Source organism: Stegodyphus dumicola, chromosome 7 (assembly GCF_044657685.1).
Source record: "Stegodyphus dumicola isolate Sdum_Otavi_A_Nest chromosome 7, ASM4465768v1".
NCBI classification, from domain to species: domain Eukaryota; kingdom Metazoa; phylum Arthropoda; class Arachnida; order Araneae; family Eresidae; genus Stegodyphus; species Stegodyphus dumicola.
In genome coordinates this window covers 40,406,085-40,694,442 of record NC_140774.1, presented here as the reverse complement: position 1 = coordinate 40,694,442, position 288,358 = coordinate 40,406,085, and the positions used below count along the sequence as shown (strand labels likewise).

Sequence of the window (288,358 nt, the reverse complement as noted above, 5' to 3'; positions counted from 1 at the left end):
TATATAATCCAATTATTATATAACAGTTAACTTATATATTTCGTTCATATTATAACTCATAATGCACAAAATGTATATCATTTAAAGAATAGAATTATCTAATCGTTGCCACATGTTCTATTCAAATACTATAATAAAGCTAGAATGATGTATAAAAGAAATTAAGCAAACAAAACAAAAAAGAAACAGTTTTTCACAGACGATTGAGTATTTCTCATTTAATTAATTTAGTTCTCACTTCGCGAGAAGGCAAAAGTATATAAAAACTCAAAATATCTATATTAAAAATTACGAAGTAAATCTTAAACACTTATTTCCTCGAAAAAATTCCAGAAAGAATTAAGCATAATTTAATTGGCAATAATAAATGAATGCGTTATCTTTGTTGTCGCGAAGCTAAGTTTCTCTAGATTGGCAACAAATCCACTAGTCTCCTGTTTCAAATGTAAACATCAATGGCCGCCATTAAAAAAAGGCTTAGCGGCACTTAGACAACTTTAAAATTGTTAATAATTCTAAAAATATTGCACACAGATTTACTAAAGGCATAAAAACCTTAACCGGAAGATAAAAACAACATAATACAATCATTTTTAAAGCAAAAAATGTACAATTTACCAACATATAAGAGTAAAGAAACTGAAATCACTGAGCCGGGTAACAGAGTGGATATATATATAAATATATTTATATACGTTTGGTGCGGCCGATTGCAACCAAAATACGAGGTGCACATCTACATGTTATAGCAGTCCTATATACAAAATTTCAACGTTCTGAGGCTACTCGTTTTTGAGTTATGCGAGATACGTTCGTACAGACGCCACGAAAAATTCTCTTCAGAATTCATTTTAAAGCAGTTTTATAATTTTTTTGAAGGAAAAGAGTATTTTATTCTTTCCTTACGTACAGATATCATGCAAAAACATCGTTAAATTGCATTCGATAGCGGTCAAAATGGATATTTTCGTTGAAATATGCTGCCTGAAACTTTTCGCGATTACAATACTTCTTTTTACTTCGTACAAGGAAGTAAAAAGAAAAAGATAACTTGTTTCTATCACTATTTCTATCTCATAAATTTTTATTTGCATGCAGAACTAAATTTATACTAACTAGCGAGCTGCAGATAAAGCACAATTTGTAAGTTGTATGTACTCCTAAAAAACAAATGTTTTAAAACATTTCATTCATACTGAAATGTTTGAAAATATTTCAGTATGAAAGAAATTAGGTCATTCTATCCAAGCAACAGCCAATTCGTAAATAATTTTTTAATTGCCGAACCAGGAAACAAAAACTTTTAACACTTCAGGTTAATACGTATGTGATTTCAATTTAATGCAATGTAACAACATAGTAATAAAATTCAATATTAATAAAAGAATAAACGTGGAAATCTATCGTGTCAGTTATACTAACCTGAAACAAAGAAGTTGCCAACAGCAGATATTGATTTAAAATGCTGACATTAACAAAAAAATGTTCGGCATTCAATGACGTCACATGCAATCGCATGCTTTCTTCAACGTCGTCACAAATTTAAAAAATCACATTTACAAACATTCATGCCTTCTCGGGGATGCGAATCCGGGCCCTTCGGCACGGCAGTCAGCGACGCTAACCACTATACTGGGTTGGGCAGCTAGCATAACAATAATGACTAAAGTAAACAATAACTAAAGCAGGCAACTCATGCCTTAAAGCTCATTCATCTCATAATATTTTAGAAGTAACATCAAAACAGTTCACAAAATGTAAATCATAAAATTAGAACATAATAACAAGGCTTCTCTGGACAGAACTCGTCGGTCTCTATCTCCCAGTTTCGTTCGTCTGCCGACTCGGGGCACATTCCGACAATCACCGCTCACCTTCCACTTCTTAATCACATAGGCTACTGTCGATTTTGTGTACTTCAGATCGCTAGATATGTCCCTTAAGGATCGGCCACATTTGTGATACCCTATAATTATACCTTTCTCGAAATCAGAGAGCTCCGAACTGCGAGGCATCTTGCATGCCACTAAAGCCGATGCTGTTTCCTAACGATATATACCGGCGGAGTCCGTGACGTACCTTGGGACTTCAGATATCGTCATTTGCATAGGTTTCCAAATACTTATTGGTAGTCCGTGTATTATCTCCTAAGATTAATTTTAGTAGAATTATCTAAAAAGAATGAATCCATAGTTAGTAAGTTTAATTCCGAAAATTCTTTTAAAGTTGTAGAGTCATTAGGTTTTTTTTTTTTTTTTTTTTTTTTTTTTTTTTTTTTTTGAAGCAGGCAAGATGAAAAATATGCAACTGCCTTCACCGGGAATCGAACCGCGGACCTCTGAAATACCGGCCCAGCGTCTTACCGTTACACCACGAAGGATGCTTGGAAAGTGGGAGAAATACCTTATATACTCCCCTTTTAAAGGGCGACTAGGGTTTTAGGGGACCTAGTCGCCAAATCCTGGGTGCGGAGAATCATCATCCACAACCCTTTTAGTTCGGGCGCCACTTGTAGAGTCATTAAGTTAATTGTAAGCAGAAAAGATGAAAAATATGCAACCGCCTTCGCCGGGAATCGAACCACGGACCTCTGGATACCGGCCAGCGTGCTACTGTTACACCACGAAGGCACGCTAGAGAAGTGGGAGAAATACCTTATAAAGTAACTTGAATGTAAATTGTTAAAAATGTTTAATGGGGACTTGAATTAAATCATGAATAACAAAATTTCAATTGTAAAGCGAAATTAAATTAAAAGCAAATAATCATTGCCATTGATCGGAAATTAGTTGACTTTTCAAGGGGAACAAACCAACTCCCGTTCAATGAACAATAATTAAGCAATAAATACGAAGGTGTTTCGTCCTTTACTCAAGTAATAAGGCGATGCCAAACTGGCAATTTACGTTAGGCCAAATATTTCCGTGAACTGAAGAGATAAAGAACCAATGCAAAGCACCAAAGGACTCATTCTGATTAAGTATTTTCGCTAATTCAATTTTGAGTAAAAAGCAATTTATGCAGTAAAATTGGTTCAAATCTATTTGTAAAAAAATTAATTTTAATTCAAATTCAAAACTATTTGTAAAAAATTAAACATTGGAAATTCGCATTATGATATAGAACTAAAAGTAATTGAAATAAACGTTAGAAAATTACGAAATATAAGAAATATAATGTAATCTTTGCAAAAACGAATCAAACAAATAAAAATTGCATTATAGATTGCATTATAGATTTTATAGTAATTTGTAAAATTTTAATTCTGAGATACCACCTATCTCTACACCAAATTTAGCATCATTTTTATGGAAAAGGTGATGCTCTTTATAATCGGAGAAATACGTTAAGTGAAAATATCCTAGATGTTTTAGATCTATGTCATTGTAATTATTATGTTCTATCATTAATTTCGTACACGCGTGGCATTCTATCTTTTCAATACGTTTGTGATTTATTTGGCTCAGAAAAACTAAGCCATTTTGACCTCTGGTAATCTTTGTCTCTATCATTAAAAAATGAATAAAATGTACGTTTGTACATCGCACTGTGGAAAAACGGTGTCGCCCACAGCCGCCGCATTTTGCAGATATGTATCAATGTATCTGAATGTGTGTATCTCGAATTCCGAACTTTGAATTTCGAATATGTTTATATTTATTATTTTTTGAATATTTTTGTATATTTTCTGCCAATTTAATGAATTTTACATTTGAGGAGAATCATGAAATCAGTGTGCGTGTTAGTAATGTGTATCTCCAAAAACACATTGTTATGACATCAAGAACATACATTGAACTTCTGAAATATCTTAGAATAAAAATCTCGGTAGCAAAAAAATTGATTTTAAGCAAAGATTTTATGTAATTTCTAGTGAGTACTTATTATATGCATTTTATTTTAATTACGTATATTTTATTTTAATTTTATTTTTCAAATTTAAAGCACCTGGATGTCTGTTCTTCGCACAGCGGAAAGACGGCGTCACTAACTTTTGAACACAAGTAGTACTGCGTGGTAATATGTGCAACTCCCGAAGACAGACTTGTGCATTTCGATTTTGGTTTTCATTATTTATGTTTTGCTCGAAATTAAAGAGTTTTTGATTTACAAACTCAGCGATGTTTTGCCACTGCTCAAATAAAGTACGTTTATTTTCTACGAGCTTTCGGAACTTACCTTTAACGAAAACAATTTGAATTAAAGAGATCATTTTGTATATAAACAAAACAGCATGCGATATATGACTGATAAAATTTGATATGCTTGCAGCGGTGTGAACTTTCACTCATTTCCTAGTCCTCGTGTTAATTAACAAAAGCTGTTTCAAAAAATTATTTCTTCAAAGTTTTGAATTAGAATGCAATTAATTCATTTTCATGTGTTTTGAAAAACTTAGATGACGGACTTTCTGCGATCCTTATATAATCCTTCATCAGCGAATCAACTTTCGAAAACACATGAGTGTTCCATTCTTCGTGAAAGACGTGGCCTTTTTGAGTGAAAATTAATTGCACAACGAATCCGAGAATTAATGATTTGCCAGTATTTTTCAGCACAGCTTTTCACAAAGCAGAAGCTAAATTTAGATTTTTCTTTCGGACCAAAGTAATTATATTACCTTCAGAAATAATAGACTTCCTTAATTGTAATTTAATGGCTTTTCAATCCGTTAAGAAAAGCTTAGCATTGAAGTCAGTTATTGAAAGTCCTTAAAGATTACACAAGTCAACTAAGAAATTTTATTTTAAAACAACTGAATCTAAACTACACTTTATTAAAAAGACTGCACAACTCATCATATACGAATTTTTATTTATCTATACTCTCTATTTATAAATTCCTTAGCTAATTAGTTTGAAGTCGTCACGACAATTTTTTCCCTGTCGTACAAAGAAAGATACACATAAACCTCTGATACAAGAATTTGATTAATTATTGCCATCAGGTGACATCCTAAATAATATACCTTTCAATCTCTGATAGTTCATTCTATAATAAACAGCATAAATTATTAATATTTTCATAATTTTGAACAGCCAGACAGGATTAAAAATACTTCCCACAGCACAATACATGCATAGATTACATTGTTAATTTAAATGTCACTATTGTAATAAGTATTTTATATTCCTCAAACATATTCGCAAAGTGTGTTCTCAGGAATGTTTCATTTTGAAAATTATTGTCACTTCTCGCTTTCATATCCTGAGTTTATTAATCAAAAATTCGCTAAAATCGTACAAATATGAAATAAATCAAAACCAATTTCGAAATTCAAAATTCTGACTTCGAGGTGCACATGTTCGGCTGGAAGATTATGCGTTTTAAAAATGTGGTTACTCTAGAGGTGCTGCCACGTTTCTGCAATACGGAAAGCAAGTACAAACATACATGCAGACAAATGTTTATGATTCATTATTAGAGACGAATAAATAAATGTGTTTCAAATATTTTTTAAGTCCTCTTATAAGCTCAAAAGGCATTAGCCCAGAAAGGCTATTAATTTCGTTTTGGCAATTTTTGGCAATTTAAATGTCTGTTTCAGTTTTCAAATTGCTGCCACCAAGTATTAACACCCTGTATTATATTTAAAGAAATTAAATAGTGAAGAATCTGCATAATTGTGTGTATCTTTCTCGCGTTGGGTTAAAACAACGGTACCTATAGCCATCAAAATTTGAATAATGTAATCATCTACCGAATACGGGCATCTGGAAGCCCTGATTTGGAATTTGTTTTATTATAGATTTCATGTTTGTGATTTCATGTTTCATGTTTTAAGGAATTTTTGATTAACAAACTCAACGATATCAAAGCGAGCAATGGCAACACTGTAAGGGGAAAAAAAAATTATCTCCAGCGCGCGAGACTGTGTGTCGGAAATTCTAAAGATATGCTTATTTTAAAATTATTTTGCGATATTGTTGTTGAATTGAATTTAATGGTTTAAGGGCGAAGAACATGATATTTAATAAAGGTAACACAGAAAACGTTAAAAAAACGTTCCTTTGGATGTATGTACGCGGAGTAGTAGAGTATCTTGAGAGTATGGTTGAGTTCAGTAATAGTGCCTTGAGTTCAGTAATAGTGCCTTGAGTTCGAGAGCGATCGACCGAGTCGTTAGTCGTACTTTAGGCTTTGCAGTGAAGCTGTTTTCACTGTTGTAGTAGTTTTTCGACGATTGTTAACGTGTCTTTGGAATACTGGCAAATATTTTTATTTATTTATTTATTTATTTATTTATTTATTTTTGTTATTATTATTATTCATCAAGTGTTATCGCTCATCACTCCAAATCTACGCACCCGTAGAACGTAACAATATCTACAGCAGTACCTCTCACGGTCCGGCTTCGATCAGTCCAGATTCATTGTAGTCACTTTTGAAAATTTCAAGGCATACTTAATTTTAGTTCAGCAAAAGAAAAAAAAATTCTAAAGCAATATTTCACAATATTATTTTTAAATACTGAAATGATTTTTTATGTAGTCAACTGCTCTTTTTTTTTAATGCGGTTTATTTTTTGACGGTTTTAAAGTTATGTGATATGATACATATTTAATTTTTTTGGAGTTATTCGTTGAATATATTGCAGAGTTTCTCACTTTTATTCTGCTAAATTAAATGTCGAGGAACGTAGTGAACTGTTGGCGAATTATCGATTAGTTCAAAAAACAGAAATCGTATACTCAAGAAGAGTTAATTACCCTTTATTCACTCAATAAAATGAGCAGTCGGCCCTTTCTTCAGGCTTACAACAAAGCCTCCACTTGGTTTGAAACTCAAAAATATGAAATAAGAACTAACTATGACTAACTAGAAATTTAACCGAAGCTAACACAATTCTAACATAATTGTCACTTAGCTTTAAATTAGCCGGCGAACTATCAAAAGGCACGTAATATAAGGCCGAACTTAAGAGCAGTTAGAGAGACTTAGCCCAGAGACAAACGCGCGCTACTCAGGATATACTTTATATTTTCCCCCACCAGAATTTAAGTATTCGAAGAAAAAGGTCTCACAACGACCTTGTTGAGAGTTTTAAATCCTAGAAAAACTTTCTCTATGTTTCTTTTTAACAATTTCTTTTTACCAAAATCAAAGTTTAGAATCTAAAACTTTTGCTCTCTCTATTCAGTTACACTACTGAAATCGAAGGTTTAACTTCCTTTTAGGGCCAACTTTATAAAGTAATCTAAACCTAAGTTAACACTAAGACGAAGAAACGTGTTTTTACAAATTTTCTTGCTTGACTGGAAGTACATACATCGTTTTGATCTTGAAAACATCATGATAAATAGCTCGATCTTCCAATATATCTGGAAGGAAAAAGTATTATTTCTTTGTGCCAAGAAAACATTTTATTACATTTACTTGACCCTTAATCAAATTTCATTCACTCATATTTTAACTCATTTCCACCAACGCTCTCCAGAAGTTTGTTCTGAAACGATGCGAGCGTATAAGTATTGTGTTAAAACGAGTAACACTACCGTTTAACTATTTTCCTTAAAAGTAAAATTAAAATCTAGACACTCTAGACCTCAAATGACACCTTAATATCAATACTATAACTAGTGTACTACACGCCTGAAAGTGTTTCAAGCTTTTGTATTACTAGAAAACCTAGCTTAAACACATTCATTCTATTATTTCTCATGGCCCACCAGCGGCCGAGCGGTAAAGTCGCTGAACACTGGTAGTTCGGTCCGAGGTTCGAATCCCGCGAACGGGCTGGCTGCATGAGTGTTTTCGTGGTTTTCCTCATGTGTAACGTGTATACGAGCCAGTTTCCCTTAGAAAGTCCTCCACGAAGGCACCCCTCCTCTTAGGCGAGATAGCCCTCGAGGCTTTGCCGTAATTAAATAACCTAAACCTATTATTTCTCTTTTGAAATCTTCCCTTTAAACAAAGTTTCCAAATATTTCATTTAAACAAAGTTTAAACTTTAACACACTTTTGTAATCATCGTATAAAATTTTCAGATTCATTTTGCATCAAAACGGACACAGTTGCTATACATAATTTACGATCCTTTTCTATAAATTTAATTTTAACTTCTAGTTTACAACAATTTTCATCGTAAATTCAAGTCTTTCAGACTGAATGATATTTAAAATGCTCTTTCTCGCAAGCTTGTGAAGTAAAAAAAGTCTTGCTTTTAGCAGCATCTAACAATTGTTCTAGCTTGATAAAACAACTTTGAACAAAATGATATAAAGTCAACCTCAATTCAAAATGAGATAACAAAGAAAATTTTCACTTATCTTTTTGCTTTCTGTAATTCTCCATTCTTTTGTGCACAAAATCTTCCCAGCCGGGGCAGTTCAGGCTTTGTAATCCAATTTTCCTCCTAGGGCGGTTCATTTTCCTTTGAGAATTCCTTTTTCTTCAGTCCCTTGGCAGTGAATCGAACTGCCCTTCTTCTTGCCGGTTGAAAATTTCTGGTAGTCTGCTCTGCGCTTGATTTCTTGTGGGGGCCTCCTTTCCTCGCGGACTTTTACCCTTCTTTTTGGACTTCCTTGTCTGCGGGAGCGACGTGGATATAGACAACGTATAGAGCGACGTGGCTGCCCTTTTACCCCTCAGACTTTTTCTTGCTAAATTTTTTGCGGCCTTCCCTGAGGTGGTTGTCCATGGGTAACCGTGAACGTCTGATGAGATTTCCTACGTTGCGTCAGAACCCCACTGTGGTGGAACAGTTCTCTTCGGCATCATGCTTGGCAACATCTTTGCTTCTGGCCCTGGGACCGGTTGTGGTGGAACTCGCTTAGCTGGCCTTCCCATTCGATGATATTTTCCTCTTTTCTACTGACCCTGGACCTCGTTTAGCTGGCCTTCCATTCGTTGAAATTTTAATGTATACTGCTGGTCCTGGACCTCGTTGCACTGGAACTCGCTTTGATGGTCTTCGAGTTTTCCGCAGGCTTCCTTTTCTCTGCTGGGGAAATCAACTGCAATGTCTGCCCATCCGAACTTCTTGGCGCGCTTCCAGGTTCCTGAAAGAGATTTTCAAAACTTCAGAATCAGATCGACGGTAATACGGTGCAACTTGATCAACGTTAGTTATTACAGTTTTCTGGCTATTTGTAGACTTTAAATATAACGTCGTGAATTTAAATTTTTTCAATCACAAAAGGCCAATCGAATCTGGACTCGAACTTTGTTACTCTGTTTTCTCACGTAGATAATAAGGAATGTTTCAAGTTCAGTACTACTTGACCCGCAGAATATTCCACCAGCCGTCTATCCTTATCATAATAAAGTTTCTGCCTCTGCCTATCTGAATCCGAGTTTCTTACCGCCTCATCAATGATTTTCTGAATATTCTTTAACTTAAATTCTTCTTGCCTTTGTTACACAAAAAAGAGTTTATCTATTCCCCCGTAAACAAAGTTCTGCGAGGGTCTTTTGCGTAGTATCATGTTTCGCAGTTCTTAAAGCGAACCTATTTCATTGACACAGCTATCCCAACGGTCATGATAATTCTTAACGTATCCCCCGAATATTTTTAATAATATTTTTCTTAACGCATTCCGCTATATTCGATTGCGGCGTGTATGGTACTCTTTTCAGATGGCGTATGCCAAGTTTTGTACAAAGATTTTCAAATAACTGACAAATTGTTTTCCGTTATTAGATATTTCCGTTTTTAATGGGGCCTCGTATTTTAAGATATATTTACAAAAGCGAACCTGACACTATTTTTGCAGATGCTCATTTAAGGAGAAATTAAATGGGGGAATTATTTTCACTCAGTTTGAAAAATGATCAACGATAGTTAAGATATCTATTCTTATTTAATCTTGTTCTGGAGCACGTTCGGAGCATATCAATGCCCACTAACTCATTGGGGAAAGTAGCCTTTATGTTATTTAAGTACCCGCCGGGTTATAATTAACATCGTTAATTAATTGCAGCTATGTCATGACCTAGCATATGCCGTCACAACTTTCTGTAATTGCGGGAAATAAACCTCTTTGCGCACCCTTTGCAATGTGTTTCTGAAACCTAAGTGACCCAAAATGGACGAATCATGCAGTATGCAACTGGCCGCCTGTTTTGGGAAAGGAAGGCGCCAACTGCGAAATCAGAAGAGTCTGCAGCGATTTCTAAATTTTGGTCTCCTTCTGGGAATTTGAGTACTGGACCATTGATTAATGGGTGTTTTAGTTCCTCGAACGCAATGTTCGCCTCTGCCGTCCCCGTGAACCTAGTTTTCTTCCTTTTGAGAACCAGCAAGGTTCAACTATCTTCGCGAAGTCTTTAATAAAGGATCGATAGTATGAGCGCATGCCCGAAAAGGATACTAATTTTTTTGCTGTGTTAGGAGGCAGATAATTCTTGATTGCTAAGGTTTCAGAATTATCAATTTCGATGCCTTTTTTCGAGATCTTATATCTGAGGTATCTAAGTTCCTTCGCCGCAAATTTACATTTCTTGGAATTCACCTTGAGCCCGGCTCCATTTAATAATGAAAGAACGTTTTTAAATGCTCTATATGTTCATCGATACTTGTCATTATGATATCATCTAAATAGATGATCGTACTTTTTGCCTAGGATGAGTCTTAATACGATATCCATTACCTTCTGGAATGTGGCTGGAGCTCTGCTTAAGCCAAACGGCATTCTCAAAAAGGCATACACGCCTGACTTCGTTATAAAGGAGGGTTTTTCCATATCTTCGGAATTTACTGCAATCTGAAAATATCCTGACATCAGGTCAAGCGTTGTCATATAATTAGTGGATCGTATTTTTCAGGTTATTTCATCAACTATCGGCAGGGGATTTGTAGGATACTTCGTTATACTAATTCAATTAACCCTTAGCCTGTCGAGTGATTTTCTACAAATACCTTTAAAACTGTCACTAATTTTGGACCGAGCTTCCCTTAAAATGTCGGGAAAATAACCCTAAACCTCTGAAAAATGCCAGCTACTGCTATTGTTATTTCTTTCCCTTCCCTGAATACTAGATCAAGGGTTTCGACTGTAAGTAAGATGGATTACTACCATAAATGTTAGTACCTGTAGATGTGAGTTGTCAAGAAAGTTGCAAATGACTATAATAGCTTCTCCGTGATGACCGTCCGAATGCCGCAGGGTACAGGTACGAATACTATCTTAAAAGTTTTCTTTTCTAAAAGACTCTTATTTTGAAATAACTTGATTTTAAAATTTACCCGCTCTTCTTTTATTATTATTATTAATGTTTAATCTAAGTTACCTAAATCTCTCGGTCACTGATTATCATCTGAATTTCAATGCAGATTGGTTTAACTGCTATTAATAAAATCCATATTAAAAAAATATCTGGTGCAATATTCATTCCTTCTGTGAGATTGATGAAACATTTGAAAAGCGATGTTTATAGTTCGATTGCATTTGATATTATTCCTGATTTTCCATGTTTTTGTCATAAATTAGTAATGCATTTACATGCAGATAATAATTATTTTAAATAATTTCTTTTTGCTTAAATATTACCTATAATTTAAGATATTTATCATAATATTTGAATAATTACTATGAAAAATATATGTTTTAATATTTCTGCCAAATTTAATCAACTTAATGTGACTTTTAAACTTGCTTTTAGAGAAACTCTAGTTAAATATTAAGGAGTTTTCAAAATTTAAACTTTTAAGGCATATTTAATGCTGAAATTTACTTAGTTTTTAAATCGGATGTTATTTTCTGAAAAGATTTCGTTTTTTGAATGAACAATATGTTCTTTTAAGTAAAGTTAATTATTCAGCGAGCTAAGATTTGGTAACTGAATATCTTAATTTCAAGTGCGGAACAATATTTTCATGATTATACCTGGATAGCTAGCTGATTTGAAAAAGGGGGTGGCTTTCAAATGTGACTTTTTCATCTGATTTATGAAAACAAAAAATTATGAAAACAAAAAATTAGGTGATTTTATAAGGTATTTCTCCCACTTCCCTAGCGTGCCTTCGTGGTGTAACGGTAGCACGCTGGGCCGGTATTCCAGAGGTCCGTGGTTCGATTCCTGGCGAAGGCGATTGCTTATTTTTCCTCTTGTCTGCTTCCAATTAACCTACTGTCTCTACAAGTGGCGCCCGAACTAAAAGGGTTGTGGAGAATGGCGACTAGGTCCCCTAAAACCCTAGTTGCCCTTTAAAAGGGGAGTATATAAGGTATTTCTCCCACTTTCCAAGCGTCCTTCGTGGTGTAACGGTAACACGCTGGGCCGGTATTTCAGAGGTCCGCGGTTCGATTCTCGGTGAAGACGTTGTTAATTTTTCATCTTGCCTCTTTCTAAAAAATACCCAATGTCTCTACAATTTCAGGATATAGCATAAACATTTGCTTTAAATATCTTCTCGATCTCAAAGAAATTAAATTTGCCCTAGGTATAAATAAATAATAATGCCTTTGTTTCTGCTTTTTCTTTAGCAATAATTTCGAGATTTTTTTAATACAAAAATTATGGTATTAACTTTTAAACACCTGATCTGCTTTTAAGAGCAATAAACAAAACATTTAGGAGTTATTTAAGGGCTGAAACAGTGATAATATTAGTGTCAAATTTGCATTTCACTTTTTTATATACATTCAAGATATTCTGAAATTGAATTTTAACCTGAAATAGCTTTTCTTTATGAATTTTCAGTTGATCATAAATTTATTGACTAAATTTAAAAATTCTTGCCTTCCCGTCCTTGAAACAGCAGTACACTTTGTCTGAAATAGGATTAAAAACATTATCCTATTACAGAAAGCTGAAAAGGAAAGATGACACATAGTTAATAAGAAACAATACAATGGTGTTATTTTATTAGCTTATAATATAGTTGTTCAGTATGGTATTTTTGTAAAGAAAAGGTATTATTGTACATTTTGTAAAAAATAAGTAAGCATTATATTTAATAATTATAACAATGATTAATTATTTAATAAGTCATTATAAGAATATAATTCAATATTTTTTGTGGAATATACTTTTTGAGGATATTTTTTTCCCTAGGAATCCCAGCATTCAATTGTTTGAAGCATTAAGTTCTAAGAAATTGTCTTGCTTCAACGCAGAATTTATTATTCACATGAAGTCCCTTAACCAAAGAAAATGCCTTACAAGGGTGTATTTTTGAACAACAGCTTTTATTAGAATAAATATTTTTATTTTAATACTATTACTAATATACAAACAAATATTTACGTTCACTAGCGTGAATAAGAGTACTGGATGTTGATGTTTGTTCTGGATTTGTCGCTAGCAACCAAACAAGTTAGCGGCTTGGTGTCTTTATAATTTTCCCCATGCGTTATGCGAGTTCAAGCCAATTTCATTTTGAAAATTTTCCAAGAAGGTATTCTCTTAAAACAGATAGTCCAGGACTATTTTAACAACTGTAAAAAATAATCTATGGATATTTCTTGTTATACGACAGCACGAGCAAAATGATTTTCTCTGCAAAAACATATGCACCAGCACTGTTTATCGACCGCCGTTAAGTTAACTATATCGTTCTTATTCTTTGCAGTTCAGAGTGCAGTAACTCAGAGTTCTTTTTTTCAAAGAAAGTTTTTTCAGTAAAATGCACTATTTATAATCTGTCATTTTACTATTTTGTTCTTCTGTTATGTAAATAACCAACTTAAAATACATATTTCGTAAGCTGAGAAAGCGCAACAGCGCGCGAGCGGTTTCTTTCTATTCAAAACTGTTTAGCGCATGTTACCTTATTATAAAAATCTTATGTGTACACCACATGACCTTCCTTGTACGGAACATTAAATTATACGCATTTTTTCTTGCATTTCGTTTAAAGTTATTGGATTGAATTAAATCTACTTCGCCGACAGTGCATAAACCACAATAGAATAAATGCATTCTTTAAAATTCACTCTATTTGTTTACCATAGCGACACTCTGGCGCTAGGTTCACTTAACAGTATTATATTTCGTATATTATAACTCAGAGTGCGCAAAATTTATATTAATACAAATTACCAGTCTTTAACGAGCTTACCGATCTTAGCGCTCAGGGGTCACGCATATTTAAAAAATTGCTTATGTGTTATAGGAAAAGGAGAACAGAAAAATTTAGGAAAATGTAATAAGAGCACAATAAGAATTTAATTCACTTAAAAGAGCATCCTTTTTTTAGGGGGGATTTACGGAAGATAGTAACGTGTTTTCAGCTGAGTTCATTCATCAGAGAAAAACTTTGCATATAAAGCTGTTTTTGAAATGTTTCACTATAAAAGTAATACAAAATGAAGCATAGAAATTTTTTTTCTCACATGCACCCAAATGCACGCATTACCCTTTCCTGGATTTGAAGAACTCACAGAGAGAGAGTAGAAATACGGACAACAGATTTTTTATTGGTGTCTGACTGATAGCTTTGGGAACAAGTAGTAGTCTTTCAGTCACTCAAGCTCCAACGCATTCAAATGCGAACGGTTCTCAGAAGATATTCGAACAAACAGGTACAACGGGTTTAGTTATACTACATTACAATGAAGATAAAAGCGGCGTCCGCTATGTTAGAGGAAAGGCCTTTTGGTGGTGAAATCTGTCAATGCCTACATCAAGGGTTGGCCTCTTATCTGTTGATTTATGTCTGTAAAGAAATACCACAGAAACATGTGTTCAAAAAGACCACTTTTATACTTCTAACTACTTTCGGTTTGACAGCAAGATTTTTTAAAAAAATCAAGGTGTTTTCAATATAGAAAATAAAAAAAGTAATAAGCTAATTTAAATTGTTTTTCACAAAATCAAGTAGGAAAATAAAATATTATTATATTTTCTTAGAGATTATTTTGCGAGTAATGTTTTTCAAGTTACGAAAATCTCACCTAAGTGCATGTATTTTCAAATCAGATTTATTTAATGCCTAATTTACTAAGTTGTCTTAATTTACTAAACAATCGCACTTTCGAACATATAAAATATACATTAACCCTCTGAGCGTTATGACCGGGTTTAGGCGGTCAAGACGGCCTACCTCGAAAGCGTTACGGACGCTTCTAGGCGGTCACTCGAAAAGTGTTCGAAAGCGTTACTGACGGTTCTAGGCGGTCAGTGGTGAAGACCTCGAAAGCGTTATGACCGCCTTAAAGCGGCCGTGCAGATGTCTCCTGCCCCCCTTATTTCTGGAACCCTGGAGATCTCTAAATGACAGTTCTCAGTAGGAGGGAAAGAGGGTTGCTCTTTTTCGTTTTAGACCGATGTGTTTAATCGCCAAGAAAACGCTTGAGCATGTAGTGGTTTATAAACAACAAACAAACGTGGACATTCTTCGCGAAATAAAAAAGTAGCATGTAAGCATGTTTTTTCAATACTCTCTTTAAATAGATAACATTTTCATAAAATATCCTTTAGTTTTTAAATTGAATGTTCAGAAATATGCGAAATGCTCGTGAATTCAATTAAAAAATAGCATTAGGAAATATTTAAACAAATTTACTTATGGATATATAGATACATAATTAAAACCGGCAAGTTATAAGTTTTAATTATTCGAGCGAAACGAATAGCGCATTTAATTACTGCATTTAATTTAATACTGCATTTAATATGAATTATATATAATTACATGTAAAGAATAACATAATTAAGCAATAATTCAAATAAAAATTAGCCATCAACAGTAATTTATAATAAGCGTATTTTGAACGGGTTTATGAAGCATAATCTAATTTGATAGTAAAAATAATAATGGCGAATTATTTATTCATTTTGGAACAATATTCGTGGCTTATACTGGTTTGATGAAGTTCTGTTCAAATTCATTTCAAATATTCCAAATCTTTTTATGTACACTGATTTCAATGCGATTTTTATTAGAAAAATATTCAATGAGTTTGATTTTCTTACATAATTGTAATTACATTGTTCAACGCAAAATAACTACAAGCAGAAAGGCGAAGGCGTGTTAAAATTTCTGTATTTTGCTATATAAATTATTAAAATAACCAACCTACAGCCTAACAACTGAATGTCCGAAATATAACCCGCAACTTTTCTAAAAGTAACAAATTTCAGTTAAAAAAAGCCGCAGTAAATAAATAAAACGAAATACTGTTAAGAAAAGAAGCACGGAAATTAATTTTTTTTATATTTACTTACTTTATTTTTAGTTCAAAGGGGCAATTTGCCCTGAAGGACTTTTAATTTCGCTTTGGCATTTTTCATTGAAAACTATAAACGGCGAATCACTTTTCAAATTGTTGCCGCTAAATATTATCGCTCTGTATTATACTTAAAAAAATTAAATATTGAAGAATCTGCAAGAATGTACGCATGTTTCTCGCATTGTGATAAAACAACGGTACTTAGAGCTATCAAAATTTAAATAACGTAATCTTCCATACAATATGGGCATGTGGAAGCCCTAATTTGAATTTGAAATTTGTTTTATTATCGATTTCATATTTTGTAACACTTCAACAAATTTTTGATTAAAAGACTAAACGATTTCAAAGCGAGTAATGTCAACACCGTACGAAAAAAATCCCATTTTTATCTCCAGCGCGAGAGACTCTAAGATACGCTCATTTTAAAATAATTTTGAGATATTGCTGTTGAACTGAACTTTATGGTTTGAGTACGTAGAACATGATATTTAATCAGGTAACACACAAAACGTTAAAAACGCTCCTTTGGATGTAGTTTAAAATCTGAAACCTTTCATATTTTTATTTATTAGTCCAAAGGGGCGTATTAGTATTTAAAACAATAGTCCTTGAGAGACTATTGTTTTAAATACTAATACTGTTCTTGATTTTGCGATTTTGCGTTGAATCACTATAAACGGCGAAACACTTTTCAGACTGTTGCCAACAAATGTTAGAGTGCCGCATTACATTTGAAGTAATTAAATAATGAAAATCTGCGTAAATGTGTGTATATTTCTCGCATTGTGATAAAAAAAAGGTTTGAAAAAAGGCCATCCAAGCTTGAATGACGTAATCCTCCTACGAATATGGGCATGTGGAAGATCAAATTTAAAATTTGGAATTTGTTTTATTACCTATTTCATATTTTGTGAAACTTTAACGAATTTTTGAGTAACAAACTCAACGATTTCAAAGCAAGCAATAGCAACACTCTACGGGGGTGGAAACCTTTTTATCTCCAGCGCGCGGAATTGTGTACCAGAAATTCTAAATATATGCTCATTTTAAAATTAATTATCGACATTCCTATTGAACTGAATTTTATGGTGTAAGTGCAAAGAACATGATATTTAATAAATAAAGGTACCATACAAAACGTTAAAGAAATGTCCTTTTGGACGTAATTTAAAATCTGAAGCCTGTCAGACTTTTTTAAATTTTTTTTATTGTTTTTTGAATGTGTGTTGTTGGCGAATGACGCAGTAGTCGTGTATAATCTGAATACATAATAATTATTTGTGCTATTTTTTATTTGAAATGCATAGAATTCTCTAAAATAGTAGCATTCTTAGATTGAATATTGTCTAAGCAGGTGCAATGATATTTTAACTTCATTACCATATCAAATACAGTTTCTTTTTAATTTAAAAACTTCGTCAGCGGTCCGAAGCACCTTTTTGAATTATAGGATGAGTTTTAATAAAATTTGTAGTAGTCCGAATTTTTATAAGTATTCAGAATTACTGAAATAAAAAAAGCTAAACTTTTTAGAATTTCTTTATCAAAGTATTACATCTTAGGACAGCAAGACCTGATTAGTAAAATCTGGGAAAGGATCTACGATTGTCTAGTAAGAAGTAAAAAAAAAGTACTTTAGGTCTAAGCAGTAAAAAAAAGCTTGTCCCTCTATCGAAAATTGTCACGTATGTTAGAAAAGATTTTGCAAAACATTAATATTTTAGCTCAAACATGATTTTTTTTAATTTAGTCTCTTATTTTGGAGATGGTGTTCAAGCATTTTACCATAATTTTATTTTCACATGTGCAGAATTTTTATATTTTTTATTGATCGCTGTATTTTTAACTTCCATAGCATAAATTAGAGAACTACACATAGCAACTTCAGCTATAAACAGATGACTTACGAGAAATTTGTTTTGACATATTATGCGAAAGACTAAATAAATATTAAATGCTTTTGCATTTATGTTACATGACAGTAATTAAAAAACAATAACTGTAGATGTGCAAAAAACCTGTACTTATAACCTTCTGTATTTTTAAAGAAAGTACAAAATAGTTCAGAATAGCAGATGGCTTTGAGATCATTCAGTAATGTCATGGTAAATATATTCTTTACGTTTCGGAGGAACTGCAGCAGTTCAGATTTGTCGTAAAAGAGTAATTACACCCCTGGGGATTGGCGTACTTGCAGAACGGAAAAACAAGCTTTGAAACATACTCATACAAAAGTCCTACCTTTTCTTCGACAGATAAATGACAGATGTGATAATTTGAACACATGCTTTCAATCAGTTGTTTCCTTCTAACAAAGCGTCTTGTGCGGCTAGCAGGATCCTAGCAAAGTCTTGTAATAATCTCTTGTTTTAAATATGCTGTGTTCGAACTCAAATTCAAAGACAGGCATTTAAAGATTTTATTAATGCTTTTTTTTTTTTTACATTCGACGATTCAATATTTGTTAAAAAAATAAACACATAAATAAACTTGCAGATCAAAATTATGTTGCTGTGGAAATATTTTATCAACAGTTATTAGTAGTTATAACAGCATAACTAAATAAGCCCATTTCGAAATATGGATGATATTGCATTCATTATTTTTAATCTGAAACAATATCAAGTTGTTATTACTAGATAAAATGGCTTAAAGTAAGCTGACACATAATAAGAAATTTTTTTTTAATGAAAATTGGATTCACTTTCTTTCACATAATTTCTGACCAGTTCTTCCAAAATATTTTAAAACTTACTTTACTACATAATAGAAATGTCTCCACGTTCGTTGTTTTTAGTTAGTAATTTTAATTGGGGCTGTTATATAAGAAGGCTATTTATCGTTGTTGTTGTGTTATAGTACTTATTTTATTGTATAATGCAAATTTTGATCAATTGGTTAATTTTATAATGTATAGAGGAACTTCAAAAAGAACAAAAGTAATTTCCACTGTTATAATATGTCCTTAAATGGTTCCCAATAAAAACATAGTTAACTAAGTAGTAATAGTAACATAATAACTAAACATAGTAACTACATTATATTAATTAATTTACTAACCAAATAGCAAAAACATTTCAAATTCGAAATCCATCTTTTTACTAAGTACTTTTTGCAAAGTAACAAAAATTCTAATCCCTTTGTTGTTTAAATTAAAGATAAATAAAAAAATGTTTTTTTTTTTTCATGAAATGCTAATTTTATGTTATTTGATAAAAAATGGGAAGTGCAAAATAAAAATCCTGGCGAAATACATATACTTATGAATGAACACAGCACACAAACATTTCTTCACCCTAAGCACGAACACTAATAATATTTTAAACAGCTTAAAATGAATCCACTTTCAAAGTATTTAATTTGTGATAGATAATGACAGCTGAAAACATTTTCCAATATTACAAGATAAAATGAAGTTATTTCTCAGATAGTTTCACAAATAAACTCACAAAATAAAGAACGCTTTTTAAAATTTTTAATTTGCAATATGTTAGATGCTTTATTGAAGAATTTTCAATAATATCGTTCCGATTTTCATTTTATCCAAGATTGCCATTATTTTTCACTGATGAGCAACTTGCTAATTATTAGTCCAATGTAGAGTCCTCCTTCTGTTTTCTCATAAAATCTCCTTTGTAAATTTAGAGTTTAATTTAGCAAAACGTTTTCCACCTAAGTGGTAAAATGTCTTCGTAAAGGATTCCCTAAAGAAATCTGCCTTGTATTTATGTTGCATTTAGGGATATTTCAAAAACACACGCTGCTGATTGTTATTTTTAATAGGTGAACAAAAGAATTTTTTTTTTTTTTTTTAAGAAAGAATATAATTTAACTGAAAGCCATATCTTATTCCTAGATAGCGAAGCTTGATTACAAACTCAATTCTTAAAATACATTTAATTATCTTTATGCTTTAAAAAATACCTTATCTGGTAATTGTAAATGCATAAATCACTTGTTTTTTTAAAACTAAGTGATCCACTCTAAGTTGAATAATTACAAATAGCATAATGTGAACGATCAATGAAGCTAGAACCGCCAGTTTATTCTTATGTAATTAATAAAAATTTCATTGTTTCAGCATCCTAGTATCTTTCTTCTTCCATACTAAAGCTCACATTTAAGCTTTAGAAAATAATCATATTTCTTTCGATTACCATCCCTCAGTCGAAACTGATGAATAAGAGTTTTTATGCATAACAAAGGTGTTTTACTGGGTATTCGGATAGAAAAAAAAATTCTCGAAAAATCTGAGTTGTTAATATATTTTTGGATAACATCCTGAGAGGAATTCATTAATAATAGTAATATGTAAAGCCATGAAACAGGTAAACTCAAAACGTCCTTGGAAGGATCAAAATCATGATCGATTCAGTTATTTAAATAACGCAAAGAAGCTGCGAGGGCTACCTGCCTATGAGGAAGGATGCCTTCGTGGAGAACATTCTGAGGGAAACTAGCATATTATACAGGGGGGAAAACACAAGAACGAACCATGCAGCCGGTCAGTTCGTTTCTGATCGAACCCAAACCAGTTCGAAGTGCCACTATTCAGAGGTGTATCTTAACCACTGATGAGGCTTGGATCACAATCATGAATCTTCAGACTTATTCATCTAGACGTGCTGTCAATTTACCTTACAAGGGCACACACACACACAAAAAAAAAAAAAAGATCATTCCTTATATTCTCTACTACTTGCACCACCACAGGACGCAAGGTAAACCAGTAAGTCTTTATAAATGTACTAGCACGTCAGCATTATATGAATTGTTGGGCATTTTAACTTCGAAAATTAGATTAGTATTTGAAAATGAATATTATGTTCAGTTATTTTTAAGTTTGTTTGCAAACTGATCGTTGCCTTTCCAATTCAAAAAAATTTCGAATCATATCTAGATGCTAGATATATCAATAAAACATTTACTTGATTTGGCCACCCACTTAACTTACACGTTGACCATTTAACCGCTTTGCCTGATTATCCCGAGTTATTAATATATATATTGCAGTTATTTATTATCTTGTGAAGCAGTTTCTTTAAAAAGTCCTGGGGCCCACCAGTGGCCGAGCGATAAAGTCGCTGAACACCGGTAGTTCGGTCCGAGGTTCGAATCCCGCGAACGGGCTGGCTGCATGGGCGTTTTCGTGGTTTTCCCCATGTGTAACGTGTATACGAGCCAGTTTCCCTTAGAAAGTCCTCCACGAAAGGCATCCCTCCCCTTAGGCAGATAGCCCTAGTGTGCTTTGCCATAATTAAATACACCCACCACACCACACCATCTGTATTTCGTGGTTTTCACCATTGTTACTAAAGAAAGAATTTATTTTTGTGTAAAATTCAGATTGCTTGAATTTTAATAATTCTCAGAAACGAAACACAAATAACAAGAAACTAAAAAAATATTCATAATTAATTAGGATATATAAACGATGTAATCATTAAGCATATTTTTAGTAAGAAAGAATATTTTGTAATAAATAAATGAAAAATATATTTAATATTAAAGAATCCTCTATATATCTCTACAAAGTATAAAAATTACAAATATTTTTCAAGGTGCATGTGTATATGTACCCGATAAAAATATTTACATTGTTTATTATTCTAGCGATATTTTTAACCAGGTGCATATTTTCCGTGAGGCATTTTCCGGAGATTTTTTTTCCCGATATACATTTTCAGGATATTTTCTTGGCATTCGTTTTACTCAAGTGGTTAGATTAAAGTATTATTTTGTATGCTGTGAAACCTAACTAGAATTTTTCATTCCATAGTTGCTTCACATAAACTTTCGATTTCATGTAATTTTCAGTTTCATAATGGCACTATCATTTTGAGATTTACTATACTTTTCAGTTTTCTTTTATTAAATGTCGTCTACAACTTCTTTCAATAAAATACTGATATATAATAGGGAAATATAACATACACGCGCACACATGCATACAAACATACATCACCATATGTATACACAGTGTTTTGTATGTGTGTTTACATATATATAGTTTACATACAAAAACAGTTTTAATAATTCCTACGAAAAATGTGATAAATTTTCACGAAATAAACTGCTTTATATATATATTGCGCTTTCCATAGTTTTAACAATTCTGCTACAAAGAATTTTTTTTTTTTTTTTTTTTTTTTTTTGTTTCTATTAACATCTCGATAATGCACGTAGTATATAAATACTTGCATTGTAACTCATATATAGCTAATTACAAGGAAATTGCGTTGTAACTCGAAAATACATTTATTTTCTCAAGAAGCTCCTTTGACCAAGCTATTTACTTGTTGCTACCCCCAAAGTGATTTTACTCTATAAAAGCCGAACTGCCTGATCTCATTCATCAGCCACTACATCTATTCTGCTGTTGAGTTATGCGATATACATGCATACATACGTACGGACATACGTCGCGCTAAAACTAGTCATGTCCCAAATATAAAATTTCAACATTTTATGTCAAGTTATGCGACATACGTGCGTGTAAACGTCATGATGGAACTATTCAAAATGGAAATTTCCTTTGAAATATGAAAATCGAAATGTTTCGCGATTACAATACTTTATTTATTTATCACAAGTCAAAACGGTGTCATAAATAACTAACTACTAATAAATTTATGATGCAATCTAAAGAATTATTTAAATCTAACACTTTAAACTGGAATAAACTTATAATATTTGAAAATTAAATATAAACATAATACTAAAATAAGTTGCGAATAATTTGTATTCGAAAAATTGGAACACGAGAGAAAAAAAATTCTCACAAATTCCCTTTGTATATTAAAAAGTATTTCCTCAGAAAATAAGGATAAAAAAATGCAAGATTAATTTTTCACCATTATCGAAGCAATTTCTTAAAGAAACTGGAAATTTAAAGCATTTTACGTAGTTTCTCTTACTGATGTGTATTGACTAACTTTCTGTATTCGGCACATATCTTGATTTAAGGTACGAGTAATATATAGTATATGTGTTAGTGTGCAAATAATAAAGTAGCCAAATAGGAGATAAAATACTATTTTAGCAACCAGTCTTGTGACGAAGATACCATAGGGAGAAAAACTAATTTCACTCGCTAAATTCAACGGAGGGGAGAATTAGCTTAATTATATCCACATGGTAAGGGGGGCCCGCTTTTGAAGCAGTTTGAGTAAAAATGCTTGCCGCTTTTGCGACAGACCTGGTAAGAAAACACGATTATTTTTACGTCGTTTCCTGAAAAAACCCGTAACGCTCGGGGGGTTAATACATACATAAATATGAAATAAAATTTGAAAATAATGCAATTTAGGAATTAGTGCATTAAAAATAATTAAAAATTTGTTGTGATATCACTTTTTACGTTATATGCATTTATTTTATTTTTGTAATATGCGTTTAAATTGATTTTATTTCAGTAATTTTCTCCGATTATTTGAATATGGCAAAGCAAACGTGATCTGTCTGCCTAAGGATAGACAAGTCGCCGTGGTAGGCTTTCTAAGTAAAACTCACTCATAGCCATGCGACTCATATTCATGGGAAAAACTATGAAACCCAACCATGCAGCCAATTTGTTCGTTTTGGTTTCAGTGCGAGTGGAATTAGTAATAATCAGCGGTCTTAGCTAGGTGGGCCATTGGTAGGCTGTGATAGAATTTGACAACCTGATAAATCGTATTTAATAAACATAATATTAGTAAACGAACCAGATTTATAAAACAAAAATAAAATGCTTGTATCGGACATAACTAAATCTCGATATAACACATAATTACACTGATAAAGTGAGGTGTTTTGTCACTGAATTCAAATACTAATACATTAACCCTACAGGCGGCAAGGCCGTATATATGCGTTCGAAAATAATGGCTCTCATAGCGGCAAGACAGCATATATGCGTCCAAATATTTTGGTCCCCATGGCGGCAAGGCAGCATATATACGTAAACTTAAATTTTGGCCCGAAACGGCAAAGCAGCATATATACGGCCTGTCTCCGAGTGCCCTCCCCTCTCTGCTCTTAATGTAAACTGACAGGTGATAATTTTTCTCTGCGGGAGGTAATTGAGGAGAGGAAACTATCTATTCGCTAAGGGCAAATGGGTTTTATCGTTAGGTTTTCAATAACAGCTCGGAATAAATAGCTCGTTCAAAACTTCCAGCTGTTCCAGCTGTTCTGTGCTTATACCAGCTATAGTAAACTTAAATGTTTATGTTTGTAAAGAGAATTTTCATTTTCCAGCCTAATTATTCTCCAAATTTTAGATGCAGTTTGGCAAAATGTAATTGGAATTAAAATTAAAATTGCAAGAAACTGCAACAATATTTTGAAATATGTGATTTCAATTATATTGCAATTGTAATTAGCTTCGCAATTACAATTAGAAAGTAAGTACTTTTTAAATGCAACAATAATGCATGTACTTGCATTTTAATTCTTAAGTCTTACAATTACAATGCAATGATAATCACAAACATTATAATTATATAATCTAATTACAATTACAAATTTTATTGCATCTAATCACAACTATGGTAATATTAGCTAATTACAACGTAATTTTAACTGCAATTACAGTAGGTAATTATAACTACGTAATTAGGAAAGTAATTGTCTCTGATAATTAGAATTACTTAACATAGTGAAATTATGATCATAATTGTAATTCTAAGTGTAGTATGCAATTGTAATAAAATTATGCAATTACTAAGTAGTTATAGTTAAAAAGTAGCTGTTTTTTAATTACAATTACAATTTAAGTAATTCCATTTAAATTACAATTACTCTACATTTGTGAAATCCAATTTCATATTCAATGCAACTGCAAACATATAATCTAATTACAATTACACTGTCATTGTAACTCCAGTAAGTAATTATAATAATGTAATTAAGATAGCAATTGTTTCTGATAAAAGCAGTTACGTAGCCCAGGAAAATAATGATCTTAATTGCAAATGTAATTGCAGAATGCAATTGAAAACCCTTAGTAATTGGAATAATATAATGCAATTATCTTGTAATTACAATGTAACAATTTTTAATTATATATACAATTTACAAAAACGCATTTTAATTATAATTGCATTTTAATTGTGAAATCTAATTGAATAAACGGTATAACTGTAATTATATAATCTAATAAAAATTACAATGCAATTATAATGACCTCTTAATTAAAATTGCGCAGCAGATGATTGTAACTATTTAATCAGAAAACAACTGCCCCTTATAATTTCAGTGACATAGGCTAAGGAAATCGTGATAATATTTAAAAATTACAGTCAATAATATTATATTCGAAATGTTTCTGCATTTTGGATAATAAGTTTTTAAATAATACAACGGGATAATCACCTATAAGAAAAATATTAATATTTTCTGTCTTGTCTTCTGAATCATCTTACATATATTGTAGTTTGTGGTACCAGCATAAATAGGAGTTTATTTAAAGGAAATATTTTATATAGACCGAAATGCACATAACGTTAGTAAGCAAATATGTATGTTTATGATCTTCGATATATATGTGAACTTAAATTACAAGATTAAGGGAAAGCAAGCAAAGAGTTTATGCCAGTGCAAAGGGATGTTTTCGCAAAGGATTTGTTACTCGACGCTTGTCCAACCTGTTGCTTTAGCTGGTAAAAAAGGATTCTGATCAGCAATCAGTATGCTTAATTGCTGTGTGTATTAGACATTTTACTAAATCCATTTATTATGAATTACCGCCCAGAGAGTAAAGCGGTTCGTGACTCTGGTTGCCGTACCAAAGAGCCTGGGTTCGAATCCCGGATAGGGCATGAATGTAATTGGTTCGTCCTCTTCATAGGTGGCAACGGTGGCCCACGTATTAGTTCCCTTCTTAATAACATGACCGGCCTTAGTAGTAATCAATGTCTATAAACGGCTACTCCCTGCCATTGGAAAAAAAAAATTACGAATTGGTCTTTTATTCAACATAACACACATTTTCCATAAATAGTCAAAATGCATTATTCAGTTACAAGTGAAAGTACTTGCATGAACTATTTTCCATCATTGTTTCACGTAAGAACAAATAAAAGTACAATTTTCTTATGCACCTGTGATTGTCATATTATTTGGATTACGGTAAAGACTGCAAAGATGCTTCTGTGGAGGACTTTCTAAGGGAAACTGGCTCATGTTCACATCACCCGTTAATAAAAGCAGGAAAAGATCTTTATTTAATTGAATGCAACGAAACGTTTAAGAAGAATGATGTACTCATAGAGAACTTTCTAAAATAAAATGATTTGTATTCATGTTAAACATAAGGAAATCCACGGAGCTATCTAAACATTTAGATTGTTTGCCAAAATGGGCATCCGGTTTGAACTTGTAGTATTCAAAACACGACTTATTACTCTGCTGAGCGAAAAATATAATTGCTTTTGGAGTTATATTGTAATTCGAACAATCATTTTATTATTATTATTATTTTTTCCCCAATGGCAGATTGGGAACAGTTACAGTGCAACACAATCCATTAGTCTATACAAGGCCAGAAGTTGCAGTCACTTTATTATGGAGGCATCTAATATGTGGGCCACCATCGCCTCCTATGAAAGAACGAACAGTTAAAGCCATGCCTTCTCCGGGATTCGAACCCAGGCCCTTCGGTATCGCAGTGAGGCTTCCCTAAACCATCTATACCATCTGGGCGGCGCAATTACAATTATAACTGCATTAGTTGTAGTTTTAACTACAAAGTAACTACAATGAATTACCAGCTTTTCTCAGTCAATAACAGATAGCTTAAATTTTAATGATAAATGGAAGGTCTTATAATTTGTCGAATGGCAATATTCTAAGAAAGTGTAGTCTCCAGGATGGTCAAAGTTTAATTACAGTCTTACATTTCGCATACTCGCAGCACTTGCCCAAAGGCTGTTCCAAGATTATTTCTGTTCACCTCATCCATTAATTTTGGAGACAGAATCATGTCTAGAGACATTTTTTTCTGAGAACAGTATTTTATAAAATAGAAAAAAATAATAATAATGCGTCTCCCTCAATGTGCAGGAAACAACGACTACTGATAAATTTAATTGAAATTACAATTACAATTGTAGTTAATACAAATACAATGTTACTTTAACGGTTAGAATTACATTATAGTTCCTAATGGCAAAAATATCAAATGAGTGTTATAGATTAGTATACTTATCACAATATTAAACTTTTAATACCGTTTTATTTTATTTAGCTTATCACAATATTCAGCTTTTTAACACCGTCGGTACTGAAAAAATGTTTTACTACTGTCATGAAATGTATATTCGATAATAGTTTCTCATTGATGTTTTTTTCTTATATATTTTTCTGCATAATTCATAAATATTTGCGCCCACCAGCGGCCGAGCGGTAAAGTCGCTGAACACTGGTAGTTCGGTCCGAGGTTCGAATCCCGCGAACGGGCTGGCTACATGGGCGTTTTCGTGGTTTTCCCCATGTGTAACGTGTATACGAGCCAGTTTCCCTTAGAAAGTCCTCCACGAAGGCATCCCTCCTCTTAGGCAGATAGCCCTCGAGGCTTTGCCATATTTACACACACTCACACACACACATAAATATTTGCAATGGAAATAATTCTGAGGCTTTTATAATACTTCTAAATTTTCATGAAATAAAGTTCCATTAAGGTTTACTTGAAGGAGACTCTCAATGCAAGCACTCGAAAAGAAGTTATGCTACATTTACATATTATGAAATGGTTGAATGTACAGTATTTACTTGTAACAGCGGTGCTCAATATATCGCGTTTTCTGAAAGAATGCATATGTTGCCTAAAATCGAATTTAAATCACTATAATCAGAATAATTGGCTAAAGTATTAAATTGTAATTTTTACAGCATCAATCGAATTAGTGGATTTTATTGAAGATAAAAATGTGTTGATATTGACAAGCTATATTAGTTTTTAATGCTAGCTAGTAGCTATATGAATATAATGAATGTGCTATAATGAATGCTACTAGTAGCTACTCTAGCTAATAGATAGAGTAAAACTCAGGATATGGTAACATTAAATAAATAAATAAATAAAAAAATTTTTAAAAAAAAGAAGAAGCAGAAAACGAAAGCGAAAAGGAACTGAATACATTCTGAAAGAGAAGGCTTACTATGGTGAAACATTAGAAACGTGTAGACAAAGTGTTAATACTTATATGTGAGAAAATACTAAGGACAAATTAAAATACATCATAGCTACGTTTGGTGCTTTCTATATTATTTGTATCAATATTGATATAAGTACCGAAAAATACTTAAAATATAGGTATTTTCGAAAATTTAAAGGAACAAAATTGCAGTCTGAAAATTTATAGCAGCGGAACTTTTGAAGTAATTTGATGCTTTCTGAAGGTCGCCATGAACATAACAATTTATAACTGTCAGCTTTTACAACTTGGAATCAGATAAACTCTATTGTTTGGTAAACCGGACTGTCTAGTAATGTTTTCGGTACTGTCTAGTTTCCGGGAATGGCGATGTATGCAAGCTTTTTCCTCTTTCTGCCCTAAGAATAAACAGCTCATAGGGGAATTCTGAAAAATATATAACACTTTAATATATGTACTCATACCCTGATATTCACAATAGCGTTTCTTTATTTAGACATCTTTGAGCATGCAAATTCAGTAAAAATCAGAAAACAAGTACCATACTTATAACAAAGCAGGTTATCTCAGTAAATGAAGGGAATTAAGTACCAGCGATGGCAAGATTTTTCCCATGGTTTGAAGACTAAGTAATTTATTCCTTTCAGAAAATTTTCTCGGAAAGCAAATCATCACTTACGGATAGAAGAATGTTCTAAGGACTACGGGACAAATTTATAATGGGAATAAAAGAATGAAAGAAATCGGAAACTCTTTTCTAGTAATCATTTTACTCCTCGAAAGTTGGTTTCAGTATCACCTTTTTAAGGAAATGACACATGAAATGGATTTCAGAAACTGAATCTCGAAATCATCAATAGCTATCCAATATTCTGCATTTGTAAATATTTATTTAATTCGCATTTCAACCAAATGTTGAAAACAAAGCGGAAAAAAATCTCCTTGCAAAAGAAGAAAAAAAAAAAAAGATTCCCATTCTTTTACAGTGATATTCCATTAAATTATATCAGAAAATCATATCATTGTTGGATGCAATAAATACTAATTTCAGACATGTTACCTGTTTATGTTGTTAACTCTCTTTTGCAGCTGAACACTGGTAGTTTTGCCTAAGTTTGAATTCCGGCGAATGCGTTCGTTGCTTGGTATTTTGGTGAATTTTAGGTTGAATATATCAAACCAGTTTCCCTGAAAAAGTCATCTACAAACGCATCCTTTTCCTCAAGCAGGTGCCCACCGTATGCTGCCTGACGAATGTGCAAGAATTTTTCTTCTTTTACACAGCTTTCATAATCACATATTACCCACCAGCGGCCGAGCTGTAAAGACGCTGAACACTGGTAGTTCGGTCCAAGGTTCGAATCCCGCGAACGGGGCTGGCTGCATGGTCGTTTTCGTGGTTTTCCCCATGTGTAACGTGTATACGAGCCAGTTTCCCTTAAAAAGTCCTCCACGAAGGCATCCCTCCATTTAGGCAGATAACCCTCGTGTGCTTTGCCTTGAATAATATCATAACAATAATACCATAATCACATATTATATTATTGAACATTTTTAATTTGCAAAACTATAAGTTATGGAAAACTCTATGACATATTTATTTAGATTAATAAAAAGATAAAAATTAAATGCGTCATCGGCATCATTTTGTTAGTAATATCATTATATAATCTATTGTACTTTTTTTTTTTTTTTTTTTTTTTTTTTTTTTTTTAGTGTACTGGGGAATTAAAGAAAATTTTTCAAAAGTATCATCATGTTTTCGTAAACTGATATATAGTGTTAAATTATTATATTAAATTTCAGTTTATTATAGCAGAAATCGTAAATAGCTGCATTATGTATAGCTCTTGCTTCACTGAGCTTTCGGAAGTTAATCTGCGTCCATCCGCATAATCGAGAAGCAGGTCGATTTGTTTCTCAGTGCAATCGCTGTGGGATCTTAATTCTACTGACCGATGTTCTATAAATTTAAAATATTTTGCCTTGCCTAAATTCTGTAGCTCTCTACATTCTAAAACTTTTGCCGTTGTCAAGTGCCAAATTCTTAGAATTTCGCCATCCCTAAATTTTCTTGTTCGATGCCTCTTTAAATTCTAAGAATTTTTCAGCCATTAATCTGCCTCCTGGCCAGACGTGTTTTTCGATGCCACATATGTCACTGAAAAAGTTTGAAAAATCGGAATTTTAAAAGCAAACTTCCTACTTTTCATTAAATAAATTTTATCGATTAGCAGTGCTATGGAAGCATTAAAACATTTATGTAATAAATACACAAATACTTCAGAAACATTTTTTTCTCTCTACTGAAGAAAGGCCTGTCTCTGACTACCTGCGAATTTGATTAAGTTTTATCCAAAATCTACGTCAAAGCGTTTCTTTTTGGCCTAATATTAAATTTTACATTGGCATGTTCCTGTCCCTGCTTGATGTTGACAAGATTTATTCAAAACTGACTGTTCTTATTTTTTATTTTAAAACAAACAATTTAAATGGAAATCCTGAACTCGCTTTTATTTATTTAACTAATAACATTTGATAATGTGAATTGAGATCTCTAAGTAATTTGCGTATTTGAACCCAAAAAAATGTTAAACACCAATTTTGAAGCTTTTGTTTTGGTTTGCTTTATTTTTCCTTCAAAGCAAGGGAGAGCTATCTGCCTAAAGGGAGGAATGCCTCCGTGGAGGACATTCTAAGAAAAACTTACTCGCGCCCACATTATGCACAGAGAAAACCACAAAAATTCCACTTTGAAAGGTAAAAGTGTCTAATTTTTTAGAGCGAGATTTTCCTAACAATGAATTTTAGCAATTTAATACAAGTGCTATATTTAATTAAGAATTAAAACAATGTTCTTTTGTGATTTACGTAAGGTAACTCTCTCTGTCAAAAATAATCATATGAAAATGCACCGAATTTCAGTACCATGTAATTTAGTTCGGAAACTGAGAGGTACCTGTGACTTCTTGTCTATATGTAGAAAATTTTTAATAAGGTTATTATAACTGAAATTTGTTTCAAAATATTCAATATTTCATAACTTCTATCAACCAATAGATGCGATAAAGGTAAACTCCCCTTTTATAAATATGAAACAAGATAAACGAAATAAATTTGTGGTAAAATGAATTACAAACATTATGTCGAAATGACTGACACTGAGCATGTGTTTGTTATTTTAATAGTAATTTAATTATCAATTACATGTAGCTTTCAATAGGAATTAGGTATTTTAAGCCTCTTATAAATTTTTTCTTAGCGTTAAAGCTCGATAACATGAATCAAAAACAGAAAATTAGTTAAACTACACTGTCTCACTAGTCGTAAGATTATATTACTGAAATATGCATATAAAAACAAATTAACATTCTATAAACGTACATTAAAATACCGAAACGCAATAAAAATTAATAACATTTATACTTAAAAAGCAACAAAGTCGGGCTCATGTGAATCACTAGAAGAGGCGCCAAATTGGCTACGCGAATTCGAAAATTACTTTAATTATTAGGGGAAATAAGCTTCGTCAAACTTAAATCAATAAAACAAACCAAAAAAATTGCAAGAAAACCTGGAAATTAATGCAATATGCATTTCAGTGTTATTTCTTATTTATCAAAAACGAATTTTTTAACGTTTCCATTTGAAAATTATAAATAATTGGCTACATTATTTCTCTGAATTTATAAAACTACGATTAAAAAATACTTTAAGAATTATGGTATAATTATGCTATAAGAGTTATGACATTTTGATTTAATACAATTACTTTTGTTTAATACAAGTGTAGCTATTTTTATATTTATATGGACGCTCATTGACCTTTCTGCCTCATGTGAAAAAATATCTTGGCACGGCTCTGATAAGCAATTAAGATTAGAAATATGCACAAAATTAGTAACAAGGCAATACAAAACTTCCTTTTCGGTTTTGGATTTCCAGGAAAAAAAAAAATATCTTTTCTCGTCTAACCAAAGCATGGGCACAAAACGTGCTCCTTCCTCCGTAAGGGCAAAAGCAGCCCATCTGCTTAAACGCCTCTAGGCGGTAATCAAAGGACAGTAGGAAGCCATCACTTAAGCGAAACGACTTGTTGATCGCCCTACAAGGAGGGGGGAAGAAAGTCTAACAAAGGCCGTTTTCAGGACAATTTTGGTTCACTCTAAGTGAAAAAAAAATTGTAAACATGGTTAATTTTTACTGCAGTTTTCGAGAGGTAAATAGATTTGAATGCGAGCCGCCCGGTGGGTTAATTCTACATATAGAAAATTTTAACAAATTTCTCGGGGAATGTCTGTCGGCAAAATCCTTATTATATACATCGTTATTTTAAATTCATTGCATATCTCGTATTTTTACTTTTACCTCAAAACATATTTAATTTACAAATAACTTTATTTTTTATTTAAAATTAATAACTTTATTTCCCTATAGAAATTTCTCTTGATCTTTTCAGTTATAGGATAACACGCGAGAAACAATTTTCTTTTTACAAATATATGCGCTAGTAAGGAAATGCACTTCGACAGCAACTCATTTCGATGATGGTAAAATTTTTCTAAGCATGACAATTTGTTGCTTAAATTCATTTTTTCATTAAATAAAAAAAGAAACAGAATGAGACATTTTAAAAATGTTTCATTGACATTTCATATTCTGAAAACAAGAACATTGCTATAAAAGCAAAGAAAAAAACGAAACAGCATATTTCATTTAACGGGGACCAACTTTGACGCATAAACTTTTATATACAAAATATTTTAAGCATGTTATGCTGTAATCGTTTGGTTTATTTAATTATGGCAAAGCACTCGAGAGTTATTTACATAAGGGGAAGGATGCCTTCGTGGAGGGAAGCCGGCTTGTGTACACGTTACACATGAGAAAGACACGAAAGCATCCATGTAGCTAGCCCTTTCGCCGGGATTCGGACCGGATAGAACTACCAGTATTTCATTGTGGGCTAGCTTGGATAACGGAAAAGATCAAAATCTCATAACAAAGGCAAAATGATAGTCTGTATAATACGAAGTTATTGCCATTTCAATAGCATAAAGTGACTTTCGCGATACTGTATTTTATTTTATTTAGCTCATGACAAAATACACGAGGACTATTTGGTAGTTTGACCTGGATTGAAACCCCTGTGAACTGGCTCACCACATCTGCGTTTTCGTGAATTTACCTATATGTAACACCGGTACGAGATAGTTTCTCTTAAAAGGTCTTTCAAGAAAGCATACCCTCTTTAAACAGATCGCCCTTTGCGAGCTTTGTCATTAATCTAACAGTCCAAAACGTAATCCCAAGCGAGGACTCGTAGCCAGAGCACGTCTTCGTGAAGGACTTTTTAAATGAGATTGGCTTATATTTGCGTTAAATATAGGCAGCAAAAATCCACGAAAACTGCCATGTAGCTAGCCCATTCGCCGGGATTTAAACTCAATTCAAACTGCCAGTTTCTACTAGGTTGCTGTGGGCTTTTGTTGTATCTTTATAAAAAATCTTTGCAAAGTAATCGCGAACACTAGTTATTGGTTTTTAATTTGGTTTGGTTTTATGTGATTACGGCAAAGCCTCGAGGGCTATATGCCTAAGAGGAAGGATGCCTTCGTGGAGGACTTTCTAAGGGATACTGGCTCGTAAACACGTTACACGGGGGGGGAATCACGAAAACGCCCTTGCAGCGAGCCCGTTCGCGGATTCGAACCTTAGACCGAATTACCAGTGTTCAGCGACGTTTACTGATTGGCCAATGGTAGGCCACAATTATTGAGTACCAACGGATTAGGAATTTAATAACTTTTATTCGTAGTGCTGTTATCAGCACTGACATTTGGAGAGGTTATTTTCTAACGAATTCTTTTAATATAATTAATTTAATTCGTTAGCTAATTGTTCCTCTGACTAATTTTTGTGCGCAGTATATGTAACTCTTTCATACATTAACTGTTTTACTTAACTTACACTCCATTAATTTTAAGCGATTTTATACCGGTAGATTTCTTTCCAAAAAAGTTCCAAGAAATGCATATTTTCCCCTAGATTTTAAAACTAACTTGTATTTCAAATCTTAATAATAAGATTTTTAAAAACAAATATTTCTAGAAATTCTTTCAGCATATGAATTTATTCGATTTAATTGAAGTTTTCGAGTAGAATATCTTCCTTTCGACATCCAAGAAATTTTATATGTCAGTTCGCGTTTATAAGGAACACACAGCCACATATACGAATACAAAAATCAGGCGTACTGAAAGCACAGTTTTAACATTTCAAAATGTAAAAAAGAAAAATATACCATTAAAAGCACTCACACTTGAAATACGAGAGCAAACAAGATAGGTGTTTGCAACATTTTATATTTTATCCTGTTCTTGACGAATCAGGAATTGTAGTCAACTTTTAATGCATTGTATAATATATGATTTATTAAAAAGTACGTCTTACGTTACAATTGTTATTTTTTCCTGTTTCTTCTAAATTTCCGTAATCTACTATAACAACGAGCGATTCTGTTTGACTTTCATTTGTATAAATAACCACAAGCCAAACTGTTGTAAAACGATTTATAATCATTCACAAGCTTGCAGTCGTTGGAAAGATAATGCACACCTGCTATCTGACAGTGATTCTTTACTCTCAGGACCCTTCCGTAAAGTGTTCTTTTCAATCAGACTTCACACCCTATTAAAACTTTTGTGTCAACTGACAGCCGCCTGCAGAAAGGTAGGGAAAGGAAGACTAGATCGCATCGTCTAAACACGTCTTAAGCAATCTTCGCGAAATTCGGGCTTCGTGTATACACGTCTTAAGCATTTTTCGTGCGATTTGAAATTCGTGTAAAGATGTCTTAAGCATTTTTAAAGGAAACTCCAAAAACGTTTAAACACATCTTAAGCATTTAAAGGGTTAACCCTTAGCCTGTCGAGTGATTTTCTGCGAATCCCTTAAAACTGTCGCTAGTTTTGGACCGAACTTCCCGTAAAATGTTGTGAAAATAACCCTAAACCTCTGAAAATTGTCAAGCAGTTCTTTTATTATTTCCCATCCCTCCCAGAATGTTACTTCAATGATTCCGCTAAGTGAGATTGATTACAAAATATTGTTCGGTGAGCTCTCAAGAGAATTGCAAAAGGCTAGACTCTCCGTGATGACCGTCTTAATGCCGCAGGGGGTACAGCTGCGAAACTTAAAAGTTTCCTTCCCTTAAACAATCTTATCTCTACATATCTTCTCTACATATAATAAAAAAAAGAGTCTGTCTGTGTGTGTGCCTTTCGTTCGCGCTGCGCGTAAGCTAATAGACCCACGGCTACGAAATTTGGTACATAGGTACATCTACACAGGAGCCAGTGCACTTCGAAGCGATTTTTTCGAAATTCGAATTCGAATTTTTTTTATTTCATGTTTTGTGACGAAATCGTGTCATTTTGAAACATAATGGGCTATAGGAAAGCGAGATTTTACTCTACACACTCCATTTTCACATCGTCATGAAACGTAGGCACTTAGCTATTTTACGAACTAAAAATAAATTTCGTGTTTTAATAAATCGATTAAATACAAATTTATTGAACAAAGGGAGCTTAACACTTTTTCAATGGGATTTTTTCTAGAAAAGTTTATCTTTAAAATATGTACAGTTTATTTTTCTTTGATTTTTGGACACGTTAAACTTTCATCCTTGCGAATGCTTTTACAAAAAGAATTTTGGAAAAATGATAATATTTTGTATTTTTAAAAGACTTTTTAAATGAAACTTCCGAGTACACTTCTCACATCTCACATCTTTAAAAATGTGATTTTGGCAACATTTTTCCTGTTTTATTGTTGTCGATAGATTTTTGATGAAATCGCATCATTTTGAATAGTTTCATTATTTTAGAAATATGGGTTTGGCAACAATTTTTCATCGTATTTCTTATGTCAATGTTTTTAAGAGATTGGCATATTTCATTGTCATTTTTATATAAATATAATATATTTTTATTGATTTTTTTTCTTTTTTGATAAAGTTTTTCTGTGGAGAAAAATTCTGCGCGGAATTTTATGTTTTTTGAGTTGCTTTCATGTTATTTTATGCTTATTTCACTGTTTATAAGATATTGAAAAGTTTTGCATGATTTTTGTTCTTCTACGGAAAGTTGGTTAATTTTTTAATTAGGATAATTCATATTTGTATTCAGATATATAGCTTATTTCATTGTAATGTTTTCCCTTGAAAACATAAGATAAAATATCATTAATTATATTTTGCTTTTCAGACTTTTTTGTTTTTTGCATTCCTTTATTTTATTTATTGCTCATTTCACTGTTTTTAAGATATTGAAAAGTTTTGACTGATTTGTTTAGGAAACAAAGTTCTTAACCTCCTTTATACTATTTGAGTTCTTAAGATTTTGCAAAGGGAATTTGGTTAATTTATTTATTAGGATAATTAATATTTGTATTAAGGGATATTGCTTATTTCATTGTAATTTTTTTATACGTAATAACTTTTTTTATGAAGTTGTTCTGCAGAGTAAAATCCTACGCAGTTTTTAAATTTAACGTTTGGAGTTCCCTTCAGCCATTTTCCCGGTACATTTAAAAGTCAGACGAAGGCTCGCAGCGAAGCTGCTAGTTTTCAAATAAATTTGTTTTAAAATTTACCCGGTTAAATTATAAATTATTACGCATTTTTAACCTAAGTAACCTAAATATGTATGTCACTCATTATCACCGGAATTTCAATGCAGACTGATTAAACTGCTATCACTAAAATTATATTCTGACAAACTTTCATTCCTTCTGAGATATTGCTAAAACATTTCGTATTATTTCCGATTTTCTGCATTTTTGTCATTAATTAAAAATCTTTAAAACCTTCAGCATTTTCCTATATTCTTCAACTGCAGGCAACTAATAATTATTTTAAATAATTTCTTTTTTCCTTAATTATTACGTAGTTTTAAGAGAGTAATAAACGAAATATTTGGGTGTTTTTTAAGGGTCATAATATTAATATTAAATTTGCATTTTACTTTTTTAATGTACATTCAAGATATTCAGAAAGGGAATTATAACTTGAAACCGTTTTCAGTGTATAAATTTATTGATTCAAATTAAAAATTTTTGCTTTCCTGTCCAAGAAACACTAGTAAATTTTATCTGAAATAGGAAAGATGAGACATATTAATAACAAACAAAGCAATTAATTTGGAAGTCAAAGAACAAAAATCAGGGTTATATTTTCAAATTTTCACAGGACTAGTTTCGATGGTTTTACCGAACCATCATCTTCAGCTGCAAAAGCGCTAATGAACGAGATAAGATATAATGAAAATTAGATTGTGAAAATTTGAAAATATAACGCTGATTTTTGTTGTTTGACTTCCAATTTAATGTTTGTTCGGTTTGTTATTGTATCTTAATTAAACAAAGCAATGTTGTTACTTATTAGCTTACAATATAATTTATTCAATATGGTATTTTTGTAAAGAAAGAGTGTTGCTGTACATTTGGTAAAGTATAAATAAGCATTTCATTTAATAATTATAAAAGTTATTAATTATTTAATAATTAATCATAAGAATATGAATAATTAAATATTTTTCGGAGATATATTTTCCGGCGATATTTTTTTCCTAGGGACCAGCATACATTTTTGAAGCATTATGCTCTAAATAAATGTCTTGTTTGAACATAGCATTAATTGTTGACAAATCTCCAACCAAAGGAAATACCTTACTAGGGAGGATATTCAAACAAAAATTTTTATTAGAATAAATATTTTCGTTATTTTACTACTACTAATAATATACAAACATTAGTTTAAGTTCACTATAGTTGAGTGAATAAGATTGCTGGATGTTGGTAGTTTGTTGTTGGCAACCGAACAGCTTAGCTGCTTTTGGTCTTTATGATTTTCCCGATGCGTAACGTGAATTCAAGCCAATTTTATTTAGAAAATTGCCCACGAAGGTGTTCTCTTAAAGCAGATAACCCATGACTTCTTAAAAACTGTAAAATATAATCTGTGGATATTTTCCGTTATACGATAACACGAAGAAAATGATTTCCTATACGAAACATATGATCAGCATTGTTATTGCCCGCCGTTTAATTAAATGCATCCATCTTATTCCTTACAATTAATTTTCCTTTTTCAAAGAAAGTTTGATTTCAGTAAAATGTACTATTTACAATGTGTCATTTTATTTTGCTCGTTTTTTATGCAAATATTCAAATTCAGATACATATTGCGTAAGTTCAGAAAGCCAACTAGTCTCCAAGCGGTAAGATAGTTGAGCACCGGTAAATTCTAGCGGCTGCATGGGAGGTTTAGGGGTTTTTCATAAGTACAATTGATTGTGAATTAACAGTTTGTTTGCCCCCAAAAAAATCTACCCTGAAGACTTCCTTTCCCTTAGACAAATAGGTCCTGTGTTCTTTATAATAATCCAAAATCTTAAGCGTAAAAATCTTTTATCATAGCCGATGACGACGATAAAATATTTTCTATCTGATGTGTCAAGTTTGCATAATTGTATACTTCTAACGCAAATTGTTTGGCTCATGCTACCCTATAATGAAAAAAAGATTCAAATCGGTTTTTAGCTTAAACAGTATTTTCATTATTAATTATATCACGAATTTTATCAATAGTATTCTTTATTAATTGCAGGCATGTATTCAAGAATATAATATACACAAAGCTGTGTCTAATGATTACGGCTAATTTTTATATAAAATTTTATAGTATAAAAATTTAGGTCCATAGGTCAGCCATATTTGAAAGAGTACTTGCGTATTATAAGAAAAGAGAGAGAGAAAATTAAGAATCAAAAAAATTTACCACGAAGTAATATAAAAATGCAATAGAATACAAAAGAGTACAATACTATTTCATGTTTGTGGATATACTTGAAGACAGAAACATGTTTCAGCTGCATTCGTTCATCGGAGAAAATCTTTTCATATGAAGCTATTTCTTTCAAATCTTTCACTATACAAGTAATACAAAAGCAGTATAGGAATTTCTTTTCTTAATACCCAACCGAAGAGCTGAGGGGACGTACAATGATTAACATACAATGGGTGCCTTTAATTATTTTGCTTTACATGCAGTTTCCTTATATATGTAAAACAAAATAAACTTTCACCCATTACAAGATTTCAAGAACTCACAGAGAGAGAGAGAAATATTTATAAATATTATTTAAATTTATTTAAATTTTTTACACAGCACCGAGTAAGGAGACGAAATTTAATTTTCTTTATAAATATTTTTCTCAGACAATACTTTAGTGTTTTTCAAATTACGAGAATAGCGCGTTAGTGCATGCATTTTCAAATCAGATTTATTTAATTAATATATATGGATATGCCGAACAAGCACACTTTCGCACACATACACTGTATATTAGTACATACATAAAAATGAAATAAAATTTGAAAACAAGCAATTTAAAAATTACTGTATTGCAAAATTATTGAAAATTTGTTTTTACTCATTTTTTTTTTTCCCGTTATATACATTTACTTCGGTTTTTTTTTTATATGCATTTACTTAATTTTATTTTGTTATATGCATCTGTTAGTCTTTTTGAAAATTTTTTAGATTTTTTGAGTATGGCAAAGGAAACGAGATCTATCAGCCGAAAGCAATGAATGTCTCCATGGACGACTTTCTAAGTAAAACGTACTCATGTTCATGTTACACATAGAGAAAATCACAAAATTCCACCAGTTCGTTTGTTTGGGTTCGAATATGAGTCGAAATAGCGATAATCAGATATCTTAGCCAGGAGGCCATTGATTGGGTTTGACAAATTTGGAAACCTAATAAATAGTATTTAATAAATATAATATTATTAAACGAATCGGATTTATATAAAGCAAATAAAATTCTTATATCGAACACAACTAAAACTCGATATAACTTACACTGATAAACTGATGTGTAATAACACTGATAAATTCAAATACTAAACGGAATATACATTAATTCTACATAGATAATTTTTGTAATGTATTTCGCTTCGAATGTCTGGCCGCAAAATCCTGATTATATATGCCCTTATTTTAAGGTTATCACATATCTGATGGTTTGACTTTTACAATCTTTTCAAATATAAAAGCACACGCGCCAAGCAGTTTGCTTTAAATAAATATATGCAGAAACGAGAAGATGCGCTTTTGACAGCAACTCGTTTCGAAAATTAAAAATTTTTCTAATTGTAAGAGATTTGTCGCTTAAATTAATTTTTCATTAAACAAAAAAACAAAAAAGAATCGCATATTATTAAAAGAATTTTATTGATAATTCAGATTCTAAAAACAAGAACATTGTTGTTATAAAAAACAAAGAAAAAATAAACAACATATTTCATTCAACGGGGGCCAACTTTGGCGCATGAACTTATCAACATAAAAATATTTGAAGCATGTTATGGATAAAGATTTATTTGTTAATGACAAAGTACTCGATGGTTATTTGCCTAAGGTGAAGGATGCCTTCGCTCGAGGACTGCCTAACGGAAATTAGCTTGCATACATGTTACACATATGGAAAACTAAGAATATCATCCTGGCAACCAGCCCGTTTGCCGGGATTCGAACCCCGGACAGAACCACCAGTTGTTCCGTTAGACTCCGCTCAGTCGCTGGTGGGCTGTCCGATAACGGAAAAGTTCAAAATTTCATATTAGAGCAAAAGTGGTAGCATAGTATAATTCGAAGTTATTGCCATTTCAGTAATGTGAAGAGATTTCAAGAATGTTTAATTATTTTATTTGGCTTATTACAAACTAAATAAAATAATTAAACATTTTTGAAATCGCTTCTCTTAACATACTGGTAGTTTGACTTGCATTCAAACCCCCGTGAACAAGCTGATTGCATGAGCGTTTTTATGGTTTTAACTTTTTGTAGTGCGAGATTGTTTCCCTTAGAAAATCTGTCACGAAAGCATACCTCCCCTTAGACAGATCGCCTTCACGTGCTTAATAATCTAACAAGCCAAACCAAACACAACCCGAGCGAGGACTCGTAATCAAGGCACGTCATCATGAAAAGCTAACTAAAATTGGCTCATATTCACATTAAACATGGGCAGGAAAAATTCGCTAAAACTGCTATGCAGGCAATCCATTCGTCAGGATTTGAACCCGCTTCAAACTATTTAGTATTCAACGATTTTACCGCTACTTCGTTAGCGGCCTTTTGTAGTATCTATAAGAAAAGTAATCGCAAAGACACAATCATTGCGTACCGACGGATGAATTAAGTTCGGAATTTAATAATTGCACATAATAGTAAAGTTTCAGCTATAAAAAAAAATCATCTGACTCGGACAACTTGCCGCAAACATACAGAAGAACAGCGAAGTAATAAGATACAGCTCTGTTGACGCTATATTACAGCGTCACGTGATTTTTGCGCAAAATAATTCTATTGGTTAAACGCACTCTTCGCAAGCGTACTCGTTTGGACGCTTTTACGCTGGTAACGTAAAAGCGCGTTCGTCAGCTACGTTTCGAGCGTACTCGTGTGGACGGGCCTTAAGACGTAACATGCGCACGGCATATATGGCTATAACAACACACATAGCACTCCTGAACTCAGACTCGAAACTGGACCTAAGAAGGAAGAGACATTTATACATTGCAGTAATCCGACTTATCTTCGCCGGTCTGGGCCGCCTTTCAGAGATAAGGACTTGGAAAAATTGCAGATTACTTAAAATAAACTTCTTCGGATCATGACCAACGCGCATTTCTTCGTCTCGAACAGGACTCTGCATGAAGACTTGAAAATTGAATCGATCCTCACTTTCTTGCATAAATTGAATCGTAACTTCTTTACGAAAGCTCTGAACTGCTCTTATATGAAAAACCTTAAGGTGTTAGATTATATGATACTGGAGGAAGATTAAAGAGTTCAGACCACTAGCCGCTAACCTCATCCGACTTAAACTTCCCGACATAGCATCCGTATCCATTTGTACATAGCGTATATACTGTAAATATGTTTTTCTTTTCTCACTTGCTATGCATTTACAACTACATAATTTTATATATATAACGTATTTTAATGTATGTGGATTTGTATCTGCATTTTGTATGTCATATGTTAACAATTACTTCATTTCAATCACGTCTTCAGACTTTACTTATCAGGAATAACTACTTAAGAATGTAGTCTTTGCACTCTTAGCCCTTTCGACCTCTCCAAAGCAAACTGCTCCTAGGCTCGGCCCCGTTCGCTATTTGTTTGGCTTTAGCTCCTCCCCGGACCTTTTGACTTATGGTAGCTCCCTCTTCTCTCACCCTACCTGCCCAGACATTTTGAAACTCAGGTGCCCACTGGGCTGATTTTAGTGAGCTGGTAAAAGCGCGCTTCGCGCGCTTACCCAGCGATAATTGTTCTGATTGGATTGAACACACATAGCATTTTCCTTGAGTGCTTCATCGTAACTCTGATGAAGAAGTATCATGCTCTTCTCGTGAAGTTTTTCCATCGGAATAGTGAGAGCTATCAGGAAGTTCTGAACGTTAAAAGGCATAAAATCTGCACATATCTGCACGCCCACCAGCGGCCAAGCGGTACAGGCGCTAAACACTGGTAGTTCGGTCTGAGGTTCGAATCCCACGAACGGGCTGCCTGCATGGGCGTTTTCGTGGTTTTCCCCATGTGTAACGTGTATACGAGCCAGCTTCTCTTAGAAAGTCCTCCACGGAGGCATCCCTCCCTTTAGGCGGATAGTCCTCGTGTGCTTTGCCACAATTAAATAATCCAATCCAATCCATATCTGCACAATGACCACATATGGCCTGCGGAAAATAGATAAATTCGAAGAGACCTGTTCATTTGACGTGAAACGAGGTATAGGACGAAAACCAGTTTCGGCGGCGGCAGTGGAAAATGTGGCCACAGCATTACAAGAACAGACAAACAGTAATACAGGAACCAGCAGTGCACGAGGAATTGGCCGAATGTTGGATATCCCTATCTGCACGGAGTCCTACGGAACACCTTGCGTTGTTTATCCGTATAAGATAACTCATGTGCAGCAGTTGCTACCTGCTGACCTGGAAACACGTGAATCGATTGCACTACAATTTCTTGCCTGAATGGAAGTGAATAATGAATTGGCTTGGAACATTCTGTGGTCTGACAAAACTCATTTAAATTTGCAAAGTTCTGTAAATGCGGAAAATTGCAAGATAAGTGCGACCGAGATAGTTCCCGCTACAGCCATTACCTCTTCACTCTGAAAAGGTTACTGTGTGGTGCGGAACGGTAGCATTTGCCGTCGGTGCGTTCTCCTTCAAGGCGACCCCACCTGCGGGTCCCGTTACTGGCACTTTTGGCCGTTACTGAAGCACTTTTGCGTAACCATGTCCTTCGGGCACTTCAGCAACGTCAATGTGTGGATCCCACAATATTCATGCAAGATGGTGCTCCTCCGCACATTGCTACTCGTGTGAAGCAGCTGCTGATCGCTCATTTCGGAGATGATAGAATCATAAGCAGCCATTTTCCAACAGCGTGGCCATCACGTTCTCCCGACTTAAACCCGTGTGACTTTTGGCCTTTGGGGATATCTGAAGAATGTAGTTTACAGTGGGCGGATTGCGAATCTAACCGACTTGAATGCAAGCATCAAGTACTACATTCATAGCATTAGCACAGACATCCTCCGATCTGTTGCGGAACATGCAGTTTAGCGCTTCCAATTAGTAGTGGAACAAGGGGGAGAGCATATCGAACAATTTATGCGCTAACTATCCGTAAGGTGTTTGTTTCGTGAAACTTCTCTTGTCGCTGTTTTCTGTGTAAATACTTATTCTTGTCTTTTCGCTAATAAAATTGTCGTAAACCCGTAATTGCCGTAAGTCTATTGCTTCCTTTCGGCTATACATCTACAATAGCAATGAGAACACTGACAGTGCCATCTATCGACAAATTTTGAAACTATTTTTTCCCGTCGCCGAACAAAATTCCATTACCTCAGGATTGTTCTGGTAAAATATCAAGTCATTCTGATCAGTAGTTTTGAAGTTAGAGCGTTTTGAAATGACAACTTAAATTATAATCACCCTGTATATTAAATTTTTACATAGTATCATTCTAACATAGGGGTTCTGGCACAAAGTCGGACTTTTTCTGAAATGATATGCCAATTTTTTCCATATTTCGATTCTACGACTCAAATTATGCCAAATTGACAAGTTTTGTAAAAATCGCACGAGAAGTTTTGTCCCGGGTCCCGGTTATCAATATGCATGTCCGGATTATCTATGTTCTGGAGATATCAAATTTCCATATTCGGAGAAAAAGTATTTTAGTGATTAAACCAATATGGATAATAATCCTGATATGGTAAAATAAATCAGCAAAAAAACTAAATTAAGTAATGCAAGAGTTTTATTGACACAAACTCCACATGCACAGTCCAACACATGGTTCACAACCCAAAGACAGACAGACTCTCTCTCTTCAGTTCAAAGTTGCAGTTAAAAACACAGAGTGCAAAATTAGGAATTTAAAACAATTAAACAAACAATTACAAATTAATTGGTAATATTTACAATCAAACAGTATTTTTACTTTACAATTAATCATTACTTTGAAATATTTACAATCAAACAGTATTTTTTACTTTACAATTAATCATTACTTTATAATTTATTATTATTTTCTACAACTTCACACTAGCAGGCAAGCCATCTTTGAAAATGCTTCCTTGCATAGTGCAGCCAACTGGTGATGAGATAATGAAGTTAAAGTTGTTCTAATAGTTTTTAAAACATTAGTTCTCCAAATTTTAGCTCCTGAATGTTAATTGAATTTGATATATATTTATTAATCTCTCTTTTTTTAATTAAACTTACTTCAATCCTTCTTCCAGAATTCGAAATTTAGGCTTAATCCAAATATAATTCGCACGTTTTTTATGATTTATTTTTAAAATTTGTATTTTAAAGTATATTTTAAAAATTTTCCGAAAAAGATTTTTTTACTATAACCTATAAAATTTTTAGCATCGTCTTAAAATAGATGTATCTGTAGCCACGCCTGCAAAAAATAACAGTTTTTTATTCAAAATTTTCTAAGATATACATGAATTGACATATTGGAGAGTTTTGAAATATGACATCTTTTCTTTTTTTTTTTAGCGATAATAACGCGAAATGTGGTTTACACACTTTGTTAAAGTTATTTGAAAGCATGACCGATGACTCCCCCCCTCCTCCTCTCGTCTGCAACGAAAAAAAAGAAAGGAAAATAGATTGCTATGAATTAAGAAGTTCGCCAAGCAAATTATTCTTGGCGAAAACTGAAAAGAGTCCGCCAAGATAAAATTTTGAATTTCTCCGTGAATTTCCCACCAAATTTAAAAAAGTTTAATATTTAGACATATTTTGAATCGTAGAATTGAAATATGTAAAAACATTTTGTATGTTCTTTCATAAAAAGTCCGATTTTGTGTCAAAATACCTATTTTAAAACAGTGCTATATATAAATCTAATATATATTCTAAGTCGCACTTTCGAGGCATGGAAAAAGCAGTTTGAATTTTGTCAATTGGCCCAGTAGAACGGAGCTATAGAACTGTCCCCCCTTGTTTACTAGCATAGGAAAGTTACATATCTTCAGTATATTAGAATAGGTGGAAAACTATGTAATGTTATTCTATAAATATGTTTAATACTTTTAACTACATATATCATGAATTAAATGAATTTTGTTAAAAGAATGAGATTGAAAAGTAAATATATATATGTTTTAAGAATTGCATCGATTGCTTTTAAAAATTTAATTCCTTTATTTATAACACACAGATTAAATATGAAAAAATAATATCATACACTTTTCAAAATGGGAAAACACTCGAAAGTAAAACAAGGCAAAGGTGAAAAAATATGTCAGAAGAGTGACAAAAATATGTAACATAGTTCTACGAAAATATTTAAACTTTTTAATTAGATATATCATAAATTAAATGCAATTTTATTTAACTGATTAGAATCGAAAGTAAAAAAATACTGTTCTTAAGAACCGCATCTATTACTTTTAAATATCTTAGCTTGTTCGTTAATTACAGTCAGATTAAATTTCAAAGATCTTACATTTATTCGAATGGCAGCAGACTGAAATGAAAAGCGGAACATGCAGAATCGCAATTCGAGATTAACAGCTCTTTTAGGCTAAAAAGGATGTCTCTGATGTCGAATAAATTTCATTTTTAAGGTAAAGAATTTTATCTCTGTTCTTTATAATTGAAAGTTATCCTTTGTACGTGATATAATGCATTATTTTTTTAGCATAAGGAACCGATGATAATTATACGTTTATAAAAATATTCCACAGTTTACTTTGTGTTGACATTCTAATATACTGAGATATATAAAATTAAGAATTCTGCCTTTCAAGTGTGCTCCATTACTCATTTGTGGGGAAAAAAGTACTTCCATCATCTTTTTGCTATAATTTCAAGCCAAAGATTTTGTTTTTGCTAATAATATTCCTTAGTAATATTCATCCTTTATAATATATGCCAATAAAATCATGAATCTGTCCTTTCTAATATAATATTTATGTAGAATTCCCATTCAGAGATTCCAGTTATTGATATATATTGTACTTTAAAAAGAAAGCGTTCAAAATCTTTTTAATAAATCATACATGAATTCATACTTACAGACTGTCTAGAAGTTTAAACTTTAGACAATTTTTATTTTCAGAAAACTTCAGAGATGATGTCTATTGGAGCCAAAATTATGATGACGCATTAGGCAATATTCTGCTTTATCTGGCAGCCTATATTTCAGATTACGAGTTAATCAGATTACTTCTAGAACAGGGAGCCGAAGTTACCAGCATAGACAAAATTGGTAAAACAGTTCTGCATATTGCTTGCATGAAAGCATCGTTAGGTAACGGTAAAAAAAAATTTGAATATGCTTACATTTCTTGTCATAAAATAGTTTTTATGCTGGAAGATATATTAATGTATCGAATATTTAATTAAAAGAGTAGCAAATGAATTATTGATAAAATTGGTGAACTGTTATGCAATTATTACTTACATCAATAGAAAATTACAGTTTACTTAATCTTATTCGCAGTCTGTATTTTACATATTTAACTATGTTAGTAATAAGAAAATGTCTCCTTCAGGAAATACTTCTCGAGAGATCAAAGATATAAGGCAAATTATAATAAGGATCCCTCATATGTAAAGGAAGCATCTCCTTAATCACTGATTTAACAACTTTAAAAGATGCATTTATTTTTCAAACGAAAAGACAGAACACATCAGAAAACTCGCTTCCAAAGTTTACATATTGCTTAACTTTGGAAGTTCAACCAGGTTTTACATCCTCGCGAATGGTTTGTCTTCGTGGTTTTCTTCAAGCGTAACTCGAGTACTACCACTTTTATTTAAAATGTTTTGGACAGCGATATCCTTCCTCTTAGGTACATAGGCTCATTGTTTGGTAAAGTACTGATATTTTAAACTGTAAGCACACAAGCATGCATTTTTTCTTAATTTGCACTAAAGGATACTTAGAACATGAGGTAAACAGGATTTTGAACAATTATTGCAAAGGACGACATTCAACATTAGACACATATAGGTTGAAGCGATATGTTGATTCACTTTTCTACCGTTGCTTAAAAGTCCACAAGTTTTTCGGAAATGATTTTTGCCCTTTAAAGTCCGGAATTTTGCCCAAAATTTGCAAGACCTCCTTAATTTTGATCATCTGTTGTCTCTTCCATTTTCCGGTGACTGCTGCAAATTATGCGAATTAATAACTTACGTGGCTCGCTACGAAGCTTAGCAGTTTGGCCTTGTAAACAATAAGGGACAATCGATCATTCCGATTGAAATTTTAATCATGACTGGTTTACAGTCTTTCAAAATAATTGCTATCAAAAAGAATGCAATCTGTTTGCTTTGAGAAAACGAAGTTTTTTTATTTTGATTTTGACCTTAAGCATGTGCTTTGATGCGCTGAGGTGAAAGCGCATTTTTCAAGAAGGTCATTTTTTCACCCATTCTTATAAGAGAATTAGAAAATTCTTGAAGGACACGGACAAAGTCATGTTAGAACACTTTAAAAAAGGGAAGATATTCTAGAGTTGTTAGCTGGCAAGGCAGAATAAAATAGAACAAGACTTTTGAGAACGGGAAGGAAGTTCTAAAACTATTTGCGGATATTAGAACAATCGAAATTGGGAGATCGTGTGCGGTCCGTTTCACCTACTGGGTACTATCTATCACTACTATCTGGGGCCATTAAGAGAGACGCATACTATCAACTGGTAATTTTTACGGAAATTGTTCAAATTTTATTATCTTTCAGGTGGAATTAATTTGTTATGAATTTTGAGTTTGGTGGTCGTGTGTGCTTAATGCATGATATGATTAAAGAAAATAAGAGTAGACAATCTCCTATAACAAAAGAATATATTAAATACTAAATTACAATTTAAATTACATTGAAGAGATCAACACAGAGCTCGGAACACAGTTCGTGCAAGCGTCGCGTACACTTGTCCGACGAGAAGTCTGAGTGAGTAAAGATGTCGCTTTGCTGCTCCGATTAAGAACTGGATTTTACACGTGGCGCCATCTCATGAATAGAAGTTGAAGTATCTGTCGGAACGCCACATGAGCTACTTATACAGTCGCTAAAATGTACCTATTTGACGATTCATCATCAAACATTTTGCGCACTCTTTGCAAACATTTAGCTCACTTTTAAAATTCTTCTTTCTCTATTACATGAAAAATGAAAACATTTTATAAGCATTTTATTAAAACATTTTATAAACATAACATTTATTTTTTATTAAAACATTTAATTTAATTTTTTTATATATTTTTTAATTTAGTTCTCTCTTGCTGCAATATTCAAAGGTTCATCGATTTTTAAACTACTTCCTGATAAGCTATGGAGCTCAAATTTCGTACTCACAGTGTTCCTGAATGGCACTACAATGTAGTGACACTAACTTTTGAAATATAGATTTCGATTTTTTTTAAAGATTCGTTGTGTAAAATGATTTTTTGAACTTATCTTCGTTTAACGAACAGATAAAATTCTCATAAATTAAATGTTTGCACCAGAGCGGAAAATATCTTTTAAACGAAATTTTTCTGAACTTTTTAGCGTAATTTTTGATTTTGGGGCGAATTTTCGATAATTGCTGCTTTTTTTTTTTTTTTTTTTTTTTTTTTTTTTTTTGTGAGGGGGCTGTTTTTTCTTTTTAGTCTTTTCTTTTCAAGGGATTCGTGAGGGAACCGGTTGTCTTGGTCTAATCTTTTACATAACGGCTATAGTAGCCAATGAGGCTTAGGAACGGACACATTTGGGTCTACTTCCATCCTCAATTTAGTGTCCGAGATACTATATGCTATTTTAAACGAATGTACATTTAATGAACTTGATTTTTAATTGAACCTGGAAAGATATTTTCAAAATCTCTGCCACGTGCTTCAAGTGTTTCTCTCATTGCGATGAAACAATGGAGACATCATCGAAAGGAGTATATATTTCGCATTCCTAGAATTAGGCCTGTTCGAGATTTGCAAGAACTACCCGTTCTCCTTTCTCCTAATAAACTTAAAATAACTTTACATATAAAGTTCGAAAGCGTCATATTTATTTTCAAAATTCGTAGAACTGCAACAAACTACAACAAAAATCAGATGGTTGCCACTCTTACAGTGACAAACTATGAAAAGAAAAATAATAACTGAGGCTGGGTTCTAACAATACTCCCACCTTTTGATTGATGACATATACTTAATAAATTAAAACAAAATATAAAAAATACTGTCCATACAAATATTAAGGCTAAATAGTACACAAAAGAAAAAATTAAGTTCTTAAATTTCTACTCTAAAATAACTCAAGTAGTGTTCAAGTTAGAAATCTAGATGGAATTTTAATTTGTCGTCCACTTCTAGTCACGACAGTCTTAATGTCCTTTGATAAATCTGCAGCTGAATTATTCTTTGGTAATTTTGAGACTAAACTGTCTTCACCCTGCGTCTCAGTTTCATTTGCCTCATCTGACTCCAAAGATGAAGGTATTTCGAGAGAGAATATTCTCTGGATTGGTCGAACTAATTCTCCAGACATGGTTTTGACACGAACTACTCGAATGTTACCGTCTTTTCTGGGATATAGTTCAATTACTTTTGCTAGAGGCCACAACACCTTGCCCTTTGTCATTACATTCGATAAGAACTATATCACCGATTTTTATCTGTTGAGAAATCGGCACTGTAGATGGACGTTGCACTAGCAGGCCGAGATATTCATTTCTAAATCTCTTTCTCAAGAGCTCTGGTAAATTCTGTAAATGTCTCAGTCTCTTGTTGAAATCAACTTTATCAAGATGATCCAAGTCAGGAACTCCAAAGACTGGAATTTCACCTAAAAACAAGGACGGTGTCAAAGGGATGAGATCATCTGAGTCCTCTGACACATAAGTGAGTGGTCTGGCATTCACAGTTGCTTCGCAGTTCCACAGCACACTCATCAATTCTTCATAATTCAGACATGACTGGCCTCGGACTCGACGCAAAAGCTTCTTAATCATTTGAACAAGTCGTTCCCAAAAGCCACCCCACCATGGGGCTGCGCGTGGACTGAACTTCCAATCGATCTTGTTTGTGGCGGCTTCTATCTCAATGGTATTCCAATTAATCGATCTCAAGAGATTATTGGATCCGACAAAATTGCTTCCCTTATCGCTATAAATTATCGATGGCCTCCCTCTACGAGCAATAAATCTTCTAAGACCAAGTAAAAATTCTTAAGTTGAAAGGGACAAAATCAGTTCCAAATGGACCACCCTAAAAATAGCACATGTGAAAAGTAAAATCCAAGCTTTTTTTATCCTTCAAAATTAATGGGCCAGCTAAATCAACGTCGACAATCTCGAAAACACGAGCCTCTCTAACTCTGTTTTCTGGTAGAGTAGCAGGCACGGTCTGTAGTCGTTTACCTCCATGTCTCCTGCACCTGACACATGCATATAAAAGCCTTTCGAATCGTAGCTCTACTTTTCAGGATCCAAAACGTCTCTCTAAGTGTTGATATCAGTACGTGAATTCCTGCATGAGACATAGAGAGATGTTTATCAATTATCAATTTCTACACAATCTTATAATTCTTCGGAAGTAACATCGGATAAATAAAATTTTCATGGTCTTTCCTTTCAGTCAACCTAGACCTGATACGTAAAATGCCTTCGTCATCTTTGAACACAGCACACTATTGACTTCATCTTCTTAATATCATCAGATGAAAAAGAATCATGTTGAATAATCTTCACGATAGATTTCTCAGCCCTTATCAATTTATAAACTTTTAACTCTCCTGATTCTCTTTCTTCTTCCCTCTTTCGGGTATTTCGTATGAATCTGTGTATCCACCCAATCATTCTAAGTATTTTCTTTGAAAAATAGCCGAAGAATTGTGAAGACATATCGCTAACATTACTTAACGGAACTATAACTGCTTTACGTTTTTCAGTATTAACCTCTTCTTTATTATCGATTGGGATAGAACGAGGCCATTCTTCTTCCGGCAGTGCCAACCAGGTTGGCCCTCCCACCATCTTGATTCAATGAGTTTCTTCACAGAGCATCCTCTTGATGGTATATCGGCTGGGTTTTCCGCGTATTTCCAAACCCTACCCCACTTTTCGAATTTTTGACGTCATGGACAAATCGACTAGTTTCGCCTGGATGGTAATTCTTGAGCATGCGCTGAAGGGCGAGAAGTAACATAAACAGAACTTGTGGCTTGCACTTGTGAACTATATGAAGTATATTGTCTGAAAGTGCATTCGTTTATGTAATGGCATAATTTTACTGTTTCTGTAATAAGAAAACTTCATTCAGATAAAATTTATTTTAATATTATTATTATCTGGTTATAGGATTATACGATATGCTGAATACTCTAGGTACTATCGTAATTTTCGCATAATCTTTCACATTGGAGTTTGCCTTATCATTGTAAAATATATTGTATTATAAAGATTAAATCAATCCAAATTACTGTTAGAGATGTGAATGTTCTAACTGAATTTTCTTTTTACAACTCATTATTTATTTCCGCTTGAAAACACATTCGTATTTGACAAGTAATTATCTCCGCAGAAAATTTTTGATTGTTTAAAAACTATATTTGTCAATAATGCAATAAAAACTCACTAATCTAGTGCTTCATGGATCAATATGACAACAAATTCAAAATGTTTTAAAAACAGTTCTTTAATCTTTAGTTTGTAGTAGATGCAACTAATGTCACAGAGAAAAAAATATTTGGTTGATCTTTACATTATGGTAACTTGGCGTTTTTTTGGCGAAAATTTGGCGACCAACTCTCCTACAGCAACCCTCTATTTTTTTTTCCCGCCGCCATTTTGTCTTCACGAAGTGAAGACATGTTTCTTTTCATCTCCTGAACACTTCTTCCAACAATCTACTAGCCGAATTACACTTATGCTAGAAATTTCATCTAACAAAACTGCTTAATCATGACAAATATTCACTGCAAAATTGGGAAAAAGTGCACAATACCATACTCCTTACGCGTTTTTCAAAATAACACATACACATAAACCATGTACACACAGACTTATTTTTACTTAAAAAAACATCCCAGAATTACACAAAAATGGCATTGCGCACACTCTTCACTATATCCATGTACACTGCTTTTTTCTCATAAATTAGAAAAATTTCACGAAAATACATGCCAATTTTTTGAATCTTTAAACCCGGTAAAAAGAACATACAGTCAAAAGTCGTTAATTCGGACTCGTCGGGACTTCGGCGATTCCGGATTATCGATTTTTCCGGATTATAGATCATCAGTTTAAATCTCGTAAGATGGCATGCAAAAATTATAAAATTAAAAACAAGAAACCGTAATTTATGAAATAAAGAACAATTATGATCTAAAGCGTATCAAAATTTGCAAAAAGAAAAAGCTTAATATTTATTTGTTTACTTTATTAAACATTTCTTTCAATGTAAGTTGTTTAAGTTTTGCTTCGTTTCATGTGATAATACTTTCTCTTTAATTCTATTAAACAGACATAATTTCTTGTTCAATTACAAAGTTCCGCCGTTCAAGTCCTATAATTGCTGTGTCAAGAACACCGACTAATTTGTGAATCGAAATTTTTTTGTTTTCAATAACCTCTGTCACTTTTCTTCGCTATCGGAAGCGAAATATAATGACGAGGAACTTGTTTTAAATCATATCAAAGACGGAGCATATCGAGATGAAATACTACATTTGGTAAGGAATTATAAGCCAAATAAAATAAAAACATCTGCGCTGAAGATAAGGATAGTGCTGACAAATCAACTTCCAATTCATTAGGCGCCCGCCGCCGAGCAGCGTGAAATTGATAAACAGATTTCGGATTTCAAAACATACTTTCGCTTTAGATCCTTTACATATTAACAAATATATATCGGAAATTCTATTTGATATAATCGAAAGTTTAAGCTTACTTTTATAAAATTGCTCTTACAGTCTGCAAAAAATAATAAGCCGGATGCAATTCGAAAATTAAAGAACAACGCAATCATCAACATTAACTGAAATAGATAATTTTAGCTTATACGTCCATTATACATAAAATGCGCACGCGAAAACGTATTCTGCACTTCCGCACACTCATATGCGCAGTCGTAAAAGGTCTTACGCGCACGCGTGAACGCCTCTGCGCATGTGTCAACGTGGCGCATGCGCAGAAAGTTTTTAGTTTTGATGTCCGGATTATAGATCATTCCGAATTATGGGTGTCCGAATTAACGACTTTTGACTGTATATGAAATTACCTGTTCGCGAAAAAGTTTATACCCTTTCCAAATATGAACATTTCCACATATAAAATAAATAAAATATCCAAAAACTTTTACCTTTAAATCATCTATTATATTATACACGTCACCAATGAATTCATACCGCAAGCATTACAAATACTTAGTGTGAAATATTTAAATTATTTCCATGCACGTTTACTTCAACTTAAAAGTATACCAAATTCCTACAAACATAAAATTCACAAAATAACTATCATTTAATTAAAATATCACTAAACCATGTACACGTCGACTTATTTTTACTTAAAAAAACATCCCAGAATTGCACAAAAATGGCATTGCGCACACTCTTCACTATATCCATGTACACTGTTTTTTTCTCATAAATTAGAAAAATTTCACGAAAATGCATAACAATTTTCTGAATCTTTAAACCCGGTAAAAAGAACATATATGAAATTACCTGATCGCGAAAAAGTACATACCCTTTCCAAATATGAACATTTCCCCGTATAAAATAAATAAAATATCCAAAAACTTTTACCTCTACATTATCTATTATATTACAAACGTCACTAACTAATTCATACCTTTATACTTCATTACAAATTGTTACAAATACTTAGTGTCAAATATTTAAATTATTTCCATGCACGTTTACACAAATTACTTTACTTCCACCTTACATTTAGAACAATGCATAAAAATAATATCCTCAAATAATTAAAAATACTAACTTACCTATTCTTCTTCAGAATCTTGATTACGTGTCCGATAAACTTTTCTTATTTCTGTTTCAGGATCTTTAAAATCATACTTATAGTTCACACCAAGGTACCAGGTAAAATAAATAACTTAATAAAACATCTTTACTTCTATCTCGCACAACCTTAAAGAAACACTTATTACCCCTTTCAATCCCACTAAATACCCATTTCGAATTCAGTTTAGTTAGGGCCATGGGATCCAAAAATTAACGAACACTGTTTCACACAACACAGAATAAAGGCAAATACAAAATTTCCAGATTTTTTCCCGATTTCCCCCCTTTTCCGATTAAAGAACCGTAATTCGTCCATTAATATCACATGATCTCTCATTTCCCTCACACAAAATAATGAGTAATCGAAACTGAGTACTGCTCACATTATTACCAAAGTCCCAGGTAGTAACCTTTATCGCCTCCAAAATGTCGCCAAACTACCAGTTACCATATTGTAAAGATCAGCCAAATAATTTCAATAAAAAAGTTCTCCATGTTGATTCAGTAGAAAAATTATTTCTATTTCAGTGAGAAAACCACTTTCAATGCTTATATAACAGGAAGATGTAACATAAGCATTTTAGAAGTTCTGTGTAAAAAACGTAATAATTTACTTTCATTCCTTTTAAATCGGCATATTCGTTTCCAGGAGATATCTAAAATTTTTGGCAAGTTAGAGACTTAACTTGAACACACAGTATTCTGTCACTTAAAATATCAATTAATTGTTCTTTTTCATTTAGAGATACATTGGAATTGAAAATACCAAAGGCAAAATGGGTTACAGATCCAACCTAATTCCTTATTTGGAAATTTTTCAAAAAATTTTCTGTCACTTTTATCATATGTTGTTTTAAACAAGAAATCTGTATTATTTTCTTTAGTAAATTCTGAAGAACATGTTTCTGTCATTTTTGTTCAATTCTCCTTGCCAAAGTATTAGCTTAACCCTTGATTTTGCCTTTTCTATATTTTCGCCTTTTAAGTGAGTGGTGTGATTGCATTCTAATTGACTTAATTACCATGAATGGTCTTAGGGCATAAAATTTAACTATCTTGTAAAAATTCTATGTAATTGTATGCCAGTATTGAAAGAAACAATCAATCTGATAAGAAATGGCTGCGACATGTTTTGAAAATGAGGCGGAAAAGGTTGCCAGCGAAGATATTCCATTTGGCATCAGTTGTACCATTGTTGGCGACTTTATCGTTTGCGCTTGCAAAACGGAAAAGCACCGTTTCTAAATGTGTTTTTAATTTTGCAGGTTTCATGCTTTCCATATGCCAAGTTTTTACTGCATTTAACACACAATGGCTATTCATTTTCCATTAATAATGCAACATGTAAAACAGTATAAAATAAACTCTTCTTGATATTTACTCAATTTTTTTTAGAAGCAGAAAGAGAACCAGTGGATTCATTTTCGTTTGCATTTTCATTAATAGTTTTTCTCTAAGTTTATTTGATGTTGGTACATCCATCCCATTTCTCTTGTGAACATTGGGTATCTATTTTGGGCCATTTAACCATCAGGAACAAAATTGCAACTAAAACAAAATTGCTTTTATTATCCTTAGACACAACTGAATTTTCCAATACTTAGGAAATGTTAAGTGCTTACTTGACAACAAATTTGATTAGAAATAAGAAACATAGTTTATAAATGATGTGTATTACAATTACAAATTGCAAGACACTACTAAGATAGTCGAAAAAAACTACATCTTAGCTGCGCGTATGCAATTGCTTTGAAATTTGATTCAAGCTATTTGGAAATCATCAAGCATAACACACAAATCAAGTGGAAAGCAATAAAATCAAAATTAAAATATGGAAATGTTAAAAAACATCAAAAATTCTCTTCAAATTCTGTATATCTTTTATTGTCAAATAAATTTCTTTGAATTTGGTGACCCCCCACAAATTTGTTCATGACTCCCAGGTTTAAATTTTGTAAAAAAAAACAATACAAGTTATCAATTGCATTTTGAAAAAAAAAAAAAAAAAAAAACATTGGCTGTCCAATGTGAAAAGTGAATTATGGTTTAATATGTTATGTTCATAGCTTGTGTATTTTGATTATCTAATTAAATACAGAATGATCAGTTCCTTCAAACTTCTGCTGGAATAACTGCTAGAAAATCTATTCGATTTCAGATGAACAGAAAGCAAGTGTTGTATTCTTATTCAACAATTAAAGTACTCTCGCATAATACTTACAAGGAACAAGTTAGGTTATTTAACTAAAGTGCAATCAATTTTATTCCTTATTTGCATGAATGACATATCACACACTGCTGTGTAGGCTGGTGACCTAGCGATGATGACTCAAAATGCATCTCTGCATTCAGGCATACACTCCTTACAAGAATATTACCATGCACTGGAGTCCTAGCTTCAGCAGGTACATTTTGTTGTGCTATGCAATCTCTGTGGGTCCTAAATTCTAAAAACTTTTTCACTTTTTTTTTAATTTCAAAAATTTTGCTGCTTGATATTTCTGTGAATTCCAAAATTTTGCATACCTGCCATAACCACACTGGCTGTTGCCTCAGTTATCCAATGTTCTAGCAAGATCAAATATTGTAACGTTATTTTAGACCAGACTTTCTTAAACTGTAGATCGCAACCCCCATCTACAGCAGGGGGTCGCAAAAATTTTTAGTAGTTTTGTTATTTCTTAAACTCAATATAATAATTTTCAATTACCCAATATGTTTACACAATGTATCTGAAAATAGATAAAGATAAGACAATACAGACAAAGAGAAAGACAAAAATGTTTCAATGCATTCTTTTTATAATATAAATGTTCATTTTACTTGCTTTGCACATGACGCTGTCATTTCATCTGTTACTTAATTAAAATTTTAACATTGTCTTAAAATGAGAAATTAAAGATAATGACCTAAAACTGCAATACTATCTTACAGTACAAATGAAAAAAATTGACAGTTTCACTCGCGCGTTTCGGATTTTTGCAATGCTTATGGGGTCCCACAAAATTTTCGTAACTATTTTGGGGTCATGAAAAAATCTGTGATAAAAAAGGGTCATGACTAAAAAAAAAGTTTTAAGAAGCCCTGTTTTAGACCAGTTTCCTGACGGCAACCCATTTTTGGCCTGTTTTGTTTCTCAGCTGAATTATGTTTCTGTGGGAATTTTTCTATATTTTTACTGTTTCAGCTGAATGGAAAAACACGCTAAAATGTTTGAAATGACTATAAGGGGAAGAGGATCAAATACCTCACATTATTATCATCTCTATTTATCTCCTGTTTCGGTTGAGTTGAATTATGTTTTTTGATAGAATTTTTCCATATTACATATTTCAGTTAACAAAAAATCAACTTTTAAAATATTGAGGAAAAGCATGTACTAAAATGTTTCAAAATGAAAATGTGGGATAAATAAATATATGAATTAGTTTTTTCTAGGAGTTCTTAGATATATATATATGTATAAAGAAATTTAGAACCAACTTTTCACAAAGACTAAAAAACTGAAGTTCAAATGATCTTCATAAAATCCTATCTAAATGTAGAATAAGAATACTTTAAAATGTAAAAATTAATACGTTGACTGCCGCTTGCATTTTACGTGATTTGCCCATGATGCCAACTTGAAATTTTTATTATGCGATATATATTATGTTGAAATATTAGCTACAGAGCATAATGTTATATATAATCGTGCTTAATGCATTTTTCATGCTGGGGGTCACCGGCGACCCCAAAACATATGTAGACCATTTTTGTGATTTATAATTTAAATTTTTACGATTTATTATTCTTCAAACCATTATAGTAACAATGGTACTATTTAAAAATTTATCAGTATCAATATTTATTCTAAGTTTGTATTTTACTATTGGTCGCATTGCCGGTGGCACCTGGGGCGCTGTAGCCAAATCGAGTGCTGGTCACCGGTGATCCCCACAGCAGTCAACATGTTAAAATAAACCATCAAACAAGAAAAACAAAAAAGAAGTATAAAAGAACAAGTAAGGTGAGGAATCCAACCAACTTTAACATAATATCGTCAAGAGGAGGTATGTCGAATTTAATTACATTTCCCCTTTTAAAACAAAATCCTTGCTTCTCTGTATCCAGAATCAGCTGATGAACCATTTCAATATATTTTTTATCTTAATAGTTCACCAAAAAGTTCTAGTCCTCCTCAAAGCGAAGGAAAATCATTGAAAATATCTTCCGATTTAAAAATATTTTTCTAATCTAAAAGAAAAAAAAAAAAAAAAAGAAAACATGCCCTTAAAAATGTAGAAAAAAATTAAAATCCTGCAGTGGAAAATCTTTGAAAGTTCAAAATAATCTTAACACAAAACTTTACTAGAACCTCTTATCAAACAGCAGTAGCAAAGGAAAATAAGGGGGGGGGAGAAAGTAAAATCATTAAAATATCTTTTAAAAAGATTTTACTAGTCTAAAAAGAATATTTGATATTCTACATTTACAGGATTTTATCAAGTTAATTTGAATTTCAATTTTTATTCTTTCTGAAAAATTGGCTCTAAATTTCTTTATTTGTATATTTACTGATCAATTTTTAGCAGCATAATGCAAGAAAATTTTTGGAAGGATTATAAATTTTCCTTTAAAAAAACTATTTGTATATACATAGTCCAAACACATCTGTATACAGTGGAATACGTTTAACGTGAAAAAGCTTAAGGCAAAATATTGGTTAACAAGAAATAATGCAATAGTTCCCGACAAACCACTATGTATTTTCATGCATTTTGTTTCTCTTACAACAAAAATTGTTTAACATGAAAAGGTATCCTTTCTGGAAATGAACAAAATACAGAAAACACTGGCATCACAGGGGAGATTTAAGCGGGGTGTGAAATGAAAGAGAGGTGGTTTCACGTTTCCTTAGAAAAGAGGCTAATTTGGCTTTGAAATACCCTCGAAATAGCCTGTGATACAAGCCAGTTTTGTTTATCTATGCTACTTTTGCCTTCCACCTCTACAAACATCTCATCTCTCATCAGTTAGCTTTAGAATTTGGTGACGATTACATGGTAGTGTGAATAAAAATTAGTGAGTTTTGTGCATATGATGCATTGCATGGAATTCCACGATTCTAAGGATGAATGAAAATTATTTTCATTACACACGATTCTCAAAAGTATCGTTCTTTGGCGCCAATGGAGAAGTAGGATATATTAAACTGAGCTGACACTTAATGAAATATTTGAGAAAGTTTCTGTATTAATGAACTGTCCTACTGTCTATCGGAAGAATTTATTGCAGTAGTTTACAATAATGTGTGTACAGCCCCAATTATGGTGGACAAAGTTATTTTAGAGTTTGTTCAAAGGTAAAAAAATATCATTGATGCAGATTCTGATGATGAAAATAAATGAATAATGCACTTCCTGTTCCACATCATCTTAAATGAGGAACATCATAAAAAGTATGGACTATTATATAGACGCACATTCCAATGGTGAAATGAATAGCAAAATGTTCGACATTGAACAATTTGATGCTAAAAAAGACAATGCAAAGAAAAATATCAGATTATTTTCCCAAAACTCAATAAATGTTTTGTTTTTCAAAAACTTGAAAATTTTGTATTAAATTCCATTAAGTTCTTGTGGATGTTTTTGTTTCATTGATTTTTATTAAAAATATGCATATATACATATCTATGTAAATAATATGTACTCTAATAAGCTTAATTTTGTTGAATATATGTTTTTTTTTTTTCAATATTCGTTAACACGAAAAAATATTTCAGTCCCCTCTCTTTTGTGTTAAATGATTTTTACTGTATATCTATTGCACATAAATCCCTTTCTTACATAAAATATAAATGTGCGTATAAAATAACTAAATAAATTGTAAAGGAAGTTTAATTAGCAACAATGAAATCTTAAAAATGTAGTATGAAATTTATAATGGCAAACATTAAAATAGATGAAATTAAATAAAATTTATATTATAGAATTTACTTTATAAAATTAATAACAAGTGGTTAAAAATATGTATTTTAATTGCTTAAAACATGGAAGTTATTTGGCAGAGATTGTTGGATATAAAATTACAACTTCAAATTTTCAGATTACTATTGTTCATATTTAAAGTCTCAATTTGCAGTCTTAACAACCATTGTAAAAATAACCCGTTATCATATTCCAAAGATCAGCAGCATACATTTTTTTTCAAAATCGTGCATAATATTAAATATTGGCTTTTGATAGTCAAGTTGATACAAATAAGATGAACTGTTTTTATGATTTTAGACTAGTAGTTTATTCTTCCATTCACTTATTACAGTATTTCATTTTTTATATGCTCGACTATCGAAAATTTCAAGAGCTTTCCAGATATTTTTTAGTTGAATTTTTACTGTACACACATTTCAGTATTTATATCATCAAAATTGCACAGACACACACTTGAACTTTCTTTTTCGTTCATGAAAATCAAAGTTCATTACACAAACATGCAATCACACTGCACAAGCATGTATGGAAATTCTTAACACATTTAGTAATCCTGATAATTGATTACACATTTAGTAAATAAAACAAAACATTTTAATGTATAACAAATGAATAAAGTTATAAAACAGAGCATAATACTACAGTTACGAAGATACTTAATGTTATAAAAGTTAGGTAATTTTAGTTTTTCACCAAAGTAATGAAATATTTTGATAATTATGAAGTTCCTTGTATATCTTTATAAATGAACTTTATTGCTGTTTTAAGCAATTAAACAACTGTCCAAGTTATTTTAATACTTTTGAAATATATACACTAAAAGAAACATTAAAATTTATTAATCTATTTGTCAACCTTGATTTTGGTATAAAAGTCTGCAGAATGCTTCGTAGTTTTTAAGCACACAGAGGCACTGCAATTCTTTCTTATTCCTTGATCTAAAGTTTTCTGCAAGTTTTTTTAAATTTATTTATTTATTAAAATATCTGGGTTGGCACACATACAATTTTTGTATAGTGACTTCAGATGCGGATAAGTTTTGCGAACACTCGTTTGTTTTACTGGCTTCGCTGAATTTTGCGATGAATGCATCACATTTATTGCCGAGTCTTCCAAATTTTTCATACTGTTAATGCATCAGCAGTGAATTATTCTCCTCTTTCCTCAAGTACACTACGGCGATAAACAACTATTCACTAAAGATTTTGCTTAAATTTCCCCTCATAATAATTTAAATTGCGAAAATCTCACAATTAGCACCCAAACGCACTAATCAACACCAGAATTCTTTCGAAAACGCGCCGTAGTAGTCAAAAGTGGGGTACGCCGTCTTGCCAGGTGAAACTAGTCGATATTTCCGTGACGTCAAAAATTCGAAAAGTGGGGTAGGGTTTGGATAAGGCTCCTCTAAACCTTAGCCTTAGGTTTGGAAATACGCGGGTTTTCCGCACCTGGTACATGATGCCAATTTTCACGATCCGATAGGATTCTAATTTCTGAAACTCTGTTATTCACAAAAGTGCTCCAAACTTCTATGTTCTTTATCCAGAACAGTGCTGTTGACGATTCGGTCCAGTAATATTCCTTTGAAATTTCGACCTTAAGGTTCTTCTTGACAAATGATGCTAATCGCACCCCAATAAGACAAGCAAGCAATTCAAGTCGTGGTATACTTATTTTTTGCAAGGGAGCCACTCGTGCTTTGGCTTGCACTAGGGTCACTTCTTTATTTTTACTTCTCAAATATACTGCACTTGCATAAGATCCCTGTGAAGCATCGGCAAACGTATGCAAACTAAAAGATTGTCCTTTTGTCAATGAAAGTAGTCTGGGAATCTTCACAGAGGATAACAAGGGCAATTTTTTGACCCACTTAAAGAATTTTCTTTTAATATCTTCAGGTAGCTCTGCATCCCAGCTCAATCTAGTTTCCCAGCTCTTTTGCAAGTATAACTTTGGAAGGAGAGTAAAAGGGCACGTGAAACCTATTGGGTCAAAAACTCTCTGTACAACTGATAGTACGTTTCGTCTTGTCACTGGGAGATCAGTCAAGTTGATATTAGGGATGTCACAAAACAAAGAATCTTCATATTTATCCCATGGAAGACCAAGTACTTTCAATGGTTCGCTCATTGTAGATTTTACACTGTTCAGTTCTGTTTGCTCCCACCCTCTTAAGTCAAAGTTAGAACTTGCCATTAACTGAGTTGATTTTGCAGTAAAGTATTCTGCTTCTTCATTCGAATTCACTGAAGTGACACAGTTGTCAACATAGAAGGAATTTTTCAATTTTGTAGCCATTTCCTTCAAAGAAGGTTCACATTGGTCTAAATGAGAGTTGATCACTACTCCTAAAAGAAACGGACTGCATTTTAGTCCAAAGACTACTCTGCAATGGCGAAATTTTCTTATTTTCTTTTCTTCGGAGTTTTACCACCATAAGAATCTTAGGAAATCACGATCAGATCTTTGAACAAATATTTGAAGAAAAGCTCTTTTAATATCGGAGATAATCCCTATTTTTCCTTGCCTAAATTCAAGAAGCAATCTAGGTATTAATTCAATTAAATTTTGTCCTTTTGCTAAACAGTCATTAAGTGACAGGAAATCCTTTTGCTTGCACGAAGCGTCAAATACAGGCCTTACTGCTGTTGTACAGTTATCTTTGAAGATCGGTCTGTGGGGAAGATAATGATTGTTAACTCGTTCCTCTTCTTCTGTTACTTCTTCTATTACTCCAAATTCGAGCCATTCTTCGAACATGGCATTGTATGTTTCAAATTTATCTTCCAACATGAGCTTCTTTGTTGTGGAAATCAATCGCTTTTCAGCAACTTCTCTGTTACTTGGTAAAGCTTCTTTATCGTTGATCCAAGGTAAACTGACTTCATAGCGATCATCCACCCTATTCAGGGTCTTGTGAAAGTGATCCCACACTGCTTCTTCTAACTCTGAGTCAGTTTTACTTTCTTTGGCATCTGTAATTCCCAGTGCTTCTAGCTTCCACAAGTTTTCTATGTCAGTGCTGTGAGTCAACATCGACATTATGGTTGAAGACATGGACAAGGAGTTTCTTTCTGAAACGTTATGTTTTATCTTTCCCATGATTATCCATCCAAGTAGTGATTACACAGCAGTCAGCCCATTTTCTAATTTCTGAATTCTTCCGGTTAACCGAACACCTGCGACGTCAGCTCCAATAAGAACTTCTATTTTCAAATCCTTTTTTCCTACATCAGATGCATGGATATTCTTCTGTCTTAGTTCTTCTATCCATGGTCCAGGCTGTAAACTGACTACTGGTCCACAAATCTTCAACTGTTCCAACAAGATTAGTCGTCTAGAAAAATGAACTCTTAGGCTTCTAACGTTCACTTCATATCGTTTGTGAATTTCTCTCTTTGTTGTTACTCCTCCAAAAAGTGCATGTATTAAAGATTCAGATCCAATTGCGTGGAACCCTATGTCTACAACAGTCTCCTTTAATATGTATGAACGTTGCGATCCTGTATCGATAAGTGCCCTTACTGTCTTCTGCTTTTTGTTTGCGTCTATATTAATTAATAGTGTTTGAAGAAACACTTCATCTAGAAAATTAGTGCTCGCAAGTGATACGTTTTGTGTTTCCTCTTCTTTATTCTTTTCAACATCATTGCTCTTTTGATTGGTGGGCAAATCCGGACACATGACACCCCACTGTCTTTTCCAGCATATCAAACATCGTACATTTGTCTTGCATTGCTTGGCCCTGTGTCCAATTTTGAGGCAGAAGAAGCAACCCTTCTTTTTCTTAATTTTATCATTCTTTTGACTCAGAGGCATCTTCTGAGCAACAGAGCAATCTCGACTTTCATGAAATTTTTCACAAAATATGCAAGAATTCCTCTCACTATAATTGGTTGCTTTATTTTGGCCTGAGAATAAATCATTTGCTGTAAGCACGAAATGTTCACTCTGGTACTTTTTATCTTTTCTACTTTCTTTCTTGGCCCTCGAATCAATTTAAATCCAGCTTTTGCCAAAGAAATTCTCTGCTCTACTTCCACTTCATTCTTTAAAAACAATAATAATTGTTTCAATTTCTCAGAGTGAGAATTTTCTGCTGTAATTATTGATGCATAATTTCTAAGCCAAACTCGTAAAATTTCCTCGGGAATGCAAGATTCCACGAGCGGAAACAGCATTGCAGCATATTTATCGCTTGTCATTCCTATTGACTCCAACGAACGTAAATACGACTCTAACTTGTCATACAATTCTGATATACTGCATTTTCTCTTTTGATCAGTGACATTTTTAATAATCAAACCTAATAATTCCTGAATATAGAATTCTACCAACAATTCTTCCCTGCCGAACCTATTTTTTAAGCTTTCTATAACTTTTTCATAATTTTCGGCAGTTGCAGGGAAGCTGTTTACAATATCCCGTGGTCTCGTACCGGGTACGGTCGCTTGAACGAGATAATGCATCTTATCCTCGTTTTGAATTTCTTTATCTTCATGTATTCGCCGAAATTGTCCCCAAAACGGTAACCAATCTTTAATTTCGCCACCGAATTGTTTTAACTCTATTTTAGGTAATTTCAGTTTCCGTTTGTTCGAATTCGGCGGAATACTGTTAGTAGATTGTATCATTTGGCGATTGAAGAATAATTCCGTTTTTACTCGTATTAAATCTAATTTTTCTTTGTATTCTTCAATTTTCGCCCATTCCTTTTCAAACTGATCATTTGAAGAAAATTCTGAATTTAATATTTGAGTATCAAATGCATTAAGTTCAGATAAATGTTCTAAAGTAACAAGTTTCGTTTTTATAAATTCTTCATCAGGAATTTCCTTTTCTAATTTCTGCAAAATTGCATTAATTGTTCTCGTAAAAGTCGCTTTGACAGGTTTTCGTTTCTCAATTAACGATTCCATCTCAATAAAAATAAATTCAGTAAAGTCAAATAGAATTAAATTCGATAAAACTAATAAAATTACCTTGACTTGTTTTACCGATCACTTCCGTCGTCACCAAAATTGTTCGATATTTGCAAGAACTACCCGTTCTCCTTTCTCCTAATAAACTTAAATTAAAATAACTTTACATATAAAGTTCGAAAGCGTCATATTTATTTTCAAAATTCGTAGAACTACAACAAACTACAACAAAAATCAGATGGTTGCCACTCTTACAGTGACAAACTGTGAAAAGAAAACTAACAACCGAGGCTGGGTTCTAACAAGGCCATCAATTTACTAAAGACATACGGTACGTTTTTCAACACAAAAGGCATTTGAAGCGGTCGCTAGCTCTCAAAATAATAAACGCAGCTTATTCTTGAAGCTCTTTTGCTCAATGGAATTTGTCAGTATCCTTCAGCTATATCTAGCAGGGTTATACATTTGGCAGGGACACCTCTGCTAAAAATGCCCCATAGAAACCAGTAAAACGTTTTATGGGTACCCATAAGATCTTATGGGTTTCTATTGACTTTTACTGGTTTCTATTGACTTTTACTGGTTTCTGTTGGTCTCTGTGGGTTTTTCTTACTGGTTTCAAAATGACCCACAGAAACCAGTAAAACTTTCTACTGGTACCTATAGAATTTTTTATGGTCTCTACTAGCTTTTACTGGTTTCTATTGATCTCTGTGGGTTTTTCTTACTGGTATCACTTGACACCCATACAACCAACATTTCAATGGCAGAACTTTGTACTGGTTTGTATAGGTTTATATTGACTTTTACTGGGTTTCTTCCTGGTATCAATATAATAATAAATCTTCTGTTGGTTTATATGTGTTTATGCTATTTTCTTATCTGATGTTAATAGACTTCTTGTAAACAATAAAATTAACAGAATGAAAATATGATCTCTTTAAGACCATCAGAGTAACCTGGAAACGCAGGTGGTCGTTTTAGAGAGGGTTTTTACTAAATATGCTTATTTATTTGATTTTAAATTTTTTTCGGAAACAATAACAGTAATCATATACACCACACACAACGAGGTCTCTCTAAGGCGACGAGCCGCAAATAAAAATTCATCTTTGCAAGTTGTCGCCTTAGAGAGGTGATGCTTAATACCAATATATACTCACGTTCTCAGAGATACTGATCTTTTAGAGGTGGTCGTCTTAGGGAGATTGCATCTACGGAATGATTCTCTCTAAGGCGACCAGCCACACTCGCAGAATCTTCTTTGTGAATGGTCGCCTTACAGAGGGCATACTCAATACCAAAGTATACTTATGTTTTCAGAAATACTGGTCTCTTTCAGAGGCGGTCGTCTTAGGGAGGTGGTTTTTGCTACGAGTTTGTTCTCTGAATACACACACGTAAGCACTTACATTTCTGATATTACAAATAAACACCGGTATCAACCAACATCTCTTTAACGCGAACAAGTTCATTCACAATCGCAAAACTTTTCTCCCTGTTAACGCTGACGTGAGGAAAAAAATTTCCCCTCCCTCCCATGCTACCTCCCCCACTCTCAGAAGTTTCCCAAACAAGCAATATGGCGCCGTTGTAGTTGTTGTTGCGATGGTGGTGTTATTTTCTTCGTGGATGTAGTAATGCAATATATAATTTATCCTGAAAAACAATGTGCTTAAAGACTGAAAAAGTGATAATTTCAGACTTGATAATTTGGTTCAGTGTGCAGAAGCAGAAATATAGTTTTTGCATTCTACTGAAACTGTATTTTGGAAAATTTATTTTTTTGATTACAGCTTAGAAATACTTTTTTTAAAGCTTGTTCATTTCAATTTTTCGACTAATGTGATGTGGCCGAGCAAAAAGAATGTTTTTTTACATTTTAAAAAATGTACTAATTATATTTCGCGAGCAAAAAAGGTAAGTTTTATTAACCATTTAACTGCTTAAGACGTGTTTAAACATTTTTGGAATTTCTTTAAAAATGCTTAAGAGGTCTTTACACGAATTTCAAATCGCACGAAAACTGCTTAAGACGTGTTTAAACGTTTTTGGAATTTCTTTAAAAATGCTTAAGACGTCTTTACACGAATTTCAACTCGCACGAAAACTGCTTAAGACTTGTATACACGAAGCCCGAATTTCGCGAAGATTGCTTAAGACGTGTTTAGACGACGCGATCTGGTCTTCCTTCCCCTACCTTTCTGCAGGCGGCTGTCAGTTGACACAAAGGTCTTAATAGGGTGTGAAGTCTCTTTGAAAAGAGCACTTTAGGAAAAAGTCCTTAGAGTGAAGTATCATTGTCAGACAGCAGGTATGTATTATCTGTGTGTCGACTAAAAGTTTGCGAAAGAAGATAAATCGTTTTACAACTGTTTGCCTTGTGGTACTTTATACAAATGAAAGTCAAACAGGATCCTACGTTGTTATAGTACATTGCCGAATTTTAGTAGAAACAAGGAAAAATAAGAATTGTAACGGAGGACGCCTTTATGCCTATATGTTATAGAATCAAATATTTTATTTTGTATTGAAAAATGATTACAATTTCTGATTCGTCAGGAAAAAATATAAAATTTTGCACCCAGCTTTCTTGTTTGCCCTCGTATTTCAAATTCGCCTTATTATAATAGTATATTCTTCTTTTTACATTCTTAAATGTTAAAACTGTGCTTTCAGCATGTCTGAGTTTTGTATTCGTATGTGTGGCTCTGTGCTCCGTAGAAATGGCGAACTGACATATAAAAATTATATGAATGTTGAAAGGAAGATATTCTACTCTAAACTTCAACTAAATGGAATAAATGAATACGCCGAAGGAATTTCTAGAAATATCTGTTTTAAACATTTTATTATTAATATTTTAAATCCAAAATGTTTTAAAATCTAAAGGAAAAAATATGTATTTCTTGAAACATTTTTGGAAAGAAATCTATCGATATAAAATCTCTTAAAATTAATGGAGTGTAAATTAATTAAAACAGTTAGTGTACGGAAGGGTTAGATATACTCCGCACAAAAAATTACAGTCAGAAGATCAGTTATTTAAAGAATTAAATTAATTACATTAAAAGAATTTAAAATAAATTAACATCTGTCCAAATGTCAATGCTAACAGCAATAGCACGAATGAAAGTTATTCTTTAAATTCCGAACTTAATTCATCCGTCGGTACGCAATGATTGTGTCTTTGCGATTACTTTTCTTATAGATACTACAAAAGGCCGCCAACGAAGTAGCGGTAAAAATCGTTGAATACTAAATAGTTTGAAGCGGGTTCAAATCCTGACGAATGGATTGCCTGCATAAAAGTTTTCGCGAATTTTTGCTGCCCATGTTTAATGTGAATATGAGCCAATTTCAGTTAGCTTTTCATGATGACTTGCTTGAGTACGAGTCCTCGCTCGGGTTGTGTTTGGTTTGGCTTGTTAGATTATTAAGCACGTGAAGGCGATCTGTCTAAGGGGAGGTATGCTTTCGTGACAGATTTTCTAAGGGAAACAATCTCGCACTACAAAAAGTTAAAACCATAAAAACGCCCATACAATCAGCTTGTTCACGGGGGTTTGAATGCAGGTCAAACTACCAGTATGTTAAGAGAAGCGATTTCAAGAATATTTAAGGTACTTTTCCGTTTCGCCGGCGCAAATCTCGCCAAACAGACTTTATTGGCGACAACATATAGTATACATGTTAACAAAATTTTAACAAATAGCTAAAAGTTTATTATTTTGAAGGCATAAAATTTTCAATATCGTTTAAATTTTTGAAAAAAGACAATAAATTTGTAGAAAGACATTAATTTGAGAATTTACTATGGTTTCCCGGTACAATATCCTGATTCTCCGGTTCATATCACGTGACCCCAAGTGATCTCATCTACGTAAACTACGCTACAAAAATCTAATTATCTACATTAATTTCAACAAATTTAAATGCAGGAATTATTTAAATTCGTACGAACAGCTTACGCAGAAATTATGTAAAACCGCAGTGCTTTACTTCGCTAATGCATTGTCATTAGAATTGATGAATTTAACCCTTGACTTTGCCTTTTCTATATTTTCGCCTTCGGGTGAGCGATGTGATTACATCCTAATTGACTTAATTACCGCGAATGGCCTTAGGCATAAAATTAAACTATCTGGTAAAAATTCTATTTCATTTTACTCCAGTATTGAAAGAAACAGTCAATCTAATAAGAAATGGCTGCGACTTGTTTTGAAAATGAGGCGTAAAAGGTTACCAGCGAGGATATACCGCTTCGTATTGGTTACACCAGTTCTGGCGACTTTATCGCCTGCGCCGGCAAAATGGAAAAGTACCATATTTAATTATTTTATTTAGTTTGTCATAAGCTAAATAAAATAATTAAACATTTTTGAAATCTCTTCACATTACTGAAATGGCAATAACTTAGAATTATACTATGCTACCACTTTTCCTCTAATATGAAATTTTGAACTTTTTCGTTATCGGACAGCCCACCAGCGACTGAGCGGAGTCTAACGGAACAACTGGTGGTTCTGTCCGGGGTTCGAATCCCGGCAAACGGGCTGGTTGCCGAGATGATATTCTTAGTTTTCCATATGTGTAACCTGTATTCAAGCCAATTTCCGTTAGGCAGTCCTCGAACGAAGGCATCCTTCACCTTAGGCAAATAACCATCGAGTACTTTGCCATAATCAAATAAACCTTTATCCATAACATGCTTCAAATATTTTTTATGTTGAAAAGTGCATGCGCCAAAGTTGGCCCACTTTGAATAAAATATGTTGTTTATTTTTTGTTTCTTTTTTTTTTAACAACAATGTTCTTGTTTTCAGAATCTGAATTATCAATAAAATTCTTTTAATAATATGCGATTCTATTTTGTTTTTGTCTAATGAAAAATTAATTTAAGCGACAAATTTCTTACATCTAGAAAAATTTTCGATTTTCGAAACGAGTTGCTGTCAAAAGCGCATCTTCTCTTGCTGCATATATTTTTTTAAAGCAAACTGCTTGGCGCGTGTGCTTTTATATTTGAAAAGATCCAGAGAATTTTCAACATTGAAATAAAGTTATTAATTTTACTGAATTTTGTGGATTCTTTGTGTTTTGAGGTAAAAGTCAAACCATCAGATATGTGATAAGCTTAAAATAAGGGTATATATAATCAGAATTTTGCGGCCAGACATTCCCAGCGAAATATATTACAAAAAATTATCTATGTAGAATTAATGTATATTCCGTTTAGTATTTCAATTTATCAGTGTTATTACACATCAGTTTATCAGTGTAAGTTATGTAGAGATTTAATTGTGTTCGATAAAAGAATTTTATTTGGTTTACATAAATCCGATTCTTTTAATAATATTATATTTATTAAATACTATTTATTAGGTTTCCAAATCTGTCAAACCCAATCAATGGCCTCCTGGCTAAGATTTCTGATTATCGCTATTTCGACTCATATTCAAACCCAAACAAACGAACTGGTTGCATGGTTGAATTTTGTGATTTCCCCTGTGTGTAACTTGAGCATGAGTACGTCCATGGAGACATTCATTGCCTTCGGCTGATAGATCTCGTTTCCTTTCCCATACTAAAAAAATCTAAAAATTTTTCAAAAAGACTAATAGATGCATATAACAAAATAAAATTAAGTAAATGCATATAAGAAAATAAATAAAATTAAGTAAATGCATATAAAAAAAGTGAAGTAAATGCATATAACGAAAAAAAAAATGAGGTAAAAAACTAACTTTTAATAATTTTTCAATACAGTAGTTTTTAAATTGCTTGTTTTCAAATTTTATTTCATTTTTATGTGTGTACTAATATACAGTTTATGTGTGCGAAAGTGTGCTTGTTCGGCATATCCATATATATTAATTAAATAAATCTGATTTGAAAATGCATGCACTAACGCGCTATTCTCGTAATTTGAAAAACACTAAAGTATTGTCTGAGAAAAATATTTATAAAGAAAATTAAATTTCGTCTCCTTACTCGGTGCTCTGTAAAAAATTTAAATAAGCTTATTAATTTTTTCTTCTTTATTAAAAACAAATTAGTTTCTTTTCATCTATATATGAAAAATGACAAAATCTTCCTATCAGACTGGATATTCTTAAAAACATAAAACTCGTTTTTTTCGAACAAAAGTTTCTGAGAAAGTTCTCTAGGTCAGCAGGTAGTAACAGGACCACTGACTGCTTTGTTTGAAAAACCCGATGAAGTGGATGATTTTACATCCAAAAGGTTTTCTTTAACAAAGCAGATGCGGTCCAAACGGCTTTCCTGAGAAGCGTTTGTATTTGAATAGCAAGAAACTTGAGTTGGAAGACTTATTGTCCCCGAAGCAATCAGTCAGACAGCAATAACATTTGTTACAGATATTTCTCTCTTTCACTCTCTCTCTCTGTGAGTTCTTGAAATCTTGGAATGGGTGAAAGTTTATTTTGTTTTACATATATAAGGAAACTGCATGTAAAACAAAATAATTCAAGCCACCCATCGTATGTTAATCATTGTACGTCCCCTCAGCTCTTCGGTTGGGTATTAAGAAAAGAAATTCCTATACTGCTTTTGTATTACTTGTATAGTGAAAGATTTGAAAAACGTTGTTCATATGAAAAGTTTTTCTCTGATGAACGAATACAGCTGAAACATGTTTCTGTCTTCAAGTATATCCACAAAACATGAAATAGTATTGTATTCTTTTGTGTTGTATTGCATTTTTATATTACTTCGTGGTAAATGTTTTGATTCTTAAATTTCTCTCTCTCTTTTCTTATAATACAGAAGTACTCTTTCAAATATGGCTGACCTATGAACCTAAATTTTTATACTATAAAATTTTATATAAAAATTAACCGTAATCATTAGACACAGCTTTGTGTATATTATATTCTTGAATACATGCCTGCAATTAATACTAAGAATACTATTGATAAAATTCGTGATATAATTAATAATGAAAATACTGTTTAAGCTAAAAACCGATTTGAATCTTTTTTTTGTTGTAGGGTAACATGAGCCAAACAATTTTCGTTAGAAATATACAATTATGCTAACTTGACACAGCAGATAGAAAATACTTTATTGTCATCATCGGCTATGATAAAAGATTTTTACGCTTAAGATTTTGGATTATGATAAAGCACACAGGACTTATTTGTCTAAGGGAAAGGAAGTCTTCATGGTAGATTTTTTTTTTTTTTTGTGGGAAACAAACTGTTAATTCACAATCAATTGTACTTGTAAAAAACCCCTAAACCTCCCATGCAGCCGCTAGAATTTACCGGTGCTCAGCTATCTTACCGCTTGGAGACTAGTTGGCTTTCTGAACTTACGCAATATTTATCTGAATTTGAATATTTGCATAAAAAACGAGCAAAATGAAATGACATTGTAAATAGTACATTTTACGGAAATCAAACTTTCTTTGAAAAAGGAAAATTAATTGTAAGGAATATGATGGATGCATTTAATTAAACGGCGGCCAATAACAATGCTGATCATATGTTTCGTATAGGAAATCATTTTCTTCGTGTTATCGTATAACGGAAAATATCCACAGATTGTATTTTACAGTTTTTAAGAAGTCATGGGTTATCTGCTTTAAGAGAACACGTTCGTGGGTAATTTTCTAAATAAAATTGGCTTGAATTCACGTTACGCATCGGGAAAATCATAAAGACCACAAGCAGCTAAACTGTTCGGTTGCCAACAACAAACTACCAACATCCAGCAATAATATTCACTCAACTATAGTGAACTTAAATTAATGTTTGTATATTATTAGTAGTATTAAAATAACGAAAATATTTATTCTAATAAAAATTTTTGTTTGAATATCCTCCCTAGTAAGGTATTTCCTTTGGTTGGAGATTTGTCAATAATAAATGCTATGTTCAAACAAGACATTTATTTAGAGCATAATACTTCAAAAATGTATGCTGGGATCCCTAGAAAAAAAAAATATCGCCGGAAAATATATCTCCGAAAAAATATTTAATTATTCATATTCTTATGATTAATTATTAAATAATTAATAGCTTTTATAATTATTAAATGCAATGCTTATTTATACTTTACCAAATGTACAGAAACACACTTTCTTTACAAAAATACCACATTGAATAAATTATATTGTAAGCTAATAAGTAACAACATTGCTTTGTTTAATTAAGATACAATAACAAGCCGAACAAACATTAAATTGGAAGTCAAACAACAAAAATCAGAGTTATATTGTCAAATTTTCACAATCTAATTTTCAGTATATCTTATCTCGTTCATTTGCGCTTTTGCAGCTGAGATTGATGGTTCGGAAAAAGCATCGAAACTAATCCTGTGAAAATTTGAAAATATAACCCTGATTTTTGTTCTTTGACTTCCAAATTAATTGCTTTGTTTGTTACTAATATGTCTCATCTTTCCTATTTCAGATAAAGTTTACTAGTGTTTCTTGGACAGGAAAGCAAGAATTTTTAATTTGAATCAATAAATTTATGATACACTGAAAACGGTTTCAAGTTATAATTCTCTTTCTGAATATCTTCAATGTATATAAAAAGTAAAATGCAAATTTAATATTAATATTATCACCCTTAAAAAACACCCAAATGTTTCGTTTATTACAACGTAATAATTAAGGAAAAAAGAAATTATTTAAAATAATTATTATTTGCATGCAGTTGAAGAATATAGGAAAATGCTGAAAGTTTTAAAGATTTTTAATTAATTTCAAAAATACAGAAAATCGGAAATAATACGAAATGTTTCAGCAATATCTCAGAAGGAATGAAAGTTGCATCACATATTTGTCAGAATAGAATTTTAGTGATAGCAGTTTAATCAGTCTGCATTGAAATTCCGGTGATAATCAGTGACATACAGATTTAGGTTACTTAGGTTAAAAATGCCTAATAATTAAAAATTTAACCGGGTAAATTTTAAAACCCATTTATTTGAAAACTAGCAGCTTCGCTGTCAGCCTTCGTCTGGCTTTTAAATGTACCAGAAAAATGGCTGAAGGGAACTCCAAACGTTAAATTTAAAAACTGCGTAGGATTTTACTCTGCAGAATAACTTCATAAAAAAAGTTATTACGTATAACAAAATTACAATGAAATAAGCAATGTCCCTTAATACAAATATTAATTATCCTAATAAATAAATTAACCAAATTCCCTTTGCAAAATCTTAACAACTCAAATGGTATAAAGGAGGTTAAGCACTTTGTTTCCTAAAAAAATCAGTCAAAACTTTTCAATATCTTAAAAACAGTAAAATGAGTAATAAATAAAATAAAGGAATGCAAAAAACAAAAAAGTCTGAAAAGCAAAGTATAATTAATGATATGGCTAAATCGCAGAATAGGCTGCATTCCTCGATGCTGTGTTTACTTCTCTTACGCGTGGACACGCCTTTTTATGAAGTAATATTGGTTACGCCTCTTCTTAAAAACAAGTTATAACTATGCTATAGCTTCGTATTTGAAGAAAAATTATATTTTAACTGAGTTGAAATGGTAGATTTATAATGTTCTGCGCGAGATTTTTTTTAAAATTATAAATCTACTTTTGCGTGTTGTGTGGTAGTGTTAGCATTTAATGCAACGAATTATCTCTCATAAATGTATTATTAAGATACCAAACGATTGAAAACGATCATTACCAAACGATTGAAAATATTGAATGCATGCGTTAAAAATTATTACGGTAACTTCTGAAAATACAGAAGAGAATTCTTTTGCTTAAAGAATGTTTTTTTTTAATTGATGAGTGTGTCAAAATCGGTGCTTACTGCAGAATGGATGAGTATCTGAATCTGGATTTTTTTTATCAGTTGGAGCGAAGAGGTAAAAAGAGCGTTATTGAGTGGTGTATGGAGAAAAGTTTGATTGAAATATCGTATAATTCCGCAATTTGTGGAACAAATATGAAACTAGCAGAGCGAAAAAACCGTATAGACGGTTTTGAGTGGTGCGAAATGCCGAGTTTGTTCAATTCTGGGATTTTTTTAAGTGAAAATAGATCGATGTGCACATGGGCAAAGCCAATGTGGTGCGCAATGCCGAGTTTCTGCAATTCTGGGTTGTTTTTTTAAGTGAAAATAGATCGATGTGCACATGGGCAGAGCCAATGTGGTGCGCAATGCCTAGTTTGCGCAATTCTAGGAATTTTTAAGTGAAAATAGATCGATGTGCACATGGGCAAAGCCAATGTGGTACGCAATGCCGAGGTTGTGCGCGATGCCGAGTTTGTGCAATTCTGGGATGTTTTTTAAGTGAGAGTTGATCCATGTGCACATGGGCAAAGCCGATGTGGTACGCAATGCCAAGGCTGTGCGCGATGCCGAGTTTGTGCAATTCTGGGATGTTTTTAAGTGAAAATAGATCAATGTGCACATGGGCAAAGCCAATGTGGTGCGCAATGCCGAGTTTGTGCAATTCTGGAATGTTTCTTTAAGTGAAAATAGATCGATGTGCACATGGGCAAAGCGAATGTGGTGCGCAATGCCAACTTTGTGCAATTATGGGATTTTTTTAAGTGAAAATAGATCGATGTGCACATGGGCAAAGCCAATGTGGTGCGCAATGCCGAGGTTGTGCAATTCTGGGATGTTTTTTAAGTGAAAATAGATCGATGTGCACATGGGCAAAGCCAATGGGGTGCACAATGCGGAGGTTGTGCGCGATGCCGAGTTTGTGCAATTCTGGGATTTTTTTAAGTGAAAACAGATCAATGTGCACATGGGCAAAGCCTATGTGGTGCGCAATGCCGAGGTTGTGCGCGATGCCGAGTTTGTGCAATTCTGGAAGATTTTTTAAGTGAAAATAGATTGATGTGCACATGGGCAAAGCCAATGTGGTGCGCAATGCCGAGTTTGTGCAATTCTGGGATTTTTTTAAAGTGAAAACAGATCGATTGCACATGGGCAAAGCCAATGTGGTGCGCAATGCCGAGTTTGAGCAATTATCTGATTTTTCTTTAAGTGAAAATAGATGGATGAGCACATGAACACCGAATTTGTGGAATTCTTTGATGTTTTTCGAGCGACTACTGATCGTTGTGTAAAAGGGAAAACGAGGTTGTGTGTGATGCCGAGCAGTAATGTAACTTTATTTATGTGCAATGTTTAACATATCGTTTGTGTATTTTAAATTTGTATTGTTGTTTTTATTGTGAATTATATTTTCATTTAAACATTTTTCACACATCATTTTTCATTTAAATTGTATTTTTAATTTTTTGTTTTTGATATATTTATAACGCTTTCCGACTTACGATATATATCAATAGCCCGACGATCTACTCAACAGTATTAAAACTGTCTTGAAGTCATATTTTAATACGTAGTGTTTGGTATCGTAATTGCACTTGATAATATCAGTTCATTGATAATATGTGTGTGTGTGTATGAAAAGCATTGCTTAGTGTTCCAAGTTTGTAGTATATATTTTATTATATTATTTTCTTTCATTCTGAGAAATTAGATTTTTTTATTTATTAATGCGTAGAATTCTAGTATGCCTACAGAGAATATGGCGTGATTTAGGAATTTTGGGAACTGATATGAAAGTTGTGTAATGATGTTCACATGCAATAAAAAATATTCTTCATTTTTATTAATGTAATGTTTAAAATTTTTAGAAAATAATGAAAATTGTCTAATTATTGGTATGTAAGGAATTATGTCGTTACGTAGCAAGAAGGTAATTTGTAAAAATGATAAAATTGAAATTTTCCACAATATGAATTTAAATTAAACTTTTTTATTTGCATAAATGCTTTAATAAAAATCTTTGAAAATATTGAAGCTCTACAAGTATTAGAGACCGCGATGTTGTTTATCGTTTTAATAATTGGTAGAATTCAAAAAACCTCCTTGGTAGAATTCGCTCACTGTATCACGGTAATTTTAAATATAAACAATTTATTATACTTATTATCAGTAACGTCTAAGCTTAAATGTTATAAATGTAAATTAAAAATAAAGAATTTGATATTAATTTACAATAATAAACAATTTATTATTGTTAGTTTTAAGAGAAAATATAAAGTACGCTTAGTGTAAATGCGAGACTGGAGACTACATTGTGGCGTCACAAGCTTAGTCCCACCCATTTATGTACGTCACACAGCTCCTCCTACTGAACTTTGTTGATGCAGCCTATTCTGCGCTTTTACCAATGATATTTTATCTTATATTTTCAAGGGGAAAAAATTACAATTAAATAAGCTATATCTCTTAATACAAATATTAATTATTCTAATTTAAAAATTAACCAACTTTCCGTTGAAGAAAAAAAATCATGCAAAATTTTCAATATCTTATAAACAGTGAAATAAGCAAAAAATAACATGAAAGCAACTCAAAAAACATAAAATTCCGCTAAGAATTTTAATCTGCAGAACAACTTTATAAAAAAATCAATAAAAATGTATTATATTTATATAAAAATGACAATGAAATATGCCAATCTCTTAAAAACAGTGACATAAGAAATACGATGAAAAATTGTTGCCAAACCCATATTTCTAAAAGAATGAAACTATTCAAAATGATGCGATTTCATCAAAAATCTATCAACAAAAATAAGACAGGAAAATTGTTGCCAAAATCACATTTTTAAAGATGTGAGATGGGAGAAGTGTACTCGGAAGCTTCATTTAAAAAATCTTTTAAAAATACAAAATATTATCATTTTTCCTAAATTCTTTTTGTGAAAGCATTCGCAAGGATGAAAGTTTAACATGTCCAAAAATCAAAGAAAAATAAACTGTACATTTTAAAAAATAAACTTCTTTAGAAAAATCCCATTGAAAAAATGTTAAGCTTCCTTTGTTAAATAAATTCGTATTTAATCGATTTATTGAAACACGAAATTTATTTTAAGTTCGTAAAGTAGCTAAGTGCCTACGTTTTATGACGATGTGAAAATGGAGTGTGTAGAGTAAAATCTCACTTTCCTATAGCCCATTAAGTTTCAAAATGACGCGATTTCGTCACAAAACATAAAATAAAAAAAATTCGAATTTGAATTTCGAAAAAATCGCTTCGAAGTGCACTGGTTCTTGTGTAGCTGTACCTATGTACCAAATTTCGTAGCCGTGGGTCTACTAGCTTACGCGCAGCGCAAACGAAAGACACACACACACAGACAGACTCTTTCTTTTATTATATGTAGAGAAGATATGTAGAGATAAGATTGTTTAAGGGAAGGAAGTTTCGCAGCTGTACCCTGTGGCCTTAAGACGGTTATCACGGAGAGTCTAGCCTTTTGCAATTCTCTTGAGAGCTCACATCTACCGAACAATATATAGTAATCAATGTCACTTAGCGGAATCATTTAAGTAAAATTCTGGGAGGGATGGGAAATAATAAAAGAACTGCTTGACAATTTTCAGAGGTTTAGGGTTATTTTCGCGACATTTTACGGGATGCTCGGTCCAAAACTAGCGACAGATTTAAAGGGATTCGGAGAAAATCACTCGACAGGCTAAGGGTTAATGAAATAAACATTGAAATATTTAATGTGTTTATTACTTATTGAATGGGGTAGACAAGACATACAAGCTTAAGGAATCTTTTTTCCACTACTAAAATTACGTGAAAATTTACATGATCATAGTAGCTTACATTGTTTTTTCCTTTTGGTCTGTTTTTCTTTATAAGTATGAGACTACAACCACATTTTTACATTAAATATTTTGTGCTATTTTGTTAAAACACATATAATCATTTTTATGCATACTTTAATTTTCATTATTATTAGTTTGATGAAGAAAATTTCAAATGTGTTTTTCATAAATTGCTTTTGAAATACAAATAGATTTGTGAATAAGATTTATGGGTACTTACGTATTATAGCAACCAGGTTGGCGCGATTTGTAAGTTTGAGTAAAAAAGTATGAATAGAAAGAAAATGTACATTTATTAATTACAGATAATTTTTAATACAGTTTTTTATATTATTTTGTTTAAAATATAAAATAGCAATTAAACCCTTCCGGTTTCGAATTTGAATAAGTTGCAGAATTATTTTTTCGGCGGAAATCTTTTGGCTATTGCTTTTAGCACTGATTGAAAACAGGTCTTCGCCATTAACAGCTTGAGCTTGGCGCCATATAAATTCGATAAGGTATGAGTCAAGATAATGACAGGCTGTTCCTCTCTGTTTTTTGTTGCGCCATTTGGCTGAGCTTCACATGCGCTCTACATGTTGTGTGTGAACGACCGTGTTGGGATCCACAAAGTTATATTTGTGATTAACCCTTTAACTGCTTAAGACGTGTTTAAACGTTTTTGGAATTCCTTTAAAAATGCTTAACCCACCGGGCGGCTCGCATTCAAATCTATTTACGTCTCGAAAACTGCAGTAAAAATTAACCATGTTTACATTTTTTTTTCATTTAGTGTGAACCAAAATTGTCCTGAAAACGGCCTTTGTTAGATTTTCTTCCCCCCTTCTTGTAGGGCGATCAACAAGTCGTTTCACTTAAGAGATGGTTTCCTACTGTCCTTTGATTACCGCCTAGAGGCGAGTAAGCAGATGGGTTGCTTTTGCCCTTACGGAGAAGGAACACGTTTTGTGTCCATGCTTTGGTTAGACGAAAAAAGATATTTTTTTCTGGAAATCCAAAACAGAAAAGGAAGTTTTGTATTGCCTTGTTACTAATTTTGTGCATATTTCTAATCTTAATTGCTTATCAGAGCCGTGCCAAGATAATTTTTCACCTGAGGCAGAAAGGTCAATGCGCGTCCATATAAATATAAAAATAGCTACACTTGTATTAAGCAAAAGTAATTGTATTAAATCAAAATGTCATAACTCTTATAGCATAATTATACCATAATTCTTAAAGTATTTTTAATCGTAGTTTTATAAATTCAGAGAAATAATGTAGCCAATTATTTATAATTTTCAAATGAAAACGTTAAAAAATTCGTTTTTGATAAATAAGAAATAACACTGAAATGCATATTGCATTAATTTCCAGGTTTTCTTGCAATTTTTTTGGTTTGTTTTATTGATTTAAGTTTGACGAAGCCTATTTCCTCTAATAATTAAAGTAATTTTCGAATTCGTATAGCCAATTTGGCGCCTCTTCTAGTGATTCACATGAGCCCGGTTTTGTTGCTTTTCAAGTATAAATGTTATTGATTTTTATTGCGTTTCGGTATTTTAATGTACGTTTATAAAATGTTAATTTGTTTTTATATGCATATTTCAGTAATATAATCTTACCACTAGTGAGACAGTGTAGTTTAACTAATTTTCTGCTTTTGATTCATGTTATCGAGCTTTAACGCTAAGAAAAAATTTATAAGAGGCTTAAAATACCTAATTCCTATTGAAAGCTACATGTAATTGATAATTAAATTACTATTAAAATAACAAACGCATGCTCAGTGTCAGTCATATCGACAAAATGTTTGTAATTCATTTTACCACAAATTTATTTCGTTTATCTTGTTTCATATTTATAAAAGGGGAGTTTACCTTTATCGCATCTATTGGTTGATAGAAGTTATGAAATATTGAATATTTTGAAACAAATTTCAGTTATAATAACCTTATTAAAAATTTTCTACATATAGACAAGAAGTCACAGGTACCTCTCAGTTTCCGAACTAAATTACATGGTACTGAAATTCGGTGCATTTTCATATGATTATTTTTGACAGAAAGAGTTACCTTTAGTAAATCACAAAAGAACATTGTTTTAATTCTTCATTAAATATAGCACTTGTATTAAATTGCTAAAATTCATTGTTCGGAAAATCTCGCTCTAAAAAATTAGACACTTTTACCTTTCAAAGTGGATTTTTGTGGTTTTCTCTGTGCATAATGTGGGCGCGAGTAAGTTTTTCTTAGAATGTCCTCCACGGAGGCATTCCTCCCTTTAGGAATATAGCTCTCGCGTGCTTTGAAGGAAAAGTAAAGCAAACCAAAACAAAAGCTTCAAAACTGGTGTTTAACATTTTTTTGGGTTCAAATACACAAATTACTTAGAGATCTCAATTCACATTATCAAATGTTATTATTTAAATAAATAAAAGCAAGCTGAGAATTTCCATTTAAATTGTTTGTTTTAAAATAAAAAATAAGAACAGTAAGTTTTGAATAAATCTTGTCAACATCAAGCAGGGACAGGAACATGCCAATGTAAAATTTAATATTAGGCCAAAAAGAAACGCTTTGACGTAGATTTTGGATAAAACTTAATCAAATTCGCAGGTAGTCAGAGACAGGCCTTTCTTCAGTAGAGAGAAAAAAATGTTTCTGAAGTATTTGTGTCTTTATTACATAAATGTTTTAATGCTTCCAAAGCACTGCTAATCGATAAAATTTATTTGATGAAAAGTAGGAAGTTTGCTTTTAAAATTCCGATTTTTCAACTTTTTCAGTGACATATGTGGCGTCGAAAAACACGTCTGGCCAGGAGGCAGATTAATGGCTGAAAAATTCTTAGAATTTAAAGAGGCATCGAACAAGAAAATTTAGGGATGGCGAAATTCTAAGAATTTGGCACTTGACAACGGGAAAAGTTTTAGAATGTAGAGAGCTACAGAATTTAGGCAGGGCAAAATATTTTAAATTTATAGAACATCGGTCAGTAGAATTAAGATCCCACAGCGATTGCACTGAGAAACAAATCGACCTGCTCCTCGATTATGCGGATGGACGCAGATTAACTTCTGAAAGCTCAGGGAAGCAAGAGCTGTACATAATGCAGCTATTTACGATTTCTGCTATAATAAACTGAAATTTAATATAATAACTTAACACTATATATCAGTTTACGAAAACATCATGATACTTTTGAGAAATTTTCTTTAATTCCCCAGTACACTAAAAAAAAAAAAAAAAAAAAAAAAAAAAAAAAAAAAAAAAAGTACACTAGATTATATAATGATATTACTAACAAAATGATGCCGATGACGCATTTAATTTTTATCTTTTTATTTATCTAAATAAATGTCATTGAATTTTCCATAACTTATAGTTTTGCAAATCAAAAATGTTCAATAATATAATATGTGATTATGGTATTATTGGTATGGTGCTGTTCAAGTCAAAGCACACAAGGGTTATCTGCCTAAATGGAGAGATGCTTTCGTGGAGGACTTTCTAAGGGACACTGGCTCGAATACACGTTACACATGGGAAAAACCACGAAAACGACCATGCAGCCAGCCCCGTTCGCGGGATTCGAACCTTGGACCGAACTACCAGTGTTCAGCGTCTTTACCGCTCGGCCGCTGGTGAGTAATATATGATTGTGAAAGCTGTGTAAAAGAAGAAAAATTCTTGCACGTTCGTCAGGCAGCATACGATTGGCACCTGCTTGAGGAAAAGGATGCGTTTGTAGATGACTTTTTCAGGGAAACTGGTTTGATATATTCAACCTAAAATTCACCAAAATACCAAGCAACGAACGCATTCGCCGGAATTCAAACTTAGGCAAAACTACCAGTGTTCAGTTGCAAAAGAGAGTTAACAACATAAACAGGCAACATGTCTGACATTAGTATTTATTGCATCCATCAGTGATATGATTTTCTGATATAATTTAATGGAATATTACTGTAAAAAAATGGGAATCTTTTTTTTTTTTTTCCTTTTGTAAGGAGATTTTTTTCCGCTTTGTTTTCAACATTTGGTTGAAATGCAAATTAAATAAATATTTACAAATGCAGAATATTGGATAGTTATTGATGATTTCGAGATTCAGTTTCTGAAATCCATTTCATGTGTCATTTCCTTAAAAAGGTGATACTGAAACCAACTTTCGAGGAGTAAAATGAGTGCTAGAAAAGAGTTTCCGATTTCTTTCATTCTTTTATTCCCATTATAAATTTGTCCCGTAGTTCTTAGAACATTCTTCTATCCGTAAGTGATGATTTGCTTTCCGAGAAAATTTCTGAAAGGAATAAATTACTTAGTCTTCAAACCATGGGAAAATCTTGCCATCGCCGGTACTTAATTCCCTTCATTTACTGAGATAACCTGCTTTGTTATAAGTATGGTACTTGTTTTCTGATTTTTACTGAATTTGCATGCTCAAAGATGTCTAAATAAAGAAACGCTATTGTGAATATCAGGGTATGAGTACATATATGAAAGGGTTATATATTTTTCAGAATTCCCCTATGAGCTGTTTATTCTTAGGGCAGAAAGAAGAAAAAGCTTGCATACATCGCCATTCCCGGAAACTAGACAGTACCGAAAACATTACTAGACAGTCCGGTTTAAGAGACAATAGAGTTTATCTGATTCCTAGTTGTAAAAGCTGACAGTTATAAATTGTTATGTTCATGGCGACCTTCAGAAGGCATGAAATTACTTCAAAAGTTCCGCTGCTATAAATTTTCAGACTGCAATTTTGTTCCTTTAAAGTTTCGAAAATACCTATTTTTTAAGTATTTTTCGGTACTTATATTAATATTGATACAAATAATATAGAAAGCACCAAACGTAGCTATGATGTATTTCAATTTGTCCTTAGTATTTTCTCACATATAGTATTAACACTTTGTCTACACGTTTCTAATGTTTCACCATAGTAAGCCTTCTCTTTCCGAATGTATTCAGTTCCTTTTCGCTTTCGTTTTCTGCTTCTTCTTCTTCTTTTTTTTTTTTTTTTTAATTTTATTTATTTATTTATATATTATTATAGTACAAAAATATACATTATAGTACAAAAACTAATATAGCTTGTCAATATCAACACATTTTTATCTTCAATAAAATCCACTAATTCGATTGATGCTGTAAAAATTACAATTTAATACTTTAGCCAATTATTCTGATTATAGTGATTTAAATTCGATTTTAGGCAACATATGCATTCTTTCAGAAAACGCGATATATTGAGCACTGCTGTTACAAGTAAATACTGTACATTCAACCGCTTCATAATATGTAAATGTAGCATAACTTCTTTTCGAGTGCTTGCACTGAGAGTCTCCTTCAAGTAAACTTTAATGGAACTTTATTTCATGAAAATTTAGAAGTATTATAAAAGCCTCAGAATTATTTCCATTGCAAACATTTATGAATTATGCAGAAAAATATATAAGAAAAACATCAATGAGAAACTATTATCGAATATACATTTCATGACAATAGTAAAACATTTTTTTAGTACCGACGGTATTAAAAAGCTCAATATTGTGATAAGCTAAATAAAATAAAACGGCATTAAAAGTTTAATATTGTGATAAGTAAAAGTTTACTAATCTATAACACTCATTTGATATTTTTGCAATTAGAACTACTATAATGTAATTCTAACCGTTAAAGTAACATTGTATTTGTATTAACTACAATTGTAATTGTAATTTCAATTAAATTTATCAGTAGTCGTTGTTTCCTGCACCTTGAGGGAGACGCATTATTATTTTTTTTCTATTTTATAAAATACTGTCCTCAGAAAAAAATGTCTCTAGACATGATTCTGTCTCCAAAATTAATGGATGAGGTGAACAGAAATAATCTTGGAACAGCCTTTGGGCAAGTGCTGCGAGTATGCGAAATGTAAGACTGTAATTAAACTTCGACCATCCTGGAGACTACACTTTCTTAGAATATTGCCATTCGACAAATTATAAGACCTTCCATTTATCTTTAAAGTTTAAGTTATCTGTTATTGAGTGAGAAAAGCTGGTAATTCATAGTAGTTAAAACTACAACTAATGCATTTATAATTGTAATTGTGCCGCCCAGATGGTATAGTGGTTAGGGAAGCCTGACTGCAATACCGAAGGGCCTGGGTTCGAATCCCGGAGAAGGCATGGCTTTAACTGTTTGTCCTTTCATAGGAGGCGATGGTGGCCCACATATTAGATGCCTCCATAATAAAGTGACTGCAACTTCTGGCCTTGTATGGACTAATGGACTGTGTTGCACTGTAACTGTTCACAATCTGCCATTGGGGAAAAAATAAATAATAATAATAATAATAATACAATGATTGTTCGAATTACAATATAACTTCAAAAGCAATTAGATTTTTCGCTCAGCAGAGTAATAAGTCGTGTTTTGTATACTACTAGTTCAAATCGGATGCCCATTTTGGCAAACAATCTAAATGTTTAGATAGCTCCGTGGATTTCCTTATGTGTAACATGAATACAAATCATTTTATTTTAGAAAGTTCTCTATGAGTACATCATTCTTCTTAAACGTTTCGTTGCATTCAATTAAGTAAAGATCTTTTTCTGCTTTTATTAACGGGTGATGTGAACATGAGCCAGTTTCCCTTAGAAAGTCCTCCACAGAAGCATCTTTGCAGTCTTTACCGTAATCTAAATAATATGACAATCACAGGTGCATAAGAAAATTGTACTTTTATTTGTTCTTACGTGAAACAATGATGGAAAATAGTTCATGCAAGTACTTTCACTTGTAACTGAATAATGCATTTTAACTATTTATGGAAAATGTGTGTTATGTTGAATAAAAGACCAATTCGTAATTTTTTTTCCAATGGCAGGTAGTAGCCGTTTATAGACATTGATCACTACTAAGGCCGGTCATGTTATTAAGGAGGGAACTAATACGTGGACCACCGTTGCCACCTATGAAGAGGACGAAGAAATTATATTCATGCCCTATCCGGGATTCGAACCCAGGCTCTTCGGTACGGCAACCAGAATCACCAACCGCTTTAGTTTCTGGGCGGTAATTCATAATAAATGGATTTAGTAAAATGTCTAATACACACAGCAATTAGTATGCTTAATTGCTGATCAGAATCCTTTTTTACCAGCTAAAGCAATAGGTTGGATAAAATTATGAGGCTTAGTTTAGTCCTTGGTGATCTCCTTTCTGAAAAGAGGCCATCCAGCGGCCAAGCGGTAAAGTCGCGGAACACTGGTAGTTCGGTCCGAGGTTCGAATCTCGCGAACGGGCTGGCTGCATGGGTGTTTTCGTGGTTTTCCCCATGTGTAACGTGTATACGAGCCAGTTTCCCTTAGAAAGTCCTCCACGAAGGCATTCTTCCCTTAAGGCAGATAGCCCTTGTGTGCTTTGCCATAATTAAATAAACCAAACCAAACCTTTCTGAAAAGATAAGAATAAATGTAATTTTTATGATTTATTTCTTGTGTAATGTAAACAAGACAAGCGTCCCGTAACAAATCCTTTGCGAAAACATCCCTTTGCACTGGCATAAACTCTTTGCTTGCTTTCCCTTAATCTTGTAATTTAAGTTCACATGTATATCGAAGATCATAAACATACATATTTGCTTACTAACGTTATGTGCATTTCGGTCTATATAAAATATTTCCCTTAAATAAAGTCCTATTTATGCTGGTACCACAAACTACAATATATATAAGATGATTCAGAAGACAAGACAGAAAATATTAATATTTTTCTTATAGGTGATTATCCCGTTGTATTATTTAAAAACTTATTATCCAAAATGCAGAAACATTTCGAATATAATATTATTGACTGTAATTTTCAAATATTATCACGATTTCCTTAGCCTATGACACTGAAATTATAAGGGGCAGTTGTTTTCTGATTAAATAGTTACAATCATCTGCTGCGCAATTTTAATTAAGAGGTCATTACATTTGCATTGTAATTTTTATTAGATTATATAATTACAGTTATACCGTTTATTCAATTAGATTTCACAATTAAAATGCAATTATAATTAAAATGCGTTTTTGTAAATTGTATATATAATTAAAAATTGTTACATTGTAATTACAAGATAATTGCATAATATTATTCCAATTACTATGTGTTTTCAATTGCATTCTGCAATTACATTTGCAATTAAGATCATTATTTTCCTGGGCTACGTAACTGCTTTTATCAGAAACAATTGCTATCTTAATTACATTATTATAATTACTTACTGGAGTTACAATGACAGTGTAATTGTAATTAGATTATATGTTTGCAGTTGCATTGAATATGAAATTGGATTTCACAAATGTAGAGTAATTGTAATTTAAATGAAATTACGTAAATTGTAATTGTAATTAAAAAAACAGCTACTTTTTAACTATAACTACTTAGTAATTGCATAATTTTATTACAATTGCATACTACACTTAGAATTACAATTATGATCATAATTTCACTATGTTAAGTAATTCTAATTATCAGAGACAATTACTTTCCTAATTACGTAGTTATAATTACCTACTCTAATTGCAGTTAAAATTACGTTGTAATTAGCTAATATTACCATAGTTGTGATTAGATGCAATAAAATTTGTAATTGTAATTAGATTATATAATTATAATGATTGTGATTATCATTGCATTGTAATTGTAAGACTTAAGAATTAAAATGCAAGTACATACATTATTGTTGCATTTAAAAAGTACTTACTTTCTAATTATAATTGCGAAGCTAATTACAATTGCAATATAATTGAAATCACATATTTCAAAATATTGTTGCAGTTTCTTGCAATTTTAATTTTAATTCCAATTACATTTTGCCAAACTGCATCTAAAATTTGGAGAATAATTAGGCTGGAAAATGAAAATTCTCTTTACAAACATAAACATTTAAGTTTACTATAGCTGGTATAAGCACAGAACAGCTGGAACAGCTGGAAGTTTTGAACGAGCTATTTATTCCGAGCTGTTATTCAAAACCTAACGATAAAACCCATTTGCCCCTAGCGAATAGATAGTTTCCTCTCCTCAATTACCTCCCGCAGAGAAAAGTTATCACCTGTCAGTTTACATTAAGAGCAGTGAGGGGAGGGCATTTTGAGACAGGCCGTATATATGCTGCTTTGCCGTTTCGTGCCTAAATTTAGGTTTACGTATATATGCTGCCTTCCCGCCATGAGGACCAAAATATTTGGACGCATATATGCTGCCTTGCCGCTATGAGAGCCATTATTTTCGAACGCATATATACGGCCTTGCCGCCTGGAGGGTTAAGACGTCTTTACACGAATTTCAAATCGCACGAAAAATGCTTAAGACGTGTATACACGAAGCCCGAATTTCGCGAAGATTGCTTAAGACGTGTTTAGACGACGCTATCTGGTCTTCCTTCCTTTGAAGTGGGTTCAAATCCTGATGAATGGATTGCCTGCATACCAGTTTTAGCGAATGTTTGTTGCGCATGTTTAATGTGAATATGAGACAATTTATTTAGCTTTTCATGATGACTTGCCTTGACCACGAGTCCTCGCTCGGGTTGTGTTTGGTTTGGCTTGTTAGATTATTAAGCACGTGAAGGCGATCTGTCTAAGGGGAGGTATGCTTTCGTGACAGATTTTCTAAGGGAAACAATCTCGCACTGCAAAAAGTTAAAACCATAAAAACGCCCATACAATCAGCTTGTTCACGGGGGTTTGAATGCAGGTCAAACTACCAGTATGTTAAGAGAAGCGATTCCAAGAATGTTTAATTATTTTATTTAATTTGTCATAAGCTAAATAAAATAATTAAACATTCTTGAAATCTCTTCACATTACTGAAATGGCAATAACTTCGAATTATACTGTGCTACTACTTTTCGTCTAATATGAAATTTTGAACTTTTCCGTTATCGCACAGCCCACCAGTGACTGAGCGGAGTCTAACGGAACAACTGGTGGATCTGTCCGGGGTTCGAATCCCGGGAAACGAGCTGGTTGCCAGGATGATATTCTTAGTTTTCCATATGTGTCACATGTATGCGAGCTAATTTCCGTTAGGCAGTCCTCGAACGAAGGCATCCTTCACCTTAGGCAAATAACCATCGAGTACTTTGCCATAATCAAATAAACCTTTATCCATAACATGCTTCAAATATTTTTATGTTGAAAAGTTCATGCGCCAAAGTTGACCCCCGTTGAATGAAATATGTTGTTTATTTTTTCTTTGTTTTTTTTTAACAACAATGTTCTTGTTTTCAGAATCTGAATTATCAATAAAATTCTTTTAATAATATGCGATTCTATTTTGTTTTTTTGTTTAATGAAAAATTAATTTAAGCGACAAATCTCTTACATTTAGAAAAATTTTCGAAACGAGTTGCTGTCAAAAGCGCATCTTCTCGTTGCTGCATATATTTATTTAAAGCAAACTGCTTGGCGCGTGTGCTTCTTTATTTGAAAAGATTCAGGGAATTTTCAACATGGAAATAAAGTTATTAATTTTACTGAATTTTGTGGATTCTTTGTGTTTTGAGGTAAAAGTCAAACCATCAGATATGTGATAACCTTAAAATAAGGGTATATATAATCAGGATTTTGCGGCCAGACATTCCCAGCGAAATAAATTACAAAAAATTATCTATGTAGAATTAATGTATATTCCGTTTAGTATTTTAATTTATCAGTGTTATTACACATCAGTTTATCAGTGTAAGTTATATCGAGTTTTAGTTGTGTTCGATATAAGAATTTTATTTGGTTTATATAAATCCGATTCGTTTAATAATATTATATTTATTAAATACTATTTATTAGGTTTTCAAATCTGTCAAACCCAATCAATGGCCTCCTGGCTAAGATATCTGATTATTGCTATTTCGACTCGTATTCGAACCCAAACAAACGAACTAGTTGAATTTTGTGATTTCCCCTATGTGTAACATGAACATGAGTACGTTTTACTTAGAAAGTCGTCCATGGAGACATTCATTGTCTTCGGCTGATAGATCTCGTTTCCTTTGCCATACTCAAAAAATCTAAAAATTTTTCAAAAACACTAACAGATGCATATAACAAAATAAAATTAAGTAAATGCATATAAGAAAATAAATTAAGTAAATGCATATAAAAAAACTGAAGTAAATTTATATAACGAAAAAAAAAAAAAATGAGGTAAAAACAAATTTTCAATAATTTTTCAATACAGTAGTTTTTAAATTGCTTGTTTTCAAATTTTATTTCATTTTTTAGTATGTACTAATATACAGTGTATGTGTGCGAAAGTGTGCTTGTTCGGCATATCCATATATATTAATTAAATAAATCTGATTTGAAAATGCATGCACTAACGCGCTATTCTCGTAATTTGAAAAACACTAAAGTATTGTCTGAGAAAAATATTTATAAAGAAAATTAAATTTCGTCTCCTTACTCGGTGCTGTGTAAAAAATTTAAATAAGCTTATTAATTTTTCTTCTTTATTAAAAACAAATTAGTTTCTTTTCATCTATATATGAAAAATAACAAAATCTTGCTGTCAGAATGGAAATTCATAAAAATATGAAATTCGTTTTTTTCGAACAAAAGTTTCTGAGAAATTTTTCTAGGTCAGCAGGTAGTAATAGGACCACTGACTGCTTTGTTTAAAAAACCCGGTGAAGTGGATGATTTTACCCCCAAAACGTTTTCTTTAACAAAGCAGATGCGGTCCAAATGGCTTTTCTGAGAAGCGTTCGTATTTGAATAGCTTGATGCTTGAAAGCTTGAGTTGGAAGATGTTCCCCAAGTTAGACAGCAATAAAATTTGTTATAGATATTTCTCTCTCTCTCTCTCTGTGTTCTTGAAATCTTGGAATGGGTGAAAGTTTATTTTGTTTTACATATATAAGGAAACTGCATGTAAAGCAAAATAATTCAAGGCACCCATTGTATGTTAATCATTGTACGTCCCCTCAGCTCTTCGGTTGGGTATTAAGAAAAGAAATTCCTATACTGCTTTTGTATTACTTGTATAGTGAAAGATTTGAAAAAAATAGCTTCATATGAAAAGTTTTTCTCCGATGAACGAATACAGCTGAAACATGTTTCTGTCTTCAAGTATATCCACAAAACATGAAATAGTATTGTATTCTTTTGTGTTGTATTGCATTTTTATATTACTTCGTGGTAAATGTTTTGATTCTTAAATTTCTCTCTCTCTTTTCTTATAATATAGAATTACTCTTTCAAATATGGCTGACCTATGGACCTAAATTTTTATATTATAAAATTTTATATAAAAATTATCCGTAATCATTAGACACAGCTTTGTGTATATTATATTCTTGAATACATGCCTGCAATTAATACTAAGAATACTATTGATAAAATTCGTGATATAATTAATAATGAAAATACTGTTTAAGCTAAAAACCGATTTGAATCTTTTTTTCATTATAGGGTAACATGAGCCAAACAATTTTCGTTAGAAATATACAATTATGCTAACTTGATACATCAGATAGAAAATATTTTATCGTCATCATCGGCTATGATAAAAGATTTATAGGCTTAAGATTTTGGATTATGATAAAGCACACAGAACCTATTTGTCTAGGGGAAAAGAAGTCTTCATGGTAGATTTTTGTTTTTTTTTTTTTGTGGGGAAACAAACTGTTAATTCACAATCAATTGTACTTACGAAAAACCCCTAAGCCTCCCATGCAGCCGCTAGAATTTACCGGTGCTCAGCTATCTTACCGCTTGGAGACTAGTTGGCTTTCTGAACTTGCGCAATATCTATCTGAATTTGAATATTTGCATAAAAAACGAGCAAAATAAAATGACACATTGTAAATAGTACATTTTACTGAAATCAAACTTTCTTTGAAAAAGGAAAACTAATTGTAAGGAATAAGATGGATGCATTTAATTAAACGGCGGGCAATAACAGCGCTATGTATACATATATATACATATATATACATATGTTTCGTATAGGAAATCATTTTCTTCGTGTTATCGTATAACGGAAAATATCCACAGATTATATTTTACAGTTTTTAAGAAGTCATGGGTTATCTGCTTTAAGAGAACACCTTCGTGGGCAATTTTCTAAATAAAATTGGCTTGAATTCATGTTACGCATCGAGAAAATCATAAATACCACAAGCAGCTAAACTGTTCGGTTGCCAACAACAAAATACCAACATCCAGCAATCTTATTCACTCAACTATAGTGAACTTAAACTAATGTTTGTATATTATTAGTAGTATTAAAATAACGAAAATATTTATTCTAATAAAAATTTTTGTTTGAATATCCTCCCTAGTAAGGTATTTCCTTTGGTTGGAGATTTGTCAACAATAAATGCTATGATTAAACAAGACATTTATTTAGAGCATAATGCTTCAAAAATGTATGCTGGGACCCCTAGAAAAAAAAATATCGCCGGAAAATATATCTCCGAAAAAATATTTAATTATTCATATTCTTATGATTAATTATTAAATAATTAATAACTTTTATAATTATTAAATGAAATGCTTATTTATACTTTAGCAAATGTACAGCAACACTCTTTCTTTACAAAAGTACCATATTGAATAAATTATATTGTAAGCTAATAAGTAACAACATTGCTTTGTTTAATTAAGATACAATAACAAGCCGAACAAACATTAAATTGGAAGTCAAACAACAAAAGTCAGCGTTATATTTTCAAATTTTCACAATCTAATTTTCATTATATCTTATCTCGTTCATTTGCGCTTTTGCAGCTGAAGATGATGGTTCGGTAAAACCATCGAAACTAGTCCTGTGAAAATTTGAAAATAATACGCTGATTTTTGTTCTTTGACTTCCAAATTAATTGCTTTGTTTGTTATTAATATGTCTCATCCTTCCTATTTCAGATAAAATTTACTAGTGTTTCTTGGACAGGAAAGCAAGAATTTTTAATTTGAATCAATAAATTTATACACTGAAAACGGTTTCAAGTTATAATTCCCTTTCTGAATATCTTGAATGTACATTAAAAAAGTAAAATGCAAATTTAATATTAATATTATGACCCTTAAAAAACACCCAAATATTTCGTTTATTACTCTCTTAAAACTACGTAATAATTAAGGAAAAAAGAAATTATTTAAAATAATTATTAGTTGCCTGCAGTTGAAGAATATAGGAAAATGCTGAAGGTTTTAAAGATTTTTAATTAATGACAAAAATGCAGAAAATCGGAAATAATACGAAATGTTTTAGCAATATCTCAGAAGGAATGAAAGTTTGTCAGAATATAATTTTAGTGATAGCAGTTTAATCAGTCTGCATTGAAATTCCGGTGATAATGAGTGACATACATATTTAGGTTACTTAGGTTAAAAATGCGTAATAATTTATAATTTAACCGGGTAAATTTTAAAACCAATTTATTTGAAAACTAGCAGCTTCGCTGCGAGCCTTCGTCTGACTTTTAAATGTACCGGGAAAATGGCTGAAGGGAACTCCAAACGTTAAATTTAAAAACTGCGTAGGATTTTACTCTGCAGAACAACTTCATAAAAAAAGTTATTACGTATAAAAAAATTACAATGAAATAAGCAATATCCCTTAATACAAATATTAATTATCCTAATAAATAAATTAACCAAATTCCCTTTGCAAAATCTTAAGAACTCAAATGGTATAAAGGAGGTTAATAACTTTGTTTCCTAAAAAAATCAGTCAAAACTTTTCAATATCTTAAAAACAGTGAAATGAGCAATAAATAAAATAAAGGAATGCAAAAAACAAAAAATTCTGAAAAGCAAAGTATAATTAATGATATTTTATCTTATGTTTTCAAGGGAAAAAATTACAATGAAATAAGCTATATCCCTTAATACAAATATAAATTATCCTAATTAAAAAATTAACCAACTTTCCGTAGAAGAACAAAAATCATGTAAAACTTTTCAATATCGTGTAAACAGTGAAATAAGCAAAAAAATGACATGAAAGCAACTCAAAAAACATAAAATTCCGCGCAAAATTTTACTCCACAGAACAACTTTATCCACAAAAAAAAAAAAAAAAAAAAAAAAAAAAAAATATATTTATATAAAAATGACAATGAAATATGCCAATCTCTTAAAAACAGTGACATAAGAAATACGATGAAAAATTGTTGCCAAACCCATATTTCTAAAAGAATGAAACTATTCAAAATGATGCGATTTCATCAAAAATCTATCAACAACAATAAGACAGGAAAATTGTTGCCCAAATCACATTTTTAAAGATGTGAGATGTGAGAAATGTACTCGGAAGCTTCATTTAAAAAATCTTTTAAAAATACAAAATATTATCATTTTTCCAAAATTTTTTTTTGTAAAAGCATTCGCAAGGATGAAAGTTTAATGTGTCCAAAAATCAAAGAAAAATAATCTGTACATTTTTAAAAATAAACTTTTTTAGAAAAAATCCCATTGAAAAAGTGTTAAGCTCCCTTTGTTAAATAAATTCGTATTTAATCGATTTATTGAAACACGAAATTTATTTTTAGTTCGTAAAGTAGCTAAGTGCCTACGTTTTATGACGATGTGGAAATGGAGTGTGTAGAGTAAAATCTCACTTTCCTATAGCCCATTATGTTTGAAAATGACACGATTTCGTTACAAAACATGAAATAAAAAAAATTCGAATTCGAATTTCGAAAAAATCGCTTCGAAGTGCACTGGCTCTTGTGTAGATGTACCTATGTACCAAATTTCGTAGCCGTGGGTCTATTAGCTTACGCGCAGCGCGAACGAAAGGCGCGCACACGCAGACAGACTCTTTCTTTTATTATATGTAGAGAAGATATCTAGAGATAAGATTGTTTAAGGGAAGGAAACTTTCAAGTTTCGCAGCTGTAGCCTGCGGCATTAAGACGATCATCACGGAGAGTCTAGCCTTTTGCAATTCTCTTGATAGCTCACAGGTACTGAACAATATATAGCAATCAATCTCACTTAGCGGAATTATTGAAGTAAAATTCTGGGAGGGATGGGAAATAACAAAATAACTGCTTGACAATTTTCATATTAGGTTTAGGGTTATTTTCGCGACATTTTACGGGAAGTTCGGTCCAAAACTAGCGAAAGTTTTAAAGAGATTCGCAGATAATCACTCGACAGGCTAAGGGTTAACAGTTCCATGCAGAAATCCAGCATTTTCGAACTCACTTATATTGTATCCTTTCCAGCAATCCGAATAAATGATGCTTCCTTCCTATTATTTTCACAAATTTTTTCCATGAGGGTAACGGCGCTTCTGTTAGGTACAGTAACCAAAAAAGTATCTTTCTTTTCTCGGCAAATTCCGCCGAAAACCCATTGCTGTGGTAGTAGACGCCCAGTGTTATTTTTTCTTTTTACAAATAAACTTTTGTTTAAACACGTAGGGTTGCCGTAAGCAGGGTCGCCAAATTTGGCGATTTATGCGAATTTTGGCCTGTTTGCGTTAATACGTAAGTACCGATTTATGTAATATTAAATGTACTAGTCTTGGGAGTATAAAAAGTGAATTATTTATTTGAAAAAAATTACATCAAGTTGAAACCTCATATAGTGGTTATTTTCTTAAATGACCACCTCTGATAATGGCACATTTGTCAGGACAATAATTAAATAACAGAACTTAAAAAATCACTCATAGTTTTGTCAGGCTACAGGAAACTGGCATTATCTTGAATTGTGGAGTTGATTGTTTTAGGAACGTTTTGCTGTATAATCAATTGACTTCGGTGTAGTAATTTTTACGTGGGTATGAATTTTGCAGAAGTAATTGAAAGCTTTTCCGAGACAATTAAAACCAAAGCTTTTCGGATCATGAGACATATAAGGGCACTGTTATAGCATTGCTTGGCTGATCTTTGGAATATGGTAACTGGTAGTTTGGCGACATTTTGGAGACGATAAAGGTTACTACCTAGGACATTGGTAATAATGTGAGAAGCACTCAGTTCCGATTACGCATTATTTGTGTGAGGGAAATGAGAGATCATGAGATATGTCATGTGGCATTAATGGACGAATTACAGTTGTTTAATCGGAAAGTGGGGAAATCTGGAAATTTCGTATTTAGCTATATTCTGTGTTGCGTGAAACGTGACATTAACCCACCGGGCGGCTCGCATTCAAATCTATTTACGTCTCGAAAACTGCAGTAAAAATTAACCATGTTTACAATTTTTTTTTCATTTAGTGTGAACCAAAATTGTCCTGAAAACGGCCTTTGTTAGATTTTCTTCCCCCTTCTTTTAGGGCGATCAACAAGTCGTTTCACTTAAGTGATGGTTTACTACTGTCCTTTGATTACCGCCTAGAGGCGAGTAAGCAGATGGGCTGCTTTTGCCCTTACGGAGAAAGGAACACGTTTTGTGTCCATGCTTTGGTTAGACGAAAAAAGATATTTTTTCTGGAAATCCAAAACAGAAAAGGAAGTTTTGTATTGCCTTGTTACTAATTTTGTGCATATTTCTAATCTTAATTGCTTATCAGAGCCGTGCCAAGATAATTTTTCACCTGAGGCAGAAAGGTCAATGCGCGTCCATATAAATATAAAAATAGCTACACTTTTATTAAGCAAAAGTAATTGTATTAAATCAAAATGTCATAACTCTTATAGCATAATTATACCATAATTCTTAAAGTATTTTTAATCGTAGTTTTATAATTTCAGAGAAATAATGTAGCCAATTATTTATAATTTTCAAATGAAAACGTTAAAAAATTCGTTTTTGATAAATAAGAAATAACACTGAAATGCATATTGCATTAATTTCCAGGTTTTCTTGCAATTTTTTTGGTTTGTTTTATTGATTTAAGTTTGACGAAGCCTATTTCCTCTAATAATTAAAGTAATTTTCGAATTCGTATAGCCAATTTGGCGTCTCTTCTAGTGATTCACATGAGCCCGGCTTTGTTGCTTTTTAAGTGTAGATGTTATTGATTTTTATTGCGTTTCGGTATTTTAATGTACGTTTATAAAATGTTAATTTGTTTTTATATGCATATTTCAGTAATATAATCTTACGACTAGTGAGACAGTGTAGTTTAACTAATTTTCTGCTTTTGATTCTTGTTATCGAGCTTTAACGCTAAGAAAAAATTTATAAGAGGCTTAAAATACCTAATTCCTATTGAAAGCTACATGTAATTGATAATTAAATTACTATTAAAATAACAAACGCATGCTCAGTGTCAGTCATATCGACAAAATGTTTGTAATTCATTTTACCACAAATTTATTTCGTTTATCTTGTTTCATATTTATAAAAGGGGAGTTTACCTTTATCGCATCTATTGGTTGATAGAAGTTATGAAATATTGAATATTTTGAAACAAATTTCAGTTATAATAACCTTATTAAAATTTTTCTACATATAGACAAGAAGTCACAGGTACCTCTCAGTTTCCGAACTAAATTACATGGTACTGAAATTCGGTGCATTTTCATATGATTATTTTTGACAGAAAGAGTTACCTTACGTAAATCACAAAAGAACATTGTTTTAATTCTTCATTAAATATAGCACTTGTATTAAATTGCTAAAATTCATTGTTAGGAAAATCTCGCTCTAAAAAATTAGACACTTTTACCTTTCAAAGTGGATTTTTGTGGTTTTCTCTGTGCATAATGTGGGCGCGAGTAAGTTTTTCTTAGAATGTCCTCCACGGAGGCATTCCTCCCTTTAGGAATATAGCTCTCGCGTGCTTTGAAGGAAAAGTAAAGCAAACCAAAACAAAAGCTTCAAAACTGGTGTTTAACATTTTTTTGGGTTCAAATACACAAATTACTTAGAGATCTCAATTCACATTATCAAATGTTATTATTTAAATAAATAAAAGCAAGCTGAGAATTTCCATTTAAATTGTTTGTTTTAAAATAAAAAATAAGAACAGTAAGTTTTGAATAAATCTTGTCAACATCAAGCAGGGACAGGAACATGCCAATGTAAAATTTAATATTAGGCCAAAAAGAAACGCTTTGACGTAGATTTTGGATAAAACTTAATCAAATTCGCAGGTAGTCAGAGACAGGCCTTTCTTCAGTAGAGAGAAAAAAATGTTTCTGAAGTATTTGTGTCTTTATTACATAAATGTTTTAATGCTTCCAAAGCACTGCTAATCGATAAAATTTATTTGATGAAAAGTAGGAAGTTTGCTTTTAAAATTCCGATTTTTCAACTTTTTCAGTGACATATGTGGCGTCGAAAAACACGTCTGGCCAGGAGGCAGATTAATGGCTGAAAAATTCTTAGAATTTAAAGAGGCATCGAACAAGAAAATTTAGGGATGGCGAAATTCTAAGAATTTGGCACTTGACAACGGGAAAAGTTTTAGAATGTAGAGAGCTACAGAATTTAGGCAGGGCAAAATATTTTAAATTTATAGAACATCGGTCAGTAGAATTAAGATCCCACAGCGATTGTACTGAGAAACAAATCGACCTGCTCCTCGATTATGCGGATGGACGCAGATTAACTTCTGAAAGCTCAGCGAAGCAAGAGCTATACATAATGCAGCTATTTACGATTTCTGCTATAATAAACTGAAATTTAATATAATAATTTAACACTATATATCAGTTTACGAAAACATGATGATACTGTTGAGAAATTTTCTTTAATTCCCCAGTACACTAAGGAAAAAAAAAAAAAAAAAAAAAAGTACAATAGATTATATAATGATATTACTAACAAAATGATGCCGATGACGCATTTAATTTTTATCTTTTTATTAATCTAAATAAATATGTCATTGGGTTTTCCATAACTTATAGTTTTGCAAATCAAAAATGTTCAATAATATAATATGTGATTATGGTATTATTGGTATGGTGTTGTTCAAGTCATAGCACACAAGGGTTATCTGCCTAAATGGAGAGATGCTTTCGTGGAGGACTTTCTAAGGGACACTGGCTCGAATACACGTTACACATGGGGAAAACCACGAAAACGACCATGCAGCCAGCCCGTTCGCGGGATTCAAACCTTGGACCGAACTACCAGTGTTCAGCGTCTTTACCGCTCGGCCGCTGGTGAGTAATATATGATTGTGAAAGCTGTATAAAAGAAGAAAAATTCTTGCACGTTCGTCAGGCAGCATACGATGGGCACCTGCTTGAGGAAAAGGATGCGTTTGTAGATGACTTTTTCAGGGAAAGTGGTTTGATATATTCAACCTAAAATTCACCAAAATACCAAGCAACGAACGCATTCGCCGGAATTCAAACTTACCAGTGTTCAGTTGCAAAAGAGAGTTAACAACATAAACAGGCAACATGTCTGAAATTAGTATTTATTGCATCCATCAGTGATACGATTTTCTGATATAATTTAATGGAATATCACTGTAAAAAAATGGTAATCTTTTTTTTTTTTTTTTTTTTTCTTTTCCCTTTTGTAAGGAGATTTTTTCCGCTTTGTTTTCAACATTTGGTTGAAATGCAAATTAAATAAATATTTACAAATGCAGAATATTGGATAGTTATTGATGATTTCGAGATTCAGTTTCTGAAATCCATTTCATGTGTCATTTCCTTAAAAAGGTGATACTGAAACCAACTTTCGAGGAGTAAAATGATTACTAGAAAAGAGTTTCCGATTTCTTTCATTCTTTTATTCCCATTATAAATTTGTCCCGTAGTTCTTAGAACATTCTTCTATCCGTAAGTGATGATTTGCTTTCCGAGAAAATTTTCTGAAAGGAATAAATTACTTAGTCTTCAAACCATGGGAAAATCTTGCCATCGCCGGTACTTAATTCCCTTCATTTACTGAGATAACGTCCTTTGTTATAAATATGGTACTTGTTTTCTGATTTTTACTGAATTTGCATGCTCAAAGCTATCTAAATAAAGAAACGCTATTGTGAATATCAGGGTATGAGTACATATATTAAAGTGTTATATATTTTTCAGAATTCCCCTATGAGCTGTTTATTCTTAGGGCAGAAAGAGGAAAAAGCTTGCATACATCGCCATTCCCGGAAACTAGACAGTACCGAAAACATTACTAGACAGTCCGGTTTACCAGACAATAGAGTTTATCTGATTCCTAGTTGTAAAAGCTGACAGTTATAAATTGTTATGTTCATGGCGACCTTCAGAAGGCATGAAATTACTTCAAAAGTTCCGCTGCTATAAATTTTCAGATTGCAATTTTGTTCCTTTAAACTTTCGAAAATACCTATTTTTTAAGTATTTTTCGGTACTTATATTAATATTGATACAAATAATATAGAAAGCACCAAACGTAGCTATGATGTATTTCAATTTGTCCTTAGTATTTTCTCACATATAGTATTAACACTTTGTCTACACGTTTCTAATGTTTCACCATAGTAAGCCTTCTCTTTCCGAATGTATTCAGTTCCTTTTCGCTTTCGTTTTCTGCTTCTTCTTCTTCTTCTTTTTTTTTTTTTTTTTAATTTTATTTATTTATTTATATATTATTATAGTACAAAAATATACATTATAGTACAAAAACTAATATAGCTTGTCAATATCAACACATTTTTATCTTCAATAAAATCCACTAATTCGATTGATGCTGTAAAAATTACAATTTAATACTTTAGCCAATTATTCTGATTATAGTGATTTAAATTCGATTTTAGGCAACATATGCATTCTTTCAGAAAACGCGATATATTGAGCACTGCTGTTACAAGTAAATACTGTACATTCAACCGCTTCATAATATGTAAATGTAGCATAACTTCTTTTCGAGTGCTTGCACTGAGAGTCTCCTTCAAGTAAACTTTAATGGAACTTTATTTCATGAAAATTTAGAAGTATTATAAAAGCCTCAGAATTATTTCCATTGCAAACATTTATGAATTATGCAGAAAAATATATAAGAAAAACATCAATGAGAAACTATTATCGAATATACATTTCATGACAATAGTAAAACATTTTTTTAGTACCGACGGTATTAAAAAGCTCAATATTGTGATAAGCTAAATAAAATAAAACGGCATTAAAAGTTTAATATTGTGATAAGTAAAAGTTTACTAATCTATAACACTCATTTGATATTTTTGCAATTAGAACTACTATAATGTAATTCTAACCGTTAAAGTAACATTGTATTTGTATTAACTACAATTGTAATTGTAATTTCAATTAAATTTATCAGTAGTCGTTGTTTCCTGCACCTTGAGGGAGACGCATTATTATTTTTTTTCTATTTTATAATATACTGTCCTCAGAAAAAAATGTCTCTAGACATGATTCTGTCTCCAAAATTAATGGATGAGGTGAACAGAAATAATCTTGGAACAGCCTTTGGGCAAGTGCTACGAGTATGCGAAATGTAAGACTGTAATTAAACTTCGACCATCCTGGAGACTACACTTTCTTAGAATATTGCCATTCGACAAATTATAAGACCTTCCATTTATCTTTAAAGTTTAAGCTATCTGTTATTGACTGAGAAAAGCTGGTAATTCATTGTAGTTAAAACTACAACTAATGCGGTTATAATTGTAATTGTGCCGCCCAGATGGTATAGTGGTTAGGGAAGTCTGACTGCGATATCGAAGGGCCTGGGTTCGAATCCCGGAGAAGGCATGGCTTTAACTGTTCGTCCTTTCATAGGAGGCGATGGTGGCCCACATATTAGATGCCTCCATAATAAAGTGACTGCAACTTCTGGATTTGTATAGACTAATGGACTGTGTTGCACTGTAACTGTTCACAATCTGCCTTTGGGGAAAAAATAATAATAATAATTGTAATACAATGATTGTTCGAATTACAATATAACTTCAAAAGCAGTTAGATTTTTCGCTCAGCAGAGTAATAAGTCGTCTTTTGAATACTACTAGTTCAAATCGGATGCCCATTTTGGCAAACAATCTAAATGTTTAGATAGCTCCGTGGATTTCCTTATGTGTAACATGAATACAAATCATTTTATTTTAGAAAGTTCTCAATGAGTACATCATTCTTCTTAAACGTTTCGTTGCATTCAATTAAATAAAGATCTTTTTCTGCTTTTATTAACGGGTGATGTGAACATGAGCCAGTTTCCCTTAGAAAGTCCTCCACAGAAGCATCTTTGCAGTCTTTACCGTAATCCAAATAATATGACAATCACAGGTGCATAAGAAAATTGTACTTTTATTTGTTCTTACGTGAAACAATGATGGAAAATAGTTCATGCAAGTACTTTCACTTGTAACTGAATAAGGTATTTTAACTATTTATGGAAAATGTGTGTTATGTTGAATAAAAGACCAATTCGTAATTTTTTTTTCCAATGGCAGGTAGTAGCCGTTTATAGACATTGATCACTACTAAGGCCGGTCATGTTATTAAGGAGGGAACAAATACGTGGACCACCGTTGCCACCTATGAAGAGGACGAAGAAATTATATTCATGCCCTATCCGGGATTCGAACCCAGGCTCTTCGGTACGGCAACCAGAATCACCAACCGCTTTACTGTCTGGGCGGAAATTCATAATAAATGGATTTAGTAAAATGTCTAATACACACAGCAATTAAGCATACTGATTGCTGATCAGAATCCTTTTCTACCAGCTAAAGCAATAGGTTGGATAAAATTATGAGGCTTAGTTTAGTCCTTGATGATCTCCTTTCTGAAAAGAGGCCCACCAGCGGCCGAGCGGTAAAGTCGCTGAACACTGGTAGTTCGGTCCGAGGTTCGAATCTCGCGAACGGGCTGGCTGCATGGGTGTTTTCGTGGTTTTCGTAACGTGTATACGAGCCAGTTTCCCTTAGAAAGTCCTCCACGAAGGCATCCCTCCTCATAGGCAGATAGCCCTAGTGTGCTTTGCCATAATTAAATAAACCAAACCAAACCAAACCAAACCTTTCTGAAAAGAAAAGGATAAATGTAATTTTTATGATTTATTTCTTGTGTAATGTAAACAAGACAAGCGTCCCGTAACAAATCCTTTGCGAAAACATCCCTTTGCACTGGCATAAACTCTTTGCTTGCTTTCCCTTAATCTTGTAATTTAAGTTCACATGTATATCGAAGATCATAAACATGCATATTTGCTTACTAACGTTATGTGCATTTCGGTCTATATAAAATATTTCCTTTAAATAAACTGCTATTTATGCTGGTATCACAAACTACAATATATGTAAGATGATTCAGAAGACATGACAGAAAATATTAATATATTTCTTATAGGTGATTATCCCGTTGTATTATTTAAAAACTCATTATCCAAAATGCAGAAACATTTCGAATATAATATTATTGACTGTAATTTTCAAAAATTATCATGATTTCCTTAGCCTATGTCACTGAAATTATAAGGGGCAGTTGTTTTTCTGATTAAATAGTTACAATCATCTGCTGCGCAATTTTAATTAAGAGGTCATTACAATTGCATTGTAATTTTTATTAGATTATATAATTACAGTTATACTGTTTATTCAATTAGATTTCACAATCAAAATGCAATTATAATTAAAATGCATATGAGTAAATTGTATATGTAATTAAAAATTGTTACATTGTAATTACAAGATAATTGCATAATATTATTCCAGTTACTATGTGTTTTCAATTGCATTCTGCAATTACATTTGCAATTAAGATCATGATTTTCCTGGGCTACGTAACTACTTTTATCAGAAACAATTGCTATCCTAATTACATTATTATAATTACTTACTGGAGTTACAATGACAGTCTAATTGTAATTAGATTATATGATTGCAGTTGCATTGAATATGAAATTGGATTTCACAAATATAGAGTAATTGTAATTTAAATGAAATTACGTAAATTGTAATTGTAATTAAAAAAACAGCTACTTTTTAACTATAACTAATTAGTAATTGCATAATTTTATTACAATTGCATACTACACTTAGAATTACAATTATGATCATAATTTCATTATGTTAAGTAATTCAAATTATCAGAGACAATTACTTTTCTAATTACGTAGTTATAATTACCAACTGCAATCGCAGTTAAAATTACGTTGTAATTAGCTAATATTACCGTAGTTGTGATTAGATGCAATAAAATTTTTAATTGTAATTAGATTATATAATTATAATGTTTGTGATTATCATTGCATTGTAATTGTAAGACTTAAGAATTAAAATGCTATTACATACATTATTGTTGCATTTAAAAAGTACTTACTTTCTAATTGTAATTGCGAAGCTAATTACAATTGCAATATAATTGAAATCACATATTTCAAAATATTGTTGCAGTTTCTTGCAATTTTAATTTTAATTCCAATTACATTTTGCCAAACTGCATCTAAAATTTGGAGAATAATTAGGCTAGAAAATGAAAATTCTCTTTACAAACATAAACATTTAAGTTTACTATAGCTGGTATAAGCACAGAACAGCTGGAACAGCTGGAAGTTTTGAACGAGCTATTTATTCCGAGCTGTTATTCAAAACCTAACGATAAAACCCATTTGCCCCTAGCGAATAGATAGTTTCCTCTCCTCAATTACCTCCCGCAGAGAAAAGTTATCACCTGTCAGTTTACATTAAGAGCAGTGAGGGGAGGGCATTTTGAGACAGGCCGTATATATGCTGCTTTGCCGTTTCGTGCCTAAATTTAGGTTTACGTATATATGCTGCCTTCCCGCCATGAGGACCAAAATATTTGGACGCATATATGCTGCCTTGCCGCTATGAGAGCCATTATTTTCGAACGCATATATACGGCCTTGCCGCCTGGAGGGTTAATGGACGAATTACAGTTCTTTAATTGGAAAAGGGGGTTAATTTGGAAAAGCTTCATTGTGTGTTGTGTGAAATAGTGTTGATTAATTTTCGGATTGCATGGCGCTATGTAAAGTGAATTCTAAATTTTTAATGCGTTTATCTGATAATAATAATAAGTTGAGATTGTATGAAAGGAAGGATATTACAAGTTTAAATGGTGGTGCAAGAAATATGGTGAAAATGGACATTTTGTGAAAAGGAGTCTAAATAAGGGTACGTGGTTTGCTGAAAGTAGTTTGAGTATAGGTGAAATTTTATTAATTTCTTATTACTTGGTGAATAGACTTCCAGTTGACTACTGGATTTAGGATTTAGAAATTAGCAGTAGTACTGCAGCGACGTCATGAAGATTCTGAAGAAGATTAGGTAAGTTAGTATTTTTAATCATTTGAGAATATTATTTTTATGCATTGTTTTAAATGTAAGGAGTAAATAAATTGGAATGGTATTATTTGAAAATTGTTATTAGCAATAATTTAGTTTAAAGTAATTAGGATTGTAATCTAATTTTTATTAATTTAATGTATGTGCTTATTTATATTTTAAGTAGTGCTTTTAATTTAATTATATTTTAATTTAATGATCGTGCTTTTGTGAGTTATATGTTTGTAGTATTTTGGAATATGTTTGAGTAGTATACGTTGAGTATTTTCATGCATTTTCGTGAAATTTTTCTAATTTATGAGAAAAAAAGCAGTGTACATGGATATAGTGAAGAGTGTGCGCAATGCCATTTTTGTGCAATTCTGGGATGTTTTTTTAAGTAAAAATAAGTCAACGTGTACATGGTTTAGTGATATTTTAATTAAATGATAGTTATTTTGTCAATTTTATGTTTGTAGGAATTTGGTATACGTTTTAGTTGAAGTAAACGTGCATGGAAATAATTTAAATATTTGACACTAAGTATTTGTAACCAGTTTCAATGTTTGCGGTATGAGTTCGTTGGTGACGTTTATAATATAATAGATAAATTAGAGGTAAAAGTTTTTGGATATTTTATTTATTTTATACGTGGAAATGTTCATATTTGGAAAGGGTATATACTTTTCCGCGATAAGGTAATTTCATATATGTTCTTTTTACAGGGTTTAAAGATTCAGAAAATTGTCATGCATATTCGTGAAATTTTTCTAATTTATGAGAAAAAAGCAGTGTACATGGATATACTGAAGAGTGTACGCAATGCCATTTTTGTGCAATTCTGGGATTTTTTTTTTTTAAGTAAAAATAAGTCGACGTGTACATGGTTTATGTGTATGTGTTATTGTGAAAAACGGACAAGGAGTTTGCGATTGTGCACTTTTTCCCAATTTTGCAGTGAATATTTGTCATGATTAAGCAGTTTGTTAGATAAAATTTCTAGTATAAGTGTAATTTGGCTAGTAGATTGTTGGAAAAGTGTTCAGTAAATAAAAAGAAAAGAAACATGTCTTTACTTCATGAAGACAAAATGGCGGCGGGAAAAAAATAGAGGTTTGCTGTAGCAGAGTTGGTCGCCAAATTTTCGCCAAAAAATCGCCAAGTTACCATAATCCAAAGATCAACCCATTGCTTTCAAATATAGTTAGAGTAATATTGTAAGGATCTTAAGTTTTACTAACGTTTATTTTATTTTAAATCTTTACTATCACTTCTTATTTTCTACTTCCGGCCAGAATTATAAGCGTTAATGTATTTATGCAAAGTTTGTCTGGCGAACGCCAAGTATTTAAGTTGTGGCTTTTTGCCAAGCGAGAGAGAGGAAGCAGTGAGTCGAAGCAGGCCGCTTACCTTAGAAGTTTTACTCAGTTGCTGGTTGCCTTCCAGTCCAGAGGTTTTAATCCTCTTGATAATTTTTAAACGTATTGTAGTGTTCACAGTTCTCTGTACTACATACGGCTTCCTGTTAATATAAGGCCAATCTTCCACGTTTATTATTTTAAAGTTAAATTAGAGTTTAGTTTTATTTTTATATTTTTACGTTAGACCAGAAGTAGCGGGTCTGTGTATTCCGAAGTACGGAAATTATTGTAAATAGAGAAAAATAAAGGGTTTTGTATACCCTTCTTGTGTATCCTGTCTACTTCCCACAGTTTTGAACATAGCTTTAGTAAGCTCTCTGTTCCGAGTCAGGTCCTTGCATGTTCCCGAAGAAGGTTAGACGGAACATTGAACCTGATAGTGGCGCCCAACGAAGAAGAATAACCATGGCCGAGTTTCAAGAAGAACCTGTGCTGCCTGCAGAAGCGGCTCAGAATCCAGAAATGCCAGCTGCCGCCCTGGAAGGATTTGGTTACATCGTCCAGACCATGCGCGCTTCGATGAAACCAGAAGCAACATTTAATGGAAACTCACCGGTAACCAGTTTTTTGGAAAAATTGGATGACCACTTCATGCTCTACCCCGTGCACGAATTTCAAAAAGTTACCTTAGCTACCAGCGCTTTGAGGGGCCAAGCGCTTAACTGGTTCAACTGTATAGGCAGAAGTCTCTTGGGTCAAGCAGGAAGTCCCACCTATACTTACGAGAATTTCAAGACTGCCCTAGTAAAAGCCTTCCCTGTTGTAAGGGATCGTGCGAAATTAGAAACGGAACTTTTTAGTATATATCAACAAAGAATCGAAAACCTCTCAAGCTTTATTTTAAGAAAAATTCACGTCTTCAAACTCTTGTATGGAAACCGTCCGGATCCTGAGATAATTCAAGTGATTGTGCCGAGGTTACTGCCCCAAGTGGAAAACTTTATTGAATTAAGAAATCCGACTACACTGGAAAAGTTATTTGAGCTAGCAATCCAGTTTGAAAGTAGAAGAACGGCGGACGTCGAAAGAAGACGCCAATATCAACAGCGAAACCAATTTGGTACGCCAAGACTACAGCAAACTCAAGCACACGGCTACGGAAGCAAAGCGAATCAGTGGGCAAGGAAACCCGAGCATTCAAAAACAGCCGGCGAACGTCGACAGTTCAATAGCAATCCAGGAAAAAATTCTCAAGGCCAGTGGAAAAAGAAGGAAAGCACGGAAATGAAAAATAATTTAAACTAAAACGGATTTCTGCTGACGGGATGGTGCGGAAATCCGAAGGCCAAGAAAACCCCTCTTCCTTCAAGTTAAATACAGTAATGGTGAAAAATTTGACTCTTCCGAAGATTGAAGTATTGGTGAATAATATCCCAGCCACCGCACTCCTGGATACAGGCGCGCAGTGTTCCTGTGTGGCAGAAGAATTTTTTAGAAAGTATTTTCGGAAATACCGCATATATAATTCGGATAATACGACAGTGTTAGCGGCGCAAGGAGCAAAATGTAAGTGTATAGGTAAAGTACCGCTGTATGTCCGTATCAAGGACGAACAAGTAAAGGTGATGTTTTTTATAGTAAAGAATCTGCAAGCACATATAATCTTAGGAATAGATTTTCTTTCAGAGGCACAAGCAACGCTGGATTTTAATGAAGCATCCCTTAAGCTGACAATGAAACCAGTTCGTGCAGAAAAGGCTGAACCGCCGATGTTAAATCTTGACCACCTGCCTAATGACGAGCAAGGAAGAATCCGACAAGTGGTAAGTGAATTTGCTTAGTTATTTAGTGATATTCCAGGATTTACTCAGGTTACTAACCATAGTATTGACACCGGAGATTCAATGCCGGTTCGCCACAAAGCATACCGGTATGATAAGAATACGGAAAAAATTATAGAATGGCATATCACCGATATGCTACGTAAAAAGATCATAACGCCCATCTCAAGTAGTTATGCTAGCCCGGTGGTTTTATGTAAGAAAAATAATGACTATCCTTTGACACATCCAAAAAGGTGGAGATTCGCAATTGACTACCGTAAATTAAACTCCATAACTAAATATCCGGTATATCCGTTACCTATTATTGAAGAAATTCTAAGGAACATAACATCCACCAAATATATGACGACTTTAGACTTAACGACTGGTTATTTTCAAATAGGGGTTAGGCCTGAGGACGTGCCTAAGACTGCTTTTATAACCAAGTCTGGCACTTATGCATTTTTGCGTATGCCGTTTGGCCTTTCAGGGGCGCCGGCAATATTTCAGCGATGTATGGACATTGTGTTAAGACCTGTTCTTGGAAAGTCCACATTTATCTATTTAGACGATATCATTATTACTAGTGATAATCTCGACCAACATGTACAGGATTTAAGACAGGTGTTTTCTTTATTAAATGAGGCCGGTCTAAAAGTTAATGTCGAAAAGTACAAATTTGCAGCCCCTGAATTAAAATATTTAGGTTACAAGATATCTCAGAAAGGAATAGAGACAGACGAATCAAAAATAATCGCTGTACAAAAGTATCCGACTTCAAACACGGCAAAGAAGCTCTCTTCTTTTCTAGGACTTTGTTCATATTATAGGTCCTTTATAAAAAATTTTGCAGCTATTGCTGAACCATTGTTAAAATTAAAAAGGAAAAAGGCAAGATTCTCGTGGACGGCCGAAGCCAATAGTGCTTTCGAAGAATTAAAACAAGCATTAACGCAAGCCCCTGTGTTGAAATTTCCTGAAAAGGATGAGAATTTAGAAATTTCAGCGGATGCTTCGGATTATGCCGTAGGAGCGGTACTTTCGCAAAATCAGCAGCCCGTGGCATTTTTTAGCCGAACTTTAAATCAAACACACAGAAACTATTCCGCGACCGAGAGAGAGGCACTTGCAGTTCTGTTAGCAGTGCAAAAGTTCCGAGTCTATTTTGGAAAGGCGCCAATAACAGTGTACTCTGATCATGCGGCGGTAACTAGATTGTACTCAGGGAAAAACTTATCCCCAAGGTTAATAAGATGGGCACTCAAGCTACAAGAATATAATCTGGTAATCAAGCATACCCCCGGAAAGGATAATATCGTAGCAGATGCCCTATCCAGAATTAAAATAGATGAAGAAGGTAATACCGTAAAGGTGGCAATGCTCACAGCATGTACATTAAATTCTCGAGAAACTGTAATAACCGAACTGGGTAAGGATCCTGAGTTTGGAAGCATTTATGAGTATTTAAAGGATATTGAAAATTTTAGCCACCAAGATATTGTGGCGATAAGAAATAGGGCGGCCCATTACGAACTAATAGATAGTCTATTATTCTATACAAAAACTACGAATTCCAACAACGAATTTCGACCTGTTATCCCAGCTAGTCTTAGATTAAATATCCTGCAGGAGCTCCATGACAGCCCTTTAGCTTATCATGCTGGTATTCGAAAAACTATCCAACGCGTACGCGAGGCAGTCTACTTTCCTGAACTGCAAAAGTTAACAAGGGCGTATGTCCAGTCCTGCCCAACATGTGAAGCCGTTAATTATATTAATTTCCGCCCGGCCGGGTTTCTAAATAGTATTAAATCCGAATTTCCAAATGAAATAATTGGCATCGATTTATTGGGCCCTTTCCCAAAAAATCAGTTAAATAAAAGTCGCTATCTCCTTGTTATGGTTGATCATTTTAGTAAATGGACCGAAATTGTTCCCTTGAAACGAGCCTCCGCGAAATTAGTTACTGATTCTATTTTAAATAAATATATTTTAAAATAATGGGCGCCCCTAAAAGTTATATCGGATAATGGTCCTCAATTTGTAAGTAATGTATTTGAAGACATGTGCGAAAAACTCGGCATACGTCATTTAAAAATGGTCCCGTATCGGCCGCAATCAAATATAGCGGAACGGGTCAATAGAAATATAGTGAAAATTATCCGTAGTTATGTTAAAAATTTTTATAAAAGCTGGGATAACTATGTCAATGAATTTGCTTTCGCCCTTAGGACCGCAAAACATGATGCAACGGGCAAAACTCCTGCTGAGTTATTTTTAGGCAGAAAGATTATAACGCAGTTAGATAAATTATTTTATGTGCAACAAAGAGCCCCAGAATTTAAAATGGGTGATATAGAAAAACTAATTAAGGAAGCAAAGAAGAATACTGAAGTAGCACAGAGAAAACAAAAACTATATTATGACTTGAAACGACGGGGAGTAACTTATAAAGTAGGGGATGAAGTTTTAAAAATTAAGCATTCACTTTCTTCAGCACCAGAAGATAAAACTGCCAAATTTTTTCCACGATTTGAAGGACCATATGTCATAGAAAAAATAACTCACGCTGTAGTAGTGTTAAAAGCTAGAAATGGTGAAACCTGCTCCGCAAACATTGATCAAATCAAACCCTACTATGATCGTCATAAAATGAAAATTTTCAAACATCTTTTGCAGGATCCGGCACGGCAGACACTGCAGGCACAAGCTCCAGAGGTGGAAAAACGACAAGTACAAGGGCAAGCCATTAAGAGGCAGGAGCAAGTGAAAAGAAAGTTTCCCCGCGGAAAAATTGAAGGTAGCAAGAAAAAGAAGCCGTTCCACCGTCCAGAAAAGAGAGCTCACGAACACCCCCAGAATGAAGAAGGGAGAAGGACGACGTATGCAAAGAGAACCAGGAGAAATGACGGCAACTATAACCCGGCTCTAAAACGGAAGATCTACTCATCCGACAGGACTCTCCGCAGCAAATGTCGCCGAACTGCGGAAGGGCCACCAGCGACGGAGGAAAAGTTACAAGGAAAATTTGAACGGCCAGCAACGAGGTCCAAGCAGGAACACGAAAGAAGTTTCCCGGTTCCGCTAAGACCAGCTGCTATCAAATGACCAAGACCACAGGCAGAAGCGAAAAAGAAGGTATTTAAGGGTGACCGAACTGGAGAAAAAAGAAAGCATCTAGAGGAAGGCACTGAAGGGCGAGCCCGTACAAGAAGGAGGATAAATCAAACAACAATCGGCAAGACCTTTCAGGACTGGGCCCAGAAAAGAATGTCCGAATATCACAAAGATAAATAAAATTTTATGTTACTTTGCAAACTTAAGTTAATCTTTCATTCTTACTGCAAGTGGCAGATTTCAAGAAGTTTTACCTCATGCGAGGTCTACCTTTATCGCCAAAAGGGCGAGAAATGAGTTGTTACCGATTTTGGTATTATGTTTTTCAATTACTCGCGCGTAAAACTAAAGTTGATGTATAATAGCGTTGTGTAAAGACTTAAATATTGTAAAAAGTTATTGTATAAATATTATTTAAAACATTCTGGCAAGAAAGAAGTTTTAGTCTGAAAGACTTTTTGAAATGTATTATTTCAATGTAGAAAGAATTGGCACTTGCTTTGAAAAGAATAGAAGTTAACAATGTACTACTAATGTATCTTTTCAAATGTGTAAAATTAACGGCATGTTAATATGTTCTTATATACAATGTGAACTGTTATTTTATATGTTAAGAAATACCGTGATATGGTAAAAGTGAAAGTAATGTTAAAATTTTTTTTTATTCGTGTGACTGTAAAAAGACTAAATCATGGTGAATATGTGTTAAAGGTTGAATGATGTAGTTAGGCTCTCTGACGCTACACTTCAGAGTTAGCCACTTTCAGAATAGTACCTCAGGGTTTAGAGTTGAAATTAGGGTGTGTTACGAGGTCTTGGTATGTTGAATTTTAACACGTTAGTGTTTTGATTGTAGGAGGAAGTGTTGAACACATAGACATAAACACATTCGTGTTTGGTGTTCTTTTACAACACATGTCAGAGAGCACGGGGAGAGATAACTAAAATAGTTATGAATGAAATAAGAATGTTAAGAGAAATATAATTATACATGTTACTTGCCATTTCATTGTGTAACATTTCATTAAACTAGTTTTCCTTCCAGATCTCTGGAAGGAACCAGATTTGAATAAAAGCTCCTGTTTAGATGCAGTACAGATGAAAAAAATTGTGTGTCCTGGGAGCTGCTATTGTAAAAACAAATTTCTTTCTTTTAAATTTCTAGTTTCTAGCGAAAAATGTTTGTAAAAGATTGGCCTCGCGTTAGATTCCAGAGCTAAAAGTTTTCAACAAGGTCGTTTTAGACCTCAGTTTCAAACTAATTAACTCTGGCGGGAAGTATGTAAGGATCTTAAGTTTTACTAACGTTTATTTTATTTTAAATCTTTACTATCACTTCTTATTTTCTACTTCCGGCCAGAATTATAAGCGTTAATGTATTTATGCAAAGTTTGTCTGGCAAACGCCAAGTATTTAAGTTGTGGCTTTTTGCCAAGCGAGAGAGAGGAAGCAGTGAGTCGAAGCAGGCCGCTTACCTTAGAAGTTTTACTCAGTTGCTGGTTGCCTTCCAGGCCAGAGGTTTTAATCCTCTTGATAATTTTTAAACGTATTGTAGTGTTCACAGTTCTCTGTACTACATACGGCTTCCTGTTAATATAAGGCCAATCTTCCACGTTTATTATTTTAAAGTTAAATTAGAGTTTAGTTTTATTTTTATATTTTTACGTTAGACCAGAAGTAGCGGGTCTGTGTATTCCGAAGTACGGAAATTATTGTAAATAGAGAAAAATAAAGGGTTTTGTATACCCTTCTTGTGTATCCTGTCTACTTCCCACAGTTTTGAACATAGCTTTAGTAAGCTCTCTGTTCTGAGTCAGGTCCTTGCTTGTTCCCGAAGAAGGTTAGACGGAACATTGAACCTGATAATATTTAAACATTATTTTCGGAAGAACTTCCACAGAGAATCCGGTTGTTCTCTGCGGATGAAAACCCATATAAATAAATCTTCTGTACAGCCTTATACAAATGCAGTTAAAATTACTGTCATTACAATTAAGCGAATATAGCTACATTTGTTTACAAAAAGTTATTATTGCTAAATACTGCACTATATAAATTTCATTTGGCATTGTAATTTCAGAAAATGCTCAGCATGAGGTATTTTTATATTATATAATCTACTATCAAAAACAATAGCTACCTTTTCAGTACTTTAAATTTTAATATTTAGAATTTTTATGTTTCAATATAATATTTCTGTACATTTTCTAAAGTATTCTTTCTACAATAGAAATCTAAATAACTTACACCTAAAACACTGACTAAATTTATTCCAATAATGCATCGCTTTAATTAAATTTATGTTCCTTTGAGATGATATATGAAAAACCTTGTGTTATAATAAATTATTAATATATATAGGTAAATGGTTTTTTTATATATTTTTTCAGGTAAAGTGCAGAATCGCTCACTTATTTATTTGGCACTTTTTACTTAAGTAAAAAGAATTGGATTTTTGTCAATTTTCTTTTGACCTTTTTAAGTGAAAATAGGTCGATGTGTACATGGATAAAGTCAAAGGAGTGCACAATGACATTTTTGTGCAATTCTGGGATGTTTTTTTAAATGAAAATACGTCGATGTTTACATGGATACCGAGTATGTGCAATTCTTAAAAACACGCCAAGCAGTGGGCGATTCTACACTTTCCCCATTTTTCTAAAGGAATTTAGTTTCATTAAATTAGTTATTTAGTATAATTATGTGTATAAGAGTATATTCATACTTATTCACATAGATGGAATTTTTACAGTACGAAAGTTGATCTTATTTACATCAAGAACTACTTGTAGTATAAATAACCATTATGTTATAGATTTTATTTATATAAAATCTGTGGAAGATTATACGGTTAATCTTTGGATTATAGTAACTCGGCGATTTTTTGGCGAAAATTTGGCGACCAACCCTGCTACAGCAACCTGCTAGTTTTTGTTTGGACGCCATTTTGTTTTCACGAAGTAAAGGCATGTTTTTTTTAACTCAACATTTCCAACATTTTTTTCCAACAATCTGCTAGCCGAATTACGCTTATGCTAGAACTTTTCTGGAATAAAAGTGCTTAATCATGACAAAGATTAGGTGCGAAATTATGACAAAGTGCAGAATCGTCCACTGCAAGCCGCGTTTTTACGAATTGCACATACACGGTATCATCAATGTACATGTCGACCTATTTTCACTTAAAAAAACATCCCAGAATTGCTCAAAAATGGCATTGCGCACACTCTTGACTATATCCATGTACATTGCTAGCTATATCCAAGTCCTAGCTAGTAACCATTATCACCTTACCAAAATGTCGCCAAACTACTTGTTACCATATTCCAAAGATTAGCCGATTATACAGTCAAACGTCGTTAATTCGGACACCCATAATCCGGACCTCAAAGCTACAAACTTTCTGCGCATGCGTCGCTTTGAGCCGTAAGACCTTTACGGCCTATAAGTAAGCTTGAACTTTCGATTATGTCAAAAAGAATTTCCGATTCTGGAGCTATCAAAGGATCTACAAACCGAAAGCATGTTCCGATGTCCATCAAACAAAAAATGGAATTGCTGCAAAAAATGGATAAAGGCATATCCTTTGTTTATCTAAACTTTGTTTATCTTTAACGCCGTCACGCGCAATGAATTGGAAATTGATCTGTCAGCACTATCCTTATCTTCAGGGCAGATGTTTTTATTTTATTTGGCTTATAATTCCTTACTAAATGTATTATTTCATCTCGATGTACTCCATCTTTGATATGATTTAAATCAAATTCCTCGTCATTATAATTCGCTTCCGATAGCGAAGAAAGTGACAGAGGTTATTGGAGACGAAAAAATTTCGATTGAAAAATTAGTCGGTATTCTCGACACAGCAATTATAGGACTTGAACAGCGGAACTTTGTAACTGAACAAGAAATTATGTCTGTTTATAGAATTAAAGAGAATGTATTATCACATAAAAATCGAAACAACTTACATTGAAAGAAATGTTTAATAAAGTAAACAAATAAATATTAAGCTTTTTTTTTGTAAATTTTGATACCCTTTAGATCATAATTGTTCTTTATTTCATAAATTACGGTTTCATACTTTTTAATTGTATAATTTCTGCATGCCATCTTACCAAATTTAAACTGATGATCTATAATCCGGAAAAATCGATAATCCGGAATCGCCGAACGAGTCCGGATTAACGACTTTTGACTGTACAGCACTAAAAGTGAGATACGGAATAAAACATTATACGCTATGAGATATTTCCTTAATTCCAGAACTGTGCCTTGAGAATTGGTATTTGTTGAGACTTGTAAATTTTTTAAAATTTGTTTTGTTACAATATAATTTATTGTATTTTGGGTATTATTAAGTTTATTATATGTTATCTTCATTTTTCATTTATCGTTTGAGAGATACAGGTAACATTCAAAGTACTGTAATAAGGGGTCGACACAGTGTTTGTATATTATTATTTCTTCACTACATTATATTCTAGGATTCATCCTTTCTTCCATGCAAAACATCTATGTGTATGCGTGTCATAATAAACTGCAGGGTGTTACTATCAGTGGTAAGCGAGCTTTAAGGGGATAGCAAGTATACTAAATTTGATCTCTATGTTAAGTTTCTAATTTGCAAGTCGCGTATTCTTTTTGCTTGCTTGTTAATAATGTTTCTCTTCCTGAAAATTTGGGTTTCTTCTAGTTTTGTTTTTTAATTTGGTTTAGTGCATTGTAGGTAACTTAAAATTTAAGCAGATGCTAGAAAATACCATCCTTTGGCAATACATTTCTCATTACATAAAAATACATTTCTCATTAGGTATCAAATTGTTAAACACGCTGATGTGATTAAATACAATTGTTTAATTTCCCAATTAAAGAACTAAAATACAAATATATTCAGTGAGATAAAATATGTATATATTTATAATGAAATTAATAATATATATACAGTCAAAGTAATGATTCGTACCATCAAATGAAATGATATGTATATATATATATATATATATATGTAATAGATTCTGTAGTCGAATACAACAGACAAACTGCAATCCAGCTAGGCCGAAGCGTAAAAAGCAAATGCGTTGTGTTAAGGTGAAATCTTAATTCAGACCGAGTTAATTTTGGTTCTCGATGCATTTTGACTCGTATTTGATAGTTAATACTGATGTAAAATTACTATTGGCTGTTTGAGTTTTAGTTCCTTTTACAACATCAAATTATGTAAGAGTCATATGACATGAATTAATCTTGAAATGATGCAGTGCAGAAAGATTACTGTTTTTAGAATAAAGAAGGAAAATTAATTTTACGCTGCTAATTTAATCTTTTGCTTATTCCTTATTTTTCTTACATATATATATGTACATATATCATTCGATGGTTGTGAATCATGACTTTGGTTATTATCTTTCTATTCATTTTATTTTCAAAATTATATAAAGGTAGTTTAAAATTTTGTAAAGAGAATTTATACAAATATTTTGTAATATGTTTATAGATATTGACGTGCATTAAGAAGGACGGGCTTATAGGCTTCTAGATATTTTAAAATTTTTATTTATTCGCATTGAATTTTGTTTAAAATTACTTTACATGCTTTCTCCGCCATTTAGTTCTGTACATTTCATCAGTGCTAATTATGTACTTCTGCTGGTTTATGTTTTTATGGAAATTTGATTTACAGTTCTATTTTTGTTTATTGTTTTTTATAGGGATTCTGTATATGGATACCCGTTCTATGTACGATTCTATGTATGGATACTGCATTATGGTATAATGCTATTGGTTCTGTTTATGGGTTTTTGTTTACTGTTTTGTGCAGCGATTTTTCCAAGAGGTACCTTTATTGGTCTGTGGAATTTTGTGTAGCCGTTTTTACAGGATTTGGCGTATGGGTGCCTGTATAGGTGTACAGGCTTTTGTCTACTGGTTTTTACAAGGCATAGACCTATGGAATATCCATTTTTTAATGGAAATTTGGCCAATGGCGTATAAAGAAATATGGCATATAAAGTTCTGATTTTTGGCTATGGGTTTTTACTGGGATTTTGTTTATAGTGCCTACAGTTCTACAGGTTTCTACAGAGATTTGCCTACTCGTATCCGTACAGTTGTACAGGTTTCTGTTTACAGGTTTTTTACGGGTATTTGGCCTACAGGTACCCGTACAGCCATGCAGGTTTCTGTCTATGGGTTTTTACGGGTATTTGGCCTATGGGTACCCGTACAACCGTACGGGTATTTGGCATACGGTACCCGTACAACTGTACGGGTTTCTGTCTGTGGGTTTTTATGGGGGATTTGGCCTACGGGTTTCTTTCTATGGGTTTTTATGGGAGTTTGTCCTACAGGTACCGTTCAGTTGTACGGGTTTCTGTCTGTGAGTTTTTACGGGGATTAGGCCTACAGGTACCCCTAGGCCAATTCCCCGTAAAAACATTATATGGGTTTCTACGGGACATTTTTAGCAGGGACCTAACCTACTTGTTCCTTGTTTTCATTATTTGGCAAAGTGAAAAATTGGATCTAAATTGCGAAGTTAGATAACTTAATTTCGATAACTGTAAAGGGTCTCAGATCTCTCAAAAAGGGTAAGTGTATATTACTGTCAGTTATATCGGGTGTCCGCCGATAACATCGCGGAGAAAACAACGCAAAGCGAAAACGTCGTGCTACAAAACATCGCGGTCGAAAATAAAACGGTTTAAAAACTTCGCAGTTTAAAAACATCGTCGTCGAAAATATCGTGGTAAAAAATAAAATATCTACAAATCATCGCATGACGATAACATCGCAGACAGGCTTTTTTCAGGTTTTAATAATTATAAATGGATATTATTCCCATAATGATTTGGGAGCGCAAGATGTAAAGAAGGATAATTTTTATGTTCACATTTTTTTATTAACTAATAAATTTTTGCTGAAAAAGTAAGAAGGAAACTTAAGCATGGAAAATTAAATGCAACTATAACGTTGCGCGCCTCCAACTTGCACGCAACCAAGAGGTGACTGTGAAAACTTGTATAAAAGATAGAGCCTTGTGAAGGGTTTAAGTCCCTTTTTATTCAACGTAATAAATTACAATTGCGTCCTCTTCACGCTTACAGACTGTGCCAACTTGGCAGTCAAATAAAAATAATAACCTGAAAAGAAAGTAAAGACAAGATTCTAACTACGAGGCTCTCTAAAATAACTAACTCACCGCGTTTTACAATACCGCTGCTAATTCAGCAGACTTGAAGCTCCCTGGAACGATTACCACTACTTCCCGCCAAGCACATAGGCCGCAACGCGGGGTTCTTCAATTCTCGCTAACTACCTCCGCGCTCGCTAAGTAAGAATAACTCTCTCACCGAACTTGTTTCCTTCTATTTAAATCATACTACTTCCGCTGATAATTTGAATCCTTGCGCGTTCTACTCAAATTTACATATTCTGGCATTGGCAGTTCCAGGGGAAAGTAAGGCTTGACAGGAAAGATAGTTTAAACTTAAAATAAATGTTAGTTAAAATAAATATAAACCCTACATTTGCCGCTGCCAGAATTTGGAAAACTTGGAAGCAGGTCCTACAAACGACCTGTTGTAAGTTTCTCTAATTCTGAACTAACTGGCGAGAACCTCGTTTACACAAAAAAAATCTTATGTAACAATTATATACTAAAATTCTGTTGCTCGTTACAAAGCTTTCTTCTTACAGCAACTTTTCCTGGACTTCATCAATCAATCTTGGTCTTTCCTTCCAGCATCTGGAAGGAATAAGTATCAGTATCTTTCTAAATACATTATAATTTACACTTTCTTGACACAATAAATTTTTGTTTTTAAACGATTCGTTTTTCTTAGTTATTGCTTACTTCACATTCATTCAATTTTTCAAGCATTAATTTAACTTTACCCTGGCTCTCCACCGTGTGTGGTGTCAAACGGGAATATTCGTGTTTTAGTCTTACAACACTTCCCCTAACCACCATGATTTGTTAGAATTCAACGACCAAATAGACACACCTTACTCGACATTCTACAACTCAATGAGCTACTTTAATATTCTTAAAAATTCAAATGTAGGTGGAGAACCCTACAAAACATTAATTTAACTTTACCCTGGCTCTCCATCGTGTGTGGTGTCAAACGGGAATATTCGTGTTTTAGTCTTACAACACTTCCCCTAACCACCATGATTTGTTAGAATTCAACGACCAAATAGACACACCTTACTCGACATTCTACAACTCAATGAGCTACTTTAATATTCTTAAAAATTCAAATGCAGGTGGAGAACCCTACAAAACACATTCATTCTAACTTCCCCCTCATTCATCTTTAAACATGCAGGCTTTCGCTCTAAAGCATGACTTTACAGTTTAATACTTAAATTTTGACTTCATTGCTTTTAAGCATTCACTTTTAGCATCTACAATTTTATGCTTCTAGACTAAATTCTACTTTTACATAACCTTCAAGTATTTACATACATTTACAAAATTTTAATACATATGCTTTTTACAATTTACCATAAAATAAATAAGAGAAAATAAATTTTTACTTTACTCATTCTTCGCCAAGCTGGCGGCACTGAAAGTAAAATTCTTATTAATACAAGAATACGAAGTTATTTTTATCTTCGGCCAAATTTTGGCTTTAACATAACAGAATTAGTCTTTCGACCAAAAGAAAATGCTTGTTTTTAGCTTTTACACTTAAAGAAAATAATACTTTTGCCTTAGCTAAATAAAGTAAAACAAAACTAAGTCTCAACCGAGACATATTGACTTTCGTCAAAACATAGAACTTCGTACTTATGCATAACATTTCGGAACAAAAGAGAAAAAAAAATTTATAGAAGGTTTTAACTTATCTTTGAGTTTTCGATGCTTGAAACTCCGTCATCCGTTTTTGGCAAAATTGATCCCAAGTTAGAGGTTTCATGGATGTCAATCTTCTCCTTATTGATCTCCGAGTGTCGTCCACGTTGCTTTTTCTTTTGCGTCCTCTACATGCTGGCCTCTTGGCGGAGTAATCGTCTGGTTGTTGGCCTTTCCGTTTCTCCCGGGGACGGCTGGTCTTGACGTCCTCCGGTCTGGAGTCCTTCTTGAATTTCTTCTGTTCCTCGTATTTTTGTGCCTCCTGTTGGCGTTTCAGTTTCCGGAACGGCGGCCTTGCTGGCACCTGACTCTGTGGCCGTGTGCGCGTTCTCCTTGATGTGTAATTTCTCCTGCTATCCTTTGTAGGTGGTGTTTTTCTCTTTACCACGGTTTCTTTACCCGGTTCATCTGTATTTTTGTTTTTCTTAAACGCCGGAGTTTGAAAATCATTTTTTCTTTTTGATACCGACGTCCGGGTTGTAGAAGTGCTAGGTCTCTCTTCAGTTCTCTGTTTCTTGGGTGGTGGAATAGTTGTTGTAGTCTCTGATTCTTCTACTTCGTTTAGATTTGAGTCCTGCAAGAAACTTTTAAGGATTTCAAAATCATTTGGATTATAGTATTTTTTTACCTGGTCGGGACTTGCTTTACAGATTTCCCCTCTGTCGTTCTTAAGATATAATACTACCCCTTTGATTTCCTGAATTACATAGGGGCCTTCAAACTTTGGAGCTAGCTTTGCCATAAAATTGTCTGGGGCACTTGATAAAGAAAATTTCCGCTTCAATACTTTATCCCCAACTTTAAAATTTGCTTCGCGGCGTTTTCTATCATAATAAAGTTTCTGCCTATTTTTTGCCGTATCCGAGGTTTTAAGCGCCTGATCAATCAACTTTTGCACATCTTGTTGTTTAAACTCCTGCTCTCTTTGTTGCACAAAGAATAATTTATCTAAAGGCGTAATTAACTTTCTGCCTAAAAATAATTCTGCTGGAGTTTTTCCAGTAGTATCATGATGTGCCGTTCTTAAAGCATAAGCTAATTCATTTATGTAGCCATCCCAGCGCTTGTGATGTGTGCTAACGTAACTGCGAATTATTTTTACAATGTTTTTATTAACTCTTTCTGCTATGTTAGCCTGTGGTCTATACGGAACCATTTTGATATGGCGTATGCCAAGTCCATTGCATATGTTTTCAAATATTTGACTAATGAATTGTTTTCCGTTATCGCTAATGACTTTTATCGGTGCACCGTATTTTAAAATGTATCTGTGTAAGAATGCATCTGCGACTGTTTTGGCTGACGCGCGTTTAAGTGGAACAATTTCTATCCATTTTGAAAAATGATCTACTATTACTAAAAGAAAACGATTTTTATTTAACTCGCTCTGGGGGAAGGGACCAAGGAGATCTATGCCTAAAATTTCATTCGGAAATGTAGCGCGAATGCTATTTAAGTACCCGGCCGGGCTGTAATTAATATCATTTATTAACTGACATTGATTGCAGGACCTGACATACGCCGTTACTATTTTGTATAATTGCGGGAAATATACCGCCTCGCGTACCCTTTTTATAGTCTTTCTGACCCCGAGGTGGCCCGCTGTTTTTTCTTCGTGCAACTCCTTCAAAATGCTTAATCGAAGCGAGGCTGGGATGACTGGCTTATACTCAAGATTTTCGTTTGTTGTTTTCGTATAAAATAATAAATTATCTATTATTTCATAGTTTTTTGCTCTATTTCTTATCGCATCGATATCCGTATGCTCAAAGCTTTCGGGGTCTTTCAAATAAGCATAGATATTTCCAAATTCAGGATCAGCTTTCAGTTCAGTAATAACCGTATCTCTAGAATCTAAAATTTTTGAAGTCAACACAGCGCATTTAATTTCATTTCCTTCATCGTCCAGTTTTATACGAGAAAGTGCGTCAGCTACATTGTTTTCCTTACCCGGTTTATATTTTATTGTGATATTAAATTCTTGGAGTTTTAAAGCCCATCTTATTAACCTGGGCGTTAGGTTTTTTCTCGAGTAAAGTCTACCAACAGCCGCATGATCCGAAAAGACTGTTACTGGCGATTTGCCGAAATAAACTCGAAATTTGTGTACAGCCATTAATACGGCTAATGTTTCTCTTTCTGTAGCTGTATAATTCCTTTGTGTCTGATTCAATGTTTTACTAAAAAATGCCAGCGGATGGTTATTTTGCATAAGAACCGCACCCACCGCATAGTCTGACGCATCTGCTGCAATTTCCAGGTTTTCGTCCCCCTCAGGGAATTTTAAAACAGGGGTATTAATAAGCGCTTCTTTTAATCTTTCAAAAGCTGTGTTAGCTTCCGCTGTCCACGTAAATTTACTCTTTTTTCTTTTGATTACTAAGAGTGGTTCAACAATATTAGCGAAATCTTTTATGAAAGATCGATAGTAAGAACATAACCCAAGGAAAGATGAAAGTTTCTTGGCGGTGTTGGGCGGTGGGAAATTCTTAATAGCTTTTATTTTTGAATCTTGCGTTTCTATACCCTTTTGCGAAATTTTATAACCGAGATATTTAAGTTCTTTAGTTGCGAACTTGCATTTTGAGGCGTTAATTGTAAGCCCGGCCTCTTTTAATAATTTAAAAACTTGTTCGAGGTCATTAATGTGTTGTTCCAACGTACTACTCGTTATAATTATATCATCTAGATAAATTAAAGTTGATTTTCCTAGGACAGGCTTTAGAACAATGTCCATAGCTCTCTGGAATGTTGATGGGGCCCCACACAACCCAAAGGGCATGCGTAAAAATGCATAAGTGCCCGATTTTGTTATAAACGCGGTTTTGTGTATATCTTCGGGTCTCATAGCTATTTGATAGTAGCCAGACGTTAAGTCCAAAGTAGACATATATCTTGTCGATTTGATCTGTCTAATGATCTCGTCTATAACCGGCAAAGGGTAAACTGGAAATTTAGTAATGCTATTTAGTTTTCTGTAATCAATAGCAAACCTCCAAGCCCTTTTATCCGAAGGAGGAAACTCGTTCTTTTTCCTACATAGTACGACTGGACTCGCGTACTCACTATTTATGGGCGTTATTATTTTATTCTTTAACATCTCCTGAATATGTTCTTCGATGATTAGGTCTTTTTGTTTATCATAACGATACGGTTTAGTCCTACAAGGTTTTTCGGCATTTAATTGAATCTTATGATTCACGATTTGGCAGTTTCCTGGTTTTTCTGAAAACAAATGAGAAAAATTACTCACCACTTGCTGTATTGCTTTACTTTCCTGGTCATTCAGATGGCTAAGGTCCACTTGCGGTGTCTCCACAGGTTCCACCACCCTCTGGTCCATCTCCAACACCACGGAACTATCTTGAAAATTTAATTTGGCCCTCGCGGCCCTTAAAAAGTCCATACCTAAAATAAGAGAGTGTTCTAGGTCTTTCACCACAAAAATTAATACTTTGAGACTTTCCTCTTTTACCTGTAAGTTTAATGATAATTTCCCGATGCAGTGACATGTTTTTCCTTGCGCCGCTATAATTTCCGTATTTCTGGTTTTAAATAGTCCTATCCTATAAAAATTCTTTTTGAAGAACTTTTCACTCATAAAATTTCCTTCTGCTCCTGTATCGATGAGGGCTTCTACTGGTACATCGCCAACCAGGACTTGTATAATTGGTAGCTGTGAGTTTTTTACGATGACCGTGTTTAAATGTCTATTTGAGGGTTTTTTTAAAACTTCCGGGGTCTGGACCCTCCCTTTCACAGGCCCCTCTAGTCGTTTAAAGCTTTCCTTTCAATCTGTGTCTTCTGGGTACGCGGATACTTATTTTCAAATTTTCTTTTTGGGCCTTGACCTTCGAGTTTCGATGCGTTAGCTTGATAGCTTTTTCCCCCATAAGAGCGATTTCCATTTCTGGTTTCCTCCTTTGAAGATTTCCTTCGGGTACTTTGAGAATATGTTTCCCCTCTCGCTTTTTGCGCTATTCTGCGATTTTGAAACTTCACCGCCAATTCGAAGAGTTCCTGCAATGTTCTTGGGTTTCTAATTTCAAAGTAGTCTTGGACAGCGGGTAACAATCTTGGTAATATTATTTCAATTATCTCCGCATCGGGTTTTTTTCCACACAGCATATCCATTAGCTTGATTTTTCGTAAAATGAAGTCCGTCAATTCTGCTGTATCCCGTTGGTAGAAACTATATAGTTCGGCTTCCAGCCGTGCGCGATCTTTCACTATGGGGAAGGCCTTTACTAACGATTTTTTGAAATTTTCCAATGTATACGTCGGGCTTCCAAATTCACCTAGAAGAAATTTGCCTATATTTTTCCACCATAGCGCGGCCTGTCCTCTTAGTGCTGATGTGGCGATGGCAACTTTTTGTCTCTCAGGCACAGGGTAGAGCTGAAAGTGGTTTTCTAGACCTTCTAAAAATACCGCCACCGAATTTTTTCCGTCGAAATAGACGTTTGGCTTGATTGACGCTCTCAAAGTCTGGACCAGGTATCCAAATCCTTCTAACTGAGTTGTCATTTCTTGGTGTTGTCCAGCGGCTTCCATCCAATTTTCGGCCATTTCAGTTCGATAAGTGTTCGGGCGCCAATATAACGTTGCGCGCCTCCAACTTGCACGCAACCAAGAGGTGACTGTGAAAACTTGTATAAAAGATAGAGCCTTGTGAAGGGTTTAAGTCCCTTTTTATTCAACGTAATAAATTACAATTGCGTCCTCTTGACGCTTACAGACTGTGCCAACTTGGCAGTCAAATAAAAATAATAACCTGAAAACAAAGTAAAGACAAGATTCTAACTACGAGGCTCTCTAAAATAACTAACTCACCGCGTTTTACAATACCGCTGCTAATTCAGCAGACTTGAAGCTCACTGGAACGATTACCACTACTTCCCGCCAAGCACATAGGCCGCAACGCGGGGTTCTTCAATTCTCGCTAACTACCTCCGCGCTCGCTAAGTAAGAATATCACACACCGAACTTGTTTCCTCTCTATTTAAATCATACTACTTCCGCTGATAATTTGAATCCTTGCGCGTTCTACTCAAATTTACATATTCTGGCATTGGCAGTTCCAGGGGAAAGTAAGGCTTGACAGGAAAGATAGTTTAAACTTAAAATAAATGTTAGTTAAAATAAATATAAACCCTACACAACTTATATATTATACTTCTCATGAAAAATTACCAGTAAAAATTTTATAAAAAATGAGTTATTAATGGCCTTTGTTAGTTAACTATGTCGGTTTAAAATTCCATTAAGTGATATATGTTGCATTAATTTTCTATGCTTAAGATTCGTTTTTATTTTCTCAGCAAAAATTTATTAGTTAATAAAAAATATGAAAGTAAAAATACCATGCTAAAGCCTTAATAAAGTATGTCTGCGATGTTATCGTCATGCCATGATTTGTAGATACTTTATTTTTTACCACGATATTTTCGACGACGATGTTTTTAAACTGCGAAGTTCTTGAGCCGCTTTATTTTCGACGACGATGTTTTCTCCCACGACGTTTTTGTCCGCGATGTTTTCGGCTGTAACCGTTATATCGACACTGAAGTTTGTCACGAGTCTTCATTTCAAGCAGGTTTCGCTGAAATGGAATATCTGACAGATCGGAGTGGATTCCCTAAGTTATTTCACAGTTTTAATTCTTAACCTTGCTATTTCAAACTGTCTTCCACTCTTTTTTCCCTCACGCTCTTTTCCTCTAAACCAGCGGTCGCCAGCCGGTGGTCCAGGGACCACTGGTGGTTCGTGAAAACATTTTGATGGTCCGCAGAAAAAGTTGGGGCATTGTTTATATTTTTGTGAAGATTTCGTTTAAAACATGACGAGTAACAAAACCTATTATAGGATATGGATATTTTTTTTTAAATTTTAGCTACTACTTTGAGCGAAATTCCTTCTGAATTTGGCGAATTTTTAGCTGCTTTTGCAGGTGTACATAGCTATACTTGAAAGCAAAATTTGGCATCCATGGATATGCTGCTGTTATCAATAATAGCGCGAACTGGTATTCTCCTTCATTTGAATTACAAACATTTGCTATTGTAGTCGTTAATAACACAGTTTTTTTCCGTGTCAATAGGCAACTTGATGGATTTTAATGAGAACCATCTGCATTCTTGTTTATAAAGTTTCCTTTTTTTTTTTTTTTTTTTTTTTTTTTTGTCTGGCTGTTCATCGATGGTGCCATTGCAGAGTAAGCGATGATTATTGTGTTTCGAACAATTAAAAATTGGCGGCATAACACTTTCAATTCGTTGATATTGCTTTGCGTTTCCCGGTTTGTTCTTGCTTTTCGTGAAGTTCCTTTTGAATGATGGAGAAATGTGAAGCTTTCTGTACAAGAAGGAAAGATTTTTGTACATCTCATATAATGCAAAATAGTTATATGCCATTTATTTGATATTATGTGTATCAGATTTGTCTTTTACAAGGCCGTCATAAAACACTTTGAAAGTATTGTATCATCGTGGCAACTCGGAGTATATTTATATCGTTATCACTTTATAAATCTTGTTTAAATCTCAGTACAATGTATATATATAACATTACCGCCTAACTTAATTTCACGCAAAATTCTATTGGATAAATCCATTTTATAGGGCGGAATGTTTTGGCTAAGCGAAGGAATTTGAAAATGCATTCTTCTTCGTTACCGAGTTTAGAAAATGATTCTTAAATTAGGGAATTTTTATGTTAAAACGTTTAACTTAGTTGACACCTATCTTAAAAAATTTAACTGTTTATACATTTTTATTACAGACAATATGCAATGAACTTAAGGGAAAAATTTGTAAATCTGGAGTGATTTTTCGCGAGATTCGATAATAATTTAATTACATATTAAAACATTTTCACTTAATAACGATGTACTTTAATTACATGCCTTTTAAGCAAAAATACCTTAATACACATAAAACATTCTGTGTTTAATTTACTTAGCCTAAAGCTATGCATAATATAATAAGATTACAGATGTGACTCTGGTCCATACATAGCCGTAATTTCCGATTTTTTTTTTTTACTTTCTCAACTCCGGAGTTTCTGAATTTGAGAAATGTAGACTCTGTTATCAGTACATTCGCAAAATCGAAACATTTTTCCAATTTTGTTTCGGAACAAATACGTATGTTGTTTAAAATACTTGTAGGCTATATAAAGTTCAGTGAGAGGTAAAATTTTAGAGGGAACTAAGTTATGTCCTATAAAAAAATTATTTTGCTATTTGTCTTATACAGAAAAAGATAAAACGGATATTGAAACATTCTGGGCTGGAGTATTCAGACTAAAGATGCATAATAGGAATATCCAATAATGAGAAAACTGACTAACTATCTTCAAACTTACTCACATGGAACTATTATATAAAGTTCATTTAATTATACAACATTTTATTTCAGAATTAACAATATTCATGAACAGTAATAGCTTAGATGCTGAAATATTATTTATTCTCATTATACAAAAGTACATGTTAAGATTTGGCTTCTGATAACTATTTTGGGAGAATTTTAGGGATAATTTTTTCACGTTTTGGCATTTTATGCAAAGGCAGTATTTATGCAAAGGGAATAAATGACGATGAAACCAGCAGTAAGTGACAACGTTTTGGAGGTCTATGCGTCATCAAAAAAAAAAAAAAAAAAAAAAAAAAAAAGGAAAGGAAAGAAAAGGACGTCGGAGACTGTCCCGCTTGATACAGCAAAATTGGGGCCAGACAGTTGCTCAGCTGACAGCCCTATATAATGCAGGTCCAAGTTATACATTTGGTATAACCTGTTTCAAAACACATATCTCAGCGGACACTTTTGAATGTGGGACTGCGCAGCAGATGTCTCACTCGTTTGCCTCTGTTGACTAAGCGTCATTGTCAATTATGCCCGCAGTAGGCCCGGGAACATCGAGACTGGACCATGGCTAAGTGGAAGACATTTGCCCGGTCGGATAACTCCCCGATTACTCATTTACCACGGCGATGGTCGTGTCAGGTTCGCCGTCTTTCAAGTGAACAGTTGGCCCCTTCCCTTGCACAGCTGGTCATACACAGGCTGGTGGTGGAAGTATTATGCTTTGGGTGTGGCGACGTTCTCATGGGTAGCTCTGGGAACCTTAGTTGTGGTAGAACAGACCATGAAAGCTGCGGACTATCTGAAGATAACTGCGTATCATTTGCATCCTTACATAGCATCTGTCAACCCAACTGGAAATGGAATCTTCCAGCAGGATAACACCCCATGTCACAAGGCTCAAATTGTGTTGGAGTGGTTCGAGGAGCATTAGGATGAATTCCATTTAATGTCTTGTCCACCTAACCCGCCGAGACCTTAACCCGATATAGCATGTCTGGAATGTTATGGAGCGGCAGCTCAGTGCTCAAACGCCAACATGTCGGAATATCTCCACTTTGCATGACCACTTCTTAGACATTTGGTATAACCCGCCTCCAGTCTTCTACCAAGAATTTGTGGTATCCATGCCAAGGAAAGTTGCAGCTGTTTTTCAGGCCGCGCAAAGAGTTATTGAGTACGTGGTCACAATGTTTTGGCGCTTCAGTGCATAGGGTCAAAGTACTGAAAGTATCAAAATATTTTTAAAATATTTAGAACATTATGTTTCATTCCCACATCAAAATTATTGCTATTATAATGTAATTTTGGAATCGCAAGTCAGACGTTCTCTTAACGAATGGCAAAGAAATAAAACTAGACAGCAAAAATGTAAAGCTAAGAAACGCCTTGGAAAATTAGATAATATAAAAAATAAATTTTTAAAAATTTAAACTGAGTATGGATAAAATAAAGTTTAGCACAGTTGACCCCAGTAAATTCATTTGCTCAACAAAAAACAAAACAAAAACAAAATAACACAGGCAAAATGACAACCGCAAACATCACAAGCAAACTATGGTGTTGGTGTATTTAATTATGGCAAAGCACACTAGGGCTATCTGCTTAAGGGGAGGGATGCCTTTCGTGGAGGACTTTCTAAGGGAAACTGGCTCGTATACACGTTACACATGGGGAAAACCACGAAAACGCCCATGCAGCCAGCCCGTTCGCGGGATTCGAACCTCGGATCGAACTACCAGTGTTCAGCGACTTTACCGCTCGGCCGCTGGTGGGCCCCAAGCAAACTATGAAATGTATTAAAGAAAAATTAAGATTGTAGTTTAAAATCTAAAGAGCTTAAAAAAATAAATAAACTTTAAGACATTTTTTAATCTTAAGGTTTTAAAGAAACAGAAATCTGATCTTTTTGCACTGATGTCATATTAATACTCGCAACAACTTTAAATTATGTAACGATATTCCTCCTAAGTTAAGAACCAGTCCACCAAAAAACATACGACAATAAATCATAACATAAAGCATAAAATCTGATATATAAAATGAGCTGTTAGAATTCGGGAAGCCAGTTGCTATAAAAAAAAGTAATGATATTGCTACATATTATATTATAAATTAACACACGAAGATATCTTTGCGTTTATTAATAAAGAAAATTAACTAACAAAATAATTAAGATCCACCCTTCCAAAACCTAACACTCCAGGTACGAAAGCAAAAAAAAAAAAAAAAAAAAAAAAAAAAAATGCCATTTGATCACGAGTGTATAAGAGGTTTGGTTTGGTTTATTTAATTATGGCAAAGCACACTAGGGCTATCTTCCTAGGGGAAGGGATGCCTTCGTGGAGGACTTTCTAAGGCAAACTGGCTCGTATACACGTTACACATGGGGAAAACCACGAAAACTCCCATGCAGCCAGCCCGTTCGCGGGATTCGAACTACCAGTGTTCAGCGGCTTTACAGCTGGTGGGCCCAGTGTATAAGAGGAAAATTTTCCATTGGAAAAGAGAATTAAAATGCATCGGTAAAATGCCAAATTAGACATTTCTAACGTAGAAAATAGCAACATTTGCAACAAGTCTTATCACTATAAAAATATACATAGCATCAGCACAGACACAATTACAAGAAATAACACTTACAATTTGAAAAAGTACATAACATAAAAACAATAATTTTATTATAAGATCCTTCTGTAAAACCTTGCATAACAAAATGAGGTTAGGATTTAATACCCTCCATTACTGGTTATTAATGTATATCGCTACTGGTTATAAGATATATGTAATAATATCGTTTGCCTTAGTAATGAACTCTTAATCTTTGTATTCTAGTATTATATTTTGTAGTTGTAAATGTTAGTTTAATTTTATTAGAAGAGATTTTGAAGAACTCTCTTCTAAATTCCTACGGGATTGGGCATTTTTCAGCATTAAATTAATATCTGCATCCTCATTTAGTTTTACTATATTTTCACTATGCATTCAATAGTTTCTTTTTAACTTACCGCATTTTTAATACTGTGGAAACTATATGTATACTACAGTCAAAATTCGTTAATCCGGACTCGTCGGGACTTCGGCGATTCCGGATTATCGATTTTTTCGGATTATAGATCATCAGTTTAAATCTGGTAAAATGGCATGCAAAAATTATAAAATTAAAAATATGAAACCGTAATTTACGAAATAAAGAACAATTATGATCTAAAGCGTATCAAAATTTACAAAAAAAAAAAAAAGCTTAATATTCATTTGTTAACTTTACTAAACATTTCTTTCAATGTAAGTTGTTTAAGTTGCTTCGTTTTTTTATGTGATAATACATTCTCTTTAATTCTATAAACAGACATAATTTCTTGTTCAGTTACAAAGTTCCGCTGTTCAAGTCCTATAATTGCTGTGTCGAGAATACCGACTAATTTGTCAATCGAAATGTTTTCGTTTTCAATAACCTCGGTTACTTTCTTCGCTATCGGAAGCGAATTATAATGACGAGGCATTTGATTTAAATCATATCAAAGACGGAGTACATCGAAATGAAATAATACATTTAGTAAGGAATTATAAGCCAAATAAAATAAAAAATCTGCCCTAAAGATAAGGATAGTGCTGACAGATCAACTTCCAATTAATTGCGCGCGCCGCGACGTTAAAGATAAACAAAGTTTAGATAAACAAAGTATATGCCTTTATTCATTTTTTGCAGCAATTCCACTTTTTGTTTAATGGACTCCGAAACATTCTTTCGCTTTGTAGATCCGTTACATATTAGTAAATATAAATCGCAAATTCTATTTGACATAATCGAAAGTTCAAGCTTACTTTTATAAAAATTGCTCTAACAGTCTGCAAAAAATAATAAGCCGGATCCACTTCGAAGATTAAGGAACAACGCAATCTGCAACATTAACTGAAATAGATAATTAGAGCTTAGCTTATACCGTCCGTTATACACATTAAACGCGCATTCGTTAACGTATTATGCGCACGCGTCAACGCGACGCATGCGCAGAAAGTTTGTAGCTTTGAGGTCCGGATTATAGATCATTCCGGATTATGGGTGTCCGAATTAACGACTTTTGACTGTATAATAATCTGAATCAAACAAAGTCTGATAAAGTACGCGATTTCCATATCCGTATTAATACCATGTTACACTCTTTCTTTCCTGCACCTCCATTATGTCAATCTGCTTGTCATTTTCTTTTGAATTTTTTCTTAACCAGACTTGACGATTTTGTCTGAACGCAAAGTCGTAACAACGACACAGTTGAAAAGGTTTTATTTTGTACAATTATTATTTCTTTTGGTTTGAAAGGGAAATATTTGGCAATAGCTTCGAAGGGTTTTTTTTTTTTTTTTTTTTAAGCCTGAGGTACATTCTGGTGCCAAAGGAAATTTGATAACTACGACTTATGTGTCTTGGCTGTACCCCTATGATTCTTGTTAAGCCATAAACACCGTACCCATTCGATATTTTGCCGAGCCGATATTTCGTATGAACTCCGGAATATGGAATCCCCAAAATCGAATTTGTGGTTCACTTTGAAAAACTCGAAACCGTCTTTTTGGAATTCTGCTTTATTGATTGGGGGGGGGGGAGGTTTAGGAGTCGGAATAAATGGTCTTCTTAATAATGCTTTTTTGATGTTTTCTTTCGTTGAAATTAACAAAGGTAGTGGTTTTTCTGCCGTGCGCTGTAACAAGAAAATTAGTCTTTAGTTTCACTGCCTATTCCGCCGAAAATACAATGAGCAGGTAGAACGCAGCTAACTATTTGTTTTTGAGAATAGACCTTTCTATCATTTTCTGTGATTAAGCCTTGACCACCATTTTTTTCGTTTTATGAAACCTAATTTCGTCGATGCATATTCTTCTCAAACGATTGTTCATTCTGTAAAGTAGTATCAGACATGTTGAATTTTTCCACGTAAAATTTAATTCAGGTCATTTCCTTTGGTTGATATATCTGATGGCAGTAATAAAAGGCAACCTACGTGATGCAAACCAATTGCCGACTCCCTTTCTTATCTATTCGTTTCCTCCAAACAGGAAAACTGACGGTTACTCAGCAATATATTCTACTCTTGTAAGAAAGTAGTAGCATCATTTTCAACGTTGGTAGGTCCCACAGACCCATTATCAAATTAAAACTCCGTTCTTAGAACTTAAAAGTGGCTTATAGGCGTTCTTGATATTTAGCGATGCCATGATTTTAGTATTTTTTATATTAATTTACGTTATGCTGCCAAAGTTGCCCTTCCCTCTTTTATTATGTTTTATATCGTTATGCTACCATTCCTTCTTTTTTTAGCGAAATTTGCCTTCTAGATCGTTAAGACGTTAGTACCTAAAAAAAAAAAAAAAAAAAAAAAAAAAAAAAAACACAAATATACCGGAAGTTTGTCTTAAAAGAGCATGGATAGGGTTATGCCAAACCTGCAGAGATGTCTTATCTCAGCACATTTTTGAAATTATTTTATCGCGTATATTTCTCCCTTTTAATAATTTTATCACTTGAAAATCGAAAGCGGATAATTCTTCGAATAGTATAATTCCTGAAAGGTTTTGGTTAGAGTACCAAGTGAAAAGTAGTCACGGATAAACTATTGGTAACTATCACAGTATTATTTATTAAAAAACCTTACGTTCCAATAAGAATACATAGTAATTTATTAACACTGCATTATCTAATAAAATATCTTCATTTCTACTTCCCTTAATCCTGATTCTTGCCAGTACTTATTATTGTTGGACTGTTGGACCTGCTGCCTGTGTTGGCTGCTAAAGCTTGTAAATCATCATCACCATTGAGGCTATCTTCCCATGTGCAATAAATTTCAGGTCCATGAAAAGCATTGGATATCCCCCTTTTCTTGAAGTTTTTCACTATTATTGTTTCATCAATCAGAACCCATGCATTCAAAATCACTAAAAAATCAGTTACCAAGCAAATTAAAATAACCACTTCGTGGAAGATTTCCTTTTGAATTTCAGAAACTTTTACCAAGTTTCTAAGAGCAAAATTATTTGTGGGAAAATATACGCAATTATCGTATTCAAAACTGCTATAAATGACACACAATTCAAGTAAAGGAAAAGAAGCACTTTCCTGGTATGTACGAGTATCTCGTTTACTATGTTATGAATACTAGTACCGCGTTTACTCGCGCCATAGGTCGCACTTTTTTCGCCAATTTTTCATTGTAAAAGTCTAGGTGCGACTATTGTGAGGGGAAATCCACCACAAACTTTTAACGATTTTTTTCTGCTTCAGAATTTCGAAACAGGGGTTCGACTATTACACAAGTAAATAAGGTATTTTAAATTAAAATAAAATTAACCTTACTTTTGCAGAGAAAAGTAATTTTTTCGTCGGAAACGATATATTGAAAAATCCACTTTCGCATTTGCTAGAATTCGAGCGTTTGGTCTTCCAAATTTTAACTGAACGTCCTAAGAACTTAAGGTGATATGCGGTAATTCCGTATATAAATATTGCTTTTGTTGAAAAGAATTTCGAAATTCAAGTATGCCTGACACAGGACCGCATTTGTTACAAGAGGAAAGAATATTCTGAAGCAGATCCCATGCATATTATAATAATTTTACCCTCTAAAAATAAATAAATAAAAAGATAAGGAGAGATATAAAAGAAAAGGAATCAGAATTCAGATTTTAACGTCGCTTTAGAGTGCCTATGTAAAGGTATTTTACGGTGTCGGTGACCATCGCAGTTTACCAATATGCTCTCGCACTCACGCATGCTAACAATGTTTGTATTTTGAGTTTTATTATTAAACATCGCTTTCTTCGTACTTACTGCACTTCAACAGCAAAAACACAAAATTTTTAAAAGTAGCACAGCAGCATATGTATAGAATTCCCACTACAGTACTGGCAAACATTTTTCTATAATTCTTAATCTATTCTCATTTCATGGTATCAATGTTCATTTTTTTTAGTAAAATTACTTACAAAACTTTTTTTTTCTTTAAATTCTTACTTGTTTGCCATTAAACCATATTTATTAAATATCAATTCTTCACACTTACGCCACATAAAGTCAACAGCAAAATTGGAAAATATTTAAAAATAGCATATCTTTACAATTCCCGACAGAATGTTAAGTGATGCATAAACTTTTATATATTCGCTGTATTTTTTTTAGAAACGAAAGCTGGCATGGCCATCCTCCTGAAATAGTATATAATGATAAATTTGAACAAAATAGGAAATAAATAAACGTCAAATTTCAAAAATTCCAGAATCCAGATTTACATGTTCGTATGGAATTTTTTATTACATACATATATATAAATACACATGAATGGAAAATGTACAAAACATAAGTGGACTTTAATTTTAAGAATCTGGTGCTATCGCTGTTAAGATTATTAACTTAAAATTTTATTCTTTACAACATCTATACGATTAACTAATAAAGAAGTGAAGATCTGAAACTGTTGTAATTGAACTTATGTAAGTATTCCTTTAGAAGATTGAGAAAGTTATGGGAAATAAATACCAGTCAATGTTTTCAATGTAATAAATTGCACGTTAAAATACAAATTAGCGCATAAATATATTGAGAAGATGGATAGCTGATGTGTTCGAAAAGCAGTATTATATTAATTGTTGCAGATTTATGGAAGAAGACCAATTCTCTTTGGAAAGTTGACCTTTTTCCATGAGATTAGCAGTAACTAAATTTTGACATGCATTAATATATTTTTGTTTTGATATGTATTAATTAGTTCTTTAATATTTAATGGGAATTCTATTACATTTAAAACTTCTACTTGTATTTTATTTCATAATTTAAATCTTCTAAAATACTTAAATATGTTAACGTACAATAGTTCATTACAATAGTACATCATTTCCATTAATCGTAAATAAAAATGAATAATAAAATTATATACATATATATATATCAAAACCATTTTGCAGAGAGTATGATGTTAATAAGAATGAGGACAGGAAACGTGGCCTCAGTATTTCAATAGATTTCTGGGCTTTTATTCTGTACTGGGTTTCTAAAGATTTCTCATAACTTAACCATTATTGAGATGAAGAGATTTTTTTTTCGGAGGGTTACTTCATTCCTATTTTGTAATTCTTATTATTCAACTACTTTAGTTCATATGAAATTTTTATGTTATTTTCTCTTTCATAGATTAACCAAGTCGACTGTATTTTACGCACTCCACTGACTGCTGCTCTAGTTACACATAGCTCTCAAATGCAACATGCTGCAAATTCCACAACAAGTCAAAATTATCCATATGTAGATTTGTTAATGCTGTTGATCGACCATGGATGTGATGTTAATGTGGGTAATTTTATTGGTGAAACTGCACTGCATCTTTCTGTTATAGCAGAGTTTGAAAATGTAGTTCGGAAACTTCTTATTTCTGGAAGTGACCATTTGGGTAATACCCCCTTGCACTATGAATGTGAGAAGGGAAGCCAGAGACTAGTTGATTTACTCATAATCTCCTGTGCTAATTCACGGGCTGTAAACTGGGAAACTACTTTAGAACAGTGGCAAAGATGTGAAAAATTAACTGAGAAAAATATTCAGGTACTAAATTATATTATTTATGTATCGAAGCAGTGTCTTAGCTTAGAAGACCTCTGCAATATAACTATTAGGAAAAATATTAGAGATGTAGAAAAAGATGCCATTCATCTGGGATTACCACCATTACTGGTAAAGTGCCTACAACTTAAGGAGTGATGGAATTGTGACATGGACAGATGTGACCATTTGGGTAATACCCCTTGCACTATGCATGTGAGAAGGGAAGCCAGAGACTACTTGATTTACTCATAATCTCCTGTGCTAATTTACGGGCTGTAAACTGGGAAACTACTTTAGAACAGTGGCAAAGATGTGAAAAATTAACTGAGAAAAATATTCAGGTACTAAATTATATTATTTATGTATCGAAGCAGTGTCTTAGCTTAGAAGACCTCTGCAATATAACTATTAGGAAAAATATTAGAAATGTAGAAAAAGATACCATTCATCTGGGATTACCACCATTACTGGTAAAGCGCCTACAACTTAAGGAGTGATGGAATTGTGACATGGACAGATGTGACCATTTGGGTAATACCCCCTTGCACTATGCATGTGAGAAGGGAAGCCAGAGACTACTTGATTTACTCATAATCTCCTGTGCTAATTTACGGGCTGTAAACTGGGAAACTACTTTAGAACAGTGGCAAAGATGTGAAAAATTAACTGAGAAAAATATTCAGGTACTAAATTATATTATTTATGTATCGAAGCAGTGTCTTAGCTTAGAAGACCTCTGCAATATAACTATTGGGAAAAATATTAGAAATGTAGAAAAAGATGCCATTCATCTGGGATTATCACCATTACTGGTAAAGCGCCTACAACTTAAGGAGTGATGGAATTGTGACATGGACAGATGTGACCATTTGGGTAATACCCCCTTGCACTATGCATGTGAGAAGGGAAGCCAGAGATTACTTGATTTACTCATAATCTCCTGTGCTAATTTACGGGCTGTAAACTGGGAAACTACTTTAGAACAGTGGCAAAGATGTGAAAAATTAACTGAGAAAAATATTCAGGTACTAAATTATATTATTTATGTATCGAAGCAGTGTCTTAGCTTAGAAGACCTCTGCAATATAACTATTAGGAAAAATATTAGAGATGTAGAAAAAGATGCCATTCATCTCGGATTACCACTATTACTGGTAAATCGCCTACAACTTAACGAGTGATGGAATTATGCAATATGACTTATTGGCATATGCATATTGGGGATCGGACTTGTTGTATCATTTATAATTATGTAGAAATTACTGAGATTAAAAATTTAATAAAAAGGGAAAAAAATATTAGTGTCTACTTCCTTTTTTCCCCCACAAAAAAGAAGTGTTTTTTTTTAAATTTATTTTTTAAAATTGCAACAATATTTGCTGTTCTTTTCCGTAAAACCTGTCCACATTTATAACAGCACAAATATGCAATAATAATTAAATGTACATATTCTAAGTTTACAACTACACAACAATACATAAATAAAAATCTATAAATACTGAAAACAATAAAAAGGCTACCAGACTCATATTAGTTTAAATAATGTGGCGAAGAATAAAAGTTAGACACTGAAGCTAAGAAGTATCAGCGCAATTTGCACAAATTTTCAGTACTAATTAATAGACATTTATGCTGGTTCTTGTTTGCTGTAGAATCTCTATGAGAGTACTTTTTACTTTTACACTGCTAAGGAGGACTACTGACCGGGAACAAGCCCTTGCAGTATGATGTCCACCCTGCAGACATTTATTAAGTCTAAAAAAAAAAAAAAAGATTACAGAGTTACATCTAGATAGGGAATACAAAGGACTACCTTGAATACATATGACATTCCTGATAGCATAGATTAAAAAAAAAAAAAAAAAAGAAAAAAAAAAAAAAAAAAAAAACTTAGAAGTACAAAGCTGCATTGATACAAAACTGGTAAAGGTAAAACAAAAACAGTAAAATTTAAGACATATTATGCATTATATTACTATAATACTGAACAACACATTAACATAGTAAAACTGATACTACAAATAAAACACAACATATACACTGCTCGTATCAGAAAAGTAGACAATTCTGTACATGATGCTGTACTGTTACGCTAAAACTAATCAAAAGAACATTAGACAATAACCTTTGAAAACAGTCACAGTGAAATTACGAATATAATATATTGTAGCAGAGTTAGAATACGAGTCTTTTCAAAACATTAAATCCAGCAAAATATTTCAATACATATTTACAAAGTTCTACAACCAAGAAAGTCTGGTTCAATACTACTATTATACATCACACTTACTTATCATTATACGACCCTAAACTATTATACTCCACATCAATAGAAAAAAATTATACAAGATACTTAATGGAATACTGTACATACACTGAAATAAAATGGTGAATACTACAAAATAACAATCAATATATAATGTGCTCATCAGAAAGTTGGTTCTGCGGCCACGAATATTTGTAAAAAACTGTTGCATTTTGCACAATACTAGAAACTGTTACAAAACATTTGCACACAATATTTCATGGTACTAGCCGAGAGCTCTATATATGTATTTATTACTATACTGCAAACTTAATTTGAAAACATAACACAACGCACTTACTACTTAACAGGTCAATACACTAAGAAAATATGTAAATTGAAATACACAGAATACAATACAAAAATTAAGTAAACACAATAAAATTTAAAGATTAATAATGGATAGAAGCAACACTGAATTACAAATAGACAGACATTGATTGTGGTAATCTGCATCTAGGAGGTAACATGTTCCAGCAAAGTTATTCATGTACTGCACTAAACATGGCTGCCATGCATATACGTAAGATAGGTACAATGGCATGCCATTAGTCTCTGAAATTGTCCTAATTTCAGTAGTTGAATATTATCATATATAGTAAGATACCAATTTTGTAAGGTAAGAATTATGAAAGTTGTTGGTATAGAATTGCCTGCTGTAGCTGCTGTTGACACCGCTTCTGTTCAACAGAATTCACGAGCACAAATATCCATTACTCGATGAATCTGATTAAATGCGAGCTTACTTCTCTTGAGGGTGTCTGACCACCCGGGCCAATGTGCTTCAGAGGGTTTTTTTAAATGAAATGGTATTGTGAGAGAGCATTCGAAAGCAAAGTGATCCGGATCACCTAATGTTCCACATCTACAACTGTCTGAAGCGCCGTAAATAGCTTGGAAATGGTCTGTGTCCAGTAAAGAAATGTGTAAGATGAGCACTACTAGTGACCAGATTCAGACCAACTTTGGGGAAGAAACGAAAGGTTCTGCGGCCTGTGGTGGAGTTGTTCCATCTCTGTTGCCAAATTTCTAACATTTTGAGTTCGGTAATCTTTTTTAAATAGGAAACTGGTGCTTTTAGGGGTGTTACAGGCATATTCAAGTCGTTAGCTGCTAGCTTAGCAAGCCTATCGGCCTCTTCGTTTCCAGCAATGCCTACATGCGCTGGAACCCAGCTCAAGTACGGTCGTTGGGACTCGGGAATGAATCTGAAGTAGAGCATCTCTAATAACGTGGACAGAATCCGCTTTGCTGTTGAGTTCTTTAATGGCCAGTAGGCTCGATGCTAAATCACTCAGTATTCTGACTGGTCCTGTTAATTTTGCTCAATATAATCTAATGCTGCCTTAATTGCTACAAGTTCCGCCTGAAATACACTATTGTAACCTGACAGCCTCTGTGACCAAGTGTAGCAGATAGTATTGCCTCGCATGGCACAGAAGCCACTACCTGTGCCAAGCTCCATTTTGGAACCATCCGTATAAAGACAAATTTCATGCCTAGCCGGAATTAAGGGCTTTATGGTGATTTTGTCATCATAATTTATGTCTGCCGGATGTCCCAGAGAACGAGGGGAATGATCCTCGTAATCACGAGCACGGTAATGAGTACCCCACAAGATAAAATCTTCCTTTATGCGTAGGATCCGTGCTTGTCCAGCCTCCCTCTCCACGACAAGATCCAATGGTGGTAACCCAGCGAGCACCTGCAATGAATCTGTCGAAGTGGTCCTATAAGCTTTAGTAATCATGAGGAGTTGGAGACGCTGAATAGAATTGAGTTTCCTCCTCAGGTTTCCATTGAGATGAATACCTCATGCTGAAGACCCATACAAAATCACCCTCGCTGTTATTGTGCGATACCAGATCTTCAACATGTCTGGTCTAATGCCCTGATACATGCCAGTAGTTCGTCTCATGTTAATGGTAAGAGATACTACTTTCTGGTGCATAGTACTATGAGATCATTTTATTATAAAATAATTCTGTCAAGAAATAAAATTTCATATGTTTTTCCTTAGAATTATGTTTAAATCTACTGCAGTAGCTGTTTATTCTTCTCTAGATACTAACTCACACATTTACGTAAAAAATAAGCCAATGAACTGTAGCATACACTATATTTATTCACACATAAATAGCGATAAACTGTGCTGTCTTCTTAACTAAAAATTAAGATGGTACATGTTAGTCAAGCAAAAGGTTGAGAACTGCTGCACTAGATTTTTATCTAATTCTCTTAATGCCTCGGCAGCGAAGTGGTACAATGCAGCACGTTACGTTACATGTAGCAACGTTAGTGTTTTTGAACACTTACAGCACTTTTTAGAGGACTATTTATATGTTTTTTACAAGATTATGGACATTTTTTATTCACTATTTGTATCACGTGATTACTTGCTTACAGGAACTTTTGCCTAGCTGTTTCAACACCCAGGGTAAATTGCTTTCTACAGAGATATGCCTCTAACCACAAGATTTGCCATTTCATTTATTTGCTTATTTTCAAAGTTTTTTTTGAGTTGTATGGACCCAATAGATATCCCTAGTGGGAAATGAGATTTATAGAAGTGCTGCAAATGTCGAAGATTTCTCACACCGAAGGCATTCTATGGTTCCTTAAAACCATTCTTTATATGCCTTTCGAGAAGAAAGAGAGATGTTTACTGATAAAGCTGTTTTATTTGAAGGGCTGCACTGTGAGGATATCGATGCTTAAAGAGGTTCTACGTTCAGAAAGGGTTTGAAAAAATGATTAATACATTTCAAGCGTGTGGGGAATTGTGCGTGTTGCGAAAAAGAGAACAGAAACGGATTTCTGATGGAATTGTGAAAGAAGCAGCTTTTGCCATAGTCGAAAGAGTGCCCAATTTCCAATATTCTTTGGCAACAGCTCAAGCATGTGATTAGCCCCTTGGTAGACAGTACAAAAGGTTCTACAATCCATTGTCGAGTGATATCCATAAAGGATCCAAGTTCTGCATCCTGCAGATCTTGTTATCTTTTTTTTTTTTGGCCAGAATAGTGTTGGATCACTTTGTGGTTGGGCGAGTCACAGTTTACTCTAAACTGAGTACTTAATACTGAAAACGGTTGCATATGGGGTAGTGCAAGCCCCCATGTTGTGCATGAATTGGATTATTCAATTATGGCAAAGCACATGAGGGATATCTGCCTAAAGGGAGGGATGCCTTTATGGAGGACTTAGGGAAACTGGCTCATATACATGTTACACATGGGGAAAACAATGAGAACGCCCATGCAGCCAGCTCGTTCATGGAATTCGAACCTCGGACCGAACTACCACTGTTCAGCATCTTTACCGCTCGGCCGCTGGTGGGCCTTGTTGTGCATGAAAGGTCTCTGTATCCTGGTTACATTACTGTAGGGTGTGGTTTTACTGCTCATTTCATTCTTATTCAGTTTTTCTTTGAGAACATTCCTCATGGCCCTCAAATGTGTTTCGTCACAGGTGCCTGCTATTGTGCATGTTCTTCAGCAGCAGGTCATTATTGCCTTACAAGAAAAAGAATGTTTAGTGATTATTGAAGTGTCTGGTGTGCAAATATAGAAAAATAACACTTCTCTGACTCCTATGGAACCAATATTTTATTCCTTACGATGTTATAGATTCTTATTCATAAGATTTATTTACATTTTACATGCACGTAGCATCGCGTGACAAAAACTCGAAGTTTGTTTACTTCGTTCTTCGCGTAGACTAGAAGTAGACATTCCACTTTAACTACATTTCATTAGAAACTTAACGGAACTGAAGCGACACTACACACCCCCTTCCTAGTGACAGCGATTATGGAAGATAATCTTTAAAGTGAGTGGGGAACTTCACATGTCTGCCGGTTCTAGTAGTCTTGGTTTTATGATGAGTTTCTGAATTTTCTTCAGTGTTCTTGAGTGCAGGTGTTTCCCCAAGTTCCGCTTTCTTGGAATGGGAGTTTTGGAAAGGAATATCAGAATCTTGCACTAGGAAACATGGCTTTAGTCTGTCTATTGAAACTCTTTTAATTTTTCTTTGGATTTCAATATCGAAGTACTTATTCTTTCTTGCTCTTACAGGATACGGTCCAAGATAGACAGGCTGTAGCGACGAATTATTAATGTATGTGAGAATACAATACAATAATGAAGGAATACGTGAGAACAGTTGGAAAGATGTTTAGAAACAAAGACTGTTCTATTTCCATGGGTGGTGGTAGAACTTGGCTTCATAGCTCTTATTATTTTCTGAAGGTTTTGAGAAAATTCAGACTGTTTCATATGAGGTACTGTTGAAAAGAATTCAGCAGGTAATGCTAAAGGAGTTCCGTATACAAGTTCTACGGATGAGCAACCTAAGTCTTCCTTGATGGCAGATCTTATGCCTAAAAGAACGAAAGGCAATGCTTCCAGCCATGATTTTGATTCGAGTAGATGACATTTGAGACTTGCTTTTAAAGTTCGGTGTTGTCTTTCAATCAGGCCATTGGCCTGTGGATGGTACGCAGTTGTAGTGTTTGTATGAAAACCAAGATATTTTCCTAAAGCTTGAAAAAGTTGGCTATCAAATTGCCGACCTTGGTCAGATGTTATGCGATTCGGAATTCCAAAGCGTGAAAACCAAGTATAAATCAAAGCTTTAGCAATAGATTCTGCTGATTGATCTTCTAACGGTACCGCTTTGATCCATCGTGTATAACGATCGATGATGGTTAGAAGGTATTTGAATCTTGCAAGGAGGTAGCGGACCCACCTGATCTATGTTTAAATGCTGGAATCTGTGTGGAGGTACTTTGAATTCTCCCAAAAATGAATGTGTATGTCTGTGAACTTTAGATCTTTGGCAAGATAAACATGCTCTAGTCCGTAGTTGGCAGTCTTATTCATATTGGGCCATATGAAACGTCGTGTTATCAATTTTATCGTGGATCTTATTCCAGGATGAGATAAATTATGGATTGAAGAAAATATTTTCTGCCGAAACTTTGCAGGGATGTATGGTCGAATATAATTTGTAGAAGTATCACAGTAAATTTTCTTGTCGCTGTCCGGTATAGGGATCTGTAGGATTTTTAAGTTTGGTTTGTTTTTTAGTGTCTCCAAGTCGTCATCTTCTTGACAGTCTACTATAGTTTGTAAGTCTATTGCAGATGGTACAGAAATGGTGTCTATGCGAGAGAGAGCGTCAGCGATGGTATTTTCATGCCCTTGTATGAATCGGATATCGGTTGAGAACTGGCCAATATATGACAGTTGTCGAGCTTGTCATGGCGAAGCTTTTTCCAAATTTTGTTGGAAGGCAAATGTTAGTGGTTTGTGATCCGTGTATATTGCAAAAGTTCGCTCTTCTAAGATGTACTTGAAATGTTTTACTGCTGTATAGATGGCTAAGAGTTCTCTGTCGTAGGCACTATATTTTTGTTGTGCTGATATCAAATTTCGGGAAAAGAAACTTAAGGGTTGTTTTGCTATTATTCACAATCTGATGTAAAACGGCTCCAATGGCAGTATCGGAAGCACCAGTAGTTAGCGATATTTCAGCCTTTTCGGATGGGTGAGTTAAGTTTGTGGCATGAATAAGTGCATCTTTTAAGATCTGGAAGGCGTTTCTTGTTTCTGCCGTCCAGGTTATTTCTTTTCTGCAGTTCTTTTTAATACCACATAGCATTGTTGTTAAAGGTTGTTGCAGTTTTGCACAATTTGTTATGAATCTGTGATAAAAATTCACCATACCTAAAAATTGTCTTAAACTAGTAAATGACTTTGGTTCTGGGAAATTTTTGATGGCATCAACTTTCGTTGAAAGAGGTTTAAGTCCTTTAGCTGACACTTCGTATCCCAGGAACGCAAGTTTTGTTTGACCAAATTTACACTTTGCCGCATTAATACACAGACATATATTCGTTTAGTCTCTCGAGGACTGCTTGTATATGTTTTCAATGAGTTTCTTCATCTGGAGAGGTTTTAGAATGTCATCCAAATAGCAAAACACGAATTCTAGTCCATTCAACACACTGTTCATGAAACGTTGGAACATTTGGGCCGCATTTCGTAGGCCGAACGTCATGAATGGGAACTCGAATAAGCCAAAGCGAGTGAGAATGGCCGTTTTCGGTATATCTTCTTCGCGAACTGGAATTTGTTGGTACGCTCTAATGAGGTCTATGGATGAGAAAACTTTTTTTTCCAGCTAAAATGGAACTGTGATCTGTTAAAAATGGGAGAGGGTATCTATCAGGAATCGTGACGTTGTTTAACGCTCAATAGTCTCCACAAGGTCTCAAATCACCTGATTTCTTCATAGCGAGATGTAGTGGGCTCGACCAGTTACTTTTGGATGGTCTGCATAAACCCATTTGGAGCATAAATTCAAACTCCTTTTTAGCCGCTTTAAGTTTCTCAGCTGACAGTCTCCTGGCTTTAGCCTAAACTGGTGGACCTCTGGTTTCGATATAATGTTCGATGTTATGATTTTTAACTTTATTATTAACTACATTGAGTTTTAACAAATCCGGAAAATTGTTAATGATACGTTTATATGGTTCATTTACGGCATTTAAAATCGGAATATTATTATTGTTATTTTGAAAACAAGGAGTTCCATTGGTTGTTAAGAATGTAGTACCATCAATCAACTTGCGATTTTTAGAATCTACCAAAAGGTTAAAATTTGCAAGAAAATCCATGCCTATTATCGGTTTGTTTACGTCCGCAATTACAAAAGGCCATGTGAATGATCGTCTGAGTCCAAGATCAAGCTTGAGTAATTTTTGGCCATATGTTTTAATTTTCGTACCATTTGCAGCAAAGAGTTCTAATTTTGAGATTTTTTTTTATTTGCAGGCAAGGGAGGAATGACAGAAATTTCTGCCCCAGTATCTATTAAAAATTGGGTAGCCGATTCTTTGTCACTGATGAAAAGACGACTCAGCTGCACCCCTTGTCCCTCCGTCGTCAATGAGAAACGGGGAGCTGGTTTTCCGGACTATTTGCCTGTGATGTTGATGAGTAGTTGCAGGGTTGTTTACACTTAAATGACTTATCACCGAATTTTTTATGATAGTAACAAATATCACTAGATCTGTTACCACTGTAACTCCTATCTCGTGATTTGGATCGGTTACGACAATAGGGACGACTGTGGCGTTGCTTGTTTAAAGCAGAAACTTGTAAGCTAAGTTCACTAACCTGTTTTTGTAAACTTTCAATCACTTCCGTTTTTACCGTTATGGATGATGCAGCAGCTATTTGGGGAGTAACAGGGATTAATTCCCAAATCTTATCGGCCATTGTAGCCACTTTTGACAAATCTTCACTACTAACAGATATAATGCTACGCATATTAACGGGTAAACGTGGTAGCCACAATGTTTTTAGGAAAGTATCTGTTACTTTATCGCCAGCCAAATTACGCATCTCACACAGTAATTGAGATGGCTTTTTGTCACCCAGTTCTAACTCACTCAGTAATTTTGGGGTTTTTTGAGTCTCTGAATCAGCATATAATGAAATTAGTCTATTTTTAATTGCCTCATATTTATTATCTTGTGGTGGACTTAGCAAAATATCAGATACCTGTGACAAAATATCGGGTTCAATGGAACTTATAACATAATCATATTTTGTTTGATCTGCACTAATTTTTGCATTTCTAAATTGTGCTTCTAGTTGAATAAACCATATTTTAGGATCTGGCTTCCAAAAAGGAGGAACTTTAACGCTTACCTTGGCGACAGATGGAGTTGTTGCTTTAATTTCGGTTTCGTCTTCGTCAGCCATTGTAGAATTCGATCACGCCGGGATACACCAGTGAAGTGTCTGGTGTGCAAATATAGAAAAATAACACTTCTCCGACTCCTATGGAACCAATATTTTATTCCTTACGATGTTATAGATTCTTATTCATAAGATTTATTTACATTTTACATGCACGTAGCATCGCGTGACAAAAACTCGAAGTTTGTTTACTTCGTTCTTCGCGTAGACTAGAAGGTGTTGCCATTCCGCTTTAACTAAATTTCATTAGAAACTTAACGGAACTGAAGCGACACTACAATTACTGTCTTCACGCAAGATTGTGTACCTCCTCACACTAGCAGACTAGCAAAGGCACTGCTTCACGCCCACATTGGAGATGATACGGTAATAATGAGTTTTTCAATTGCCTGGCTTACTCGTTCTCTAGATTCGAGTCCCTATGACTTGCCGAGTCCCTATGACTTGCAGGAATTCTTGAAAGGTCGTGTCTACTGAGGAAGCTTACAAACTATGCCTAACTTGGAAGCAAGCATAACACATCATGTTGCTGCAACTGAACCAAAAACTATTTATGCTATTGTTGAACATATTTTGAAAGTGTGATTAATGCAAATAGAATGCACATTGAAAATATGCTGTTATTAAGTGAAGTTTCATGTTTCTTATGTGGTGTGTTTTGTTCTTCATGTGCTCATTTCTTACCCAGTAGTCAAAATTTGAACAATTATTTTTATTGCACTTTCTCTCATGATCTGCATAATGTATATACCAAGTTTTAACAAAATAGGTTAACCAGAACAGATTCTACATAGGTCTAAATAAAGTGACTTTTAATTACAACCACACTACACTGATCATAAATACATAAAGGCTAAACTAAACAAAGGATTATATAAAGGAGCTTCCATAGTTAATTTTATTAGAATTAGATCATTAAAGAGCCAAATTTTTAAAATGTTGTTTAAAAAATTTTTGCTTAGTTATGGAAGTATGTTTAGTTCTTTGTACAGAAAAGAGGTGGCTGTCACACGGAAAAATTTTAAATAATATTCTAATTAAGAAATAAATTAAGAGTTTTTTTCTCCCCCCCCACAAAAAAAAAAAAAAAACACAACATTATTGGAAAATATATAGAAAACGATATCTTATACAATAATTTTGCTGATACTTTTGCTTACATTCATACTGTCAATTTAAGTATGTAAGCAAACAAATAAAACATTGACTAACAAGCTACATACAATTATTATAAAAGAAACAGGAAGAAAAAGAAACACAGATATGTTCACTTCATGCATGAAACAAATGAAGCAATCATTTCTTTAATAATCTAACATTTAAAAACAACAGAAGAGAATTCTGGAAAATATTTTCCATTGTTAAAAATTGAACAACGGATAAGCAATCCCTTTATTTCTTCCAACTTCAACAGTTTTACTTTGAATTAAGAAAGACAAAGGATGTCACTCTCTTCAGATCATGGATTAAAATAGAAGTTCCTTGAAAATACTCTTGAAACACTCTGGATTTCAGTTAAAGATGAGTATCCAGGTCTAGGGGCAAGAAAGCACTGAACAAATTATTATTTTTCATATCATATTAGGTAGGTAGGATTTTCAATGATTAAATGATGTTATGATGCCTAAATATAATCAGTATTAAAAGAAGAAATGTGACAGCCTGCAAAATTTCAAAGAGAAAATGCAAGCAACATTATCTTTTATTTGAAGAGATACTGCTGAATCTGCCCTGCGCTTATGTATTGCATTACGTTCGAGATTTGTTGAATATTTTATATGATTTTTAAATAAATATGTTTAGATCAATCAGCATTTGCATATTTTTTTAAATAAAAGTAATAATCTGAACCAGGTAGAGCCAATTCCATGTCTATGACACGACTGTTATTTTTTCTTTTTTTCTTTATTACTGAAGAATTATTTTCGCCAGCAATGTCCTTTTTTCATCTCACCCTTGATTTAAAAAAAAAAAAAAAAAAAAAAAAAAAAAAAATGCCACTCCTGCTTTAAAGCTTATGTTGTATGTCATGCACAAAAAAATTTCAAATTTTAGCATTAGCTGATTTACAAAGATTGAGAAAAACAGAACTACCCTTGTGGTGCACTCTGGGCAATGCTCACAGCGATGAGATGACTTATGACTGATGGGTTCAGTTATCCCGATGATAGCTTGAGAAGCAAGTGCTAAACCATTTGCAAGGGGGTGGGACAATGATATTTTTATATCTAGATACATTTGATATTTGACTGAGATTCACCTTTGCTGACCCTTGGTGCATGTTCTTTATACTGACACAGGAAAAACTGGTACAGTCAAGTCTTTAATGCAGACCTCAAAGCTACAAACTTTCTGCGCATGCGCATAGTACATTTACGCATGCACGTTTAATGTATATTGGACGGTATAAGCTAAGCTAAAATTATCTATTTCAGTTAATGTTGCAGATTGCATTGTTCCTTAATCTTCTAATTGGATCCAGCTTATTATTTTTTGCAGACTGTTAGAGCAATTTTATAAAAGTAAGCTTGAACTTTCGAGTATGTCAAAAAGAATTTCCAATTCTGGAGCTGCCAAAGGATCTACAAAGCGAAAGCATGTTTCGATCTTCATTAAACAAAAAGTAGAATTGCTGCAAAAAATGGATAAAGGCATGAAGAAAGTGACAGAGATGTGATTTGTTTCTTCAACCATTCCGAAATCTGTTTATCAATTTCACGCTGCTCCACAAGGGGGGGATGTCGCAGCGAGGCAATGAACTGGAAGTTGATCTGTCAGGGCAGATGTTTTTATTTTATTCGCCTTATAATTCCTTACTAAATGTAGTATTTCAACTCGATGTACTCTGTCTTTGATATTGATTTAAATCAAATTTTTCGTGATTATAAATATCACAAATACACAAATAGTTTTCTGGTTGCAATTTTCTAATTTCGCCTATGTGTAATGTATGCTTTACTCATGCACACATTGAAAGAAATGTTTAATAAAGTAAACCAATAAATATTAAGTTTTTTTTTGTAAATTTGAATACCTTTTAGATCATAATTGCTCTTTATTTCATAAATTACGGTTTCATATTTTTAATTTTATAATTTCTGCATGCCATCTTACCATATTTAAACTGATGATCTATAATCTGGAATCGCTGAAGTCCCGACGAGTCCGGATTAAAGACTTCTGACTGCATTACTTTTTTTTTATCCTCATAGTTCATCTCTGCTATCAAAATCAAAGAATAAATCAAGCAGCAATATATAATTATTTAAAACATAATATATGACTTTTAATTTTCTATTACTTATTTTATTAGAATATTTTTTTCTTGTTCAAACTAACACTGTCAAAACAAAATTACTCTCGAGACTCATCCGTAAATTCTTTGACCATACTTCACTCAAATTTTAACAAAAATTACTAATGAAAACACAATTAAAAAATATAAAGCACTAAATTTCTACTTTAATAAAATTAAATGCATAACTTTTTATGACTAAAATCTTATTTTTTTATTAATGATCAAGAAAAAATGTTAATTGTCAAACATTTCTGTCTTATATGACAAAACCACCAAATGTTTTGGTTCAAGAATAAATGGCTTTGAGTCAATTATGGTGTCAAAATTACTTAAAAAGGTGATTTTTTTTACTATAAAAAGTGAAATTTTTGTAATTTAACACAGGTATGTAATTTTCCATATATACAGATCTAAAGGGGTTTATCACAAAATATACTGTATTCTGTATGGGCTATTGAAAATAAAAACAATTATTTTAATCATTCCACATACAGATATAAAATAGGGATATAAACTAAAATTTAATATCTATTTTGCGATCTTGAACTGCTTCTGTCATACCTTCTCGGGGCATTTTGTGGTTGAAAAAATGGATTATTAGACTGTGGAATATGTTGAGGGCTATGTGATGAATAATATGAACTATTAAAAACAGGATATGATACAGGAGATGGAGCCATTCCATGTGGTGAGTTACGTGGGTCAAAATCTTTTCTGTCATGCTCTGTTCTTGATTCGTATCTCCTAGAGTCATAATGTCGTGATCTATCATCATATGAATCTCTTCTATCATCATACGATCCTCTCTTGTCATGCCCATAACTCCTGTTGTTATATGATGGTGAGGCCTGGGACATTGAATTCCTGTACTGCATAAGCTTCTCTAGGTATGGATTATGTTCAGGTTGTGCATCACTCCTGGCATTGAGACGAAGGGCTCTTCCATACAATGAAATGCCATTCATTAAAGCAACAGCATAAGGGACTGATATAGCATGTTTAAAAGTAATGAAACCATAATTCCGTCTACGTCCATCCTTCTCTTTTGGTATGACAACATTCTCCAAAGGCCCTGCCTGTCAAGAAAGGGGAAAAAATATATATTTTTTTAAAAAATTATCATCACACTCAATAGATCACAATCTCAAATATTTTGGATCAACAATTACCTTTTATAACAGAAATTATCATATTAAGCACAACAGCATTTCATGATAAAAGTGCCTAGTCAAATATATATATATATATATTCATTACCACAATTTTCATAACCTCACATGTTTTGGACCAAAACAAGATATTATTCTTCCATATTATTATTTATCATGACAGCAGCTGATGATAAAAGCAAAAGGTGCCTCTACCAGCATATTTATAACATAAATAGCCTTACCAATTTTCAGCAATATGCAATCTAATTTTAAAAGAGGATTTTATTCACTTTATTTCGTATTAACTTTATCAAAGTCTAAAGTTAAATTATTCAGATTTCTAATTAGTTATAAATATTATTCAAAACATAATAAACAAAATATTCACTTTAGCTACAAGATTTCTTACCGCATTAAAAATGGCAAAATTTATCAGGCAATTCTACATATTTTTAATAAAATTTGGTACATCCCTGTCTAAGTGATAACTGAGTCCTCAGAATTGGCAAACTTTAATTGTTAGATTTTTAATATGCAATATATTTAATTTTCAGATTTTTTTATTACAGCTGTTTACCTAAAATGTTTATTATTTTAAATTTATAATAAGTTGGAAAAGAAACAGTAATTTTTTTATAGTGTTTATAACATGCAACACTTTATTTTCATGCTCAATTTAAACTGCACAATATTGTTCTTTAGTTACTTTTTTTCCTCGAAAATGCTGACCATTAAAAATTTTTTGTTGATGGAAAATAAACAGCACATTCTTCATGCTTTTGCATTATCAACTACATATACATGCAGTAATTTTTTTTTCCTTCGAGAACATGGAATATTATATACTGAGCACAAGTCTAAAAATGGCTACCAACTTATTGGGGAGTAAAGTACTATTTCGAGATACAATAGAAAAACTGCAGGGGAAAACTTTTTTGTGTTGATAATTTGTTCCATAGTTCCAACATTTTTTTTTCTTAGTGCTTTGTGCATCAGCTGTTTGTGTATTCACAACTGTAAATAATGATGATAATAAGCAGGAAACTGTAGTATTCATTATAAAACAACTTTCAAATTTTATTTTTAAAATGGAAGGCATTCATTATTTATCATATACCTACATTTTCTTCACTATTTCATATTTTGTTTTTCTCTATGCATATAAATTTTTTACAAATCCAAGTAATACAGATTCTGCATGGTTCTGAAAAAATTGAAAAATTTTAAAGCAGTTCTGCAGTACTTTTTATACGATTAAGCATTAGTTTTGATTGACCTAATAATGCGCTGATTTTGAAGTTGGTACACAGAGTTTAAAACTGCACAAATTATATTAAGTTTATTATACTGAAAAACTGCAATGTTTTGAATAAATAATGTTTGAATGGAAACAAATGCTTAAGTATCAAGCTGTTTATGAATCATGTAGTATTTGCTGTGCTACAGATGTGTTTACCAAGTACATGTATTGCAACAAAAATATGAATTATTCACAAGCAACCTAAAATAAAAAAAAAAAAAAAAATTATTGTAATTCATTAGTAAAAAACCTTAGTAAATGTCTTAAATTCGATAATTTAAAAGGAAACATGCTCAATTAATAGACTATCAATATTGGAGGAGGGGATTTTTAAACAGTGAAACAATCTCATATTTATAATTTACATAGCATGTACAGCAAGTATGTTCTTTCCATCACCATCACTGACTCTGCCTTTACCCAATACTAGTAATGTCATAATCTCAGTGCCAAACAAGGCCTTGTTCTTTTGGTGGTAATGACTGCATTCAAGTGACTTTGCCACCCACACACACTTCTAAGAAGCTCTACATATACCATGCTGCCAAATTCTGACCAAGAATTACATCGCAGAAATCCAAATAATAAGAAACCAATGCACTATAATAAACTTACTGAAATCCCTACAAAGTTGTATCATTATAAACTACAAATTAAAATATAAAGCATAACAAAAGGAAAATGGTACATACGAGGGCCATCCAGGAAGTAGATTACGTTTCCGTCTGTGTCCGCTAGGGGCGGGGCTAGCGCGGCCATCTTGGGGTCAGAGCGTTGCGCAGCTCAGTCTGCATCTAGCCGTGCTAGTGAGAGGTTCGTGCTGTGCTCCGTTCAGATACTGTGACGGTTTGAAATGTCTGCGTTAATTGAAAATCCCGCGAGGTGCGCTCAGTAATAAGGTTTCTGACTGCAAAAAACTGTAAACCGATAGAAATCTATCGGCAGCTTCGTGAAGTGTATGGGGACAACATTATCACTGAAGGTGGAGTGCGTCAGTGGGTCATAAGATTTCAAAATGGCCGAACCAATGTTCACGACGAAGATCGAAGTGGGAGACCCAGCATAGTGACCGCCGAACTTCTCGAAAAAGTCGATGCTAAAGTCCGTGAAAATCGAAATTTCACAATAACGGAACTTTCTTTGAGTTTTCCACAAATTTCGCGAAGTTTGTTGCACGAAATCATCAGCGAAAAGCTTGGTTACCACAAGTTTTGTGCAAGATGGAAGGCAAGAAGAGGTAACGAAGTGGTTGAAGGCGCAGGCGGCGGAATTTTTCGACGAAGGAATTTCCAAGCTCGTACATCGCTACGATAAATGCCTTAATTTGTATGGTGACTATGTAGAAAAGTAGTATTTGAGTGTGGCTTTCATCTGTATATAATAAAATTTGTTTCCTATACTTTGTTTATTTTTTTATTCCAAAACGTAATCTACTTTCTGGATAGACCTCGTACTATGACGACTACCTTGACAACATTTGGCGATAACAATCTTCATTGCCATTTTTTTGATTTATGCTTATAAATCCTTTTAAAAATAAAAGCCCTAATTATAACAGGAAAAAAGTATCCTCTAAATCCTTCAAGGCCCGTTTCCACTGCTGCATACGCGTTTCTCCAATCAGCGAGCGAATTCACTTCGATTGACATCTGCAATCCGGTCGGTGTGCGGTGACGGATGACATATGGATGGAGTTCAACAATGTTCAACTTCTATCCGTATGTCTGCGGATGCATTGGGGTCACGTGGTGAAAAAGGAGCAATCAGGTGCAGTCACTAAAAATTAATGGCGGCAGAAGTAGCGATGAACGCTCGCTAATAAGGAAAGAATGTTTTGCTAAAAAATACTTATTTCTGAATTAACATTATAGCGAGAAATATGCGTGCTGAAAAAGACAGCAATCAGCTGAATTTAGTTAAAAAAAGATAAGAAAAACAAGATAACTGCAACTACAGTACTTGTTCGTTCAAGAAATTCAGTTCAAGGAAATCAGAGGCAAAAATTATAATTCCAAGTCCATGAAATAGCAAAATTTGTTCTGATAATCATATTTTAGTACTGCATACTTATTTAGCTTTAATGAAAATGAATGTCTGACTATATCAAACTGCTATAGCAAATTAGATATGATTAAAAGATTTGCTATTTTTTCTTTTGAAACAGGTAAAAACTAAAAACGTTGATTATAAATTAAATTTGATAGCCTTTTAAATACTCCAGTTCATTGAAGAGTATGTTAAATTTGTATTTCCCTTTATAAATATATCTTTTTGGATAACATATATTTGTAAGCACATGAAATATATTTTTAGCAGCCCGTTTAACTTCAATCTGAACGCCACTTTAAAAGATAATGATTTTTGTAAAAATTGTACTAGAAGCTGAAGAACAAACTCTGGTAAATTTTTCAGACGATAGCACACTGAAATAGGACCAAAAAACTTAAGTTTTAAGAATTGATTTAGTTGATGATGTATATAAGCCAAAATATGCATGAGACTCACGTGCAATTCTAGCTTAGTGGTAAAGTTGATGGTAAGGATGTTCATTTTTTTTTGGAGTCGTGAGTTCGAATCCCATACGCTTTTTGCACCCTGTCTGCAACTTTCTTACCTTTTTATTCCAATTTGATCTATATTCGTGTTTTATAATTAATTTCTATTATTATATGAATTAAATATATTGTTTTATTTATGCTCTTATTTATTTAAATTTTTCCCGCAAAAAAGTTTGAAAATTATATAATACTAATTTAAAGCATATCCTGTACATATATATATATTTGAATTTAACAAACATCATTCTCTATTCATAAAAAGCAAATTTAAAGTGAATTAAATTGAAATGAAATTTAATGCAAACAAAGAAATGATTAATTATTGCTGCGAACTAATCTACAATATCATTTAAATTCTGAGAGCATATGTAAATCAAGTGCAAGTATCAAAATCCATGAATAAATATACAATTCCAAAAATTTATTAATCCTAAAAAATTTATAAAAATGCATAAGTGAATAATGGGATAGATTGTTAATCCTTAAAAAATTATAAAAATGCATAAGTGAATAATAGGATAGCTTATTAATCCTAAAAAATTTATAAAAATGCATAAATGAATAATAGGATAGATTTAATCCTAAAAAATTTATAAAAATGCATAAGTGAATAATAGGATAAATAAATTTTTGGAATTATATATTTATTCATGGATTTTGATACTTGCACTTGATTTACATATGCTCTCAGAATTTAAATGATATTGTATATTAGTTCGCAGCAATAATTAATCCTTTATTTGTTTGCATTAAATTTCATTTAAATTTAATTAACTTTTAATTTGCTTTTTACGAATAGAAAATGTTTGTTAAATTCAAATTTCATTCCTTGCAGCAATGGTGCAAGAGAATTATTTAAATTTAATTTATTTTGAATTCCTGCAGATATATATATATATTTTTGTTTCACTTTTATGTGAATGTATATACATGTGCTAAGACTTTGGGATGTTTACGACTCTAAACTTTCATTCCAATTAACATGAGACAGTATTAATGTTTTTTTTAACAAAAAATTACTATAATAATTGCTTTTAAATTCAGTCCTCTCCAGCAGAAGCGCAGGAATTAATTAATTAAATATTTCCATTTTCTTTACCTAATGTGTGTATATATAAAGAGAAAAATCTTATTTTTATAGCTTCTATAAAAAGAGATATGAATTTAAAATGTTTAAATTAAAAATAATATTTTATGGATTATGAATAAAATATAACTGCCCATAGTGCATTTTAAAACAAACGAGATTTCTAATAAATTATCCAGCTATGACCCTAAAGTCAGCGGTATACAAGCATAGCAAATTTTGCGTAAATATCGTGAACCTTTCTTTACAGTTGCTCTGTACTTTTAAAGTACCAACTATTTTTTAATCCCTTTAACTTTTTTATTTTATTTATTTATTTGTTTACTTTTTCACTAACAGTACATTTTAGTTAGTAATATATATATTACTTCATAGTATTTAAGGCTTCTAGAAACACAAAATTTTTTTTTTAATCTACTTAATCTTCTATGGAATTAGTGATGTTCATAATATGTATTATAACCTTACTTACGTAAAAATTGCTAGCGTACTTTACTTTCGCAGTTCATAAGCAGAAATAAAAATTTCCAATAACACGGAAATTTAGTAAACAAAACTTTTCTGCGTTTTAAGTAAGGATCCATATCAAATCCAAAACAAACAATACTCGCTTAAAAATTCAGATGTTCAGCGTCTTAACTTGCGAACTGCTTGTTTGGCGCCAAAATATTACAGTGACACCTAGCGGTGGAAAATGAAAATATTTTACGGATACGCAGCAGTGGAAACGCTTGTACAGATGCCGTAGGCGTGTCTTCAATTGACGCAACGCGTTCGTACACAGTAGTGGAAACGAGCCTTCACACACACTTCACGCATATAATTATTCCAATCAATAACACTCTTATCGAATAAATATTGCTGATGTTTGCACCATTTAATGGACTGTTCATATGCCCAAAAGTAAATAAATCTTAAAGCTTTTAAAGATTCAATATGAGTGTTTTCAAACAACATACGAGTTCAGACACCAAACTTTTGTTGACAATTTTTGACATTGCATCTCCAATAAAATCCTGAATTATAAAACTTCATATCATAGCCATTTTTATAAATGCGTTCTTTGGATGAAATTCGAGCCTCTCTGAAATATTCTATCACTTCTTCATTTGAAGGAAGTTGGAAAATATTGATATCCATTGGGAAAAATATTATCACAAAAAGTTTTACGTGTTTAACCTAAACGTAATACAGTTAAAAGTCGTTAATTCGGACACCCATAATCCGGAATGATCTATAATCCGGACCTCAAAGCTACAAACTTTCTGCGCATGCGTCGCGTTCACGCATGCGCACAGGCGTTTACGAGAGCGCGTAAGACCCTTACGGCTGCGAATATGTTTGTGCGCATGCGCGTTTAAATTGTAACGGAGTTATACGCTAAGCTAAAGTTATCTAATTCAGTTAATGTTGCCGATTGCGTTGTTCCTTAATCTTCGAATTGGATCCGGCTTATTATTTTTTGCAGACTGTCAGAGCAATTTCATAAAAGTAAGCTTGAACGTTCGATTATGTCAAATAGAATTTCTGATATATATTTACTACAAAGCGAAAGTATGTTTTGAAATCCGAAATCTGTTTATCAATTTCACGCTGCTCTGCGGCAGAGGGGGGGGGGCAGAAACGTCATTATTAGATTATGATAGATTAGAAAGATTATGTCAAATAGAATTTCCGATATATATTTACTAATATGTAATTTGTATCTACAAAGCGAAAGTATGTTTTGAGATCCGAAATCTGCTTATCAATTTCACGCGGCGGATTGAGAGTTGATCTGTCAACACTATCCTTATCTTCAGGGCAGATGTTTTTATTTTATTTGGTTTATAATTCCATACTAAGTGTAGTATTTCATTCTGTCTTTGATATGATTTAAATCAAGTTCCTCGTCATTATAATTCGCTTCCGATAGTGAAGAAAGTGACCCAGAGGTTATTGAAAACGAAAACATTTCGATTGACAAATTAGTCGGTATTCTCAACACAGCAATTATAGGACTTGAACAGCGGAACTTTGTAACTAAACAAGAAATTATGTCTGTTTAATAGAATTAAAGAGAAAGTATTATCACATGAAACGAAGCAACTTACATTGAAGGAAATGTTTAATAAAGTAAACAAATAAATATTACGCTTTTTTTTTTTTTTTTGTAAATTTTGATACCCTTTAGATCATAATTGTTCTTTATTTCATAAATTACGGTTTCATATTTTTAATTTTGTAATTTCTGCATGCCATCTTACCAGATTTAAACTGATGATCTATACTCCGGAAAAATCGATAATCCGGAATCGCCGAAGTCCCGACGAGTCCGGATTAACGACTTTTGACTGTAATCAGCGTTAGTGTAGCAAAAAAAGATGTGGTAATAGCAAATACAGGATAATACTCTTTATTTTAGCGCCCTCTTTAAACTATGTTAGAGTTACCTGTATAACCTACAAGGGTCGCCAGTTTTGGCGAGATATCTAGGTAGTCATCATAGTACGTAAGTACCGGAAAATTAATGAATCTGCTAATGTATGAATACACTAAGAACTTAATTTATGGTAATTAAACTCTGCTCAGTGACTTGAATCCAATCGGCTTTATCACTCTTTTCCATCGAGGTTCACTGACAATATCTTCGATGGAAAAGATCAGGAACTTGGAATAAATGAAGGTAGATTAGTGACGACAGAGTGAAGAGCAGAAAAAATTAAACTAGCGGTAGGATCAGGGATAGTGAGCAAGGATAGAGCAAAGAGCAAAAACAATTTAACAGGCAGTGGGATTGAAAAAATCTACTCAATCAAACCACAAACTCTCTAGTTTGATTTATTTCAATTGTAGTTTTGAGACTCCCTAAAACCTCCTTTTGATATATAACTAACAATAAAATTATACAATAAAAATATTTCAAAAAGCTGGGAAATGATTAAAAATTAAGAAGCCACATGCTGCAAAAGATTTGAATGCTTGATGTTGGTACAGTTAGCAAAAATTAAAGTTAGCTGCACTATGTCTGACTCAGTTAGGGTCATAGTAGTGTGTAGATTTGGTAGAGTTGTAACCTAGTTAATATACAGTATTTAATACAAAGTTCCAATAAGACGCTAAAGTACTAGAGATGAAAGGTTGTTTTGTATTATTTTAAGTCTCATTATCTGTAAGAAATAAAAGGTTAGGAAGGAATAGTATATTTAAGGGTGCCCCTTGGATTATTGCCAAGTTGTCATTTCATTTATGATAACCTGAATAGTTGAATGTTATGGAAAACTCTTATTTTGAAGTAATTCCTTGTGTGATTGTGGTGAATTAGAATGCTGGGAAATAATTTGTTTATATGTTGGTCTGGAAGTACGTTGGTTTACAGAGTAAAATGGCTTAAAGCATTAATTGACTGGTGTGCAAGGTTTACTTAGTAGCCATTATGCATCTTGTTTGTACAAAGGAAATGCGCATTTTCGAACGTCGGAGGATACTGGCACTACGGATGATACTTTTTTACTCTCATTTTTATGAATTTATGTGGCAAAGCCAGTATACAGATTCTAGTTCAGATTATTTTGGATGCAGTTAAGGAATTTTGTTTGACTGAAGACACGGTAATTTCTAAATAAGGTAAGTAGATATATTCTTTGTGTAGTGCTAAGATAAATTTCCTTTTTTATGTTATTTTATTGTTTGATATAAAATGTAGTTTTCTACGATTATATGTTTTTTGGGTGCTATTCCATTTTGAGGATCGTAAAAAAATTGCAGCGAAAATGTATGCGCAAACACGCCAAATCTAGCATACGCGCCGATTTCAGATTTCGTACGTTTATATCGTTTTATATTTCTTAAGACGCTATTGAAATACTAGTTTAATTTTTAAATTCTTTTTTTGATATCTTATGAATTTAACAATTGCCCATGACTAAAAGTGTGCAATAGAATTTTGGTTAAAGTGCAGAATCCCCCATTGCTTGACACGTTTTTAAGAATTGCACATACTTGGTATCTATGTACACATCAGCCTATTTTCACTTCAATAAATAAATAAATAAATAAAAATCCCAGAATTGCACAAAAGTGGCACTGCGATCTATGTACACAGCGACCTATTTTCATTTAAAAAGTAAAAGAAAATTGACAAAAATCCAATTGTATTTACCCTTGTAAAAAGCGGCAAACAAATAAGGGAGCGATTCTGCACTTTACCGAGAATATTTTCAAAGAAAAGGCATCATTCATTATAGAAAATTATGTTTGAACAACCAACGAGATGAAACTATGCTTTAGTGATAACTCAATAGCGATGCAGGCATCCATTTAGTTATGTTTAGCAATTTTTATATAAATTATAATAATGACCTGAAATAGTTATTTACTCTAATGCTTCCATTCAGTCATGTTTAGACTTTTTATATAAATTATAATAATAAAAAAGTATTATATGAAATTAACCTTTCATCTAAATTAAAACATCAATCTTAGTTATTTACTATTATACTTCCTTTCTTGTGTTAGGGTCGCCGCAATTATTTTTGACAGCACTGGCATCAACAATAGTTTGGCGATTTTTTACAGCCCTCAAAACCGAATACAGTCAAAAGTCGTCAATTCGGACCTCAAAGCTAAAAACTTTCTGCGCATGCGCCACGCGCGCGCATAAGACTTTGACTACTGCGCATATGCGTGTGCGCAAGTACAGAATACGTTTTTGCCTGCGCGTTTATAATGTATAACGGACGGTGTAAGCTAAAATTATCTAATTATCTATTTCAGTTAATGTTAATGATTGCGTTGTTCCTTAATCTTCGAATTGTATCCCGCTTATTATTTTTTGCAGACTGTAAGAGCAATTTTATAAAAATAAACTTGAACTTTCGATTATGTCAAATAGAATTTCCGATGCTGGAACTTCCAAAGGATCTACAAAACGAAAGTATGTTTCGATGTCCAACAAACAAAAAGTGGAATTGCTGCAAAAAATGGATAAAGACATGAAGAATGTGACAGAGAGGTTAGTGAAAACGAAAAAATTTCGATTGACAAGTTAGTCGGTATTCTCGGCACAGAAATTAACGGGACTTTGTAACTGAACAAGAAATTATGTCTGTTTATAGAATTAAAGAGAAAGTATTATCACATAAAACGAAGCAACTTAAACAACTTGCATTGAAAGAAATGTTTAATAAAGTAAACAAATAAATATTTAGCTTTTTTTTTGGTAAATTTTGATACCTTTTAGATCATAATTGTTCTTTATTTCATAAATTACGGTTTCATATTTTTAATTTTAGAATTTCTGCATGCCATCTTACGAGATTTAAACTGATGATCTATAATCCGGAAAAATCGATAATTCGGAATCGCCGAAGTCCCGACGAGTCCGGATTAACGACTTTTGACTGTAGTACCGTTTTTTTTGTTTGGCTCTAGTGTAGAACTGGCTGCTCCTTTGACCTTTTTAAATGAAAATAGATCAATGTGTACATGGGCAAAGGGAGTGTTTGGGCAAAGGGAGATCGATGTGTACATGGGCCAAGTTTGTGCAATTCTCTATTATTTTTTTTAAGTGAAAATAAGTCGATGCATGCATGGATACTGAGTTGGGGCAATTCTTTTACTTGCTATTTTGGCTTTGTGTAGTGGCGATCACCGCTACGCAAAGTAAAAAAAATAAGTCAAAGAACTGCACAAACTCCGTGTCCATGTACCGCCAAAAATCACCAAGGGGCATACATAAATATATTTCTACCGAATAAAGTTTTGTGTTAATTTTTCTGTTTTGGTGTTTCATCTTGCATCTACAATATGGATTATTGAAAAGTAGTAACTCACCTTAATGTGCAGAGAATAAATCTAAAGGTGAGCAGTTACTCATAAATAATTAATTACATAATTAGACATTCTTACTCATAATAGATTTACATAATTAGACATTCTTACTCATAATAGATTTACATAGTTACAATTATAAAACTTTTTTTATTTGTAAAAATTATCCATTAAAAAAGCACTAAGAGCATTTTACAGCAGTTATAATTCATGAAATTGATTCTAAACTGATATTGGTAAAGTACACATTCAAAGCTACAAAACATTTATATTTTGTATCAACAACTAATAACAATATATTTATGCAGCTTTTTAAGCCAAATATAAAGCCAAATAAGGTAAGTTAATAAAAAATTTTACATATTTAAGAAAACTGTTCAATTTAAGGAAAAATATACTGTTTTTTATATGAATTTATTTTTAATTTTATAAACATTAAAAAAAATTACGTTGTGATTTTACGTTAATTATGTTATGACTTTTGAAAAAATTTTGCAATGAGTAAGGGGTAAAAAACATATTGTTCTTCGCACTTAAACCATAAAATTCAATTCAACAGCAATATCACAAAATATTTAAAAAGAGCAAATCTTTAGAATTTCCGATATAATAAAAAAGCCATTAAAGGGTTACAAAATATGAAACAGATAATAAAGAAAATTTCAAATTTGGCTTCCAGATCATATTCACTATGTTATTCAAAATTTAATGTCTCTAGGTACCATTGTTTTTTCATAATGCAAGAGACATACATCCATTCATGAAGATTCTTTATTATTTAATTTCCTTAAACGTAATTCAGGGCTCTAATATTTGGTAGCAACAACTTGAAAAGTGAAACACCATTTTAAGGTGAACCAATGCAAAATGTCGAAATAAAATTAATAGCCCTTCTGTACAAACTGCCCCTTATGGCTAATAATCAAAGAAAGACCATAATTTAGGCAGCATCAACTGAATATAATTTCAAAACAGTATTACTATAATTCCACTTAAATGCATCTGCTAAGATGTGTTTAATGTTTCATACTTCCATAAAAGAAGTTATTCATATTAAAGTACCGTTATTTAAAAGTCACCTCATTTTATTAAATTCTATTCTGACACAAGATTTCTGTACAAATCAGCACATACACAATTCAATGCAAAGTCAATGAATAATATTTACATAATAAATTTTTCAAGCTACTAGAAATTCATTTATTTACATTATTTACAACTTGGTACTTTTCCGTTTTGTCTGCGCAGGCGATAAAGTCGCCAATAATGGTACAACTGATGCCAAACGCAATATTCTCGCTCGTAACCTTTTACGCCTCATCTTCAAAACAAGTCGCAGCCATTTCTTATCAGATTGATTGTTTCTTTCAATACTTTCAATAAAATTACATAGAACTTTAACAAGACAGTTCAATTTTATGCCCTAAGGCCATTTGCGGTAATTAACTCAACTAGTATGCAATCACACCGCTTACCCAGAGGCAAAGTCAAGAGTTAAATTTCATCAATTCTAACGAGAATGCACTAGCGAAGTGCAGCACTGCGGTTTTACATAATTTCTGACTAAGCTATTTGTACGTATTGAAATAATTCTTGCATTTAAAATTGTATTCCAAATTAAAATCTAACTTGAAATTAATGTAGATAATTACTGAGAGAATTAAATTTTTGTAGCGTAGTTGATGTGAAATGGGATCACTTGATATGAATCGACGACTCAGGATGTTGAAACATGAAAGCATAGTAAATTCTGAAATTAATGTCTTTTTACAAATTTATTGGAATTTTACAAAATTTTAAACGATATTAAAATGTGTATGCCTTCAAAATTAAAAATTATTAGAACTAACATTTGTTAACATTTTTAATGTGTATACATGTTATCATACGGTATATTGTCGCCAATAAAGTCTGTTGGCGAGATTTACGCCGGCGAAACGGAAAAGTACCACAACTTCTTTTTATTCATATGTCAGAACATTCTCGTTTAATTTCAAAACAAAATACTTGAATATTATTTCTCTTTCGAAATCGAGTTTTCTTTATACAAGAAAAGCTATGCTGTATGCTATTTTTTAGTCAGATTTCGAATCAAGAATCAATTCAGAATACTACTAAATGATATATGATGAATCCGTTGCGGTTCTTAAATAAACAATTTATGATATGCAAGCTTTGGACTCGATGCATACCATGGGAGCCATTATATTTACATAACATTCGCTGAGGAAATAAAAGTTTTCCGGCAGTTTTCAGATAACCATCCCTTGGCGATCTGTTGACATCTCAGAAGAGTGCGTGTGCGCCAGATTATGGTAACCCTGACAAACGTTACAAACCTGCAACCCACTCAGGGAATTTTCTTGAAGGACGAAAAGGGATTTTTTTCTGTTTACATAGATTTAGGAAACGTTACGGCAAAACAAAATAGAAGTTGGAAAATCGCAAATCATAATTAGTTCATATTTTCGCAAATCGTTATTGGGTGTTAATTTCAGTTGAAAAAATAAAGCTCTATTCTGTTTACAGAATGTTAACGGTAAGACAAAATAAAAGTTGGAAAATCGCAAATCGTTTTCGGGAGTTCATTTCAATTGAAAAAAATAAAGCTCTATTCTATTCATTCTACGTTTCCTAGTCTATTTTTACGTTTTGTAAAATAAGGTAGTTGCATGACCCCCCAAAAAAAATCGCAAATCATAACTAGTTCATATTTTCGTAAATCGTTATCGGGAGTTAATTGCAATTGCAAAAATAAAGCCCTATTATATTTATTTCTACCTCTTGTAAAATAAAATAGCTACCTCAGATGCTAAATTTATGTAGGGAAGAAGGACCAGAAAGGTAAAATACAGCTTTTTATTTAAGCTCAATGCTCCTAAAATATATTAGAATATATACAGGTGACACTTGTATATTAAAGTGGCCACCATAACAAAATAAGCTGATTGAATTGCCAATTTTGTAACATGTAACTTTTAAATATTGCAAGGCTCTGTCTGCTTTAATAAGGCTGCTTATTTTATTTCACACATTTATACCTGTAGTTAATTTGTATTTGAAATTGTGAATAATTCATAAAATGCTGGTGAACAAAACCTGTGTCTATACAAAAGAATTAGCTTTAGTAAAATAAGTAGCATCAAAGTCTTAATAATTTATGCTAATTGCTCTAAAAACCCCATACTTTATTAATTGTGTTAACAATGCAGTTATTTTACATTTTTATGCACAGTGCTGTTACTTTCATTCTTTGGTTCAAAAAAGTGAATGGAATTATACACTCTGAAAATTAGTTCACAGCAATAATTAATCTTTTACTCGTATATAATTAAATTTTCATAATTTAAATTAGCTTTATGAGAATGAGAAAATTTGTTAAATTCTTATGAAATGTATAATATTTTTAAACAAGTGCACTTTTAGCCACTGGTCCTTTTTAACTTAAATTCATATGCATTGTTTTGTATGCAAGATAAATAGGTATTCTGTTATCAGGATAAGATTCAGAATTATGTATATATGCATGGATGGATGAATGTGTGTGTAAGTGCATACATGCATATATTTATATACATATACACATGCATACATATGTACATTTTTGAAACTGATCCCAATAACAAAACAGTAATAATTAAATAACATTCTGACTACTGGGAATCTGAGGTCAGAACTTCCATTAGTTGCACCTATCACATAACTTCAGGGACACAGTCAAAAGTCGTTAATCCGGACATCAAAGCTAAAAACTTTCTGCGCAGCATTGACACATGCGCATAGACCTTTATGACGGCGCATCTCCCAAAGGATCTACAAAACGAAAGTATGTTTCGATGTCCATCAAACAAAAAGTGGAATTGCTGCAAAAAATGGATAAAGACATGAAGAAGGTGACAGAGAGGTTAGTGAAAACGAAAAAATTTCGATTGACAAGTTAGTCGGTATTCTCGGCACAGCAATTCCGGGACTTGAACAGTGGAACTTTGAGCAAGAAATTATGTCTGTTTATAGAATTAAAGAGAAAGTATTATTACATAAAACGAAGCAACTTAAACAACTTACATGGAAAGAAATGTTTAATAATGTAAACAAATAAATATTAAGCTTTTTTTTGTAAATTTTGAAACCCTTTAGATCACAATTGTTCTTTATTTCATAAATTACGGTTTCATATTTTTAATTTTAGAATTTCTGGATGCCATCTTACGAGATTTAAACTGATGATCTATAATCCGGAATCGCTGAAGTCCCGACGAGTCCGGATTAACGACTTTTGACTGTATAACTGTATTATATTTTAGTACTTAAATATTAGCTTGTTAAATTTAAAAAGTAGCAAAGCTGAAGAATGCAAATGTGATATATTTCTTAACAATCATGTACAGTAATCGCTCTTTAATAATGGTTTTGATTATCTGCAGAATAAAGAAAACTAAAAAAGGTTATGAAAATTAGTTTGTTGAATTGAGATTGGCCAAATGATAAAGATTTATTTGCTTATAAATTATTTCTACATATAACTGAAATTTTATGATATGTGCTTGCTGGCTTCAGTTGTAAATAGTACTGTTATTATGACAGTTTAACTCTGGATATTTGCACCATGTTACCTTAAATTGGAACTATAGGATAAAGCATAGTAAAAAAAATGTTGGGAGGTCATAAATAAAATAAACGCAGAAATTTACTCAAGCCATTATTATTGTGAATGAACAGAACAGCAGCCAGCAAATTTATTATAATTCACAATTAATGTTCAAATTATCATTATTGAGAATAATGTTCATTTTTGTCAAAGAGAAAGTGGACAGTGTTAAGCCGAACAGTTTTTACGATAGAAATATTAACTGAAATGCAAAAGAACAACAAAACTATAAATTTAACCTCAATATTTTTATTCATTTCAGTTTTATCATTAAACATGTTTATTGCTTCTGTATCATGCCAAACAGACTGGCTACATGGACATTTTCATAATTTTCTCTATGTATGATATGAATTTATGCTTTCAAAAAGCTAACTCAGTATTATCAGTCACTTCCTAATTAAAATGCATTCAAAAAGCTAACCTAGCATTATAAGTCACTCTAAAGTTCCAGTATTCGGTTAATTTAGCATTTGTAGCAGTGTTTTTATACTATACTACAAGTGTTATTAATATTTTAATTTAGTGCTGCATTTTAATAACTTTAACATTTATTTTGTTCAATAAATAAATGAACTAAAAATATAAATTAATTTATTACAATTCTATTTTGTAATTATTATGCAAATTGTTTCATGTTTATAATTTTTAATGCTTCCAGCTGATTTGGTGAGCAGAAACAGCGGACTAGTATATATGGAGGAGCTGTCAGCTAAGTTATGCAACAAAATTATTTATCCTGCTGTCAGCATCATTCTAGTGTCATTAAGCTGTAATCACCCAAGGTCAACAACTCCAGGGCAAATGGCTGAACCAAACAACATTCTAAAAAGAAACATTAGTCAAAATAAAAACTTAATACCTGAATCTTGATAAATCAGACAATAAGGCCACAAAACCTGCATACCAATTTTTCAGTTGCTAGATGGCAATACACTGAATTATAGTGTCCTTCAATGAAATCCTTTTAAAGCAAGCTTATCAGATGATAAACAAAACTATTGCATCATTGGATGTAGCAGTATGGTAATGATTGCATTGCTGGATAGTTCCTACAGTAAGCCAACTGTAATGTCTCTGAGTGCTGTCACTATTAAAATTCAAGCTTATGTGTTATTACTTCATTTTCATATGGAAAGCCTTCATACGAAATTGATAGCATATAGTTCAATTTATATATGCTCTGTGAAAGTAATGCCATTGAATCTAGAATTAATGCATAATGATTCATGATGAAATGTGATTTGAAACAAAATTTCTTAAATTAGAAAATACCAAAACAGATAAATAGGAAATGAAAGATGAAATTTATGTATTTATACTGAAATGAAGATCTCGGTAAAGTGGCTGTATGCAAAGTTTGATAGACTTTTTTGTGCTAAAATGATGTGCTATGAAAATTTTATTTTTATTAATATTTATAATTTTTTTCCAAGGTATCTATGTTTAAGCTATTTTAGATTTTTTTCTTTTTATTATTAAAAAATCTCTTCTTTGTCATCATTACATTCAAATCCATCTCATAACTATTTTAAAATGATAAATTCAATAATTTGAAAGCATTTCAATAGTTTAAGAATATTTTCACAAAATATAATTATAGAAGAAGTGAACTGATACATTTATAATTATATGTCTATATATAAAAAAGAATTTTTGAGAAAGATCCTTTATTTCATAGTAGACATTTAATATGAGCTATGTAATATTAGTTGAACTAATTTGTGAAAGGAATATTTAATCAAACTATATTTATTATGTTTTCATAAAAAATCACTGTAATTTTAAAAGTTGTTGAATTTAAAAGGAAGGGGGGAACTGCTGTTATTCCAAAACTCTAATAAAATATTTCTTTATTCTTGTCTGTGAGTGTATGAGAAAGAAATAATCATCTGTTTATTTTTTGTAATGGTAGGAAAATTATCTGTGTATTTAATATAAAATTGTATGCATGTAAATAAATTTTTTAATTTATTATTTTCATTGTGTTAGCTTCAATTTTTATTCATTAAATTTAATATATATATATTTAAATTTAATATATATATATTTAATATATATATCATTAAATTTAATATATATATATTTTAAATTTTATTAACAAGGACTTTAATTGTTGATAAGTATTTTATATTTCATCCTGTCAAAAAATTTAATTTCCCTTTTGTGGTAGTTTTTCATACAGCTCTCATTTCCTGTTCAATAGTAAATATTGCATACTTATAATTTTATAAAAGATGTGATTTGTCCCGCCTGTTTCTTCTAGCCTGTAAGGCAATATACCGGTCATCTGCGGGTGTGGTTCCTCATGGACGACCACTACTAAACCCCCGGATAGCTGTTCCTGTAGTTTGAAATTGTCTCCAAAGTAGTGAAACGATGCTGTGAGCAATTCCGAACTCTGCAACCACTTGTCACACTGCGGCCTTCCTCCAACTTCCCAATGATTCGACCTCGAGTAAAAGCATCCAGATATCGTCTACAGATTGATTATTTGCCATTTCTCGCTGAGGCAACAACTCGGTGTGATTTTAACTGCTATACGGCGTGCAATCTCTTTGCCAGAAATACTGATCTTACACCGACAACATGCTTTATACTACTCAGACACTCCCCCATTACGTCTACCTGCATCTGCGCATGTGCTACCGTACATCACCTTACTTAATCTCCTAATTGGTCTTTCTGTCTGCTCTGCCTCTTCGTTCAGCTGATATGCTAATTTTTCGACTTCGTCCTTAATTTTTGCACACCAGTGTAGTAAGCATAACGATCATAATAAACACGAATATGAACTGACCACGCGGAACGAGAATGTAAATTATTAAAATCTTGATAGAAATTCAAACGTGTGTAGTATTTGGGTGGGAGGAAAAGAATTCTGAATGTACCGGAATCTTCTACGGTTTTCGCAATTCTTTGACCAATAGAACGACGTGCATCTGTCTGTACTCTCGCGCGCACCATAGGTTACCTTAATGCAGAGAAAGGGGAAAAGCTATTTCCGGGAGTATGATTCACCATCTGACGTTCCATATAAGGAAGAAAAGTTGTTTATTTAGTTTCGGGTTTGGTACGGGGGGGGGGGATGCGCGTTCAATAAAAAAAAAAAAAAAAAAAAAAAAGCACTAAAAACAAAACAAAACAAAAAAAAAAATAAGGGCTTTAAAGAAAAAGTAAGCACCTATAAGGGCCTTTATATTTTATTTTCAAATATAAGGACTTATAAGCACTTGTAAGGACCGCTACGAACCCTGCCTACTACTATGCAAATTAGGTACTCCGAAGAGTAAGAATTTTGCATGACTTTTGAACGAAGATCCCATGACTCCACTGTTTGCGATTCTACCCCCAAGGGACTCCAGCCCATTTCATAACAAAGGCAAGTATTTAGTGAAACTTTTGTGAAGTGTAGGATTGGGGCATGGTGAACCGGCGTCGAAGTTCTCATAGACACTTGAGACCAATGTGTATTAAATGCCTGTTGTTTCTAATGTAGGGCTTGCTGTAAAACCTCAAAAGTTGTTACTACTGATTTACGAAATTGAAGGTGCCTTAAAATATTTGGCAATCCATGTGAAGTTGAGGACGGGGATGCATTACTGAAAATTGGCTGAAATTTTAAACATCACTTTTAAAACCATGTAGGGATTTATATTTATTTCAACTAATAATTTAAAATTTTGATTAAAAATCTCCCATAAGCCTTCATTCCCCTAATTGTCAGTGCCAGAATAGTTAAATGTTGTAAATGCGCGCATGAACGCATGCAAATGTTCTATGTTGAAGGAAGTAGTTAAAAGTCGAGTTTTGGTAGGATAATGTTGGAGATGGCTGCTGCAGACAAACGATTACGTAACGGCTCAGCGAAGGTCGACAGAAGGAGCGCCGCATTTCATTGGACTATTTTTTATTATCCTTATTTTTTCTTTAACTGCGAACTAAGCGGGGAAATTCCCTTTTCACTCAGTTATATGTATGCACTAGTTAAAGTAATGTAACGTTTTCAGCTTGTGTGAGATATCCATATTAAATCTTTATATTAATAATCCCTGCTGTGATTATTTAATTTGTAACGTGCACGTTGTAGCCCTGAGAGTTGCAACAGATAAAGAGAGAGATAAAGCTGCTGTAGGTACGTTTGCTTACTGCTGGTTCAAGTGGCTTAATTGCATTGCTTTGCTGCCATTAGCTTGGAAGGGGTTGAAGTTCGGGACCTCGCTGAGCCCTGTAGGCTAGTTTATCACTTGTTAAACATCTCAAATTTTAATTTCAATTACCACCCAAGTAGAGGCGAAGTTTGTTCGACGCTCACGCATTGTAAATTTTAAAGAGTTAAGGGTTTGAACCCTTCTTCTGCACACAAGGGTTGAAACCCTTATCAGGAAACTACAGTTTCCTGATAAGGAAGTTGATCCACCTGGACACAACAACCTTACTATTATATATGTCTATAAGTTTTCTTAATTGATCATCTTAGATTTATTTAATTGGGCCAAGACTCCATTTATACTGTGATAAATAGGAGACAGATATAATAAATAAACCGGAGCTGGAATAGTTAAAAAAGGTTATTAGCTAGAATGGCACTTAAAAAAAATTACATTTTCCTTAAAAATGATTTTAAAGTTTAGAATTAAAATTTTTTATTCCAAAATTGTAATTTGAAATTGCAAATAGTTGATTAATTACTGATCGGCGCTAAATTCTCAACTGCAAAAGGTATCTACTTAAAGTATCGTCGCGATAACTGCGCATTACGCAAAGTGCCCTGCTTTATAATATAATGTTATTGGGGCACTTCACATAAGTAGAATCGCAAATACGTTCCGGATGGCAAAGGGTTAATTAGTATAACTGTTTGGAGCGAAATAACCTGTAGCATTCTGTTTGAAATACTTTTATTTATTTTATTTTAATCAAATTAAACAGCAGTATTATTAATTATGAACTGTACAGATAAGACCTTAAATATTTGTTTCTAGAATGAGTACAAAGGCAGATTGTGAATAAACAAAAGCGTCTGAATATCAGAAAAATTATGCAAACTAAAAAATAAATGTTGCCCAAAATTATTAACTTAACGATCTGAATTCATTGTTCACTGCAACCGTAACTAGTCATTACCCGCTTTTTGGCGCTAAATTTGCGCTATGCCTCGTGGTGGAAAAAAATTGCTGCGAGCCTGTGAACTACAGTAAGTCTTAATTTTAATACATTTTATTTGTATGTATTTAAATGATATTCTAATATAAATTAACTTTAATTCCGTATATTGTTGGAGGATGATACCAGAATAAAGTAAATACTTAACATCCTTACTTAATCTTTTATTAACGATACTAAAAGAATTTTTTTAAAAACTTTTACTGTATGTTTTAAAGCTCACAGCTTTCCTAGATTTATCAAAATAGTTTATAAATTTATTATTTATATAAGGGTACAGTTCTTGATTGTTTTTATGACATATTTCTTTTAGTTTTAATGTATGAAACTGTATTTTTTAATGCTTTTTTCAAATATGCGATTTGCAGAAAATTCTAATTTTTTGCACTTTCTGTATTTCGATCTTAACATTTAAACATAAGAACTATAACTTAATGAAACTTAAGTCTAAAGTGATTTCAGGCTTAAAATATTTTTTAAAGCAAATATTACATATATTATACAGTCAAAAGTCGTTAATTCGGACACCCATAATCCGGACCTCAAAGCTAAAATCTTTCTGCGCATGCGCCGCATTGACGCATGCGCATAGGCGTTTTACTAGTGCGCGCAAGACATTTACGACTGCGCATATGCGTCTGCGCAAGTGCAGAATACGTTTTCGCGTGCGCATTTAATGTATAAAAGATGGTATAAGCTAAAATTATCTAATTATCTATTTCAGTTAATATTGATGACTGCGTTGTTCCTTAATCTTCGAATTGGATCCGGCTTATTATTTTTGGAGACTGTAAGAGCAATTTTATAAAAGTAAGCTTGAACTTTCGATTGTGTCAAATAGAATTTCCGATGCTGGAGCTCCCAAAGGATCTAGAAAACGAAAGTATGTTTCGATGTCCACCAAACAAAAAACGAATTGCTACAAAAAAAGGATAAAGGCATATCCTTTGTTTATCTAACCGTTCCGAAATCTGTTTATCAATTTCACGCTGCTCTGCGCGGGGGGGGGGGAACGTCTCGGCGTGCAATGAACTGGAAGATGATTTGTCAACACTATCGTTATCTTCAGGGCAGATGTTTTTATTTTATTCGGCTTATAATTCCTTACTAAATGTAGTATTTAATTTCGATGTACTCTGTCTTTGATATGATTTAAATCAAATTCCTCGTCATTATAAATATCACGAATACAAATCAAATAGTTTTCTTGTTGCAATTTTCTAATTTCGGCTATGCGTAAGGTATGCTTTACGCATCCTCGCGTTGAAAGAAATGTTTAATTAAAGTAAACAAATAAATATTAGGCTTCTTTTTTGGTAACTTTTCATACCCTTTAGATCATAATTGCTCATTATTTTATAAATTACGGTTTCATATTTTTAATTTTATAATTTCTGCATGCCATCTTACCAGATTTAAACTGAAGATCTATAATCCGGAAAAATCGATAATCCGGAATCGCCGAAGTCCCGACGAGTCCGGATTAAAGACTTTTGACTGTAGTCATGTAGATCAATTAAGAATTACTAAATAATTGAAAAAACAAGAATATTAAAATTTTAATGTTTAGTTTATTTTGATCATCCACATTAAATTAATCGCATTGAATGCAATTTAAGTAATTTAATTTATATCTCATAAACTTGTGCTCAGCAAAAAATATTATAATCGTCAGTATGTCAGCATAAATTGGGGTAAGTTAAATTTTGTCTTGTTCTTTGCATGTTGCACGTTTGGTAGTTCAGAATTGTTTTCCCTCTCCGAATTCCCTCGGACAGGGATAACAATTTTGGCCGCCATCTTGGATTTCAAAAATGCACCAAGAATTTTTAAAGTCTCATTTTGATAATATTAAAAATGCTGATAGAAACTTTAAAATTATTCAAATATTCTTCACAAAATTCCATTTCTCAGCACACACTATCACAATTAATTTATTTAATTTCCAAATAAAAATGAAATTCAGTATGTCACAGAGTAAATACTAAAAATAGAACCACACGTAAAGAATTCTTAAATGTTACTAATTTAATAACAGAAAGTACAAGTATAATGTTCTATGAATAAAATAACAGTTACAGTAAAGAAAAATTTTTAAATATACATTACATCTTAATTCTATATAATTATTCTTTTGTTTTTCACTTGCACTTGACATTAGTTGATGGCAACCGATTCAAGTCAGAAATATTGTTCCTTATAAAAAAATACACACATAAATGACACATATAGAAAAATTTATGTGCTCTTCTATTATCGGGACTGGATTCGGAAATGTATGTATGTACTTTTATATGTAACCTTTTACGTCTCATTTTCAAAAGAAGTCACAGCCATTTCTTATAAGATTGATTGTTCCTTTCAATACTGGCATACAATTACATAGAATTTTTACCAGATAGTTCAATTTTATGCCCTAAGGTGATTTGTGGGCGTTTGGTTTGGTTTATTAGATTACGGCAAAGCACTCGAGGGCTACGTCTTAAGGGAGGGATGCCTTTGTGGAGGACTTTATAAGGAAAACTGGCTCGTATACAAGTTACACATGGTGAAAACCACGAAAACACCCATGCAGCCAACCCGTTCGCGGGATTCGAACCTCGGACCGAACTACCAGTATTCAGCGGCGTTATCGCTCGGCGCTGTAATTATGTAAATTAGGATGCTATCATACCGCTCGCCCAATGGCAAAAATATAGAAAAGGCAAAGTCAAAGGTTAAATTCAGTAATTCTAATCAGAATGCACTAGCAAAGTAAAGGACTGTGGTTTTACATAATTTCTGATTAAGCTATTGAAATCGTACAAACTGAAATAATTCTTGCATTTAAACTTGTATTCCAAATTAAGATTTAACTTGAAATTAATGTAGATAATTACTGAGAGAATTCAATTTTTGTAGTGTACTTTATGTGAAATGAGATCACTTGGGGTCATGTGATGTGAACCGGCTAATCAGGATGTTTTACCATGAAAGCATAGTAAATTCTTAAATTAATGTCTTTTTTGGAAATTTATTGGCTTTTTTACAAAATTTTGGTTGATCTTTACATTACAGTAACTGGTAGTTTGGCGACATTTTGGAGGCGATAAAGGTTACTACCTGGGACTTTGGTAATAATGTGAGCAGTACCGAGTTCCGATTACGCATTATTTTGTGTGGGGGAAATGAGAGATCATGGGATATGTCATGTGATATTAATGGACGAATTACGGTTCTTTAATCGGAAAAGGGGGGAAATCGGGAAAAAATCTGGAAATTTTGTATTTGGCTTTATTCTGTGTTGTGTGAATTTTTGGATCCCATGGCCGTAAGTAAATTGAATTCGAAATGGGTATTTAGTGGTATTGAAAAGGATAGTAAGAAATGTTTTTTAAGGTTGTGTGAGAGAGAAATAAACATGTTTTATTATGTTATTTATTTTACCTGGTATCTTGCTTTGAAAGATAAGTATGATTTTAAAGATTCTGAAAGAGAATGAAGAAAAGTGTATCCGCCACGTAATGAAGATTCTGAAGGAGATTAGGTAAGTTAGTATTTTTAATTATTTTTATGCATTGTTGGAAATGTAAGGTGGAAAGGAATTTGGTATTATTGGGAAAATTGTTATTAGCAATGATTTAGTTTAAAGTAATTAGGATTGTAAGGTAATATTTATTAATTGAATGTATGTGCTCATGTATATTTTAAGTGGTGTTTTTGAATTTAATTATATTTTAATGAAATGATAGTTATTTTGTGAATTTTATACTTGTAGGAATTTGGTGTATGTTTAAGTTGAAATAAATGTGCATGGAAATAATTTAAATATTTGATAATAAATATTTGTAATGCTTCATGTATGAATTCGTTGGTGACGTGTATAATGTAACAGATGATTTAGAGGTAAAAGTTTTTGGATATTTTATTTATTTTATATGTGGAAATGTTCATATTTGTAAAGGGTAAATACTTTTTCGCGATCATGTAATTTCATATATGTTCTTTTTACCGGGTTTAAAGATTGAGAAAATTGTCATGTATTTTCGTGAAATTTTTTTAATTTATGAGATAAAAGCAGTGTACATGGATATAGTGAAGAGTGTGCGCAATGCCATTTTTGTGCAATTCTGGGATGTTTTTTTAAGTAAAAATAAGTCGGCGTGTACATGGTTTATGTGTATGTGTTATTTTGAAAAACGCGTAAGATGTATGGTATTGTGCACTTTTTCCGAATTTTGCAGTGAATATTTGTCATGATTAAGCAGTTTTGTTTGATAAAATTTCTAGCATAAGTGTAATTCGGCTAGTAGATTGTTGGAAGAAGTGTTCAGTAGATAAGAAGAAAAGAAACATGTCTTTACTTCGTGAAGACAAAATGGCGGCGGGGAAAAAAATAGAGGGTTGCTGTAGGGGAGTTGGTCGCCAAAAAATCGCCAAGTTACAGTAATGGAAAGATCAATTAAAATTTTAAATGACATTTAAATGTTTATATCTTTAAAATAGATAATTCTTAGAACTAACATTTGTCTATATTTTTTATGTGTATACTGTGTGTGTTGTCGCCAATAAAGTCTGCTTGGCGAGATTTGTGCTGGCGAAACGGAAAAATACCAAAATTTGCATTCTATGAAATTGTACTTTTTAAATGATAAAATTTTAAAATCTACAATTTGAATATTAGAATGTGGTTGGAAAATTACCATAAAATTTCTTGTTTCTACCAAAACGCTTTTAATATTCTGCGATGAAATGGGATAGTTCTTATGAAAATTATATTATGGTACTGGAAATGGCTTCTTGTCTGCTTAAGAAGTATAACCAGATAGTGAAGCTCTTACAACAGATTTTATCTGATTAACATAATTTATGCCTTTTTTATAATGAAATGGCTGTTGTATATAATGATTGTAGTTGTTTAAGAGGTATGTTATATTTTCCCATGAAACCATTATGGCATACTAAAATTCATTTGATAAGTTTAATTTATTTTTGGTTGTTGGGCATTATATTTCTATGCAAATACATTATGGTATATTGATGATTATCATCAAACTCTTAATATTTTTACTCTACTTTCAACCATTTTTGGCTAACAAAAACTGATAGCAATGTACATTAGCCCCAATAATGGATAAGCATGATATCAAAACGTACTCATAAATTCTCGGTGGTTTCATATAACACTGAGAAATCCAAGAAATGTCTGTTACAATAATTTTTGAAAGGACAATATTTCCATCAATCTTCTTGACTGACAAGAAAATATGTAGATAATGTGTGGAGTTATTATAGCATAGGGGAAAACATGACACCAATTTTACAACAATTCTGAAATTTTGTTTTGTGAGTCTTTGTGGTTAAACTAAATGCTATAATTTATTTAGGATGAAATAATTCTTTGGCATAACATAATTCATATCATCTATGTTGCTACAATTCTGTTTCAATACAAGACCATCATATCAGTGTAAGATTTCCTATGTGGAGACTTGGTTTCTAATCTTTGTGTAATATAAAACGGAGAAGCTCGTACTGTGAATTCGTAAGTATAATTTATTCTTCTATTAGATTAGAATGGACTCGGTGTTTTCATATAGGATGTTTCATATTCAAAGTGTTAGTTCGGTGTTTCATATTCAAAGATGTTGAAGTTCATACAATGTAATTAATTAATAGACTTATCACACAGACCTTTTTAATAGACTTATTCTTGAATTTTTGGCTCAGATATCAAGTTATTAATTAAAAACAGCATTAGAAAAGCAAAACTGATTAAAAGAACACTTCAGTTAGTTTTAAAATTGATATATTTAAATGCTTTTGTTCATATAAAAACAACAATAAACACATTTCATGTTTTGAGTATGCTCCTGCCAGAAGGTTAGATTAGGGTATTTGAATATGGCTAAGCACATTGGTTTCTTCATTTGATTTGAATATCTTCTGTTCTTGCCACCATTTCATTTTTGATTTTCTCCCATAACTTCTTTGCATTCTTTTCATTCGCATATTTTAACACTTGTGGAGCTGTCATAGTTTGATTCATTATATTTCTTGCTTTCGCGTTATTATCATCCCGTATTTCCCAAGTTTTTATTTCATTTTCGAAATTAACATCATCCTCTTTATATGGTTTTGGTGGCTCATCAGCTTCTATCACACTTCTCCATATCTCTAAACTTCTTAATTCACTTTCAACTCTGTTGGCCCAAATAAGATAATTATCGTCACTTAATTTTTCTATATGACTCAAATTTATCATATTATATGCCATATTTTCTAATTTATATTCACTAATTATAATACAAGTTTAATTTATCTCTTAGAGAAATTGGCTATTTTGTTAAGCCTAAACAACATCAATGTTCTATCTGAAAGTTTATTAACAGAGGGGGCAACCACGCTCTGCTACCAAATGTTGGTTATTTAAGATTGGCATATATATAACATTCTCAAAAGAATCATCCACTTCTAACAAAAATACATTATGGCAATATACAAAAAGAAAACTTTATTAAAGAAAATCAGACATAAGAAATCTTACCACATTCTACCAAACCATAATAATGAAAAACACTCTCTTCCAGATACATTTTTAACTCATTCTTTTTACAATTTAATATCAATGTTGCCAAAATATTAAAACTTCAAAATTATGCTTCATAAACAAATACTACTATCACTTCAGCAGTTACTGCAACTATGTTATTATAAATATTCATACATATGCTCATAATATAAGCATAACGACGAATATGAACTGACCAAGCGAAACGAGAATGCAAATTATTAAGATCTTGATAGAAATTCAAACGTGTGTAGTATGTGGGTGGGAGGAAAAGAATGCCAAATGTATCGGAATTTTCTACTGCTTTTGCAATTCTTTGACCAACAGAATGACGAGCACATGCCTGTACCAAAGAACAATACATATTCTTTGCCTGCACTCTCCGCGCACACCAGAGGTTACGTTAATGCAGAGAAAGGGGGAAAAGCTATTTCCGGGAGTATGATTCACCATCTGACATTCCATATTAAGAAGAAAAGTTGTTTTATTTAGTTTCGGCTTTGGTACGGGGAATAATTGCGCGTTCATTTAAAAAAAAAAGCACTTAAAAAAAAGGGGGGCTTTAAAGAAAAAGTAAGCACCTATAAGGGCCTTTATTTTTTATTTTCAAATATAAGGACCGCTACGAACCCTGTTTGCAGAAGAAAACACAAAATTTGCAATAAACACTCAGTTGGATTTTTCAAATTTCTAAAGCTTTTCTTGACACTACATTGTGCGGCCGTGTCCGAACGTTTTTCGGAGGTAATTTTTTACTTCATATTGTTCCATCTATTCAAACATAAAAATCATCTGATGTCAAAGAAGATCATGTGAATCATCATAATACTGATCAGAATCAGTTTCGTGAGCACTTTCAGAAATATTATCGCACTCAGAATCGGAATCTCAATTTTGCTATCAGTTTCAACACTAGCGAGAAGAACCCGCAGTCGTTACTGTTCTCTCTCGTACACACTTATCTCAATGAACGTCTCTCTAGAAGTGAAACGTTAGTACTCGCGCGGGGTAGCTACAATCCCGTTGCACATGCCTTCCCCAAAAACACAAAAATCCCAAGGACACGGGAAAAATTCCTCTGGACGACCACTTCCTAACCTTGATCTTAAAAGGTACATAAAGTACTAGAAAGATCCCGTACGACCTTTCCTTATTTTCTAAGAAAAGACTACACGTGGGGTGGATTTTACCCCATCGCGTGTGCTGACGGGTTAAGCGCATTTTTGAAATCCAAGATGGCGGCCGAAAAATCGCCAAGGGCCGGTTATCTGAAACGTGCCAGTTTTTCATGTCTCAGAGATCAGCAAGAAATACGTACCTGGAGAAAAAGCTCATACAACAGATCATCTGTAACTTTATCTGAGAGATTTCCACAATATAATGTGCGATCCTTGTCTTCCATTCTTAAAATGAAGTTGAAAAATCACAATACGAAATTTCAAGACGAATACCCCTTGCGCATTGCAACGCTGAGAAACAAGCTGTGCTCTTTTGCATCTTGTACCCAACCTTTTTGCCTGTTGGTGAAATATCATGCCTGACCATAGGATAGGAAACAGTTCATTTTTTTATCAATAAAAGTTTCCACGTTTGCAATTAGTTTTTATGCTGTGTAGGAACTTTAAAAAGAGATTAAGTTTGACAAATGACTTTATCTCTTTAATTCATTGTTTAATGTGATGCAGTATTGGTAAAAATTTCAGTGGCGTAAGTTAAGAAAAATAAATTAATTCTAGTTAACCCAGAATAATACTAATTAAAAATAAGATAAATTAAAATTTTGATTAAATAAAGAGAATGGTAAATCTAAATTTATGAAGTTGTTTCGTAAGTAAATATATTTAGGCAAGTAATTAATAAGATTATTTATTTGCTCTAGTTTAATAATTCCATTGACTTTTATCTCTAAATTATGCTTTATTGAGTTTTAGCTCAGATATATTTTAATACATGTTCAGAAAGGAATTAAAAGGTTGAGTCTGGCAGTGCTGGTGCTGCTGTAAGCCGGTGATAACGAAACTGAACTTATTGGCTAAAAGGGCTTGCTGGGTAATGCTCATGTTCCCGTAAATGTGTATTTAATTTTGCCAAAAGTATGTTATAAAATTAAACTAGGAAAATGATTTCAAACCTAAATTTGCGGTATAGTAATACGGCAGGCGATGTCCGTATTAATGAAAATGAAACTGATTATAAACATGAAGCTGAACCCACAAAAAATTGCATGCCCATAAAATTATTGAAATTGGAATTAATGCCTAAACATTTACAATTTAATCCATTCGTATACACTGGTTACAGGCCACAGATGAATACATGGGAATGTATTATGAGCCTTACGTATCTACATAATGAAACTATTAACATTCTCTCTCACGGTAAGAAATTGTGATTTTCTTATGATTTGCACCCAGTATTGTGTTTCTAAAAATTTCAGATTTATGTGATATGCTTTCATTTTGATAAGTGCTCAGGTTTTGTTTAAAGATGTAAAATTTAAAATGCAAGAAAGCTTTTATATTTATTAAATGTACCATTCTGTTCACTAAGAAATCACACTTAAAATATTCTCATTAGCATGTTTAGTTGGGAAATATGCATAGTTCGGAGTATACAAGTTTAGTAAAGTTTTCATAGTAATTTATATAATTTTTCAATATTTTTACTAATTTAAAAAATTAAAGTATATATTTTATGCAGCATAATCAATAAATAGGTTACAAGTTGCTACAGTAATGAAGGGGTTTGAAATACATATGCCATAACCGTTTTTTTTTCTTTCTACATGATGTCACTTACTCTGAGACTCTCTTCAACATACGAGGGGTCTTAATATCTGCTACATACAGTGTTCGGATTTGCTATTGCAACTGCATGTGAATTTCTTGGTCAGTGTCTGCGTCATCCATGAAACATATATGTGCCATGGTGAGTTCTGAAGGGCTTAAACAAATTATTGTCCCTCGGAACTCTAGAGACAACTAAAAAAATTTTCCTCCGAATTTCACTAGACGTTTGTGGGTTAATCGTGTTATATGATGCTTAGCATTTTTGTGATGAAAAAATATGTAGTGAGTCCATTAAGTCTTAATAGTTTTAGCATATTGATTTAATATTCCCCAGAATTGCAGTATGGTGCAGCCAGAAGATGCAGAGAGATCATTGCCTTTCATCATCAATATGGGGAATGGATTAGCACTACACGAAACATATCACATCCCATTGCTTCTCTAATGTGCATTCTTTTAGGATGATAACATTTTCATACTGCTTTGACATACTATCAGTAATTTGTGAATTGACTGGGTACAAAGTATGATAGTGAGTGTTGCTCCCAAGTAACACCATTAGAAAATATTTATGGGTATTTTTTTTTGAAATCCAATAACATGTTTATTGATCATTCCATCATATATTTCTTTTTATTAGCCATAAAAAATGCTTATGTGTTTATCTAAATTTAGGTTTACCTCTTCTGTATGCTCTTTGGAACCTGCCTGGTTTGTTGCCTTGGAATGAGATGCCACTGCCAGTTTTACCATATTTCCATGCTGCAGCCACTATTTGTCCTTGGCTGGGAAGTTCCATCTATCATCTATTTATGAATCATCATTCTGGTTGTACAACGTATGAGCGCCTACTGAAGTGGGATGTTGTGGGTGTCTGGGTTACTCAAAGCTGTGGTAAGATAGCTAATTTTTTCATTATCAATATTAGAGTTTTCTTTCAACATAAAGTTGATGATTATGTAAAGAGTGCTGTTTCGTTAGCAGTAGTGCTCATCATGCAGCAGATGTTTTAAAAGGCAGTAATTAATTTAATATATTTTGTTTTGTTTAGAAAAAATAGTACATTTTATGTGAAAGCCGATAATATTATTTTCATGATATAAAAACTTCAAATCAACTACCGTGCAAAACAATGGTGTTAAAAAAATTCTCAACAACATGCAAAGATGTTGCAATTTCAGTTTCATGCAATATTTAATTTATCTCCCAAATCAAATTCAATAAAACATATCTGTCCAATTCATTTAAAAAAAATATTTAAAAAAGTGTTTTTAGTACTGTTATGACATAGTTATTTATAATAAATGGTTAACACATCAAGTATCTTTCATAACAAATTTGAGGACTGTCAGAAAAGTATCTTGCATAATTCCAACCAACTAAAGTTACTGAATATTAGTAGTTCAATTCAGCTTCTAAGTTAAGAAAATGGATTGGCTACATGTAGGTTTTTGTAGTTTCCCCCCCATATATAATCAATGTGAAAAGCATCCTTTCCCTTAAACAGTATACTTCCTCATAATGCATCCCACGTTTCGAATCATATGCATCGTAAAAGATTCCCAAAGAAAAGCCTGACAAAATTTGCATCACAAAAAGAAGAAAAAAAAAAAAAAAAACTTTCTTGGCACCATTTGTCCATTTAACAGCCATATCTAGCTCTCAGTGTGGCTTCTCTACTTCAGCCAATAGAACTGAATGTGATTACTATCTCCAAGAAACTATATGCACTCATTCTTTAAAAAGAGGAAGAAATCAGAACTTCATTGAAGTTAGAAGTTACATGTTTAATTTGACATGGCATACATTCTAGAAGGACAGATTCAACACTGTGGAAGCTGAATTTAGAATGGATTTTGAATGGATTAAAATTCAAAATTCAAATTATAATGGATAATTCCATTATAAGCTATGGAACACAAATAATTAAAGTTGTTATGAAACAGATTATATATTGGTTATAAGAAGCACAACCATATTTTTCAATGATAACACTTTTACTTAAAATGCATGGTTTTCCTTGGATTATAGTAGATGATTTTTTAATGGTTTTTATTTAATTTACAGTGTGTCGTACCCTTATTGTTATTGTCTGAAAAATTATACATTCAGATAAATAATTGTCAATGATTTATAAACTTGAACTCCAGGTTTGTTTTCTTTTAGTCTATAAAAACCTCTTTTGGATGTTAAACTATAATATAATTGTAAATATCAATGTATATGCCTTTTTAATTAGTGTAACTGATTATTTCTGCTATAAACAATCATCGGGGGGGGGGGAGAGGTCTTGTGGTCTGTATATAGCCTAAATTCCAGATTTTTTACGTTATCAAATCCTGAATTTATGGGTATATAAAATGTTCACTCATCATTTTTCTCAAATTTTGTTTTAGACAAAATGTATCATTCAGAGATTGCAAAAATTGAAAATTCTTAGACTAGGTAAACACTTAAAACCAAATACTTTTAGACACTTGGGATGAATTATTAAATTTTGCCAAACTTTTATGGCCTAGGCTTTACAATAACATTTTGGAACTACTCTGATATGCGCCCTCAAGGCGCCAAATATTTTTGGCGAGAAACTCCACGCTGCCATATTGCTATCTAAATTTTTTATTTACATTTCGAACTTTAAGCCTAAAATGTCTCCAAAAACACGGTTTTCGCAAATGCAAAAACCACGTTTTGATTAATTAAGTTTAATTTAAGCTAAAAATCCGTTTCGATTTAAGCTAAAAATCCGAAACAAAAACAAAAAATTTAGATAGCAAACCTGTGAAGTTTCTAACCAAAATTATTTGACAAGAGTCCATGTACACAGCGATATGTTTTAACTTTAAAAAAAATCTACGAATGGCACAATTTAGACGATATGCACTAATCAAGAAAATAACTAAAATAAATTTCAAACAATTCAAAAAAACAACAATAACGACAGAAATTCATACTAAAAAAACAATGAACATAACATTCTACAAAATAAGAACAAGAATAAAATAAAATGCACTTACCCTTAATGCTTTTTCAAACAACAGATACCGCCACGTAATCACTATCATATTTATATGTCAGCCAGACACACTATCCAGAAAATTCATACTATGGTTCACAAATAAATAAAATAACAAATCCCACAAATAATCACAAATCCCTACTTCTATCATGCACAGCCACTAAAAATAATCTCCCATACCTTCTTTCCACACCTCCAAATACCCATTGCCCCTCAACAGGATGGCCACGACGATATTTCCTTATGCCGAACTTCAATTCAACAACTTTCACCATTAAATCTCCCCCCCCCCAGCTTCTCAGACACAAAGAATGACGGGAAGCAACGAACTCCAGCGAAAAATTTTTCAACGTCAACAGGGTTGCCATACAACACGCAATCGCGCCAAAAACCAGTGCAGAACACATATCGCCACATTGGGTGAAATTCAACGACTTCATGTAACAGGTAGACGGCTCACCCACGGAGAATTCGTCTGCTAGGGTGTCTCCAACATATACCACATGACTAATGCTCTTGGGGAGTGATAGCTTAGGCTGTTCATCGCCAGTTTGGCCCGCTTTTGATATGGCAGGTAGTGCTTTTTATTTCTGTCTGCTAGCAGTCAGCAGATAACGGCCTCGAATTAGGTTGTTCGATTTTTTACAATTTTATTTAGATATAACTTAACCCCTTTTTTCCTGAATATTTTATATATATTTTTAATAATCGCTTTAAATTATTTGTACCATTGTTTAAGATGTTTAGGTTAAATAATTTTAGGAAGAAAATCTAAAATAAATAATAAAAAATTGAGATGGAAACTTTAATTTTGAATAACGTTAAAAAATTAATTGCACTACTGTTATAATATTTGAGAAGGTAAAAAAATCTCGTTTAATTTTAATGCATTGCATCCTAAAGAGAAAAAGAAAATCACATTGTATTATATGTATTTATGCCATTGATTGCCTCTCTTTTCTTGAGATTATATTACTGGAACAAAATAATGCACTCTCTTTTCTTGAGATTATATTACTGGGACAAAATAATGCAATCTTAATTACTGATTTCCACACTCATTTGTATGTCATGGTGGGGATCAATACTTATTAACTATAAAAAATATTTTATATTGAATATGTATCAAACGGTAACAAACTTCAACTCAGTTTTTATTATTAGGATCAAAACGATATTACAGTTAAAAATTCTCTCACTCTCCTTTTTTTTTTTAAATACTATTTAAAATATGGTAAGTTTTTCACATCACATTTTTTCAATTACAATAAATTTCTAACAGCATCGTAGATGAGACAGAATTATAATCCAGGTTATTTTTTATTTTAATTGATTTTATAGAAAATAATGATAAAGCATTAAGCTTTATAAAAGTAATCTGTATTTTAAAATAATGCTGTTTAACTGTTTATGTTCAATGTTGCATGAATCAAGATCTTCAGCTTTTTTTTAACAAAGTAAACATATCGCACAATCTTTTCTCAATAATTTAATGCTAATAATAGCATTTTTCTTTTTTTATCGCAGGCAGTAATTGTTTATGAAATCAAAACGCGTACGACTTGGCGGAAAAAAGTTAACGCCAATTGGCGCAGCTTTCTATTTCAACGGAATACACGGAAAAAACATATAAAATTCAATTATTTTTAAAGGGTGATTCCAGTAAATAGTGTCACAGTATTTAATACATTTTGATGCTAATAATACATGCTGAAAATGTCATATACGGCGGCAATTTTCTTATACAATATGGCTGAAACGTTCCAACCAATTCAACAGAGATAGTAAAATGACAAAAGTACTGAAAATAAAATAATAAATCATGCAGTTTTAACTTACCTATGAAAGGTTACAAGTCCTCCTTTCACGAAACTTTCTTTACATCCGTAGGCGCTGCAGCGAATAACCATTTTTACTTAAATTTTATGTGACCAAGCAGAGCAGCAGTCTTTCGTCCCATAGAAAGCAATGTAAAGTATTTCCGGACTTTCGGAATTCGCGCAGCAGTCACGTGACACTAATGTTGGAACCGGTTGAAGGTTGCAATACGCTCTCTACCAGTATACTATCTCGTTGGTGAAATTAGGGCGTATATCAGAGTTGTACCAACATTTTTTAAAAATATCTAATAGATAGGATCAGTTATAAGTATTCTTAAATTTACAAAAAAATTTAAAGCATGGATTAGTAGTTATAACTAAATAAGAATCATGGATACAATTCCATTATAAGAACTGTAAAAAATCGCGAAACTGTTGTTGATGCCTATGATACTAAAAATAAATAAGGTAACCCTAATGCAAGTAAGGAAGTATAATAGGTTAATCTTTGAATTATGGTAACTTGGCAATTTTTTGGCGAAAATTTGGTGACTAACCCTGCTACAGCAGCCTGCTAGTTTTTGTTTGGACGCCATTTTGTTTTCACGAAGTAAAGGCGTGTATTTTTTTTCTACTCAACATTTTTTTCCAACAATCTGCTAGCCAAATTACAGTTATGATAGAACTTTTATGGAACAAAAGTGCTTAATCATGATGAAGATTAGGTGCGAAATTGGGAGAAGTGCAGAATTGCAAACTGCTTGCCGCGTTTTTAAGAATTGCACATACACGGTATCCATGTACACATCGACCTATTTTCAATCACAAAAAAAAAAAAAAAAAAAAAACCAGAATTGCACAAAAATGGCATTGCGCACACTTTTGACTTTATCCATGTACACTGCCAAAGTCCTAGCTAGTAACCTTTATCGCCTTACCAAAATGTCGCCAAACTACCTGTTACCATATTCCAAAGATTAGCCGCATAATAGTAAGTACTATCATAAGATTATTATTTTAATTTAAATGAAAGGTTAATTTCATATAAAATATATTATATTAATATAATTTATTGAAAAAAGACTAAACATAACCGAATGGAAGCATAATAGTAAATAACTACCTCATATAGTTTTAATTTAGATGAAAGGTTAATTTCATTGGCTCTACTTTTATATGTGCCCTAAGATCACCAAATGTGGTGATACATGTTCTGCGCTGGTTTTTGGTATGATTGCGTGTTGTATGGTAACCCTTTTGACGTTGAAAACTCTTTTGCTGGAGTGGTTTAATTGCTGGACGGTTCGTGTCATGTGTGTTTTGAAATGGCCTATGTTGCAATGAGAGACATGGTTGCAAGGGGGTCTGTGAGATTATTTTTAATGGCTGTGCATGATAGAAGTAAGGAAACGATGGTACAGTGTATTAAAGAGTAGATTGAGCCTTGTACAACTATTTTTTTGGATGCATGGAAATCTTACAAGGATTTAAGAAAAGAAGGTTTTGAACATTTAATTTTGAACCATAGTATGAATTTTGTGGATAGCGAGTCTGGCTGTCGTATAAATACCATAGAGAGTACATGACGGCATGTTCTCTCAAACGCAAGCTACGTTCTGCTGTTCGAAGATTCATCCGTTATGTTAAATGCATTTTATTTTATTGTTTTTATTTTGTAGAATGTTATGTTCATTATTTTTTTTACCATGAATTTCTGTTATTATTGTTGTTTTTTAAATTATCTGTAATTTATTTTAGTTTATTTTGCTGATTTGTGCGCAATCCCTAGATTGTGCAAGTCATAGATGTTTTTTAAGCAGAATGCTGTGTACAAGGTATTCTTTGAAATTTATTTTTGTTATGTTAATTTATTAAAACAAGGTGTGGGTAGTTCGTAGATTCTATCGATGCCTAGATTGTGCAATTCATAGATGTTTTTTAAAGTGTAAAGAGAATGCTGTGTACATGGTATTCTTTGAAATTTATTGTTGTTATGTTAATTTATTAAAGCGAGGTGTGCGTAGTGCTTTCGCTATCTAGATTGTGCAATTCGTAGATGTTTTTTCAAGTTAAAACACATCGCTGTGTACATGGATTCATGTCAAATATTTCAAGCTTACTTTTTATAAAATTGCTCTAACAGTCTGCAAAAAATAATGAGCCATATCCAATTAGAAGATTAAGGAAACATGCAATCTGCAACATTAACTGAAATAGATAATTAGATAATTTTAGCTTATACCATCTGTTATACATTAAACGTGCATACGTAGACGTATTACGCACATGCATAAAGGTATTATGAATTACGCATTTACGCATGCGCAGGAAGTTTGTAGCTTTGAGGTCCGGATTATGGACGTCTGGATTAAAGACTGTACTGTACTTAACAGCTAAATAAAGGCTGACTTCATTCCCTTCCTGGAACTATGAAATTTCCCTTTAGGAGAAAATTCCACCCCTGATTGAGAACCTCTGTGCTAGTTTATTTTACTCTGAAATGATATTGTTCAGAGTTTCGTTTGAATCTAAAAGTGTGATATTTTAAAATAAAGACTGAAAAATTATTTTTAATAAAGCTTATTCTAAATTCCACCAGTTTTTGCATTTTGATAATTAATATACATTTATTGTTATGATTCTGTGGGCTGCTTTTTGAAAAAATATGGTATTTTTCATTTGAGAGAATTTTTTTTTTTGAATGATTAAAGCAGAATTAACTTAAATGTGTATCCACATTCATTTACTTTCATTTTTGGTATAGAATGAACGATTGTAGAAAAATCATTTGTTAATTAGCTTAAAAACCCCAATGATGTTTCACTTTTAATTATATATAAAGGTTTGGTCTTATAATGAATTTCTGTAAAATTAAGTTGTTTGTTGTTGAAGATATTATCTTACTTTTCCTTCAATAAGAAATTTATAATTTCTGTAATAGATTATTAAAGAATTTGTCTTAAAAAAATATCTGAAAGCTTTCAGGTTTTACATTATGCACAAAGGGGTGTTTTTTAATGTTTTGAGTGTTAACTTTAATTATTAAATATCATGTTCTTCGCACTTGAACTAGAAAATGCACTTCAACAGCAGTATCGCAAAATAATTTTGAAATGAGTGTATCTTCAGAATTTTTGATACACAATCTCACGCACTGAAGATAAAAATGTTTTTTTGTTTTTTCCGTACAGTGTTGCCATTGCTCGCTTTGAAATCATTGAGTTTATTAATAAAAAATTTGTTAAAGCTTTACAAAATATGAAACAGCTAATTTGGGCTTCCAGATGCTGATATTCGGGTGGAAATGTATGCTATTAAAAAAGTTAAGGGCTCTAGGTACTGTTGTTTTATCACAGTGCGAGAAACATACATACATTAATGCAGATTCTTCATTATTTAATTTCTTTAAATATAATACAGGGCAATAATATTTGGCGACAACAATTTGAAAAGTGAATCAACGTTTATAGTGAATCAATGCCAAAATGAAATTAATAGTCCTCCTGGGCAAATTGCCCCTTTGGACTAAAAAAAAAAAAAAAAAAAAAAAAAAAAAAGAAAAAGAACAGTAGCTTGCCATAAAATAATGAAATACTATATTTTAGCTTGCTTTTGGTATTGTTAATAAAAAATATAGTAACTGTAATATTTTGCAATTAAAATATGTCCATTATTATTGCTTAAACTGACTTTATCTTCTGCAAAAGAGGTACATGCTGTTGTCAAACCATTATTCTCTCTTTTCTATAATTTTTTAACTAATTTTATGGTATTTAAAAAATGAATTTTCAAAAACTATTTGATTTGTACGATTTCCTTATATTTTTTCTATTAGAGCTACAGCCAAAATACAGGCAATAGTTTACCAAAAGTTTTATTTGAGTATAGTCATGAATGTAGGGTCTCTTGCATAGCAATGATGACACCATAAAGTAAGATTTTCAATTTATTTTGTTTCACAGCATTTGAATGTAGACTATATACATAAAACATGCATCAATTTGAACCAAAATGCTGATTTTTAAACACATTGTAACAACTGGTCAACCTCATCTGCCAAAAGTCAGTATCTAACTAACTATGTCTTTCACTTGGAGATGCTACTGGTTTAACATTTTTGAAGATCAGCCATTATGCCAATGATATTGATATGTATTAAAATTTAGTTAATGCCCTGACAGTTATAAATTAAGATCTTTTGAAAGTTAAAAATTGTATATAAAGAAGTAGAAAATTGATGTTTGTAAAGTTCCAGGAACTTAAAGGGAATGTTGTTATGTTGGAAATGTGAATAAAAATGAGCTCAGGTTTGAATTCAAAATTTTGATTTATAAACATAATATAGAAAGGAGCAAAATTGTTTGTAATTCATAAGGAGTTTTCAAATTAATAAGGAAAATATTTTGTTAAAAATTGCCCAAGCCAGTGGTTATCAGCCTCTTTTGCCCTATGCATCCCTTCTCTATCACCAAAAAATCATTCCGTTTTTCCTTTCCCAAACTTGAAAAATATATGCATGAATTTGTTTTGATTTAAATTATTTTGTAATGTGGTTTGTAAATTATAAACAACAAATTGCATGAAAAATGTTGATAAATACCAAAATTGAAATATAAGTAGTTTTTTTTTAAATTTTAACAGCTAAAATAAGAGGCTGACTATATTTCTCCCTTGAAACTATAAAATCCTTACCTGTTTTAGAAAGTAGATGCTATATTGTTCTTAATAAATGAATTTTGTGCTATAATAGACTTTTATGTCACATCTGTATATAAAATTCAGTTTCAGAGTTCATTATAGTTTTGTAAGCATTTTTAATAATTTTGAAACTTATTTGTTCAGGATAGTTTTGTACTTTTCAGCTCTTTTAGTAAATTTGGAACTTATTCATTTAATAAGATAATTACAGTTGTGAACCACTAAATGCTCACTAAATTGTAGTTAAATCCATTCTCCACATTTAATAAAAATTTATTTAACTCTGTAAATGGAATTGCTGGTCATGAGTTTTTTTTCTTTTTTCTTTTTCTTTTTTTTTTTTTTTTCCCACGTGGTATATATTAACCCATACTTTAAAATTCGTTTACTTTCTTTAATAATGCAAATATCATCTTGATGAATGCAAGTTTATGAAAAGAGACTAAAATAGTAATTATAAAAATTTAGCTAAAAGAAGCTGTTTAAATACAGATCTTCATGAACAGATTGAAAAGGCTGTACCACTCAGAAGGTTAAATTAATTATTTAAATTGTGTATTATATATATATATATATATATATATATAGAAAAATTAGTCCAAGATATAACAATCTCCCTGACACTTATGTATGACTCAGTGGTCAACATGTTCATTTTGCATTTCAATGTTTCATGGAATTGCTATCAACTGTTCACTTTCTAAAGCTATGTATTTTTTCCTCCCAAGCAGACTTTATTAGTAATTCATTGTAATTAAAAAAAAAAAAAAAAAAAAAAAAAAAACTGAAATTTATTGCTGATTTAGGTAAGAGCTTCCCCCCTTTTTTTGAGCACATTAGGTTATTTATTGTATTTTATATTTTTATTGCATATGTAGGTTTTGAAAATTGTGAGACTTTTGTTTTGACTGTTTATAATTTTGCAGGGGGATTCACATCAGTATTTGTTGGTGTTATGTGTTTACCTTGGCCTATAAGGTACACCTTACTACTGATATATATAACTTTTGCCTTGAAAGCACTGCATGCTGCAGTGTTTGCTGTTGGACCCTGGGAACGTCGGATTAGTTTTGCTGCAATGTTTATTATGCGTTTATGCATTCTGTGTGTACGTTATACACCCTACGGTGGTGGACACCCTGAGGTAAATTTTTGCGTAGTATATCATATTTTTTTACTATGAAGTAAAATTTCATCAGTATTTGTCTATCATATTTTTGAATTTCATAGTCAAATTTTCCTATTATATTTAATTACTTTTGTCCATAAAGTGTGCTGCCTCTTTAAATTAAGGAAAATGCTAGGTAATTGTATCTTACCTGCTATTGGGAATTTAAGCAGGTGACAAATGCTTACCTCTTCATTATAACCATGTCTGTGTGAAGCACATGGTGATTTTTGTTACATTAACTTCAAAATGTCTTTTATTTTCATTGTGTGCCTCTAGTATTTAACATCCTACGAAAAACCTTTGAGCCTTTTAGAATTATAAAGTACTGTTTAAAAATGAATACTGTTTTAAGTCCTATATGGTGAAATATATAAAGCATGGGTTGAAAGAGCAACACTAAAAAGTCAGAAAGTAAAAGCAAAAAGAGCAGGAAATTCACTGAAAAAAAACTGAATTTTATTCCAGCCAACTGTGTAATATATTTATTATTACCGTAAACAACTAATTTCAGTTGAATTTTGCCAAACCAAATCATATATGCAAGGGTGAATGTAAAACTGCAATGAAGTGAAATAATTATATTTCAGCAGTTTATGTTACTGAAATAAAAGAACCAGCCTCCGGGATCTAAATTTTTACCAGCTCGGTGCAACTGAAGTAAATTATCATTGAAGTAGCTGGTAGTAGGAAAGCACCAACTGAAATAGCTGATAGCAGATAAGAAATATGTACCAAGTATGATTATGTACTTCTTTCCTTGGTGGGGGGTGTATTTATTTTTCCCCACTAGAGGAAATGATTCTGTGGTAGTTTTATTTACTTGATTTGAGAGAAATGTTAATTAATTTCAGGATATTTTTTTACTAATGAATTCTTGAATTAAGAATAAGATTAGTTTTTATTTAGAAATATAGGAACAAATTTTATTAAAATTTTGAAGTGACTGTAAAGATCTATGTGTGAATCAAAGAGTAATTTAAATTTTTGAAATAGCATGAATACTTTACATTTTGATGATGTGTTGCAATATATTTAATCACTTTCAAAAACTATATAAAGTAATATCAGTTGACCTACAAATAAGATAGCAAAAGATGACAAAGAGAAAGTATGATATATTGCTGAATGATATATCATTCAGCAATATATCATACTTTCTCTTTGTTGATACATGAATATTGTTGATACATTTCAACATTTTAATAGGGAAGATGATTTTGTAATTCCATCTACTTGCTAATTCGAATGTAATTTAGTCTGCTGAGCTAAAAAGTACTGTAGGTCTATTTCGGAAAATAAAATAAAGCTATGCATCAATTTTGAACTGCAAAAGTTATGCCTTTTTCCCTGTGATAAATTAAATCATTTTCTTTGTTGGGTGCCATTGAACTTTTGTTGAAAAAAAGCAATTTTTGCATAAAAAGATATTCTGCTTATTATTGTTATATAACTTACATTAGAAAATTATGATAGAAAAGATAAAATATTAAATACATACTTATAGTTGAGTATAATAATAATAACTGAAATAACAAAGCATGTTAAAAACCATTACATAATAGCTGAAAAATTTATATTTAGAAAAGTAGCATAAATTATAACACAATTATACTACCAAGTTATGACAGATTGTTGTTGTCTTGTCCGTAAATTTCATGGAAGAACGGTAGCCAGAGCCTCAAGCAGGTTGGACTTTTATTTCCAAACCAAGCCCTTTGATACTGGAGTAGGCTCCCCAACCACTATACTATCTAGGCAGCATTATGACAGGTGAAGGAATTAAATAATGCAGTGAATGTACATTTTCTGAATTATATATAGTGCATCAGTTAAGATATACTAGTGTAAAAATAATAAATAATAGTAAACATATTGTTCAACACAGGATAATAATATAAAATTATTGAATTATTGTAAAATTATTAAATAATAATAACACTAATATTAAAATGTAAATAATAATGCTTAAGAAATAGTAATGAAAAATAATGAAATACATCAATAGGCTATTAAAAAGTATATAAATATATATGATAGATGCAATATATGCTATGTTCATAATATGTGAGCCATGTTCTTAATGCATAGGGAATGTATTTAAAAAAAAAAAAAAAACTGTACTGTAAACATATTGTCATTTAATGAAATTTTTGTTATGCTATGCAATCTTTGATAGTATTATTTGTCTTCAAAGCATATTTGATACTGGTTTTTTGTCAGTCATGGAAAATATTGTTTCTTGTACTATCAGTTATTAGGCAATCTGTAGTATAATGATAAGGATATACTTCTTTATTAATTTTGCTGCAGCTGCACTGGTTAAACAATTTATCCTTGTTAAATTTTTTTAAAGTTTTCGTAAAGCTGTCATTGTTAATCATCCTATATTTGCGCCTTCCCATTAGGACTGACATTCATCTATTATTTTTCACTTTATTTCAGTTTTAATGTTTTTTCTGAAATGGATACAACAACATATGGTAGCTCTTATTTTGCTGCAGTATCAGCAGTCTAATTGCTATATATGTATTTTTCATCCAATCTACTTCAGTTTTCTTTTACAGGTTTTCTAGGCCATTGAATTCTAAAATATTTGCTGTTTTTATGCAACATCGGAATTCACAAAAAATTCACACAAAATTCCTTTTCCTGTTTTCTTGTGTCATATACACTTGACACTTCAATGCCATGCTCTTCACATAATTTTGAGATGGATATACTTTTATGCATTTTTTTGCAGCAATTCCACTTTTTGTTTAATGAGCATCGAAACATGCTTTCACTTTGCAGCTCCAGAATTAGAAACTCTTTTAGACATTATTGAAAGTTGAAACTTTAATTTTGATCAAATTATTGTAATAAAAAGAGCCTTCAAAAATAATTAAAAGATCAAATAAATAAAGGAAGTTAAGGAACAGTGCAGTCTGCTATACTGAAATTCTTTGGAATCAGTAAAGTATAATTTTAGCCTAGCTTAATAACATCCATTATACATTATTGGCTATGTATCATGAGATTGGGGATGAAAGACAAATTGTTCCGCTAAATTTTGTCTTGCTTCTATCATATACTGAGACAATTTAGCCTGATTGTATTAGTTTAGCAATTTATTATGCTTACATCTATTTCTTGCACATGCTTAAGGCTTATTTGAATTCTGAGTAATAAATTCCCACATATACTTGAGGCTTATTGAGGGCCGGCACGAGATATCTTACCGCCTGATACATTCTCGGCGAGTCCTAAATTCTGCTGTCAAGTGCCTCCTTAAGTTCTAAATTTTTGCCGCCCCTAAATTTTGGATTCCAGTGCTTTCCCCAAGTTCTAAAAATACACTCTTTTGCAAAAAAATCGAAGCACCATGAAGGAAGTAGTTGTTTTTGATGAAATTCCATGTGTGTATGGCTCATACTCAAATAATAAAATGATTAAAAAATCAAGGTCATAGTACCTGTTCAGGGCTACAATCACCTATTGAGTGTTCAAATTGGTAGTTGGTCAAACTGCCCATGGTGGCAATGCGTGCTTGAATTCATCGAAGCAAGGAGTGGCAGAGGTTCCTAATGTCATCCTGTGACACATTCTGCCATGCATTCATCAGTTGTCGCTCCAGATCTGCGATATTTTGTGATGCCCGAATCTGGCAGCCTACCATGCCCCAGACGTGCTCAATTGGTGAAAGGTCTGGTGACCTTGCTGACCAAGGAAGACTATCAACCGCACGGAGACAGTCCAGAGATATGTGAGCGGTATGAGGCCTGGCATTATCTTGTTGGAAAATGGCCCCAGGATGACGTGCCATGAAGAATAATGCAACCAGCCACAGAATGGCATTTACATATCGTTGAGCTGTTAAAAATGTACGGAGGATTACTAAAGATGACCTGCTGTCATAAGAAATAGCGCTCCACACCATCACACCAGGGGTTATGGCTGTATGCCTTTGTAAAACAAAGGCTGACTGAGACCGCTGGCCCCATCCTCTCCAGACACGAACGCGGTGGTCATATGCTTCAAAAGTGAAGCGGGAGTCATCGCTGAACACTATACAATGCCAGTCTGATGACAGCTATGATGATCGACTGCGACACCGCTCCAGACGACTCCGCCGATGGTGTGGGGTCAAAGACAAACGTCTTTAAGGCCTCTGTGAGCGTGTGTAACCCTGCCTCAGATAGGCGTCGGGTGATGGTGGACGGTGCCACGGGAGGTATAGACATGGCTGTAGTGCGTTAAATAGTTGACAATGATACCATTGGAGTGGTTCAGGCCTGGCGAACAATCATCCTATTTTGCCTCACATACAAATGTTCCTTGGCCTTCCAGAGCCTTCATTTCATCGGCAATTTCCTTGTAGCAACCATTGCTGGCAACGTCTTTGCACAGCAGTGTCTGTACGCTGCAGATGGCAGCCTATTGCTCAGTATGAGCACCCAGCTTCGCGCAACCCTACAATGCGACCATGTTCGAAGTTGTTTAGTTGTCTGTAAGGTTTTTGATATTGTCGTAATGGCATCTTTAGTTGCTTCTTTATGGAATTGCAATGGTAGCAACAAAAAAAGATAAATTTTCCGCCTCTGTTTATACTTTGCGAATTGTTCACTGGAAATGCACTCTATGATCGCAGTTCCTGTTCATTTGCCTTAAAACTTTGATCATTTGCATGTTCGATCAAGATGTTTTTGCATACCAAATTTCATTACGAACGCAAAAGTCCTTCTTGGTGCTTCGTTTTTTTGCAAAAGACTTTATTTTTACCCTTTAATTTTGTTGCTCAGTGCTTCTCCAAGCTCCAGAAATCTTGTCTTTCCTAAGTTCTGCCGCCCGGTGCGACCATATGAGCTCTGGCACCAGTTCTGGGTTTATATGAAAAACAAATCAGTTATTCTTAATTCAAATAGCACTAAATGTAATCGTTTGGTCTATGAGTATCATTAAAAAAATCTATTTTAGTATATGGAAAGAAATTTTTCCTTTTCGATATTTCTTAATGCATTTAATTTAAATCTGTAATCAATGCCAAGCAGAATGTCAACATAAAAGGTTACCATAACCTTTGTATTAATATTAAATAAAAATTGGGGGGCATCTCTGCATGAGTCATTGCTCAAGTTGTCATGTATTGATCAGCCTGCAGTGATGAAAGCAAAATGTAATAAATAATGATTCACCAGTTTGGTATCAGGGATATAAAATATTAGTAGGTGTATAATCAATGTTGTTTCTATCTAGAATGTTTTGGTTTGAGATATATGCCAGGCAGATATGCAGCTATGGAGCCAAATTATCGATCACTTACATTTATACTAAATTATTGTTTCTTCAATAACGAAGTATTTATTTAGTGCCAAAGATAAATTAAGAATCGAGACGCTCGACATGTTTTATCTATGGAGGAAAAAATCAAATGCACATGTGTAAAGCATTTTAAAAAAAAGTTGTTGGCGGGTTTGAGGTCTGGATTTTTGATGATTCCAGATATTGGCTCTGGTGCCGGTTCTGGGTTTACATGAAAAATAAATTAGTTATTCATAGTTCAAATAGCACTAAATGTATTGTTCGGTCTATGAGTATCATTAACAAAATCTATTTTAGCATATGGAAAGAAATTTTTGTTAAATATTTCCTTGTTGAAATTTCTTAGCACATTTAACTTAAATCTGTAATCATTGCCAAGTGGAATATCAACATAAAAGGTTACTGTAATCTTTGTAGTAATACAAAAAAATACTAATATTTAAAAAAAAATGTTTGGGCATCATTGCATGAGTCATTTCTTAAGTTGTCATGCATTGATAAATATGCAGTGATGAAAGCAAAATGTAATAAATAATGATTCGCCAAGTTGGCATCAGGGATATAAAATATTAGTAGGTATATAATCAACGATGTTTCTATCTAGAATGTTTCGGTTTGAAATGTATGCCAGGCAGATATGCAGCTACAGAGCCAAATTATCTATTACTTACATTTATACTAAATTATTGTTTCTTCAATAAGGAAGTATTTATTTAGTGCCAAAGATAAATTAAGAATCGAGACTCTCCACGTGTTTTATCTATGGAGGAAAAAATCAAATGCACATGTGTAAAGCATTTTAAAAAAAAAAGTTGTTGGCGGATTTGAGGTCTGGATTTTAGGTGATTCCAGATATTGGCTCTGGTGCCGGTTCTGGGTTTATAGGAAAAATAAATTAGTTATTCATAGTTCAAATAGCACTAAATGTAATTGTTTGGTCTATGAGTATCATTAACAAAATCTATTTTAGCATATGAAAAGAAATTTTTGTTAAATATTTCCTTGTTGAAATTTCTTAGCACATTTAACTTAAATCTGTAATCATTGCCAAGTGGAATATCAACATAAAAGGTTACTGTAATCTTTGTAGTAATACAAAAAATTACTAATATTAAAAAAAAAAAAAAATGTTTGGGCATCACTGCATGAATCATTTCTTAAGTTGTCATGCATTGATAAATATGCGGTGATGAAAGCAAAATGTAATAAATAATGATTCGCCAAGTTGGCATCAGGGATATAAAATATTAGTAGGTATATAATCAACGATGTTTTTATCTAGAATGTTTCGGTTTGAAATGTATGCCAGGCAGATACGCAGCTACAGAGCCAAATTATCGATCACTTACATTTATACTGAATTATTGTTTCTTCAATAACAAAGTATTTATTTAGTGCCAAAGATAAATTAAGAATCGAGACTCTCCACATGTTTTATCTATGGAGGAAAAAATCAAATGCACATGTGTAAAGCATTTAAAAAAAAGTTGTTGGCGGTTTTGAAGTCCGGATTTTAGATGATTCCGGATATTGGACGTCCGGATATCAGACTTTGTACTGTATATATCCTAAGTCACACTTTTGAGACATGAAAAATGCAATTTGAATTTCGTCAATCGGCCCAGTAGAATGGGAGATATAGAACTGTCTCTTTCTTTTTTTTTTTTTTTTTTTGTTCGCAGTGTACATACTATTTCTAAAATTAAATCATTGGTAACAAGAGAAAATCTGCCCATGTGGAAATGAATACATCTGTAGTCTTTAAATAAATATGTAGCAACAGTAAGTAAAATAATAAAAAATATTTAATTCTTATTACTTGGCTCAATGTAGAATAACTGGTAGAAAACATTATAAAAATTGTTTAGCAGGAAATATATGTAAATGCACTGTGACCATTGAATGAAGCATCGGTTTATCTAAATGATTACAGCAAAAAGATCTATTTATTATTGAAAATGAAAAAAATAAAAAAAATGTACAAATCTGATTCTGCAATGCAAAGAAAGTATCAGTAAGGAGTTTGTGATTATTGCAGGATTTTTTTATAATGGGAAATTAAAAATAAAAAGAGGGGGTACATTAAAAAAAAGTCAACACACTATCAAGAGAAAGTTTTATGTCCAATATTTAAAAAATAAATTCTGTTTCTTTATCTCAATGACTTTCAAAGAGTGAAAATTCATCAAGACAAAGCAACAAGTCATACTTTGAAAAAACTGGCTCAGGTATTGCATATATACCTTTTCAACATATTCCTACAAAGTCCCCTGACATTTCTTTTATGGATTATTGTGGCTTTGGATACTTGAAAAGAACTCTTTCTAAGTGCAAGCCCACCATGATTGATGGACTCTGGAAAGTAGTGGAAGAGGAATGGAAATTAGTACCTCTTCAAATTTTGTGAAAAGCTCTTCTGGATCATGGAAATCATGATCTAGAAGGCTATCAGTCAGATACAGCAAAAAAAAAAAAAAAAAAAAAAAAAAATCCAGCTTTTTTTATCCAGGCTATCAGATCGAGCATTAAAAAAGTACCTTTTACATTTTCAACACTAAACGGCCCCAGATTTGTTCTAAAAAATATGCGAATACCTACTGTATTTTTGTCATATTTTCTATCGTCCTTCTAAAACGAATGTTACAGTTTTTTTTATTTGTGAATACACTTTTGCTATATTTATTTCTGTTTTGTATTCTGCTCTATATTCTTTTATACATTATTTCCTCTCTCTCTTTTTGATTCCAGAAACATTTTGTACTTTAGAGCGTAAACTCTTTCCTCTTGAGTGAAAAGTCAAACATTCCATTAAGGAAGTTGTCTAATTTGGTAGAAGTATCAGAGTATATTTGAGTTAGTTTTTCAGTTAATTTTTTAATTAATTTTATCTACATTTTGATAGCATAGTAATGGTAAATATATATATATATTATTTAAATGTATAAATGTAGTGAGAAAAATTGTGTAATTTAAAACAGGAGGCTGAAATCACTATTTAACTCAAGTTTTGACCACACTGAATTAAAAATAATTGTAATCACAGAATTTGGGTATAACTGAAATGTGTCGGTGTTGGTTCTGAACAGGATTAAATTGATCCATGAAGAATTTCTTGATTGTGAAAAAAGTAAAAGTGCCATGTGGATCATTACATACAATGTTTCCAGATGAGATAATAAAATTGGCAACTTAACTCCCTTCTGATATGTAAAGTTTCTTCCGCTTAAGGTATGTTAAATGTGATAAAGTCTTCTTTATCTGTATACAGTCAAAGTTTTCTGTAATTTGGATCATTTCATCCAATATGCGATCAATTTCACATGAGGGAAAACAATAGCAGGAGGAGAGTTAAGTATGGGTTACTATCCCAACCAGTAGCAATTGATAGAGTGATTGGCGAAAATTGAAAACTGAAAGGTCTTTATTACAGTTTATAATTTCCAACTTTATTTAATCAGTACTTTTTATTTTTCTTCCCGCTTTTTAAGGGTGGATTTTTATCAGGGCTGTGGAGTCAGAGTCATGGAGTCGTAATTAGAGTTGGGCAGATTTTGGGGTAAAAGGAATCAAAGCTGGAGTTGCTAAAAACAGGTCGACTCCAGTTTTTGTTGGACAGTTTGAATTTGAAATGGAATTAAAGTGAATTGAAAAAAATAATGAAAAGCTAAGTAATTATTTTTATTTATGGACTATATACATTAATAAATAGTTATTTTCTATTTTATTGACATATTAATAAATAAATATAAGGGAAGAGGATGAATGTGATATTTGCCATTAGTGATTAAACTGATTCATTTAATTATTTCATTTAGTTACAAATTTCAGTGGTAAATTTAGGTAAGCAGCAATAGCAGCAGGAACTTCCAAAATTGATGCCATTCCTAGGAAGCGTGTGTGTGTGTGTGTGTGTGATTATGGCAAAGCCTCGAGGGCTATCTGCCTAACAGGAGGGATGCCTTCGTGGAGGACTTTCTAAGGGAAACTGGCTCGTATACACGTTACACATGGGGAAAACCACGAAAACGCCCATGCAGCCAGCCCATTCGCGGGATTCGAAACTCGGACCGAACTACCAGTGTTCAGCGACTTTACCGCTTGGCCGCTGGTGGGCCCATTCCTAGGAAGCAAGGAGGAAAATGAGAAATTATTGATCAAAACCATAGATGATTACAGGAATGCTACAAAACTGCTGAAAGAAAGGAACATACCATTCCATACTTTCCAATTGAATGCGGAAAAACCACTGAAAGTAATGTTGAAGAACATCCCGGATAATGTAACTGAAGAAGCGATATTCAAGGATCTAGAAAGAAGGAAGTTTCTGATCTTGAAACTAAAACAGTTCCAAAGAAGTAAAAAAGCATAATTCAGAAAAACTGCCCATCTTCTTGTTGGAGCTTGAGAAAAAGAAATCAGGATATGCCGTACACAACCTGAACTGTGTGTTCAGTGTTAACATCAGAATAGAAAAGTTTGCACTGAAAAAGCGACATATTCAGTGTGTTATATTTGCCAAGATTGGGGACACAAGCAGCAGTTATGCACCAATGCAGAGAGGTGCTCCAAATGTGGAAAAAAACACAGAAGCAATCAGTGTGACCTGAAACAAGACACAGAACCAACATGCATTTTTTGCCAAGAAAAACACGTTTGCAGTTATTGTATTTGCGGGGAGTATAAGAAGAAATTTGAAAGAAGGATCCCACGAAAGACGATTCCACCGCCTAAAAAAGCAGACTTCCCAAAACTTATTCAGGCTGAAGTAGACAGAAATCATGAAAACCCCACCAAACCTCTTTACAGCGAGAAGTTGCAGAAGAAACTGAAGCCCCCCCCCCAGCAGAAGCAAGAGAAGCTTTGGACTGGCTTAATGACTGGAAAGTTAATAGTTTCCTTAAAACTGTTATTTTGCAAATAGAAAAGTTAAGATCGGAAAAGACGACAGCAAAAAAATTATCAGCAGGTTTCCAAACTGCGATGACACTAATGAATATTACAGAATCAGATGATCAAGTTGCTGATCAAAGAACTTGGACCCCGATTGGACTTCGAATGACTACCTTGCACCTACCATGATGGCCTGCTAATGCAAAGACCTTCCAACATTTAACATCTCACATAGATCGTATGCTCTGCATATTTGTGTTTTTCACATTCGGGTGGTGCCATATAAATTTACATGTCCTTATTTTACTCACAACCGCGAATGGCCGTTCTTGATACAGCAACTTAGATCGATCAGGTTTAAACTCTTAGAAGTTGATGCCTGTAACGAAAGTAAAGCATAAGCATAAAAAAGTTACAATCTGAAGAATTGACAGGAGGTGAGAATGGAAGAATGTGATGTTTATTTTTTCTGAACTGGAGGGTTTACTGCAGAAGAAATCATTCCTTCAATGAAGAAAAGGGAAACTAGCTTGCTAGATGATGAGATCTTACTGGGTTCAATATATGTAGATCCGAAACACCGAATTTTCTTGGATGATGAACAAATTAAAAGAGCAAAGAAAGCCATCTATAAACTTTCATTAAGAATGAAATTATTCTCAGAACAATTGGAAATTTGAATCAGGACAGTCAAACTGCAGACATTGCAATTGAGTCTCTATTATCCTCTTCCAGTGATGAATTAGATTTTGAGAAATATTTTTGGATAATATTGAAAAGGCTAAGGCAAAGAAAGCTGATAAAAATAAAGAAAAAAGAGCCTTTAGATATAAAAATGAAAAAATACAAACAAGATTTTTACATGGCCTTTGAGAGGCCTTTGAATAAATAGAGAAATATGATTGTGCTTGCAAAACACCTCTTTTGGAACTTATAAAAATCTATCCTGAAAAGTTAAAAGAAGTAGCCCTAACAGTAACAGCTCTTCCTTCCACTCAAGTCAGTGTGGAAAGACTCTTCTTAGCTCTGAAGTTTATCAAATCGGATCTATGGCCCTCCAACAAAGAAGATCTTGCCGAAGCTATACTGTTTCTTAGAAATAACTAATGCCAATTTTTCCATTTCATAAATAAATGCTAATTAAAATAAATAATCTGCTATGCCATCAATTTTTTTTTGTAGCATCTGTTACTTCTTTTATATTAAAAATATAAGCTGTAACCCATATATATATGTTTACATACAGCCACATATATATATATATATGGGAGTCAGAGTCTTTAAAATTCCAGGAGTCAGAGTCGGAGCCGGTCGTTTTCTCTACTGACTCTATAGCTCTGATTTTTATCATGTAAACAGTCTCTGATTTCACTCATGACATCTGAAGTCATAAATATAAGTCAATAGGGGAAATATAGAAATTATTCTTCATTGTGTATATACATGCCATATCAGCTTTTTTATCAGTCATTTTAATATTCATTTGTCTGGTTGCACATCTTGAGTGATAGATAGTAATTTTATACACTTTATTCTTATTAGATGAATGAATCATAGTTTATTTTCTTGCTTAAAATATCTGGCATAACCTGCACAGTTTTAGCTAGTTTCATGCTTTGTATCTGGCTTTAGGACTAACTTTGTCTTGTCGCAATTTATTTATTTGGTATTCTGTACTCATGCAGTCATTCCTGTAATACCTCTATACTTGTGCAGCATTCCTTTCATATCTGCCACATCTTGAGTTATTGAGGTGAGTGTATAGAATATATATATATATATATATATTTGCATCTCACCAAAACCATATTAGGAATAAATTTGAACTACTTCTATACTGTGTAATAGAATTGGGGGTTTAAGAGTAAGTGAATTTTTCTTAACTTCCATTAGTTCTTTGACACTAGAATTACGGTGGTCTTCGTATACCTAGAATTATGGCGGGTGTCATTTTGACCCCTTGATAAGATATCTGCATATTTCCCTATATGGTATAATGTATTTGTGAAAAAGAAATTAAAAGTATTTTAAAATAATTTTTTTTTGCTATATAAAGAGTACACAGAAATAGAAATATATAGAAATATTTTATTTACAGATAATATATTAGTCAGCACAGCAGTTAGCTTATACACTTATCATTCTGATTTTTTGTGTACAATATCTGCATACATATTTATTACAGTTGTTGCAAATATTAGAAGTTTTGTTACCTTTGCATTTCCTTACTTGACATTTCTTCTTTCTTTTTGATTCTATTGAATCTTGTCCATACACAAAGCCACTTGAAGAGAGAACAAATTTGTTTTTAAGTAGATATGTATTCTTCTCCTAGTTCTTCTGCCAAACGGAATAGAAAATTCCTTCTGCTGATATTTTCTTTTGTAACTTCCTTGTACAGAATCCCCGCATTTATGCCTGCTAAGTCCAAAATATTGTAGAATACACGTACTGGCCAACGGCATGATGGTGCTTTCACAGAGTACTTTCTTGCCATTTAATCCAAAGCATCTAACCTGAATTTTGTAGAATTATAAAACTGTAATTACACTGGTGTCCAAAAGTTAAGCATAAATTGTAAAATGTGAAAAACATGGAGTAAATATTCATAAAATTATTCCAAATTTCTTGCGGATAGTAATTGGGTGAAGAAGAAACATTGGGTTTATGCAAAACTTTTCAGTCGACTACATCCTGCGCGAAACACCTGCACATGTCGGAACTCAGAGAAACCAATTCACGCAGCATAGGCACTTCAGACAAGTTTCAGGCAACTGCTGTGAGAAAGAACGTTGTTAACCATCAAACAAGGTGAATGATGGCACAAAGACGCCAATTGGAGATGTTTGTGAAAGCAAGAATCTTTGGAATGCTGGAATCCAGACGATCACAAACCAAAGTGTCTCGAATTCTGAATGTGAAGCAGTCTGTGATCTCAAGACTGTGGCAGAGGTTTGAAAGAATGAGAAATGTTACCTGACGACCAGTATCAGGTCGACCAAGATTCACAACCCCTCGCCAAGACCAATATCTGGTAATAAGTGTGCGACGTCAGAGGGGCAGTACTGCCAGAGCACTGGGTTCGGCGCTCACAGTAGCCACAGGAATACGAATTTCGAGACAAACAGTTTACAGGAGACTCAATCATGCTGGCCTGTATGCCAGAAGACCAGCAATTTGCGTTCCCCTCACGTCTGCACAGAAACGCGCTCGTTTGAACTGGAGTTTGAAACATCAACAATGGAGTGTGGGAGAGTGGGCCAGTGTGATGTTTAGTGACAAGTCCCAGTTTAGTCTGAGTTCTGATTCTCGTCGGGTAATGATATGGAGAGAACGTAGAACACGTTTTGAACCAAGAAACATATCGGAAAGACATCATTTTCCATCAATGGGAATAATGGTATGGGCAGGCATCATGATGGATGGCCGCACAGATCTCCATTTCTTTGACATGGGGTCTGTGACTGGTCAAAGTTACAGAGACGAAGTTCTTGAGCCTTATGTTCGCTTGTTTCGAGGTGCTGTCAGTTCTGACTTCATATTCATGGATGATAATGCTCCATGTCACCGAGAAGTGCTGGTTGATGACTTCCTTGAAACGGAAAACATCCAGCGCATGTCGTGGCCTGTGAACTCCCGATTTAAATCCTATCGAGCATGTATGGGATATGCTCGGGAGACAAATTGCCGCCCTTTCGCACCCACCAAGCTCCGTTACAGAACTGAAGAGAACTCTCCAAGAAGCTTGGAACCGTTTGAGCCCACAACTCATTCATCATCTCATAGCAAGTATGGTAAATCGCTGTGCAGCGTGCCTGGCTGTCAGAGGTGACCACATGCCTTATAAAACTGCAGCATCAGTAATTTATTTAATGTTTTCTTTCTTTTATTCTCTAAAGTGTGAATCTTTGCTATTCTCAGTTTTCTTTCAAACTGCTACTTTGAATAATAAAATTAATTATTATCATTCTTTTGATTTGCTTCCTTATTTTATAACCATTTTACACTTATCATGTTTCCCACCAATCTGATTTACAGTTCCTTCTTTATTCACATAATTATCAATTATGCTTAACTTTTGGACACCAGTGTACAACAGGAACCTCTTTTCATTAGATTCAAATTCAACTGTTGAATGGAGTGTGCGTAACAAAATTACGGTTTTGTTCCTTTTACCTTGATATGATGTGTTATATAGTCGTGTTTCGTCACAACTGAAGAAAAATGTTTGTTTCTTACATTTTTGAAACTAGAGGTAATTTCTCTTTTTGCACTATTTACTGTTCCAACATGACTCAATCCTTTTGATTTTAGGGATTTCACAAGTTTTACTGTTGTAAAGAAACTGTCTGTAGTTATATTTCGGCCAGTATTTTTGTAAGGATCAACTAAACGATTTACTACGTTCTCTCCTAGACTTTGATCACTTGGTCTCATTTCATCTTTTCCTAAATATGGAAATCCGTTTAATAAGTATTTTGTCTTAACGTCTACTAGCCAAAATTTTATTCTGAATTTATCGGGCTTGTTAGGCATATACTGCAAAAAACGGCATCTTGTTTTTATAGGGAGTAACTGTTCATCAATCGTAATGTATTCATTTGGTTTGTAGCGAAGCTTACAGTTTTCTACAAATGTATTCCATACCTCAGATATTAGTGCAAATTTATGGCACTGCAAACGTGAAGACCTTGTTAGTTTATTATGAAATTGAAGAAGTTTCATAATTTCCAGAAAACTATCTCTACTTATAGTTTCATGAAAAAACTTTGGTCCCCAAGTTTGACCACAAACTAAGAATTGGTAAGCCTTTGGTGGCTAATGCCCCCCTTACGTACAACAACACTGTGAATGCTTCCAGTTCTGCTAATAAAATAGTGAAAGAGTCATTATGAGGTTAACGCTTTGCTTCAGCATCAGTACACTCCTTTATGACGCATAAAATTTTTTCATTTATTATTAACTTCCATGCACTAAGAGTGCACTAACTATCTGATGGACCAGAACAAATGTGACGTTTAGCATAGGATGTCGGTCCTACATTTTCTTCCAAGGGTCGCCGGCCAGAAGTATTTGAAGTATTTTCTACTTTCCATACAGTTTCATCACTAGCAATTTCTTTACAAGTGTTAGTCTGAATTACGTTGAATTTCATATTCCCTTTTGAGCATCTACTAGTTCCCGCATTGGCATTCTTAGGTATGACAGAATTTGAACTCGTAGAAACAAATCCATTTGTACTTTCACTTGAGCTGGAGGATGATATTGCATGATTACTCTCTATAATAAATTCAGAATCACAAGATGTTTCATCTCCATCTTTATCTGTAGAATTATTTTTGATTTCAGAACCGGAATCGGCATCAGATAGTTCTTGCATCAGTTTCATGATTTCTTCATGCTTTAGTCCTTTTCTAGGTGCCATTAGTATGTCAGTATAATAAATTCATGTAAATAGAATAAAATTTTCCACTAAAACTTGTTATGAATAATAAACAAATTATCTACGAAAAATCTACAAACAATCTACAAACGTTCAGCGTAATAATCTCTTTTCTCTGTTTTCTTTCCACAAAGAAAAGTATTGCACATATTTCAAATTATCTGACTGGCAGATGGGAAACTATGCAGACCCCCATATTCTTTTCCTTTGTTTATATTTTGTTTAGCAGGTGCAAATAAAAATAGTTTACAGAAGTAACAGTGTTCAGATAATACAATGGAATGTATTCACATTTCTTTTCTCTCAAAGGGGTCAAAATGACACCTGCCGTATTTCTAGGTATAATCATTTGTTAGGGCTAAAATAAGAATATGATTTTCTTGAAATCTTTACTGTTTCGTAAATCGCAATGATTTAGGAAAAGTCGAGAAAAGATTAAGATATTTGCGAAAAAGAAGAACAGCTGTCAGAGATAAAAGTTCGCTAGGTGTAAAAATGACCCCTTCCGTAATTCTAATGTTAAATCATATGAGGTCTGTGAATACTCTGCTTTGCTTTGATCCAAATTTTTGCTCCAGCTCATCTGCTTGAAGATTCATATTATGAATTTCAATAATTTTATTTAATTCTTTCTTCTCTATGGAATCCTTAACACTATTATAATTTCTTCTTTTATCTTTTTAGGGTTTATTGTTTTCCTTTCTTGCTTTAATTTTCTGTAGATAATTCCATTACTTTCAGTGTCCCTGTCTTGTACTATTTGGATGAGAGTACTACTCTTTTGGACTTTTCAAATTATTTTTATCCTGGGTTTTACATTTCTTGAATTCAAACCTTTGTGTATGTAAAATTTGCCTACATTTTGCATAACTGCATTTCAGCCCATAGTTTCTAGGAATATGTGACCTTTAGAATTTTATTATTTTATGATATTTTGCTGAATATATTTTGAAATTTTTGAAAGCTGTTTCTTATACTGTTGTCTATGTTCTGACTACTAATTTCAGAAAAATTAAGCGGTATTCCAATTCATATGCCAAATATTTAACTTGCATAAGAGAATTCTCACTCAAAGTGATGCTTTTGTAATCTGTAGTGTCATTTGATTCAGCACCTACCATCTCTCTGGTACTTGAGATTTAAATGATTTTGTAATGATGATTAACCTAATATGATGGCAAACAAATCATGGCATAACTTTGGAACAGATTTTTAATTACCAAAAATATTCATATAGAGTTTCTTTTTTCTGCATTTTATGTTTTGATAATAATTCATGTAAACTTTGGAACAGATTTTTAATTACCAAAAATATTCATATAGAGTTTCTTTTTTATGCATTTTATGTTTTGATAATAATTCATGTAACTGAGCATAGTTATATTGAACATCATATTCATTTTAAATGCATTTCATGAATTAATTTTTGTTAATTCCTCAAAAAGAAATAACTTTATTCCAGTTAAAGATTTTCCAGTTAAAGATCTATTCTAGTTCCAGTTATTCCAGTTAAAGATCTTTTGGCGAATGTAAATTTCTGTAATTCATTTAGTTTTAACAAATTAGATACATATTTTTTGATAAGTTTTCAATGAATTCGTCAGCCGAATTATATGTGCGCGGGTGTATTTCCGTTTTACACAAGTCGGCTTCTTTGGAGGTTAGAGATCACACTGTCCAGCTGCTTTTTCCTCTTTTTGCGGGGGTTGAAAACACGTGTTTTGCTTGTTCAGAGGCAAATAGCTCTAAGGGGTGGCGATTTTTGACAGATTTATAGGTTGGAAACATTCTTCTGTTGCGTGGGAAAGAAAGGGTCTGTCATCTTGTAGAAAGTGCTGGATTTCTGAGAATCTTAGAGGCTATTTATTACCTTTTCTCTAAGTGGCCGAGGGAGTCCACGTTTCCTTAAGATTGGTTAAATTTTTTAGTGTTGTTTGAGCCAATAGTGATTTTGAGGCATTTCTTGGTGAGTGTAAACCGAGTTTTCTTAAGTCGTTGCAAAAAAAAGCAGGGTTATTTTTAGACTGAAAGAGACCTTTTAGCAGATTTTTTTTGGAGCCTTAGCAGGTTTGCTTCTTTGACGGCGGCCCCTTAGGGGCCGGCCGCAATCAGTGAGGTGTTGGGATGGAGCGGAGGGAAAATGCGGCGGCTCTTCAAGGGTCGACTGCGGTTTACAGTTAAGCTGTTTATCTGCAAGATTCTGGTTACGGAGTGTCTGAGATAGTGCGGGTGCTCGTCATGCTGATGGCAGCAATTCCTGTCTTGCGGCCTATTATTTTCAATTTCGTCGCTGATATTTTTTTTTCCCAATTGTGGAAGAGTCTGAACTGCTCGTGCTGGAGTTTCTATTTTGCTTTGGAAAATATGGAAATATGGGAAGTCGTCATCTCCTGAGATCTGTTGTCTCCAGTTTCGACCTCCTTCTCTTATCTTCAATGGAATTTCGAAATTTTAGGGAAGTTGATTTATTGAGTTAAAACACTGCTTGACGGAAGTTACTGCTCGAACTATGAAAAAGTCCGGTTCCTGAAAACAACGATGAAGTTTTGGTTGTTATGTTTTCGACGTTTCGTGACTGGATCCGGGCAGCTCCCCGAGTCTCTCAGATGTGTACGTGGGTTTTCGTGAGTGACTTTGTTTTCATTGGTGCTTTTCTTTTGATAATTAATCTTTATAAATTTGGAAATGTTTAATACTAAAGCAAGAGCTGTCATGTTTAAGTAGATGAAAATTGAATATTTACTGTTGCTAAATTTCTAGCTGAGAAGATATTTTTTTTAAAAATTAATGTTTAATAGTCAGAAGTTAATTGAACTTATTGGAGGAGGTGAATCTTTGTTTTAATATTAAGTGCTATGTTCAATATGATTTATTCTAAATTAGCTTTTATAAATGAGTTTAATCTTCTTGAGTTCCTGTTTAAAATGATTAAGAACTGTGACATGTTTCACTATGATTTTTGTATTAATGGAATAATGTTTAATATGAGATTGATATGGGAAAAAAAAACTATGAGTAACTTTTAAGAGATTTTGTAGGGGTAGTCTGGCCAGCTGTCTTAAATTATAATGTGTGAGAATTTTCAATAAATGTGTTTATTATGTTTAATATTGTATGTTTCTTTTGTGTATTAATTGTGGTCTACTGTAGGTCACCCATGTGATCCTTACGGAAACATGGTTATTTTATTCGAACCTGGGTATTCATATTCCGGTAGTAGAAAAATCAGTTTTAGTATTGGTGACTATACGATCGGTTTACGGAATTTAATTTGATTTGTTGATTAAACTTCTCAATTGTGAGATTGTATCTTTCCCTGGTGTTTTGAAGAGATCTGTGTTGTATTTGAATTGTTAAGGGTTTAAGGCTATCTCTAGATTTTGTATTGAAATTTATGTGTTTTCAGGTTGGAGATCTAAATTAGTTTTACTTTAGTGAGAGATAGCGTGTTAAAGATTTTGTTGTGGAAGTGCATTTTTGAATTTTGTTTTGTCAAATAATCGTGTTTCTACCAAAACACCAGGGAGGATATCTTTCTTTGATGTCTCTTAGATTTAAAAGTTTGATTATGTAAGTACTTAGTTTTAGTTTTAGATTAGTTTTTTTTTTTTTTTTTTTTTTTTTTTGTCGCGGTACCAAAGAGAAAGTTAGTTAAGAAAGTAGTTAGAATAAATATAAAAGTAAAAAGTAAATTTTTCCTTTTTTTTTACATAACAAATTTATATACATATTTGAAAACTGTGAAAACAGAAATTGAATTGATGACTTATCAGTCATAAGGGCCTCAGTCTGAATATTATGGGAATTAGTATTACCTTAAGCTGCATAATTTTCAAATGTATCAGATATAATTTCATCCTCTAATTTATTTATGTTATTTTGTAAAATACTTAAATTGCATAAATAACTTGTAATCCTTTTAATTACTGATTTTGAACCATCACAAGGTATACTTAATATGTTTGAAACTATAAGTATATCATTTAAAGAAAAATTTTCTTCAGCATACTGTTTGTTTAAAAAACCATCGTCATCTAGTTTAAATGTAAAATCAGTAAAATCCCTGGGTAGCTTTCAGTTCTGAAGGTCGCCTTCATGATGAAATAGAAATTTATAAAGTTACTTAATATTCCCTACTTTTCGATATTTAGAATCAGCTTCTATTTCTTTTATATTCGCTAACTTCATAGTGTAATATATAACAAAAATCAAACTTTTAAAGTTGACTTACTCGTATCAGAAATTTATACCATTTAATGCCATGGTTGAATATCACAATCTGTAAGCACAGCAAGCGATGAAATATGAGTGTTATTCTTAAACACTTATTTTTAATTTGTTTAATCCTGCTTCTGACACCATTTTTGTGGGTTTTTGTCTTGGGCAAAAAAATTACTTCAGTACAGTGGAATATCAAAACACTATTTAATTCAGTGAAGTTCATTATAAAGTTTCTTATACTCATTTTCATACAAGCCATATTCCATTTTATCAGTTTGTTCAACTTTTATAAAAATTTTGAAACCTTTATGGAATTTTGGAGAGTTTATATGTATTCTATTTTGCAATTTTAACACTATATCAGTAATATAAGAAATTTCTTGTGTTTAGTATTTTATTTATTTTACAATTTCTGTACCAAAATCAAAAATTGAAATGCTAAATTTATTGAACTTAAAGAATTATTGACATTGTATAAGTTAGCATGATTCTGTTTTTATATGTCATTGACAAATGTTTGATTTGGTTTACAGGAATTTTGCTAGTACACAGCATAATCTGCATTTATTCTCCAGCAAATGAACCAAAGTATCAATTTGTATATGGTAATTCTCTTATGCTGAAGAGATTAGAAGGTATCAATGTCTAATAGTAATTTTAATGCTTTGCTTTTGTCACAAAGCAATCTGTTTGGGGCCTTCTTCTCTTGTAGCTTATAACTGCTGCTTTATCTGTGTGCATGATGGAAAATGTTCTTGTCTGTTACATTAATTTTTCAGAATGCTTCTACTAACAAACTGCAATTATATCATCCTTGTTTAAATAGGTTTTTGTTTCTACTGTGGTGGTGGTATAGTATTTAAGCAATGTATTCCTGACATTCTTTTATTTTCATTTAAGAATCTCTTGCTGGTTTGCATGAAGTCAAATTCAAATCTAAGAATTCATCTTCTGGAACTTAATAATAATTTATAGAGTTCATTTAATATTTATTATTTAAAAAAATATCATATGGTAATCTTTTATAAAATAAAAATAGATAGTTACAATTTAATGGATATATATATATATATATATATATATATATATAAAGAAATAAATGTTAATGTAAAGCATAATTATTGTTACAAAGAAGATATGAAGTAAAATTTTGTTCTTTGAAAAATTCAGGGTTCGTACGGTCCTTAAAAGTCCTTAATTTTTTCAAAAATGGTTTTTGGTCCTTAAAAGTCCTTAATTTTGGCCAAAATGAATAAACAGTCCTTAATTTTGCTCATTTGACATTTCTTATCATTTCTAATGATTGCCATTCTAAGTGTGAATTACGATTTCTCATGAATATGGAATTAAAATTACATGGCTCTTAACCAATCTGTTGGCGGATTTGCGTTGCAAACGATAAAAAAAAAAAAAAAAAAAAAAAAAAAAAAAAAAATTAGCTACCCGAACGTTTATCTTTTTGGAAACCAAAACATTGTAGAAAATATTCTTAGTTTCATATTCAGTTTCCGAAATGCAATCTTCATTGCTTTCAAATATTTCTAATAAATCTCACATGCGCTGCATCTCCAGTTTATAGGAACTCATTCTTTTTACCATAATGCAGTTATAAATTTTTAAGAATTTAATGTCAAGTACTTTAAAATCACTTGCGAGTAGAAATATTTACTGTTACACTCTAGAAATCAATTTCTGAACTAAATATTCAGTCAGAAAAACACTTACACGGACAGGCGCGTGGGGTGTGTCATATCCCAGTTCCAACAAAATACCGATAAATCTTTTTCTGAAACAGACAGGCAAAGAAAAAGCTGTTCTGAAAGTCAACCACAACTAGAAACTCAGCTACTGAAAGCATCACAGAATTTCAGTTTCACAAGTTAGGAATATTCCACTTTTATGTAGGGTTGGGATATGATACACCCCACGCGCCTTCCCGCGGGTTAATTCAAATAGCACTAAATATAATCGTTTGTCCTATTAGTATCATTAACAAAATCTATTTTTAGCATAAGTAAAGAAATTTCTGCTAAATCCCCCTGTCAACATTTTAGCGCATTAAACTTAAATCTGTAATCGGATAATACTCTTGTTATTTGGCGTCGCCGCATGATTCATCTCTCAAGTTGTCATCTGTTGATAAACATGCGGTGATGAAAGCAAAATACAATAAATAATGATTCGAGATTTCGGCATCAAGGATATAAAATATTAGTTGGTGTAAAATTAACAAATGTTTCGGTTTGAGATTATGCCAAGCAGATACGCAGCTATGGAGTCAAGTTACTAATCACACAAATTTATGCTAAAATAATTATTTCTTCAATAATGAGATATTTTATTTAGTGCCAAACTGAGATTAAGAATTGGGATTTCCGGCATGTTTTTTTATGATGAGGAACAAAATCTAATGCGCATGCATAAAGCATACCCCTTCCCTTCAAAAAAGCCCTAAAAAATTGATTGGTGGTGGCTTTGAGGTCCGGATTTTAGATCATTCCAGATATTGGATGTCCGGATCTCGGACTTTGTACTATATATATATATATACATCTTTCAAAATATAACTTACCAGTATGGATTCATTCTTTTAAAATAATTCTACTTTAATTAAACTTAGGAGATAATATAATCAATTAATCAATATTGTTTAGGAAATAAATTATATATATATATAGTAAAAAATGTATATTTTCACTATTCAAGTATTCACTGTGACAAGTTTTCTTATCTTGTCACATGAACAGGCCTCTGTGGAAAGGGGCTTCTCTGTAAATAAAGCAATTGAAATTGAAAATTTAAGTGACTCATCATACATTTTTCAACACACAGTATTTGATTACATAAAATTTTCTGGAGGTGTTCTTAATATCAAAATTAATAAAGAAATGAGATCAGCAGCAGCTTCTGCAAGAAGTGGAGTTCGTTATTTAGAAGTTCAGTATTTAGAAGAACAAAAATCTTTAACTAAATCTGAAAATTTAAAGAGGAAAAGAAATATTATTGAGGAAGAAATTGATTATATGAAGCAGAAGAAAAAATTTCTTCAAAGGGACATTAAAGATATTAATGAAGAAGTAGATGTTTTAGCAGATGAAGCTGAGACCAGCAGGAACATTGATTTGTTTATCAAAGCAAATGAACTTAGAAGAATAGTTAAAGAAAAGGAAATAGACATAAATAAATTAGATGTTAAATAAAATAGCTGAAAAGATTTCAGATTTAAAAAAAGCACAAATGTTTTGTATCTTTTATTGTACAGTTTATTATTCTAGTATCTTTCAAAAAACCAAGGAAATAAATTGTATGTTTACAAATCAGTTATTTTAATCTGCAAAATATTCATACATTGTGATTATAATAGTAGTTGACTGTGTTTAAATAAATATCAAATAAGTTAAATAATAATCATGTAAATCTCTAAAATAGTGACTGTTATTAGTGTAAAATACACTTATACATGTTTTTCAAGAAATTCTGTTCCTAATTAATGTTATCTGCTTCATAACTTGTAGGGAGTTAATTTAATTTTCAAAATTGTTTTATGGTAAGTATTAAATTGAATTTAATAATAGTGCATAATACACACTTCTGTTAGTTTCTTAAAGTGAAATTACAAGCATGAAGTCAGTTGTATGGATAATTGCTTTAATCTATTCATTTTTTTGTTTGCTGATAGGTCCTTAATTTTTTCTTTGATGGTCCTTAAAAGTCCTTAATTTTCATGTAAGGAAATGTGTACGAACCCTGAAAATTATATTTAATTTTTATTGCTGTTTGTTAAATTGACCCTTGTTACGAAGTTAATTCATTTAAAAAAAATTCTTTTAATTTTTGTAATTTTCTGTGCTTAGAGTATCAAAGAAGAATGCCAGGATTATAAAAACATACCATTAAAAATTTTTAAATATATTGAAGTGACTTGAGTGTAGCTGTAAGTTTTTCAAAGCTTATTTCATATATTATTGAATTAAAACATTTGCTTTCACACCTTGAAACCATATTTGATCTTTTTTAAGTGAGATGAGTAACAGAGTTCCAATTGTTGTAGTTGCTGTGGGAATATATTTAATTTATATAATTCATTTACAGCTTGTGATAGTTTCAAGTTCAGATCAATAATTGCTGCAATATTGTAAAGCTTAGTTTTCAGTTTAACAAAATATTCAATTCAGGACTGTAGACAAGAACAGACCATAGAAAAACCTTTTATTTGGCAAATATTCTTTAAATTGTTGATAAGTATAGGGTTTTGAATTCTTATGTATATTCTAGGTTTAGGTTCATACAATTACCAGTCAGCCAATATGACAAATTATCTCTCAGAAAATGGTAGAGGAGTATGTGGCATTGTTTTCATCAGGTACAATGAACTGTTTATCATTGTTCTTTCAGATAATAACCTGAGAAAAACAGCTATATCATAATCAACATAATCAATATTCTTTTAGGTATGAGATTACTTAGAGCCACAACATTTCGTGGGTAGTCAGCCAGATGCATGTTAATCGTGACGAACTCCTGCTTAGGCTGCAGTTACCGGTTTTCTCGGGAATGTTCTCGAAGGCAGGTCGAAAGCTATTTATACCCTGTCTGTACACAAAGTATCTTGAGTAGTAGTATAGTATGTTGAGTTCAGTAGTAGTGTCTTGAGTTCAGAGATTAACTCGAGAGTGATCAACCAAGTCAGGAGCTATGTGTTAGTGCTTTGCATGAAGCCATCTTCACCGTTATAGCCTGAAGACTGTATTGCTGATTGTTTCAGCATGTTTGTTGTAGTTTTTCGACAGCTGTAACCACAGATTTAGACTTGATAAGGCCATAAGCTATTTGAGATTGTGGGGCCCTTTATAAGTCTGTTATAACATATTTTAATACTATTTATACTATATTTTAATTTTGGGGGGACTCTCAAGAAAGTAGGGGCCCTAAGCTACAGCTTGTGTAGTTTATACATAAATCTGGCCCTGACTGTAATGTGCCTTTGGTACTCTTGTGTGTAATACTGGCGAATAAATTGTGTTTTGATGCTTCATCAAGTGTTGTCGTCAATTATTCCAAATCCATGAATTCTTAGAATGTAACAATATTTACATTTTTATTATTGCAAGAACATGAAACAAAATAAACATTTGTATGCTTCTATATGCACTGCAAAAAAATACATTTTGCTATTATATAACTCATAAATGTGTTTTCATTTTTATTCATATGTAATGCTAGATTTCTGAGTATGAGATGTTAAAGCTTGCAAGAGGCACAGGGCCATTGCCAGAGCATATGCAGATAATATGGCTGCACCGGGTGACAGAATTTAGGGGTGGCAAAATTTTTAGAATTTTGAAAGGAACTGGGTGGCAGAATTTTGAAGTTGTTGAGTTTGCACCAGGCGATGAAACGTCTAGCACCCTGAACAGGCATATAAAACTGAGAGACATGTTCATTATAATTTTCAAAAATCAATTATTAATGACTGCATGAACTTATTTTTTTATTGGGGGGGGGAAGAGGAGAGAGAGAGACAACAAATCCATTATATTGATTTCTAAGGTTTCTCACAAAATGTTGAGCATTTAGGTACAGAAAATATTAACATTATTTTGTGGCCAATATTGATACTTCTTTCATTTTATGACCAATACATGTATAATACATGAGGTGTAAGACAAATGAGTGAAGATTGCAATGCTGCTTATTTATACACTGATTGTTTGTGAAGTAAATATATCATGAGTTTTCTTTTTCGGAGAATGACTTCATTCAAGACATTTATAATTTTTATTTACATATTAGCAAAATTTAAGGTATTGATATTTTTAAAGATTTATTGAAAAAAATAGAAAGAAGTTATTTGAAACAAATATGAAAAATGTTGTACACAATTCATAAAATTATTATTTCTGACAGTTTGATATAGAAAATTGAAGTTTTCTATAATTTTATGTTGAATAGATGTGTTAAAATGCAATTACAAAAGTATCAATAAATATTGTTTGTGAAGTAAATGTATCATAAGTTTTCTTTTTCGGGGAATGACTTCATTCAAGACATTTATAATTTTTATTTACATATTAGCAAAATTTAAGGTATTGATATTTTTAAAGATTTATTGAAAAAAATAGAAAGAAGTTATTTGAAACAAATATGAAAAATGTTGTACACAATTCATAAAATTATTATTTCTGACAGTTTGATATATAAAATTGAAGTTTTCTATAATTTTATGTTGAATAGCTGTGTTAAAATGCAATTACAAAAGTATCAATAAATATTGTTTGTGAAGTAAATATATCATAAGTTTTCTTTTTCGGGGAATGACTTCATTCAAGACATTTATAATTTTTATTTACATATTAGCAAAATTTAAGGTATTGATATTTTTAAAGATTTATTGAAAAAAATAGAAAGAAGTTATTTGAAACAAATATGAAAAATGTTGTACACAATGTTGTTCATAAAATTATTATTTCTGACAGTTTGATATATAAAATTGAAGTTTTCTATAATTTTATGTTGAATAGATGTGTTAAAATGCAATTACAAAAGTATCAATAAAATTTTATTTTATTCTGAAACTAAAACATTATTGAGCATTCAGTATTTTTAATTTAGATATTTTTCTTTCAGGCCTTATATCATGTTTTTATGCAAGACTTCTGGTCACTGGTTGGAGCTGTTGTAAGCGCTTCACTCATTCCTGAGAGGTGGTTGCCTGGGAAATTTGACTATGCATTTAATAGCCACAATATAATGCATGTGTTGGTTGTTCTAGGTGGCTTGCATATGCATTGGGCTATGGAGAAAGATTTCCAGTGGGTTTCTGAAAACCAGTGCTCTAAATAAACATGCCTTACAGCAGAGTTTCAAGTTGACATAATTACTTTAGAGCTTTTTTTAAATTTGTTACTTTAAATCCTCTATGTCCACCTGTCACTGAGGTATGAATGGAAAATAATTATTTCCTTCGTATAAATATTGAATGCAATTGAACTATTGAAACATAGAAGTACATTTAAAATATCTTTGTTTTCTCCCATAATTGTAAAGTGCAACATAACTGCTGAAATCTGGCATGCTATGTTAAATAGTTAAAATACTCAATGATTTATCCTAGAAAGAAAAATACTATAAAAGAAGTGTGGAAAGCTTTCTTATTTTTCAGTACTGTTTAATCTGAATTGATAAAAAAATATTGAATAAAATGGATACTATAACGTTGTTTATGTAACAAATACTTAATGATTTATTGTATGCAGAAAAATTTTGAAAGTTTATATATTTATACTGTTACCTACATAATATCTTAAAACAAATAAAATTTTTTAAATACAAGAAGTTATAAACTTTGGGTGATATTGAGTCGCTACGTGAAATTTCTTTGTTTCATGTGCAAAAATTATCATAATACAAAAGATTAAATATCTTGTTAAATACCATTAAAGTAGAAATTTATTAATTTGGTGGAAGTTTAGTATAAGTGCTTATTGATTTAAAAATAATCTGAAGGTTGTATGTTTAAATTATCTTCTGACATTAAAAAACAACTTTTGAAATAATAATAAAAAATAACTCTTAAAATAATAATAAAAGGTAATCTTAAATTAACTCTAAATAATAAGGTTATTTTCTTTTTTATGGGATCTGTGGTGAAAAAGATTTGCATAGAGAATAAATAACCATATTTGAAATTAAATGAAATGTGGCCTTTGTGGAGTCTTAAATCTTTTTACTAAGTTTCTATTATTTGCACAGATAAATATCTTTGACAGTCAACTTGATAATGACTTATTGTACTTATTGTTCCATTTATATAAGTTACTTATCTATGTTTTTTAGCCCATTTCTTTCCGCCCTTTTAATGTCTGTCTTCCGGTTGAGAACTCAGCCTATCATGCTATTTTAATTTGCACTTTTTCTGTTTTCCTTTTTCTTTTGGGAAAATCATTTAGCTTCCAGAATTTACTCACTTGATAGACGATTATATAATCTGAATTCTTTTGGATTTTCCCTTTCTGATGCAATATAGTTTTAAGTAATCTTGATGTGAGCATGTGCATTTGTAAAGAACTAAATGTACTTCTTTTCTTTCAAATGTTCCTTAATGTTGTTCTTGGAATTCCTTAATGTTGAACAATAAAATTGTCTTATATTTTGCTGTTTTAAACAAAATGTTATAATTTGATAATTAGAGATAAGTTAAGAATTGCAAATCAGCTAACATTAAGGACTTTTGAGGATTTTCCTCCTTACATTACAGTAAAAGAATAGTGTTCAAATGATATAGTAAAAAGAATTAGTTGCATTTTTGTGAAACTGATGGGGAAAATTGAATCTGTGACACTTTTAAAGTTATAAATATTTTATTTAATTTCGTGCAGATTATTTCTGTATTAAAAAGTATTTAAAAATTATGTTAGAAAAAGATATATGCCATGAATATTAATGGAATTGCTTTAAATTCTCTTTCGAAGTCACTCAGCAACCTTGCTTAACCTCTTATTTTAATCAATTCTTAGAAAGGCATAATTAGGCTTATTTTTATATTTGTATGCACTCACAAACACATGCTTTTAAAGAAATGTATATAGATATAAATACATATTTTGAGCACACTTTCATGACCAATTTTTAATGCATTTTGTAATGTTAAAGTCTTATTTAAATTCCATTTGATTTTTTTTTTTCAATGGCGGGCACTAGCTGTTAAAGGCATTGGCCGCATAATAAGGCTTTAATTGATGGTCACTTTATTATGGAGGCACCTAACAAGTGGGCAACCATTGCCTCCTGTGAAAGGGCAGGCAGTTTACATCCATGCCTTCTCTGGGATTCAAACTGTGCCCTTCAGTTTGGCAGTCCGAGTCGGTAATCACTTTCCCTTCCGGGCAGCTTTGCCAGTGCTAAGACCGGAAGCGGTAGTCAGTTTATTATGGAGGCACTTAATGGGTGGGCCGCCATCGCTTTCTGTGAATGGACAGACAATTTACAACCATGCCTTCACCAGGATTCAAACCCGGGCCCTTCAGAACAGCAGAAGTCATTGACCACTTTTCTATTTGGCGGCATTCCATTTGATCTTGTTTGGACTATTTATTCTGAAACTTATTAGGGCTTTCTACTAGCTACTTTAGGTCTTACCTATTTATAAAGTGTTTTTATTCTCTGTTTTATAAATTTCTCTTGCAAAAGCTATGATTCTATTTTAAATTAGAATTTAAAATCTGATTCAGTTCCTTAAATTTTCATTCATTCAATACATCCAAAAAATTTGATAGAATTTTGAAAGGCAGAATTTTGCTGTGTAAGATTTATGGATTACTGTAATTGTCAAGAAAGGTGAACATATGTATTATTCTTAATCCAAATTTAAGGCATTCTAATTCAAATTTATAGTTCAACAGATTTTTTTATTTGCAAGATAAATTTGCAAAGCAGTATTGTTTATTTGAAAGCTCTAACTAAAGATGCAACTTGTTAATTTGAAACTCTGCCATACTATCATTGCACAAGAGTATCTATATACATATATATCAATATGTCTATATATATACTTTTTCATTATATTTATGAGACATTCAACAGTCACTAGCCCACAGTATAAATCAATTCCTTCCATATACACTAAGCACATATTGTGTTTTAGAGATTTATTTTTAATGTACTGTGAGATTTTATTTAACTTTTTACAATTCGTATAATGTCTGACAAATCGTAAGTTGTAACTTTTATTTCTGTTATGTGTATTTTATTTGTAATGTTACTCTGAAAAGTTCATTTTATTTTTAGAGTATATGCATAAAAAGTGTATGATATAAAAATATAATGAAAAAATCTTTTTTGAAATAGTAAGCTTCATGTTGCTGGACTGTTCTCCGAAACTTGGCCTTTTCTTATATTGCTGATGATAGTGATGAAAAATATTTAATAAACACTTATTACATTTTAAAATGTATAATTGTATAATTTTATTACTTAATTTTCAGTATTTTTTCTTTTATTTATTATTGCTTGTTTTTCACTATTGAAAAAGGATTTATGGCTTAAATATAAACTAAGATTTTAAATTACATTTCTTTATGTTTCAACTGCAGACAATTTTATAACAAATTATAAAGTGTTTGAAGTTTTTAATATTGTTTATTATTTACATGAAAGTTTATCTTCTTGTGTCTATAAATGTATATGCTAGGTAAGCCAAGTTCTTATTCTGCATATTTAAAGCTATTGCAACAGTATTTTTTAAAAAAAAATTTCAATTTTTTAATTAAAAAAATTACCATTTTAAATTACTGGACCAAGTAAATGGATATAATATTGATTTGTTTAGAAAGTTCTTCTGTCTAAAAAAAATACTAATAGATACTTTTGCATTGCATAATTCTTTGTCAAAATCACTATTCTAGAAAATATGGTATTCTCCCTTTTTAACAGTACATGCTTTGCACTTTTATTTAATGCAATGGTTAAGGCAAAAACAGGCTAGAACTTAACCTGGTTTGAGAACAAGAGCAAAAATTTGGTTGACAGATTGAGTTCTTTCATATTTCTGTGAGTAGTGTACATGGCCATTTTTCTGTTCATATCAAAATATAATATTTTATTTGCATCAAAGCATCAGCTTCTCAGAGTAACACTTGTATGTGGGGACAAAGCTAACCTAAGAACTCTAGAAAAGTTCAGACAGCTGGTTTACTCTTTGTAACATATATATCTTCAATCTAAGCATTTTTTAGAAAAGTGTTGTACTACATTTAGATATTTATTGCAATTTCATTCACTTAGTATAAAACTTGGATTTGGCACAGATTGGCTTTTTTATCATTTTATATTTATCTCTGTGAAACAGTGGAGGTAGTTGTAATAACAAATTAATTTTTTTAAATGGAACATCTATTTTGGAACTTTTTTTACTTTATAATTTTACAAAAATATTCGAAATAACAATCCATCTAGTTTCGTTTTTTCTCAGCCTTTTAACATGCTGTGTAAATGCTTGTAAATTGGTTGGAAGGAAGACATAAGCAATCCATATACAGAGTCATGACTTTCAGGCTTCACTTTAGTATCAAAAGGCTTAAAAAATAAAATTGCACACACAATTATTAATACAGTTTATCCATAAAAAGCTCCAAAAATTAAAATTCAGTTTCATACCAAAACATTTTTAAAAGTTTTGTAGGGTTGTTTTAATATCTAAAATGAATTAACCACTAAATTAAACCAATAATGTAATTATTTATTAATGAACTCTCTTCTTATAGTATCAAAATAATAAAATATTGTATAAAACTGAACAAATACAAATTTTGAAGTTCTTTAAAGACTTTTTGTGATGAATATTTTCCTCAGAAATATATTGCATGTCAATACATACTTTGTTCCTTTCCAAGTTCTTTAAGTTTAACCTTGATCTAAATACAATTTCAGATGCTGATCGAAAAGTGTCCCAACTCTATAATTCTTTGATGTCTGGTATTAGATAAAAAAAAATTGATATAGATCATTAAAAATTATTGATGGAATTTTAGATGGTTATACTTGTTATAAAGAAATCAAGTGTTCAACTTTAAAAATTTTAATAGAACATATAAAATAACTCAGTTTATCTAAACTTTGATTTCACTACTTTGAAAGGTCAGTTTACAATTTAAGATGTGGGGATGTGAGTAATATACAACAGAATGAAAAGAGTGGGGGAATATATAAATATCATTCAAATAAATTTTGTATGATTATATATAATTTCTTATTAAAATTCCTTTTAACTAAGAGAAATAAATATTCATCTAAAATGGTTTATTTAGGCTTGAATTTCTTTTAAAGCTATTGCTAAAGAAAGTTGGATTAAAAAAATAGATTTTGGAAACCTAGATCACAGTGTATGATTAGTGTATGAAACTAAAGCATAAAATCTTCATGCATAGAGCAATGTGTATAGTATGCAAAATAATTCAATTAGATTTATTATTTTTAATAATAACCTAGTTATTACACACTTGAAATTTGAAGCACACAGAAACTGTACTTGCTCTTTAAATTTACTATTGAAAGATTTAAATATGCATGTTTATAGTTATTAGAAAAAAAAGAAAAAAACTAGCATTGATAAGCATTATTAATGGAAATACTCACATATTGAATCAATGGTAAAATTTTTAAAGCATTTTTCTGTAAGAGAAACTAATTTCTTTTCAATGTTTTAAACATAAATATTCATATGCAAGTATGCATAAGTTTTTATATTTTTGTTTTTGTTTCTAATTTTATTTTAAAGTTAAATTTTAAGCAAATTTGCCATCACAACTGATAAAAATGTTGTTTATTCTTGCAGCAGAGGTATTTAAAATTATGTGTAGACTATTATACAGAGATATAACATACTTGAAAACTTATAAGTACTCAGTTTAAATGTAAACCAAATGGAAATTAATATTTAAGATGAGTTTTTAAATATTATGTAATGCCAAATATATATGTTATGAAAGTGAAAAAAAATTGGCTGTGAATGTGCATTTAAAAAGATTAAAATTAACTTATTTTATTACCTGAACTCTTATTAACTTATTTATGAATGGTCTTTAAAATTTTTTCAAAAAATGTGCAGTGCTGTGTTTTCTAATCAACGGTCATTAGAAACATGAATTCCTGAAAGAAAATGTTAAAAACTAATATGTGCACAATAGATGAATGCAAAATAGGTTTTTTTTAAATATTTTTTAATATATATGTATATGCAAAATATTCTTTTCTTTCAGAGTCATTAAAAAACATTTAGTATATTGTTCGATCCCAATATTTCAGTAAAAGAAAGGATAACATCATAATAAGTTATAATTTTCTAGTTACCTTTAATTTAAATACAGTAGTGCCCCATATCTGTGTGTAATATAATTCAAGATTTACTAAAGATGTCTAAAAGCATGACTAATAGTGAATGCTGTTTAAAATAAGATATTTCTCTCTATATAAATACAGTTAAGTTTAATTGATAAACTATGCAAAGCAAGGCTTTCAGTGTTAAATAAATTGCACTGCACATATATATTATGCATTATATTGTTAAATAAAATAATGCAAAATGTATTGTACTAATAATGTACTCTTTTTCGTGTAATATATATGAAACTAAGGGAATCTAACATTAAAGCCTAAGCCATGGAAGAAAGTGAAAAATGAAAAAAATACATTTTCTATATTGTACCCAATAATGTACTATTTCAAGGGACTGTAGGAACAAAAATCATTCATTTTCATGGCTTTATATCTATGCTTGCAATTTCCAGGTGCTAGCTTATATTAATACTCTTATTCTTTGGAACTATTATTTAGATAAATGAATCTCTATGAGTATGTAGCAATAGTGAGAATTGCGAGCACATTAAAAACAGAATGTAACTGAATTTAAAATTGTGAAAGAAAAATTCTTTTATTGTAAAAGGTTAAAAATGGAAGTATATTTTCTGACTACTAATATCTGTGATCCGCAACCAGTATATCAAAATGTAGCATCAGTTAAGAAATGCAAATAGCTGAAGAGTCTCCTGTAACTCAAAAACACTCATAAGCAATAATGATTTCCATTTCACTGGGTTAATTATATTGTAAGAAATAAACTTGCAGGTGCATGAACTGATATGGAAAGATAGGCACTATGCTTCACTTCTTTACGTATGACCTATTGTCACTTGACAAAGATGGTATATTTACTTTCGGCTCTTTTATTGTAAATCATGGATATAGGGGCATGACTGTATAGCTAAAACCTAAATTGCGTTTTCATTGTTTTTTGCTCTAAAAAACATTAATATTTTATCTGTAAAGAAAGTTTTTGTGAGATGTAGTTTTAAATGATGATATTTTCTAAGTGAATCAGATCATGCTCATTTAATACGTAAATTTCAGTCTGCAATTGTCAGAGACTTAAAGGAGTAAATTGAGGTTTTAATTTTAAAATGTCAAAGACCATTTCTAGAATTAAGTGCCAAGATAATTTGCTACTGATACATGTCAGTCGTAGTATAAGAAAGCAGTAGTGTACACACTAGCTGTTTAATTATGTAAGCTTTTTTTTTTTTTTTTTTTCCAAAATAAAGTCCCCATCATGGATTGATGTTCATCTCATTAATGTATTAAATGGCAATAATATTCAAATATAAACTTTTCTAATTGTCGTTGTTATATGTGTATGTTTTTCTGATGTTCTGTAAAAGTAGTTGATTTTAATTTAATATTTTTTCATATTATTAATTCATATTTATTCATACATTTTAATAATTATTAGTCATTTTAAAGTCAAACTATATGCATCTAATTAAATTCATAAAATTAGATTATAACATTTATTTTTTTCTCAAGATCTTATACAAGTTTTCTAGTTATATCGATAGAATTACTTGTATTGAGATAAAAGTATAGCTTTTATCAAAATCTGAATTTTTTTATTCATGTGATTAAGTTAATTCTGTCTTAAAATAATAGATTTTGTAGAAAATTAAGAATTCAGTAAAAAGAAACAATAATAAAATACAAAACATAGTTCCATGTATTTTATAAGTATGCCTGTGACATATCTTCTTGTATAGGGATCATATTTTGATACATTTGTAAATGTCTAACTTTTTGAATGAACAGTCTGGCTATTTCTCATTAAAAATTTCTCAAGTCCTATTGCTACATTCTGTGTAATGATGTATACAAATGCAATATAAATTCATTTACTGCACTACAAAAATAGATTTTCAGAACAAAAGAATTGATAAAAAGTAACAAAAAGATTGATAAAAAGTACGCAAAAGAATTGATAAAAGTCCCTGAAATTGCGACAATATTTTCTTATAATTTTCAACTCTGTAAAACACATTAGTAAATGAATATTATTTTGTTTGGTCACTGTTCTAGTACTGGTCTGTAACTATAACTAAAATAATAATATTACCCTCTTTGAGTTTTTAATTAAACCAAGAAACAAAAATATGATGTCCGTTTCCATTGTAAAAGCATTTTAGTGATCTGCACCAAGAGCTGTATGGATACATACACATATATCTGGATAGTGGTAAAAATTTTTGCTTTACTTCATAAAGTGATAAGAATCAAAATTATATTTAGTTTATGTATGAAACTTTAAAAAGATTTAACAATGCAAACTGTGATCATTAAAATTATTGCAAAAAACAATAGGTTCCTTTTTCTGAAGTATTCTGAAATATTGATAGTTCAGTCTGTGATTTTACAAAGCTAACATAGTATTGGTGCATTTAAATAGAGGTGTATTACTTAGCTAAAATGCTTCCATATTTAATATTATCTGTAGTCATTTCAAATAGGCACTTTCTTAATAATAATTATGTAATATTAGACTTAAATATTCCAAACCAAAATAATTATATGAGATACATTTATTATTAAAAGATGCTAGAAATGCATACTTTTATGTATCCTTCCCTTTATACTAATTTCCATTTATCTTTATTAGTGAATTATTACTATTTTTTTCATTTAATGCATCTTTAAAATATAAGTGCATAATAATATAAGAAATGCATGAATAATTTTGAAATCTCTTTTTAACACTTTAGCCATTTATTATAGAAATATTGCTCATGGTAACAATTTAAAAGGATAAAGTTTTAGTTAGTTACATTTGATGTCTTTCAAATAGGTCATAGTTTTATTGTGGAAAAGAAAGCACTCTTCTAGATTTTAGAAATTACTTTAAAAATGTATCCTTATTTAATTTCCCATTTCTTTATATTTATTATGATTTGTTTCATTATTAGATTTTGGGATTTTATATAATGAAATGCATTTGAAGAGACTGGTTTTTTTTTTTTTTTTTTTTTTTTTTTTTTGTGCAATCTGTATATTTTTAAACTATTAATGTTATGTAATTTTTTTATTCCCATATTGTGTTTTATTAAATATTTTGAGGCAATGGAATAACAGAATAGATATTTCTTATGCCTCAGATCTGTTGCATATTCAACATTTTGTAAATTTTGAGTCATTTCATAATGGGACCAGTCCTGTAAGAAGAAATTTCTTGTATGAGTTTATAAGGAGACAATACTTCTTACTTACTATGACATTTAAATTTTGTTGTGTTTTATTTTTTGCTTGTAATTAAAGCATATTGTAATCATTTCTTATCATTTTCAAATGTCTTATAATTGTTGCTAGAAAAGTAAGCAACTGTGAAATAGTTCAAAATATAAGCTAAGTGTAAGCACATCAAATTAAATATTAGTTTGTAAAATAAATCGAAACCTTGCATTTAAAAAAATTGCTCAAACATTTGCATTGCTGATTTTGTTTTTAAAACTGTTCTTAATGGTTTCATTAAATTTCTTGGTTTAATACACAGGTATTAAACCAGGCACCTTAAATTATGTAATACAAATATGCAGTAAAAGTTTGCACCATGTAAAATTTCTATACAAAATTAAAAAATGTAATCTGAGTTATTAAAACTTGCACTACTTTTCCCCTTTGCTTACCAGGAGAGGTACTGTATATGCACGAGGGTAAATATGCAAATATCTAAAACTCTGTGTTCTTTCGATCAAATGGAATGCATTTATGTTGTTTATATTTATTAGTATTGAAAATGAAGTGTATAATTTAAAAAAAAAAAAATTCAGTGGGAGGCACTTGCCTTATTTCAGCATTGGGCACTCCTAAAGCCAGAAATGGTGGCTATTTTATTATGGAAGCACCTAATCGCTGGTATAAATTGTATATCTTGATTTCAGATCTGAATGTGCAAAGTGTAATTTCGTCTTTCTTGAGGCTATAAAGTAAAGAAATAATATTATTCTATTTGTATATTGTACTGATTGAGGCTCAGCTGTTTAAGTTCCGTATGCTTTGCATTATATTAAGATTTGAGATTATAGCTTTTAAAACAGTCTAATCCATATATTTATCCTTTGCTTTAATATTCCACGGTATTTCATAAATAAAGATTTGTGAACTAATATTATAAAGGTATTTAATATGATTGTATATTTAGTAAGAATTAATTTCTACATGTTGAAAGAGAAGTGAACGTCAAGACATAATGGGTATGCCTTGAGACCCATACAGAAGACTTGATTAGTTGCATCAGCCACTTAATAGCAGTTTCCTAAGTGAAGTGTAAAACTAATTTTTTTAGTTGAACAATTTATCTTTCATGTCAGTTGAACAGTTTTTCATATTTCCAAATGATCTTAAAAATTAAAATAAATTGCTAACCCTTTGTAATCAGAACAGCAAACCCTCCACGGCCTGAGTGGTAAAGTCGCTAAACACTGGTAGTTCAACCTTAGTTTGCTTTCCCTAAACAGGCTGGTTGTATGAGGTTTTCATGTTTTTCCTCATGTGTAACGTGCATACGAACAAGTTACCTTATTAAGTCTTCTATGAAGACATCCTTTCCCTTAGGCAGATAGTGTTCTTGTGCTTTGCTGTAGTCGAACAGTCAATTTTATGGTTATGATGGGTTATGGCTTAAAAATAGAGAGACACCTGGATACATCATATTAGCCATATCTTTTTTTTTTCCTACTTTTTGTAACTGAGAGGCAGGATGAATTCTTAATGTCTTTAGAGCAGGATATGAGAAACCTATAGTTTTTCAAATAGTATCTTGAATATGGAGATTTGATTAGAAATGATTAATGCTATTGTTACACCGTTGCAATGATTTCATAGTACATATGGTAAATTACTCAGTTGTTTACATAGTTACTGTCATCTTTTAAACACATCCACCATATTTCATAATTATCTATTTTTTGCATACAATTTAGCATAAGCACATCATTTTGTGATTATGTCTGATGTTTAAAATACTGATGTGAAAGTGTACTGTAGAAAAGTATCTGATGATAATATACAGAATCATATTGAAATATTAGGTATATATTAACCAAAAAGGCATGGCAAATTAATTGGATGTTAATATTTCATGTACAGATTTTTGAAGCAAAGTTTTTTCCAAGGTATAAAATAGAAAGAAAAAGATTTTTTTTTAAAGTTTTTTTCATAACCTTTCTTAAGGGTATTTTTATGTAAGCATTTTACAGTTTTTAAATTAATTTAGTAGCATAATTAGAAAAATATGAGAATTTCAATACTAAAACAAAGTGATGGTACATTAAATGATACAAAGATGGTTTCATGAGTCCTGATTTTTCTCCAACTTGTTTTTTAAGAGTTCTTCAAATTTATAAAACGCTCTTAAAAATCCAAAATTTTTACATATGTATGAACTTTACATTACTTATCTGAAATTAGAATTGTATGAATCAATGTATATTATAATGTAAATGATCTCATGCAGAAAGTTTTTGCATCAAGCTATTAATGCTCATCTTATTGCGAGAATATACGAGGCGTATTCGGAAACTAAGTACCGTTTTGAAAAAAAAAATAGTAAAACAATTTTTTCGAATCCAGTTTTATTTTTACTTGAAAATACATGTCTTAAACTATTTTTCAACATAGTTTCCGCCAATGATCAAACACTTGTCATAGCGTGTGACCAGTTTTTGTATAGCATCGTCAAAGAAACTTCCCGCCAGTTTCGATAACCACAACTCCGCAGCATTTTTCGTGTCATCGTCAGATCCAAAGCGCTTGCCACCAAGCTCATGCTTCATGTGCAGGAACAAGTGATAGTCGGACGACGTCAAGTCCGGGCTGTACAGCGGGTGATCGAACTGCTCCCAATGAAACTGTCGAATTAACGATTGAGTGACACCAGCAGTATGGGGCCGAGCATTGTCATGGAGCAACACAATTCCTTTACTGAGCATTCCCCTTTGTTTGTTTTGAATGGCACGCCTTAGTTTTGTTAAAGTCTCACAATATCATGCCGCATTAATGGTTTCACCTCTGGGAAGAAATTCAGTAAGCAAAACGCCTTTCCTATCCCAGAAGACAGTGCACATGATTTTTTGTGATGACATTGTCACTTTGAACTTTTGTTTTTTCAGAGAATGAGTGTGTCTCCACTCCATCGATTGTTGTTTCGATTCTGGTGTGAAATGACACACCCGAGTTTCATCACCTGTCACAATTTGGTTTAAAAAGTTTTCTCCCTCATCACTGTACGGCGTGAGAAATGTCGGGGCACTACCAAGTCGCTTTGTTTTGTGAACATCAGTGAGCATTTTTGGAACCCATCGGGAACACAGTTTGCGATAATTCAAGCGGTCAGACACAATTTCAAACAAAACAGTACGTGAAATTTGTGGAAATGCCTCTGAAAGAGTTGTCATTGTGAAGCGTCTGTTCTCATGAATTGCTTCAACTTTCCTTACCAAATCATCGGTGACAACAGAAGAAGGCCGACCACTCCGAGGCCCGGCGCGGACATTTGTTCGACCTGCATTAAACATTCTTACCCACTTTCTCACCATTCCATCACTTATTCCGTATTCACCGTAAACTTCTGTCACTTGACGATAAATTTCGACCGGTTTAACATTCCTCGCGTTCAAAAATTTAATCACGCCACGAATCTCACAGTCAGCGGGAGAACTAATTGTCTTAAACATTTTGAATGTGCACAGCAAACTGAAAACACAACATAGAGCAACCAAAATGGCGACAATTGAAAGTCAGTGAACAAGAAAGACTAGTGCGCATGCGCGGGACGCCTACCACAGCACTGCAACGGCGCTAGAATGAAACGGTACTTAGTTTCCGAATACGCTACCTATATACATTGAAGATAATTAAAATGAATATTGTTTTGGAAATAAAAATCTAAATGGTTCTTGATTTAGCAAGTTTGTGAAAAAGCATTGTAAAAATTGTTTTGTTTGTGTATTAGCAAGCATTGTAAAAAAGTGTAATTATAGCTGGTGCCTGAGCAATACATGTTCACGTATGTTTTAAAAACACAAATTTTAAAATCTTCTGAGTGACATTCTGGCATGACTGCTAAAGATTAAGGCAGCTAAGCCGAGACAGCTCACACAAATTGGATGCAAAATTGCTTTTATTAGTCTGTTACTTCAATTTACATATACTAAAACCATCTTTCTTCATTCTTCTGTATAATATATATCAATGTACTGTATAGCTTGGAAGCTATAACAGAGGCTCTGGAAACTATGTTTATCTGTAAGCCAGCATAAAAATAGCAGTTCCAACATTTTTCTGCATCCACTTTTCAATAGCATTTTATAAATGAATTATAGTTGCACTTGGAAAATTTAGTGAAATGATGATATATAAAGAGTAAATAAAATGCAATATCATTTAAATTATATAACTTAAATAATGAATCAGTTTGACAGTTTCAAGATTAATATTTTGTACTAATGTTTTAATTTTTTTTAACTTATGAAATTAAAATAAATAAATAAAAAAGAAAGATTAAAGAACTTTACCTAGAAAATTAAATTATTGCAAACATTGATAAAGAGCTTTTAAATTTATGAGCTGTTAAAAAATTAACTATTACCAGTCCTTGATAATAGTTCATGAATACACCTTTCAGCATAATGTAGCAATGACTATTCATAGCCTTCCTTGGCTATGAATACACATTGCTACATTTTTGTGTATGAAATAAAATAGAAATTTAAATCCTTTGCTCCATCCCTCCTCATGTAATCAAGTTTCATGATTCATAAATATATTGCAGCAAATAATACTAAATATCAATATATATATATAGTTTGTATTGGGTTGGAGGGAAAGTTCTGTCGTATTTTAAAGAAAATATTTGAATTCATTTATAAAAATATGTGTTTAATATTATTCAATTATATATGCTCCGTTATTTGTTACAACCTGTTGCCATCTTCCAGGTAACCTGTAAATTCCTGTTTTGTAGAAGTTCTCATCCATGGAGTTAAAATAGTCAGCAACTGCCTTAGAAACACTTTCAGAAGACTTGAATTTTTTTCCTGTTAGATAATTTTGCAGAGATCTGAACAGTTAATAATCAGAAGGTTCGATGTCAGGTGAATATGGGGGGTGACTAAGTATTTCCCATCCTAACGCATTCAGTTTTTGTAGTGTCACCACTGCAGTATGCGGGCGAGCATTATCGTGATGGAACACTATTCCTTTTCTGGACGCTAATGCTGGCCTTTTTTCTTTGATAGCTGCATTCAATTTATCCAGCTGATTGCAGTACAGATCCGCGTTGATGTTTTTTCCCTGTTTCAGCAACTCGTAATACACTGGACCTTTCCTGTCCCACCACAAACAAAGCAGTACTTTTCGTTAATGGATACTTGGTTTTGGAACTGTTGCTGATGATGTTCCTGGTTTGCAGTAAGATTTTTTTCTTTTAATATTCTCGTAAAGAATCCACTTTTCATCTCCAGTAACCAGCCTGTCCAAAAACGGCTCCACATTGTGTCTAATCAGATGTGATGAACATATTCTTACACGATCAGACAAATTCTGTTCCGTTAATTCATGTGGAACCCAAACACTTTGCTTTAACACAAACCCAAGAGATTTAACGTGATCTCCAACAGTTGTATGATAAATGCCAAACCCTTCTGCAATTTCTCGACTTGTTAAATGTGGATTATTTTCCAACATGGATCGCAAAACATCATTATCGATCTTGGATGGTCGTCCAGATCAAACACTTTCTTTGAGGCTCAGGTCCCTGGAACGAAATTTGCTAAACCATCTTTGACAAGTATGAACATTTACAATATCTTTTCCAAATACCGCACATAAATTTTTACATGCAACAGATGCGTTGCTTCCTTTTTGGAATTCATATAAAATGCAGTGTCGTAAATGCACTTTATCTACCGACATGTTTTTCCCTTTAAATATTACAAGTAAATGATGAACGGTAAAAAAGGGCACCTTTTATATTATACAGCAGCTAAAAAAAAAAAAATCCGATTGACTCACTAGCCAGATGTTTTTTTTTTTTTTTTTTTTACAAGAAAAATCACCTGCCTATTTAAAATAGGACAGAACTTTCCCTCCAACCCGATAATTTATTTACTAAAGAAATACTTCTGGGTTACCTCATTTTGATACTTTCTACTAAATTTATATTAGCAGATAATATAATCAATATTTCTTTAGTAAATAAATTATTATTATTTAATTTGCAGCTATTGCGCAAGTATTATAATTTTTTTTTTTCCGATTTCAATGTATTTCAGTTTATTCAATATATATTTTGTAATATATGTATTTATTATAAGTAAGGTTGTAAGAACTAACTGAAAAAAGACCAATTTAGGTCAAAATTTTGCGCATTTTGCTGCAAAATTAAGGAATTTTTTTCATTGCAACTAAATATGCTTATGTTGGAGTTTTCTTGGAGCCACAGTTTTTGGTAACTTTTTGGCGAGCTTACTAAAGTTTATCTTATAAATTTTGTAATATATGTATATATATATATATATCCAAAAAGTACTCTCACTTTATATATATATGTTACCGGCAAAGTTTGAAATCCGGCATTCTATAGAATGCCTAGGCGTATATAATGCCTAAAACTAGCTGGCAATGTACGAAACGATTCTATTTTACACATTTCCTAAGCATTCTATAGAATGCCAAATGACAAACCGGCAAGGTATGAAATTCATATTCAGATTCATTTCGAAGAACCAAACTACTTATCAGAAGTTAATCAGTGATGTAAAAAAGCCAAAATGACTATTAAGAAGGAACCACGGGACAACTGGCTGCTGAATCGCTAGGATGGGATGTTTGTAGAAAACAGAAGTACATTCATTTATCCTCTTAAAGAAAGTGTCAGTACTATACAATATTACGCCAAAGAACATGTATTGTATGAATAGATGTTCTTTGATTATGCCATGGACGTTGAGCTATTTCCCATACTTCATGAAAACACATTCGAGTACTGGACACGGACGATATGACAGAATGTCGAAAGAGCTTTCAGCCAAATACAAAAACGTTACACGTAATGCTGACCACCTTTGTGAGCCCTACCAGAAAAAAAAAGAGGGGGTATTAAAAAGGGCATTGTTGTGAAACTTAAGATTGCTTCTGAATTTAATTTCCGTTGTCAGGTAGATCTTACTGATTTCCAGTCTCGTCCAGGTAAAAAATACAAATTTATTATGTTGTATTAAGATCGTTTAATTTTTTTTCATATTTCGAATAACAGTTTTTTAATGGCACTCTTTCATTAATTTTTCAAAATAACATTTATATTTTTGAGGAAAGAGCATCTATTAAATAATAGCAAAAATCATAACCTTTTTTTCATACTTTGCCTATTATATGCAATGCTTAGGGATAGTATGTAATAATTCTCATATTTCATACTTTGCCTAAAATCATCTGGCATTGTATACAATGCTGGTGTTTCATACTTTGCCGGTAACATATATATAAAGCAAGAATAATTTTTGTTTTTTTGTGTTAATATTAGGAAACAAATACTGAAACAGAGTTGATCACAAAAAGACTGCTTAAATCAACATAAGTTTTTTAAATAAAAAAAGGAGGAAATAATTTTATTATAAGCAAAATTTAATTATATATTTAGGCTGCTTCTCAATTTAGTTAGTATAAACTTGAGCAAACAGCATCTGTATCTGTCCATCAAAGAAAGTTAAACAGGAGCAGAGCTTATCTTGGATACCATTTGTTAGCTTCGTATGTATGTTTAAATGCTGCAATGTTAGACCTTCACCCACAAAATATGGAACCCCTTGAAACTGTCTGTATTAATTTAAAATACAAGAAGACTGTTGATCTTTGAAGCTTGTGTTTCTGCATGTAAGTATATACCTAATCAAAGCAACATCAATTGTATCTGCTGCAATAATTTTGGTAACATCTTAAATCAAGCAATGTCCTTCCTTGTCATCCCACTGTTTCTTATCTGATCATTTAAAATTTAAATTTATTCATATTTACAAATGAGATATTTAAATTGAAAGATCTGAAATTAATTTTTTTCTGAGCTAATATTAGTGGATTTTTCATTTCCTTTCATTAAACTTTTCTCATAATATGCATTCAAGTTTTAACCAGAAAATAGGAACTGCTGTTTAAATCTATATAAAAGCCTTGTAGAACAGATTATTCACTACTACAAAAACTATTTATAAACATATATACCTGCAAGTGTTTGGATATTTCCTTCAGCTGGTAATAAAGAATGGAAAATATGAAATGATAATGCAGGTTTGCATGCATATACTATACCTGAAATATTAAAGCATGAGAGAGTCTATGTGGAATTAAATAAATGGGGGAGGGGGAATCCCAGAACCTTACCAAAATTTGTGCTGCATTATGGCTTTAGATTTTATAACTTCTAAAGAAACACAGATGTTGTTTGATTAAAAATTGCAGAGACACATTTTAATTTGAAATATGAATACATTTCAGTTTGAAATATAAACAGATACAGTCAGCACTAACTTGATTTCAAATTTTTAATTTCCTGTAATTTAATAATAAAAAATTTCAATTTTACAAATATGTAAAAATAGCATAGTTAAGCATTTAAACCTTAAATCTGTCACTTATGTGATAAAATTATTCATTTCATTTTATATATTATAGCATTGTAGTTCTTATACCTAGTAATTTGGATACCATGTTTGCTGCATTTTGCATTTTAAAGAAAGTTTAAAGGAAAAGAAAATGTAAGAGTTAATAAATATATTTATGTGCGTATAGAAAGTGAAGCGGAAACATTTATTCTAATTGTTAAATTTTAAAATTCGCATGCATTTCATCATTTTATCACTTTACACATTATAATATAATAAATGATACACATGCAGTAAGAAGCCAGACTATCTGGCATTAAACTATGCAGAAAGTTTATGTAATCGGAATATTTTTGAAATTAAAAAAAAAAAAAAAAATTCAACCCTCCCTCAAAAAGTAAGAAAATCTAAAGGACAGTGCCGCTGAACAATCAATGCATTTCTAAGAAACACTACTCTCCTCATTAATTTTTATTATTGAAAAAGGACAGAGGTAGGGCCTCTGTAAGAGGGAACAGTACATCTTGTCATTTTCAACTTCAAAAACAACTCTTCACTCCCATGATGTATTATAGTTGGACACAACTTTCTGTGGCTTTTTAATTGACCGTGCCTCCTGCTGAAGATATTGCCCAAAAAATAATATTGAGAGAACTAAAATGGAACATATACCTACTTTTATTTCTAAACTGCATCTGCTAACAGGCATGCACTGAGTTGTGCAGAGCATCTGTAACAGATCAATCTAAATTGTGTGAAATTTTAAGCTAAATATTAAGATAATTTCTTTAACCAGGTTGATAAGTTTGTAACAAAAAGCAAGACTGTAATCAAACTGTTAAATTTCACATTGCTTATATTTTGTTAAATTAATATTTCTTCTGTTTGCTTAAAAAATATTATTCCTTTTTTTTAAAAAAAATATATTATAGCTGCAGCTTGCTGTAAAGGATATTGATATAAAAACAAAGTAAACAGAGAATCTTTATGTAAAATCTGCATAATATTAATTAAAATTTTTTTAACGTTACATATCTCATATTAAGAGTGTGCAACATTTCTTTTTTATAATACACTATTAATTTTACATTAAGCTTTTCCTATCTGGTACAGATGGCAAATAAAATGACTTTTTATAATTTTAGACTGGAAATTTCTTCTTCCACTTATTTGGCTTTTGTGTTAAGAGTTGTCATTTTTACACAATTAACTATATGGAATTTTCACTTATGAGACATTTCTCCAACTAAGTACTTGATTTGTGTGTCTGAGATATGCTTATTCAAAATATTAATTTAAGAATACTTAAGATAACAGTTTATAATGATATTTCTCATGCTTCCTGAGAAGAAACTTTTATTTTTCATTCCTTTTCTTTCCTCAGCTTAGCTACAGAAAACATTTTATCCTACTCTTAAAAGTACAGTTTAGTGTTTGAGATATTAATATACTTCTATCCTAATAAATGTAAAATAGAATGCATCTTTATATACAGTTTTAATAGAATGGAAAAAAGGGAGCATTAAAATTGAATGCATAATAATGAATTGTTATTAAGTATATAATGTTGTTTTCATGTAACATTAGTTGCAATATCTTATACAAAAAAAAAATTAATTTGTTTTAATATTTATGTTTCTTATCCTATGTTGCTTGCAATATTGTATACAACTCAGAGAACAAGAAATGAAATTTATTTATTATATATTTTAAATGCATATACATTTATTAAATTTAATGTATGAAATATATCTATTTATTTAATGTTAACAGACTATTTGTTCAGTTATAGTATTTTTCAGCATTTTAGTTAGTAAAATTACTTGCTAAGCACTTTTATGGAAGGATGTATTAATAGTTTAGCATTATGTTGAAAGTTCTATTTAAATAGTTTAGTACCACCTTACATAAATTTATATCAATTTTGCCTTTTCAACCTGCGGTACAATACTACTGAAAGGAATTTTGTCGTTAAAAGAAAAGTAGTTTAGAATTGTGATTTTGGCTGTTGTCATTTTGCTGTAATATTATTTTTAAATCATATTTATAAGAAAATTTTATATTTTTAATTTCTCCAATCTGTTGTTGAAACTGTGCTGATTTCATTATATATATTTAAATTCTGTTATAAATATTATTGTTGAAATATTTTAGTATAATAAAATTTTATAAAATAGTCTTTGCACTGAATATGCATTAGCTCAGATATTTTTAACATTTTTAATTCCTTATAGAAGCTCTTGTGGGCCTTGAATGTTTTCAAACTACAAAATTTTTAAAGTGAGATTTAGATAAAGATGATTAATTTTTTTATTTAACAAAAATTAATTCTATTTTAAAGTATGTAAAGATTTAAGCGTAAATGCATTAACCACAAACTCTGTTGAAGAAAAAAAAAAAAAAAAAAAAAAAGACAAGAACCTTATTTTACTCTAGTTATTGTAAATTTTAAAAGAACTGCAATGCTTTTGAAACTGATATAAAACTAAAAACATTATGCTTACTTTATATTCAATACTGCAATATATTCTTGAATGCTTTAAATGTTTATTTCTAGTTTATTCAGCCTACAGCAACAAGTTTAAGATAATTTTTCTCTTAAAAACATCCTAATTTCCTTGTTTGTGATTTTATTAAACTATGAAACAGGAGATTAAAGATCCCAATCACTATACTCAACTAAAGAATATAAATCTTAATAATGTAATTTATTTCTTATTGATGAACATGAATGTCCAAACAAACACTTATTCCAGCTGTGAAATGATTTCTCAGAGTTCGAAAAATTCAAAATATTAAATCATGCAAATGATTTCTTAAATATACATTCTTTTTTATGACTGCTATTTGATAAAACCCTGATTTCAAACCAATGAATACAGGACGCATAACATCCAAAAAGAGGAAAGGATCTTTTGTTGTGTGAGGAAAGAATAAAAATATCAAAACAACAACCAAAAAAAAAAGTGAGGATCTTTTGTGAAAACTTGCAATTTTATTTGCATGAGGAAACATATTGTGCTTTTTAACTTCAGAATAAATATTTAAAAATTCTCAAAAATATATATATTTATTAACATTTCCATTTTGGACATCAGTGGCTATAAAATTATAAAGTAAACAAATAATTTTTAATTCATATGTGTCAACAATTCAATGTATGAGTCAATGATTAATCATCAATATTTTTAACAACAAACACAATGAAATTTTGTACACACGATAGTAACTATGTACTACAAAAAAAAGGGGGAGCAGTTTTTCACAAATATTGGGGAAGAGTATAAATTAACATTATTATAAAAGTGATATTTCTTTTACTTAATTCAAATTCAATTAAACTAAATTAATAATATTCAAGCAAGAAATTATCCTTAATTTCTTGCTTTTTCCTATTTTAAAACATTTTTCATGCTTCATATATATATGCAAGTATAACAAATTTCAGGTATAGAATAATGGAAACTAACATATATAAACATATTTAATAAGAAATAAGGATACAATACACAGCTGAACAAAGTATTGTAATTACAAAGGATCATATGCACAGAATTCATAACTAATAATTGAATACTAGATATGACAAAAGCAAAGTGTAAAATTTACAAACTCATATTACAACAAAAACAGCCATACTTAAATATTTAGACCAAGATTATACTTTTGATGTAAATCAGACAGTCCCGATTTTGATTGAGGAGACAGAATCTGGGAATTTTATCATCTTTCAAAGAGGACTTATGGATTTCTGATTATTTAAAGTGCCTCTTCCCCAAGAATATTACAAACATCCCTGCTTATGCTCAGCAAATGTAGCCTGCTTCTACCAACCATTATCCTATATCCAGGTTCTAAAATATTCAGAACACTTGAAGAAACTAGGGATCACAATAATTATGAATATTTAACTGTACAACAGTAATCTGGGAAAGGGGATCACATATACTCACATATTAAAGCATTATTGTTCTACATGTAATTCTAATGCCAAAACTTTGAAAAAAGTATGTACAAAATTTTATTAAAACAGTTTCAACAATGTGAGCAATTCAGTTCAGTAAAAATTGTACAGGAATGCAATTGTACGGGAATCGTTTTACACGATTCCTGTACGGTTGCATTACAATTAATAAAATATTCATTATCTTTTGACGGAAAAATAAAAATCACACATTTATATGCAAAACTACAGAGATTCAAGAACAAATTTAACAACATTTTTCTCTGCTAACATTGAAGGAAAAAAAAAAAAAAAAAAAAATGGAAGTTTTTACATTATATGGCCTCTCCTTCAAAAGAACCCTAAACTGACTTAAATTTATTTTATAATGTATGAGTTACTGAACAATTTATGATATGTCTATTAAGTAAAATATATTAATATGTAATTATATATTATAGATTTTATACTCTTTAGTAATTTAGTTTTGTAATTTTTTTATACTTTTATGCTACAAAATTCTGAAGCACTGAAAAAAAGTTTTTATTTATCAAAGTGCTTTAAATACGATGATAATAAATGCAATAATTCATGTACATACTATTGTGTAGATATGAACTTACTAATATTATATATTGATGCAAAACAAAATTAAAATTTCATTAATTAATAAGTTTATTGCTGGGAAAATGATTAAAATTCAAGAGATTCGGTGATCTATTGGGAGGTATGCAGAAAAAACGAGAGATATGGCATATCAATTTGAACTACAGATAAGGAAGACTGAATCTGAATTAAGGAGGATTGAGAGATCAATTACAATACAAAACTTGCTTGTTTTTAGCGGTTAAAGATGTCATTTTGGGATGAAATAGTATTCATAGTTAACACAGCCATACTCTGAAAGTATCTCCTAAGATAAGATACAATAACATGCCAAACAAGTATTCGTTTAGAAGTCATTGAAAATATAATGGTGATTTTTGTTGTTTGACTTCTAAATTATCATTTAGGTCTCTACAAAATCTGCACATAAAGATGTAGATATATTTTTTAATCAAATTTAAAAATAACTGTGTAACTTAGTATACTGTTTTGTAAGAATCAAACAAGATGAATTTTATTTATTTATTTATTTATTTATTCAGAATCTTCCACAGCAATAAATTATTTTCAAAAAATTATCTACCTTATTTTAAGAAACTGAAATTGCAAATTCACGTCTAGGATCAGTAGTTAAAAGTCTACAACAATCTTTTCTGAATATCATGTATTTCATATTAAAAAAGCATTAAACACAAAAATATGAACAATGTGATGCTACAATATCTGTAACACAAAAGTTAAAAGCTAGCACATAAAAATACTGTGCAAAAATACGAGTAACTTCAGTCCTATCTTTAATAAAAATTTAATTTAAATAACAGAGAGAATAATATCTCATTATAATTTTAAACTCTGCAGAATAAAAAGAGTTTAGCAAAGTTTTATAGAATCAAGAAATAATGGGGAAAAAAATTGCTTTGATGTGTCAATTTCTAATATTTTATCACAGCATTGTAGTAAACTAACAGGTCACAATCAGTATTTTAAAATAAATTCTTAACATGAAATAATGCCAGCTTTTACAGAAAAATTTTGCTTTATTTTCACTTCCTATACACTAAAAAATCAATCACTGGCCTTTTTCTTTAATAGTTCTTGCATAACACTGCATTACTCATTTTTCTGCGTTGCATTTTGCACTATTATTAAAAATTATACCAGGCATATGTACAAAAATTGCACTTGTCAGCAGAATAATGCATAGAAACATATTTGATATCACTTGATACACAAATGATATGATATTACAAATGATAACATTTTATAAAAATATTCGCGTGTTTAAAAAACTTTATAGTTTTATACAGTTTGACATCATTTTCACAGAAAAACATTATTCACATTGTTCTTTCATACTTCTATGGATTTCTGTGCAGTGTTTTCTATGAGGTATTTTACTACCTCTCGCATATTTGGCTTCTCTGAATTTTCTAAGGCATAGTCCAAGGCAGTCTAAAATAATAAAAAATTTAATTTAGACAACAAACCATTTTTAGAACTTAAATGGTATATTATCAAAAGATTTTAATTGATATTTTAAGATTTTTATTTCATTAAAATAAGCATTTTATCTACATGAAAGAAAAATCTTTCGTGCACAATTTTATTTTAAATTTATTCTGAAATGACTACTGATTTGATTGTAATTACCTGAATTTCTTTTAGAATGTTTCAAAAATGAGAAGAGTTTTGATTTTTGTTTGATTCAACCATCAAAATCATAATTCTCCCAATTAAAAAACATTTGATATGCTCTTCCTCTATTCACTTTGCACCAAAGTTTGACTTAAAACACATCAATAATATTCCTCAGAATGTTCTTTAGTAAAAGACAATTATGGTGACAATGATTTTTTATAAAGAATTGTTAGCTCTATTTCTTTAGTTTTTAAACTTAATTACCCCTCGGCAGTCATTTATTGTAATGGCTAGGATCTGTACTTCAACAACGGGGTGTAAAAATAATAAGCCCAGAAGTTTCAAAATCCAAACAAATATCATTTCATGCAGTTGGACCAAGGAAGATTAGCAAAAACTCAGAACCTCTGTGGACAGCGGTAATAACTCTACACTCCACCTGGTAGCTAGTTCAGTAGAGGAAATAATGGAGCTTTGGTGAGGAAAGAAGTAATAACTCTGCACTCCACCTTGCTGTTGGTCCACACGGGACAGGTCCTAGTCTATGTAGTACTGGTAGGTAGCATTATTTACAACTAGTCACACTTACAGGCTTTCACAGTTTCCACCATTTTGGTCTCTGAGCACCAGGAGTGGTGACCCTGATTGACCAGTTAAGCAGTAGTTTGAAAGAAACTCTTTAAAGTCTGCTATCTGGGGTTAGGGTCTCTAGGCGGTGGTATGATTGGATACTTCTTACCTCTCAGCGACTTTTGAGATGACCCACCTTCTGCCAAATATGGAGGTTTCTCAGTTGGGCCCACTCTGTGTAGTGCTTGATTATTAGAAAGCAGAACATGTATGTAATTATAATTCTCTTAGATTTATATCTTTATTGGAGGGAAAAATTCCATGTACAATCAAATAAGGCATTATTAGTGCAACCAAATCAAATTTTTCTTATCAGTTTAACAATCTAAATGAGGAGAAAAAAAACTTTGCAGTTTGAACTGATATATTGGGATATTTCTAAACTAATGCACAAAAAACAAACACGTTTCAAAACAGGATGTATGTATTTGTAAATGCAGGAATTATGTGCTAGAGGGCACAATAAAACATATGTATAAAAGTGGAGGTTTTATCAGGCAAGTTCCATCGTGACTGGGAATAGATCAAGGGCAGGGGGGGGGGACCATAGCTTCAAAACAGAACATAAGTTCGAAAATGCAGTGTTTATGTAATAAAGATCACTGTGAGACACATATATGAAAACCTAATGATTAGAAATGAATCAATATATGGATGGGGTGAAAGCAGATATGCATTTTGTATATGGTCTGACTGAGAGAAATAGCAGGCATGTGAAAAGCCTTTATCAATGGTGCTTCCCCAACGAGTGTATTTCTGATCACAAGATTTTTGTGTGTTTGCATTACCAGCTATTGGAATCAGGAAGTTTCCATGCTGACATGCACAACTATATGTTTTCGCAGAAGAGTTTGCACACTTGCCATGTCAGAAGAGATTATGCATCAGATATGTACAGCAACCATATATTAGCATTAGAAATTGTAGTCTGTTACAAAGCTGTACACAATATTATGGTGAGTTTTAAGTGCTGAACATGTTACCATATGCATTGTATCACAGCAGCAACTCAGAGATCGTTCAGCACATATAGGGTTTGTCCTTACAACAGGGTAGAATAGACTTGGTATCTCTTGCACGTGTGTTGTTCATGGATGAAGCTACGAGCCACTTGTTATAAAATGCACTGCATGTTCACATTCTTAACAATGATGCTTCATAGAGAATTCTGAGAGTAGATATATTTAATGACCACACTACTGGCCCATACCTTATTGAAAATCATTACCAGGATGTCAGCATAGGAAAAGTCAACCTGATATTCTTCCAACAAGTGTCTTAGGAATTATTCTGGCATGCACCATTAGCCATTTGCATTACAGCACAAATAATTCCAGCATAACAGCACAAGGAACTGCTACGTGCTTACTATATTTACAAATACATGCTTACCTGTATGCCATGTTTCAGATTAGTAATTCGTTGAAAGTAACCCATCATTTGGTCCCTTCTTTTTATGAGGACACCTGAAATCCCTCAATGAAATTATCATCAAATGTAATGCAGATCTTGGAGCTAGGCTTTCAGTAGCTGCACCAGAAGCCAGCAATAAGCTTGGTACTTCAAAGATTACATGACAGTGCTTATATCAATGATACAACGCCTCATAAAAATTGTTTGCATCCTAAAATGTTTGCATAAAGAAAGGTAACTGCCATTTGGAATAGCTTTTGGGAAATATACTTCATTTCAGTTATTACTGATGTTTAGACATATGATTTTGTTTGTATTTTTTATTCACAGTAGTGCTCTCTAATTTATGCAATTCTGGTTGTAGCATTTCATTACATCAACAAATTATGGATGGTCGTCATTATAACATTCTTTTAATACTTCTTGCCTCTCCAAGTTTCCCTTTTTGTCAGATACTGCATTCTGAAATAAAACACACCCTCTAGCACATATATTCTACTTGCAACAATATATTATATGCTGAAAATTGTTTGTTTCGGTGTTCTATCACCTCCTAATGCTTACTGTATTAGTTCAGAAATACCACATTTAATACCAAATAATATGAAAGCCTGGATGGCATTCCAAACAGTAGAACTTCCTGCAACTGCATAACAGATTCTGGAAGAAATGGAACAATCTCATCAAATCCACTGGGTGAATAGGTTGATAAAATGAATGGTTTTAACATAAAAGAAAATAACACTAAAATTAAACTAAAATTGAACTAAAAGATTTAGTAGCATCCCTCTCTTGAAAAGAAGAGTTAGCTATGCTCCGAACAAGTGGTGTGATAAGAGATGTGTTATTCAGAAAAATGACCTAAAAAGGTTTGACAGTATAAATACATAGCTAATTTAGAACTGCACTGAGTAATGAACATTACATAAAAAAAAACCAAAATATCTAAACAAATACAATACTGCTTGCAAATTATGCAACAAATGAAAAAAAAATTTTGTTTATTAGAACCAAATAACATGAAGCAACATCATAAGGTGATATTAATAAAAAGTAAGAATAAGACATAATATTTATGTTACATATAATGAACTGTGATGAATATATACTTGCTAGACAGGTAGAAGAAATTAATCTAATAAAAATGCATTTCTGAATGCTACTTCTACTTTTATGACATTTAACCATAATATATTCAAATATTATAAATGTTTTCTGTCACACAGTTTAGAAAAAATACATAATCTATCCAACTCATACCTTCTTGACACACACAAAACATACCTTCATTCACTTCATCCAATACATACCTTCACGATTTAAACACACTTTCATTCTGTAAACAGTTCCTAATGTTTACAGAATATTAAATAGCACTGCTTAAAATTCACATGTGGATAGTAAAAATAAATTTAATAAATATATGTAAATAAAAATATATGCACATAATAAAACTGCACGTAAAAAACATCTTTTAAAGAGGTAATAAACTTTACGTGGAAAAAATACAATAAGATATCAGATTAGACTAGTAAATGCAATAAAATAGATAGGTTTGAACAGGTGCTGATGCAATAAAATAGGTGTGGAAAGAGTCCTAAATTTCTAAAAATAAAATCTTTCACATTAAAATAACACACAGAGGGAGGTAAAAAAGAAATTTTACTTGGTATTGGAAACAAAACCCAAAATCTATATTTAATGAAACAAATTTAAGAAAAGTGTTTTTTTTTTTTTTTTTTTTTTTTTTTTTTTTTAAATGCCTCAATATTTATTAAAAAGATACAAATGAAATTTTGTAAATGAACTACAAAATTAAAATTCATGAATTAAAGTCCCCCCTTTAAAACAATTTGACAAAACCTATTATAGTTTTTAATTTTTACATTTTCTGGGAATCTTTCTAAAATAATGCAAGTGTAGAGGAAAGAGAACTGTTTCAAGAATTAGCGTGAATAAACATTATACATAAGATACTTAGTTATCTTCAGAAAATAAAGAATGTGGCATTCATGATTGTCAAGAGGCAATACTAGTGATTAAATCCACTGAAATTTCAACAGTTGTATTATTTTTTAATGGAGGCCTTTCTAAGTTTAAAAAAAAAAAAAATAATGATTTCATTTAGGTTAAGATTCAAAAAGCTAAGAATGACGAGGAAAGCTAGAAGACTTGAACATTTGAATATGCCATATCTATAATCATTTTGTCATTAGCCTACATTTCCATTAGTTGCTACAAAAACAATAAAAAATAATAACAATAATGAAATAATAACAGTAATGAATGAATGAGAGTAATGAAACACATGTGCCCCAAAGAAGTGAAAGATTCTATTAAAAACAATAATTTTAAATATATTCAAAAGTTATTAATGTACACTCAAATACATTACTGTGAAATTTGTGCACCTGATGATTAAATAACACCAAAAGGAAATACAAATATAAGAACTTCCTGAGCAAAGTAGTCACATGCAAAGATATGTAAAGGAAAGAAAAAGAAATCTGCATCTTGTTGTACAGATATGTATGCATTCATAATTCTTTCTTTATTTAAATTCCCACTTCAGCTAATTCAGGCCTTACATAAATTATAAGTTTTTACTAAACAAAAACAAAACTAGTTCAATTTTAATGATTAAGATTTCATATTTACTGTAAAAATAATTGCTATTTTTTTTTTCAAATAATTTACTTCACTAGCAATATTATATACGAATTATATAGGAGATAGGATTCAAAAGTTCCCGGACTGTATAAAGTAAAAAATATTATGAATTAAACTGCAGAAACACATCTTCCTTCGAAATAAGACCCTTGTTCAATAACACACTTTTGCCAGAGCCAAGTTCATCGAAGCATGTTTGGAATCCATTTTTGGCCATGTCCTTTAATTCAGACTGAGATGTACATTTAACTTCATCTGATGATTGAAATCGATGACCGTGCAAGCGCCTTGCCAGTTCAGGAAATAGGAAGAAATTGCAGGCTGCGAAAACAGGTGAATAAGGAGGTTGAGGCAAAACAGTTCTTTTCGTTTTTGCAAGAAAGTCATTAACGAGTAAGGATTGATGAGCAGGAGCGTTGTCATGCAACAGCACTATGACAGCTTAGCCTACATTTTTGGTCTCTTCTTCCGGATCGACTTATGCAAACACAGGATTTCGACGTAGAGTTCTTTGTTCACAGTGTGTCCTTCAGAGATAAATTTCAGATGCACAATGCCCTGGATATTGCAGAATACCCCTAGCCATGACCTTTCCTTTAGAGCGATCTTGGCGGAATTTCTGCTTCTGGGGAGATTACAGCGATTTCCATGTTGTTGATGCTCTCTTGGTTTGTGGGTCGTACAAAAAACACCATTTCTCATCTCCAGTAACAATTCTGCCAAGTAGGGAATCTTTGTCAACAGCCGAGATTAAGTCTTCCGCAATTTCCATCAAATTCCCTTTTGGTCTATGTTTAACATGTGGGGGAACGATGTGTTGACACACCCTATGTATGTTAAAGATCCTTAGTCAGTATCTGCTGACATGTGGCCTCTGATATCCCAACTGATTCTGCTATTTGGCAAATTGTTTGTTGCCTGTTCGCACGTATCTCTGAAGACACCTTTTTGATGTTTTCATCGAGTCGCGAAGTCACAGATGGCCACAGTGTTCGTCGTCTTCAGCACTTTCCCAGCCTTCTCTGAAACGAAGATGCCACTCAAAAGCTTGCGTTCTCGATAACATTTTCACTTTACACATGCTTCAGCATTTCGAAAGTTTCCATAGCACTCTTTTCCAAGCGAACACCAAATTTGATATTGATTCTCAGTTCAACTGACACCACTTCTTTTTATCGCTGGTTACCAAATGCACCTGCCTACAAAAAATGCTGTTGCCTTGAGCTTTCGACCACGTGATTAGGGACAAACCACTTTTAGAAAAGGAGGAGGACGTAGTAACACAAAAACATTCTTGTGGTCGCACTACTGCAAAAAATTTTTACATTATAGACTCAGTACGAGAACTTTTGAATCCTACAACATAAATATGTATATATATATATATATCATGTTGAAGAAGTTTATAAAGAAAAAGCAACAGGAGAATATATTCTATCTGATCTTGAAATATGATAACTTAGTTTTACTTGAAAATAAACAGTCTTTAATAATTATTTTACAACCACTAAATAATAATAAAGATCCAAACGATATCAGTATATATTTAATTTTCTTTTGTGCAATGGATCATATCCAAATGACATCTGCATCTCGCATTCAAATCTTTTTAAAGTTTTAATACTTCCTTCTTTCCAAATACATATGCAAAAGCAAAAATTACATATAAAATAAAAGTAAAATCAGCACCATTATTCAACAATAATAGGCATAATTTTAATTAAAATTTTTAATAAAAATATTATAGGAATAATTCTGAGAATAAAAATATTAAAGAATTTTTTGATATAATATACACAAAAGAGTAATTAAGTACACACAAGCAGATTAACACAATTACAAAATATGATAACAAATATTTCAAACAGGATTAAAAGTTCAGTAAAAATTATTTAAGCATTTATTTTTAAAATCATATATTTTTGTACTCTTTTGTTATTGGGACCGGATTCAGAAATATATGCATGTAAGCATGTGTGTATGTATGCATGTGCATATATGTGTACATATATATGTACATGTAAATACATGAACACATCCATACATACATACAAATCCGAATGTGGTCCCGATAACAGAAGAGTTCCGAATTTTCATTGGGTCATCTGGAAAGTTTTGCTGTTTTTCATATCAAAACACGCTTCCTTCAAATTATTTTGTTCAAATTATTGTATTACTGCTGATGAAAACTACCTTGATTAAAGGTTATGTATAAACATAGTCTTTTCTGCTCAGGATGCATAATTCGAGCAGACATTGTGGCATAACTTTTGTTTCAGTGCAGTGCTAAAAATTAAAAGCCAAAAAGCCCATTTGTGTGATATTACTCTCTTTCATTTTAAAAAAGTATAAAATGCAAAAATGCTAGTCAGACTCATAAAATTTGTACAATATATGGACAAAAAGCTATTTCTGACTGCATAGTTCAAAGTTGGTTCAAGATGTGACGAAAGAAATTTCAGCTGTGAAGATGATGCTTGCTCTCAACGACTATCCTCTAAACAAGTAATTTCTAAACATCTCTGGAAACAAGTGCCAATTAAAAGAATCTGTCTCTGAAAAATCACATTACACTAATTGGAAACTATCACAAAGTTAAAAAAAAATTACAATAAATTATCATTTGAAGTATGTAAGTCGCTATAATGTATGGATACTCGGTACTTAAGCAAAGCAAAATATGCTTGAGTTTTGGCAAGCCATTACTCGACAAAAAAAGAATTTTTGGGAGAAACATTTCATTATTGCAGATGAAAAGCAGATATTATATAGTAATTTTGCAAGAAAAATATCACGGAGGAATCCAAAAGAATATCTTTAGTCACACCGAGAAAAGAGAAGAGGGCTAGCAAACAAATCAGAGAAATTCGAAAAAATAATGCTCTCAAATGACAATTTTGAAAGCAGAAGCAAAGTGGTCAGAACTGATCCAGATGTCATCCATTATGGCAATGCTTAGCCATACATTTTGATGACTGTCAAAGACTTATTTGAGTATGGCAGGGAAGTTTTGTGTTACCTGTCATATTCACTAGATTTTGCTCCCTACGATTTTCATCTCTTCAGGTCACTGGAAAATTCTTTGAACAGCCTAAAATTCCTTTCTTTGGAAACTGTCAAACAGCACTTTGATAACTTCTTTATGAATAAACCTCATGAATTTTTTGAAAAAGAAATTTTCCAGCTGCTAGAAAGATGGCAGAAGTACAAAATGATGCTTATATGATTCAATAAAATTTTATTATGTTTTTGTACTGCTTCATGTGCATTTATCATCATCATAATAATAATAATAATAATAAACACAAAACTTTCAGTTTGGCAAAATTCTTGCAGTAAACACGAGAAATTCATAAGGTATAAAAATTGCAGTATGTTACTCACCTTGCCAAATGCATCTCTATTATTTATATGTGAATATGGATTCTTGTACTTTTTGTGAAATTCCACTATATTATATATTTCTTCAATGTTCCAATTTATAACAGCCAAATGCAAATTTCTGAAAAAATACAAAATAACTTTATCAAAAATTGTAAAAATTTCATATCAAAATGCGTTTTAAAACATTAAATTCTTAAGAATTTATATTCATCATACAGGTCTTAAATACGTGTAAATGCACATCATTGTATTATTTCAGTTGTTTACCATTCTAGACGGCACAACATGAGACAAAATAATTTTTTCTGCAAAGTTATAAGCACCAACTTAATATTTCCAATAAGAAAACAGAACTTTCTTCACCAGTTCCTTCATAATGTGATAAAAATTTTCTAAATATAAGAAACATACTTCTTAAGACTAACTCAACAAACAAAGTAAAAAATAGAATGATATACAGTCAAAAGTCGTTAATCCGGAATGATCTATGATCCAGACCTCAAAGCTACAAACTTTCTGCGCATGCGTCAACGCTTACGCGTAATACCTTTACATCTGCGCATATGTGCGTACGCATGCACAACGGACAGTATAAGCCAAGCTAAAATTATCTAATTACTTATTTCAGTTAATGTTGCAGATTGCGTTGTTCCTTAATCTTCGAATTGGATCCGGCTTATTATTTTTTGCAGACTGTTACAGCAATTTTATAAAAGTAAGTTAAAACTTTCGATTATGTCAAATAGAATTTCCGATGCTTAAGCAAAGGGAAAGCATGTTTTGATGTTCATCAAACAAAAAGTGGAATCGCTGCAAAAAATGGATAAAGGCTCCTTTGTTTCTCTAACCATTCCAAAATCTGTTTATCAATTTGAAGCTGCTCTGCGCCGGGATGGGGGGAACGCCGCTGCGCACAATGAACTGGAAGTTGATCTGTCAGCACTATCCTTATCTTCAGGGCAAATGTTTTTATTTTATTCGGCTTATAATTCCTCACTAAATGTAGTATTTCATCTCGATGTACTCCATATTTGATATGATTTAAATCAAATTCCTTGTCATTATAAATATCACAAATACAAATCAAATAGTTTTCTGGTTGCAATTTTCTCGGCTATGCGTAATGTATGCTTTACGCATGCGCACATTGAAAGAAATGTTTAATAAAGTAAAAAAATAAATATTAAGCTTTTTTTTTTTTGTAAATTTTGATACCCTTTATATCATAATTGGTCTTTATTTCATAAATTACACTTTCATATTTTTAATTTTATAATTTCTGCACGCCATCTTATCAGATTTAAACTGATGATCTATAATACGGAAAAATCGATAATCCGGAATCGCCGAAGTCCCAACGAGTCCGAATTAAAGACTTTTGACTGTACTTTAACACACTTTTTATCGATGATGCTCAGCTTGACAAGGATGCTGTTTTAACAGATAACAAGACAAGTTTAATGCATACTAGTAGCCATTTATGGCACTTGTCTTTCTCTAGTCTCTTTGGCAGCTACTGTCTAATACTAATAAAGACTCCTTTTTTCTTTGAAAATACAAACGATTATTTTTAGGAAGGGAAGACTGCTTATTGACATTTTTGTATGGCATCCAATGATGTTTTTGCCATCAGCATCAAGTCTGGGAATCTTAACAACATCATGGCTACTAGCTGAATAAGTCTTGTGTTATTTATTGTCATATTTATCCAACAACAGATGTTTATGATACAGAATAATTCTGAATTTCAGTCTTGTTCAACCTAGTGGTGGTAAACAGAATGCCACAGTTATTTCTTTGCGGACAATGAAACCTATTGTTGTCTCTAACTTCAGGATCTATCCACTTCTTTAACCTATTAGATATGACTTAAATGAATAGTTTATTTTCATATGTTGGAAGCATCACAGATTTCCTGCTGCTGAAACAGACTTGGCCAATTTAATAAAACTGCATCTATCGACATACTTCAAATAAACACAAGTCTGTTCGTATAATATACCCACAAAGCTACATGCAACAGCTGCCCAAATACTCATTTCTTTACATTCTGCAAGTTAAATAGAAAGCAAAATGTAATTATTTAACTTTTTTACCACCATTTATACATATAATAACATAGGGAAGTGATAACTCTAGTCTTTCACAGCACTGCATTTTGGATCCAAAAAAGTATAATTTTGATTTGATCCAGCAATGTACAATTTTAATAGAAACATAAGCCAAAGTGAATTATATTAGTATTTTTATGTGAAAATACTATGTGTGAATCTATGTGAAAATCTACACAAAAAGTGTTCAACTGTTTTAAAATTAGATACATGACAAATATTTTATTTTAATTACAATGATTACCCATGTATAATAAATCAAAATACTTCTTCCAACACATAAAAGAGCATTAAAAAAAAGTGGATAATTGCTTTTCTGATGTTTCACTTATTTACAGTTTTAGGTATTTTATTAACAAGTTTATTGTTTTAGTAACAGAATTAAAACTAACATCAGTTTTCTAAACCTAAAAATAATTTTAAGATATACAAACAAAGTTTGGTATTTTCTGATTATCCACATCCCTGAAAAGTACAGTGTTCAGCAGAAATCACTGTTGAAATCACTTTTGAAAAATCACTGTGGTGTTGCCAAAGTAGATAGAGGGATGCGGTCTGTTCCGTTAGGTATGTTACATAATTAATTTTCAGCCATCACCATGCTGTGGTCAGGTGAACATGGAGGCTTTGCAGTGGAAGCTTTTTCAAAAATGGCGGATCTGGAATTGCACATGGGGCATTTCGCACATGGTTCGGTTTACATGCTAATGCAAGTGATCCAGACCAGAAAACAATTTTTCTGTGGGTTCAAAGAGTAAGGGCAACAGGATCTGCACTAAAAAAACATCCACACATCTAAAAAATGCGAGAGCGCCAAAAATTCTGCAACAAGGGCTTCAATTCAGCAATCTGCAAGGTAGTCAGCATGAAAACATACCTAAGTTCTTATGATTTCCAAAAGAACTATGAGGTGAATTCTGCATATTGACTTTCATTTAAAAGCACACAAGATTGTCAGGAATTCTCTCCAACAGACTGTGGACGGCATATACATATTGCTATAATATGATCCTTGCAGTTGCACCTCCCATTTGCATTCTGTGGAGTAGCAATGAATTCTAGTTCTCTTTTTCTGGCACAATGAACAAACAAAATTTTCGCTGCTGGGCTGCTGAAAACTGTTAAGAGCTCTATGCACAACCTCTTCACAGCCTGTAAGTGACTGTTTGCACTTTGGCATCTATAAGCGTCAATGGGCCTTACTTTTCTGAGGAGGATGGAATCACTGTTAATGTTCATTCCAATCAATACAGCAACATATTGGAGAATTTCTTCACATGAGAACTGAGGAGTATGGGGAAAAAGCACAAGGAAAGAAAAAAGGGGGAAAAGAGGACTTCTGGTTCCAATATGAAGAACCTAAGGTAAATGCAGCATACTGTTTGCATTAAATTTTGCATATGTTCCCAGTCAAGTGGTGTCCTAACATGAGGCCATGACCACCACACTTGCCTGATTTAAGTTCCTCTGACTTTTTCTGTGAGATTACCTCACAGTTGGGGTTTTCAAACATCACCCCTTAGTCCTTGGACCAACTAAAAGAGGTTATACGAAAACAATTTGTAGAAATTTCCCCCAGCATGGTACTAAGAGTGATGGAAACTGGGATAACTACTCTTGATTCCTTATCTGTTATTTGGAGTAAAACAAAAGGCTGTCAATAATTTCATAATTGCAGCTCTATTTCTAATGCCCATCATATAATGTTGTTTAAAATAAGTTGAGATCTTTCAAACACCCATAAACATTTTTAAATTCTGGGTCTGTTTGTAATTCAGAAATATCTGTTTCTTGAAAAATCTAAAAATTTTTTATGTTAACACTGTACATTTCATTTTGTTCCCCTCATCATCTAATTCTTGATACAGCATCCACTATAACATTTTATTTTCTGGGAGTAAGTTTAAATATTAAATTGTATTCTTAAATTTAAGGACTCTTTGTATGAGTCGTAGTGATAAATTCAATTCTTCTCAGAATGCAAATGAACCACGGCTGCATGATCTGTATAAATATTAATCAGTACCTTCCCGAAACACACTCAATATTTCTGTACTGAAAGGACAGCTAATGTTCCCCTTTCAGTAGTGGTATAATTTTTTTGAGTTGGGTTAAGCGTCTTACTTAAAAATCGGCTAGGTATAATTTCTTTCAGTTGGGTTAAGTGTCTTACTTAAAAATCGGCTATTTATCTTACCTCCTACTACAAAATCTGATACACCTGCAGAGATTTCTAACATGATGTTTACTTTGGCTGACCACGTGACAGCCTGTTTTTTTTTTTTTTTTTTTTTTTTCCCCTTTTAAAGTTTAATAGCAGTTCTGCTACATGGGCAAAATCTTTGGTGAAACTCTTATAATAGCAGCACAAGCATAAAAAAATGAGGCCAGCTTTTTTGTTGTATTAGAAGGTGGGTAATTTTTTATTGTTACAATTTATAATTTTTTCATTTTAGTTCCCTTTTGAGATACTTTACAGCTCAGGTAATCAAGTTCCTTTGCTGCAAATTTACATTTTGATTTGTTAACCCTGCTTCATTCAAAAGCGAAAACTCTTCATGCAAATCCCGAATATGTTTATCTACAGTCTCACAAGTAACTGCATCCTCTATGTAAACATACATTGTTCTTTCACTACAAAGAAAATGACTGGTAAATAGTCTGATAACCCCATGAGACTGATAAATAGTCTAATCACCCCATGTGATGTGAAGCAAATTATCGCTATGTCTGAAGCAACTACAGGTCTGGAAAAGGTTTCAATTTAGAACATAAACGCGATCTCTTAGGCTAAAAATATCAGTCACAGCTCATGATCATAAAATTAAAGCAGTCAAATTAAAGAGTTAAATGTGGAACCGTATTTTTACCAGAGCATCAAAACCAAATTCTTGACAGGTATGTAAAGCAAAACTGAATAATTACAACTATCAGAGCTGGCAGAAACTAAACATAGTCTGCATATGCAGCCACAAACATTCCATGTCTTAAAACTCCAAAAACTTCAAATTAAATACTGGCTATTTATTTGCATTCTGGTGACGAAACAGGAAGGAGATGTTACAGTAAAGACTGAAATAATAAATGAATGGTTAACCTCGTAACACCATGACTTCCTTGTACGGCTTAAATAAATTATACATATTTTTTTGCTGCACTTTACTTAAACTTATTTGCTAGAATTATTCTAACTTAATTATAACTGATTTCTCAAGGCAAGTTGAAAATTACATCAAATATTGTAAATTTCGAAATTAAATACAGTGAGACTCCGCTTAATGCCCGGGGATACGTTCCATCAAAGTAGAGCATAATGTGAAACAGCGCTAAACGAGGCTATCTTAACGTGTTAATAATGGGGTTAAAGGAAGATGGATATAAAATTGGTTAGGTATTAAATTTAATAATGTTTTTTAATAAAAATAAAACTGAACATTTATTTCTTACAAAAATAAAAGCAATATAAATGAATATACTTATAAAAACAAATAAAATTCTAAGTCAGTCAGATCAATCAGTCTATTCTGTGTTTCCAATTTTCAGCCTTTGTGTCACGAATGCATTATGATAGATTGGTTTAATGGCATATTGCATTCAATTTAATCGTCAATCCATATAGACAGTCGTTTTTTCCATTTCCTCTGTAATGTTATTTCTAGAACGGGTAATTCTAGTTGGAGAGCTTGAAGTAGTTGCAGTTGCCGATGAGAGTATTTTTTCTTTATTCTTAAAAATTGTCCTTATTGTTGAAGTTGCTAAATTCAATGCAGCACTAATTTGAGATCAATGCTCACGAGAATCTAATCTTCTAATCACTTGCATTTTAGTTTCCAGTGAAATGCTTTTTCTGGTAGCTTTCTTTTATTGTTTTTTATTATCACCCATGATAAAAACTAAAGATCATTATATTTGTCACTGTATTAATCGTTATAGTATTATATAAATTTATACTTACAATAATGTCAACAAATGTTTCAAATAATAAAAATGTCTCTGTACAGCACCGCACCAAACAAGAAACACAACTACAGTCAAAAGTCGTTAATTTGGACACCCATAATCCGAAATGATCTATAATCTGGACCTTAAAATCTTTCTGCGCATGCACCGCGTTGACGCATGCGCGCTAGACATTTACGACTGCGCATATGCGTCTGCGCAAGCGCAGAATACATTTTTGTGTGCGCATTTAATGTATAAAAGATGGTATAAGCTAAAATTATCTAATTATCTATTTCAGTTAATATTGATGACTGCGTTGTTCCTTAATCTTCGAATTGGATCCGGCTTATTATTTTTGGAGACTGTAAGAGCAATTTTATAAAAGTAAGCTTGAACTTTCGATTGTGTCAAATAGAATTTCCGATGCTGGAGCTCCCAAAGGATCTAGAAAACGAAAGTATGTTTCGATGTCCATCAAACAAAAAACAAATTGCTACAAAAAAAGGATAAAGGCATATCCTTCATATCCTTTGTTTATCTAACCGTTCCGAAATCTGTTTATCAATTTCACGCTGCTCTGCGTGCGGGGAGGGGTGACGTCGCGGAGCGCAATGAACTGGAAGCTGATCTGTCAGCACTATCGTTATCTTCAGGGCAGATGTTTTTATTTTATTCGGCTTATAATTCCTTACTAAATGTAGTATTTAATCTCGATGTACTCTGTCTTTGATATGATTTAAATCAAATTCCTTGTCATTATAAATATTACGAATACAAATCAAATAGTTTTCTGGTTGCAATTTTCTAATTTCGGCTATGCGTAAGGTATGCTTTACGCATGCGCGCATTGAAAGAAATGTTTAATAAAGTAAACAAATAAATATTAAGCTTCTTTTTTTTTTTTTTTTTTTTTTTTTTTTGTAAATTTTGATACCCTTTAGATCATAATTGCTCATTATTTTATAAATTACGGTGTCATATTTTTAATTTTATAATTTCTGCATGCCATCTTACCAGATTTAAACTGATGATCTATAATCCGGAAAAATTGATAATCCAGAATCGCTGAAGTCCTGACAAGTCCGGATTAAAGACTTTTGACTGTACACTGTTTCGGATATGTTATTAGGAAACCTAGCGCTGTGCACACTTTCGGAGAATCCCCGGGTTGAAATAAAAGAGCGCTAAACTGAAACAGCGTTAAGCGGGGTCTTACTGTACCTCGGTCAATTTTGTCATACAGAAGTTAAACTTCTTGTATTTTTATTTTTTCATAACGAGCATTAAAACTTTCCCAAATATAAGAGTAGCTGTAGAAAGCATTAAATGATAGATTTCACCAGTTGTCCAACATTTAGTTTTTTAAAAAGTTAGAAACTGCCAAAATATGAATAATTTGTAATTTAAAACATTTCTATAAATTTAAGCATATGACCAACAACTGTGAAAATAAAGGTCAGAACTTTCAAACTGAATAAGGGGTTGGTTTTATATATACATACTTTTGATACTGACAATTGCAATAAAAAAGGGAGGTGCACAACTAGTTGTTATAGCAATCCCATACACAAAATTTCAGTGTTTCTTGATTAATAGTTTTTGAGTCCCACAAGGTACATACAGACGTCGAGAAGAAATAATTTTTGAATCTATTTACAATTTGTTTTGGAATAAAGAGTCATTTGCTTTGTATGTACATACAGATATCACGCATAGTCAAAGTGGAATCGAGAATGGTCAAAATATGTATTTCCATTGAAACTGAAATTTTTCACAATACTTCCTTTACTTTGTACAAGGTTGTTCAATAAGTTCGCGGAGCGCCATCTATTCGTCAATATTAGACCTAAAACTTCGAACTTTAACGCCATTTTCATATTTGTTCTTTCTTAGGAACACGTCAAAAGTTTCATTTTGATCTGTTAATTTATTCATTGTTTAACCACTCTTCATATCTAATGTGTTGTGGCTTTTTTCAAGTATGGATAAAATTGAGCAATGTGCAGTCATCAAATTCTTTGTACAGAAAAGTTTAAAGGCAATGGAAATTCATACCGAAATGGTGAATGTGTTGGGTGAATCTGCTCCTCCAAAAACAATGGTTTGCAAGTGGGCTAGTTTATTCAAAAGTGGTCATACCAGTCTTGAAGACGATCCGCGATAGGGTCATCCAAAAACTGCATCAACACCGGAAAAATATAAGATAGAAAAATATAAGATATGGTATTGGAAGACCGTCGATTGACTGAAAGAGATTTAACAGAGGCTTTAGGCATTTCATTGGGCACAGTGAGCAATATTTTGAGTGTCAATTTGGGTTTAAAAAAACTCTGAGCAAAACGGGTGCCGCATTTTCTAACGATGGAGCAAAAACAAATTCGGATGTGACTTTGCCAGCAACATTTGGAGCGTTTTAAGAAGAATAAAAGCGACTTTATCCGTCAATTTATCACAATGGATGAGACTTGGGTCTACCATCATGATCCTGAATCAAAACAGGAGGCCAAGGAGTGGTGTGAACCCGGCTCTTCGGCGCCGAAGCGAGTTCGTGTGCAAAAATCAGTCAAGAATGTGTTAGCATCAGTTTTTTGGGATGCGAAAGGAATTTTATTTATAGATTACCTTCAAACTGGCAAAACAACTAATTTGGATTATTGTTGTAACCTTTTGAATCAATTAGACGAAAAAATTCGTGAAAGAAGACCCGGATTACAGAAGAAGAAAATAATTTTCCACCAAGATAACTCACCTGTGCATACAGCTCAAAAAACCATTGCTAAAATAACTGAATTGAAGTACGAATTGCTGCAACATCCAGCCTATTCGCCAGATTTAGCTCCCTCCGACTTCTGGCTCTTCCCACACCTCAAACAATATCTCCATAGAAAACGAGGGATATTTGCAGAGCTGCCGAAAAACCACTACAGTCAAGGGATCCATAAATTAGAAGACCGTTGGAATAAGTGTATTGAAGTTGAGGTAAACTACGTTGAAAAATAAAGTCATTTTTACAAATAAAAATTGGTTTCTTCATTTCCGCGAACTTATTGAACAACCTGGTACAAGGAAGTAAAATTACTGCATTAAAATTATGAAATAATACTTACAAGTCAGGCATCAACTATGCACAGTATCAGAATAGTAGTTTATTACTCATAATAAGTTTTTACGAACAACAGTGGAAAACTGCTTATGGATCATAAGGAGAAGATAATTTTAGCTATTTCTTTTGCTCAAATTTTTTTTAAATACGTGCTGTTTAAAGGAAGTAGTTTTATCTGAACTTACGTTTGCTGTTTTGGCTTATTTATTTCTTTTTCTTCCAGAACATATATTACTTTTACATCTTTTCCTTTTAGTTCTTCATCTTGGATTCTCCTTAATAGTTTGGATTGTTCATTAAGATACTTTTCTTTATTTAAAGAAGAACGGAGAGCTATTTTTGCTTCACAGCTAAAAAATAAATTAAATTTAAAATTAATAACATGAAAACTATCTTTATGAAAACAAAAATAATTAACAGAAGCTGTCAATCAATTAGAGAGAGAAAGTGAATGCAGAAAAAATCTGATATCAAATTAATTAATTTCTCAGTAATTTTGTTAACCTATGGGCTTACTGAAGAGCAAGATTACTGAGCAATATGCATAAACCAAGTAAACCTAAAATAAGCAAAAATGTATCAATTTGATATTACTATTAGCAAAAATGTATTAATTTGGAGGTCTTGAAAGTAGCTGTTAGACACAGAAACTGTAGAGCAAGCTTTTTCAAAAAGCAATGTAGAAAAAGTAGAAAGCAACCTTCAAAGTAAATAAACGCAGTTCATTTATGGAAAACAATGCCTGGGAATTACCACTTGTCATCAAGTTTTCTTTTCATCAAAAGTATGGCATTGAGGATATCAAGGTGTTTGTCATTTTTTATGTATACTATATCTACATGTACCTTAAGGTGAGTATATAAAATACACTAGAGCTTCCCCAAAAAATAATACACATGTGATTACTAATAAGAGATATTGGTTTTACAGAAAAGGTATCAGTGTCTGTATTTATGTATTTCAGAAGGATAATCTAAATTCACAATATTTAGTAAAGAATCCATTTTATCATTCTAGAACTAAACATATTGATGCTTGTTTTCATTACAAAGAGGTGTTATTTGATAAGGAAGAAATCAATATTAAATATATATCTAGAGCAGAAATGTCCACTGAGACAACAAAGAATCTCGGCAGGGACAAACACAGAAAATGTACAAATCTATCATGTCTTGAGTATAAATCAATGATTTAATTTCTCATAACTGATTTTTCATAATTGATTAATCTCTCACAATCCAGTGAGGGACAGTGCTAACATTTAACACTTCACCAGTATTTCTGAGCAACTCAAAATGACAAAGCTACGAGTCATTTAAATTCAAGCCTCTGCTAGCTCAGTCAGTTGTAACCTCAAACATTTCCTGATTCTGAAATCTTCAATATGTCACCAATGCACTGACATTCCAATGTCTCGTTTTTTTGAGCTTTATTTGGTTTGTTTTCTAAGAGATTAAGAAGCGCGCCAATTGTGACTTGAATGCTACAATTGGCACGCTCACGTCAGATGCAGAAGTGCCCACTTATTTGGTGCATTTTACAAGATAAATAAGCACGCCAATTGTGGCATTTAAGCCAATTTTGGAGTTTTGGAAAAGAGCGCACTTCGGAACATTTTTACGCATACTCAGTATATATTTTAAATTGAGAAGTTCTGATTGGTGTTGACGGAAACAGATGACAGAGAAGCAGTTATTTCAAACAATCCTTTGAAAATCCATTACTCTTTTTTCTTTGGCTGAGCTCAATGGAGTGGATAATGTCTTTTCAGGTAAATTTATTTTTCTTTAGATAAATTTTTACAGATACTTACAATGGCCTCCAGTGATATTGGTATTGTTGAAAATGTGGATGAATGCATGTTTAAGTTATTTCGTGTATTTTTAAAGGTTTTCTACCATGCTGCCTGCTTGCTTTAGGAAAGAAAGCTGTGTTAGAATGGTGTTTTGTTTTCAATAATTTGGATATGTATACATTTTTTCTAGTGATACGAAAGTGGTTTGGAAGGTTCCCTTAGAAATATGCAATCGAAGACTTGAATATTTCTAAACACAAGGTAGTTGACTCGTATCTTTTCTGTAGGGAAATATGTATTCATATTATGGTGAAAGATAGTTGTAAATCAGAAGAGTCGATAAAACTGTTGAGGTTGATGAAAGTAAGTTTGGGAAAATGAAGTATGGAAGAGGCTAGCCCGTGAAAGCAAGATGGGTGTATGCAGACATTGAAACAGATGCCCACAGATATTTGTTTAGAGTGGTTTCGAATCGAACAAGTATCTGCTTGCTTGATGCAGTTAGTGAATGGGTGTTGCCTACCACAATCATTTCTATCTGCTAGGCTGCCCATAAATGTCTGGAAAATGAAGGATTTTGGCATTTAGAGGCAAACCACAGTTTGACGTGCGAGTGTCCAGGAACAGAACAAGTGTACATACTAAAACCACTGAGGGTGTATGGGCAGGAATCAAATGATTTCTTGGAAATTCTACTAATCGAACTGAAGAAATGTTTGATTCATATCTGTACAATTTTATGTGGAGGAAAAAACATGAACACTCTGTTAAAAAAATATATTTAAAAGTTTCCTTGCTAACATTGCAAGACTTTATCCCCACCACTTTACGCGATCCAACTTCCGAAGAAGAATTTTTTCATGAATCTGATGGTGACGCTGTTTCAGACGTCAATGTTTCCGGGCAATAGTCATCTTATTTTAAAAAATAAATGGGGGAGGGGGATTTATGGAATAAAGTGCTTTTCTACATTAAGGTAAGTGAACGTATTTTAATTTTTCAGTGTTTTGTAACAATTTTAAGTGATTGAAACTTACTATGTTTTTTAAATGATTTCAGTTTTAAAAATTATTTTTTTGCAAGAGTTTTTTCAGTTCTTAATTTTTTTTTCAAGTGAAAGTATTTTAATTTTTCAGTGTTTTGTAATGATCTTATGTTTCTGAAATGATTTTTCATTTTTAAAATTATTAAGTTTTTCGCAAGCATTTTCAGTTTTTAAAAATTTTCTTCCAACTTGTTTTTTTTTTTTTTTTTTTTTATTTTTATTCATGTCGTGTCTTACATAGTGCCTCCTGGAGAGGCTACAACTCCAGGAGACAACACAAAAGTGTGCCAAGTTGACAATTTTAAAAACTGTGCCAAGCAGTTGATGATTCTTCACTTTTTCCAAAGTTACTATACCTACTGATTGGCACTATGTGACTATTCTGGTTTAAAAGATCACACGGTTCTTATCAAGATGCACTCAAAGCATCATTGTCACCACCAGTTACAGCCCAATGGAAGGCCATCAGAAGAGATAAAAAATAAATATAGCAAATAATTTAAAATTAAATAAAGAGATAAAAAAATTGATACATTAACTGATAATAAAGACAAATAGTTAAACATTAAGTGATAATAAGGACAAATAGTTAAACAATTTCACTCAAAAACTGAGAAGTCCAGCTCTGGCTAAATTTAAGTCTTGCCAACATACAAGAAAAAGTGTTCTTGAATACAAGAACCTATACCTTTGCTTGCATCAACTACTTTTCCGGTGCAATAAAAAACTAAATGACTTTATATATTATCTGAAGATTATTATTATATCTGAAGATTTAAGATATTATATGAAGATTAAAGACAATCACATTCTATAAACTGAGCTCTGCTACAGATAATAGCATTTTCCACAAATTTTCTAAACACTGGAATATACATTTCATATATATAATATAATAAGAAATGAACTATAAAAGAATATTTAATATGAAGAAAACTTACGGTAAAGGTCTGGGAGCTATATCAGCATGTTTAACAATATGGTTTTTTACTTCAGTTTTCAATATGCTTTGCTTTGATTCATTTCTTACTAATGATAATTCTTTCTGTATTTCATTAATGTTAGGTTCAGAAATATCTTTTGAATGCTTACTTGAATCTGTATCTTTCAAAAAGTTCTTTATTTCTTCAATTGTGTCTGTTTTATTATCTACAGTGTTACATTTATTTTCAAGATCATTAACACCGAGTTCTAACAGACCGTCAATAACAATTTCCTCATCGATAAAATCCGGTTGGTAATAGCTGGCATCGCTGTCGGAAAAAGTGCTTGCCGGAGAAGGAACGTAACCACTTTCTGGACTACTGATATTTTGATCACCAAACTGACCATCTGTTTCGTAACTCTGAGAAAAGTCAAATGTCACATAAGAATTGAGGTTTTCATTTGACAAACTGTTATCTTTCACACTTCCAAAAGACAAGTGGAGCAGTGTACTGTGGTCAAAGTCAGAAATATTGTACAAATTGAGTTGACCTCTGTTTTGTCGATTAGGCAAATGTCTTCGTGTTCGTAGAGGTGCTCTTTCTCGCAAATCAGACTTTTCCTCATCATTTACACCTGATATCTCTCGCAAATCAGACTTTTCGACATCATTTATATTTGATATCTCTTGCAAATCAGACTTTTCATCATTTACATCTGATATCTCTCGCAAATCAGGCTTTTCACCATCATTTACGTGTAATATCACTAAGTCATTTAACAAATTATTTATATCATCATTTATGACTTCATTTACATTCAATTCAGTTTTAATGTTTACATTTTTACCTTCTTTAGAGATCAATGAATCATATGTATCACAAAATGATTTCACATCTTTAGAACTTTTTTCTGATTCATTACATAATTCATCTGAAGAGTATTCAAGAACTAATGAATCAATGTTAATTTCAACAGAAGAGAGACTATGATTTTCATTTTCTTTTTTCAGATTGCTTGCATTATGATTATCTTTCATAGTACAGGCAGCAGCCTCTTGTTTCAGTGCATAAGTGTTATCTTCTAGTTTTATAACATGAAAATCATCTTGAGTTCCAGTTTCGTGAGATTCCTTTTTTTCCAGAGAATTCAATGATTCAGCTATGTCACTTGGAATACTTGCTAAATTCAATTTTTCAAGTTCATATGCTAACAAGATAGATGAATCAATATCAAGATCAATTAAATCTTCAGTCTTATTTTCAGAGTTTTCTGCCATTGTGTACATAGAGCTCAAACTTATTTCAGAATAATACTTTTGTCTTCACTTGAACAAATGATATGCAGAATCACAGCTGCAAAAGCAAGACAGAAATGTAAATACCTTAAGCAAAAAATAAATAAAAATATCTTTATTTCCAGCATTTAATAGCTATCCAAAATTACGAAGGTTGGCTTAATAATATTAATATTTTATACATTTAAATCTTAAATATGCACATCAAATAACTTCTTAGGTTATGTGATTAAATATATTAAATACTAAAAACTAATTCCTTTAGCTATCATGATATGCTTGGTGATATGTTACTAGAAATACATTGTGGAAAAACTAGTTATGTAGATTTTAAATCACAATTATCCAAAAAAAATTAACTGTAATCATTCTTATATATATTTTTTATATTATCACTTCTGTCATTCCTTGAAATTCTGTTAATATAGTAATACAATTCTTAAATAAATGCCCACCAGGAAAATTATTTTTTTGATTTATCTGGCATGTTAAAATGAAAATTCTGCAATGATTAATTTAATCATTAAATAAGGATACATAAGAAAATTTAACACTAAATTAAAAATTCTATATCAAATTTTGAAAAAAACAAAATGTGTGAATATTATTATTATTATTATTTACTGTTATTGCATAATATGTGAAATTTCTTCAAAAGTTAGCTTGGCAGAAAAGGGTCAAAATTTAATTCCAAGATTTGAACCAAAGAAACAAAGAAATCAAGTTAATTGAAACAGTACTTTCTGATTACTTAACTCTCAATGAAGCTTTGCAAATTCACTGACAACTCTGGAGAGCATTTACAAACTCACTGGCAACTGGTTTCTAACCAAGCTTATTGAACCAAAAGCAACAACCACTTTCAAAATGGCAGTGCATTAAGAATTCCATAAAAGCACAATCAATAAAATTAAAAAAGGAAGAAACATCTATAATAAAACATACACCTTTTTTAAAAAAAAATCCTTGTTATTGTTCTCCCCCACAGTCAGTTATCTGCTTTTGCTAACACATAAATAAGTAAGTAGATAGAAGAGGTTTTATTATATAAACTTTTATTTTAACTCACAGAATCATTAACGAACTAAAAGGAGAAAAGTAATTTAGTTTAATGGGAACAAAGGATTAAATAATTCTTTTTACAAAAATCATATACAGTCTTAAATCACAAATAATAAAAGTGTGAATAGTACATAAGTTTATAAAAATAATGGTTTATGTTTTTGCTAATGTAATTCAATTCCATTATATTTAGTCATCCATACTTTTATTATTTGTGATATGAAACATAGATGAATTTTGTAAAGATAATTAGGTAATAGTACAGTGTGTGATCTACTACTTTTATTTACTTTTCATCATTTTACTGTATGTTCAAACAAAAAAGCTGAGTTTTTTTTTTTTTAAATGAAGCTACTGTTATTACATTATGAGACTAACGAAATTTATATTGGCTAAATTGAAGAAAAGGAGCTTGTCTGATAATGATTTAATCCAGCGGTTCTCAACATTTTGGCTAACGTGTACCATATAAACAAAAATTGAAAACCTTTAGTACCACCACCACTCTTGAACAAAGCTCAGATTACATAAATTAACAAGTGTTAGAGAAAAAACTCAATTAGGATGTTGGCATTTTAGTTTTTGTATTTAATAGATAAAAATACTTTGCTTCTATCTACACATTTCTGCACACGGAAATGAATACTTTTAAGGACCATTAATGAAGAAAATTAAGGACCTTTGAGCAAATGAGAACTGAATAAATTCAATTAAAAATATTATTCTATTTTTGATTTTTACTTTTGTAATACTATCTTAAAAATAAAATAGATCCCTAAGTAATATGCATTATTACTAAACATGAATTAATTAACATAATTAATACAGTCAAAAGTCGTTAATTCGGACACCCATAATCCGGAACTCAAAACTAAAAACTTTCTGCGCCCGTGTTGACACATGTGCATAGGCGTTTACGCGTGCGCGTAAGACCTTTTACGACTGCGCATATGCGTGTGCGCAAGTGCAGAAAACATTTTCGCGTGCATGCTTTATGTATAACGGACGATATAAGCTAAAATCATCTAATTATCTATTTCAATTAATGTTGATGATTGCGTTGTTCTTTAATCTTTGAATTGGATCTGGCTTATTATTTTTTGCAGACTGTAAGAGCAATTTTATAAATGTAAACTTGAACTTTCGATTATGTCAAATAGAATTTCCGATTCTGGAGCTCCCCAAAGGATCGTACAAAAAGAAAGTATGTTTCGATGTCCATCAAACAAAAAGTGGAATTGCTGCAAAAAATGGATAAAGACATGAAGAAGGTGACAGAGAGGTTAGTGAAAACAAAAAAATTTCGATTGACAAGTTAGTCGGTATTCTCGGCACAGCAATTAACAGGACTTGAACAGCGGAACTTTGTAACTGAACAAGAAATCATGTCTGTTTATAGAATTAAAGAGAAAGTATTATCACATAAAACGAAGCAACTTAAACAACTTACATTGAAAGAAATGTTTAATAAAGTAAACAAAAAAATATTAAGTTTTTTTTTTTTTTGTAAATTTTGATACCCTTTAGATTATAATTGTTCTTTATTTCATAAATTACGGTTTCATATTTTTAATTTTAGAATTTCTGCATGCCATCTTACCAGATTTAAACTGATGATCTATAATCCGGAAAAATCGATAATCCGGAATCGCCGAAGTCCCGACGAGTCCGGATTAACGACTTTTGACTGTAATAAGCTTGAGAATAAAATAAACTTTATGCAATTTATCAAGTAGCATTAAATATTTTACACTTATAATAGTTGGACATATTTGAAAGAAGATAAGTGAAATTTACATTTTACTAATAGTTAGATTTTTATGCTAATTTTTTTATGTCTCATTTTGTCACATACTTGGTCAGTCTAAAGGTTTAGTAAATAGCAGGTAGATTTTATGTAAAACAGCGTAGGTTAAAATGAAAAGTACGATCATAATCAGCATTACTGAATGCTGTAACTGCTGCTGCTTGTCTAAAGAGGGACCTGCTGATTAGAACAAACCTGAAAGGCATGATGTAGGGGCATGGTTGGCAAGTGTTGAAAGTTACTCAGGATCTGTTTAATGCAGTTAGTGTCATGGCTCTGTGCAGAGTTCCAAGGGTTGTAACCCAGTTAATATACTTTAAGGTTCCAATAAGAAATTAAAGCACCAGAGGTGATAAGTTGTTTTGTATCATTTTAAGTCTCACTAGATGCAAAGAACAAGTTTTACTTGAACTTTTACATTTTTGTGTTTTATCTTGTGACTATTAATGAAAGGCAATAACTCACTTTAATATGTAGAGATAATTTTTAAGGGTAAGCAGTTAGCTATAAATAATTAAATTAGGTAACCTTAGTCATTATGGATTTACATGGCCACTATTAAATTTTATTTTTTAACAATATTTATTAAAAAGCTCTATTAAAACCAAAATCTAATAAAATTTAACAGTTTAAAATGCATGTAATTTATGACATTGATTCTTAAACGATATTAGTACAATTACACATTAAAAGCTACAAAACATAAATGCTTTGTAACAAGAACACTCAACAAAATATTTATCTGTGATTTTAATTTAAAGCATTTTGGCTAGTTTTTATCGATTTCCTTCTCTTTAAGCATCTTTTCTAATAATTAGACATTTATCTCAATATGCAAACATATGCAAACCAATGCTCTTGCTAGTTCCTGCATGCTTTATCTCCTAAGTTGTCAAACTTTCCACAATGCACCTATGAGATTTACTTGATCTGGTAAAAGTTAAATAGTCCCAAACCTCTGACAGATGTGGAGCAAATTATCGCTATGTCTGAAAATAACTATAATATCAGACAAAGGTTTAAGTAAGCCTCTTATTTAAAAAGAACTTAGAACATAAAGGCATGTTCTGATGTTAACAAAATCAATTACAGCTCATGGTGACGTAATTAAACAAGAATAGTCAAATTTAAATTAAAAATGTGGACTAGTGGTAAAAGATAATAAAATTTAATTTTAATTTAATCTGGCTCAGTAACTATCATATGAGGATATAGAAATAGAAAATCATTGTAAAGGCTAAAATCATAAATGGGTAATTTACAAAATAGTAACTACACATATCTTTGAAGAATAATTTTCTTTATTCTTTCTTCAACATGTTTCCTTTTCATTTAAGAATTTTGGGATTTAATTAAGGATTTCTATTATTCTAAAAAACACTAAACACATTTAGAATGTATAGAAAAAGTAGCTAATCTTATTTCTTTAGTAATATGAACATTTAGGAGAAATATGAAATATATATGATAAAGGATGGTTCAGATCTGGCACGGTAGAATTTTTAGAATTTAGTGACATACCGAACAACAAAATCTAGAAATGGCAAAACTTTTAGAATTTAGAGCAGACATTGGAAGCAGAATTTAGAAAGGCACTAGGCAGCAGAATTTAGAATCCATATTGACTGCATCAAAAGGGAAAATGCCTCTGTGTATGATGCATTATGACATATTAGATGAATATTTTAAATTGCAAGCTTTCAATTTCCTTATTAATAAAAAAATTACTTTCTATAATGCCTGCCCAAGTGATAAGATTAGAAACATTTTTTATATTTTCCATGCTTGTGTCTAGCGAATAGTAGGAAAAATAAACATCTTAAGAAAATGACTCTAATATCAGGAGTAAAACATTCAAATATCATGTTTTCATTCTTCTTCCAGGCATTCTCCAAAAAGTAAGAAATTCCTCGCAAACTTTCTGTAAAATACATCCATTATGTGTTGATACCATGGAGACATTTTTCATTTTGTCACATATTTCTCGAATGACAGTGAAAAATAAAAATGTTTTTTTTTTTTAATATTTTTAAATATAATTTCAATATACATATTACCATTATTTTAATGAACTTTATCAATGTTATGATGTTTTAAAAACAATCATCGAAAAATTCTCAGATCTCAGAATTAAAAATTTTCTATAGAAACTAATCTTAAAATTCCCAAAATGTTGATAAGTCACGAAATTTAGAACTGTTTAATAAAAGAATTCACATCCCCAAAAGCGAAAAGTTGTTTAAGAGCTCTTTATTAGAAAAAAATAATTTCGAAATGCATGTTTCACTTCTTGCTTAGAAACTCAAGTATACCATTATTTATATTAGAAATAGAAACATAACCCATTCAAAAAATAACCATATATATCAGTGAATCGCCAAAAATATTCCTCCAAAATACTAATTAACACTAAAAATGGCAGTCGTAAAAACAGACAGAAATTTCAGATGATTAAAATTAAGGACCTTCTGCTGATTTTGGCCAAAATTAAGGACCAAAAATTGATTCCAAAAAATTTAAGGCCTCTTATCAAGGACCGTATGAACCTTGTTCTTTATTTACCACCTATTTTTCTCTTGTGTACCACCGGTTGAGAACCCATGATTTAATCATAAACCTACCTCTTTGTTGTTTTATAATGATTTTACTTTGGAACTTTATTTTTAGTTCAAAAGGGACTATAAGTGTCAAAATGGGATTTTGTGTCAGTTCACTATAATTGGCATATCACTTTTTAAATTGTTGTCACTGAATATTATTAACTCATTATTTTTAAAGAAATTAAATAATGAAGAATCTGCATATATGTAAATATGTTCCTCGCATGGTTTAAAAAAAATGAATCTAGAGCCATCAAATTTTGAAAAACATAGTCCTCTACCTGAACATGTGCATCTAGAGGAAAGAATTTTGAATTTTAAATTTCATTATTTATTTCATATTTTGTAACACTTTAATGAATTTCAAATTTAACAATTTGAAAGCGAGCAGTGGTAACACTGTACAAAATAAAACATTTTTTATCTCCAGCACATGAGACTGCTTATCAAAAATTCCAAAGATATGTTATTTTTAAATATTTTGAGATTTTTCTTTTGAACTGAATTTGGTACTTATGCATTATTGCAACCACCCTGATGTAAGTTACGAGATTTTTCAGAATGTGCCAAACCCTGGATTAAAAGCATGAATATTCTTTGGGCAATCATGCTCATAAATCTTTCAGTCAAACAGTATCGTCATTTTCGTATGCATCCTTTTTGTTGCATTCCAAGTTCTAACAGATTTCATAGACAAACCGTGATATTTTACACCTTTAACTCAATTTTAAAATATTGCTTGTGGAAATTCCCAACAACGAAAGCACAGCATTACAATATCTGGAGGAATACAGTACTTAACAACAAAATCATTACAGAGAATAATGATAAGATGCATTTGATAGATACTTAATACCAAGTTTGTTCAATTCACTGATTATTTCTCTTTTAGAAAAAACAAATCGATTTGTACATGGGTGAAGAACGGCGCTGAAATTTAGGAAATTTCAGAGAAAATTTAAGTTTTTTTTTAAATTTATTGTATATTTTCTATTTAGTAATTAAATTTGTATTTTAATTTTCAGAGTTTGTTTTCTTTTGGTTTGCTAATAATGGCTGCTGATTTACGATAAATATTGATAGTGTTGGAAATTTTTTTTAAATTCACCAAAATTGATAACTTGCCCTCGATAAGCAATTTTGATCTTTTCGGTTGTAAAAAATCGCCAGATTGAGCAAGGTGGTTGCATTAGTACATTAAGTCCCTTGAATTTTATGTGATGTAAGTGCGATAAACGTGATGTTCAATAAAAAAATGTTAACACATAAAAAGTTAATAACAAAAAGACAAAAATTTTCTTGTTAGCTATCTTAATAAGGAAACTGATGCTTAGAGTAGACTGAAGGTTACCCTTGTATTATAGCGAAGTTGTTGTTTCATTTATGCTAACCTGAGCAGTTGAATGTTCTGTAAATATATTTTTACCCAGAATTAGGTGCGCCTTTGACTAAGTGAAAATATATCGATGTGTACATGGATAAAGTCAAGCGAGCGCACAATGCCAAGTTTATGAAATTCTCTGATTTCTTTTAAAAGTGAAAATAGGTTGACGTTTACATGGATAAAGTCAAAATAATAAGTCAAAGAATTGCACAAACTCGGTATCCACGTACCGCCAAAAATAGCCAATTTTTGCCAAGGGGTACCCGTAAATGTACTTTTACCAAACTGAATACTGATATGATAAATTGAGAAAAGATTAAAAAAAAATATTAAAATGTATCTTAACACTGCATTAGAAATTCGTATGCAGCATAAATGTGAAAAAAAAAATGCTTAATAATAAAGCTACTAACAAAATCTGAAACCTTTCAGATTTTTTTAAAAATTATTTAGACTTTTTTAATAAACCAGAAATAATGCAATTGTGCTATACTAAAACACTAAAAATGTATCATATAATCTGCAATATTTTATGTGCACTATGCCTTGCTGATTTTTTTTTAAAGTGAAAACAAAATGCTGTGTGCATGGGGATAAACACAATAATGCATAGAATATTGTACCACTTAGTAAGCACAATGCCAAGTCTGTGCAATTATGACTTTTTTCAAGGTTAAAACAGATCACTGTGTACATTAGAAAACAAAAATACACATTATAAAATATGTACACTACCAAGTCTGAAATTCGGGCATTCCAAATCTGGAAATCCAATATCTGAACCTTCGGATCAGCATCATTATTTTTGTTTGTTTGTTTTCACTTTCCACCTGTGCATATTCCTCTAAAATAAAACATGTGAAGAGTCCTGATTCTTAGCTCCACACTTTAGCATTGATGCCAACCTGTGAATTACTATTTACCAATTTTTGCCTCCAACACCAAATGACTATTAACACACTGCAGCTTAAGAAACAACTCACACAGTAATGTCTCTAAGCAATTTTTTAAAATTTATTTTTGATACCAGTAAATGAATACCAAAGAGTAAGGTAATTCTTAAAGTTGACTTTACAATTTGCGATGATTACAGACTTCAGTTAATTCCATTCCCAAAGTTTAGAGTAAGTTGATGAGAAATTCAACAGAAATTTCTATCCATATGCAAAAACAGATTTTACTCTTACATGAAAATATTAATTTGTTTAAATTGGTGGGAATAACTGATCTGTTATTCAGTTAAGCCCACGAACAGTGCCACAACTGATGCAGCCACATTGGGCGGCAGAATTTAAGGCAGGCAAAATTTTTAGAATTTAGCAACAAAATTAAAGGATGGCAAAATCTTTAAAATTTAGGAAAGGCACAAAAATAAAGCAAATTAAACAACTTATATTGAAAGAAATGTTTAATAAAACAAATAAATATTGAGCCTTTTTTTTTTTTTTTTTTTTTTTGCATGTGTGTGTAAATTTTGATTTCTTTAAGGTCATAAATGCTTCCTTATTTCATAAAACAATATTTTACATTTTAATCTTATTACTTCTACATGTCATCCTACTAGATTTAATTTGATAATCTAATATACGGAAAAACCCAAATCTGGAATCGCTGAAATCCCTAAGAGTCCAGACTTTGCACTGGATAATGTTTAACATTTTCTGTATGAGCATCCCATATCTGCATTCCCTATAATAGTCTTTGACAGCTGGGCATCCCATCCACGCACCACTGGAGATTGTGCTCATGGGATCGGTGATGCACATACACATTTTTTAAAGATAACTAGAAGACGTCCTGTGTCCATTACTTTTGAAGTGAACACATTTTTAAGATCCTGACCTTCAGTTTGATCCTTTTCTACCCAACTCTGGTGTCAGCTGCTGCAGGGAAGGAAAGAAACAAACATAGCTGGTCTCTTAACTGGTCACATGATATAATCATTCACATTTCTGATATCCCTTCAAATCCTTTTTTAATTTTTTTTTTTTTTTGTTACTATGTAGGATCTCTTAGGGTTACCATGTGAGGTTCTGTTATGTTTTGTATTGCTTTTATCGCTTACATTTTGCATACTTCTTTTTTTATTTTGGAAAGCCTAGACTTCGATTTATTATGGGAACCAAGCATAAGTTATCAAAGAAAGAACATATATATTAGTATGGTAAATGAGCCAATTAGTGCCACTGATGAGAGTGATGATTTATTTTCTATAGAAGTTAGAGAACAATATTTTAATGATTCTGATATAGATATTTTGTAAGACAGTAAGCTCACCTTCCACTTCCTGTGAAAGATTCTGTTACTTCTTCCTATAAACAGTCTTTTTTGCACTTTTTTAAAGTTCATTCATGTATTTTGTCAGTTAAAAGTTTGGAATAATCTGAAAGGTGCTTAAAATTATTTTTCAAATTAAGCAATTTTTTTTTAATATATTTTCAAGTAAAGTAAAGGAAAAAGATTATTAAATGCTATATTTAAAGTACATGTAAGCTTAAGTAATAATCTAAAATAATACCAAAAAGTTTGACATTAGGACTTAAAACAATTTTTAGCTCAAAGGACGGTGGCCTAGGAGGGCTATTAATTTTGTTTTGGCATTTTATGGTGTTTCACTATGAACAGCATTTCACTTTTCAAAATTTCAAATTTCACAACAAATTTTCAAACGTATGTATTTTTCTTGTATTGTGATAAAACTGCGGTACCTAGAGCCATCAAACTTTGAATAACGTATGCCTCCACCCGAATATGGGCATCTGGAAGCCCAAACTCAGAATTTGTTTTATTGTCTATTTCATATTTTGAAAGCATTTATGGATAAAAATATATTTACAAGTGCTGCTTGGTGAAAATTGGCAATTTTTGGTGGTACATGGTCGCTGAGTTATGCGATTCTTTGACTTATTATTTTGGTATTGTGTAGCGGTGATTTTTGGGACAAAGTAAAAAGTCAAAGAACTGCACAAACTCGGTATCCATATACAGATCAACCTATTTTCACTTCAAAAAAAAATACCCTCTTACCTTATTTAGAAATTTCTGTGTCTTCAGTCAAACAAAATTCCTTAATAGCATCCAAAAACTTCCTGAAATTATTCGAACTAGAATTTTTATATTGGCGTCGCTACATAAATTTACAAAAATAAAAGTAAAAAATATCCTCTATAGTGCCGGTATCCTCCGACATTTGACCATTCGCATTTCCTTCGTACAAACAGGACACTTATAATGGCTACTATGTAAACCTCCATTTATACACCAATCGATTAATTCTTTTTTCCTTTTTAATCCAAATCATACAGAAACTTCAAATTAATCTTACCACATGCAACCATTTTACCATGTAAACCACAAAATAACAATGTACTTCCTAGCCAACATCCACAAACAAGCCTTTACAAATCTTTTCCCATCATTCAAATCCACCGCAATCACGTAACCAATTACATGATAATAGGATTTTCATAACATTCAACTACTCAGGTTGCCATATATGAAACAACAACTTGGCGATGAATGAAACAATAATTTAGCGATAATCCAAGGAGCACCCTTAAATATACTCTAACTATTTATGAGTTTTTGATTAAGAAACTCAACGATTTCAAAGCTAGAAATGGCAACATTGTAAGGAAAAAAAGTTACTTTACCTCTAGCATGCGAGACTGTGTATCGGGAATTCTTCAGATATGCTCTTCTTAATTCATATGATATTCTTCTTAATTCAGATACCCTCTTCTTAAATTATTAAAAAAAAATTACTTTACCTCTAGCATGCGAGACTGTGTATCGGGAATTCTAAAGATATGCTCTTCTTAAATTATTAAAAAAAAATTACTTTACCTCTAGCATGCGAGACTGTGTATCGGGAATTCTAAAGATATGCTCTTCTTAAATTATTTTGTGATATTGCTGTTGTACTGATTTAATTTTTTTAGTGCTAAGAACATATTTAATAAATAAATAACTTTCAAATTTCTTTTTTAATTATTTGTGATTTTCCCCCTAAAGTTAGGCTTAGCGATGCCAAACCCCTGTCCTGTGGGACAATTACTTTCGACTTCCATCTATCCTGAGGGAGTGTCATAAATAGAGGCACATCGTTTCAAAAGGGTTAATGTGCACAAAGATGTATTTGCGCTATCTCCGATATTTTATCCATTTTTAAGTGGAAACAGTGGGGAAAAAAATCTCTGCACAGGGAATGAACAACATCAATGTATTATATATTACGAATAATATTTAATATATTACTTTTATACTTTCAATCCCCATTTTTGAACTTAAGATTGCTTTCGGAATTACTCTGATATGCACCCTCAAGTCGCCAAATTTCTCGCCAAACATTTTTGCCGAGAAACTCCACGCTACCATATTACTATCTAAATTTTTTTGTCTTCATTTCGAACTTTAAGCCTAAAATGTCTCCAATAACGTGGATTTCGCACATGCAAACACCACGTTTAGAACACACAATTTAAGCTAAAAATCCAAAACAAAAACAAAAAATTGAGATAGCAAAAACGTAAAGTTTCTAACTAAAAATATTTGACAAGAATCCATGTACACAGCGATATGTTTTAACTTAAAAAAACATCTACGAATGGCACAACCTAGGCAACGAATGAATCTACGAACTACTCACACCTTGCTTTAATAAATTAACATAACAACAATAAATTTCAAAGAATACCATGTACACAGTGTTCTGTTTCAACTTTAAAAAACATGTATGAATTGCACAATCTAGACACTAGGCATTAATCAACAAAATAAACTAAAATACATTTCAAACAATTCAAAAAGCAACAATAACGACAGAAATTCATACTAAAAAAGCAATGAACATAACATTCTACAAAATAAGAACAAGAATAAAATAAAATGCACTTACCATGAATTAATGCTTTTTCGAACAGCAGAAATACCAATTTCATACCGCCTTTAACATGTCGCCTCGTAGTCACTATCGTATTTATATGGCAGCCAGACACACTATCCAGAAAATTCATACTATGGTTCACAAATAAATAAACTCACAAATAATCACAAATCTCTACTTCTATCATGCACAGCCACTAAAAATAATCTCCCAGACCCTCTTTCCACTCCTCCAAACACCCAGTGCCCCTCAACAGGATGGTCACAATATTTCCTTTTGCCGAACTTCAATTCAACAACTTCCACCATTTTATATTTCCCCCCTCCCCCATCTTCTCAGACACAAACACGAACCAATGAGGTCCAGCGAAAGATTTTTCAACGTCAGCAGGGTTGCCATACAACACACAATCGCACCAAAAACCAGCGCAGGAAACATATTGCCACATTTGGTGACTTGCTCATTTGACAACTTGCTCCTCATAAACACTTCGACCTTCAAATTTCGTAGGATTAGAAATTTATAATGCGTTATTAAATTAATTAATGGAATTTTTTCATTTATGTTTTCATATTTACTTCCATATTTAAAAACAATTTTTCAGTAGTGCCATCAATGAAATAAATTACTAAAGCAGTAGATTGCATACTACATGAATACCAGTAATTATTAAATTTCTTGTTCCTATTAAACTCTATAAAAAATTATTTTTCTCCTTTTAATAAATAATAATATAATTCCGTTAATACAATAATATATACAACTCAAATATTCCGAGATTTAAAGACAGAAGAGAAACACGCTTCAAATAAATCATAAAAGTGCAGCAACAACCTGTGTATGTTAAAAATCTACACCGAACACAGGTTGTTGGTTCACTTTTACGATTCCAAGATTGCTTAACCTCATCTCAGAGGCTGGGGCATACACATCCCAAGCTAACTATATATAGTGGGCTTAAGATTTTTTTCTCACTTGACGTAGGGCAAAGAATTCTTTCAGGCATGGAGATTCCTAAAATTAACTGAGTATATTAATTGCTCTTTTTTAATTTATAACCACCATAATCTTATATGCTTTCATAATATAAATTAAGAAATATATAGTTCCTTTAACAAAATATTTTGAACAAAGTCTGTTTAATTATTTAAAAATTTTGCAATAAAAAGAATTGATTAATTTTACAACCTCCAAGAAAGTCATGATGGCCATTAACTGCTATAAACTGGACTGCTTTTGAATGCTTTCAACAGACTCTAATGAAAAATTCTTACTTCTTTAAAGGCTCTAATATCATAAACTACTTTAAATGAATAAAGAAAAAAATGACATATGAAGCTAGCCAGAGTCATAGCTAGGGTTTTCAGCGCCCAGGGACAACTGAAAATTTCGCGCCCCCTACTGCTTGCCAAGGATGGAAAACATTTAATTCTAAAATGTTGTAACATCAGTTTGGCGCCCTTTGGATTCTGCACCCCGGGACAGATGTCCCCCTTGCCCCCTCTAGCTACGCCCCTGAAGTTAGCATAGAGATCAAGCATAAAAAATTTTTATTTTTGGAATTTCTCTTACAGTAAATATATCACAAGATAAAAAAATTGCAAAATTAACACAAAAATAAAAAACATACCATATAATTCTACAATGAATTATGATTAATTGAATTACTTTCATAAAAGCATCTGTTATGACATATGAAAGAAACAATGAATAAAGTAAAAAATATTACCTTCATATTCATACAAATTTTCTTCTATTTAAAAAGTACATTCCCATTTTTTTCACTTAAAATAACAAAATTTTTCAAATTTTAAACTAAATTATATTGTCATTCAAAAATAAAATAAAATCAAGCGTCAAAAACCTAATATTAATACAGAATGAGTTTTATTGCTTTCATGCATTTATTATTAGTAACAATTAATAATACATATGGTATTAGTTAATGATAGAGACTACCCTTACCACTGTGCTCTGAATTTGATTAAACAATGCATGTCAATTCAAACCTTAAAACAAGTAAAACTTCATTTCAGTCTGGCACTGATTCTTAAAAAAATTCCATACATTTAAAAACAGGTGCATGAGATTGCTTTCCAAGTTTTACATAGTTTTAACATTCAGAGAGGGAAAAAAAAGATAACAATTATTACTATTCAAAATGAATAATAACAACCTTATAACTCAGTTAAATGCTACTGTAAACAGAGAATTAAATGAATTAGATCATACTAATGAATTAACAAATTCATGAAAATCCATCACCTATTAAAAAATTGATCCAAATGTAAATTTTAAGAAAATCACAAATGATAAAATCAGCCTTCAAAGAGCAAATAAAAAGCTGCTGCAAACGAAAGGTTGAAATATAACAAATAAACCAAGAAATGTTAATTATTGAAAAAATCGGATAGAACAAACTTTTTTTTTAATTATAAAAAAATTAAATAAATAGAAAACCTCTACTACTAAAAACATTTATCAATAAAAATAAGAAAGAATTACAAGTTTTGTAAATGTCATTGGAAAGGTTAATCTATTAATAAAAAATATTTTTTAGAAATCCTAAATCATAATAATTACTACATTTATAAAAATACACATTAATTCGATTTTTCGAAAGCCATAAATATCAATTACATTTTACCGCTTATAACAAAATATATTGCCAAGCCATCGGAAACGGAGCAAGTAGATGTTAGTTTCTACTTATACCAACTGATAAGAAAACAATAATTCAACAGGAGATCACGCAGTTTATCTTTAAATTAAAATTGATGGATCATTTTAACTCTGTTCATTTAGAACAGCCTGCGTGAACACTACATCGTAAATAATTTTTTTTCACTTAGGTAGCAATACACTACACACAAACACACTACTTCGCCCGAATACATTTGATTGCACAACGAACACGCAAACGCTCCTCTTAGAACGCAATATGATAAGTGAGATAAAGCAGATATGTTTTTTATTTACTTATTTATTTTCGTGACTTTATCAAGCAATCTTATTTCTGTTTTTTTAAAATTTATTCAGTTAATTATAAATTAAAAAAAAATAATTATTATTCAACTAAAAACGAAAAATTAAAAAAATAACTACTTACAAAATTCTTCGATACCATAAACAAGTTTTGATAAACTCTGTAATTTTTTTTTATAATTTAGAATAGTTATTAGGTTAGATAAACTGTTATTTCACACTACATCTCGTAATAAATCATTAAGATGAAATGTGAGAAAACACAGGAATAAACTGGACTATAGATAAAAATGGCATTTGTAAAAGAAATTGAGTCTTTTTTAGAATCGAAAAAAGACATGGAGGACGCCGAACCACTATGAATGTGTTTTTCAGGAGCTTCGTGAGCCAGCGGATTCAACTTGTGACCTTCGAGGAGATAACACTGGCTATTATGAGTTCCTCACTTCTCGTAATACTACCATCAGAGATGCCGGCCCCTCAGCGCACTCCACGATGATGGAGACAAGCTCAGCCGATGCTACTACATTCTGCACAATTACATTTGAAAGCCGTGTCTTAGAGATTAAACAACTTTAATCTCTAAAGAACAGATTTGCAGAAATGGAGATAACTCTATCCTGAGTCAAGGGCAGATCACCTATAGCCAGCTTAAAGCTGAAGCAAGTGGAGAAAGGAACAGAGACAATCTTTTGCTCTTTAGCCAATCTTGCCAAACATCTGAACTTGCCTCTGTATTCAATACCGGGCACCGAACAAGAATGCCTTGAAAAATCCTTTAGAGTTTTAATAGGAGATACCGCAAATAGTAACATTAATTCTGAACATGGTCCATGTAAAGATAAAAAATCCCGATTTCTCCCCCTCCCCCAAAAAACCCTTAAAACTAGTTAGGTTAGCTTTAGCTAACTCTCCTAGAAAGAAAAAAATTCAAAACTAGCAAAGAATGAGAACGTAGAAACAACAAAAGAATTAGAAAGGAAAGGAATTTGAAAAAGCGACTCGGGGGATTCATTCAGCTTCCTCATCATCTTGAAAGAAAGTACGTAGAAAAACCTGTTTTAACGATTTCATCTCCATCTTAAGGCCCGTCCACACGAGGACGCTCCCGACGTAGTTGTAACTTTTTTGACACCGGCGTAAATTCGCAGGACGCAGAAGACGTAAAACTGAGTACGCTCCTGTTCAGCTTTTTCGCCCGCGACGCGCGCGTATAGCCAATAGCCGACAGAGTTCTTATCACGTGTCATAACCAGAAAACCTTCTTGCTTTACCCGTTTCAATATGCCGTCAGAGCCACACAGAGATGAATTTTTGCTTAGAAATATAACTGTATACAGCAATAAAATAATCAGCATTGTTCACGCCATCTTCAGATTTCTCAAACCGTACATATTAGTATACATTTAAAAATTCTCATTAAAGGGGAAAACTGTATACTTATAAAGCAATGATCCGACCAGTATATCCATATGCTTCACCTATTTATAACACCGTAAGTAATAGGAACCTAAATAAATTACAGTTTCTACGAAATCAAAGTTTCTGCCTTACAAAATTCTCCTTAATTATTATAAATATTGGCTATATCATGTGTAATAAAAAGCTCTGTAAATATCCCAATATTAAATACAAAAACTAACTTCAGCAATATAATAACTTCTAAAATAAAGCATTTGACTGTGAAAGAGTATTCAATAAAATACAATTACGAAATTTTGGAGGAAAGTTACAACTTGTGTCATACAGCAATCATTTATTGAAGTTTAATTAAATTACCTTTGCAGCGACTTCTACTTACTACATTATTTTTCACAAACACTGCTTTCACAGATAGCTGAGTGGTCAGCGAGCTGCTTTGGTGGCGGAGGAATGGAAAGGTGGCATGTTCGAACCTCACCCGTAGACGGTATAATACAGTTACCTTTTCTCATTTTGAAACGTGTTTCTTATATTTAATCATGAATCATTATATTCTTATTTTACCTATTATTATTGTTTTCATTTCTTATTTTATTCATTATTATTATTGTTTTTAATTTAGTTTAAAAATGTGCAGTGCAAATAGAAATCCTTATGTAAAAATATATCTGCATCTCTTTATCATATATCATCTATAAATTCTCTCTTTATTTTTACTTTATTGCATATTTTATCATGCACATAATTTCTCATAAACTGTACAGTCGGTCATAAAAGTATTCGAACATCGGTACCCTATCAGAAAATGACAAGATGGCGTTTTTTTTCTCTTTCTCTCTGTGTGTCGTGTTATTCCATCCTAGGTTTTCTTCTTCCCCCCCCCATCTTGGAAAAAACTGGAAAAAATTGGTTACGATCTCTTTTTGAATGGGGAGATGCCATTTTGAGAAAACGCTGACGACCCTATCTTGGAGAATGAACATGACCGCTCTACACACCCTTTCACTCTCTCTCTCTCTTTGAATTGGGAAGCCATTTTGGGAAAAAGCAGACGACCCTATCTTGGAGAATGGAAATGAACGCCTCTCCCTCTCTCTTTGAAATGGGAAGCCATTTTGGAACCCTCTATTCTTGGGGAGGGAGAAAACTGAAGTCTGCACTTCGCTGTCTCTGAATACGGAAAGCCATTTTGGGAAAAGCGGACCCTCTTCTTCTGATCTTGGAGAACTGGAAATGAACGCTCTACACGATCTCTCTTTGAATTCAGAAGGTATTTTGGAACCTTCTAATGTTGGAAAACTGAAATGAACGCTCTACGCATTTTCTCTCTCTCTCTCTCTCTTTGACATGAGTAGCCATTTTGGAGGATTCTCCACCACCATCCTAACCTTGGAAAACTGAAATGAACGCTCTACACCTTCTCTCTCTCTCTCTCTCTCTTTCTCTCTTTCTCTGAAATGGGTAGTCATTTGAAAACTCCCTAACTTTGGAAAAAAACAGAAATGAACGCTCTACACTATCTCTCTTTGAAAATGGGGGGTGTCATTTTGAGACCTCCCTCCCCTAAACTTGGAAAAAAAAACTGAAATGAACGCTCTACACTTTCTCTCTTTGGACATGGGTAGCCCTTTGGGGACCCTCTCCTCTTGGTAGAAAAAAAAAAAAGAACTGAAGTGAAGGCTCTACACAATCGCTCTTGGAATGGGATCCATATTTCGGGAAACGTGGATCACCTCATGCTGGAAAACTGAAGTGAACCACCAAGATTGGACTCTATATAATATTTTTTTTTAATTGACATCATGACCCTCCTCCAATTTGTTATTAAAAAAATTGTTTTTTTTTGTTTTGGTTTTTATCCCATTTCCGATGTGATTTCAGAAATGCAATTCCATAACAGTTCAATTTCATTCGAGGTTAAATGATCTAAACATACCCACCCATCCGTATGATTATTTTCTTCTCCTTCCTGTTGCACCAAATTTTGTAAGTCCATGTAATCATTCCATACGGGAAGGGCTGGATCCTCACAAGGCTGTCTTGAAACACTTGGAGTCTCTTTGGGATGAGTGGAGGGATCTAGGATGTCTGGACCCGGCTGCGATTCTACCTCCATGATTTCTGGACCCGTTGGAACTTGTTTACCCGGCTGAAATTCTACCTCCATGATTTCTGGACCCGTTGGAACTTGTGAACCCGGCTGTGATTCTGCCTCCATGATTTCTGGACCCGTTGGAACTTGTGCACCCGTCTGACATTCTACCTCTACGATGTCGGGACAGGTTGGAGGAGAAGAAGAAGAAGAAGAAGAAGAGGATACTGGAAGAGGTTCTGTCTGTGAGGAGTCCGAAAGAGGTTGCCTGTTTGAACAAGTCGGGGAAGAAGAAGAAGCTTCTGGGTTCTGAAGCGGATCTTGCACGCCAGGTAGGTTCCGGTAAGTCGACCGTTTTTTAAGAGGTAATTTTTTTTCTTCCTCCTCATCTTCAATCGTGATGACTTCAATTTCATTCCGTTGCCGGGTCGATTTTGTTTCGGGAAATAACGGTTTGGTCCAGCTCCTCTTATCATCTAAGGAAGGGATGGGTAAAGGTGGCGGAGGGTTCTCTTCTTCTTTTTCTTGAAACATCATCGGCGATTGGAAAGAAATCTCCTTTTTCAATTGTTTCCAAAGCGAGTACGAGCACCGATCGACGAGAAAGAGACTGTTCTGGGTTGTGACGATGAGATATTGCGTTTTCGGGGGAACGACATAGTTTTGAAAAGGTCTTAGAATATATTTCTTATATTTCATCCTGTCGCTGACTTTAAGACTTCTTTCCTTCAGATTGGGGGACGATGATTCGTAATAGGCGAGAGGAGCGGCTGTGGTCTGAACAATATGAACTTCGTCCTCAGCCGTCGTTCTCACTCCAAACGTAAAATATCGTTTCGTGAGAAAAATATTCTTCCACTGAAAACTCGTGCGCGGATCCGTATATCGCCGGTCTGTTTGAATGGGCCGTCTTAAAGCTCGATCCATCCGATTCCAAGAGAAGGGAGATTCCTCTTTCGTTTGTTGCGATTCGAATAAATTTCTGTATATATTCTGAACGAGCAGGTTGGAGGATTCGACATCTTGGTTGAAAGAAACGATCGCTTGATGAGGTGGTAAATGCGGAATAAATGTCGCACAATGACACGCCAAAAAATTTTCAAGTTGGAGATTTGCTTTAGCGTCTTCAAATCCTCCCCGTTCGAAATCCGTTGAGTTGGAAAAACGTCTAATAGCGACATGGCTCCCAATGGAAAAGAAATGATTTCGCCCAGTACTCTCGCCTTTTTATATATATAGACACACACAGACACACGTAGAGGCTCTATGACGTCCGTTTTATTTGTTTTTTTTTGTTTCTCTCTCTCTCTTCTTTCCAAGAAATCTTATCTCCATGACCTCTTTTTCTTTTCTTAAAAGATGAATGTGTGTGAGAATGAGGAAGTGAAAGTAATAATTTAATAAACAAAAAATTATCCAACCATGACCTTCTTTTTTTTCAATGTCACCCTTTCCAATCCAAGGACGTCCAGAGATAGAGGAAGCAGGGAGAGAGGAGGAGGAGGGAAGGGAAGGTCACACTCTCTTTCTCTTTATAAATAAAAGGGGAGAGCCCCAAAGTCGTATTTTTGTCCAAGTGGATCATGAGGAGGCATCCCCAGCTCACTACGTGTATTCCTTTCAAATATAAATATGTTGATCTTTCCTTTTATATCATCCAAGGAGTCGTTTACCTGAAAGCCTCCGATTTTTCAAAATGCGCGGGTTATCATACCGTGGGGAGTTATCAAAAGATGCGGGACGAATTTTTATCCGACGAAAACGTGTTGATGGCTCGTGACATTCCACCTTTGGAGGCACAAATTTTGTTAATGAAACGAGCCAAATATTTTTACACGTCCCACTTTCTAACCGTCTCGCAAATGAATAGGATTATGGATCGTCTTGAGAAGACAAAAGGGATTCTCGTTCATTTTAGTGAATGGTTGCACAAATGTCTGCACGAACCTCTCTCGATCGAGAAGACTGGGAAGAATACCTATTATATTCTTCTCGAGGACTCTCCTCCTTCGTCTCATCTTAAGGAGGCCACGACTTTTGAAAAAATCCTCGAGCAAGAAAAAATAGAATGGTGGAAAACTACCCCATCCCTCTCCCCGAGCATCAAGAGGAGCCTGTTCAGAAGAAAAAGAAGAAACCTTTCCAAAAGCCTATCCTCATCCTCCTCGATAATGATGGGGATGAGGAGTAGCCTGTTCAGATTCCTCTCCGTTTATCAAAACCCGTCGAGGATGAAAAACCTCTCCCTTTTTCAAGACCCCTTGAGGAAGAGAGACCCCTCGAGAAGGAGAGATCTCTCCCATTGTCAAACCTCCTCGAAGATGAAAAACCTCTCCCTTTCTCAAGACCCCTCGAGAAGGAGGGACCTCTTCCTTTATCAAACACCCTCGAAGATGAAAAACCTCTCCATTTATCAAGACCCCTCGAAAATGAGGGACCTCTCGATTTGTCAAAACCCCTCGAGGATAAGGGAACCAAAACTTCTCTCTCTTTCGAAGAGGAGGGACCTCTCAATTTGTCAAGACCCCTCGAGGATAAGGGAACCAAAACTTCTCTCTCTTTCGAAGAGGAGGGACCTCTCAATTTCTCAAGACCCCTCGAGAATAAGGGAACCGAAAATCCTCTCCCTTTCTCAAGACTTCTCGAGGAGGAGGAGGAGAAGGAGAGACCGCTCCATGTCTCAAGACAGGACCCCCCCTCTATCTCTTGAGGATCCGAGGGAAACGATTCCTATTGAAAAATCATCTATCGACGATCCCCAGAAAAGGTCTTCGGAGGAGATTAGACTTCCATGTAGAAAACGAATCTGCCACAATCATAATAATAATAATAATAATAATAATAATAATAATATACCCCCTTCTCAACAACAGAATCCTACAACATTTGCAGATAAATGCATTCAAACCAATCCCTTTATAGTAACCCTTTTGATTGGAGAACTCGTGCATTAGCCTCGAAAAAAAAATGAGATTGTAGACTGTTTCTATGACCAGAATGTTAAGCCAATAGATAGGTCTAGCTCAGAATTTTTCTTTTTAAAAGAAAATAAATAAATAATCCAAAGACTATTCGTAAATATAAATGGTAAAGTCTCGAGTCGGCTGGAAAAAAATTTTCAGAGCTGAGAAAAATTCTACAACTCAAAAAAAAAAAAACTTTTTGTTAATTTTTATCATGTCTTAGACATGATAAAAATTAACGACCCCCTTCCCCTTTTCGTCTGGGAATGTTGTCTCACTCTTTTGAAAAACAAATCGTGATTCATTCATGGAATGATTGCCATTAGAGAAAGGATGAGTCATGGTCTATTTTTAGAAAGGGTGAGACATCCTTCCCAGACAAAAAGGGAGGGTCATTAATTTTTATCATGTCTAAGACATGATAAAAATTAACCAAAAGTTTTTTTTTTTTCATTAGAGAATTTTATCTCAGCTCTGAGAAATTTTTTTTTGTCCCAGCCGATTCGAGACTTTACCATTTGTTTTTAAGAATGATTTCTCCTTGATCTATTATTTCAAAATTCCAAGTTTCGCTTCAGAACCAACTGTGCTGTTGAAGAAGTAACGTGATATATGTCATTTTTAATGAGTTCTGTCAAGATTGAATTGTGCAGGATCGACCTTGCGAATTTCTTCTCTGTGTCTTTAAATAATAATGATACCGAACCGCTTTTTGTAGAGCGCAATGGAAAAAACCTTTTGTATGGTTAGGACAATTCATGTGTTCGATCCCATTGTATTTGAGAATCTCTTGCGTCGATCCCGAAATGCAATAAATGGATCTTTGCAACCATTTCTCTAAAAACCGCCTTTTCATTTCTCCTCGCACCCAAATCATGGAAAAAGGTTCCGTCAACATCGTTAACACCCATGGAAAATAACTGTACGGAATTTCTCCTTCGTACCACGACAAGCCGTGATAATAATCACTCGCCCACACAGCGGTTCGTTTTTCTTTCTCGGTGAGCATTTGCCATGGAAACGGGGGTTTAAAAACAAATACCCCTCGAGAAGTACCGTCCAATGTGACGTAAGCCAATTCTTTCACAATAAAGGCTCCTTGAGAATCGTAGAAACCTTCAAAGTCGAGCACGAGTTCCATGTTTTTTATTTCTTTTTCTTTCCAAGGTGACCTTTATTATTATTATGATGGATGTGTATTGAGATACGCACGATATTATTCAAAAAACAAATATATATACGAATGTGACCTTTCCCAGAATTCATACGACCTGTCACGTGCAACCTTCTCTCTCTCTCTATAAAAGAGGAGACGGCGAGAGAACGCTATCCATTTTTTCCTTCAGGACACACAGCGAGCGAGAGAGAGAATTTTGTTTTCTTTTTTCCTCAATTGAAGAAGATGGACATTTTGAGTGCCAAACCTCTCAAAGATTCCTACATTGTTCTGGACATGGAATACTTTCACTGTTATGATCCAAAGACGGGAGATATATGTTTCATCTTGAAAGAACTGGGCTACATCACTTGCGATTTAACCTTATGCGGATCCATGATTTTTCTCCCTCCTGTCCATTACGATGACTTATCGTCCCGCAATCAAGCTGTGGTCAACCAGACTACAAATAACCGACACGGCCTGCAATGGACCGAGGGTCGTTTTTCCTACGAGCATCTTCCTACGATCCTGAAAATACTGACCGAAAATGTGGAGGCGATCTACGTCAATGGATACGATAAAGCCGAATTTTTCAGCAAGCTCTGCCAGCGATCCGTTTACGAGTTTTACATCCCAGGGAAAACCGAGTGGCGGAACAAGTCGAAATGCACGCGACACCAATATTTCCAAAAGATGATTCATTGTGCCGAGAACAAGGTGAGAAATTTTCGATACCATTTGATGGAGGGTAGTTACGTTTTCCGGAAATTACATTGTTACCCCTCCGAGAGCAAAGCTGTCGAAGACGAAGAGGAGGCGGAAGAATCTCCCCAGGAGAACTCGTGCGACGATGAGGAGGAGGAGGAGGAGGAGGATGAACCTTCTAATAATAATAATAATAATAAATGTCTAAGTTGGGATGCTTTAGAGACCCAAGAATATTGGTCTCCACCCTTATCTCACCTAGACCTGAAAGAGGATCCTCAAGTGTACTCTTTGTGGTCCTCTTCTAAAATTTGGTCTTGGAGAGAACCCTTGAATGTTCATGAATGAAATGGTATGTAAATCCCTAGAGAAAAAAATAAAAAAAAAGTTCCTTTTTTTGTAATATGTTGATTTCTTTCCAATCCCATTTCTTTTCCATAACTCCAGCCCAATCGAGGAGAAGAAGAAGAATTTTACAAGTTACACAAGACGAATCTTCCAAGTTACACAAGACGTAGAAAGATTTCACAAGGATTTATAAATTACACGCTCCCACATGATATATGTATAGAGAGAAAAAAAACCCTCTGTTCTCTAGCCAATACGTCAAGACTTCCCTAAACTAAGAGAGATCATGAGTACCGAGGATACCTTAGCAG

The 288,358-nt window shown here is 32.4% G+C and overlaps 3 protein-coding genes across 8 annotated transcripts; 1 reads left to right on the top strand and 2 right to left on the bottom strand.

Annotated features, from left to right (window-relative positions):
- Positions 1-135,361: 135,361 nt before the first annotated feature.
- Positions 135,362-179,809, bottom strand: LOC118206130 (RNA-binding protein 7). 2 transcript variants are annotated; one of them, XR_015041978.1, is made up of 3 exons: positions 179,637-179,809; positions 149,864-151,123; positions 135,362-138,427 (listed from the first exon to the last, which is right to left on the bottom strand). XR_015041978.1 is itself a non-coding variant. In XM_085820113.1 (2 exons), the coding sequence occupies exons 1-2, from the start codon at positions 179,718-179,720 to the stop codon at positions 150,569-150,571; spliced, it is 639 nt and encodes a 212-aa protein (XP_085676239.1). In that variant the 5' UTR covers positions 179,721-179,809; the 3' UTR covers positions 135,362-150,568. The 2 variants fall into 2 exon arrangements, 1 of the variants encoding a protein (XP_085676239.1); XM_085820113.1 differs by having other exon boundaries at positions 135,362-151,123.
- A 504-nt stretch (positions 179,810-180,313) lies between these two features.
- LOC118197920 (progestin and adipoQ receptor family member 4-like) lies at positions 180,314-238,324 on the top strand. The gene is made up of 4 exons (XM_085820112.1): positions 180,314-180,696; positions 181,783-182,001; positions 191,571-191,788; positions 218,295-238,324. Exons 1-4 carry the CDS (start codon positions 180,438-180,440, stop codon positions 218,508-218,510), a joined length of 912 nt encoding a protein of 303 aa, XP_085676238.1. The 5' UTR covers positions 180,314-180,437; the 3' UTR covers positions 218,511-238,324.
- Positions 238,325-239,600: 1,276 nt separating this feature from the next.
- Positions 239,601-279,312, bottom strand: LOC118197903 (uncharacterized). Of its 5 annotated transcripts, none has more exons than XM_085820108.1 (6): positions 279,014-279,312; positions 276,386-276,486; positions 263,356-264,693; positions 259,760-259,924; positions 250,419-250,536; positions 239,601-242,135 (listed from the first exon to the last, which is right to left on the bottom strand). In XM_085820108.1, the coding sequence occupies exons 3-6, from the start codon at positions 264,624-264,626 to the stop codon at positions 242,034-242,036; spliced, it is 1,656 nt and encodes a 551-aa protein (XP_085676234.1). In that variant the 5' UTR covers positions 264,627-264,693; positions 276,386-276,486; positions 279,014-279,312; the 3' UTR covers positions 239,601-242,033. The 5 variants fall into 5 exon arrangements, with proteins under 5 accessions (XP_085676234.1, XP_085676237.1, XP_035225354.1 ...); XM_085820111.1 differs by having other exon boundaries at positions 279,021-279,312; XM_035369463.2 differs by lacking the exon at positions 276,386-276,486.
- Positions 279,313-288,358: the final 9,046 nt, after the last annotated feature.

Bases quoted from the DNA above. Each gene is read 5' to 3' on its own strand.
- LOC118197920 (XM_085820112.1), top strand. From the start codon at position 180,438: ATGATTTCAAACCTAAATTTGCGGTATAGTAATACGGCAGGCGATGTC. The intron at 182,002-191,570 runs GTAAGATAGCTA...ATAATTTTGCAG, and splicing joins CTGGGTTACTCAAAGCTGTG to GGGGATTCACATCAGTATTT. The intron at 191,789-218,294 runs GTAAATTTTTGC...TTTTTCTTTCAG, and splicing joins ACGGTGGTGGACACCCTGAG to GCCTTATATCATGTTTTTAT.
- LOC118197903 (XM_085820108.1), bottom strand. From the start codon at position 264,626: ATGTACACAATGGCAGAAAACTCTGAAAATAAGACTGAAGATTTAATT. The intron at 259,925-263,355 runs GTAAGTTTTCTT...TTTATTTTTTAG, and splicing joins ATAGCTCCCAGACCTTTACC to CTGTGAAGCAAAAATAGCTC. The intron at 250,537-259,759 runs GTAAGTTCAGAT...GTATTTTTTCAG, and splicing joins AATAAGCCAAAACAGCAAAC to AAATTTGCATTTGGCTGTTA.
- LOC118206130 (XM_085820113.1), bottom strand. From the start codon at position 179,720: ATGGAAGACAAGGATCGCACATTATATTGTGGAAATCTCTCAGATAAA. The intron at 151,124-179,636 runs GTACGTATTTCT...CTTTCTTGACAG, and splicing joins TGTATGAGCTTTTTCTCCAG to GCAGGGCCTTTGGAGAATGT.